We start from the raw sequence: 279,294 nt of genomic DNA, 5'->3' as shown, positions 1-279,294 counted from the left end.
CCTTGGCATCACCCACGTTTGCATAATTGAGGTCTCCCCCTTCTAGCTGCAAAGACAAATTTGTCTATGATCTCCAGCCCCTCCCAGCTCAGAGCATTCCTTGCCTCTAGAGAAACAGAGAGGTTGTCATTTACCCATCACTGAAGAGCGAACTGGTTACAGGAAGTCAACGTCCACTTTAAAGTATTTTGTAACCATAGTCCAGGAACCCTGCTGTTGACCCCTGTCTGCTAGTAACGGTATCTGCCGGAAAAGTCCTCTAATCCCCGGCCCATTGCTGCTTAAGAGCAATTTACGGCATGTCATTGCTTGGCTGCAAGATTCCGTGCTCTCCTTCCACTCCCACCCCGCCCTCAAGCACCACCTCTACCACAACGCCTCCAAGCGGACTGGAGAGAAAACATGCAGGTGGTTTTAGCTGGTGCAGGACAAATTAGAACGAGATCAACCATAGTGTCCTATTGCCACCTTCTGCCCCCTCCCATCCGCGCCCACTGTCGCTGCTTGGAGCTGTGCTGTCCAATACGGCAGCCACCAGTCAATGTGATTAAGTTAAATTAATTAAAGTGAAATAGGACTTCAAGTTCAGGTCTTTGTTAACACTAACCCCATTTCAAGCACTCGAAAGCCACATGTGGCTAGGGCCACCACATTGGACAGTGAAGATGTTAGAGGAAATTGTCATCGTGGCAGAATGCTGTATCAGATGGACTTCCCTGGAGAGGCTCCCTGCCTTCCAAGAGGATCTCCTTAGCCAGGGGAGTCCCCAGGATCTGCTCCTGCCTTTCTCCCCCCAACTCCCACTCGCTCTCCATCGTCTTGTGCTACCGGCAGGGTTTATTTTTATTTATTTATAATTTCTATTTATTTCATTTTTGGCTGCATCAGGTCTTAGTTGCAGGAAGTGGGATCTTTCATTGTGGCGCACGGGCTTCCCTCTAGTTGTGGTGGCGGGCTCAGTAGTTGCCGCGCGTGGGCTTAGTTGCCCCGCGGCATGTGGGATCTTAGTTCCCGGACCAGGAATCGAACCCGTGTCCCCTGCACTGGAAGGTGGATTCTTAACCACTGGACCACCAGGGAAGTCCCTACCAGCAGGGTTTAGGGATAGGAATTCTACCCTTTGGAATGGGAAGAGTGCCAGAGAGACCCAGGATACTCTTTGATGGACAAATACAATATTACCGTTGGCTGAATGAAAGTGATGAGGTGCCTGTAGCATCACCTTCTGATTCCAGGGCCGTGAATCAGAGGGAGAAAGGCTGGCTGAACCAAGATGGCAATGCCCTGGGAGAAAGCCCGGCCGAATTTGACCTTGGACAACAATTTGGGGAGAAAAGGGTTAATTGGGGACCACTAGATCATAACACCCAGAAAAGCCCAGCCTGCCTCTCCCATCTCGCGGTCCAGGGCCTGGCACACTGCCTGGCTGGTTGTGGGCAGTTCATGAGCTGCCTTTGTGCCTACGGGCCCTCAACAGGTACTTGGTGACTGATGGTGATTGAACTTAGCCTCTTTTGGGGCTTCCTAATCAAGACGTCTGGGAACGTTTACATAGGTTTTGCAGCTAGTCCATGAAGTATATTTAGAAGTTAGAGAATAAAAGCCGTTTTAGGGCAAGGCCCACCTAGCTGTGCAGTGGAAGTTCCCTTCTTCGCAAGACGCGATTTCCACAGCGCCTTCCTCCCCCTTTCCTCTTGAAGTCTGCGTTTGGTTTGTTTCGCTATTTCCCTGAGGGTGTGTGTCTACTTCGTCCGAACGAGAAAAGAAGTTCACTTTAATAAACCGAAGGGGAGAAAAATGATGCGGCCAGGATCCTGGTAAAGTTGGGGAAGGAGACGGAGAATACAGAGCAGAAATCGTAAAACCACAAGCCCAGTAACACTTTTAAGAGTCCCAGAGCTCTTGTATTTTGTCCCCAGGCTGGGGAGAAAGACCATCAAGGGGGGAGCGATTTCTTTCACAGATTTCTAAGAGCGGCGCTGAACCAAAATTAACTCCTTCGCGGGAGCCGGATGCCGGCGTGGCGCACGGCCCGCGGCCCCGGGAGCAGGTGGCTCCAGGTGACTGAGGCCGAGGTCCCCAGGGCTCCCTTTGTTCTCCGGACTCTGCGCTGAGGCAGGCGGCGGGCGCCAGCGCCCCCGTGTGGCCGCGCGCGTCCCGTGCGCGCAGAGGGTGGCTGGGTGGGCCGGTGGCGCCCCGGCACCGCGGGGCCGGGTGAACGAGGGGTGCAGCCCGGCCCGGGGCAGGGACGATCCCGCCTGCGCCCGGCCTCTCCCGGAAGTCGTTCGGGCAGGTGATGAGCGATTAACGTCCAGGCGTGTCTGCAGCAGGAATCCTGCTGGGACGGATGGATGTCTTGCCCCGAAGTCTGGGGTTCGGGATGCGGCAAGGGGAGCGGGCGGCCCGGCCTCAACCGGGCCTGGCCTGGCCTGGCCTGGCGTGTTCTTACCTCCGGCTTCCTCTGTCCACAGCGTGGCCTCTCCCCCACACTTCCAGTTTGTGGCCACATCTCTCCACGTGGATCAAGCCTGAGAACCAGGTCTGCACGCTCATCCTTACACCAGCTCCGACCTCCCGCCCGCTGTTTGGGCTTCCGGCCCCAGGGCCCACCCGGACTGCCACCTTCCAGGGTGCGGATTTCCAGCTCCCCTCCCACCAAAGCCCGTCCGTGCCCAGATCTGGGCTGTCTTCTGAAAACCATGGACAGCCCGACCCCCTTTCGGGTTTGTTTTTTCCTAGCATCACTGCAGCTGCCCTGGATCCCCAGTCCCTTAGGATTCTGGGCCAGCGTCTCCCTCTAGCCTCTGCTCTCCGCCACCCACTCTACCCGGAGGTGGCGACCACCGCCCTGCTCTTTCATCACTCACAGCCCTGGCGGCTCATGCATTTGCTAGAACCATGACCCTGCTCTGTCATCACAGAGCGGGTGCTTGGTGGCTGACATTTAATAAGCACTTGCTCTGGTCCAAGCAAATGTGATCATGGCCTTATGGGTTACCCCCTATTGATTACAAGGATCCTGTGAGGTAGGTACCACTCTGACCCCCGTTTTACAAACCAAGCAGTGGAAACATGGAGAGTTCGCCGAAGTCACACAGTCATGAGGTGGGGAGCCAGGATTCCCTGAGCAGGCCGGTGGGGGCCGCATCGGGTCCGGGGTGCGGCAGCAGCCTCAGCTGGTGGATGGAAATGGAGGCCAATGGGGCCGATTCTTCTGATCCTTCCAGAGAGCTTGGCCATCCCATTCAGATTATGACAGTTGTGTCAATTTTTGGACTGACCCCTCTTTCAGTTGGCCTGTGGGCCTGCAGGTTGCACCCACCCTCTGCTGTCCTGGAGTGGCTGGGATCGTGGGCCCTGCAGTCTAGCTCTGCCTGCCGTGGGCCTCACATCTGCACCTTCTTTCCACATCCTCCTCTGTAAAATGAAGTAACACTAATACCATGATCAATACATGTTAGCTGGTGTTATTATTTCCAGTCTGAATGAAGAGGCATTCAGACCTCCTTCTCTGTAGCTCTGTCCTAACCCTGGCTTTGTTTCTTGCTACTTCTCTTTGCTGTGTTACCATGGGCAAGTTACTTGGGCTTTCTGAGCCTCCTGTGTCCTTATTTATAGGTGGTGAGCATTGGATGTCACCATGTTCAAGTTTCACCCCGAATAGCCTTGATTCCAGAAGCAGCTCAAGCTGTCTAGGGCAAATTATTGCTCACTTTCTTGTAAGGGGCTTCTCAGTATCACATAGAAATTCATGCCAGTGTTGGCTCATCATGACCAACAGCCGATTCTTGGTTTTATCCAACTGAGGCATCATTTAGTCCCAGCCTCTGGGAACAAGGAAAGAACCCATTCACTTCTTTGTAAAAATCCTCTGTGTGCTTCAAAACAGGAATCAAGACATTTGTTAGCCTCCTCCAAATAAGACAAGACACCACTTCAGAACACCACTGGGTTAGCGGTGCCAAATTTAGCTATTTAATAAAAATACAGGACACTCAGTTAAACTGGGATTTCAGATAAACAGCAAATACTTTTTTTGTATAAGTATGCCCTAATATTGCATGAACAAATATTGCATGGAACATACTTCTATTAAAAAAGTATTCGTTGTTTATCTGAAATTCCGATTGTGGTGAATGTTCTATATATTATGTGGCAAACCTACACTGGGTAGAAGGCACTCCCACAGTTGACTGACTGGGGCAAGTCCAAGAGAGTTGGGCATTCTTTCCAGAGGTCATTGGGAACTGCCTCCCCCTCCCATCCTGGACCTGATTAATTTATGCATTGAGAGTGCTATTTGGAGATAAAGATAATAATCTATTATAAAACCATGCTTCCTCTTGAATGAAGTAGTAACTACGGTATTGACTGCACTATTGGAGAAGACATGATGCTTTGCCATCAAGTGTGTGTGACGGTCCCCGGGCACTGCAGCTTGCCACAGGTCACAAAGCCTGTGATGACGGGCCTCTCAGCTACCGTGCTTCCTCACCTGATCTCTGCCATCCTACGGGGAGTTAGTTGATGGGCAAAACACAACTTTGGTCCAAGATGGCAGCAGACAGGCCCTCTGCTACAAATATGTCCCCACCCACCTGGGCCATTTTTCTGGCTGCTGTCCAGTGCCAGCCCTTGCTACTCTACCTGACTCCATTTCTCAGAGCCAATTTTTCTGCTCAAGCCTGCTGAATTCCCAGTACTTTCTCATGACCCCACCAGTGTCAGCCGTCTGCTGTGGGTATCACCCCAACACCAGCCCCAGAGATCATGGATTCCACTGGCCATCCCTCCCATCCCCTCTGCCAGCCCCTGTCATGTCACGTCATGCATCAGGGCTCACTTTACCCGTCATCTGCCTCTGTCACCAATGCCTTCAGCTTCCGACAGGTAAGCCATGGATGTTGGTTTCAGGCAGACCTGGGTTCCCAGGCCAGCTCCTCCACTGAACCACTCTCTGAACGTGGACAAGTTCTCTGTGTGTCCGTTGCTACATCTGTTTTCTAGATGGCGTATTGGTTTCCTACTGCTGCCGTAACAAATTACCACAAACGTAGTGGCTTGAAACGACACAAATTTAGCTAAGCCACAGATCTGTGGTTCAGAAGTCTGGGTGGGCTCAGTTGAACTCAAGGTGTTGGCAGAGCTGTGTGTCTTTCTGGAGACTCGGAGGGAAGAACCTGCTTCCAGGTTCATCCGGGTTATTGGCAGAATTCAGCTCCTGATGGCTGCAGGTCCTGTTTCCTGGCTGCCAGGAGCCCCTCTCCACTCCCCTCTTCCATCGGTAAAGTCAGCAACAACACACCAAGTCCCTCCCACACTGGGAATCCCTCTGATTTCTTCCCCTCTGGCATCCCTTCTGCTCAAGCCAGAGAAAGTTCTCTGTTTTTAAGGGTTTACGTGATTAGATTGGGTTCCCCCAGTTAATCTCCTTATTTTAATGTCCATAACTTTAATTCCATCTGAAAAGTCCTTTTACCATATTCTGGGGATTAGACGATGGATGTCTTTGGGGCAGGGGAGGGGGGAGGCATTATTCTGCCTACCGCAGATGGGGCAGTGATGTTGTAGGGTAAAACAAGGTGCATTCGTTTCCTAGGGCTGCTGTGACAACGTGCCACAAACTAGATGGCTTAAAACAACAGGAATTTATTGTCTCACAGTTCTGGTGTCTAGAAGTCCCAAATCAAGGTGTCAGCGAGCCATGCTCCCTCTGAAACCACAGAGGAGAATCCCTTCTCTTTTGTCCTAGCTTCTAGTGGTGGCTGGCAATCCTTGGCGTTCCTTGCGTTGCAGCTCGTCGCTCCAATCTCGTCACGTGGCCTTCTCCCTGTGTGTCTGTGTCCAAATTTCACTCTTCTTAAAAAGACACTAGTCATCCTGAATGAGGGTCTACCCTAACGACCTCGTCTTAACCTGATTCCATCTGCTAAGATCTTATTTTGAAATTAGGTCCCATTCACAGATACCGGTGCTAGGACTTCAACAACTATTTGGGGGGGACGCAATTCAACCCCAACACGAAGTAATGCCAGAAAGGCACCAGGCATGGGGCCTGACCACTGGCCGGTGCTTAATCAATAGTAGCGGTTGGCATGCACAAGTGAAGTCTCAGACACACTGGGTGACCATGGCCATGGGCGGGGCCGGCTGGTGCCTAGAGATCACACTTCCTTCTGTCCTGCGTCCTGACCATTCCTTTCCAATCTTGTGTTCAGCTTCACCCCCTCCCCGCAGCCCTTTACTCAGGCTGCCCCCTTGCCGGTGATGCCCCCACCCTTCTCCCAGGCTGTCCAAATCCACATCTTGGCCACTCTTCAAGCCCCACCTGTTCTGGAAGGCCACCCCCCAGGTGGCTGTACCCATTGGCAGGTTGGGCCAATTAAAGATGGAGCCTGGAAAGGCTATTCCACCCCGAAAATCCTGCTGCTCAGCTGGCTGGAAACAGAGCCTCCCTATCAGGCAATGCAGGTCAAAAACTCAAGGGAGAAACAAAGATAAAGCAAGATGCTGACTCAGTGGCAGAAAGGTTCAGAAGAAGAGTAATTTTCAGGCAAGAAATTGCACCCTCTGCCTATCCTGGGCTGATAATAATCCATCTTGTAAGCGCGAACTGCTCTTCCTAGAAAGAAGAGCAATTAACATCCAAACACCCTGGCCAAGTTAGTGTTCCAGGGCCATAATTCTTTGGGGGTCTGCACTACATACAAGACACTGGGTACTGGCTGATTACCACCCTTGCACATTTGTTAATATTACGTTGGCCTGACTTAAAATGCAAAGGAGGAAAGGTTTGATAGATTCCATCAGCAGTGCAGGAATCTCACTCCATTTTTTCTGTACCTCCATGTTTAATCAATTAGAACATGTGCAAACGCAAAGCAGTCCCCGGCCACGGCAGAGTCTGTGGAGAGTGCAGGCCTCGGCGCTCACTCTCTAGAACGACTTCCAAACACTTGAGCGTCCTGACCTCGCCTCGTTTCCGGAAACATCCTTAAGCTCACTTCCCCCAGCACAGATGGGAACAGAGCTGGGCGGACGAGGGACAGCTGTCGCTGCCGGAGGAACAGAAGAGACAGGCAGTGTTGTTTGGGGCTGAAAGACGCTCCAGAGGGAAGTGACCATCCCCCTCAAGACACAGCCCCTCAAGGCTCTCACCTGCGGGGTGAGGGGCTCCCAAGGGCCAGGCGGATCACCTCTGCATCGCGAGGATCTAGCACGGGGCCTGAGCAAGATCACTGTGGGTTGGCTGAAGAAACAAATAAACTGAAGACCTGGGATTCGAGGCAGCCAGAGAAGATTCTGGAATCTGCCCCTGCTTGCAGTCGAGAATGGGTCTCAGCCCCACCTGAGTCCCAGGATGCAGGCCTCCACCTCCCATGGGCATCACCTGGCCTGGCCCAGAGCACAGCAGGCAAGAAATGCAGCCACCTTTCAGCTGTAGACCTGCAGGTCAGAGCCGACTGCCACAGCCCCGTGGGGCAGCTGGCGGGGGGTGGGGGGTGGGGTACCGTTTGCAGCTGTTTATATGATGTGTATCTGGTAGATAAATAAACTTCATTTTCCAGGGCTGCCAATCTCTAAACATGCAGAAATATACATTCGCTCAGAAACTTAAAAAAAAATAAACAGACGTGGTGATGTTTGAATCTTCCTAGCATCAGGGCCCTGGGTCCCAAGCTACTCGCCTTTCAGCTGGTGAATAAACCTAGTTCATGGATCCCTCCTATGGGCCTGTGTGTAAAAGTTCTGCTCGGAGGAAATGCTCCCTGTTAGGACGTGGGGGAGGGACGGCGTGAGCAGCAGGTCCACCTAGTACATCTCCAGGCAGGCCCACGGCACAAGCCAGGCGACCCTTCGCATAGCCCAGAAGGCGGCCCCCAGCATCTGCTGCCAGCCTCAGCTCAGCCTAACACAGGGGGTCAGGGAAGCCAGGTGAGAAGCCACCCAAGTCTTTTAAGCTGGGAACCCCCCCCCCCCGTTTTATTGTGACTCCAAGGCACCTTAGACAGGCGCCTGCCTGCCTCCATCCCTTCATGGGACATGCAGACAGGAGAAGGAGGGAGAAGATTCGGTTCTGGGCTTCACTCCTTCTCCATCTCAGGCTAGAAGGTACCTGGAGATGTCCTCGCCACCTCCCTTGCTCTGAGCCGTCACAAAGACAGCATGTTTATTCTTATGGGGCCGGTCCACAAAGCCTGTTCGCACAGCAGCCCCTGGGAGGCCCACAGGGTGGCCGTTCTTTCATTCATTCATTCGCTCACTGGTACATCAGGTGACTGACAACCCGCTCAGGACTGGTCCTGGTCCCGGCGCCCATCACGCAATGCTGAGCAAGACAGCAGCCTTCAAGGGGCGCATACAGCCCAGAGGAGCCAGAGGCCAGGTTTCAGGAACTGGAAACCCAGAGGTGTCAGGGAATTGGGCCAAGGTCTCACCTAGTAGGTGACAGAAAGGGACCCAGAGTCTGGCCCGATTCCCCGATGGAGGGTCTTCCTACCACTCAGTGAAGTTGCATCCTACCCACAGGGTTTTGTGTTAGGAAAGGGGAGTCGGTCGAGAGGGGGAACAGGGTCAGAAAAGAGAGAGAAAAAGAGAGAAGAGGGGGAAGAGAGGAGGGGAAGACAGTTTAAACGGCTCAGGCCACACGCCCCACCATTTGAGGCCTGAGGTGACAGACGGGTAACACTGTTCCTTCCGTCATGATCCTGGGCACCTGTCACAGTGCCAGCGCCTCTCACTCCTGAGGTGAACCCCCTTTCTTCTCCTTCTCGACAACATGGCTCCAAAAAGAAAACCCACCACTCTCTCTGGTGCCCAAGGCAGTAGAGCCAGCTCCAGCCCTGGGGACAGACTGGTGCTGGAGGACTGACAGAAACGGCGCAGTCTCCAACCCTTCTCCAGGGACCTCCGAGGGTCCTTTCATCTGCATTGTCACCTTCACCACTAACTTTGCACCCTAACGCCTCCCGACCCACACGCCCAGGCAGAGGCCGCCAGGCTCCGGTTCCTGGAAGGACGCCTGGGCCTGCTGCCTCTCCTGTCATTCCCCGTGGCTCCCGTCACACAGCCAGGAGCACCTCGAGGAAACACACGGCTGCAGTGGGCCCGGGGGAGCACCCATGCCCCCTCGGGACCGTGGGCCTCACTGCCTCGGCCGCTGTGAGCGTCGGCAGTCATGGCTCTCAGCCGGGGCCCCGTGGGGAGCTGGCCTCCACCGCACACGCCCTCCCCTTCCCAAGGTCATGTCACCTCCAGAGGCAGCCCACGTCCAGTGACTGGGCGTTAGAAGGGTGGCCCAGGGCTTCCCTGGTGGCGCAGTGGTTGAGAGTCCGCCTGCCGATGCAGGGGACACGGGTTCGTGCGCCGGTCCGGGAAGATCCCACATGCCGCGGGGCGGCTAGGCCCGTGAGCCATGGCCGCTGAGCCTGCGCGTCCGGAGCCTGTGCTCTGCAACGGGCGAGGCCACAGCAGTGAGAGGCCCGCGTACCGCAAAAAAAAAAAAAAAAAAAAACAAACAAGAAGGGTGGCCCATTAATTTTGGGGCTGAAAGGCCACGTGCCAGGAGCCCCTCAGTCCCGCGAGAGTTGGTCACCATAGTTGTCGCACGGGGTGGGCACCAAAGGCCTGGCCCCTCAACCAGCAAGAGACGGCTCTGAAGGGCCACTCTGGCCCCAGAGGCTCCTGAAGGGCTGGCTGAGGCCTTTGCCGTGGCTGCGTCAGAGCTCACTTTGGCCCCGTCCTACCTCTGTCGCTCCCCCACGGATGCAGGTGCCAAGGACACGTCCAGTAAGCTTCCTCAGAGTCTGTCTCATGGGGATCCGACCTGAGATAATAGCGAAAGTTGAATTTTGGCTTGGCAGTGCCAGCTGAAAATTGTCACTCGCCGTCTGCCTCTACAAGGTCACTAGCCACCGCAGTCGCTGACCTCCAACACTCCCTGAGAGGAGTTCAGGGCGGAGATCAGGAATGAGGTCCTCTGTGCTCTGGGAAAACTGGCAGAACAGGGCTTCAGAGAGAGATTTTCAGGAGGAGGTTTTATGAGCCCATGTCTTGCACCTCCTCAGATCTAGAAAAGCACTAAGATCGTGAACGGAGACATCTGCTCCTCGTGACCAGCAGCGGCCTTCTGCTGAGACGTGCGCTTGACTGCATGCACCCCCTTCACCAAAATCATATGTAACACTGACCTTCCCCCCACCCCTTCGGAGCAGTTCCCCAGAGCTCTCTGGGAGGCTGTCTCCCGGGCTGTAGTCCTCATTTTGCCCCAGATAAAACTTCACCCACAACTCTCACGTTGTGCGTTTTTTTTTTTTTTTAGTTGACAGCAGTCACAGATGTCACAGCCAGGCTCTCCCAGGGACAAGAAGGAAGGCGAGGTTCCTAGCCTACTGTTCCCCTTCGAGAGGCTTCTATTCTTCCCTCTGTGCCTCCTTTCCTGCCCCAATAATGCAGGCTTACTTGACATAAAAGCAGATAATCTCTTACTCCATTTAGCTATGAGCTGGCATCCCTAGGATTGGCAAAGACATCTGGAGAGTTGCTAAAATGGGCCTGCAGACATGAGACAGTGGGGAACAGCATGGAGGTTCTGGGTATCCCAACCCCGCCTGATCTTCCCTCACGCCAAACACAAATAAAGAACACCTTTGGCACTTTGTGGCCACAGGTACCAAGTTTTGACTTAAAGAAGCATCTGGCTGGTTGGAGGTCGAGGCGGGGAAGGTATGTAAATACCAGGTAATCCATATTACAAATATAGCTTGAGAAATTGGCCGAGGGAAAGAAAGGCCTCTGGATGCCAAAGTGAGGACAGGGATTGCCAGGTGACACTGGACCAGGTGCATCACTGCCTGTGTAGTAAAAGGTGGATGACAGGGTCTACATTGTTCTCCTGGTCTCTGACACTGAAGAATTCGCCAACCAGAGGAGTTTTCATTAGAAATTCACATCTTGGCTAAACACTGCACTTTATAAGAAATGGGGAAAACACATTCCCAGCCTTCAGAAGTCTAGTCAGCAAGCCCATCTTCGGGTCGCTCAGTTATCCACTGTCACATAACAGCCCATCCCAAAATGTACTGGCCATTGTGTGGGCCGGCTGGGCTCAGCTGGGGGGTTCGTCTGCTCTGCGCTGGTGTCACCAGGGGCTGCACTCAATCTGGAAGCTTAACTGGGATGGAATGACCACTCTGTCATTCACTCGTGTGGCCGGCCATCTGTACTGGCCATTGACTGGGTACTCAGGTGAGCTGTCCACAGAAGCACCTGGGCTCCCCGCCCCCCCACCCCCAATGCATGTGGCTGCTCCACAGGCCTCGAGCATCTCACAGCACAGCACGCTGCTCCAAGCAGGAGCTCCGTAAGTGAAAGCAGAAGCTGCAAATCTGTGAAGACCCAGCCTGGAGGTTCCATAGCATCGCTTCCATCACATCCTATCAGTCAAAGCAAGTCAGACCAGTCCAGATTCAAGGGGAGAGTAGAGTGTCTTCACCTCTTGATGGGAGGAGTGGCAAAGAATTCTCAGCCCATCTTTAATCCATGGGGATGGAGAACGACACTCCACTTTGGCCCTGTCGTTATGGTGCAAAAGACACCAGTGTGTGGGCTTTGGACTCACAACAGCCTGGGAAGAAGGATCAGTTACGTGCCTGTCCTGGATTGACATGGAACTGGCAGGGAGACCAAAGGCTGGAGGCACAAAGTCATGTAAATGGCAGAACATCTCCATCTTTCCCTCAATGGGTGAGAAATGGCAGGGGGAGCGTGGCTTGGCTTTGAAACCCATTGGCCTGGCCATCTTTTTCTTTTCTCCTTTTGAGTCTGAACGTTCCTGATTCAAACAGGAAGCCCTCATTGAACACGGATGCCTACTTTAGGTCTACTGGTGAGATGAGACTAGGAAATACCCTTCCTCTCTGCACTTTTCAATTCCAAGCTCCAAACACATTTCCAACACCTGTTTTCTCTGTGACAGCACTGGATCTAAAGAAAGTGGAGCTTAAGCCTAGGGTTTAATTCACCTGCAGTAAACTTAAATCAACGGAGATAGAGAACACCGCAGGAAAGAGAGAGCTACACACTTGCTTTTGTTTTTTAATTCATTTTGCCCATTTCCGCCTGATTTCACATGCACAGACTACAGGTAAGGCACCGTCAGCCCAGCAGGGATCTCTGAGCTGAGCCCCTATGGAGACCCCTGCATACCCAGAAGGCCAGTCCAATCAACTCCTTAGAAAAGCACAGGGGATGGGGATGGGTCAGAAATAGCTTGAAACGCTCCCCAAACTAGTAGTGTGAAAACCACACCAGATTTCCAGAAAGGGCGTTCTCATCCCCAAGGCAATTCCAGAGCATGTGACGGCAGAGCTGTAGACTACGGCCCAGAGGGGCTGGACAGCCACCCTGCTCTACGTCTCCACCCTCCACAGTGCCAAGTGGTAAGCCAATCCGCTGTTTCAACGTATTCTTCTGCTTCCTTTCACAAGGTTATCCCAAAGCAAATTTCAAATCAAACCAAATGAAACAAACAAGGTGGTCAGTCTCCACAACAAGGTATATCTGATGGGAGATAATTGGAGCATTTGATAAAAAGGCATCATGGGGACCAGCATGCAGTAAACGACCAAGGAACTGCAGACAAGTTCCACTGACTTGTAGCTGTGTGTATTCAGTCATTCAATCAACGTTTATCCAGCACCTGGGATGCCAGAGCTAGGGACAGCGGTAAACACGAGCAGGACATCCCTGTCATCTCAGAGCTTGTGGTCAGGTGGGAATGCAGGTGATCACTAAGTCATTACGAGTGGGAAGAGGGCCACAGAAAAGAAAGGCCCAGGGCCACGTGAGAACAGCTCCTTGCTGCAAAATTGAATCGTTATCCATCCTGTGTATCACTGAAAATCATAGCAACTTTGATTCTGCAGCTATAAACCAAAGTCCTATCTGAACAAGTAATACATTATGAACAAATAATTCCAGAACTGATGCTGTCTGCTGCTGCGTTTTGATTGACACACTTCCACACGTGATGAAATGACCCCCAGCTACCAAATATCATACAAAGATTTGGAATTTCATACCAGTAAGTGGACACTTGACCACAGAGAAAAACAAGCCACCTCTCCATGACCCACCCCTAGAGCCCATCATTCCAATGACCCCATCTTAGTCCACTCAGGCTGCTGTAACAAAAATACCACCAACTGGGTGACTTAAACAACACTTATTTCTGGAGGCTGGAAGTTCAAGATCAAGTCACCAGCAGATTCGGTGTCTGGTGAGGACTCTCTTCCTGTTTCATAGACAGCTGTCTTCCCTCTGTGTCCTCACACGGGGAAAGAAGAGAGGGAGCTCCCTGGGTTCTCTTTTATAAGGGCACTAATCTCATTCACCAGGGCTCCACCCCATGACCTAATCCCCTCCCAAAGGCTCCACCTCCTAATATCACTTAGGGATTAAGTTTCAACATATGAATTTGGGGTGGGGGGACACAAACCTTCAGTCTATAGCTCTCACCAATGCTTCGCATTTTTCTTTGGCTAACAGACAGGGCCAGCCTGGGGAGGTAGAGGCAGGGCTGTCCCAGCTCAGCCACTGGGGGCCAAAGGCAGGTCACTGCCCTTCTCTGGCTGCAGTTTTCTTATCTGCAAATTGGGTGGGGGAAGGACTGGCGGACCACGTTCTCTCACTGAACAGTTCTTCAAAGCAACAAGGAGGCAGCTGCAGGCAGGGGAGGTTTCCCCTGGGGAGCAGGTCCTGATCCCCCAGCCACACTGTTGTCCCGGGGACCATTCTGCTGTTGTTACCTGTTTAGTAGGACAAAGAGCTCACCCTGTGTGGCTGGGGCAGGTTGCTCTGCCTGCATCCCTCTGCGTCCTGACCATGGAGCCCCACCCTGGAAGGCGAGGAGAGGGAGAGCCTTGGGCTGCGCTCCAAAGAAGGCGAGGGTCAGAACGAGAAGGCTCGAGGTGAGCGTGTACCCAGGCCAGCCCCCAGCAGAGGCTGAAGAGGAGCACCCTGCCCCCATGCAGGACACCTGGTGGGGGGCCCTGGACTGGGTGCGCCAGCGTCCCCTGATCTGGAACCCCAGGGCAATGAACACCGGATTACGTGTGTCATCTAGGTTGGGTTTCCACGTCAGACTTCATTTACAAAGAGTTTCCCTGCTAAAACAAATGTGACCAGCGTGGCGCTGGGCGACTGAAGGACCCTTCTGATGGGTCTACACCCCTTACAGCTAACCTGTGAATGCCACACATTTCTACCAATGGACCTTTGTGACAAATAGTGACAAACAGTTTACAGGTGAGAGCGGCTGACAAGACCTGCTTTAGGAAACGTCAGCCAACCCCCTCCTCTTTCCTTCTTTAGTGCCCTCTCTCCATATTCATTCATTCATTCACTCATCCAACCAACTAGCCAACCCACTAATAATTTTTGCGCACCTGCCTTGTGCGGGGCTCTGCCCAAGGGCACGAAGGATCCAGTATCGAATAAGACAGTATCTTTGCTGCCCCCTAAAATTTACGTTCTGGAGGAGACAAAGCAATAAGTAAGTAAATAAATAAACAGCAATTACAGATTGGAACAAGGTGGGGAAATAAAACAAAGTGATGAAAGTCACTTTGTCGGCCTTGTCGGTCTCCAAGCGTCAGCCTTCTGGGCGGGCAGTCAGCGCTGGAGTGGGTCTGCACTCGCCCAGCAGAGCCTCTGAAACTTCGGTGTGCACGTGGAGGCTGCTTGTAAAAATGCGGAATCCGATTCGGTTGTTCTGGGCTGGGGCCTGAGATGCTGCATGTCTGCCTGGCTTCCAGGGACCACAGAACACTGAGTACTCCCTGCAACCCTGACCAAGCGGCTTGTCCTTAGCAGCCCCCCATCACACAGGGGCTGTGGGAGAGCTCAGAGGGGTCTCCACCAGGTGCCAGGACCATCAGTAAACTTAATTAAATTTACCTTTGCCTGAAATAATATTCTGTTCCAGCTGGGTGTGTGGCGTGGATGGACAGCTGAACCGTGGAAGGTGGATTTGTGATGGACTGCCTTGTGTGGACTGAAGCCATGAGACACATCTCTGCCTCGGCCATTTTACTCTCCTTCGATCTGCCTCTTTTCATTCCTGAGACTTGGAGAGCTGTACTCAGTTCCCGGGTCCCCCAGGGTGCTGTGCAAAGAGCACTAGTTTGGACTCGATGGCACTCAAGCCTCGGCTACATCACCGACAAGCATCCGACCTCCTGGCCCCGGTGGCCCATCTGTACAGGGGCCAGCATCACCTGCCCTGCTTTCCCATCAGAGGAAACAGACATCGTTAACATAAGGAGCAGTCAGGTCTAGAAGCCTGGAAGGGTTTACCCAGACTTGAAATAGACCAGAATCCTTAGTTGGGGATTTGAATGAAGGTGGTTGAGAGTCGGCCTGTGGCTTGTTGTTCTAGGGGACTTGGTGCAGCGTGAACAAATCTGCAGCAGTTGGAAAGACAGCGATCGGGAGTCATAGAGAAGCTTTGTATAAACATCACGCAGAATCGGCGTCTAGAACAGTGCCTGACACACACACAGGGGGCTCTACTTCAATGACCGTGTATGAGCATAGAACCAACATCTCCCCACCTCTCACCTTCATCCTCCTACGGACCCCTTACTTTCTTCCTTTGTCTCAAAGTCCCCACGTTCCCGGTTGAGCCATCCAGTTGTATCTGAAAAGCTGTGCTGTCTCTTTAAGCCCCTGGTAGGTCTCCCTGATTTTCTTTGGCATCAGGCTTGGGCATCTCTGGGAATCTGACCCACATCTGGGTGTGATAAAGAACAATTATCAACCTGGAACATGCCCTGCACCAAACACACCTACTTAACTGGTGCTTTACTTAAGCTAACATTTCACATTATTTTGGCCTCCCCAAAGCATCAAGTAGAAAAGGCAAAGCTCGCTTACTGCAAGATTCCTTGAGGCATGGATGGGCCTTGTATGCACCACACATGCACAAAAGCCTCCAGCGTGTGCCACAGGCACGGCCTAATTAATGATGCTTTTACTTATTAGCAATAACCAACTTCACATGCAGGGCTTTCTGAACTGGTTTCTGGAACTGTCTTCGGAACCACAGGACTAGAATAGAATGACAGGCACTCTAAAGATTCGTTGAGTGACTGACAACGTGGAGGCCGTCAAGCATGGTGGCTAAGAGGGACTGAGACTCTGCCTTCAGACAGACCTAGGATCTGGGTCTGGGTCTCAGTTCTGTTTGTCGTTCATTACTGGTGTGACCTTAAGTTCTCTACACCTGTGTCTTCATAAACTTAGGTGATTTGATGAAAGTACAATATTAAATGAAGCCACATTTATAAAGCACATTATCTGGCAAATAGTAAGTCCTTGAAAAATGTTAGCTTTTAAAGGGGACCGAATACGCTATTGCCCAAACAGGGACACTTTTAGCAGCGAACAGGAAGCTATCATAACTACACCAGAACAGCAGGCATCAACCAGGACTGTCCAGGCAAGTGAGGGCATCTGGTCACCCTGGCTGTTCCTGTCTGATACAGGAGATCCTTAGAGATCATCAAATCCAACCTACTTCTTTGACACGTGAAGCTAGTGAGCTGGTGAGCCCTGGGGAGGTTAAGAGTGACCTGAAGTGACACTGCCTCCTAGCAAACCCCAGGTTCAGGGTCACACTGCAGATGCTAAGCTCCTTGCCCTCAAGAACATGAGCAGTGCTGAGAGACGCTGTAAGGCGCCGGTCTCTAACTGTCACTGCATTTTTGCGAGACCCCATCTTGCAGAGGACGACGGTGAACCTCCGAGAAGTTAAGAAACTTGCCCAAGGCTACACAGAAGTATGTGCAGGGGCTGGGGCTGCAGACACCTCCCAGACTCTCGTCCACTGAAGTGTAACCCATCGCTGCATGGTCTGTACCAGCGCGAGCGGTGGCTAGCACGCTGATGTCGGCTGTGATACCAGTGACATACTTTGAGTTCACCCATCTTCTTTCGGTGTGTTTCAGAGCTCACCAGTTCATCCTGATTATTGGTGCGTGACACAGACATCCCAGTCACAATTCACTGCTCCTTCACCTCGCTCCCACACACGTCTCTATCATCGTACCCGTTCCCCGTGTCTGTTTCTAAAGACTGCACTCTACAGAGAGGGATGCTGCCCACAGTGGTATTCGGCTACCTCTCACACAGAAGTGTGCTGAATGCCATTGTTCTCAGCATCCGTCACATTGCTGACAATCCAACAGGAACTACCAGTGATCCAACTTTCCCAATTTTCAAGACATGAAAATTCTCAGAAAGGGCCCCAGGCATCCCCGCTGCGAGGACCTACCTCCAGTGCAAAGTGACGGTGAGAGTTCCTCCTGAATAACTGAGCCTAGTTTACACCTAATTGGTTTCCTCATCCAGGTCTTTTTTCCTTGTGGGCATTTGCATTTCTCTTTTAAATCTGGGAGAATCACCATTTATCTCATACATGTGAGGGGGCCGGCTCGGCCTGGCTCACGGGAACCAACTTAGTGCTACTGTTGCCAAGGCCGTGTACAGGGAGTTCACGTGGATGGCTTGAACTTGGCCATGGTGGGAGTATTTGCACCACAGAAATCAGCAGATGCTATAAATCAGGGCTGCTTCTTCTTTTTTCTTTTTCTTTTCTCGGAGAACCAGTGGTTTAACGTTTACAGCTCACCACTGCGTATGTGGCACCAAACCCTGCCTGATTGCTCACGTCACATGCTTTTTATCAACTCAGTCCTCCCAAATTTCTACCAGCTCTCTCAGTTCCTCTGCCCTTCCCTGGTAACTATGGGCAGTCAACACACCACGGTTACAGAAGACACAAGTATCATCTAGAACAGAATCAGATGAGTCCGTTTAGCACGCTGCTTGTAAAACTGTGTTTATAGAATCTCTTTCAGATCCAGGCCCAACACAGGCCTTTACTTGCTAAAAAAATTATCCAGTTCCCCTCCACTCCCCGCTCCCACGTCCCACACCAAATGTGATCATCACATTTTGTACTCTCCAGCGCGCCCTGGGTCTTGTCAGGGGTCCACATATGGAGTGAGTTTCTTTTAAACAGGCTAAAGTTTCCCAGCTCTCAATTCCGTCTTTAAGCATCTGATGAGGGTGAGAGGCACACACCACTTCCAAGCGAGGCTGCCGAGAAAAGGACGGGCAGAGCCCCGCAGCTGAAAACCTCTCCTTCTGCGGAACGCTGATTTACAGAATTAAGTTACGACCTGACTGTTTCAACGCATGGTCACAGACTGTGGCAAACCTCTGAGGCTGAAATTTGAGCTGCCGGTCTGCAGCGCGCGTCATGACTTCTAGCAAGCCTGCTGCAATCGCCCAGCCCGCATCTCAGCACGACCTTGCATTTCGGTCAGTTTCCAAGCACCAGGGCTCTCCGCGTAACGAAACATCAAGGGCTGGGCTTCAACTGCCTTTCTCCACAAACATTTCTTTATGGTGGTTTTAAAAACCAGAGATAAAGTTGACCTTGAAGAGAAGTCTTTATGTAACTCCACCGTCCTCCCTGCTGTTCTGACTCTGTTAGAAATGCCGGTTTGGGGCCCTGCCTGTTTCCATAAGACGATGCAAAAGCCTCTTCAAGCAATGAACCAATCACGCCTTATTAACTTCTCTGCAACTCAATTATTTTGGAAACAAAATGAAGAGACTGGAAAAGCTTACTAAAAATAGTAAGTCCCTGCGTTTCAAGAGCTGGTTTTAAGACAATTAATTACACAGCAGCAGGAATGTTCTTAACCATCTCTAAAGGAAACTATTTGCTCACAGAACTGGAAGAAACCAAGCAAGCACTTCGCCTTAGCTCCGCAGTCTAAGCTCGTTATGCAGGGTCATTTCGGCCCGGCTGTTTTCTGAGTCTTACTGAGGATGCGCTGAGTGGGGCTATGGGAGGTGGAAGCCGTATTTGGGCCACCTGGGTGTCATACGATAGAAAGAATTCAAGCACATGCCTTCGATGGTTGGCTTCCTTCAGCGGGGAGGAAAGCCCCGACACCTACCCGATTTCCCCTGCTGTCTGTGAGGATTCACGGGCAGAGAGATTCTGCTTCCAGGGATTCATCGTGTGTGATAAATTTGGGACCCAAAGTGAACACGCTCATTCATATCACAAGTGTTACCGTAATTTTTCGCCATCATCCTGTTTCAACACTTGCTACATAGACGGCTTGCATTTATTGAGTGCTTGCTGCATACCAGGTACAGGTCTAAGCGCCGTAGGCACGTCCGCTGTTTTTTTAATTGTAAAATGGACACGACGTGAAATTCATCATATTAGACCTTTTGAAGCGGACAGCTCATTGGTGTTGTTTATTCACAACGGTGACAAGCATCACCTAACTTCAGAACTCATTCATTACCCCTAACAACACGCAACTGCTCTTTAGATCCTTACCCCCAATTACAGATGGGGAAACTGTGGCAGAGACTGGTGCAGTAACTAGTCCAACGTCCCACGGCTCCTAAGTGGCTCTGACTAGGGACAAACACAGGGCCACACACACCCTCACAACTCTAAGTAGACTGTGGCCCTGAGAAGGAAAGGACTTGTCCAAAGTCACTCAGACCATCTGTGGCGGAGCTAGACCCCCACTGTCACCATCTCTTTCTGTCTCAGCATTCTGCTCCAAAAACGACACTTTGAATTCGGAGATGCCTGAATATGGGGGGATACAGGCTGTGAATTAATGTTCTGATATAGAGTTGTGCTCCCCTCGAAAAAAGCAGCAGGTTTTATGTCTCTAAACCAGGGCTCAGCAAACGTTTTCTGCAAAAGACCAGATAGAAATACTTTAGGCTTCGTGGGCCATATGATCTCTGCTGCCACTTTTCAACCCTGCAGTTGTCGCAAAAGGAGCCATAAATGATCCTGAAGTGAATGGGCGCGGCTGTGTTCCGATAAAACTTGGATTTCTGGACACTGAAATTTGAATTTCACATAACTTTGATTGTGGTAGAATAGACATGACATAAATTGACCATTTTCTCCATTTTTAAGTGCACAGTTCAGGGGCATTAAGTACATTCCCATTGTGTACAACCATCACCACCATCCAGCTCCAGAACTTGTTCATCGTCCCAAACTGAGACACCATGAAAACTAAACAATAACTTGCCCCTCCCCCTCCCCCAGCCCCTGACAACGACGCTGCCACTGTCTGTGCCCATGAGTTTGACTACTCCAGGTACCCACGTAAGTGGAATCATACAACACGTATCCCTTTGCGTCTGGCTTATTTCACTGAGCGTAATGTGAATTTCATACAACTTTCGCATGTCACATAATATTCTTCTTTGGACTTTTTCAATGATTGAAAAATGTAAACCCTTTCCTACCTCACCAGCTATACAAAAGCTAGATGTGACCCATGGGCCATAGTCTGCCAACCCCTGATCTAAAGAAGGTTTTCACAAATACAAGTCTGACCGTCTGCTCTTTACCAATCCCTAAACTAAGGCACAGAGAGTCCGAGCGACCTGCCTGTGGTCACACAGCTACAAAGTGACCAGATTCAAATCGGAAGCTGGGAACCCACACCCCCAGTTTGGTAACTGGAACAAAGAAGTAAAGTTCGGATCCCTGAGTTTTTTCCCCCAAAGTGGTTCCATGCTGAGTGATTCAGTAGCAGTTACATCGTTGCTGGGGAACACACAGAGGAGGTCTCTCCCAGCCGCCCATCCTGGAGGCGGATTGGCAACGCATTAGACACTCTGTTTGAGAAGAAATGTCAAGTACGCACTCATCCTTCTGACTGTCATTCAAGTCAAACACACTGGGCCAGACAGTGAATAGTCAGCTTTATTCACTCAAACCCTCCTTTCACTGGAACATGCATTACTTTTATATACGGTGACTTGCCACATGCTTAAGAGACACATTTTAGAGAAGAACAAACGTTCCTCTGTTCCTTTCTAGTGGCCCAGGAGATCTGGCGTTTACAACACCAGGTTCTCAGCAAAGCCAGCCTTCTCCTGGCTGTCTTCCCCCCAGTCAGCCAGAACTCGCACACGTGGGCTTTCCTTCAGGCAGCCCGTTGGCGGGACCCTGTTGGAGGGTGGAGGTCGGCCTCGCCCACGCCTGCGCAGTGACCAGAGCACGCTGTTTGCTTGAGTTGGGCTGCGAATGTAGTCGACGGCCTGTACTTCTAGGTCAGTGCCAGCGAGAAGGGCAGGCAGAGCTTACGTGCAGGAAAATAAGTAGTTCAGGGTTATTTTCAACAGCTGCCTTTCGAAAGCTGGAAACAGAGACCCCAGGGCAGGGGCAGAAGCGTGACCGTCTTTTGCTGTGTCTTCCAAGTGGTCTCACTCATTCCTTTTCACAACTGCCCGCCCCAGGTGTCGAGACAGCAAATCTCTAACGGGAGGGTGCTTGTCCCCGGGGTCTTGGCTTGGCCTCCGTGGGTTCGGAGTAGCCTTCCCTCTGTGACATCATAAAGTGGATCCCTGGAGCAAAGTGTCCCCCAGGCCTCCGCTCAAGCAGAACACGAGCTTTCCATTTTCATTTAACTATTGCATCACTTTTGATCGATGGCCCGGCTGGTTCTATGGAAACTGATAAGGAAGTACTATTGTAAGCTCCTGCCTGGAGCTTGAGCCTCGGGAAAGCCTACAGATAAATATAATCTTGGATCAGTTTTTTGTAATTTGTAACCAACCAAGAATCCTTATTTACAACAAACTTCATCTTTGGGACAAAAATGACTGGCTGGGAAAACTATTTCTTCAGTAATTCTTGTTCATTGCAACTCCCAAACTGGGTGAACTACATGATCAATGAAGCCGTCGTTACCATAATGAAGAGAAGAAGCAGCAGCAGTGGCTGCTAATTTGGTAGCTATAAAATGAACGTCGTCGCACAATCCTGGAAGGCATTCACTCTGCAGGAACGCTTATGCAATCCAACCAATGCGATGGCCCCTCAATGGGATCCAAAGATGAGATTACCCTGCAGAGGGGCTGCAATCCACAAGGGGAGATAATGCCTGCACATCGATAACCCTAACACAATGCCAAGTGTACTGGAGAGCGGCAGGTCAAGTGCTTCGGGGGCTCAGAGAAGGCGACATGGCCTCAAGCCCGAGGAGGAGGAAGTCAAGACAGTTTGAAGCCTGCAGCTGTCTTCAGAGCCCTTTTCTGGCGGTCACTGTACTCTGACCACCCCTGGCTTCTGGACCGAGGATGTCGCTTTGTTCCTCATGACCAGGCTTCTTCACACCTTGCTGTCCGCGCAGGGCCCCAGCTCATTCTCTTGGCCCAGGGCTCTCAGCTGATCCCCCAAGTTCTCTGAGTGTCACCTTGCCCGCCCGTCGGGTGTCCCAGGGATGGAGTCCAGATCCAGAACCACAACCCCCAGGGACCCAGGCCTACACCTCCCATGTGCGGGGATGTCAACAGGCGCCCCATATGAAACGGCTGCCTCTGCAGGACTCGTGTTGGCGCTGCTGGAAGCTCCACCAGCCTGGCGTACAGCCCTGGTACCCAAAGCACAGGCCTCATCTCTGATCTCTCCATCCACAGGGCCTGGTGAGCCGCAGGTGCCCCAGAAAAGAGAAATGGATCATAGCAGGTCATCAACAACCTGGCACTGGGAGAGATGAAAGCAAACTGCAGTGGAACCAGAAGATCTGAAACCTCAGCAGAAGGAGCAGGGCTGGAGGGTCAAATCTGCAAGGTCAAGTGCTTGAGCTTCTCCATTTCCATTGTGATTAAACAGAAACGTTTGTATATTATACTGTATACTTCCCCGATGTTTTTTTGTTTTGCGGTACGCGGGCCTCTCACTGTTGTGGCCTCTCCCGTTGCGGAGCACAGGCTCCAGACGCGCAGGCTCAGCGGCCATGGCTCACGGGCCCAGCCACTCCGCGGAATGTGGGATCTTCCCAGACCAGGGCACGAATCCGTGTCCCCTGCATCGGCAGGCGGACTCTCAACCGCTGCGCCACCAGGGAAGCCCTCCCTGATGTTTTTAAGGAGAATTTTGACAAATTTGGTGGCAGAAAAAAATAAAACTTCTGTATAGAGATCATAATCAGAATTAAATGTCAAATCAGGAAATCGTTTTATAAAATATATAATAGAGGGTACAATCTTTAAGACACAAGAAGAAACAGATGCCCAATTTTTTTTAATGGCAAAAAACATGAAGGTGAAATTCTTATAGAAGAAATAGAAATGACTCATACATCGTTTTAAAAAAAAAAAGAAAAGAAAATCAACTTCCCTAGTAATCAAAGAATGTGAAAATATTAAAGCAACTTTCAGACACAATTTTTCACCTATCAGAAGGTTTAAGGAAACAATGGGATGCCTTTTTAGCAAGTTGTAGGGAAAAAAGCAGCCATATACTTCTGGTGGGACTGAAATTTGGTCAAGCGTCCTAGATGGCAGCCTCTGATGTATGTCAAACATCTTTTAAAAATATCTTTTGCTTTTGTCCCAGCAACTTTACATGGAAAGACGTTTGGGTGTGCACAAAAAGTTATTTATAAAGCACATGCACTGCATCATGGCTTATAATAGTGAAAGACAGGAAACCATCTAAAGGGCCAAGAGTGAATTAACTAAAAATAAAGAGCCAAACCATACAATAGCACATAATCATTAAACTAGGAAAACATTTAGTGACATGAAAAAACGTTCACAGTAAATCCAGTAAAGAAAAGTAGATTGCAAAACAGTGTGGTTTTGTGACATTTGTGTAGAAAAAAAAAATCCCAACTTGTATCTATATAGAAAATCATCTGGAAAAGTGCACTCCAAGGTGTTAATGGAGGTTGTTTTTGAATAGGTGGAATTGTCTGATTTTTTTCTTTTTCTCCGTTTATATTATCTGACTTTTCTGCAATAATCATGTATTTTTATAAAGAAAAGAGATTATTTTGATGATAAAGACATATACACACATATAAAAACATATGCACACATATAAAAACATATACACACATATAAAAACATATACACACATACAAAGACATATATAAACAAGACTGGGAAAAAAATATTTGCAGCAAAGACTCCAGTGCCTGGCTGCTGCTCTTTGGCTTGTGTTGGTTTAATATTTTTGGATTTTGCTTTCTTTCCTTCAGAACACGCTAGACATTGCTCCGTTGTCTTCTCTTTTTTTTTTTTCAGTACGCGGGCCTCTCACTGTTGTGGCCTCTCCCGTTGCGGAGCACAGGCTCCGGACGCGCAGGCTCAGCGGCCATGGCTCATGGGCCCAGCCGCTCTGCAGCACGTGGGATCTTCCCGGACCGGTGCACGAACCCGCGTCCCCTGAATCGGCAGGCGGACTCCCAACCACTGCGCCACCAGGGAAGCCCCACTGTCTTCTCTTAATGAGTCTGGGACACCTGACTTTTTTCCCCTTGTAGGCTTCTTCTGCCTGAATGTCTGAGAAGTCTTTGTTTATCCTCCAAGTTCAATATATTAACCAGGATACAGCCTAATGTCAGTACTTAACATATTTTTCTTCTGTGCCCTTTTGATCTACAGGTTTGTATTTTATTTCTGATGATTTCTCTCTCTGAGTGGTGTGTTCCCTATTTCATCTGTTGAGTCTCTAATTCAGAGACATCAATTATTTTATTGGATCATCTTTGTCCTTTATTGCTATATCTCCTCTAACCTATTTTACTCTTTGCCTTTTTCCTGTTTATTTATCATGAATAATTTCAGTAATTCTTCCTTGTCAGTTATTTGATTTTTCAGTGGTGACTTTATTATTCCTTACTTCTAATGTATTAAGTTATCAAAATTGTTTTTTAAACGTAGTGTGTTTCCTTTGCTCTGAAATCTTTTAAAACCTCATTCTTTCACATCATCGCACTTTTGAGGTTTTGTCTTACTGAATTAATAGTCTTATTAAGTTCTATTATCCAAAATGTTCATAGGTAGTTCCTGGAATATGTTTTCATCCAGGACAGGCCCTTCATCTATTTCTTTTTTCCTGCTATGTTCCCTTTCTTTCATTTGTTGTTGTTGTTTGCTATCATGAGTTTGCATGATGGTTGCACCATTCAACTTTAATGAGTGCGGCTCTGTGTGAATCTGTTTACTCTGAATACCAGGGGAATTTTCCTTTACACCCTTTTCACATTACCTGGGTCTCACTGTCCTGTAGGCTACAGTGTAGTGACAGATTTTACTAAACTCTCCACTCTCCTATAGTCTGGGGATACAGAGATGGAGAAGGGGCCAGTCATGGGTAGGGAGCATGGCCAGTAGCTTTCTCTTGGAAGTCAGGGCTCTGCTCCCTCTTCTGGGATGCCACTACACATCATAAATCAAGGTCCACTCCATCCAGCCAAGGCTGTATGACACTTCTGTGGTTCTTGGCTTCCTGCACAGTTGCAATCCTCGGCAACTCCTAATCTCCCCCAAGGTTTGAAGGTGACATTTAGGGCCTTCCAAACTCAAGGGATCCTTTCACAGCATTACCTACTCTTGTCTTCTCTGCTAGAGATGCTGTTTCTCTCTAAATCGAAGAGTATTAGTAAAAATGCTGAATTTTATCCAACCTCTTTCTTTTCTTGGAGAGAGAGTTTGGGACTCAGGAGCTGCACTACATTAGAATGTTCCAGTTCTTTACACAGTCATGACTTTTCTAGACACAAAGGTAATTCCTTGTTTGCTTACTACTTATCTTTATTTGCTGTTATTTCGCTTTTTAAATTTTTCTGTGTTTACTAATTTATTTCATTAGGAATTAGGAAAGATGTATATCCTTCTACCTTCTTCAGCTAGAAGTCCCTCCCTGCCTTCCTAAGCAAAATATTGTATATTGAACACAACCTTTTCGATGATTAGGGACGTCACTGAGATCAAAATCTGGGGAATGTTCCTTAGATGTATCTGCAACTCCAGGGGTTAATGGGAGGGTGGTAGAGGAGTGAGGATCCTATGACAGGACCCAATCCTTGATACTGGTAGTTTCTCGTTCCTTTTCCTCTGTCTCAGAAAGGTGAGATTAGCCTATAAAGCCAATGCCCCTCTGACCAGTGGGAAAAAGTGTACTTCCCGTAAAACCAAATTCATTGAAAGAGGAAGAAACCTCATTCCAAGGGGTTTTCCCATCATCTTCACTCTTGCTTTCAGGTCCTTTGATGAGTCACTGCTATTGAGGAACGATCAGTGCTCTGATCTTACTAAGACAAATGACCAAAGCACCACCCAGTCAGCTTTCCCGCCGAAGCACAAGCGGGTAAGTGTCAGCGTTCTGAGATTCTAGGACGGAGGCTCTACCAGTTCAGGTTTCTTGGTTGTGAGCAACAGAGAACCACTCTGGTAACTTAAGCAGAAAAAGAATTCACAGAGAATTATGGGGTAGCCCACACATTCAAAGAAAGACTGAGTACCCAGACCCAGAAAAGAGGACCAAGGCAGCTCCAGGCACCTGAGAGGGAGGACACAGAAGATGGGCCCTTCTCGGCGTTGCTGTTCAAATAAATCAGCACTAGCCAGTCCCAGTGTCACTCTACTCGAGACTTAAGGTCACGGAGAGACAGTCTGCTTGGTCCACCACTTGACTAAGCAAGGGAAGACTACCTGGGAAGATAGTTCTCCAAAGCAACACCAGGTTTCTGCTCACAAAAGAAGGGCACCTTGGGCTCCCCTGGTGGCGCAGTGGTTGAGAGTCCGCCTGCCGATGCAGGGGACACGGGTTCGTGCCCCAGTCCGGGAAGATCCCACATGCCGCGGAGCGGCTGGGCCCGTGAGCCATGGCCGCTGAGCCTGCACGGCCGGAGCCTGTGCTCCGCAACGGGAGAGGCCACGACAGTGAGAGGCCCGCGTACCACAAAAAAAAAAAAAAAAGAAGGGCACCTGGATGGCAGGGCAGGCAGAATCCTCGGCTGTTTATAAACTTAGTATCAGAAAATGATGATTCTCCTGGTGCAACACCACCAGGCCATTTTCCCTTAAAACACAGGTGACTTTTAATGAAATCACACACACACACACACACACACACACGTACACACACGCACACCAATAAAACTGCACTCTTAGTATATTATGTGATGGGTCAACTTTTCTCAGAAAATTCTAAGCTTTAATAAAATTTGATCATCTGAATAACACCCTCCGCAGCTTAGGTTAAAGCAGGAAGCGACTCTGAAGGGGGAGAGAAGTTTACAACCCACTCACCTTGCCTTTATAAGGGAAGACGCAAAACCACCCTTTAGCATCGGAGTAGCTTGCCCATGTGAAGATAAGCCAATAATTCTGTAGAGGAAAGAACCAGTCAGAGGCAAAACGGGTGATCCATCAGCCTTGCTACTCAAAGTGTGGTCTGCAGACCCAGGAGCATCTGTATCACCTGGGAGCTTATTACAAATGCAGAATCCCAGGCCCCACCCCAGACCTACTGAGTCAGAATCTGCATGTTAACAAGACCCTCAGGCGACCTGTGCAAACATGGAAGTTTGAGAAGCACAGACGGAGTACAAACTCTTAAGTCAAACTGCCTGGGTTAGCGGGTAGTTCACGCGGGAAAACTCTTCAGAGAAGCAGCTCAGCTAAGGAATACAGATCAGAAAGACAGGACTAGAAGTCAATGTGTTGCTATCCCCTATGATACAACAGACCTTAACGGCATTCGCCGAAGGCCGCTAAGACAGATGAAAGAGGGACCTTAACGGCATTCGCCGAAGGCCGCTAAGACAGATGAAAGAGGGACGGGAGCTGTGTCATGAAGTGACCAGGCTGACACCACCTGAACCCACAGAACAATCTCCACATCATTAAAAACTGAATCACCAGACAGCCCGTGTAACAGAGAGGAGGAGTGGTACCCATGAAGGATTCTTTCCAGAAAATTAAACCTGAATGGAATCCCACTTCTCACTCCCAGTTTAAAGGAAATATAAGGGACAGAGGAACATGTTAAATGATACCACCAAGATATAAACAGCAAAATCCAGAATATTTTACCAGTAAATGACATGGGGGGAAAAGTGGGCCACAGTTATAGGTTACAAGACAAAAAACATCAACCAGATGCAATGTTTGGTGGTCGCACCCTGATTCAAACATACTAACTGCCAAAGGGCATTCTGGAGGCAATCAGGGAAAACTGAACTTGGATCAAGTATTGGATGATATAAAGGAATATTTTGGGGGGGGTTATAGTACTACAGTCATATAAAAAGGAAAAGAAGTCCTTATCAATTACATAAAGTCACTAAAGTATTTACAAGTGGAATGGTATAATACCCAGGAATGAAATATTCCAGAAAACAACAACAAATGTGGGGAAGAAAGATAAAACCAGGTGGCAGAATGTTGACCACTGTTGAAGTGGATGAGGAACACAGAGATATTCGTTGTGTAATCCTCTCTACTTTTGTATGTGTTTGAAATTTTCTGAAATAAAAACTTTAAAAAAACAAATAAACAAACGTACCTGTCTGGGCTCATATCTTGGCTCCAACACTCCCTGGCTGTGTGAGCAAGGGAAAGTTACTGAACCTCTCTGGGCCTCAATGTCCCCATTTATAAAATAACAATAATGACAGCGCCTGCCTCACAGGCTTGCTGTGAGGATTCAGGAGGCAATACACGTAAAGTACATTCAAAAATATCTGGCACATAGTCAGCACTCAATAAACATCCACCATTGATTCAATATTTATGTATTAGCTCAGGTCCTGCACAGCAACAGACTAAGATAAGGCAATAAAATAAAAGCCCTGAGTCAATAAAATCTTTTAAAGACAAAGGTCTTTATGGGAACATTAGCAAATACACAGCAACTATCAGCTTGTCCTGATTCTGCTTGAAAGCAGAGGGACTTTAACTCACCATCCACTGTCCACAAGAAGATAATAAGCACCGTCTCCACATGCCAATTCCAAGTAATTGTAAAACTCTTCTGGTCCTTACTCCACGCTCAGAAATTAGGTGACTGCAGAATCCACAGAATGCTTCTAGAAGGTCATCTCATGCTATTTTTCTCTATTGAGCTTTCATAGCTGCGACGTCTCAGTTTTTAAAGTCAAAATGGTCCTTTCTAGAGAACGGTCACCGCCACACAACCCCTGACACGTGGCTCTAACTAAACGTGCCCCAGAGTCAGCTGGAGGCCTTGGTACACCGCAGACTGCTTACAGACACAGTCTTGAGGCTCTGTCTTCCGGTGGCTACACCGAGGCTTTAAATGGCTGCATCCGTTAAAGGAGCCTCCATTTTTGCAACTGTCAAACGGGCATAAAAACATCTACCTGACGAGATCCTCTGAGGATTAAGTGAGTCGACATGCCTATAAAGCACTCACTCCCGGGAAGATTCTTGGTGACAGCTAGTTCCTTCTCAGGGGTGATTTCTCCCGATCCTCAGCCTTTCCCAACCTTCCTCTCTTGCTCTGAGAAGAAACCCCTCATTTCGCCCCCCATCGGCCTTCACTCTGGTGCCTCCTTTTCTATTTCCCACCGACCAAGGAGGCACCTTCAGGGTCAGCATCTCCCCGCAGCGCCTCTGCTCGGCCATCTCCCTGCATCCAAACACACTCCCGACTGCCCGGCAGCCCCTGGCCCTGGCGCGTCTGTCCTGAGTCTGAAGAATAGGACCTTTGAAAGATGCTTCCAAGCGGTTCTTTTCACCACAGACCACTCGCCCCCGACTCACACTTTAAAATTTCCAGTGCAGCCCAGTCACACCTCGCCCTACGAGATGTGTCTGAAATTTATGAAACCCAAATGGGGACACACGTTTGACTCCTTTGCCAAGAACATTCTTACTCCCTTTGAAAGAAAGGGAAAGAACAAAATATATGATTTCTGGTTCTCCAGCCCATATCCTAGAGGAAACTGTTGTCCCAGAAATTACGAGTAGACACTGAGGTCAAAGGCCTGGTGGCTGCCAATGGTACCAAGGGTGGGGTGACAGGGAACGGGTGCCAGCACTGCTGGGCCAGGGGATGTGCGGCGCTCTTGTCTCACCTTCTCTCAGGATTGGGGTGCGTATTCTCTTCTGTTTTTAGAATATTCCAGATGCCTCAGTGCACCCATAGTCTCTGCAACGTGTCCACCCTCCAGTAGACACTAGAGCGCCAGCTGGGGGACCAGGTGGCGTGGGCTCTGGTCTGGGTGGCCCGAGGAGGGGAGCTGGACCCTGTGCCTGCCCCCTGCAGCACGGTGCAGCCCATGTGGCAGTAATACGACACCCAAAGTCACACAAACAGTTGCCATATGAGTGAGAGCAGAGACCAAGGCGGGTAAGAGAGGCCCAGACTCCCACGGTCCCAGTACATCCCCTGGAGCTCAGCGCTTGACCCCTCACCGATGGGCTGAGTGCCCCCAGCAGCCTGGCTGTGCCCATGGGCAAGAGAGTTGGCCTCAGGCTCAGAGCAGCAGATTGAACAGACCACAAGGGCACCTTCTGCGCCGGGTCACCGGCCATTAGCACAGCAAGGCCGCAGCCCCTTCTCTTGTCAGCCAGGCTGGTCTCTACTGCCAGGACTCCCTCTCCAAATGTCATCAAGGAATGAGGCTTTCGTACCAAAAGAACGGTGGAGAAACCCTGTTAGGAATTTTCTAGAAGCTCCCATGAAGGCCTAGCCAGCACACACACAGACTAAGCAAGGGATTAAACATGTAGGGCCTTGCACCCCAGGAGTGGTCAGAGGACCAGCAGCCCCCCTTTACCTGGGAGCTTGCTAGAAATGCAGGGTCCCAGGCTCCACCCCAGATTTGCCGAATCGACCTCTACATCTTGACAAGGTTGGTTTGTAAATGCCTTAAAGTTCAAAATAACACCAGGTTACGGTGCTTGTTGGGTTTCAGCTGAACCATCCAAGATTGCAATCAGCTCCTGGTATGCTATCGTGTGAGCAGTTGGCGTCATCCTCAAAGCCACTTGGGAGTAGGATGTGGGGTGGGTACTCTGCAGAGGAAGCTGTCTCTGGTTTGAATCTTGTTAACTATGGACCCCAAACTGGCACGCAGAGCCAGCTCCTCTTCGTTTCCGGGGCCGACCAGGAGGTTACGAACGCCGTGGTTCACGTCCGAGCAGCCACAGGTGGTGATGCTTAACTCCGTACGAGACAGGGGCTCGGTTCCCATTTCAAACCAATGCAGGGAAACTGGGAAATTTACCCAGCAGACGAGACAAGCCGGTCACATTTTTGTACTGCCTTTTCCAATGCACTAAATTATAATATTAATAATTATCGCTATTATTATTACAGTATTCACAGCTACAGTCAGTGAACACTTACCATGAGCCAGAAACTTCATGCAATGAACTCGTGGAATTGCCCCAGGAACTCTTGTTCATGAACCCATGACCCCAAGGTGGTCCAGTGAATAGAACCTGAGGAAGGTTCTAGTGAACATTGAAGAGTTCCACATGGCAGGAGGAGGGAAAAACAACCCGGGCCCAAAGCTGGACACTAACCGTGGAACAGGGGAACGAACAGATTAGAACCTCAAACCTGAAAGGTAGGAGGGGCTCGGGGCCCAGGCCTCTCTTCCTCTGCACAGGGAGGGGAGCAAAGCCCAGAGAGGAAAGGTCTCCCCCAAGTTGCCGGTGAAATGTGTAGCCGGGCTGGGAGGAGAGCTGCCTCCTGGCTCCATCGCTGGTGTCGTCCCCACGAGGGCCTCTCAGGTCCAGTTTCCTTTGGGTTCACTGGGTGGCACGTGGTAAAGTGGGATCTCCCCCCACTCCTGACCCTCACTTTGCCTCCTCGGGGACTTCTCAGTGTCCCTGAGGGAAGCGACCATTCGGCGGGCTCCTTCAGACGGAAGTGAGCTTTAACCAGGCCAAGGCGAAGAGCCATCTCTCAGGGCACCTGGTCCGAAGGCATCTGCATGGAATGTGAGGTCCCAGGAAAGTGAAACTTCTTCACGCAACCTCTTTAAAATGCCGCTAGATAGGATAATCAGAATGTGGTGACCCCTACAAAGGAACGTTATTCAGTCATAGAAAGGAATGAAGTACTGACACCTGCTACACCAGTGAGCCTTGGAAACGTTATACGAAGTGAAAGAAGCCAGACGGCAAAGACCACAAATTAAATGACCCTATTAATACAACACACCCAGAACAGGTAAATCCACAGAGGTGGAAAGCAGATTACCAGTCGTCTGGGGCCAAGGGAGGGGGAGTAGCGACAGGCTGCTCATGGGCGTGGAGTCTTCTTTTGGGATGACAAAAATATTTTGGAACTTATATAGCACGACATTGCGAACGTATTGAATGCCATTGAAAAGTACATTCGTTCAGAAAGCATCTGGGGTGCCAGTTCCGGGCCACGCACTCTTGTAGGTGCTGCAGAAACAGAACAAGATGGACAGAAAGATCTTCCCCCGTGGAACATACCTTCTGATCCCAGGGCTGAGCAGTTGATAGGTATGAACACGTGGCTTCATCCCTCTGCACTCTCCCACCCACACCTTCACTGGCAAACACGCAGGAGGAACCACTCCATGCTAATTAAAGAAGGCAGGGCTCTGCTGGGAGGAGCACGGGGTGTTTATGTGGAGTCACCCAATCCACCTGCCCACCTCGCTGAAATGCCACTCTTTTGAGACCAGCAGTGTCCCTCAGGTTATATCACTTAAAATGCAGAGGCTCATGAAACTAGGAGCCGTGGCCTTGGTGTGAACTAGTTTATCAGACTATTGATTAACCCAGGAAAGCAGAAAGGTGCTGGTAGGTAAGAAGCAGGCACGTACGAAGTACGCAGAAGAGCAGCAGCCCAGGACGTGGGGTCTGGGCCAGAGTATAATGTCCATCCCTGTCCTGGGCTCAAAGAGGCAGAACACCTGCTGGGTCCCTAGGAAAGCCAGGCCGCTCAGCCAGGAGAGAAGTGGGGCACACAAAGCCACGGGGCATCTTCCTGCAGCTGCAGGATCATGGCAAGGAAGAGCCTTGACGATGCCAACGTGACATGAGAGGGAGAAGACATTAAGTCACTGTCCCCAGTGGCCGCATCAGCCCACGTGAGCTCAGATCAACCAGATAACTGGTTCGGTAAACAAGTCCTTGGGCCAAGCACCAAGCCATCCATCCACTCAGCAGCGTTCTGAGGGCCTTGGGACACAGGACAGGTACATTTTGATGAGGGGAGAGAGGAAAAGAAGACAAGATGGGGACTAATCTGAAGACAAGGGGTGCAGGGTGCTAGGCTGGGGGCACCAGCCAGAGAGGAGCTAGTGTGAGGGCTCGGGGCTCTTGGGGGTAAGGCCTGGGGGAGGGGAGCAGTAGACACCTCTGCACAGGCTGGAAGGGTGCAAGTAACAGGAGTGGAAGGGAAGTGGGAGAAGACGGCAGGAGAGGAGGAGAGAGGGAGGAGGGAGGGAGGGAGAAAGGACTGAAGGACGATGGGACAGAAGCACAGAGAAGCAGATATGCTGCCCACAGACCCAGGAGCAGCCTGTGCCAGCCCAGTGCTGTCCGGCTCTGTCCTCGGCCTCCCCCCGCCCGCCCCACAGCCCATCAATGCCTCGTCTGTGATTCAGGTACAAGCCCCTCCTCTGCTACCACTGGGGAGCTCAGAGACCTCGCATCATCTGGTACCCTAGGCAGCAGGACGCAGGGAGAAGAGGGAGCCTCTCCCACTGGCACCAGAAACGGCAAACAACTGACTTATCACTGCCCCTTTGTGTGGGAACAATAGAGTCCCCAAGAGCCCCGGAGACCAGAGAGGAAGTCTCCGGACAATGACCTCCCTTCCCCCATTTCCTAGTCTGCGTGGAAATGTGGAGGTGGAAGTGATCTAGCGCTGTGAGGTCTCAGTGGCTCAGTGACCCAGGGGGGCCAGGTTCTTACTGCACACACATGCTCACCTCCTCTGAAACCTTGCTGCCCTCCCAACTCCTTCCCCTGCATCTGCCCCATTTCCCAGCCCCGCCAACGGACTTCCTCCACAGTCCCCTCATCTCCACGTCCCCATCTGCGGTCCTGGCTGAACCTGCTTCTTCCCCCGTCTGGACTCTTCCTTGACTCCCCAACTGTGCATTGTGGTCCCTCTAGCTCCTTCATCTTCCTCTACCTGCGGCCAACGGGGAAGGAGGTGGGCGGGGGGGTGTCTTTCTAACAATGCACGTGAGCACCAGTCAGGCGGGGCTGCCCGGACAAGCCCCACAGACCTGGGCTTAAACGACAGACGTGAATTCACTCACTGTCTGGAGGCTGAAGTCCAAGGTCACGGCATCGGCAGGTTTGGTCTCTCCTGCGCTGCAGACGGCACCTTCTCTCGGTGTCCTCTGAGCTTATCCTTGGTGTCCCTTCCTCTTCTTTTTTTTTTATTTTTATTTTTTTGCGGTACGCGGGCCTCTCACTGTTGTGGCCTCTCCCATTGCGGAGCACAGGCTCCGGACGCGCAGGCTCAGCGGCCATGGCTCACGGGCCCAGCCGCGGGCATGTGGGATCTTCCCGGACCGGGGCACAAACCCATGTCACCTGCCTCGGCAGGCGGACTCTCAACCACTGGGCCACCAGGGAAGCCCCCCTTCCTCTTCTTATGGGGACACCAGTCCTGTTGGACTAGGGTCCCACCCTTATGGCCTCATTTAATCGTAATTACCTTTCTAAAGGGCCCATCTTTAAATACAGTCAACTGAAGGTAAGGGCTTCAACACAGGGATTTGGGGGAGACAGTTCAGTCATAACAACATCTCTCTGCATCACCACTGTCCCCCATCACCTCCCAAGGTTTCTGAGCGTGGCCTACAGAGTTTTCCCCACACCACAGCGCTTATGGGTACCTCAGCTTTACCTCCTGTTGTTTTTCTCAGAACTTATCACTGTTGGACACTACAGTATATACTTGTTTGTTTTCTGACTCTACTGAGATGCAACCTCATTGGAAATGGAGAATTTATCTCCTTCAGCACAGAATTCCCAGTCCCTGGAACAGGGCCTGGCACTTACCAGGTGCTCAGTAAATATTTGTGGAAGGAAGGAAGGAACCTTCCCCTTGCATTTTGCTCTCCTCACCCCCTTAAAACTCTGAGCTCCACCCATGCTGTTCCCTGGGTCTACAACACACTTCCAACCCCTCCTTTGTCTGGACAAGTGTAATTTATTCTCCAGCATTCAGCTCCATGGATTGCTGTCTCTGCAGTCCCTGTGTGGACTCAGTACCTTGGTACAGGACATAGGATGTGCCATGCTGTACTGAAATTCTCTGCTTGTGTACAATTGTTCTGTCCAACTGGACTGGAAACTCGTCATGGGCTGTGTCTTTTCCATCTCATTATACCCAGTACCTAGCACAGAGTCTGGCTCTCCAAAGCAATATAAATCTTTTCTGATGTGTATTACATGTAGACATCATGCCTCATCTGCTCCAAAACCTTTATCCTCTCATCTATTTGTTTCCCAACAAATTATTATTTAGCACCTACTACAGAGTGTCTACTCCTGGGGTCCCTGAATTCAGGGAGTCTGAACGGAGACTAGAAAAAAACTGAAATCTTTAATTTTACTAACCTATGGGTAATATTCAGTATTTTCATCAATGATGAATGGTAAAACACAGTAGTATTAGACATTTGTCACCAATAGAAAGCTCAGATCGTTTCATGTCAGATTATAATTGCTGCAGACGTTGTAAAGTAGCAGTTACCTTCATCATCACCTTGAAATGCAGTTATTTACAGTAGCTATTACACCCATACAGAATTTCACTATTTAGTATATTAATAAAGAAGCATATATGTTATTATACTATACATTTTTAATATTGTAATAACTATTTCAATTATATTTTAATATTCTTATTCTTGGTTGTTTGGCCACGCAGCTTGCGGGATCTTAGTTCCCCGACCAGGGATTGAACCAGGGCCACCGCAGTGAAAGTGGGAGTCCTAACCACTGAACCGCCAGGGAACTTCCAATATTCTTTGCAATCTTACGTGTTTTATTTATTTTGTTTTTAAAGATTTAATTTTATTTACTTTTGGCTGTGTTGGGTCTTCGTTGCTGCACACGGGCTTTCTCTAGTTGCGGCGAGCGGGGGCTACTCTTCCTTGCGATGCGTGGGTTTCTCATTGCAGTGGCTTCTCTTGTTGCGGAGCCCGGGCTCTAGGCACTCGGGCTTCGGTAGTTGGGGCTCGTGGGCTCTAGAGCACGGGCTCAGTAGTTGTGGCCCACGGGCCTAGTTCCTCCGCAGCATGTGGGATCTTCCCGGACCAGGGATTGAACCCGTGTCCCCTGCATTGGCAGGCGGATTCTTATCCACTGCACCACCAGGGAAGTCTCTTACATGCTTTATTTTATGCTTTTAAAAACATTGTTCTGAGAAGTTCACCAGATGGCCCGAGGAGCCCTGAACTGCCTGGGGTTCGGCCCACCTCTAGGATGTGGGTCTCTGACAATGAACAAGAGCAAATGAACCCCCCACAGAACTACACTCCAGGGAGCGAGACAGAATGATCACAAATGAATAAATAATATAATTTCACCTCGTGACAACTACTGTGAAGAAAATAACTTCTTGGTGGAGGAGGGACTCTCGGTGGTGCAATCAGGAAGGGCTCTTGCGGGTCAGGATATTTGAACAGAGACCTGACTGAAAATGTGAACAGTACAAAGAGCTGGGGGAAGAATGATCCAGGCACAGAGGTAAGAGCAAATGCAAAGGCCCTGAGGTAGGCTTGAGAGGGGCATGTTGCTGTCCGGCTGGAGGAGGCCGGGGGTGGGGGGATAGACGTGGAGAAAGGGGGTTCGCTGGGCCAGTCCCACAGGACTCTGCAAGCTGGGTAAGGAGCTGGAGAGATGGAAGTCAGGGCCAGCGAAGGAGCCACTGTATTTATGCAGCCAAGAAACAATGAAGCCTTGGACCAGCATGAGAGCCAGAGAGGGGATGAAAAGTGGTTGGATTTGGAATATCTTTTGAAAACAGAGATGACAGGACTTTTGATGGACGGTAGGAGGGTGAGCAGGGTGGGGAGGGCTGAAAGAGAGGAATTTAGGCTACTTCCAGGTTTGGGGCCTCAGCAACTGGGTGGATGACAGTACCAAGACGGAGAAGCCGGGGTGAGGAGCAAGTGGGGGCAGGGTGGGCGCCTGGAGCCGTGCTCCTGAGTGCACCCGGAATAAAAATCCAAACCCTGTCACTTCGCTTTAAATTCCCCACAACCTGAGCCCAACCCACCCGCCCATCCTCATCCTGATCTGCTCTTAAGGCAAATATTCTGCCACAGCCGAATCTGTCTGCTTGCTGTACCCCTCGCAAGCGCTCCCTGTGTCCCCCTCCACTCTCGTCCTGACTCCCCCGTCCTCCAGCTCCCACGTGAAGACCCAGATCCCAGCAATCCCTCACTCCTCTGAAACCCTGCACTCTAGGTCCCCTTGTTTGACCCTGGGCGGGTCCTGCCTGCTTCGCTGGTCGTGTTTCTTCCATCCTCTCTTCAAGTGGTGTCAGTCCTTGGGTGGGGGGCAGGGGGGCAGACTCTCCCTGTCCTGGTTCCCCCACGAGGCACTGTCAGAAAGCATTCCAGGGCTAGTCTCGACGTGTCCACATTTAATCTCCGAGTGTCCTTGGGTCTGCCAACAGCTGGAGCCATTGGTTTTGAAATCTTTGCTTGAGATTTAATAACTTGAAGAGTTAGTTTAAAACGACTAATTGAATTATTACGAAATGTGACATTTTAAAGTATCTGTGAATTTCTGGAATTCTTTTAAGGATGTTCCAGAGCCATTTTCATCAGAAAACTTACCACTGAGGTCCCCTTGTAGCACAGATGGATGCGAAACCAACATAAAGTTGGTTGGAATTCCTTAACTTGTTTTCAGGCCACACTGGCGAGACAGAATAGGGGAGTTTCCTTCTAAAGCCGCGCTTGCACATCTACGGCTCCCTCGAGGTAAGGAGCGGGAGGGATGGGTCTCCGCGTCTCTAGAGCTGTTGGTTTCATTTCTTCTCCTCAACCACAGCATACTAGCCAGCAGTTAGGTCCGTGTAGCAGTGTGTAGTCACAAGTGTGTCTCAGGTTCCCATAAGCAATGCAACATGCTTTGCATTCTCTGCATGGGTAGTTCCAATCGCCAGGCGGACTAGAAATGTGCAGCTTGTCCTCAACAACCCACTACTATTTTCAGGGTAACACACAAGCTTAAGAATTAGAATACCTTCAAGGGAACCTGTAAGTTCACAAATACATTCCGTCTATATAATAAAAACTCTCTTCCATCCCAAGTGTCCACCAAGCTTGGAGTTTGCACACACAAATTCAGCATGGAAATCAAGGATGAAGGATGGGATAATGTCACAGCAGCTCCGAAATCGTGGTAAGCTGAGGGATGCTCCCACCTGGTGATTTGAATTTGTCTTTGACAGAGGGGGAGGGCTATTCTAATGAGAAATGATCCCAGGAACACGACAGAGGCCAAGTTTCTGACTTAACACGGCAGTTCTGATTGGCTTTCAAACTCTCTGCTTCTGTAAAGTGAAATCAGCACAGGCTTCCAGGGAAGATGGAATCCAATTCGAATCCCAGCTAAGGCAGGAAGCCACTTTTTGACTTGGGAACGTTCATTACCTCCCTGACCCTCCATTTCCTCATTTGTGAAGAGATAATACTTTGAGGGCCGGTATGAGGAAAAGGGAGAGAAAGAAACGATTCTGGCATTCCGAGAACCATGAAGTTGCTCAGTAAATGGTAGCTATTAATAATATGAAGCAAGACCCAGACAGTCATTGGTAGACGTTCAACACTCCAGGGCCCCATCCGAAGAGGGGAAGGCAGGGTCTCCATCAGGGCAGCCAAGGAAATAAGCATACCTGGAGCTACTCCCAACGAGAGGCACCGGGTCAATCTTTTTTGCCACTCGCTTCTGGAATCATTTCGCAGGTCCCCATGTTCGCAGCTGTGAAGTGACCTGCCAGACCCCGCCCCCCCGGGCCTGTCCTGCCCGCCGAGCAGCGCTGGGGGCTGGGGTGAAGCGGAGGGAGGTGCGCATGCGGAGAGAGAGAGAGGCATTGATGAATGTGAAGGCGACCAAGGAAGAGTTTGCAGGCCGGATAGATTTTTGCAGACTATTGATTTTGGAAGCCCATTTGCAGAATTCATTTGACGGCTGGTCCAGGAGCACGGCGCCTGGAAGAATGAAGCAGAATGCTTGCTAATGTCTTCTGTGGCTCTGGGGCCATCGGGCCGTGCCAGCCCCTGCTCCATCCACCACGGGGCTGGCTCGGTCCACACCTCCGCTCCTCCAGGCCTCCGGGGGACCTAACCGGGGCAGCGGATTCCCTGCCAGTGTTACGGAAAGAGGAGTGTGTGATCAGACCAGGGAGGCGGCTGAGGCCAATTACACATATTATAAGCTAGTCTTAATTCTATTCTTTTTACCTGCACTTTTTTCTCGGCAGAAAAATGCATTTCTTAATATCAAGAGGTAGAGAGCACAGTGAGTCTGATAAATCTTAGGAACATTTTCGCGCTCCAAAACAGGTGTCAGTCATGGTACCCACACCAGCAGCTTTCAGTTAGAAAAATGACTCACCTGGCCATTCATGCTATGGTGACCCAAAATCTAGACCCAAATTCCTATAATCTGCTGTATGGGTGAGGCAGATTCGAACGAAAGGCAGCTAGAGTCACTAGATCCATTCCAGATTTTACCTGTAGACATCGTGTCAGTGATAACATCTGACTTGCCATCCTTAAAGAGGCATCTTTTTTTTTTTTCTTTTCTTTTCTTTTTTTTTTGTTAACCAGACCGAGGGTTGAACCTCAACTCAGCCACTTACCCTCTGCTTGATCTTGAGCAATGAAACCTCTCTATGGCTTGTTGTCACCATCCGAGAATGTCACCTACTTCATAGGATTGCTGTAAAGTTTATATCGTTGATTCTAAGGTACATCATTACTGAACCATCAGTGAGCTAAGGAAGAACACTGTCATTTGGACCAGGACACAACGCTTTCCCATCACTTAGGACAGGGGCTGGCAACCTCTCAACCTGCCATCTATGTTTGTATGGCCCATGAGCTAAGAATGGCTTTTATATTTGTAAATGGTTCTAAAAAAACACAACAGGGGCTTCCCTGGTGGCGCAGTGGTTGAGAGTCCGCCTGACGATGCAGGGGACACGGGTTCGTGCCCCGGTCCGGGAGGATCCCACATGCCGCGGAGCGGCTGGGTCCGTGAGCCATGGCCGCTGGGCCTGCGCGTCCGGAGCCTGTGCTCCGCAACGGGAGGGGCCGCAGCAGTGAGAGGCCCGCGTACCGAAAAAAAAAAAAAAAAAAAAAAAAAAAAAAAAAAAAAAAAAAAAAAAAAACACAACAGTTCTTTGAAATTCAGATTTCAGTATCCATAAATAAATATTACAGGATATTGCTACCTATGTAGGGACATAGTTTGCGCATTCGTTTACATGTCTGTGGCAGCTTTTGCGTTACAACGGCAGAATAGTTGTGACAGAGACTGTCTGGCCACAAAGCCTAAAATATTTACTGTCTGGCCCTTTCCTGAAAAATGTTGCCCATCCCTGGTTTAGAATATTTATTTTATACTTATTAAGAGAACTCTCTTGGACTTATATGGACAGAGAATTTTTTAAATCGCGTACCACTCTACTGCGTTCTTGATGAAATGAGAAATTTAAGAGAGTTGAATTGGCCAAAAAAGCCCTGACCCTCCTCATTCAGAGTCCTATGCTTCTCAATGATCTTTTAAATCAAGAGTTGTCCATCCATGTTTCTGCACACAGCATTACCATCTGTGCCTGCTGGGGACACAGCATCTCTTAGAGTCCTCATTCCGGTAGAAGGCAGCTTTTCCTGAAAGACTGCTCGTCGTTATCTCTGGGATTTCTGTCTAAGCTGCTGACCCTGCAAGGAGTGATATTCACGCACCTCCAGCTGGCTCTGTGACTGACAGCTGGGATCGAATCATGCCGATTATTTTCATGTTAAAATGTGCATGTGTTGGGGGAATGTGCACATTCAAATCCATGGAATACAAGGCTTCGCCACATTTCCTGGCCTGGAGGAATATTCAATACACAAGAGGCTCCCCTGTCCCTGTGTCATCCCACCCTCACCACCTTTGTGTCCCTGTCCACAAAGAAAAGTTGATAAAATTCCTCGGTTGCAAGCAACAGAAACCAGCTCCAGTTGATTTACGGGATTATCTGGAAGGATGGAGTTGCTAACAGAACTGAAGGAAAGACTGAAGATTCATATCTTGGAAAAGACCAGAACCAGGTCAGCTTTGGGGATTTAAGTTCGGAGAACGAGTGGATCTTGACTTCATGACGTCACTTGAGCCCATCTGTTCAGGCCTGATTCAGGTCAGAGAGAAGCAAAGCAGCCTTGAGGAGAGACCTAGACTCAGAGCTGCGATTGGGAAGGAGAGAAGGATGACACATGTGGATGAATGGTCTTCTTGACGTTCCTTGACTTCTCCCTGAGGGTGCTGGTGAGGAAGCCCACGGAGGCTTGCAAAGCCATTCCTGATTCCCTTTGCACAGTGAGGAGAAGCCTCACTAAGTAGATTCAAATGATGACCACAGGCAGGCTGGCTGCCTTCCATGTCTGTCTAGAGCAGAGTAGGAAATAACATGGGCTAAATAACTTGGCTAGAGAAGTGATCAACTGTCAATAAATATGACCATGGGCATTATGGGGCTCCATGCAGGGCCCTCAGGGGAGCAAAGAAACTCTCTTCCTGGAAGCAGCTCGTACCTAGGCAAGATGGCAAGGTGTCCTTCTGGACTTGGCTTGGGGTCCCTCCTCTGTGAAGCTGTCCCTGACCCCCAGCTTGGTTAGAGGGTCCTCTGCTCTGAAGGCACTTTGTACTTCCCCTACTTTTCACATTGTAGCACTTCTGTTGGTTGACCTGGCTCCCTCACCATATTGGGGTTCTCCAGAGAAACAATAAGATGTGTGTGTCTGTGTGTGTGTGTGTGTGTGTGTGTGTGTGTGTGTGTGTGTGTGTGTAGAGAGAGAGAGAGAGAGAGAGTTTTATTTTAAGGAATTGGTTCACACAGCTATAGAAACTGGCAAGTCTAAAATCTGCACAGTGGGCCCTCAGCCTGGAGACCCGGGATGAGCCAACATTGCAATTCAAATCTGAAGGCCGTCTGCTGGCAGAATCCCTCTTGCACTGGGGAGCTCAATCATTGCTCTATTCAGGCCTTCAACTGATTGGATGAGACCAACTTATGTTGTGGAGGGCAATCCGCTTTACACAAAGTCCATCAATCTAAATGTGAATCTCATTTAAAAAAAAATCACTCTCATAGAAACATCTAGAATAATGTTTGACCACATACCTGGACGCTGTGGCCCAACCGAACTAACACATTACATTAAGCATCACTCTAACCACGTTGTGGGGACTCTTCTCTGAGAGCGGGAACCAGGAAAACTTGCACTTTGTTGCTCTGGTAATTACGAGCCAACCACACGTTTGCTGAAAATAATGAACGAGGAAAAGTATGTGCTGCAGACCAGGGGTTCAGACATCTGCTTCTAGGTGTCAAAACAGGGAGCAGTTCCTGGGGGAAGAACTTCAAGAAATTTTCACAGGGGAGGAGGGCCGGACCTGGACTTTGAAGGAGCCTTGGGGTTTGGAGGAGTAGAAAGCATCCATCCCAGCTGGAGGGGAGGCATGTTCTCAACAGCTGTTTGTGGGGTGCCTACTGCGTGTGGGTGTTGTGCATGCAGAGGGGAGGCTCTTGGGCAGAGTGGTGAGAGATACGGGCACTGTGGAGGTCAGTGTCCAGAAGGTCTTGGTGGAGGCTGGAAAAAGTCCCCCGTCTTTATAAACAGAATCCTGTCCAAGGCTCTAAAAGGTCTGTTTGGTTATCCTGGCCCTGGCTTTTCACAAGCTGAGGGTGGCCAGGTGGGTCTCCAGGAGCTGGTCACATCGACTCTCTGCATGGTTCCTGCCCTTAGACTCGACTTACAGGCCTGGAGGAGGAGAGGTCAGACGCCCACTGGCACCGCAGCCTCGGAGAAAGCAAAGGTGAAGGATCAGTTCCCAAAATGGGGGGCGCCCTGGGCAAGGAGGTGCTGCGGGGAGACCCGGCAGGCAGCCAGCCCGCTTGGTGGTACGAAGCAGCCGGCATTTTCCGTGGGGAGAGCCAAGTGTGGAAGCAGCCCTCCAAGTGTCTCCTCCAACTGTTTGGGTAGCCAGGGATCGTGGTGCCAGGGGCAACACGGACAGCGTGACCCAGAGGAATATGGAATCAACACTGGGCCGGGGGGGCCTGGCCTCAGGTCAGCAACAACACTGGTGGAAGTGATAGCAGGAAGAGAGCCCTGGGTTCCAGGGGGGAGAGGGAAAACCCACATCCGCTGGGCCCACGCGCTGTGCGGCTTGTGCGGGCGGAGACGGGGGGGCTCCAGCTCCCCTTCCTGAGAACGGCACCATCTCTGTAGCCCTTCCAGGCCTGCTGTGCATCAGGGAGCACAGGTACGAATCACTAGCTCTCCAGGGGAAAACTTACTTTCAAGGGAAAAGTGGTTTTATCGTACAAAATGCTACACATGCTGGTCCAATTCAAATGAGAAGTGACTTTTTTCAGTAACAGGTAACATTAAAACTCTCCTCCTCCTCTGAAGGCCGTGCTAGTTGAGGTCTTTCTGTGTAAGGCAGAGGCAATCCAAACTCATGGGACACACGGCCACCCACGTGTGCAGCGTCTTGGTTCTGGGAAGCCCCACAGAGACAAGCTCAGCAGGGGAATGGGGGAGGGGCTTTATAATCCACACCCTCTAGAAAGTCACAGAACTCTTCTCTTTGGCCTCAAAATGTCACTCCAGCCAACACTTACTAAATCCCTACTCTGCCCAAGCCATTGTGCCGTTTTGTTTTTAAACTTTTAATTTTGAAATGATTTCAAGCTTACAATTGATAGAAAGTTCCAAGAATGCAGAGAGCCTCCATATACCCTTTCCCCACCTTCATAGGTTTTTAACATTCTGTTCGCATTTTGTTATCAGTGTCTTTTTGTTTCCTCTGAACAACTTGAGCAAGGTCGCAGGCATCAGTCCCTCTACCCCTCGTACTGCCACTTGTACTTTCTAAGAACAAGGATATTCTCTTAGGCGACCACAGCACTGTTCTCAAATTCAGGAATGTAGCATTGATAGCATATTTTAATCTACAGTCCATGGTCCAATTATGTCTCTTACAGCACTTTTTCCTCTAGCTCAGAATCAAGTCCAGAATCATGCACTACATTTTGTCATGTGTGCTCAGGAACTTTCAATGCAGCCACAGACAGGGCGTGGGGTCCTATCCCTAACATTTACAGGACCTGGGCAAGACACTGAAGGAGACCCACATCGCATAGGTCTAAATATTTAAAGGTTATTCTTTTTTTTCTTTTTCTTTTTGGCCGCGCTGGCTCGGCATGTGGGGATCTTAGTTCCCTGACCGGGGATCTTAGTTCCCTGACCAGGGATCAAAACCACGCCCCCTGCAGTGGAAGCACTGAGTCTTAACCACTGGACCTCCAGGGAAGTCCCTAAATGTCATTCTTGTAAAAATCGGTAATTAAAATATGTCTCTCTTCCTTCCTTGACAAATAGAATTTCAGAGCAACTGGGAGGTCTGTGTTCCCGTGTAGAATTCTCGGACACCTTGGGGCTCTGTGCTGGAATTGATGACTTGGGAAGAGAAGACTCCTGGTCTGTAGCCTGTGCCATCCTGACTCTATCCCACACTGTTAAGAGCCTTGCGGGCACACGGGAGGTCAACCCAGCCTGCACGTCCAAGTTCTATTCAGATCCCACAAATGCTGCCATTGGACCACGGGCTCAGGGATGCACACATCAGTGACACGATCCCCTCTCGGGAGGGTCCACACAGGGAAGAGGCCTCCTCGTGTCCGTTTGGGACTGGCTACCTGTGGCATGACCGAAAAGAGGGGGAGGAGGCACGGGCTCCAGGTGGGCTTGTCCCCCTGGTCCCAGAGACTCCTCCCCCCTGTGGAGGGGGGTATGGTTGAAGGAGGGAGGGTCAGAGCAGGGCCCTGAAACGGGGGCACTGGAACAGGGATCCCTCTTGCCTGGGTTTAAGGGCGGTACTGAAAATATGGTCCCTGTTCAAGAGCTTTGAGTCTAACGGAGAAGATGCACGGATCATCTTGATCCCGTAAGGTCAGTGCTCAGGTGGAGGTGAGTCCCACACTGTTAGCACTTGCTCAGGGCTCTCTTTTCCCTCTAACCTGGCAGCCTTTACTTACTGCTGTCTTATGGCAGCAACTTTGTCATTTGAGTATAAATACTTGTGTATGTATCATTGCCAACCTGGACTTGTCCGGATGGCAAGAACCATGCTTTTTTTCCTCTGCATTTCTCAGCACTTAGTATGTGACGGTCACAGAGTAGGTCCTTAGAAAACGAGGACTGGATGTATGAACAAGTGCACAGCTGCTTTGCTGGAGGGATGGATAAATGGATGGGTGGATGGGTAAGGGGTGGATGGATGGGTAGATGGATGGATCGGTTGGTTTACAGATAAGTGGATGACTTCACAGGTGGATGGGTGGGTAGATAGGTAGGTGGATGGATAGGTGTCTGAATGAATGGCTGTACGTTTTTATGGATAGACGGATGTGTAGATGGATGGATGAATGGATGCGTGGATGGATGGATGTGTGGATGGATGGATGACGGACAAACGGTCAACCTCTGATCTTTCTTGAACAGCACATCAAGGTGACAAGTACTGTTGGTCCTAGGAGGAGTCCTGAGGTGGTTATGGGACCGGCCAGAGTCATCGGAGGATGTCAGCAGCAGAGCTGGAGAGAGAACCTAATGGTCTTGACTCCTAGAATCACCACCTTTGCCATGAGGTGGAGAAAGCCTGCCGCTCCCCTCTGGACTTGTACAGAGCCTCTTGCCAGAGTTACTGGATGTCCCCCCTGGCTGCCGTACTATGACAAGCCTATCCCTTTTGTTCAGCCGAAGCACCCACTTCCTCTGGGATCATTTCTGATCACCCCACCCCTTCCTGGACACCCACAGCAGCATTTAGGTGTGTCACATTGCCTTTCTGAACTTCCACTTAACAGACACGACCTTGTCACCTTTATTCCCTCTACCTACCTGCACCCTATGTCTTATATCCTAGATTAAACAGGGAGGACCTGTGTTGTCGGTCCCTGTAGCACCTCCCAGGAACCAACCTCGTGCCCTGGGCAGAGCTGCCCCTCAGTAAATCTTTGGTGATTGAGCTGCAGAACCAGTCATGTTGAAGCACTTTATAATGCCATGAAATTGGGTCATCTACAGTCAGTCTCTCCAAGTTTTCATGTGAGACCGCTTGCTACATGCCTAAGAATTACAGCACTTTAAAAAAAAATGTATTCCTCATTACACATCCGCGCCATCTCAGCTTTCAGCAGAAACTTAGAGCATAAAAGCCAATGCACTACATGCTCCCAAACAATTCACAGATTCGAGAGAGCAACAAAGGCTGGGAACTGGCCACACGCAAGGGAAAAAAAAAAAAAAGATGGCAAAGAAGATTAATTGCCTTTGGAAATAAAAGATAATCACTGAGAGCACAATGATAGTACGTGCCAGTGGGAAAGCATTTGCAGAAATACTATACTAGTCGTCGCAGAGAGCTGGGCTGAAGCCCCCAGTGTGACATCAAAGGGCCAAGTCATGTGGCTGGTGACTGGGATGCTGGGGGAAGGCCTCATAATAGTCTTGTTCTTGCCAGCTCTGCACATTTTAACATCAAAATGTGCCCACCACGGTTGCCCCTGGGGAGGTTGGCAAATAGCCAAGCGACTCTCACCTGGAGAGCCGCTCAGTTCAGAGTTTCTTAAGGGTTGGGGAGGGCCGTAGGGCCTGGGCGGGGAGGGGTGGCCAGTGGCTTAGCATTTGACCTGCAGAGAGAACAAGAGAAAGCAAAGGAGAGTGAGGGAGAAAGTGAACGCACTCCACACTCTCCCGGACCTCTCCCCGACCTCTGAGCCAGGTGCACTCCCACACTTCCCCTCCCGCAGGGACAGGCAGCCAGCTCTCCAAAGAGCAACCAGGACAGGAAACACAGCAGGTCCACAGCTGGGTGTTGGAAAGCTGGCCCACAGGAGGCTGAGGGCGGGAGGAAATTTGTTTTGGATATGGGACCCAGATGGGGCGGGGTGGTGGGAGGAGCAGGGAGTGAGGCAAGATAAGAAGGTGCTGTGATGTAACTGGAAAGGGAGGGAGCGGGTGTTTGGGGCTAAGAGTGTTAGATCTCTCCCCTCCAGCTACAGAAGCCACCTCTCCTTCTTCCAGGACGGCGGTGTGCATGTGCTCTCCAGGCCAGCTCCGCACAGGGACATCGTGAGTCTATTGGTCTCTGGCCTATAACTGCCCCGTCCAATACAGCAGCCGCTAGCTGCACGTGGCTATTGAGCCCCTGAAATGTGGCTCATCCAAACGGAGATGAACCGTAAGTGTGAAATACACACCAGATTCTGAAGAGCTAATATAAAAAAAGTACAATACCTCATTAATAATTTTGTATTGATTATATATTAAAATGATACAATTTGTTGAGGCTTCCCTGGTGGCGCAGTGGTTGAGAGTCCGCCTGCCGATGCAGGGGACACGGGTTCGTGCCCCGGTCCGGGAAGATCCCACATGCCGCGGAGCGGCTGGGCCCGTGAGCCGTGGCCGCTGAGCCTGCGCGTCCGGAGCCTGTGCTCCGCAACGGGAGAGGCCACAGCAGTGAGAGGCCCGCGTACCACCCCACCCCCCAAAAATGATACAATTTACATGCATGCATTAAATAAAAGATATAAACATTAATTTCACTGTTTCTTTTTACTTTCTTATACATGGTTACTAAAAATTGGAAATTACATATGTGGCTCCTATAGTTCCACTGGCCTGTACTGGTCTATAGCCTGTTCACCACCTCTATCCCCAAGTTTCAATGATTCTGTTCAACTCAACGAATACCTGAGGTGCAGGATACCACTGAGAATAAAAAGATGCTCTCAGAACGTGCCTGCATTTAGAATCACCTGCCAAGCTCTTAAAAACCCCCCTCTTGGCCTCATGCTGAGTGAAGTTATTCAGACAGAGAAAGACAAACCCTGGAGGATATCATTGTATGCGGAATCTAAATATACAACCAATGAGTGAATAAAACAAAAAAGCAGCAGACTCACAGATACAGGGAACAAACTAGTGGTTACCGGTGGGGAGAGGGAAGCGGGGGAGGGGCAGCACAAGGGTCGGGGAGTGAAAGGTACAGACTACTACGTATAAAATAAATAAGCTACAAGGATATGTTGTCCAACACGGGGAATACAGCCAGTATTTTATAATAACTATAAATGGAGTACAACCTTTAAAAATTTTGAATCACTATGTTGTACACCTGTAACTTATATAATATTGTACCTCAGCTGTACTTCAATTTAAAAAAATGAAGTTTAAAACAACTGCCCCCCCCTTGGCTGCAGGGAAACCAATTATGTCAGAATCTCTGGGCATGGGACCCCAGGCATCAGTGTTCTTTTAAAGCGCCCTGGGGGTTCCAATGTGCAGGCAGATTGAGAACAGGGGCTTATTTTATATGGCCACTGCCCTTTGGGGGTCAATATTAAGTGGGACAGAGGGATCTGAAGCGCTAGTGTGGAAAGCTGCCTGGGATAATTAGTCAGTGCAGGACTCGCCAGGGCCGTGGAGGAGAGGGGAGGGGTGGAGAGCACAGCTGCAGAGGTCGGGGCAGAGTGGGACATGGAGAGATGACCTTGACTTGGGGGCTCGGAGGTTGAGGTGGACCGAGGGCGTGGGCGGGTTTTCAGGCAGAGAAGATGCCGCGGCCAAATGCCAGGGCGGTCGAGGACCCAAGGACGGGAGAAGCGCGGGAAGGGCGGAGAATTGCCGGGCCGTCAGGAGCTCTGGGAGGAGGTGAGGATGAAAGTTGGAGAGGCCCAGGATTCAGGAGCGGGGAGCCCAGGAGAGGCTCCAGGCGAGGCGCAGGCTTGAACCGTGATTTAAGTGACAGGTTTGGCGGGAGGAGGAGAGGATGGAAGGGCCACAAGCGGCCTCTGCTCCCCCGCTGCACCTGCCGAGGCTCGGCCGGCCCGGCTCTCCGACTAGATGGCCACCCCTTGTGGGCGGCCCTGCCCGGGGCCCAGGTCTAAACAGGTCCACAGCAAGCGTTTGCTCAGAGTTTCCGAGCCTGCTAATAGTCTGCCCCAACCTGGCCGCCAGGAGGAGTGAGGAAGGTAAGGTTTGCCCTTCAGTGTGTCCCAGTTCTCCACCTTCTCCCTCCAGGAAGCAGCCCTTGAAGACACTGGGGCTTCCACGCAGTGATCTGCAGGGGTCAGTGAAGGGTCCAGGTGGGTCTGCAGAGCAGGCCTTACAATGGCCCCCTTGTCCTCCACACGGTGGTCCCCACTTGCTGCATTCAGCCGGGCTGGAGCACCTAAATTACCACTTTCCAAGGATTCCCTGCTGGTCCCCACAGGCGGCAGGCCTGGGCCCCGTCACCCCACCCTCTCCTCTAACTCTCTCTCCCAACTTTGTGAGTCCTTGCTTACTGACATGTAACAGTAGCTCATCCCGCCACAAAAGTAGCGCATTAGAGTCTTTCGTGCATGACATTTTGGTAGTCGAGGCATGAAGCAGCTGGAGGCACCTCTCTGCTTCAAGTTGCGGAAATATTTAGAATTGCAGCTAATGGGTCTCTAAGCGCTGCTGTCTCTGCACCCTGGGGAGAGGACCATTACAGATACAGAGTGGGCTGCTTGGGCTGCCTCAGTGTCCAGCAGCCTGGTGGCTCTGGGCTGGCCCGAGTAAGCAAATGCCAAATGTTAGGGTCAACATGATCTTTAATGAAAGCTTGTTGCTGTAACTTAAGGGCTGGGTTCAAAGAAATATCTATTAATTGTGAATTTTTTGCTCAAGCAACCACTCCCCTTTGCAACAGGCTTTATGCCAAGGAGGCATTTATCATTTCTTGAATGGCAGAATTCCTCTGAGAACACTTGGTTTTCTTTCAGAAGAAGGCTGAGCCTTTCCCTCCTGCGCTGGTCCCTCTGCAAAGCTGTCGTCTGCATCCCTGGGTCTCCAGGACCTGAGCAGAGACCAGCTCAGGACTCAAGTCCTGGGGGACGTTAATGAGACACGCCCTAAAGAGTGGATTCCTTGCTGAGGGTGCCAAGACTGCCTGCCTCTCCTGGTCTCTGCCAGCCAGGCCTCTGGCTTTTCTTTCTCCTTCTCTATCCTTTTAACGCACTGGCTGCTGTAGCCAACGTATCAGGGCTGCAGGGGAGAAGTTGAACTTTAACCCACTAAGTTGTGGGAAAGAGTAAAGGCATCAGTGGGGAAGGTTGGGATGCCCAGTTACAACAAGGGCAGGTGTGACCTGAGATTCCACATGTCCACATTCTACCAGCGCCAGAAACCTAGAGGTAGAAGGAGCCAGCCAGGCTGTCCCAGGGCCCGAGATACAACAAGATAAATGACCAACCAAGTGCCAGGTTCCTGTCCCACTTGCCCCAGGGAAGGAACTTAAATGCTGATAGAATATAGTTAATTTAGTGGATTTTCCTTGAAGAGATCTGCATCCATAGCTGGTTCCTGTTCTCACTTTATAAATGGGGAACTAGCTTGGAGAGTTTTAAGTGGTTAACTGAATTCCCGCAATACAAACAGACCCCTGGCCACCCAAATCCACACATATTTGCAAGGTGCCATGATGCAAAATTGTTCATTTAGTTTCAATTCCCTCACATGTCTTTTTTCCTGCTCCATCAATTCAGTCAGTGTCTGAGAGCATCAGTTATGCTCACCGCTACAGGATGCGGTGTCTGGCAGACAGTAGTTGCTCAATTAACATTTTTGAATGAATGCGAGAGAAGAGACGTTATTCTGCAGGGATCCACAGACCAGTGAGGAGGGGCGTATAAACAAACCATAGTAACGCAGCATGGAAAGTGCCAGAGCGGGTGATGTGATAGCGGCAGCCTCCAGGGGAAGACGGGTAGCTGTCCAGAGGAGGTGATGAGAGCTGGGTGGTGAGGGTGCTGTAGGAGTTTGCCCTCAGGGCAAGGGGGAAAGGGCATTCAGCAATAGGAAAGCAAGAGAAAGTCCACTGGGTTCATTCAAGGAAAGGCAGCTGATTCCAGCTCGTGATTATTCACTGGCGTCACCTTCCAAGGTGCTCAGCTTGTGGATGGCACTGTCACCAAGCTCAGGACCAGACCTGTTGAAGGGCAGTGCTACACTGGAGCGGATGCAGTACACACCTGATAACTCAGACTCCAGAGAGAAAGCAGTGAGCATTGCCTTTCTAAGAGCAGCTCTGATGGCAGCAGGCCTCGGTCTGCAGACTTCACTACGACCTGCTGCCCTGTAAATCTCCCCACGTGCTCCGTGAGACCCTACTAACCCCGTGCAGACTACCCTTTTGCCTTCTCCTCCGGTCTCCTGCCTAGTGCCCGCGACCCGGTCTTGCACTTTAACTCCATCACACTTGGGCTGGTTACCCCGCCTGAACACCTTCCCTGCTTCTTTGTCCACTGGACTCCTATTCATTCGTCAAGGCCCATTTGAACTTAACCTACCCTCTGAATCTTTCTTAAATCCTCTAAGTCGCAAATTAGATCACCTCAGGGGCTTTTAAAACATTCTCAGATCTGAGCTCCCCCAGGACCGCTCAGTCAGACTCTGGGTGGGACCTGGGTCTCAGGCCTGTATTAGTCTGTCAGGGCTGTGGTAACACAACGCCACAAACTGGGTGGCTTAAACAACAGAAATTTATCTTCTCACAATTCTGGAGACTGGAAGTCCAAGATCAAGGTGCTGGCAGGGCTGGTTTTCCCTGAAGCCTCTACAGTTGACCACCTTCTCTCTGTGGCTCTTCACATTATCCTCCCTCTATGCCAGTCTCTCTGTCCACATTTCCCCCTTTTATAAGGACACCGGTTATACTGAGTTTGGACAGCCTCAGGACCTCACTTTAGACTGATTACCTTTCTAAAGACTTTGACTCCAAACAGGTCATATTCCGAGGTACTGGGGTTAGAACTTCAATACGTGAATTGTAGCGGGGGGACACGATTCAACCCACAACAGGGCTGTAAATGCTTCTCAGGTACTGGTCACCTACAGCAGGTTTAGGACTTGGATCTAAGCTGACAGGACAGTGGGCACTTGGTGGACACTCCTGACAAGGCAGTGGGGCGTTGGCTCGGAATCACGTTTGGCTCTGAATAACAGGACTCTGGGCACTGGGCTTAACATGGGCTTTTCCATGTTAGAGAAGTGCAGAAACGGGAATCCTGCAGAGGAACAGTTAAACCTCCAGACCTCTCCCAAGTTCCAGCCACTTTATTTTGTATTCTTTTTCTCAGAGAAGGTCTCCTACACTGCAAAACCCTCAGGCCTCATAAAATGTGGATCTGCCCCACAAAACGAGTCCAGGATGGGCAGGGCTGCTTCCCAGAGCCCTCAGGGGCCCAGGCTCCGTCCAGCCCTTCCCCACATCCATCCCTAGTATATGACTATGATCATTAGGGTTGCACACTGTGATTCTGTTCCCATTTAAACAGTCTCCCCCAAAGCCCCACCCAAGCTTTTGTCTCCATCTTACTGGTGAGAAGTGGGACACGCGGCTTCCCCAGCTGCAGGGGAGCCTGGGACTGTAGTTTTTTTCTGCTGGGCTCATTACTTCCTTAGACAAAACAATAGACAGTTAGTTGTCCGTGTGCACCACGGCTCTCCAGGTCTGTGGTGTCTGATTGGTCCCCTGTCCGTTTCCCATTTAGATCTGCTCATTCCCTGAGCAATGTGGGAGCCTGCCTGGAGGAGGAGGTGGCCTGTGGCTGGGACCTGAGGCACGGATAAGGAGGAAACATCGGAGAGGAAGGACATCTGAGGGAGGGGACAGCATGAGCAAAGGCACGGCGGTGGGAAGGAAAGGGTCAGGGAGCGGACCTGGTGGAGGCTTCGATATGGTTCCAGCACAGGGCAGTGAGATAGAGGGTCAGGACAAACCAGGAAGGCCCTGGCCCTTCTGTAGCCTAACTCACCAGTAGAGAGATGCCCACCTGGGCATTTCCAGGGCCAGCACGACCTGAATTCTGATTCCACTGTTCGCCAAAGACCTACCCTCTGCCACAGGACTGAGCCTGACAACTTGTTCAGTCTCTTAGCTCTTCCCTGTGCATCCTGGGTGGGGGACAATCTGGTCTTGTTCTCTGTAAAAGTCCTGAAGGTGCACATTTGGGAGAAAGAGAGGGGATATTCCATGGGAATGGTCTCTACTGAGTTTATTACACTCCACCCTTCCCCCGTCTCTCTCCACACACACACACACACACACACACACACACACACACACACACATGCACTTTTGATGACTTTGAGCGCAGAAGATGACTTTACTGGCCTCCGTGCAGACCGACGGCCCACTCCTGCCAGCTTACTTGGAGCTGAGCCCTCAGCAGTAATTTCTGGCAGGAATTACTGGAAGTTAAGATAGACATATAACACAGCGGCGGGGGAGGGCAGGGATGGGGCACTGCCTGCATCAGTGGGGGAAAGACTCCTGACGCCGTTTCCCCATCCCAGCTCAGGGGTGGGCCAGAGCCAGGTGGGTGCATCAGGAGGGAGCGAGAGAAAGCTCCTGGCAATCTCCCTGAGGCGGACCCCAGCCTGAGGTGAGCTGGTGAGGTAGGACACACATTGGAAAAGGAGAGGATTGATGCCGGAAACATACAGATTTGAGCTAGAGGCACACACTTGAGGCCACCTGTCCTCAGGCTCCTAGGCTGTCCCATGGTGCCGGGAGCCCACAGCGGAAACAGCCCCCGGTCCGTGCCCCTAACTGGGCTGAGTGTAGCCTTGAGTCATCGAGCAACTTGGGTGGGGCCGGAAATCTTCCCAGGATGCGGCCAAAGGCAGAGGCAGGTGCAGAGGGCTCCCTCCTCCCCCCATCCGCACCCCCACCCCCCAGCTGCTGTGAATCAGGCTCCTCCAGGGAGGGGCCGGGGAGCTTCCCTTCCCAAGTTGGCTGTTTCAAGCAACTAGGAACTCAGGCGCCGCTTTGGAAGGACACCAGGGCGCCGGAGGGGCAGAAGGGGAAAACAACCCTCCCTTTATGGGTATTGCTTTGACTTTAATAGAACAGTCTGCTGCTGCAAAAACAGGTCTAAGCGAGTGGAGGCAGATCTGAGCCCCTAGCAAAGGGGCTTCTCACCATCATTCATGTGATAGGCTTTGCAGTCACTGAGCAGGATGAAACTGTCCCTTGAAGAACATCACTGGCGAGGATGACCTTAACCATGGAGAAGTCAGGATGTTCTTGCCGGCTGGGCTCTTCAATTGACCATATTCCAGCATCAAGGCTACTCACATGCTCACCAGCCTGAGATGCATGTGCCTACCCATGTGGGAGGCTGTTCAGCATGAAAGTTACAGCCTGGGTAAATGCTGACAGTTGCTGTGTGACCCCAGACTACTTACTTCACCTCTCTGTGCCTTGATTTCCTTACGTGTAAAACAGGAGCAGTAGTTCTGGCCTGGTAGTACATCAAGTGGGTCAAAGGAAAGAAGGCACTTAACAGGTCTAGCATTCTGCCTGGCACGTGATAGATCCTCAGAAAAAGGCAAGGCCTCGGGAGCACCCAGGACAAGCTCCAGACCAGGGTCGTGCTGCTCCCTGATGAAGCGCTGGGGTCACCTCCCTCCGTCAAGACCCAGAGAGGGTGTGTCTTAGCTCCTATCGGGAGGTTCTGCCCTCCCTGTGCTCAGGGAGCTTAGGGTCTAAGACAGGAGCCTCTCAGGGGGAAAATTACAGCACCCATCTTAGTCCCTAAAGCAGCCACACTACGTGAGAACAAAGCTCAGACTGGAGGCCAAAATTCAGAACCACAGCCTGTGAAAGCTGCCTGGCCATCTGTGGGGAAGGAATCACACAGACTACAGGCTGGGCTGGAGGGAGGATCCTCGTTATCAGCTGATCAAAGGACAGAGAGAAGACAAAGACAGGGAAACAGGCTCCAGGGGAGAAGGTGGGGCTGCTGGGAGGGACCCCAATGTTCCTTTGGGGAGAAAGTCATCCTGGCCCCTCAGGACAACAGGGGACGAAGCCTCGGGAATTTGGCGTGTCAGGTTTTCTGAAGCAATAGCAGACTCTGAAGTGCGAGGGAGAGAAGGGACACCGGAAGGTGACACAGCGCCTCCCGAACCCTGCCCGCCCAACCCCCCACACCCCCCAACACCCACAGTCCCGCTTCGGAATTCCTAGGCTCATCTTCTCGACCCCTGGGGGCCTAATCCAGAAAGGCCTGTGACAAATCACCTCTAATTCAAAGGCGTTCTAGCCAGATCTAATCCACGTGGAATCTCTGTGCTGCAGGTTTAGGGATTTCATTATTGGTATCATAATGTGCCCTTGTGTTTTGCTGCCCCTGAAGAGGTCCACCTCCAAATGCCAGGCTTTGGGGAGAGAAATAAATTAGGATCCAGAGTCTTGGGTAGTTAAGTCTGTAAGGCGAGGTCTGTAAGTACACCTCCTGCAGCCTGGCCCCAGAGCTAGGAATATTTCACAGGATTCGCAGAACCCACAGAAGATGACAGCCCCTTGTGCTTGAAGCACGGAGAAGGACGGCAGGCGGTTTTACTGCTGCCTGAGAATTTTGTTTCCATATTTACCATGAGGCTCTCGACTCCGGCCCCAGAACACTTACTGTAACACCACCCTGTGCATTATGGTCCGACTGCAGTGGCCCCGGGAAGAGAATGTTCTGGGCTGGTCTGTAGAAGATCTATTTCACACCAGTCCCCATGGTCCCACCTCCTGGGACTCCCACAGACACCCACACTTCACAAACTCCTTCCTTGGGGTTGAGAGAAATGAATGAAACAGCATATGTCAGGTGCCCCACAGGGGACTGTAGGGCAGATTCTCAAGAACCTGGGGGTGGGAGGGGCAGCAGGCTCTGCGTGGGGCAGGGGAGGGGAGTCTCAGGGCTGAACGTCCCTGAGATCTAGGCGAAGGTGCTGCAGCCTCCTGGCCGCGCCCGAGGAAGCCGTTTTACAACGTCCCGGCTCCAGTGCAGAGAGGAGAACCCCCCGTCTAGGGAAAAGGGGGACTGATGCCAGCCTCTGAAAGAGGTCAGCTCTGCCCTGAGACTGACAACAAGTCCATCATAGAGGTCTGCTGGTTATGAGCTCATAGCACAGAGAAACACACAGCGCGGCTGGAGAAGTAGCTACAGTTCCCTGGCTTCTTAAACAATGGCATTTAAAAAACCTTTGTATTTTGGAATAATTATAGACACACAGGAAGTTGCAAAAACAGCGCAGAGAGGGCCCAACTATCCTTCACCTCACTTCCCCCACGATAACATCTTGCATCACTAAAGTACAACATCCAAACCAGGAAGCCAGCACGGGGACAATCCACAGCCCCGATTCAAATCTAAAACAATGGCACTGTAGTCACCTCTTGAAGTGGCTCTCAAATACTGTATTACCCGGAATTTCAGGGCTGCTCTGAGAAATGATTGGACACTCAAGTTGACGGTACCAGCGCCATGGTTGTTCCGAAAACTCTCATCGGCCCTCTGCCATCTTTTCCCGACAAAAGCCTCCTAGGGTAGGTGGAGACACTGGTCCCTCTCTCTCTCCCTCAATATCCCTAGAAGCCAGGGAGATGAGGGGAAATCAAAGACAGAGCCAGGCAGCGGGCCTGTTCCTGCCCCGTCCTTCAGTGGACTGCCCTGGACCTTATATGAACATAACCAATGGGGAGGAAATGGGGTGCTGAACCTCACAAAAAACGGGGTGCTGAACCTCACAAAAAGCAGGTTGGTTGGTGTCTTACCTGCCCTCTTAGGAAATGTCCTTGCAGTCTGTGCCATCACCGTTAGAGTGGCCTGGGCCTCAGTTTTCTCATCTGTACAATGGGAGAAATGACAGAACCTTCTTCATAGTATTGTTAAGCGGAATCAGTGAAGTGATACTAGTACAAATTTTGGAACATTCCTGGCATGTAATAAACCTACATATGTCCTTGATAAATTAGTAATAAAAATTAAAATGAAATATCTGTAAATAACTTTACAGGAAACCTAAGCTAGAGCTAAGTTTTTTCCCAAGAGCCTGGAGTGAGTGCCTGAGGCTTTTGGGAAGCATGGAGGTCTCTGACAGAGCATTTAATTTATGTGCGGGATGCTTTTTGCATGTAAAATCGATTTGACGTGCAAATAAACTGGAGTTGATTGAAGATTATTAAGCACATGCTCTGAATAGTGGTCGTATTTGAGAACAGCCATTAACCCTACCACCAGCCTTGTTGCTCAGGAATGATTTTCTCCCAGTCCTGGTCCCTGCCTTCCCGGCTTGTGGGATTAGTAAGACCTAACCACGCCAGGTCTGCAGAGTCACCATAGGTGTATCCCCAAGGCTGGGGTGAACCTGAATATTTCTTCAATACTTCCTCATATCGTCGTTAGAAATTCCACAGGGCCTGAAAAGGACACGGCCTGAATGTTACTGGGGGAATTTCTAACGATGAAATGACACTCTCTTTTGGTGGCCATCACAGGACAATTAGTCAGAACCCTGATCCCAGGACGGAGGTGCCCTGGGGCACATCTGCAGACTGAGACTCACTGGGGAAGGTCTGCTGGGGCAGGGGCTACCCTCTAGGCTGGGCTACGTGCTCCCTGGGGCCGTTCAGAGAAAGCCAGAAATCTTTTCTTCCCCAGACCACAGCAGCTGGGGCAGGGAAATAGGAGGTTAAACAGATTATGTTTTCAACAGCAGGGAGCTCTAATGGACCCTATTCAAAGGGTACCTAAGACCCAACGATCCCATAATAGAATCTGGCAAATCCACGGTTCTTTATTTTATTATAGTGGCTGGAAAGGAAAGCTGAGATTTTTTTTTTTTTGGTAAAATATAAGTAACATAAAGTTTACCATTTTAATCATTTGTAAATGTGCAATCCAGTGTCATTAATTACATTCACGCTGTCGTGCAAATATCACCATTTCCAACATTTTTTCATCGCCTCAAACAGAAACTCTGTAGCCGTTAAGCAATAACCCTGCGTTCCTCCCTCCCACCAGGCCCTGGTAAAAATTTTATCTACTTTCTTGCTATGAATTTGCCCAACTCTAGATTTTTCATACAAGTGAAATCATACAATATTTGTCCTTTCGTGTCTGGCTTATTTCACATAGCATAATGTTTTCAAGATTCACCCATGTTGTAGCAGTTGTCGATATCTCCTTTTAAGGCTGAATAATATTCCATTCTATGGATAGCTTTTGTTTACCCATTCATCCTTCGATGGACACGTGGGTGTCTCCACCTTTTGACTATTGTCAACGCAGCTGCTGCTATGAACACAGATATACAAGTATCTGTTTGTGTCCCTGTTTCCAATTCTTTGGGGGACATACCTGGGAGTGGAATTGCTGGCTCATGTGGTTAAGAAAAGCGGCAATGTTTCTGTTCTTTTCCTTTTTTTTTTTAAGTTTTTGGCCGTACCGCACAGCATGCGGGATCTCAGTTCCCCAACCAGAGACTGAACCCGCTCCCCCTGCAGTAGAAGCGAGGAGTCTTAACCACTGGATCACTAGGGAAGTCCCTGCAATTTTTCTTCAAAGCTTTACTTTCTTGGTACAGATTAAGACCCGTCCCAGTCCACTGGGCAGGAGCCACATGAGCCACGTGTCACGTGGGCTATGCTGCTGGCGCTCAGTCACGTGAATTAACTTGTGCTTTTATCACGGTGAATGGCACATACCTCGTGCTTTGAGTGCAGGATGACTGAGGAAAGTGAATAAGGTGAGGCAGGAGGGAAGATGTACATCTTCCATGCAGGAAACCTCAGACACAGAGGAACTCACCCAGGCTTGGGGGAAGCACACGGTGGGGGACAGAGGGGGTTCTCTGCCAGGGATGAAAAGCGTGGACACAGCTATTCCGTGGATGTTACTAATACTTGTTTTAAAATGGTTATAATCCTACCAGCACCACCTGACAGTTTTTCACTCCCAGTGAGTTTGAAAGCCTTCTCCACCAACTTTACTCACTGGTGTGCCACTCCATGATTTAGACTGAGGGGTCCATCTCTGTCTGCCGCCGAGCAGAAACACTCTGGCATTTCCTGGAAACGGTAGCTCTTCCAGGTGTTTGGGGATAATGACACTGCCTTTGCTTGTACCTTGTGAAGATAAAATTAGTTGATTGATTAGAAGCACCTAGGACAGTACCTGCATGTAAGGACTCAATAAATGTTCTTATTCTGGGATTGAAGATTATTCAAGGGATACAAAGAGAAGCTTGGACTCTGCTTTCAGGGAGTTCACAGTCTAGGAGAAATGGTTTCAGGCCAAGAGTTGAGGAAGCTTTCCTGAATCACAGGAGATGTGGCATTTGAGCTGGGTTTCCATGGTGTAGATGGAGATGAAGCCCAGACACAGCAGTTGACTCAGGAGTCCTGGGCTGGGGTTTGAGGGGAGTTGGCCAGCCCTGTGTCACAGCCCTGGTGCCCACGTGTGTACATCAGAGTGACCAGGGAGCTTGCTAGAAATGCAGGTTCCCTAGGGACTTCCCTCGTGGTCCAGTGGTTAAGACTCCGCGCTCCCAAGCAGGGGGCCGGGTTCGATCCCTGGTCAGGGAACTAGATCCTGCGTGCCCCACCTAAAAGAGCCCACGTGCCACAACAAAGACCCGGCACAGCCAAATAAATAAATAAATAAAAGAAATGCAGGTTCCCTGGCTCCACGCCCAGAGAGTGTGCTTAGTAGGTGTGGAGTGGGGCTGGAAGCTGCGATTTTGACCCGCCCTTCAGGGGGCCCTGGTGCAGGTTGTTGTCGGGTATGGTTGGGGGTTACCAGCCAGTCTGGAGGGAAGTGAGTTGGGAGGAATCAAGTTCAGATATGTCATGACTTCAGAAGTTCTAGAGACAGAGTGAAGGTGGGAGTGGGAATGGAAGTTCAAGGGAGAGAAAATAACTTCAACCCCCAAACTTAGGATAAATATTCAGCCACAGAAGGGAATGAGATTCTCACACATGCCACAACGTGGATAAAGCTTGAGAGATTATTATGCTCAGTGAAAGAAGCCACACACAGACGGTCACATATTGTCTGATCCTATTTATATGAAGTATCCAGAAGAGGGGAACCCATAGAGACAGAAGGCTGACTGGTGGCTGCCAGGGAGTGGGGCGGGGAGGTGGTGGTGGTGACTGCTTAATGGGCACCAGCCTTCCCTTAGGGGTGAAAATGTCTGGAAATAGATAGTGATGACGGTGGCGCTAAATACTGCTGAATTGTTCAGTCTAAAATGGTTAAGATGGTAAATCTTAGAGTATATGTATTTTACCACAATAAAGTAAAAAGGTAGCCGAGCGTATATTCACATCGATCCATTTTCTAATGCGTAAAAGGTGACTTTTTCCCGTTCCAGCATGGAACTTGCAGTCAGTGGTCCCAGCCCCACAGTGATGCCGTGTATTTGTAATATATTATTCTGAAGGTAGCTGCTCAGGACCTCCGCAGGGGACTTGTGCAAAAAATTCTAGAGAACTAAGGCCTAAGGAGTAAAAGATATGGTGAAATGCATACGCACAACCTCCCTCTCTCCCGGCACACGCTTGCCTTGAGGGAGGTCCAGCACCAAAGTCCTTTCACTCCCTTATTTTTACTGGCAGCAGAGAGCAGGAGGTGGAAAGGAATAACAGCGGACTTCGGGGCCTCCTGAGCAGAGCCAGCACTCTGCTTCTGGTTTGCACCAAAGAGAACAGAACCCCAGGCGACAGAGGCCAGCCCCCAAACCTCCGGACGTGGCTTGCAGAACTCAGGCTCGCCACTACCTGTGAGTCTCAGGGGTATGTCCCTCTTCGATGGGAGCAGGGCAGCAGAACCCATCCCAAACCAAGATGGAAGGCCAAAGAAACCAAACTAAAATCCTGGCCAGCTCTCGTGGCAGATGCCAGCTGCCTCAGGAACCGGCCAAGACAAACACTCAGGGCTTTCCAAGCAGCTCTAAAAGCCACGTGCACCCAGCACCCGGTTCCCGTGCCCACCTGAAGGTGTGTAGACTCGACCCACCACCTGCACAGATGATGCTTTCCCGACTCCCCTCCCCTGTTCCCAGAGGTGGGCTTCTTCAGGAAGGAACACTGTCAGAAATATTAGTTTAGCTGCAGGCCCTAAGGGGCAAGAATGCTAGAAAGTTCTGGTGGGTAGAACGGACTCATGTTTTCTTTTTCTTTCCCCACGGTAAGCTGCAAACTCTTACGAAAGGGTGGATTTGATCCTACTCTCTCTCCCTGCTGTCTCCAGGAAAGGAAAAGTCAAGGAGAGCCAGCGACGCCGGAACCTGCCATGAATGGTGCAGAGTCAGGGGGATGCGGAAAGAAATTGTTGCTCGGGACTTAGCCCTTCCAGAGGGTTACATTTTAACAACCACCACGCCTGAGCGTTCTGCTTTGGCTTCAGAAACCAGGAGAAACTCTGGCTGTGTATTCTTTTCAGAGGTTCTCAAGCACTCCTGAAATGGCTTGGTTTAACCCCAATTCATTTATTCATTCATTCATTGTTCGCTGAGTATGTTCTCTGCGTGTAGAAGTGGTCCAGGTGTAGTGGGAGTCCAAACCCAACGTCAGGCTCAGTGCCCCATCAATAGAAGACACCCAATAAATGTCTGCTGAGCAAATGAATGAATGAAAGAATGAATGAACCTTTGTCTTCAAGAAATTCAGAATCCAGTTTGGATGGCAAAACATACACATGAAAGGTTAATGGTGTGAAATAAGTAAAATTGCAAAAGGGAGTTTAGGATTAAAAGGTGTGTTGATAATACAAGCTTATAGACAGGAGTGAGGTGGTTGGTTGATGGAAGAAAATCTTAACGGAAGAGTTTGACTTTAAAGAGAGTTGCAGGATCAGATGTGGGGAAGGGATGAGAGAAGGCAAGTGAGGAGGCACACACGTGTGCACGTTGGGGAAATAAGGAGTAGAACAGCCCAGAGGAAAAGGTGCGGAGAACAGTGGGAGGTGGGATCAGGAGGGCAGCCAGGGCAACAGTGTACGTCACCCTACAGGTGAGGGGAGCCTTGGAAGCTTTGGATTGTGGTACAGACGTGAAAAACAGGTTTTAGATATTGCGCTCATGTAATATACAGGATGGATGGGAAAGAGAACGAAATTGGAGGTAGGAAACCCGTTAGTGATGGCAATGAAGTTTCGGCAGGACTCAGACCCCTCTGAGAATCCATGGAGACCTATAAGCCCACCCCCTCACCTCAAAAGAATCTCTGCACATACGAAACTGTGCATATAATCTCATGGGGTGATTTGCAACTCTAAACCCCATTCATGGACTTTCTAGGGTCCAGGGACTCCAGGTTAAGTATCCTTCTGTTAGGGGAACTAGCCTTTCCTGAATGCCTGTGTGAGCCAAGCTGGATTCTTCTTAGGGGGTTTTGAGAATGATTTGACGTGAGGGTTAAGAGAGGAGGAGCAAAGCTTGAGCTCTGAGGATTAAGCAAGGGCAGCTCAGAGAACAGCCCACAGCCGCAGCGGCCCTGGCCCGAACCATCAGTACCCGCTAGCCAGGGTGTGGCACAAACTGAAACATCATGGCTTGCAACTAACCACACTGAGGGACCGGCTGTGCGTGTCACCTGCAGCATGGAACTGCGTGGGCACTTTCTGGGGGGCGCTAAGAGCATGTCCTTTTAGTAAACAGGAAGACATGATGAGAGTTTTGCAATTCAAAAGGTAAAACTATTGAACTCATTTTCTTTATGTCATTAAATCAATACCACTCTAGGTAAATGCTTTCTCTCAAATGTGATCCATACATTTGGGACGGGGGGGGGGGGGGGGCGTGATTTGTTTTTCTGAAGAGCCAAAAAACCTATATGGACCTTTGGTCATTGTTTAATGTGTCCCCATGTTATTGATGGCACTGGGGGACATGTGTGGTATGTGTTATGCCCAGACATTAATTAGTGAATAAGAATTCATTCTAAAAAGAAGAGGGAAAGAATTTAAAGTTACATGGTTTATATGTAAGCCCACAAAAATGTGATAGAAGAAGACCAATAAACCAGAATTACACACACACACACACACACACACACATACACACACACACACACACACACACACACACACACCCCAAGATCAAATGGATTGGGCACTGACTTTTTTCTTTTTACGATTTTTTTGATGTGGACCATTTTAAAAGTCTTTATTGAATTTGTTACAACATTACTTCTGTTTTATGCTTTAGTTTTTCGGCCGCGAGGCATGTGAGATCTTCGCTCCCTGACCAGGGATCGAACCCGCAACCCCTGCACTGGAAGGCAAAGTCTTAACCACTGGATCGCCAGGGAAGTCCCTGGGCACTGACTTTTTAATTTCATTTTCCCTTTTTCTTCTGTTTCAGAGGCTTGGGGCACATCATCTCATAAAGAAAGAAAAACTCCTACAGAGTTTCAGTCCATCAGCAAGAATCTAGTTCAGTTTCAACTACCATGAAGACCTGCGGGCTCTCACCCCACCTGAACGGTTAAGGAAGAAACAAGTTGTTACGAACACACCTGGGAGTCATAGAAAAGGAGTAACAAGAGAAGCTCAGGGCCTCCAAACCTTGACGAGAGGAGGCCATCACCACCTTTGCATCACATCACAGGGGACCTGCACAACACTTCAAGGAGACTTAAAGACAACTTTTAAGAGAAAGTCCCCTTGATAGAGCAGAGTACGCGCAAAATGCGACCTAACAGCTGGTTCCACAGAAGACTCAGCTGTTTTCTTTACAAATTATTCAGCCAGGAAAGCATTGTATAGGAGAAAGCATAGGAGGCCTTTGAAGTTCGTTGTGTTTCTTTGGACGGCTTAGACTTTTCTGGGTGACCGATTTTTGCATATCCATCTTCTGGTTCTAACTCGGCCTCCATCAAGCCAGCGACTCAGGATCTACCTTGCTGCTCATTAACTAGGAGGAATGCATACAGGGCTTTGAGGTGCTTTCAAGAACTTTGCCATTGTAACAGAGCTGATTTATGGTCCTGCTTTTACAGCTCCAACTTGGTTCAATTTGCCCAAAGAAGCAGAGGTCGCTCCCTGTACAATGCACCAATTACTCATGGATCCCAAGTGAGGCACAAAGGATGGGAAAACGCGGCCACCGCAAAGGCTGCTTCCTTCCCTCCCACCTCGAGAGTCCCGGATAAAACATGGACAGCAAGCTGGGGTTCTGTAGAGCCTGTCACCCCAGGAGAGTCTTTTCTCTTCGTGCATATCTTTACCTGGGCTGTGGACAGTCTATGCAAACACAGTGCCTCCACGTGGGTGCATTGCTAAAGGAGTTTATGGAGACGCCATGGGTGATAATGTAGAAATCCACACTCTACGGCAATTGAGTGATACAATCAACAGGTAGAGAGGAGTTTAGTTATTACTAATTCTTCAAGAAAATAATGAAATAATCTTCTCACCAATAGGAGAAAGTCACTTTACACTTATTAATATTTTCTTCTCATACTGCCTCATACCCAATCCCTCATCTGTTAAATTTCCTAACTAATATTTTCAAAGGGAGAAGTAAACATGACTTGCTTCTGAGAAGGGGGAGAAGCAAGCCTTCTCATTATCTGTATAGGTTTCCTCTGGGTAAAATGAAGAGCTCAAGCATAGAAATCAAGTGAGAAGGACTTCCCTGGTGGCGCAGTGGTTGAGCATCTGCCTGCCAATACAGGGGACACGGGTTCGTAGGCCTGGTCTGGGAAGATCCCACATGCCGCGGAGCAGCTGGGTCCGTGAGCCACAATTACTGAGCCTGCGCGTCTGGAGCCTGTACTCCGCAGAGAACAAGAGAGGCAGCGATAGTGAGAGGCCCGCGCACCACGGTGAAGAGTGGCCCCCGCTTGCCACAACTAGAGAAAGCCCTCGCACAGAAACGAAGACCCAACACAGCCATAAATAAATAAATAAATTTAAAAATAACTTTTAGAAAAAAGAAATCAAGTGAGAAGCAAGTCTGAAAGACCTCCTGTAACTATGTGGCAGAGGGAGGGGTTGCCTGGGGTTGCAGGGGCAGCGTCTATGCTAGACCCACCTTGCTTCCCACCACAGCTCGTGCTACTTATTCCATAACTGAAATGGCTTTGGGATCCTTCAGAGGCATTTTAAGGAGGCTCGCTTACTCCAACCAAGGGCACTGGGGAGACAAATGCCCGGTGCTGCTGCTGCTACTTCTTCTTAAAATCTAGATTTAAAAAATTTTCGTATGTGCCACTTCCTAGCTTTATTTATTGACATTATTATAAATGGCCTCCTCGGGGACTTCCCTCGTGGCACAGTGGTTAAGAATCCGCCTGCCAATGCAGGGGACACAGGTTCGAGCCCTGGTCGAGGAAGATCCCACATGCAACCGAGCATCTAAGCCCGTGAGCCACAACTACTGAGCCCACATGCCACAACTACTGAAGCCCACGCGACTAGAGCCTGTGCTCTGCAACAAGAGAAGCCACCGCACTGAGAAGCCCATGCACCGCAATGAAGAGTGGCCCCCGCTCTCCGCAACTAGAGAAAGTCTGCACGCGGCAATGAAGACCCAACACAGCCAAAAAACAAACAAACAAATAAATAAGTGGCCTCCTCCTCCTTTTTTGCTTTTTTATATTTACTTTTAATTTTTAAAATTTGGTGAGTTAAAACAATTTTAAAAGCACAGCATCCATCTCAACCTTGGACCCTGAAGGAGAAGTGATTCCACATGCAGGACCGATTCTGCCATAACCTCCCCTTCCCCCTCCCTTCCATCCTATGGTGGCAAATCAGGGCCAGCACTGTTTATTACAGCCATTACCTCCAGGTATGAAAATCTTGAACAACTGCTTTTGTAGGCAATTCTGAGAACTGCCTGAGCTTGCCATGTGTTGAAGGGGAAGCCAAGGGGCTGCCAGCGCCCTCCTGGAGGGCATTAAAGCGCAGAGGTCAGCACAGAGAAAGCTTTCCTTGGAGCGCAGACCCCAGTTCGCTTACGTTACAGCATATGCTGCAGACCCCTTACTATTTTAGACTTTTAAAATAAATAGCCCTGAGGGGAAAGCTGGCTTTACATCAACACACAAAAATTTAAACTCCCATGAATGCAGCTATTAACAAGCAGTCCCTTTAGGGTAGGAAGGGCTCCTACCAGCAGAGACCTTGGCTATGACTTGAGCTCATATGCTACCAGAACCGTCCGCTGTGTGGGTCTGAGAGTGTATGTTTTTAAAGACAAAAATAGTACCTCACAACACAGTATTTTTCACTTCTCTCTCTCATTCAAAAAAACAATTCTTTCCAGAGGCTATCATCTTAAATAAGGGAGCTATGGAGGGAAAGTTCCAAATGGAAAAGCATATGGCCACCCACTTTGGGTGGGTGGGTGGGGGCAATCCCAGACCATTGCATTGAACGCAGGGTTTGACTAAGGAGCCGCGGGCTCTAAAAGCGGATTGCAAAAAGCCAGTTAGGGAAGCAGCTCTACACATGGAACCCACTGCGGAGCGTAGCTGCGGTGCTCATCAAACGAAACAATCACTCGGAGAGGAGTTCAGGTGGACAAGCAGTTAATCAGGCTGAGAGGGGCGGGGTTAGCAACATCAATAGTTTGCATGTCAGAAAGGGCACAGGACATCAGGCTCCGGACGCGCAGGCTCAGTGGCCATGGCTCACGGGCCCAGCCGCTCCGCGGCATGTGGGATCCTCCCGGACCGGGGCACGAACCCGTGTCCCCTGCATCGGCAGGCGGACTCTCAACCACTGCGCCACCAGGGAAGCCCCACAGGACATTTTTAAAGAAGTCTGGGGGCTTCCCTGGTGGCTCAGTGGTTAACAATCCGCCTGCCAATGCAGGGGACACGGGTTCGAGCCCTGGTCGGGGAAGATCCCACGTGTCGCGGAGCAACTAAGCCCGCGTGCGCCACGACTACTGAAACCTGCGCGCCTAGAGCCCGTGCTCTGCAACAAGAGAAGCCACCGCAGTAAGAAGCACGTGCACCGCAATGAAGAGCAGCCCCCCCTCGCTGCAGCTAGAGAAAGCCCACGCGCAAAAATGAAGACCCAACGCAGCCAAAAATAAATTTAATTAATTAATTAAAAAAAAAAGAAGTCTGCACGGTGGAGAGACATTCTTCCTCAGCGACATTATCCTACAACACTCCCCCACTTTCAACTTTTTAAAAAAAATTTCCTGAGCAGCAAAAAGGAAATTTCTCTGTAATATCTTTGATTCATTTGCCTTTTGTGGAAAATACTGTTTTTCTACAAGAGACTGAGCTCTTGTACCATGTCACTCATATTGCTATCTCCTCCCACCCCACCCCCCAGCTTTTAAGAAATCAGTAAGACACATTTGGCTGGGGAAGCCACACCTACTCTACTATCAAAAGTCCTAGGTCTAGACCAACCTATGAAGTAACAGGCCCTGAAATGGGTGTGAAACATGGCTCAGCCACCAAAACATTCAGTACAGAACCTGGATGTGATAAACACATTGCCAACAGGAAGAAGAGGCCCCCCCGGTTCATGCAATCCCCACCCACCCCCTTTTTCTTCTCTAACACCCACCAGGACAGGCAGAAAAACCCAGCCGGTTAAGCTGAGACTAGGAATAGCATATCTGTCATCCTAATTTATGGTTTTTCTTTATGAGCTTGGACAAGTTAATTGACATCTTTGGGTCCTGACTTAACTTCTCTGCAAAACGGAAGCTTTAGAGGTTTCAATCACAGGCTGAAATCATTATAATGCAAATACAACACTTCCTTGTACAACAAGGTCAAACTTAGAAACATGTGAGAATTATTTCCTTGTTCCCCAAACTGCCCAGCTCCTACCTGCCTTCCCTGCCCTGCGTCTTAGCAGAAAGTCCCAATCCTGCCTCTGAGGCTCAGAATGGACTTCCTCTTTCCTTCTTTCCCTCTGTACCCATCCTTTGAAGCTGGGGACATTTCTAAATGTTTTCACTAACTCCTGTACTGGTCTCACTTACGACCACACCAACCCTACCCCTGGCATGGCCATGGCACGACTGTAAGAAACGGCTATCTCTAAGCTAGACTCCTTATCACAAAGGTCCCCTGCCTCAGTTTTCCTCTGTTAAGGATGTGTCCAATAACCCCGTTTGTGCATACGTGTGTGTGTGTGTGTGTGTGTGTGTGCATGTGGATTCCTTCAGCCATTTCTACATTGGTTCTGAATTCCATGGAGGATTCTAGGCTCTGACTTATTCTTTAATTTTGTATTACATGTGTCATTTCAGAAGAGGAGGAGTAGTAATGAGAACAACAAAAGTTGGGGATGAGATTGTAATGAAAATGATACCAATTACGGCATATCCAGATCATAGCTCTGAAAAAGTAGCCCAGGACGGGAATTAAGTTGATGAAGCTTTTTTAAGTCTCTTGAGTACAACTCTTTGAAACCCACTATCTTTCAAAAACATAATGATCTTGCCATCATGACTTCAAACAGTCTTAACGAAACCCAGAGAAAGGCATGCACAGCTTCTCAGGGGTGAAGGGAAGAGATTCCTTTAGAAAATTAACAGAAAAGAAGGCAAGTCCTTACTCGTAGCCATCCTGTTGCTACAATAAATTATTGCATTGTTGAAGGCTTTTATAAAATTAGATACCTCGGTAGCAAGAAAAAAATGAAACCCTGTCTCACTTATCGGAAGGATCAGTGGCAAATGAAATTACTCTATCCTGGAAGAGGATTAAATTTGAATCTTTCCCAAAAAAATGTCATTGAAATGAAAAGCCCATCTACCATGGTGCTTCGTGCTGGAGCCCAAGCCTGCCTTGGAGATGTGCGTTGCTGATAGGCTCCCTGCTTGCCTGTTCCTGCAAGTCCTAACGAGATGATGTCTCCCTTATCCACCTGCTTGTCTCACATCCAGGCTGGATGACAGCTAATAGCCAGCAGCTCAGAGCAGGGAGCAGCCTAGCTGGTTTGAACTGGTTTAAAATGACACATGTAGCTCCCTTATCGCACATTTTGATAGGTTCACGTCTCCACTTACAGAGACCTGGGGGAAAATATCTTTGGTATAATTTTAAATGCTCAGCTCCCACCTTAAGGAGCATATCAACCATGTCGATCTAATTAAGTTCCAAAGAAAATTTCTATTCCGATCCCCTCCCCCACCCCCCAGACCAATGAGCGTCAGGTAACACTAGCTCTCTGGAATTTGGTTTATTTGCTGGTCTTGTCTGGACTCGAGGAGCTGTGCCTTCTGAAATTCTTTGATGGCTGACAGTCCTTCTTGCTCAAAAGAGCCTTTGCTTAAGCATCTACCTTTCACATCCATTGCATGAAGCATGTGTTTGACGATGCGGCTCACAAAACAGCCTGAAGAATGGACCAAGGACTCCTCCTTTAATACGTTTGTGTCTTGTCTCATAAAGCATCCAGGAAGGCTTCTTCTGCTTCTCATTGCTCTACAGGTGAGACAGTGCAGCAGAAAAGACCCAAATCCAGAAACTGTAGCCACCAAAGTACTGGTTCTCTACTGGGAAAATTAGCTGGAAGAGACCTTAGAGGCAATTCAGGCAGGTCTCTCATTTTGGGAATGAAAAAACAGAGGGGCAGAGAGGTTTTACAACCGCTCAGTCAGGTTGCATCCCTCCCCTGCCTAGACCCTCTGGTGGTTTCCCATCCCTCTCACCACTCATCTTAGCTCACTCCCTCGCCGACCTCAGTCACTTCTCTGGGAGAAGGCCAACCAAACCCCGTGGAGAGCCCACACGGAGGAAAACTAAGCCCCTGGCCAACAGCCCCAGCTGAACTGCAAGCCAACAGCTAGCAACAGCTGGCCCGCCAAGGGACAGAGCCAGCCGATGCCACGCGGAGCAGAGAGGAGCTGTCCCCACCAGCCCCTGCCCAAGTGGCAGAATCCTGAACAGATGATGGTTTTTAAGACATTTTCCTTTAGGTCATTTGCTACGCAGCAATGAATAACCAACCACTATCTGAAATGAGCTTGTTCAGGTGTTTGTTTTCTTCCCATGACCTGCCTCCCCTCCTCCTGCAATCTTCCCTTAGGACATGAGCTCCATGAACACATCTGGGTTCGTCACGGGATCCCCAGGACTCTGCACAGTGCCCGGCCCCCCAATATGCACTCAATAGATGTTTGTTGTATGAATGAATAAGTGAATGAATGAATGAATGAATGGAGAATCATACAAGTTTTGCCTGGTTAGTCCCGCTCCTAATCTTCATCCTGCTCTGTTAGCCCCAGGCACCACCACTGTGCTATACTTTCTCTTTCATGTATCATTCCCTTTGGTGCTTAGTAGGGACTGAAGTCCTAGATTCTGCCAGATTGGCTCAAGCATATGTCCTTAATTCCTAAGAAAACATGGTCAAGGCTAAACATATCTCTAGCTAATCAATCAGACCTCGATGTCCTATGGATTCTCAGAGAAATCATAACGGATAGTCATCGAGCCAAGCACTGCACTCAGCCCTTTATATGCATCGACTCGTTTAATCCTCTGGGCCAGGGGTCCCCGACTCACAGTCCGTGGCCTGTTAGGAACCGGGCGGCACAGCAGGAGGTGAGCAGCAGGCGAGCAAGCGGAGCTCCATCTGTATTTACAGCCGCTCCCCATGGCTCACAGTACCGCCTGAGCTCCGCCTCCTGTCAGATCAGCGGCGGCGTTCGATTCTCATAGGAGCGCGAACCCTGCTGTGAAGTGCGCATGCGAGGGATCTAGGTTGCGCGCTCCTTGTGAGAATCTAACGCCTGATGATCTGAGGCGGAGCTGAGGCGGTGACGCTAGCGCTGGGGAGCGGCTGCAAATACAGATCATCATTAGCCGAGAGGTCTGACCGCACAGAGACCGTAATAAATCAACTGCTTGCAGACTCATACAAAACCCTTTCAGGGAGTGGCAAGTAAAAACAAGCTCAGGGCTCCCACTGGTTCTGCATTATGGTGAGTTGCATAATTATTTCATTATATATTACAAGGTAATAATAATAGAAATAAAGTACACAATAAATGTAATGCGCTTGAATCATCCCGAGACCATCCCCCAGCCCTGGTCTGTGGAAGAATTGTCTCCCATGGTCCCTGGTGCAAAAATATTGGGGACCTCTGCTCTGGGCGACCTATTAGATGGGTTCTGTTGATTTTACAGACCAAGACTAAGTAGAGGAGAGAGTCACTAACTTGTCCCAGGTCACTCGGCTAGGGACTGGCAAAGCTGGGCATTGGGGTGGGGCAGTGTGCCCTGCAGGGAGCAGGAAATGGTCCTTCATCCAGCCTCAGAGACTGAGCGAGCCCTCTGCTGGTTTTACCATCACTGAGCATGGTCACCCGTCTCTCCTGAGTCTTGCTTATTAAGGACTTGAGCCCGGGCTGGAGATGATGCTATCATGGGACTCCTAGAATAGGGACAGTCCTCTCATTAAAAGCTGGGAAGGTAATGGAGCAAATAGTTCGTCTTCTTCTGAAGCCAAAAGTTTGCAGCAGACATCCAGCCCAACTGTTAAGACATGGTTGCCTTTTGGCAGAAGCTGGTGTCTAGGTGGAGGGGGTGATGTCTAGAACCCCATACAGAGACACGCACGAAATTTGAGACAGAGGTTCCGCCCGGATGAAAGCTGCCCAGTTCTCCTCTGCGGGGCATGGCCTGCTAGAGACCATTACACCCTCAGTTCAGCGCCGCCAGGCATCCCGCAGGATCTGGGCGCTGTGCTGGCTGAGAACTTTTCCCCAATCGTCAGAAACGCAGGATCTAAGAATAGGAGGTAGCTAGAAGGAAGGGGTACTGAGGTGTCCTTGGGGCCTGGATGACTTTATTTCCAAAGCGTTATCTGAGAAAGCTGTGGGTCCCATACCCAGGAAGCAAAGACAAATCCTTTTCTTTGTCTTATTTTCCTGTATTCAGGCAGAAAACTCAGCTAAAGGGCACCAGCTAAGAGGCCGGCCCTTCCTGGAGCCCCATGGCCTTTGGGGCTTAGCATCTTGGAACAGACGCGAAAGAAACAACCATCTGGCCTGGAACAAGCAAGCAGTTTCTGCTTCATAGACTCATTCATGCCAACTTGGGTGCCTTTTATCTTTCCCCTGGGCCATTGCCTCGGGGCCCACGTTCTCCATCTGCAGCCAGCTTTCTGAGATCGGTCTGAATGATGTGCCTGGACGGAGAATGGGTGTAGGGAGAAATGTCTCCCTCTGATTTCCCTCTGGGGCTTCGGGTCGTAGCAAGATACCAGTGATCAAAGCGAAGGCAGATGCCTTGATATGTCTGAGTCGATGGAATAGCACGTGCAAGAATGAGCGCCTGCTGCAGAGGGCAGAGTGCGGGAGAGCAGGCTCTGCAGGCCAGGCAGCTCGCACAAGCCCTGGGACAATGGCCCGTTCACGTGGATTCCTGAGGGGCATGAGAAAAACCTGCATTCTCTGACTGATGTCTGTAAACCACCAGTGGAGTTGGAAAAAAACTGCACCAGACCCAGGTTCTCTGTAAAACGGCTCCGTATCCTTAATTAGTAGTTTAAAGCACAAACAAAAGGAAGCGGTAATTATCCTCATCTACTCCCCGGTGTCAAATTTATAAACACACCCTCCCGACCCATTAACAGGTACTGCCCCGTGCTCTGGAGGAACGTCGAAAATTGTGAATGTTTTGAAATTTTTTAGAGGCTTGAAAAGCCAGAGGAGACTTTTAACCCGAGTTTGTTATTTTTAGCACAGCCGAAAACGTCAGCTCCTGGGCTGCAGAAATCACCGGAGCTGGGCTGAGGTCCTGGCTGCCCCTGCCCAGCTGGGGGGGCACCAGCATCTTCCTTCACCACTCTAGCCTGCAGGCTCCCTTTCTATCAAACGCGGACCATCAGGTGCATTACGTGCAGGGCTTTGCCACAGGGCCTGTGGAGGGATTCAAGTGTTTGCTATTATTGTCGGCCCTGCGTGCATTAGGTTGAGGGTGACGTGAGGGCTCAGGGCAGAGAACAGCCACATCCACCACCATGGTCCCTCGGGTGTGCTTGAAAGTTCACCTTTGAGGTTGGCATTACTGTGAACTTTCTAGTCAGGAGGAAACCGAGGTTCAGACAGCGAGGAGGGTTGGCCCAAGGCCACAGTGCCAGCCAGGGGCTGAGGGGAGCTGTGAAGAATAGATGGCTTTTGGTTTCTAGTCCCCAGGACAGCGTCCCTGTTGGGGCGGATCAGCCGAGGGGGAGTGGAAGGGGAGCCCAGAGGTCAGCCATTTGAAGGACATGTTTCCAGTCCTTAAAGCCATCCCCTCTGAGTAAGTCAAAATGGGTAAATTACTAATATTGTTATTAACGTCCAATTTTAATTGAATGTACTCTAGTATGGTTATAATCTACAGATAGGGCTTCCCTGGTGGCGCAGTGGTTGAGCGTCCACCTGCCGATGCAGGGGACACGGGTTCGTGCCTCGGTCTGGGAAGATCCCACATGCTGTGGAGCGGCTAGGCCCGTGAGCCATGGCCGCTGAGCCTGCCCGTCCGCAACGGGAGAGGCCGCAACAGTGAGAGGCCCGCGTACCGCAAAAAAAAAAAAAAAAAAAAAAATTTACAGATAAATTTCAGGAAAGTATTTCCCTTTCCTATGAATGGGTGTCCAGACTACCTTTTGGCCCTTTTTAAAAAAATAGAACTGATTTTTAGGTAGGCACATGGCTACTCAGAATAGAAACTATATCTCCCTAATTCCCTTGCAACCAGGTAAACGAACTTCTGGCAAGTAGGATGCAAGAGGAAATAGTGTGTTGCTTTCCCCTTCTTCCTGCTTCCTGCTGGTTAGTAGGTGAATGTAACGGCTGGAGCTTGAGCAGCTATTTTAGACCATGAGGTGCAAGCTAAGGTTGGCAGAGAGGTATAACAGAAGGAGCCAAGACAATCTTGGAGCCACCATCTCGGCCTAGACTGCCTGTCCTTGGACCCTAATAGGAAAAGGAAATAAACTCCTTTCTCATATAAGTCTACCTTACTTTGGAATGACATTACTGTGACTCATAGCCAAATCTAATCCTGCCCCATTTTTCTATTTTTCCTGATAGAACCATCTCCAACCACCATGACCCATTTTCCCCTATGTGACTGGTGATCTCTCTTTCTGACATTTTTTTTTTCCTCTCTCTCACATGCCTTTATTTCAAGATGTCAAACTCTGTAAACAGGATGTAAATGGTAAACCCACTTGGCAGTACTATAATCCTTTACACTGAGTGCAGCCATCACGATTCTCCTTCAGAAATGTTTGTGGTCTTAAAAAGTAGCATTGGAGGACTTCCCTGGTGGGGCAGTGGTTGAGATGTCCGCCTGCCGATGCAGGGGACACGGGTTCATGCCCCGGTCCGGGAGGATCCCACATGCTGCGGAGCGGCTGGGCCTGTGAGCCATGGCCACTGAGCCTGCGCGTCCGGAGCCTGTGCTCCGCAACGGGAGAGGCCACAACAGTGAGAGGCCTGCATACCGCAAAAAAAAAAAAAAAAAGTAGCATTGGAAATACTTAAAAATGAACAGGAAAAAGAGTCCATTTACTTTGACTCTTGGGTACAAGAGCTTAAGCCCTCTTAGCTCAAAGGTTTCCACGGTCCCTCCAGAGGAAGGGAATAGAGCAGAGCCTATTAAGAATAATCACTATGTCCCCAGCCAGAAGCAAATCATCTTTGCCAAGAAGTTTAGACACTTTTAATAGATTTAGTGTTTGTTCTTTAAAGACCTCTGATGAGATGAATGAGAAATCTTGAGGTTCATCAGATTTCTTAGAAAAATGTTAAACTTTCATCTAGTTTTTATAAACCCTGTGGAAAATGTTCACTCATTGCTTGTGCTACCACCTGAGAATGAAAGAAGATTGGTGTGTCAGGTCATTTTATAGGTGGGACCAAAACCCTTAGCTTTCTCCCAGTCTCACCCTTCTCTCACCAAAGAACCACATATCCGGATGTACCTGCAAAAGGAATAAAACTATTGGTATTTCCCCTTTGTTTCTGGATTACTGAAAGAATTTCTGTACTTCTGAAACTTCATACAAACCTCAAGGGCATTTTATTTTAGTGAACAATTTTACCCCTCCGTCTCCCCTCGGCGGGGGAAAAAGAAAACCATACTGACCTCACTGTCTCATTTATAGGGACAGAATACTTGGCCCTCACCCTGAGGTATGCCTAGAATTTTCCTCTAAAGTATTGTCAAGAAGATGTTTGCAATTTTCCAAAATGCAACCCTGACAGGAGTTACCAAAAGACAGTCACCAAAGTAAAGTAAATAAAAAATAAAATTCAGGAGCTTAAAACATTTCAAGTGCCCTGACCATTTACCATGAGCTGACTGTCCCTGGAAGAAACAAGCACATAAATACATAAATAGCTCCCTGTGCATCACAGTCTCTTCACCACCCTTGAATGTGTGTGTGTGTGTGTGTGTGTGTGTGTGTGTGTGTGTGTGTGTGTGTGATTTTGTTTTTGTTTTGCTGTTATCAATTTGGATGAGTACTTTAAAAGAAAAAAACTTTCCTGGGAGCTATTACAAGTTCTACCTTGGACTCAGAATTATTTTAGAGTTCAGTCCTTAAGCTGACACTTACTCATCTGGTGACTATGTTTATGTCCCAGAGAGCAGGGTCCTTGGAGCATCTTGGAGAAAATGACAAGGCTGATAAAAGGGTAAGAAAACAAGACATAGGAAGAAAGGCTTAAGGTCTGCTGGGTTGATTTAGACCAAAGACAGAGTGAAGGAAACCTTAATTGCAACCTGCAGGCTTCTGAAGGCTCCTGAGAAGACAGAGGTCTCGTCCATTCTCCACCTTGGGAGAAGACCTTCACAATAAAGGATTTGGAGTAAGAATGAAAAATTAAGGGAACAACGAAGGCATAATGTCCTAACGCGTGGAATCATTAGTCGAGGGGCAGAGGCCACCAGAAAGGCAGCCCTTGCTCATTCCCTGCCCATCTTTTAAAGAACGTAGGCCACTCCCCCGGGCACAGAGCTGAGGGTCTTGTAAGATCCAAGCTGAGGGTCTTGAAGGGTCTTGTGACATCGGAAAACCAGTTCACCTCCCAGCTCAAGATTTCATGTCTGGCATCTCCTCGGTGGCTTCTTCTTGAGGTGACATTACAAAGTGTTTGAAAGCGTGGAGGACAGGGGTTGAATGGGCACCCAGCATTACTATGGCCTGTGACGTCCCAATTTTACCCAAGCCCAGAGCTTCCTACTGCAACCTATGTCATGTGGCTCGGTCTACAGCCACTGCCATGGTGATGCAGCCCTTGCCTGAAAGCATTTATTTTAATGGAAAAGAAATACTGTTTGGTAAACGCAAGCAAAATGCTCTGTTAAGAGGAAAATATTCCATTTACTCCAATATCTTTCTGGAAAATGGTCACTTGGAAAACTTGCCTAAAGACCTGTAAACCGCAGAGATCAGGGCAGTTTCGGGACCTTGTGAATAACAGCTTCTTTCCCCTTTATTCCAGGTATAAATACAGTTTAGGCTTGAAGGGCAAACCGGGCCGCTAATGCACGGTAACGGTTGATACTATTACGAATACATAAAAGTGAGGAAATTCAAAGTTATGATTCCCATCGCCACAGTAACTCAACCACATCATGTGATCTGTTTGTAACGTGTACTACTGAACGTTGTGTTAACTTTTATGGCCTCTATTACATATGTGTGATGTGAAAAGGTTATAGCGGGAGAGGGAGTCATAATTCTGAATTTTCTGATAGTTATGGCTTTAAAGTGAGCTTACAATGGCTACCCTTTCTCATTCGGTTTTCTAGTTCTGGTTGTGTCTGTTTTTCATTGTATCTTGGATTCTCAGAACTCTTCTGGCAGATTCTTCATTTCAATACAGTTTTTGATTATTTACTTCTGTTCAAAAAATATTCATTAAGTGGCTATTATGGGAAGAGGGGCTGCAGGGGATGCAGAGGTGACTACCCTTCCTGTTCTCGATTCCTCCATCCGGTTGAGGAGTTACTAAACGTACAAAATCATCACAGCAAGTGGTAGGGCCACGATAGACGCACAAAGGTAAGCCAGTATTTCCCGAGAGGGCTTTAGAATTCATGAAGGGTGAGAAAGGGAAGGGAATGAAAATGTATTAACCCCTAGTACACAGCAACGCACTAAGCAGTTTATGGCCAGGATATTTTATTCCCCACATTTTATGAAAAACACATTATCCCATTTTACAGATACATATACTGAAGCCCGCACAGCTAATACTAGCTACTAGGTAGTGGAAGCAAGGTCCGAACTTAAGCTTGAATGACTAAAAATGCATGCTCTTTTCTACCATCTCAAGAAGAATTTTCTACCATCCCAAGGTAGGTCTTAAAGAATATGATGTAGGTTTTATTTTTGAAATACTTTTTTTTCATTTATTAAAGCACGATGTATTTGATATTAAAATTTTGGGAAACACAAAAAGTAGAAAGCAGAAAAAAAAATGTGTGCACGACCCCACTACCCAGAAACTGCCACTTTGAATATTTTAGTGTCTTTTCCTCCAAAATTACTTTCTGAACAAGAGCTTTGTTGGTTTGTTTATTGTTTATCACACAAGAATTGTTCTTTTCTATGAATGTGTTCATGACTTTCTTTTTCATTTATCATAAACTGTCCCAGGTGGGAAGAGCACAGCAGGTGAGTGGGACGTGAGAGGAGAGGTGTGGGGGGCAGGTAGAGCGAAGGTGGCGCACTGGATGCCAGCAAGCTCCAGAGCTGGACCGAAGCCTCTGAGGGACAGGCAGATCCTGGCCGGGGAGCTCTCTGAATGCCTGGTTTCGAGGTCGGGACTTTGTTCCATAAGCCACACACGTGCACACTCTCTAGCTAGCATATGGATGGCAGCTAGGAAACATTAAACACACCTGAATGAAAAGATGCTGAGGCTTTGATCAGAGAAGTGACAAGATTGCAATTGTGCAGGGTAGGGTGACCAAAGGCACGTAGGGTTCCTACAGCCTCCACGGGGGAAGGTAAGGGAAATCTGAAGGAAGGTGGTCAGAGGTTAGGTAAAAGGAAGAACGTGGGTGAGTGAAACAGGGACATTCCCCAGGGAGCTGTAAAACATTGTGATCCCAAACTTCAACAGCAGGAGGCCGGCAAAAGCTTTGGGTTGTAAGGGCTGAAAAAAAAAAAAAAAATTGAACTATCTCCTGTTTGGTTTTTAGATTCTCTTTTGAGACCAATTTCAGATAACAAAAACCTACATTACCATCCTAAGACAAACTTGCAATATAGTTCATTAATTTTGCATGTTTTTATCACCTCTAATGGACTGGGTAAGTATATACATCACCATATCTTAGCACAGAATTCTCCTTTCTCTCTCCCTAAAGCCAGGGGCAGAAGTGGCAGGTCACCCTGACACACTGAGGCTGGACTTCACAAACAGTGGGTGTGAGAGTACAACAAACTGGATATGACCCTGGGAATATGTGGCTGACAAACACCCCCATGGGGCTGCATGAACTTCTGCCATGTTCAGATCGCCTGGCTTATAATTACTTATTTCCATTTCTCACTTCTCTAGTAGACTGTGAACCCTTGAGAGCAGAGCCTTTGTATTCTAAGCACCTCGCATGACAGCAGAGTTGGCACTCAGTAAGTAATTCTTGAATGAAGGCATCAACTGCAAGGAATTGTGTGTGTGTGTGTGTGTGTGTATAATCATATATATGTATTATGTATACGTATGTGTGTATATATATATTATCTACAGATGAATGTGTAGATGTGTATGTATGTTCCTGTGTGTATATATTCATCTCTTATGTTGTACTTGCCTTCCAGTCTGCCTGTAGTACCCCCATTCCTGACCCAAAGCAGCTTAAGAAAGCAATCTTGGTTACTTATCAGTGACTTATGCTACTAAACAAGTGTTCTGAAAGAAATTCCCTACATATCAGATTTTTCTACATTGAATCCAATTCTAAACGCCAAAAAAGAGTCTGTTCTTTAATGTATCCTTCACACACATACTTTTGCAACGTGTACTTTGTAGCAATGTAAATCATCATCCTTAAATTTGTCTGTTTTCAAGTCCAAGTTTGATACATCAGGTCTGCTTACAATTGGGGCATGCCTACCCCCTTCCACTTCAAACTTCACACATCCTCCAGGGCGGATGGAGCTGGGTTTCCCTTGCTCACTTGTGCAAGTGGGAGTGGCTGGGTGGAAGGTAGCAAAGGATCCATGTGGGGATGTTCCTGAGCCCTCAGCCACTGGGGTTCCCAGGATGCATCGTAAAAATGAGTGTATCAATGGAATGCTACTCAGTCATGAAAAAGAACGAAATAATGCCATTTGCAGCAACATGGATGGACCTAGAGATTATCATACTAAGTGAAGTTAAGTCAGACAAAGACAAATACCATATGATATCACTTATGTGTGGAATCTAAAATATGACCCAAATGAAATTATCTACGAAAGAGAAACAGATTCACAGACATAGAGAACAGACTTGTGGTTGCCAAGGGCAGGGCGGGGGATGGATTGGGAGTTTGGGATTAGGAGATGCAAACCATTATATACAGAATGGATAAACAAGGTCCTACTGTATAGCACAGGGAACTATATTCAATATCCTGTAACAAACCATAATGGAAAAGAATATGAAAAAGAATATATATACATATAACTGACTCACTTTGCTGTATACCAGAAACTAACACTACGTTGTAAATCAACTATCCTTCAATAAAATAAATTTTAAAAAGAAAAGAATGAGTGTATCATTTTGACCATATTTAGCACAGAAGTTTTACAACATAATGTAAATAATTCAATATCTGCTCCGTTAAACTTGCCAACAACACATAACATTGAAGAGGGATATTGCTGCAGGGGAAAACGGTGGGCCACTTGCAAGGGAGCTGACGGAGGCACATGCTAAATTTGCTTTAATAGCAGGGTCTTTGCTTAATGATCATGACATTGTTTTATTCTATCCAGAGAGAGAAAGGGACAGAGAGATTTGGACCTGTGGCCTAGGTTGTCTTTGCTGGGTCATCATACCTACTTCTTCTAACATGTGGCTGTCAACATCTCTAGTAGAATTGGAAAATCGTTTGGGGGGGATGTATAGTTTGCTAGGGCTGTTATAAATGAACGCCACAGATTGGGTGGCTTTAATGACAGAAATTTATTTTCCCATGGTTCTGGAGGCTGGAAGTCCAAGACCAAAGTGCTTGCAGGTTCTGTTTCCTTGAGGCCCCTCTCCTTGGCTTGCAGATGGCTGTCTTCACGTGGTCTTCCATTTTCAGCAGGTGCACAGCTTGTGTCTCGTTGTGTGTCCAAATTTCCTCTTCTTATAAGGACACCAGTCAGATTGAACTAGGGCCCTCCCTAATGACCTCATTTTAACTTAATCACCTCTTTAAAGACCCTATTTCCAAATGCAGTCATGTGCTGAGGTGCCAGGGGTTAGGGCTTCAGCATATGGATTTGGGGGGTGGTGGTACACGTTTCAGCCCATAACAAGGGAATACTGTCCACAGTCCTGAACACAGCATCCTATCCAATTTACGTAGAGTTTGAGGACCAGGAGACAGAAACACTTGCCTCCCAGTTCTTTCTTCCCCCCATAATAAACAACTGGCCAGAAAAAAAGGCTTGCTCCTTGCATCGTCCTTACCCCAGGAGCAGGGCTGTGAGCCTGAAGCCTGTCTCCAAGATACAGTGTCCACCCAGGGAGAAAAGCGTCTCCCCTCACCCCATGTAATTAATTCTCCACGCTGAAGCTACTCCCGGGTGTAGATTCCCACTGTCTTCTCCCCGCACCCATCTCTGGCCCTGGGCAGACACAGTCAAAAGCGGGTTGATGCTGACGGGCGATTATGCAGACCCGTGAATTCATAATTCAAAATAAACCCATCAAAACATTTGCTCTTACTTTTAACCCCCTGGTACCCCGAGTGGAAATGTTAAGACACAACAGCAGAAGAGGTAAATATGGCAGACAAAAGTTTTCCCACAGCCTTTAGCCCCTTAAACATTCTAATCCCATTGAGGATATTTATGCCTGGCCAAACAGGGCCACTGGGGGCTGGGCTCCTGCAGTCGCCCCCTCGCAGCGCCCGCCAGGCTTTGTAGAGACCAGCTGCCTGTTGCTATGGCGATTTGGTTGCGGAAGGGCAACACAGGGCACCCAACCCAAGTGCTTTTATAACCAAACCACATGCTTATTAAAAGAAAGGAGAAAGTTTCCATTAAAATATCTGGGCTGATTACATTTGGAAACTTAATAACATGTGTTGACTCAAATAACTCCCATTGAACTGAACCCCAGCAGGACTTAAGAGTTCACCAGGGGAGCAAATATCGCTGATGAAACTTGGCATCTTAACCCTGTTTAACATTTTAATTAAGAAGGGAAAATTCGGTGTCATTTGCTTTTCTGTGGTCTCCAGGAGCGGCAGGGGACACGCTTGAGAATTCCTCCAAGAGTATGTGGAAAGAAATACATTAGCTAATTAGGGATGATGCAAAACATCTATATACAAGATATATATGGCTCTTCTTTGTTTCGCTGGCCAACTTTTCGACTGCCCTTCTTTCTCCAGATGGATTTCCTAGTGTACCTTCTTTTTTTTTAATACCGTTAATTAAGAGTTAAACGGTTGCTTGAGTCTTTTACTTTACACAGCTAGAGAAAAGCAAGGACAGGGGCATGAAGCTACAGCCCTTCTCTTGGGAAATGCCCAGAATTTAGTAACTTTAGAAAACTCTTCCCCAAGCGCTCATTTCATAGCCATCAAAACCCATCATTTTTATTAGCATTTCCTTTTTCTAGCCAGGCAGGCACCCTGGGGAAACTTCCTTATGATGGCCCAGTTAAGTAGAAAATATTATCTTCCCTGTTTGCAAATAAGCTTGTGAAAGAGAGTTTAAAACAGCGGCCAGGTGGAGGGTCGGACTCAGGGGCAGCGGTCACACACCCAGCCCCGCTACTGATTTGTCCCAGTACTGGGGGAAAACCTAACTGAAAAAAGAAAGAGTAGAAAAATCAGTTTCACCAGAGGATGTGTGGAGATCTTCAGTATACTTCCAAACTCAACAAGTAGCCAGCAGAGACTTTGTTTATTTTGTTTTGTTTTACTTTGCTCTGAAGCACTGGGTCAATCCCCATCCTGAGTTTTTTGTTAATTTTAAGCCAGACCTTCCTTTTGACGTCCCTTAATCTACAGTCCAGTCTGGCGCAGCCCAGGATTTACTTCCTGGGAACTCTCCCTGCCCTGCTTGGCCTGTGGTTTCCTGCGGGCCCCCAGGGAAAGCAATACCCCAGGACCCCCTCCATTCCGGGGCCCACAAGGGATGGAGAACAACTGAACTATGTGTTAATTGCGTTAAGGCGCTTTCTCTAATGAAATAGTGGCTTTCTCCATAGCAACGGTGATTAAAAGATGCAGAACGGCGGGTCCTCCAGGGCCTGTCTGTCTGGGAAGTGATTGCCACTTCACAGAAGAATTCAGTCCAGATAGAAGTTTATTGTGTACATTTCACCGAAGCTCATCACTCAGGTCACTCCCCAAAGCCGCTTTCTCTCCCCCTGAGCACTGATTTGGGGGAGGGAGCCTCGGGATATCTGCCCCCTGGTTAGGGGGTGGTAGATGGGAGCTGTTTGGAGCTGGGGTGGGGGGAGAGAGAGATGAGATGGGGGAGGAAAGAAAACCAAAGCTTGCAGCTTGAACGTAAGTCTGCTCTAAAGAGGCCCCATGCTTCATTAAGCATCTTTAAAAATGCTCACTGAGGATGCCCAGAGGAGGTAAGGTAAATTCCCTTTCCATTTTTGTGTATCTTTCTAAAGCACACAGCATCCCTATTTTATACACTGTAGGACAAGCGATTTTCAAAGTTGAAGGGAGGAGAGGGAAATAACGTTATCTGAACTGAAACATGCAGAACAGGATGAGATAACAGTCCAGATAGACTGCAGGACCTCGGATGGATGGGTGGGGGGCATCTGTTAGTCTGTGCTTCTCTACCTTCCTTCTTTCATGCCCATGTTCCTGGTCTCCTCTCCTCCTGTTAGGCGAACCAAAAATACAGACTGAGGCTTAGATCTCCCACAAACACGGTGCTGACACACAAACCTTATACACAGCCCCGCGCCTCTGATGCACATATAAGGAAAGATGATAAAGACCGTGAACTAAAAGGTGCCACGAGCGGGCTTCCCTGGTGGCGCAGTGGTTGAGAGTCCGCCTGCCGATGCAGGGGACACGGGTTCGTGCCCCGGTCCGGGAGGATCCCACATGCTGCGGAGAGGCTGGGCCCGTGAGCTATGGCCGCTGAGCCTGCGCGTCCGGAGCCTGTGCTCCGCAACGGGAGAGGCCACAGCAGTGAGAGGCCCGCGTACCGCAAAAAGCAAACAAACAAAAAAAAAGGTGCCACGAGCCACTTCTGGTAGGTAAAGGTACACTTTGGAATATGAAAAGAAACGAAATACAACTGTGATTGAAAAATCCAGACTCAAGCCTGAAAGCATCCCGAAATATGTTCTCACCTTATAATGGAATCAGATTTAAGTGTGTCCACATTAAGAGCATAGGCTTTGGAGACCCACAACCTGGGTGAGGGTCCTGGCTCTGGCCAGTCGGCTGAGTGACCTCAGCCCAATTACTGAATCCTCAGTTTCTCCATTTGTGAAATGAGATGATAATTAAAGGAGAGCATTATGTACGGCATTTACTTCCTGGCATGCGGTAAATGCTCAGAAATTATAATAATATATCACCATCACACAGAGTAGTGCTCCATTGCGTTTGTATAACGCTCTGTGATTCACAAAATGCTTCCACTTACCTTCGCTCTTGTAATCCTCCTAACGACCCCGGGTTATTCTGATAAGCCCTGGTTGTGCCTCGCTGGAGGGAGATCAAAGCTCCTACGCCAGGCACTGCCAGGTCAAGCAGGAAAGGCCAGTTGCTGGGGACAAAACAAACGGAGAGATCCGAACTTCAAACTCTAGCCCCGGGGACCGGGAATGTTCTAGGCTAAGGGACGCAGAGGTGAACGAGAGTGAGGCGGTCCTGCCATCCTGGGGCTGACAGTTCAGGGCCACACTGGGGAGGTGGAGGGTGCAGGGGACAGCAGGGCAGAGGGGACTCACTCAGCCCCAGCGAGGCAAGGGACGCTTCCAGGGATGTTCCTTCTATTTTTATTAACGAAATGTAAAAGATAACATACTTAAAGGGCCTTGAAGTGCTTAGATTCCTCTAGGGAATAAAAATGCTATTTATGCTGGCATGAAGTATAATTATTTACACTTTCAAAAGGGTTTGAAGAAAACTGGATGAAGGCCACAAATCTAAATATTTATAATGCCAAGAAATCTGTGTGCTACTGTGATTTGTTTTCTACTTAGAAAATAACTCATTTTAAAAATTCTTATGCTAGTAATACTATTACTCAAACTTGCTAATCCTAAGGGAAAACTCCAAATTCTAAACAAAAGCTGTGTTACAAATTACTTTGGGCAAAGAACTTCTAATTACACTTTTTACACTGGCCCATTATCTGGGTATTTAATACAAATACTCAACATCTTCCAAAAGTATTTACCCAAGTAGCTACAGGACGAGCAGTGACAGATTAATGAAGACCACAGTGGCCTGCAAGATGGAGCCACCCTGAGAGCAGACAGTCCCCCCGGTGCAGTCATGGGCACCCTTTAAGTGTGGTACTTAAATGTGGTCCACGAACCAGTGGCATAGCTCCACCTGGGAGCTTGCTGGAAATGCAAAATTCCAACGTCCCCACCCACTAACCCATGCCTACTGAACCAGAATCTTCATTTTCACAGGATCCCCAGGTGATTCCTATGCACATTTAACTCGGAGAGGTGATGGTCTACACAGAGTTTGCACGTAGCAGAGTGAGCAGACACATGGTCACCCAGTTAAAGACTACATTCCCCAGCCTCTCTTGCAGCTGGGTGCGGCCGTGTGACTAAGTTCCGGCCATTGGTAGAATGGAAGTGATATACACAACTTTCAGGCGCTGACCTTAAAAGGCAGGAGCCTGCTTTCCCCTTCCCTCTCCGCTTTTCTTGGTGGCTGGATGTGAGCATTGTGGCAGGAGATGGAGGAGCCATCTTAGATCACATGCTGAGGACGGCAGAGCAAAGAAGAGGCCTGGCTACCTGACAATTATGCAACATATCATACCAGCTTTACCTCCAAATCTCTACAACACATCCTTCTTTCTACATCTTTTATGATACAACCTTCTAGTTGCAATCTGTCTATGTTATTTCTCGTGGTAGACTGCAAGCTTTAGTGGACAGGGACCAAATCTTATTTAGTCTTATACTGTTTACATTGTCTAGTTCTATGTCTTGCCTGTAATAGGTACACAAAACTCTCAGTTAAATGAATGAGCAAATGAGCTAACGAATGAAAGAATGATCTATTACCAAGAAGAACTTGCTAACCTCCCACTGGCCAACGATGGTACTCCTGGAGCTTCAATGAGGTTAGTAATTGCAAAGCATTAAAACTCATCGGATATGTTCAAATATGTTAAATATGTTTAAATCCATGAGTTCATAATCTATATACAGATGTGTGTGTGTGTGTGTATTCTCAGTCACCTTCAGAGAATAAGGAGCAAGTTTATTATCATGAAAACTAGTAAATAAAAGGAAAGATCAGACATTCGTCCTTAATTTCCTGTATGACAGGTACCACAAGGGTAACCCAATAGTAGATGAAGAGAATTTCCTTATAATGTAATTATAGCTAATAAATGATAGACTGTCACCATTTTGCAACCCTCCCCCCAATGAATTAATGGGCCCAGACACAGAGCATTAAAAGTTACTAACATCACGTAAGCAGACACAAGACGTTATAAGAACCCGAGTCTGATGAAGCCTTTGGATCTAGCTGCCAGGCTGCAGGAAATAAGGGCACAGAGAGACAGGTTGGTTTGCATCGTGTGTGTGCGACTGCAAACAAGTCATGTTCTTCAACAGATAAACTGTAAGAAAAAGAAACGTGGGAGGGAAATCTATAGACTAAAAGAAGTAATGGGAGGGAATTCTAAACTATAGTATAGGAAGGCAAGGAAGTGATCCCTATAAAAGTCAGAATCGTACTTGCTTTTGAGGGAGGAAGGCATTTGTGAACAGGACAGAGTACACGAAGGGCTTCTAGGGAAACTGGTAGAAGTCTATTTCTTGACCTGTCTGGGATTTACAGGGGTGTCTGCCTTATTATAGTTCATTAAATGATTTTTTATATGCATCTGTAAGTGACTGCCCATACATGGGGATCGTGCTGCGGTACCATAATTGTCACTCCACGGTGGCACTGCCATTGAAAGGACACCAAATTGGCCATGTCCCCTTGACCGGTTTCAACCCAGAATCAAGAGGAAAGCTTAGGGTCTGGTCAGATCTAGTCTAGTCCCATCATTTTACAGACGGGAACACTCAAATTCCGAAAGATGAGCTCAGAACTCTTTCTACTAAATGACACATCAACAACATCCTGATGAGGAGTAACCTTGCACATTCGGTAAAAACATGTCGGGCTTCCCTGGTGGTACAGGGGCTGAGAATCTGCCTGCTAATGCAGGGGACACGGGTTCGGGCCCCGGTCTGGGAAGATCCCACATGCCGCGGAGCAACCGGGCCCGTGAGCCATGACTGCTGAGCCTGCGCGTCTGGAGCCTGTGCTCTGCAACAAGAGATGCCGCGATGGTGAGAGGCCCGCGCACCGCGACGAAGAGTGGCCCCGCTTGCCACAACTAGAGAAAGCCCTCGCACAGAAACGAAGACCCAACACAGCCAAAAATAAATAAACAAACGTGGGGTTTAAAAAAAACAAAAAACAAAAAAAACATATCATAAGCATTCCACCCAGCTCTGAGATCCAGTTTCCCTCTCTGTAATATAAGAGGGTTGAACTAGATGTTCCCTGAATCTGCAGTTCTTTTTAGATCCACCATCCTATGAAGCTGTGCCTGCAAACCAGGAGCCCAAACAGAATTAGGTTTAGGCCTAAAAGGAAGACAGACTATGCAGAAGGCGATTAATGTTTAACATGAAAACCTGACAACAGGTGACCAAAGACTCTAGTCATGGCAATGGGCCATTTAAGAAGGATACTTGTAGACCGACTTCATCTAGACTTGACAGTTTCCAAAACCTGCTTTGCAGCCATGGATGAGGCCACTCAGACTTCACAGAGTCATAGTTTTGTTTGCTGAATCCTAAGGGAGAGTCTAATTCTCTGTGTACATGCAAAGTCCCAAATAGAAACTGAGTGTCTAAGTCACTCAGGCAAATCCCCACAAAGTGTGCTCTTAATTGAAGAACCATTTCAGTAAATATAATGTTGGTGATAGTGTTCGTAGTAGTATTCTGAACTACTGTGTGTGCATTGCAGGATAAATTCCATGAGTAATTATGTTGGTGTCATTGGGAACTGGGATTTTGCAACAGGGAGAAAAGAGAAGTAGGTACATATTAGATTGATGTGCTTAAGTCCCTAGAGTCCTACATTTGAACTGGAAGTATCATTATGAAGTCATGATATAGTTTATTTTTTAAAAAGTGTTTTCTAGGCTTGTCCCTTGAAAAGGCCTAAAGTTATCCCCAGCCCAGGAGCAATGAATGTTCTTAGTATCCAGTTTGTGTCTAAATACCATTTCCCTCTAAAAAGCTCTAAGACTCCTTAGAGAAGTGGCTGGTTCCAGGAATGGGCAGAAATTTGCAAGATGAGCTTGGAGCAACTTGTCATACCAAAAATCAAAGAAGCTATCAATGACTCCTGGGGTCCTGTCAAAAGACCACGGCAACAAACTTGAAAAGGCTCCCATTTCCCAAAGATAGGACAATTGAGTAATCATTTAAGAATAATAACTACAATGGATTAAACCCACCAACTCTGTTTAAATCCATGAGTTCATACGATATTTTAAAAGAAACTCAATGGTTATCTTTGGAATACGCTAAGAAACCAACTCCTTATTTTGAAAGTTGCTAAATAAAGAGCAAAAACGAAGCACTTTGCCTAGCTTTTCTATATGAACTGTATTTTGGGGCCCAGTAGTTGATGAGGGTAAGCTATCTCTATAGATAAAAAGTGAAGATGGAATGATAAAATTAGAATATCACCATTTTCAACCCCTACTTAGATAATGGATCTAGGCAATGATAACCAATGGCTGCTAAAAAAAAAAAAAAAAAAAAAAAGAGACACAACAAGTCATTTTTTGACTCTTATTGGGAGAACACACCATCACCTATGAAGGAGTGTTATTTAAAAGAAAAAGAAAAAAAACACTTGGATTTAATTAAGGCTTGAGATAGAACCAGCAATTTACTGGAAGTACAGGGGAAAGAGGAACGTGTTAAATGACGCTATGGGGATGTAGTCAACAAAACCTGGACTTTGGGAGACTCTGCAGGACAAATGACCAGGTTTCTTCAACAAATAACTTCCAAGGGAAGAATATATGCAGAAGGCACTTACAGATTAAACTAAACTTGAGAGACATATCAATTGATTGCAATGTATGGACCTAATTCGGATCCTAATTTGAACAAACAATTTGTAAAACAATTTATAAGATAACTGAGGAAATGCGAACACTGAAGATATAGTCAGTGATGTTAAAGGATTATAGATGATTGCAAAAATGGATGATGTGATGCTAGTGGTTTTGTGGTTATTTTAAAAGCTTATATCTTTTAAATGTACATACTGCAATATTTATTGATGAAACGATATGATATCAGAGTTTTATTCAGAATAATTCAGGAGAGGGGAGGGGATTCGGCATAAAGGGCAGTAGATGAAACATCATGAGATTACTGGTGTTGAGTCTGTGTGACAGGTATATGGGGTTCATTATATTATTCTCTCTAATTTGTATGTTTGAAATTTTCCATAATAAAATGTTGTTTTCTTTTTTTAATGGAATAACCCATACTTTCCAAAGGTTCTAGTCTCTCCTTTCCAATCTGATACCAAGCACCCTTAATGACCCACTGACACCTTTCAATAACCTTGATAAATTAATAACATCTGAAACTATTAATCACAATTCTCATAAGTTCGGCATTCCTGCTATGTGACACACTATTGCCGTTCCCTCTTACATGAAAGCCTCTTTGGCCTAAAGAAGTATATCCTGACCAAAGATACCCTGAGAAGGACCTCCCTACACACACGCCCACATCGCCCCCCCAACACACACACTAGCCTCTGGGACGGGGAGCAGGGAAGAAGAAGGGCATTATAACGACAATTATTGTAACTCCCTCCTTCCAACCATCAGATTCTGAAAACTCAACATTTCCTCCTTTGAGAGGCTTCATTCCTAGAGAAATGAGTGTATGTTTCACAGAGTAACAGCACAGGCAATATTTTCCAAGAGGTTTAATCCAGACTGAACGTGGATGTGTAGACAAGGGACGGTGGCCCTCACAGGATCATCAGAGGCCCTCCTCCCACCCCCAGTCTATGAACTTTTCTTCTGACCATTTTCTCTATTCTTTCTTTTTACTGTTCAATTTCTTGTGAGTTGTTTGGTTAACGCAGTGATGCAGCAGTAATTTTAGCCTACAGACAAGACTATGCCTATCACTAAAGCGTCTGCATCATAACTCCCGCAGGGGGACAATTTTTGGTGACTGCTACCTGTGAAACTGTACTATTTAAGGAGTTTTCAACGTAGAATCAAATGAACATTCTCATTTATCTTAGGCTATTTTCAATTATATTATAGAGTAATACATATTGATAATATAAAGTCATATTATAAATTCATCTTATTTTAAAGAGTAAACTATAATTGACTCCTATAGCCTGGAAACACTAAGTTAATCGTGTTCTACTCCAATTCTTTGTAATCGCTGACTTCTTTTTCTCCTCGAGAGTGGGAAAGACGGGGAAGGGCTGCCTTGCTTAACTGGTGGTCAAAAATGAGTGCGTCTTTACTGCCTAAATGTACTCAATGAGCAGTCTTAGACTGGAAAGAAAAATCTATTATAGAAGACATTATTGGGAAGATCGGTGAGATTAGACATGCCGTAGAAGATACTGTTGTGCCCATGGTTAATTTCCTCATTCTGATCGTGGCCCTCTGATCATATGAGACACACAGAGAGGGAAAGGCAAAGTGTCAGCCACTGAAGAACCGGGGTGAAAGGTTTGCAGGGCTTCTTTGTTCTATTCTTGCAAATTTTCCACAAGCTTGAAATTACTTAAAAATACAAAATCTTGAGAACTGATGAAGAATCTGAGCCCCAGGCTGGCTGGTACTAGAACCCAGTACTTCAACGTGAAAGCCTAGCGCTGTCCTGCTCCCCCTGAGTGATGCCAAGTGTGTCATTCCAGGAAAGGAGAGTATTATTCGGCCAAGGAAGAAATGATTCCTTTTCAAGGGCAGGAGAGGAGGGTATCAAAGCTGGAGCCGTCAGCACACTCTCAGGCCAGATGCCAGGGGACTTCTATTACCCAAACAAAATAACAGCAATCAGAACAAAACAAATATTCTGTACGGTTTAATCTTTATTTTTACAGGATTTGGCAGGAGACGTAAGGTCTGGAATGGTGGGCCTTTTGGGGAACTTTGTATTTATTAAAATGGTCTGGACACCGGTTCTTATTATTCTTTCTCTCCCTTTGAAATGGGGATGGAAAATCTCCCAATAAATGGTCAGAGGCATGGTCCAGGTTTGTGTAACTACTCTCACATCCTTTTGTGCTTCAACATCAGAATGAACTCCCACAATTTGCCCTCTTGAGATTCGGGATTCTCAGCTACCTACACTTGCTGAAAATGCTGGGCTAAGTAGAAACATTGGCCTTTGGTCATGTCAACAGCAGGACAAAGTTTCAATTGGAAAGCTTTGTCTAAAAGAATCTTATAAATATTATACATTTACTGCATGAATCTAATTCATCCTTCTTAGAAGAGAGGACTTTTTGCCCTTAAAATTTACATTTTGTTACTCTACAAATCCCATGTAGTTTTCAGAGTTAACCTCTCCCAAATACTGAAATCCATCTTCGTGAAACAGCACAAAAGACAACCAGGCTGCTATGTCATAATGTAAAAACTTTTTTTAATTTTAAAAAATTTTAATTGTGGTAAAATACACGTAATATGAAATTTAGCATCTTAACCAGTTTTAAGTATACAGTTCTGTAGTATTAGGTATAATCACATTGTTGTACAACCAATATCGAGAACTTTTTCATCTTTCGAAACTGACACTCTGTACCCACAAAGCCACTACTCCCCATTTCCCCCTCCCTCCAGCTCCTGGCAACTAACATTCTACTCTCTGACTTCCAGAATTTGACTTCCAGACACACACATAGAATCAAACAGTATTTGTCCTTTTGTGACAGGCCTGCTTCACTCAACATAATATCCTTAAGTTTCATTCGTGTCGCAGCATGGGTCAGAATTTCCTTCCTTCCTTTTTAAGGTTGAATAATATTCCACTGTATGTATTCATATTTTTTTCACTCGTTCATCTGGGCTGCCCTCACCCTCTGGCTATTGTGAATAATGCCATAAACTTGGGTGTACACCTATCTCTTTGAGATCCTGCTTTCAATTCTTTTGGATATATAGCCAGGAGTGGAATTGCTGGACTATATGGTAATTCTATTTTAAACTTTTTGAAGAACCACCATACTGTTCTCCATAACTGCACCACTCCCACCGACAGTGCACAAGGGCTCCCATTTCTCCACATCCTTGCCAGCACTTGTTGTTTTCTGGTTTTTTGATAGCAGCCATCCTAACAGGTGTGAGGTTAAAAATTTAAGGTTAGCATTTAATTGTACAATAAGAGGTCAACTCAAAGAAATATCAGGAATCAATGAAAAGGCATGGAAGGCATTATCTTATTTTAGGAAGAAATGTCCTTTGCTTGTTATTTAGCAAGACATCAGGAGGATTGGGGAGACTGAAGCTAGCCAGCCCAGTAAGGAGCCTACTGCACTAGATGAGCTGAGAGCAAACTTAACCAGTGTCAAGGGAACGGAAGGATAAAGACGCTAGAACTACACTGGAGTTGGAACTGACAGTGTTTTTCAAGTGGTTCCATGTTGGACACAAAAGAGAGGAGTCAATGACAGGTCACTGAGGCTGCAAGGTGGACGACGGGGGAACTGATGCCATTCGTGGGCCCAGAGGGAAGAAGCAGGAGCTGGTGGTGGAGAACCAAGTGACACTGGAGGAGCTCAAGTATGGCGGCGTTAGCAAGTGGAGCTGGGGGCACAGGAGAGGATGACGGGTGACCCCACGAGCATGGATGGCACCGCTGGAAGAGACAGAAACCGGGGGCTGTTGCCGGAATAAAGGAATACTTATTAAGCTGTCCCACATGGTGTGTACCAACAACTCCTTCACCCTAAACGGGGCCAAAAACCTTCTCCAACTTTGGCCAAAACGTTCCAGTGAAGGCATGTATACCGAGAGGCTGGGGTCCTGGGTGGGTCCATAAGCAGGTGTCACCCTCCCCCAACCCCTGCCTCCCAGTCACAGGGGGTGCGGCGACTCTCAGCCCTTCATGGCGCAAGATGAAATCTGCTTGTTACAGGGGCGCTGCAGACCAGAGCACTTCTCAGAAGTGGGAATCCCCTGCCTCTGCTAGAGGGTTAGTCACAGCTCCTGACCGCGGGGCACACGCAAAGCCCTGCACCTTCTCTGACAGCGGAACAACGATGACAGGTCCTGTGCGTGAGGTGTAAGAAAATATGAAGAATATTTGCAGAATTGGAAATACAAGCTACCTTCGATGCAGACAACATTTTGTCAACTGCATACGGAAGCAGCCATTCTCCCACAGAATACACTTTGGTGACAAAGTCAGTGTTTTTCAGCCACAGCAGGGAGGAAAGAACGTGGTGGAGAGAATGATTCAAGCCCTGAGCATTCTGCCCTCTATAGACCTGTCAACAGTTGACATTTCAGCTGCAGTAACTGTCCTCGACCTGCACACATAATATTTGCAAGGTGTGTGTGTGTGTGAATATATCCATGTGAGCTTGCATGCAATGGGGACACACTTGGTTTTCATTGTCCCTGATTGGCTCTAGGAGCAGTAAAAGATCCCCTTCCCCCAGAGTCGGGATGCAGGGCAGCCCAGACATTTTCCAAGCATGGCATGTGGTTTCAGTCGCTTGTCTCTTATTAAAGTCCGTGGGAGCTGTGTGAGGGTCTGGAACGTGTGGTCCCACATCCCCCTGAGGAAATGGGGCGCTAGTACCAGATTTCGTAGCCAGGACAACATCCAACAAGGTGTCTTATTCCAGACCGGGCCCCTGGAGTCTTGATATTGGTGACTTCCTAGATTACCCATCCCCCCGAGACGTTGCATTAGATCCATTCGATTATGTATCTAACGGGAGCACATAAAAGAGGTGAGTGGGGTGTGGGCAGAGCATCTGTCTGGTGTCTTAGAGCTGCTGGGCCCTTCTGGGTGGGGAGACAGAGGCTTCAACCAAACAGATGCAGGGACAGTTAAGGCCCAGGCAGGAGACAAAAGTCACCTTACACATAAGAAAGGTGTAGGTGGGGACTTTCCAGTTTTGCTCTTACAAAGGGGAGGAAAAAAACCCAAAGCCACAATTTAAATAAAATGATTATTTGCTTTCTCTTTATCATTTAAGACAGGAACCAGTCACCTTGATTATCACGTTTCCATACTTCTAGAAGAAGAAAACATGATCTAAAATGGACATCCGTATATCTTCTCCAAGAAAATGACTCTGAAGTGACCTTAGCTGAGAATGTCTACATTCTTAACAGCAGGTATATGTGTAATTTCAGATTTCCTCTAGTCCTTCCTCATGTTTGTCTTTTTTCCTCTGGCAAATCCTATTTGTTGGTCATGCCATCACCCAGTTTCATCCTCCGGGGCTTGTTCTTGTTGGAGTCTCTGCCTTTCTTCCCGGCCGCCCCTCACACTGGGTGCTCCCTATAGGAGAGGCTCGGGATTCTCGAATATCAAACTAGGCCTCCTGGTAAAAACAACAAGCCAATTTAGCTGACGGTAAGAGAGAATCTGGGCTTGCGGGTTTTGCGCGGGTGGGCTCCATTTCTATCCTGGGAGACGAGGCCGTGGCTTCCTCTCCTCTCTGCCAGGGAGACTCCTCACGGGCCATCCATCCGTCCAGCCATGGCCACTCTCACCTCAGTGAAAGTGACCCCTGGGGCTTGCCAACAATGGCACGTCCGAGTCCACCCATCGTGATGTGTCCCCTCGGCCTGTCCAGCTGTAGCGCCATGACTTTCTTTCAAGTTCTCTGTATTTCAGCAGAAACTGCATGCTGCTCCCACACATGCCCTGTATTTCTGCCTCCGCACGGGATCTTAAACCATTCCTTCTGCTGGGACCACCTTGATCTTCCTTTCCTAAAATCGACAGCAGGGCAGAGATCAACTCTCTCAGGAAACCACTCTGATTGCCTTCGATCTTCTTCCTAAGGACATCCACTGGATTTCACCTGTGCTCTTAGTCGGGCTCACTCTCCATTTCCTGGTTTTGAGGCTAACCCTCCGAGAAGCAACTGTCCCACCTCTGAATCTCTATGAACTCCAGGTGTGCATGTGGTCACAGTTTCAGACACTCAACACACGGTCAACTGAAAAAAACACAATGCACAATTGTGAGAGTTGTGGGTGAAGTTTTATCTGGGGCAAAATGAGGAAGGACTACAGCCCGGGAGACAGCCTCCCAGAGAGCTCTGGGGAACTGCTCCGAAGGGGTGGGGGGAAGGTCAGTGTTACATATGATTTTGGTGAAGGGGGTGCATGCAGTCAAGTGCACGTCTCAGCAGAAGGCCGCTGCTGGTCACGAGGAGCAGATGTCTCCGTTCACGATCTTAGTGCTTTTCTAGATCTGAGGAGGTGCAAGACATGGGCTCATAAAACCTCCTCCTGAAAATCTCTCTCTGAAGCCCTGTTCTGCCAGTTTTCCCAGAGCACAGAGGACCTCATTCCTGATCTCCGCCCTGAACTCCTCTCAGGGAGTGTTGGAGGTCAGCGACTGCGGTGGCTAGTGACCTTGTAGAGGCGGACGGCAAGTGACAATTTTTTTTTTTTAACATCTTTATTGGGGTATAATTGCTTTACAATGGTGTGTTCGTTTCTGCTTTATAACAAAGTGAATCAGTTATACATATACATATGTTCCCATACCTCTTCCCTCTTGCATCTTCCTCCCTCCCACCCTCCCTATCCCACCCCTCCAGGCGGTCACAAAGCACCGAGCTGATATCCCTGTGCTATGCGGCTGCTTTCCACTAGCTATCTACCTTACGTTTGTTAGTGTATATATGTCCATGCCTCTCTCTCCCTTGAGTGACAATTTTTTGTCCACACACATTTATTGTCACTGCTTCAAAAAGGCCTGCCCTAACTACCCCATTTAAAGTGGCCTTTTGTACAACTGGGCCCAATACAGCAATCTTGTCTACTTGTTTACCTGTAAATTATCTGTCTCTCTCCCTAGACTGTAATTCCAGGAAGATGGGAACTCCCTCTGTCTTGTTCACTCAGTGGCAAGCACAACACCTGGCAGAGAACAGGTGCTCAGACAGTTGTTGGATGGATATATCCGTCAAGAAGTGAACGAATGAAGTATAGGTATGTGATGTGGGTTTTGCACTGGGCTTTCCAAGAGCAAGTAGGTTGGGAGCCCCGGGCCTCCAGGAGAGATGCTGCTTTGCAGGTCCAGGACGCGCTGGGCCGCTTGCCCTGGAAGCGCTTCTCCTGGCCAGCCAGGCGTAACGCACATGTTCTGCTAGTGGGAGGCGTGGTGATTCTCTACAAATGGCACTGTGCGTGAGTCTCTCGAGCAGCTCATGGTCCAAATGCCTTGAGCAACATGCCTCACATGGTTGGGCCTGTCCTTGAAGGCCTCATGAGCTTCAAGAAAAAGCAGCACCTCATAAAATTGGGAAGAGTTTGTGAATTTAAGACCAAGTAAAGTAAATAGCAATGAAATCTTCACAAGTTATGTTTAGCTGTGCTTCAGCACCCCTACCCGAATGCAATGGAGGAATCCATGGACGAGTGAGACCCTGAAGAGGAGACGTATTACAAGTGCCACCTGGATGGCGGTGAGAACTCTTTTCTGTACTTGGCAGAACTTTGTTTGCAAGGTTTTTCCCCTTTCAGCATCTCAATCAGGTGCAAGGACTTCTCCCAGGGTGAAGAGTGTTCAGCATGTGTAAAAATGCCTTTGTGTCCATTGCAAGAATGTCTTCCCATATGTGAAGTGAACTTAAGAGGAAAAGACCAAATTAAACAGGGATTGCACTGATCTCCTTTAAGAATTTTCAACTCGTGTCGTGCACTCTGTATTTTTTTTTGGTGTGCAAGCTCTAAACCAAAACAGGCCTGCCCCCAAGGACTGGGATCCACATGCCCATTAGGCCAGGAATTCATTACACAAAGCAACCATTCTACCAACAGCCAAATGTGCCCTCATGTGCCCTTCCCTGCTGAGGCATGTCAACCCCTAGTTGTTCACGGGGTCCTCTGTGCATTCCTTTCTCTCACTGTTCATATGTGTTAAGAGTCTGCAAAGTTTCATATGGTCCACCTTGGACTTGCTTCTTGGAAGGGCTTCCTACCCATTTCCACCCTGTGCTGGGAAACTAACTCTGAGGGGCAGACCCCGCCTGACGTCCTGGAGGCTGGGTCTCAGCAGCCCCATGACACCAGCACACGTTCTCCGGGGAGGTTTCCCCAACGAGGCCAGTCTTTTGCTGCCTCTACCGAGAGCCACGTGCATCATTCCTAGGGCCCCAGTGGTGTTGGCTTTCTCGAGCCTTAAGAAATAATTGCTAAATGAAGATGGAATTCAGACATTGTAGACAAGGCGCTCGTGAGGAGGTAGCACCTGATCTGACCTTGAAGATCTGAATGTATGTCGCTGGAAGGGGTTGGCCATGACTGGTGAGGGAGCAGACCCAGCGATCAAGGCACCGGAAGAAAAGCATTGGGACTGGAGCTGATGGAAGGGGGATGCAGGAGGAAAGGTTGAGAAGTCGGGGCACACAGGTGGGGCAGCTTAGGCTTCAGCTGGCAGGGAATGAGGCGCTGTCTGACGTGGGACCAGGAGGGCCGGATCAGATGGGCGCTGCGTGGGGCAGTTAAACTGACTGGAGGAAGCCAGGAGGAGACTGGCTGAAAGGCTTTTGCAGTAATGCAGATAAGAGGTACTGAGGGCCTGCACTAGCCCCATGAGGCTGGAAACACGGAGGATAACAAAGGAGAGATCAGGATACTGCCTCAGGCCTGGGGGTCGCGTAACTACATCATTAACCAATATCAAATGCTGTGTATATGCAGTTTCCCCCCTCACGATCCTCACGATCGCCTTAGTTGCAGAAGGAATAATCCAAACACATCCCAAATCTGAAAAAAAAAAATCACAGACATGGGAAGCATAATTTGTATCAAAAACACTGGCCCTCGTGGACCAGAAAAAAAAAGTTCACCTTTCCATGTATAATCAGAAGGAAAAAAAAAAAGGAAAAGGCAAGGAAGTTTCTTTCTGCCCCCTGGTGGCTTTTGGAAAACTTAACAGAAAGGGCAGAAAGGAAAGGGGACCAATTTCTCCACTTGGCGCTCAGTGTCAACTGTGCAAACAGCACTCTAAATAAGAACAGACGTTTCAGACCTTTAGACACTTCAGACCTTCCCTGACACAGCTCACTTCCTGCCTGAGGTTGGCGAGTTGGGGTGGGACCACCGCCAGCATCCTCTGATAAGTGCGAGCAGGTGCTCTGCCCACCTCCTGGTTGGATGGGAGATTCGGCCACTGAGATGCTGAGATGCTGACCCTGCTTCCACTGGGGCTCTCGGAGCAGTTGCTAGAACGTGACCTGCGAGCAGAGTGTTTCTGACAAAGCCCGGGAAACAGCTCGGCTGGCCTCCATGTCAAACCGCGCTGGCCCAGGGGCTGGGCACCCGCCTCCGCATACAGCAGAATCCGCTCTTAGTTAGGCTGGAGAAAATTACCGTTAATATAGAAATACTTTTTCGGGGGTAAAAGCTAACAAATCAATTTCTGAGTCTCATCTCGCTACTCCCCCCTCAGGCAGCATTCCCCGGTCCTACACAATGTCACCACTTTTCCATCCTAAAAACTGTGTTTTTGATTTCCCGACCTATCTGATACTGCTCTTCAGCTAACCTGCGGCTCTGTGCAAAGCTAATTTTAAGGTGTAATGCCTCCTCCCAAATTTGCCTTCATGCATAGAATCATGCAGGAGAAGGAGGAAGAAAAGCAGGAGCGGTTGGGGGCGAGGTGAAAACAGCCCGGTCATTATCAGTTAGACCGTAACTGGATAAGGCAGCCCGCTGTGTGCAGCGATCAGTGGAGCCCACGAAATGCTGCTGGCTTTCCAGATATCCTGTTGTTCAGTTTTGTCTCTAACAAAACAAACAAAAATGCGCATAATTGTACCAGGCCTCAAAAACCATTTTATTCTCCCATTATACCAAGGAAATCTTGAATAGTGGCGCCACTGGAGCGAGGCTCTCTCCGTGGGTTCCTAGGAATAATTGTTGATCCACATTCTATTAGAGAAAGGCAGCCATTAGAAAGTTTTCACTCCCTAACAGCAGAGTTATCCCTTGAACAGGCTAATTGTAAATGGATTCTAAGTCCACGGTCTTGAAGACCTGTTCCAATATCGTGAATCTGGCAGATAACTGTAATTTACCCGGGAATAGAATCTCTTTTATTGCTTTAAGACAATTTTGAAGAGCAATATTTTAAATGGATTCTACATTTTCCTATATTAGAGTATAATGAATGTCTTTTGACCAATTCCTTGACAAATTCAGCACCGCCATTACCAATGTCAACTACAGCCGGCCTGAAGCTCTGTGCGCCCAGGGTCTGGTGAGATGTTTAGGGTCTCCTGCCTTGGATCAGTAGGGTTTACTCTTTTTTTTTAAGATTTTGTTAAAACTTTATTTCTATTACCTTTCTTTTTGGTGACATCTGCTTTGGGCAAGGTGTGATGGGCTGAAGAACAGTGGGGCAGAGAGGCAGTGTGCTTAGGCTTCTACACAGGCCCCAATTCACGCTCCTGATGGGGCTGAGCTCTGCTGACCTCAGGGCTTTGCCCAAGGTCACACAATTAGTACGTGATCCTGGGACTTGAGCCGGCTTGCCTGTAGAGTCCAGGTTCCCTGCACTATTTTTTTTAGGCTTATAAAAGGATCCAGTCGCTAGTGGACTGTGGTCGGAAGGTTGCTCTAGGTCTGGTATCAGCACCTCCCCACCCCGGGTCCACCTTCCTTCCTCACGCCCAGTCTCCCTTGTCCGTGGGGGCTGTGCTGAATGTTGGCCGCACATACAGCAAGATGATGTGGCTCCTTCCATTCACATGTCATTTCCAGATTGCTTTATCCTTTTACTTTAGCACCAAAATTTTCTTCTCCTTATACCACACGGCCCAAGTGGCTTTCCTAGGAGTAAGGCATGAACTTTAGCACCTGGATTCAAGCCCATTTTAGCTGCTAAGAGGCAAGTTTTCTTTCCTTTTTTTGTTTTTAACCCTTACATTTTGATTCTCCATGTATGTTCCAGATGGGGAAGTGGCTAGATAAGCAACCTGCAGATAAGCAAGGCCCACGACTCATCATCACTCACCGATAATGCTGACACGTAACAGTTTCCATAGCTTAACGGAGGCAGTAAAGGCTAACAGAAATGAATAAAGCACTCGTTATAATACGCTCAAACTGTTCTCGGGATTTTTTTTCTCTAGACTTGGTTCCTTTATTTCCAAACTTTCCCAACAGAATCTTTGGTGACATTATCAGATGTTAATGACCTCAAGCACGAACCACCAGCTGTCGTAGGTGCAGCTTGGCCATGCACAGATGTTCTTCTGGCCTTCTTAATAAATCAGCGTATGGAATAGTATTAGGTAAACCACGGTGGCTCTCAAGAATAGGCAGAAAACCAGCGAGACTAGAGACAGTAATTCTTCATTTCTGTAGACATCATCCCTCACACTGTGTGGAGCTCCCAGTGGCCAGTGACCGACCTCGGAGGCTCCTTTGATCTCCCACCACCGGCAGCTCTGCTCACGGGGGTCTGCAAGCGGTTTTGGTGAAGTGCCTCCAAACTAACTTCTCCGTATCTAAGTAACATGCGTCTACTGAAACTCCTGAAGAGCTTCATGTTGAGAACATTGACAACACAGTTTTGGCTAGAAGTAGGCTAGCCAAATTACCCTTAAATATATAATAATAAAGGAATAAAAAAATCTTTAAAAAGCAGAGCTGTAAACCAATCTAATCTGTCTTCTGAGTCCACTTATGCACGTGAGGTAACCACCAGCTGTAGATTAAACGGTATAAGAGAGATGATATGATGAGCATTTATTTTTCCCACTTTCCTTTTGCAAAGTTAGTCACTGCATAATTTTTTGGTGGACTGCTTTTGGGGGATGCATTTAGATCCTTTTATCGCTATAGATTCAGACTTTGACAAATTTATAGATTTTTTTCTATTTGATCAAAATTAACATGTAACTAGAACAATGAGAAAGATGCAATATAAAAATGGAAATAATAAAATAGCAGGAATCCTGTACATTTCTAAATTAATCTTCCATTCAAATTGTTCTTGAAGAAACACTATCTCTGTACATAGTTTAAATCATGACATGGCAGGTAACTTAGGAAACTGACACAGCCCCAGGGTGATGAGATACCACAAATTCATACATATGCATAGATAGATGCATGTAAATCAAAGATGGAATAGATGGCACAATGGAAATTAAGAGAAACCAGAAAGTGTCCAAATAAGTTGCCCCAAACGTTTTGCTGTAGTAGTTCCATGGTGTTTTGCCATATAGAAACCTTAAAAAATTATCAAATCATGACATAGTTTTAAACATCGCCTTACTGCAGCACTGTCCAACATGGCAGCTCCTCTGGGTTGAATTGTGTCCTCCCACCCAAAAGCTATGTTGAAGTCCTAACCCCAGTGCCTGTGCATGTGACCTCATTTGGAGTCAGGGTCTTTGCAGATGTATTAAGATGGGGTCATACTGGGTTAGGGTGGGCCCTAAATCCAATATGACTGAGTCCTAAAAGATGAGAAGACACCGAGAAACAAACACAGAGGGAAGATGACCACGTGAACACGAAAGCAGAACCACCAGAAACTGGGACGCAGCTGCCAGCCAAAAACACCCAGGATTGCTGGAAGGGGCAAGGAAAGATTCTCCCTGGATCCATCAGAGGGAGCATGGTCCTGCCAAACCTTGATTTGGGACTTTAGCTTACAAAACTGCGTGCAAATAAATTCTTGTTGTTTCAAGACATCCAGGTTGTGGTAACCTGTTACAGAAGCCCCAGGAAACTAATACGACACGGCATTTGGGGCCACATGTGGCTGTTGGGCATTTGAAATGTGGCTAGTGAGGCTGAGGGACTAAATTTTAATTTTAATTAATTAAATAGACACATGTGGCTACAGGCTGTTATTGGACAGAACAGCTTTATCAGTTTGTATGACTTCTACAACAGTCTATTTTTTTTTAAAGATTTTTTTGATGTGGACCATTTTTTAAGTCTTTATTGAATCTGTTACAATACTGCTTCTGTTTTATGTTTTGTTTTTTTGGCCCTGAGGCATGTGGGATCTTAGCTCCCCGACCAGGGATCGAACCCGTACCCCATGCATTGGAAGGCGAAGTCTTAACCACCGGACCACCAGGGGAGTCCCTACAACAGTCTTACATATCCAAACCCTTTATCAAATTGACCCTTTGAATGAAAACTGAGAATAAATCATACTATCACCAGCATGCTTTAATTAAGTACACTCTCTCTCACTGTGTGTTATTACGGAAAAACCCGAACTTTTTGGCCGACCCAATATATATACATAAATATACACACACACGCGCGCGCGCACACACACACAATCTTTGCTTTAATGGTCAATAAAATAACATCAGTAACGGTTAGCTTCCAACTTACAATCTGGCCATCTCTCAATATTTTAAACTGAGCTGGAAAAATGCATACAACTGTCCACATACAACTGAGCCAAGAGCCTTAAGCACTGAATCCACAAGCCTAAAATGCTGTTTTTCTTGTTTCATGATCAAAAAGCTCCATTAGTTGAGAGATGCTATTCAGACTCATTGAATACCGAATTAACAGAGTGATGAATTGGACTTCATGAAGTATTCATGAGTTCTCATTTAATGCTAATTAAAAAAAAAAAAAAAGGCCTATGTTAAATGATTTTAAGACCCTGGCAGAGACTGACAAAAGCATGAAGAATTAAGGTTCAGGGGGAAGTGTGATCCAAAATCACAGAGCTGAATCATGCAAGTTGGGAACACAACATTTATACCGTTCTGGTATAAATCGCTCTAGCTGGCAACGTATAAATGATAAATAAACGTTTTAAAACCACTTTCTGCATACTGACTTCGATAAAATTGTAACGATGAAAGAAACAAAGATATTTGTGGTCGTTGCTAACAGTCTGCTTTATACCTGCCAGGCAAGTGAGGGATATCTTTCTCTTCCTCCAAGGTGGCTGAAACATTTACTTTTGAGTGTCATATTAACAGGTAATTAACTATTAAAAATCACAAGTGCCACATAACATTAAGATGTGCTATGCTAGGGTTTTTTTGTTTTGTTTTGTTTTAAAAAAAAAAAACAGCACTTCTATTTGGAATTGCTTCTTCATATTGCAGGTGAAGAGATGTGACGAGGAAACCAGGCTATACAAATCTGCAAGCTACTCTGGAGTCTAAAAGAATAAAAGTTTGGCATGCAAAACATATTCAGCAACTTTAATTTTTGGTCTAACTGCAACAGTTAATTGGAAAATATTTTCTGGATAGGACTGGATTGAAGACACCAACTTGACACTAACTGGATATGAAAAATGCAGTTATACTTAGAATTAAATCTTCAACAGCCAACATGCTTTTAAACGTAAAAAACTGAGCTAAATTAAAAACAGTGGTATGGTTATCCACCCTTTCCAGGTACGCATTTTAAAGACCTCTGTTCTACAAAGAATCAAGGAATCAGAACCTTAACTGGTTTTAAATAACTTTAAGCTTTTAACTAAGACATTTTCTAACTGGAAATTTTAGAGGTGTGCAAACTAAAAACAATAGCGTAGGTCTCCCAGAAAATATTTACTTGAGGGACAATGAGAGGAGGGGTACTAAGTTTTAAAAGCCACACATTTTCTGAAACTTCAAGTAAGGAGAAAATTCCTATTGTCCAGTGAAAGGCAAAGGGAATCAGGCAATGAGGAATAAGAACAGTGTTGCCAAGTGTTACAAAGAACGGAGAAAAACAATTAATGCCGATCAATTACAACTCCTGTCATCCATAAGATGGGACTAAAGTCTTAAACCTCCTGTCTCAAAAGAGTATAGACACAGTGGAATATTATACAGCCACTTAAATGATTATTCTTCCAATCTATTTTCATTTTCACAGTAAATTAAGATGTTCAAAAGAATAGACGAAAAAATTATGAAACAATATACATGGCGTGATTTCACATTTATTTCAAAATAAAACATATACATAAATGTAAGTAGAAAAAAGTCTGAAAGGACACACACCAAAATGTGAATGACAGTAGTAATAGTGACAGGATTGTAAGTGACTTTTATTTTCTCTGGTATACTTTTCTATACTGTCTAAATGTCTTCTGGCGAACACTATCTATTTCAAATAAGAAAAATAATAAAGCTATTTCCATTCTGGAAAAAATATCAGTGGGATTTATAAGTAATATTCAGATCACTTGGGAAACAGGATTCATTTTATCATAAACCCACCAGGGTCCCCTGAACTGTAAAAAGACAAAACACTTTAAAATGTATTCTAGAAATATGCTGTGGGCTCTTGCGAAGGATGAAAGCACGCTTTGCTTTGTGAGGTATTTATGAAAATTTCTCTGAAAACTAAACTTTTTAAGAGAAATTCATACTTGAGTTTGCTACTTAAATATTATTTCGAGTCCCTCTGGGTAAAAGAATGTCTATTCCCTGATTTATCTTGTGAAAAATTAGGGAATAGACATTCTTTTACCCAAAGGTAATACTTTACTTTTATTTATTCCTGAGAAAGAAATCCATCATGCTTTGATTTAGGTAACTAAGTGATCTGGGATTCCAATTACTGCAAATTAAACACTGTCATTCACGTAGCCAGTGGCGACCTCGGCTTCCTGCATACTCACTGCAGGTGAAATGTGCCAAGAATTCGAAAGATGGACACGTCGGCCTTTAAGTAATGACCACCAACAGCCGCTGCAGACAGGGAGTTTTATTTTTTCCATTCAAGCTTTATCAAATGGACTGTTCAAAAAGCACATACAAGAGCAAAAACTATCACATGCAAAAACCAAACGTGTTTTGTCTTACAGTCACTGGTTTTCTTCTGGAAAATAATCCACATTTGAGTAACCAGAGCCTAATTCAAACACTTCCCAATTGTTCCCACTTCACTTCCTTCTCTAAAGTGAGCAACAGTAGATACGTTTTAAGTAGCTGATCATCATCTTTCTCATCTTTATTCTACTGAAATAATATAAAGCTTTACCAAGTGAAACCATATACTGTCCGGAAATCTGAAAAGATTCATTTACATAATAAATTCCAAAACATAAGAAATCATATACAACTGATATTTTGAAAAATGGATAAAAATTAGAATAAGCTAATATCTGAAAGCAAACGTAAACAGTAATAACTTCTTATCTAAATAATTTTAATCAAATGAATAATATATTCATCTGGTAATAGCCTCTATCTTTCAGAATATAAAGAAAGTGCTCAGATTACATTTAAAAAAAAATAAGATAACAAAAATCTCACAGAACTGAAATAATTTAAATAAAGATGACAGCATGGGGAATCTTTATTACATTTTTGCTCCCAAGACAGGGAGGCAGGTATAAATTTACCTTAATTAATCAGAAAGGGACTGCAGCACTAAGATTGTAAATGCAAAGCTTCCAGCCTTGAAAAGATATAAACTATCTTTGAAAGGTTCTCATGCATCCTTCTTTAGATGAAAGCCGTTAATGTAAAATCAGATTTCTCAGCTAGACTGCTTGTCACCTGACCGAGCCAAGTCACTTTCCTTGACTGTCCTTTTCTAGCCCACTATCAACATTCACTCAGCAGGGCTCAAAAGAACAAATAACCGTCTTTTGAAGACACCTTGTTCATGAGGATCAACACACTGTCTACTCTCAGAAAAACAACACACGAAAATAGCAACTGAGTAGAAGAATCTCCGTCCCCACCTCTCTCTGGAGCTTCAACGGAGCCAACCTAGAAAGCCACGCACAGGGAGAGCACCACAGCTCCAAATAGGGGGCTTAATCCTTTTCCTCTGAAGGAATCCTAAACTGAACTCTGCAGGAAAACACCAGAGTTGTGGTAAGAAGTAAGAGCCAAGCTTTCTCTTCATCTGATACTTGAGTTGTGATCTTAATGAATTCCACTCTACACACTAAGATGAAAGTTGGTGTAACGCACCTGATGACATCAACCTGGACATTCCAATGCCAAGGGTACCAGGTATGGACCCACCCTACTTATTTTAATAATACTGAGATTACTCACAACGCTTCTGAAGTCCTGTTTTGAAATTTCTTTCAACTCAATAGGACTTCAGGTCATTCTTACTTTCTTATTTATGCTTTGCTTAATGTTTAGCTGCTTAAAGTATCATTTTCGTAAATCATTAAAAAATTAAGCTATCTTCACTTTAGAGGGAAATATTTTCTTATATGTTCTACAGATTCTGAAGGCAGTTCTAAATAAGAGTCTATCAAATGCTCTTGGGAGACTATTTTGAAGGACAAAATTCCAGAGAATGCAAAATCCATGCCATCACTACTCTATCCCCAGCTAGCTAAGTACCTGCTCATGGTAGGTGCTACACACATACACACACTCTCTCTCTCTGAATGAATAAATACAATTTATTTGGATGTTGAACTTCTAGACATCTGATTTTCAAAACCATTGTTTTAAGATCCTTCCTTTTATTCCAGCTAGCTGAAATTATTTTCTAATGTTTTATACCTAAACTCAGTGAATTTAAAAGTTTAAAAATCGGTAGTGGGATTCAAGCCACTAAGTTTTATAACACGGTTTTTTAAAAGATAAATCGACAGAAAATGAAAATATGGGCAAAATGAGAATTGAAAAGGACTCAGCGGCCAAGCAGGTGGCAACAGGTGGTGGTCAGCTGAGAAAGAGCACAGGAGAGTAAGCCTCCTCTGTCCCCCCCCCCCCCACCTCCGGCACAGCGCGACTCGCCTGCCCCCCTCCCACCTCCTGGCACAGTGCCTGCCACCTTGAAAGTGGGGGACAAGGGACATCTGCTGAATGAGTGAAGGACCAACTAAGAGAAGGGAGAGGGAAAGAAGGACCCGCTTCTGCTGCAGACTAGGAAGTGTAGTGTCTCCTCTCTGGCCCCCAAATCAAAGGACAAGAACCGGGTGCTTTCGCCTCCTGCCCCAGAACAGAGGTCAAGATGATTCCTACTTCACTTACATGCAACGCGTGGCACAGCTATAAAAGTAGTCAGATAGAAACTAATTTTTAATCAATAACCAAAAACAAGTGTCCTGAGTTCTAAGGAAATAAAAATTAGTCTATATTTACCTTTGATGGGGCTGAGGTCAAGGCAGGAGCCAACAACTTTCTAAAAAAAACGGCACTTCTTAGATCTGAGAAATAACGCAAAGTATCCCAGTTTCGACAGTATAATATATAGCTACGGTAATCACATATTTTATTGTCCAAACTGGGATCTTTTGGAGAGTAAAAGGGAGCACGAGTAAGAATTATTCTAGGAAAAATAACTGTGCCAAGACAGCAGACACGAATAGGACTGTCCTGGGTAAAGAGACATCCGATGTTAACACAACAAACATCCTTTTTCGGAAGTTTGTACTATTTCCTTTTTTTCAAGTTTTCTATTAAACTACATAATATAACACTCGGCAGTCATGTAACACTGAACACTGAGTAACAGCTCAGCTTTGTTGCCTTGAGAAGACATTTTCTAAGCGATGACACAGAATTCCCACTTCTTCCCCACACCTAAGGTCTCTCAGCATAAACTAACGTTTTAAATGGCTCTGAGGAAACAGTTTGTTTTAATATTAACAAGAGAAGTTTACCGTCTCTTGTTCATAAAACAGACTTCCGAAATGATGAACCCCAATTATGAGTCTCGGTCATAACACATTTAAAAAATCTTTATATTAACCATGAGATTCTCACAAATACACTGCCACAAAATATTTTAGAAAAGCTATATAGCCATCAAAATTAAAAAGTCTAATCTGCGGACGGTTACAGAGCTCCCCCCGGGTGAGGAACTTGCACCGCGGCACACGTCAGCAGCACAACGCTGGCAGGAGTGCCCGGGCAGAGAGGTGACTGAGCTGACTCAGTTTCTGAAGAGCAGCATCCGCTCGGAGCACGTCTGCCCCACCAGCCTCGCGTACTGCAGCACGGCGGCCTCCTCGCTCGGGTCTCTCTGCTGCTTCTTATACACACCGTAAGGCATTATGGTCTTCTTGTAAAACACCTGCAGGCGGTCAGGTTCCTTACTGCGATCTTCATCCACTGCATTAACAATAAAATATGGATTAAAAACAGCACCTATCAAACCACTTTTCATTTCCTAATTTAAGAATGCTTAACTGAAGTATAAAAATTATGTACTATGTATTAAGATGCCTTCTCTGAGCAGTATGTTCAAATGAGGCTGTGCAGTATTAAGACTAACTTGAGTATGTTAATAAATAACAAATGCCTTGCTGAAAGACAGTAAATTCCCTCCACAAAGAGAGCTGAAACATCAGTGAGAGAGACAAGGAATTGCATGCAATTTTTCAAATGGCCTTCAACGTCCTTATTATTTTCTCTTACACGACGAAGTTTACAGCTCTCCAGCATCTTTCCTGAGTCTGATTTAAATTTATTTTGCCTCTCCCAGAGCCAACATTCACTGTGTGAAGTTTCCGTCCCTGCAGTGAGGCTTTCTGTTGACTCAGCAGTCTGGGCTGACTTGAACTGGCCAGGTTGGGGCGATGGGCACTCGTGCTACACAGGCAGGAGGGCAGATGCTTGCAGCTTTCTTGGAGACGGCCACTATCGGCTCTCCTTTCTTCCACATACAAGAACTCCTGGTTTTTAGCAGGGCATACTGTTTCCCAGCCTGCCTTGCAGCCGGGTGTGGTCCTGTGACCAAGTTCTGGCCAACAGGGTACAAGTAAAGGGTTTTGTAGGACAGCTGGCCCAGGGTCTTTGCCTCCTTCCTTTTTCAGCCCTTCCTTCATTCTGCCGCTTAGAGCATAAATATCACAGTAGGAGCTCTAACCTCTGTCTTGCAGCTTTCTCTCGGTTCAGCAAAAACAAAAGCTAGAAGGAACCTGGGTACCTGAGAACTTCGTGGAACAAAACGGCCATTCCAGCCCTGGACTGCCTCTGTCTAGAATTCTACATAAAACAGAAAAAAACTACCTCAAGACAAATTATTTTAGGTTTCTATTGTTGGCAGTTGCTCTAATCCTAACTAACACAGAAAACAATGTTAACAGATCTACTAAAATGTTTTTTTTTTTAAATCATTGACTCAGCAAGACCAGTTCTCAGAATCAGCGCACAGCTGACTAAATATGAGAATCATCCGAAGAGTTTTTTTAAAAATACCAAGGCCTGGATCCTATTCCCAGAGATCCTGATTTAAAACTTGTCTCAGTGGAACCTGAGCATCAGTATTTTCTTAAGCCTAAGAGGTGGATTGAGAACCACTGTCCTAGAAAAACAAACACACCAGTGTTTATATATGTGTGTAAGGATATTTACAGCAATACTCTCTGTAATACTAAAAAAACTGGAAGCAACATAAATGTCCATGAATGGAGAACTGGTTAATAAACATGTTAAGGTATATCCATACAGTAAAATGTTATACAGCTATTAAAAAGACAAAGGAAAATAGATTGTTAAGTGAAAAAAAAAATAGGTTCAGTGTTAAAAGCCTAGTATATGCATAGAAAAGGATCTGGACAAACGTACATTAACCTGTTAACAGTACTTATCTCTAACTGTTCCCTTTGCCTAGAACTAGCCAGCTTCTATTGGTTGCCCTCCCTGGACCCTGAGCCCCTTTTCTCTTCAGCCCAGGGGTGGCAGTGCTTTCCTGCTGTTGCTACTCTCTGGGTCACATCTCTGTGCTCCTGGCTCTCAGCAATACCACTGCCTGTTATCACCAATTCCGTGAATTAAATGTTCTCTGTTGTAAATATTTCAAGTGGCTTTGGTGTACCTGGTTGGACTTCAAAATATGTGTTGTTTCTTACAAATTACTTTATCCAACTGAAGCAGAAAATGCACATACTTTAAAACAACTAAATATTTGACATTTACTAGGTTACCACATCCCTTACCAGGGTAAATGACAAGCAAAGGAAAAGGCAGGGACCTGGTTCCTGCTGTCGGTTTCAGACAGTTTAAAGCACATGGATTGCAACACAGAAATCTCCATCACCTGCTTATAAATGCTACTAGGAGGAAAAGGTTAGATTCAATTATGCTTAGAAACTCATACAAATAGAAAACTAGTAAAGATCAGTAAGAAGAACAAAGGAGAGAAGCAAGGACAGTGGCAAAATTGCACAAAACCGGCTAAATCTAAAACCCTGACTTTTTAAAATGGCATTTTAAAGCATGTCTATATTTAACTACACAGAATGTTGTTTCACAGTTTAAACCTTTATCCTAAAATAGTTTAGGACAGACATCCTTTTAAATTCAAATGAATGGAACACTCTAACAAATAAAAACTTAAGATTTGATATGCCATTATCTTATTTTATCTAGAATGAAATGCCACCCTCTAATTTTTATTCTTTTCTAGTATGACATATAAAAATAAAAACAGAAGATTAGGAAAAACCCACCATTATGTATAATTTACCTCAACTATTTTAGAGTGCACTCCTCTTAGAGAGTAGGAAATTTTGTATTGTTTCATTTGTCAAAAAATATACTTCATTTCTATTTATTAAGATTACAGGAAAAGCTTTAAGATTCAACCACTGAAACACACACTGGCTTGTGACGCTGCTGAGTCTACTGTTTAACTTATGTATCTAATTTTCATAAAACTTCTAAATTAATTTATAGCATTTTTAGAGAACCTTATAGCAAAGAAAGCAATCAAGTTCAATAGTTCTTTTTACTCCAAATACTTTTGAGGCCTTTGTTCTGGATTGAAGTAGTCAAATGCTTAATATACTCAAAAAGTAGGTATCAACCAGCTGTTGATTTTTTAACATCACATGTAATTACCACAAAAAGTGGTAATAATGAATTGTAAAATCCTCTCCTCATTCCCTTCAATGTTAATACATCCAAGTCATGGGAGACGCAAATATATTTGGTCTCAGTGCTCAAATACTTCGGAAGTTCATGGCACTGTAGTTACTGTTACTGCTGTTGTTTGTTTAAGATTCCAAATGCTGTGTTCCTGACATTCTATCACCATTTCACCAAAATACTGAGACTTAATTAAAACTTTTAATAAATTTATTAAAATACAAATTAGTTTTCTTAATTGCCCCCATTTCTTAAATTTTACCATTATCACACTTTGACTGTAAAAAAAAAAAGGCACTGAAACATCACAGAGATAAAAAGTAGCAATCAAGCATATCTTTCCCTACCTAAAAACACTGAAATTGCAGCTCAAATTTGGAATGTAAACTTAGAATTCTGCCTACCCAAAGGTGCCAAAGTATCAATCTAAAACCACCAGTACTTTTGAAAAAGGAAACAGATCAACAAGACAGAGTGTAAGAGAAACAAAGAAAAGATACACTGTAAAATGTTTAAAACTTGATATTTCAATAACTTGAACTAACCTTAACATTTTCTAGGAAATAGTCATCAATGAAATTACTGAATACTCAATAAAATGCACATTCATTTCTTATTTTATATCTTTTTAAACCATAAAAGTAATGCTTTTTTAAGAACTCAAATAATACAGAAATAGTGATGTCGGCCCGCACACACAATCCTCTCTCCGACCCCTCTCCCCCTTGCCTCCCCAAATGTCCATCCACGTTCTCAGAGTTTAACAATTCCATAAGATGCATCTAAAGATTTAAATATAGCGTCTTTTGGATTACATTCTAGCCACATCTTACATTCCGGCCAGAAAATCAAGTCAATTACCCTTTCGATGGGTATTGCGTCAACTTCAGAAACCACTGACTATCGTTATACAGACTACAACTGTGTTTTCTGGGGTTAGCGGTCTGCAGTTCTATAACCATCAATTTCATCTGCAATGAAGGCAGATTCTAATTCTTAGTAGAATCTATATAATTAGTATTAAAATTTAAATTTAAAACCTAAACAAGAAAAGTTCTACCAGACACTTAAAACACTGAAAATTAGTTGATTTATTTACTAAAGTTTAAAAAAAAAGCAAATATCCTCACAAAACCCTCCTGTAATCATGTGTGTTGCTTGCCTGATACATGTTATCAGCATTTGTAGACAAAAAGCTACACAGCTAAACCCATACAGCACAACAGGCCTCTTCTTGAGGGGATCTTGAAGATACTAGAAAAATAAAGCCATTTTGAGATTAAAGGCCATTTGTCATCTCATCTGAGGGAAAATGCCAGCTCATTTTGAGATGTCTTAAAAATGTCTGCCAACAAGAACTTCTTCCATCTTTCCTTTCTCTAACATATCACAATTTAATTTCATAAAATAAAAACCAAAGGCAATCCTGCAAACCCTTTTCTGAGGTGAGCATTTGATCTCTAGTGATACAAATATGCTGTCAACTCTGTGATGTTTTAATCTTCAAGGAAAACTCTGGTGGGCAGCAACTGCTTGATTTCCCCCAGCTCTTTATTCACAGGAGGTGAACTGTACATCACGGGTGCTTTCAAAGGAAAAAACCTAGGGATCAAAGCTTTACCTCTCCTTCTTACGGGGATTTAACTCATTCGTTATTCTTAAAGAGACTCTGTAACTTCTAGGCTTTCCAGAAACTGATGAAACAGTCTGTTTTCTTAACTTCATTATTTATTGTTACAGCATTGCAAGAACATGAAAACATAAACATAAAAACAAGTTACATACTTGTTACACATACAGTTTCTCATAAAGGTAGCTGTATAAATGGTAGACTCGGTAACATTAACGAAGCTAAGTATCATTGGGCAAAATGGGGATATAATGGAATTTGAAAATTTGAACAAATAAATACATGATGGAACCCAACTATGAAACCGAACTCAACTCTGGCAAGTTCAAAGCCAAACATGATTTAGAACACTGTAAAGTGACAAGAGGTATTAACAAATGTTTTAATTGCCATGGGGGAGTGTATGGGGAAGGTGGAGAGAATTTGAGAGGAAGCTTTTTAGTATGGGAAAGCAAAGGGCAAGGCAAGGGAATACACAGCAGTTATGACAGAAATTAACTGAGCTCAATCAGTGAGGTCTTCAAGCCCATTTGGTGGGAGACTCAAAAATCGATTTGGAAATCCCTCAGGGAGAATTACACATTTTCATATTCTGTAAGGAATACTGTTGGCTAGTCATTTCACTCAGAATATGTTTTTAGTAAAAATGAAAACTAAGAAAACAAATCTAAACTTAGCTTATTTCTGAAAGAATATGCAACAACAGCTTTACAGCAACAATTCTCACACCATACAATTCACCCGTTTAGAGTGTACGAACCTATGGTTTTCAGTGTAGTCACAGAGGTGTGTGACCATCACAACAATCCATTTTAGAGCATTTTCAGCAACCCAGAAGGAAACCCCATACCTATCAGCGGTCACGCCCCACTGCTCCGAACTTCCTTAGCCCTAAGCAATACCAACCTCTCTACAGAACCAGACAATATGTGATCTTTTGTGACTGATTTATTTAGCACAGTGTTTTCGAGGCTCATCCACACTATAGCAGGCGTCAGCACTTCAGCCCTTTTTACTGCCAAATCATATACTGTTGTAGGGATACACAGCAGTTCCCCCCGTCTTATCCGCAGTTTTGCTTTCCTCGCTTTCAATTACCTGTGGTCAACCACAGTCCGAAAATATTAAATGGAAAATTCCAGAAATAATTCATCAGTTTTAAAGGGTGCACTCCTTTGAGTAGTGTGATGAAATCTCGCACCACCCCATCCCATCCCTCGGATCATCCCCTTTGTCCAGTGCATCCCACCTGTTAGCCATTTGGTAGCCATCTTGGTTATCAAGTCAACTGTCATAGTATCACAGTGCTTGTGTTCAAGCAACCCTTACTTTACTCAATAATGGCTCCAAGTGCAAGGGTAGTAATGTTGGCAATTCGGATATTCTCTTACTGTGCCTAATTCGTAAATTAAACTTTATCATAGGTATGTATATAGGAAAAAACATAGTATATAGGGTTCAGTATATCCATGGTTTCGGGCATCCACTGGAAGTCTTAGAACATATCCCCTGAGGCTTAAGGGGGAACTAGTGTATCAATTTTTATTTATCCATTCAGCAGCTGATGGACATATGGGTTATTTACTTTTAAACTACTATAAATAATGCTGTTACAGACATTTGTGTACAAGTTTCTGTGTGTTTTCATTTCTCTTGGATATATACCTAGAAGTGAAATTGCTGGGTCCTATGATAACTCTGTGTTGAACCTACTAAGAACTGCCAGACGTTTTCCAAAGTGGCTGAACCATTTTACATTCCTACCAGCAGTGTATGAAAGTTCCAATTTCTTCACATCCTCATCAACACCTGTTTTTATCTGCTTTTCCTATTGCAGCCATCCTAGTGGGTATGACGTGGCATCTTACTGTGATTTTGATTTGCGCTGGGTCAAAGCTAATGATGGTAAGTTTCTTTTCATGTTCTTATTGGTCATTCATATATCCTCTTTCTATTCAAATCATTTGTCCATTTTTAAACTGAGCTTTTTATTGAGCTATAAGAGTTGTTTATATATTCTGGGCATTAGATCCTTATCAGATATATGATTTGCAAATACACCCTCCCATTCTATGACCTGCCTTTTTACTTTGTTGATGATGTCTTTGGAAGTATACAAGTTTTTAACTTTGATGAAATCGAATTTATTATTTGTTTCTTTTGTTGCTTGTGCTTTTGGTGTCATATTTAAGAACCATCACCAAGTCCACGGTCATGAAGATTTACTCCTATTTTTGTTCCCTAAGGGTTTTATGGTTTTAGCACTTACATTTGGATCCAATCCATTTTGAGTTAATTTTTGTATATCATGTGAAATACGGAATCAATTTCATTCTTTTGCACGTGGATATCCAGCTGACCAAGGACCATTTGTTGAAAAGATTATTCTTTCGTCCACTCAACTGTCTTCGGTATCATTTTTGAAAATCAATTGACCATAATATGAGTTTCTTACTGGACTCCCAATTCTAGTCCACTAATACATATGTCTAACTATATGCCAGAATCACATAGTCTTTAACTCTATTCTTCTTTTTAAGGATTGTTTTGGCTATTCTGAGTTCCTTTAATTTTTTTTTTTTTTTTTGCGGTACACGGGCCTCTCACTGTTGTGGCCTCTCCTGTTGCGGAGCACAGACCCCGGACGCGCAGGCTCAGCGGCCATGGCTCACGGGCCCAGCCGCTCCGCGGCATGTGGGATCTTCCCGGACCGGGGCACGAACCCGTGTCCCCTGCATCGGCAAGCGGACTCTCAACCACTGCGCCACCAGGGAAGCCCTGGGTTCCTTTAATTTTCATGTGACTTTTAGGATCAACAATCAATTTCTACAAAGAAGCCAGCTGCTATTTTAATAGGGATTGCATTTAATCTGTAGGTCAGTTTGAAGACTTAATATTAAGTCTTCTGATCCATGAACATGGAATTTTCCCCATTTATTTAGGTCTTCTGTAATTTCTTTCAACAATGTTTTGTATTTTACAGAATATAAAATTTTCACTGCTCTGCTAAATTTGTTCCTAACAATTCTATTCTTTTTTTTTTTTTTTTTTTTTTTGCGGTGCACGGGCCTCTCACTGTTGTGGCCTCTCCCGTGGCGAAGCACAGGCTCCGGACACGTAGGCTCAGAGGCCATGGCTCACGGGCCCAGCCGCTCCGCCGCATGTGGGATCTTCCCGGACCGGGGCACGAACCCGTGTCCCCTGCATCGGCAGGCAGACTCTCAACCACTGTGCCACCAAGGAAGCCCACAATTCTATTCTTTTTGATGTTATTATAAATAAAATTGTTTACTTAATTTCATTTTTAGATGGCTTATTGCAAGTATACAGAAATAAAACAGTCTTGTGTGTTGATCTTTTATCCAGTAACCTTGCTGAATTCACTTATTAGTTCTGATAGTTTTTAGTACAGTCTTTAGGATTCTCTATATACAAGATCATGTCATCTGCAAATAAAGATGGTTTTATGTCTTCCTTTCCAATCTGGATGCCTTTTATTTCATTTTCTTGCCTTACTGTCCTGGTGGAAATATCTTTTTAAAGGGAAAAAACTACATAATGTTGTCAAACTCGTGATATGATGGTAATTAAAAAAACCTCTTGACTCCCAGAAATCATAATATAAAACTAATCCATCAAGATGATTCTTACCAGAAAGAACTCCAGATTAGTTCTGACGTTATGGCATCAAAGCCCTGTAAAAAGGTCACCAGAGGATAACAGGATAATGCCAGACTCACAGTCTACAGCGTACAAAAACCACACCAACTCTACCTCCTGCCTCAGCTCACCTCTGTGAGGACTCTACTTAGATGCTGGTTACTGGTTACCTAAGTAAAATGCTAATAGCAAACCCCTCCTGATGATGAATAAGGGTTGTATTCTTTCAAATTTCTACTCTATGTGTTTTGATCCTTAAATACACTCTTAAATACTTCCTTTTTCACCACCAATGTTTACCCTAATAAAGGCTACACTTAAAAACTTGTAACAATATAATAAATGTAAATTGAAACACGTAAAACTTACCATTACAGAGTTTCTCAAAGACAAAGGAAGCTGGTTCGTGCAGCTGCTGGTGTGCAGGGGCTGGGGCCAAAGAGGCAGTCTTCGAGTCCAGAGCCGCCTAAGCCCTTCCTGGCTTGTGTGGTCAAGAGATTATTTACATACAAAGGAACTGATCGTATAAATAAATATACTGAGAAAAATGGGAGCTGGATTTCTCAGAGAAGGGCTAGAAAGGGAGAAGACTAGACTAAGTTCTGCTGTGTTGGATCAGAATTGGAGGTACAGGTGAAAACTCATGGTGTTTATACACTGTATCGACATACAAATACACAAGTAGATATAAGTGCGTGAGTGTATTTCCTAGATCTGTCTGTTGAGAGGGCTTGGAAGCAATGAAACCCCAGTAGCAATGAGCATACTTATTACCCAGATCTTGTTTGCTAAATATTACTCTCCACAAAAAGGAACTAGAGCTCCTCGGAGAAGTGCCTGAATGCAGAGCTGGGTCAGGGCAAGTAAGTACAAGATGAGCCTGGAATACTTTGTGCCAGGGAGTAAATGCGCAAAAAATGTTGGAGATGCATCAAAAGAATACAGGAGTCACCTTGAAAAGGACCCTGCTGGCCAAGTCTGAGACAATTTGAGCATTCAAAACAAATAATGAGAGTAATCGATTATATAATACATTGACCAAAATGTTAGGATTTCATGAGTCCACACTGACATAAACAAGCAAACGGAGAAGGGATGGCTCTTTCTTGTAGTAGAATACCAACTAAGAAAAGTAGAAGGAATGATTGAATGAGAAAAATCATTTGCCAGCTATCTCAGTAATAAATGATCCAAATAAGAATCATCAATGAAAGTAAAAATTAATTGATAAAGGTGTTTACATTGTCCCAAAGTATCTCCCTACAAAATATTTACTTACTAACATATACAAAATACTTATTAACTTTACAGCAGTGACACCTGCATATCTCACTTTACGAAGTGAGTCCCCAGCAGTCAGATGAATCGACAGCGTGTGCCCCTCCTCAGATGTCGCAGTAAGAACTCAGCATCACTTCCAGGGTATTCTTGCCAAAACTACATAACCTGAATCTAGTTATGAAGCAACGTTTGATGAACACAAATTAAGGGATTTTCAACAAAGTAACTCGACTGTATTCTTCAAAAATGTCAAGGTAATGAAAAACCTGGAGTGCACTAAGGAACTGTTCCAGGGAAAAGGGGGCTAAAGAGACATGACAATAAATGCAACACATGATCCCAACCTGAACTCTGGATCAGAAAGAAAAGAAGGTAAAAGGAAAGTAGGTTTGTAAGTATGTGTGTGTGGTTTTGTGTCATAAAGGACATCACTGGAAAAATCTGTGGCATCTGAATAGGGTCTGTGGATTAGATGGTAGTAATATATCAATGCTACCTTCCTGGCTTTGATGGCTGTACTCTGATTACGTACAAAAGTGTTCCAGTTTTCAGGCAATACACACTGAAATATTTAAGGATAATAGCTCAATATATCTACAACTTACCTTCAAATGGTTGAGAAAAAAATACAGAACAAAAGGGATGAAATGATAAGGCAAATGTGGAAATACATTAGCAACTGGGGAGTCTGGCTGAAGAATATGAACAAGTTCTTTGTATTAGTATTACAATTTTTCTGTAAATTTGAAATTATTTCAAATAAAAAAATGAACAAATGCTAAGCTACGTTCTTCAGCGCCCCATCTTCCCTCCTATTTGTGTGTGTGTGTTTGGAACCCAAGCATTACATTTGTACTTTTTTCAACTGTTAAATTTTGTTCTGACATATTCTCATCACCCCAGCCTACTGAGGTATTTTCATATTGTTTCTTTTCTTCTGGCAAGTTAGAGATCCTTACCAGCTTCAGAGTATCTGTAAATTTAGCTATCAAGATAAGAATAAAAATCTTTAAGTAGAGTTCTGAAAAGAGGGAAAAGCAAAAGGTAATACTGTAAGTCAGTACAGGAATAGCTAATAATTTTTTTTTAGTTATCAAATACATTGAATCAGTTCATTTTAGGATCAATGATGTTCACTTGGTTTGACAAATTAGCTTTATCTAAATCAATACCTTTAAATTCCACCATATTTGATAGCTCATGAAAGGTATTACCAAAATGGTAATGATGTTGCTGGTCACAAAGTCGAATTCCCAAATACAACAAAAGTTAGCTATAATACTAATTTCCAAAGAGTGAATCTGGCATTGGGTTGATTTTGATTCCTTCCAAGGGAATTAAGCTAGAGACTTCTAAAAGTACCTTCAAGCAGCAAAGACTTTTGAAAATTTCCTGGGGAAATTTTCAAATCCTCGTAAAATAAAAGTTGAAATTACAGTAGTTACCATAGGGGCAAACACAAATTCACTTTTCTTGGCCAAAGGTCTCAATCCAGAAACCTGTCCTCTTCCTCATTCTTGGTCTCAGCTCCATCTGCATACTGAGTCATCCCTCAGTATCCATGGGGGATTGGTTGCAGGACCCCCAGCAGGTACCAAAATCCGAGGATGCTCAGATTCCTTGTATAAAATGTTGTAGTATTTGTACACAACCTATGCAATCCTCCGGTATACTTCGAATCGCCTCTAGATCATTTATAATATATATCTAATTATACCTAATTATATCTAATTATAAATTAGATATTTTATAATACCTAATACAGTGTAAATGCTACAAAAATAGCTGCCAGCAAGTGGCGAATTCAAGTTTTGCTTTTTGCAACTTTCTGGAATCTTTCTCTCTACTAGTTCCTTTCCACTCACTTTCACAAAAGCTGAAGACTCTGCTATCTGGCACAAATAAAACTCTCTGTGACCCCTACCTTTTCTTCCAGTTACCTTACTCTTTCTCTCCTTTAAAGAGCATTTACATTAACGGCCATTTCCTCACCTCCCCACTCACTCCACAGGCTATTTCAATGTGTATCTTGGTCCAATCACCTTCATTCTATTCACTAAGGTCAAAGGGTCTCCCTGACATTGAACACGAAAAAAACACTGCAGTCTTTACCACCCTCAGCGAAGTATAAACTCAGAGGACCACTTCCTCCTCTTTGAAATCCACTCTGCCTTCCACTTTCCTGACACCATTTATCCTGGTTATTCTCTTACCTCCAGGGCAATTCTTTACTTGACTGTTAAATGTTGGGAGTTAGTGTTCTGTTCTAGGTTGTTCTTTCTTCTTGCTCTACATTTTCTCCCTCAGAAATTTCATCCATGTCCGTGGATTCAATTACCATTTTTAAGTCTGACCTCCAAACCCTCAGGTCCAGCCAAAATTTTTCCTCAGGAGACTTGATAATACTACGTGTGGCTAAGGGCAAATGCACATTATCTTGATCAGAGCAATCCTACTTCTAGGAGTCCATTCTACATAAATATCAGTATGTGTGCAAAAAGATGTATAAACTCTGTTGTAGCATTATTTGTAATTTAAATTAAAAAATTTAAAACTTAAATGTCCATCAATGGAGGGGAGGTATTATAAATGATACATATCATAGCATGCAACCATTAAAAAGGAATGGGTAAACATACTTATACCATATAACCCAGCAATTGTGCTTCCTGGTATTTGACCAAAGGAGCTGAAAACTTATGTCTACACAAAAACCTGCAAATAAATGTTCATAGCAGCTTTACTCATTAATTGCAAAATGTGGAAGCAAATGTGTGCCAAGATTTCCTTCAGTAGGTGAATGGATAAACAAATTGTGGTACGTCCATACAATGGACTATCATTCAGTGATGAAAGGAATGAATTATCAAGAAAAGAAAAGACACGGAGGAAACTTAAATGCATATTACTAAGTGAAAGAAGGCAATCTGAAAAGGCTACAGACTGTATATGACTCCACTACTATATGACAACCTGGAAAAGGCAAAACCATGGAGACAGTAAAGAGATCAGTGGTTGCCAAGGGATTGGGAGGGGAGGGATAGATGAATGAGGGAGCACAGGGGATTTTTAGGGCAATGAAACAATTCTGTAAAATAACGTAATGGTAGACACATGTTGTTATACATTCGTCAAAATCCATAAAATGTACACCACAAAGACTGAACCCTAACGTAAACTATGCACTTTTGTTAATAATAATGGATCAACGTTGGCTTATCATTTATAACAATGTATCATACTAATGCAAGATGTTGATAATAGGGGAAACTGGGAGTGGGGGATTGGAGAGCATATAGGAACTCTGGACTTTAGACTCAACTTTTCTATAGACCTAAAACTGCTTTTAAAAAAAAGTCTATTAATAAAAAAAGTAAGAAAAATTTAAGATATTAACAATAGGGGAAACTGCAGACTCTCAAAGAAAACACATTAAATACAGTAAGCTCAATTCGAGTGCAGTGGTTCTCAACCTTGGATGCACGTTAGAATCACTTGGGAAGCTTTAAGAAATTCTGATAGGATACACTGGGGGATCATCAGTATCTGGAAGTGGGGCCTACAGATAATGATGAAGAATTCCCTCATCATACAATCAGACACAGATGACACCTTAAAAAAATCAGTGTATGAATATAAGGGTGCATTAACAATTTCTTGCCACTTGGCTTCAAAAATAGTGCTCAGGACAGAGGATTACTTTAAAAAACAAACAAAACACCCACAAGGATGTAGCAGTAAAAATCCTATACAGCCACATTCATATGGCCACTTTTCATTTCTGCTCCCATTAAAAGCTTCAGAATGGAGACAGTGACACTCAGGTGTGCCTTAATAATAGTGCAAACAAGCACAGAGAAAACGAACCTCAGTTGTCATCTTACATCTTAGTACAATAATGTTGTGATTCACTATTTTTGTATTAGAAGATAGCAGATTTCTATTTAATTTTATTTGTTATATGATAAAGTGAATCTGTGGAGACTAAAAAGCTAATATATTAACAAGAGATGAGAAAAAGAGAGAGAAATTGATGGTCCCTTAAAAGTACATTTAAGAACATCGAAACCTCAGGAGTAACGGACTGTCACAGTGGTATTAAAATGGAGCAGGACCCTATGGTCCTTGCCTCCCCATGTCCTCGGCCTGACTTTTGTCTGTGGAAAAATTTTAGCCAAAGAATAAGTTTTATCAGACAAGTGAGATATTGCAGAAACAAAGGAAAACAGTCAAAGGAGACCAAATAATAATAGCTTAGTCATTAAGCATAGTCAAGGACCTTTCGTTCCTCCTCAAGGGCTACAGATAACATTCTGAGCCACATCCTGCGAGCTGTCTTACAGGTACTGAAACCCCCGCCAGGTGGAAGAAGTGAACTGCATGGTGACCAGACTGTAGCCATGACATAAGCTGCCACAATTCCGAGAACTGGCCTCAAAGAAATGGAAACAAACCGACCCTGGAACTGAAGATTAACTGTACCTAAAACAATCGAGATGACGCTGGTCAGACCACCGACGACCGATTTCAAGATGACTGTCAGAGCTGGCTGTGCTGCTTCTGCACGCAGCCCCCTCCCTCTGTCTATAGAAGCTCTTGCCCCCTGATTGTCGGGGGAGGGGGAGTCGGCCTTTGGACAGGCGTCCGCCCTCGCCCTTGCCCTCCCCCACACCCTGTTGACAGCATCCAAAGTAAAGCAAACTTTCCTTTCCACAAACCTGGCCTCTTTATTGGCTTTTGAGCGGTGAGCAGCTGGATCCCACTTTCGGTTAAAGTTTCATCTATCAGAACTGTGCTTAGTGTCACAGATCTACTCTTTTAAAACTTGATTTTCTTTTCTGAATTTTTAAACCTAAAACTGGTTGCTATAACCACTCTGAAAGTTAATATAGGAAGTAATAGTAGAGTGATAAAAAAAAAAAGCCCTTTATAAAACTTGGATCAGATTTTATCAGGTTCAATTTTTACCAGGCAATAAAGTTACAGATTTTTCTCAATCATCCATTTACCACACATTAACTACCTGTAACATGTTTAATATTTTTCAAGACACAGTCAGAAACGCACAACTAAAACAAACGTGATAGTTTAAACAATTCCTAACTAGTAAAAAATTGTTCTTTGGACTTTTTAAAAATTAAATAAAAGACAAGAGGGCTTCCACCTGCAGGAAGATGAAACAGACCTACTTTTCCCTATTGTCCCACTAAGTACAACTGAAAACCCTTGGCATCATATATAAAACGTAAGAAGACACTGAAAGGTGAGAGAAGGCGAGAGCCCAGTAGGGTCTCTGAGACCCGAGGAAGGACACGGTGGTGAGCTCCCTGTGTTTTCTTATTGCCCTTTTATTCCAGATGGCATACTGGAAAAGCTGGAAACTTAAAACACCAACATACAGACCAAAAACATAAAAGTACCATGAAAAGCCTTCTCAATCTAACCAAAGGACCAGGAAAGAGACAGCCTAGCAAGAAAGGAAACTTTTAGGTAACAACCTCAAAATACACAAAACTGCCACAACTTACCCAACACAGAATAGATAATGTAAATAACCCTATGATTAGTGAAGAAATTGAATTTGCAATTAATCACTGAAGAAGAAACATCCAGACCCAGATGGTTTCACTGGAGAACTTTATCAAACAATTAAAGAAGAATTAACACCAACTTTATCAATCTCTTTCAGAAAGTAAAAAAGGAGTGAACCCAAACAGATAAAGGCAATACAAAAAAGAAAACTACAAACTAGTATCCCTTATGAATATGCATGCAAAAATCCTTTCCAAAATGTTGGCAAACAGAATTTAGCAGTTGGGTTTATCCCAGGGATGCCAGGCTGATTCAGTATTTGAAAACCGTCAATATAATCTACTACAGAGAAGAAAAATTACATGATGACATCAACTGATACATAAAACACACTTGACAAATTCAACAGCCATGCATGATAAAAACTCTCAGGACACTAGGAATATAGGGGATCTTCCTCAACTTGATTAAGAGTGAATACTTTCCCCCCTAATATTAGGCAGGGATGTCTGCTCTCACAATTTTTATTCAGAATAGCTCTGGACATTCCAGCCAATGCAATAAGGCAAGAAAAGGAACTAAAAGGCATACAGATTGGAAAAGAAGAAATTAAACTATTTTTACTTGCATATGATGTAATAGTCTATGCAGAAAATCTCAAGGACTCTATGAAACAAGAGCTGTAAGTAAGTTCAGCAAAGACACAGGATACAAGATCAACATGCAAAAATATACTATAATGCAAATCAGATATCTGATAAGGGACTAATATCCAGAATATATAGAGAAGTCTTAAAAGTCAACAACAAAAAACCCAGTTTACGATTTAAAAACAGGCCAAGGACTTGACAGACATTTCTCCAAAGAAGAGAAATAGATACATACACAAAAGGATTGAAATCAGGGACTTAAACAGATACTTGTATACCCATGTTCATAGCAGCATTATTCACAGCTGCCAGAAGGTGGAAGCAACCCAAATATCTATTGACAGATGAAAGGATAAACAAAATATGGTATATACACATGGAAGAATATTATTCAATCTTAAAAAGGAATGAAATTCGGACACATGCTACAATGGGGAATAACCTTTGAAGGCATTATGCTAAGTGAAATAAGCCAGTCACAGAAAGGACAAATACTGTTTGAGAGCCCTCATATGAGGTACTTAAGGGCAGTCAAATTCATAGAGACCAAAATTAGAATCATGGTTGCCAGGAGCTGGGGGAGGGAAGAATGGGGAGTTATTGTTTAAGGGGTACAGTTTCAGTATAGGATAATGAAAAAGTTCTGGAGACGAAAGGGGTGATGGTTGTGCAACAATGTGAATGTATTAAGTACCATTAAACTGTATACTTAAAAATGGCTAAAATGGTAAATGTTATCCTATGTATATTTTACAATTGAAATAAATAAATAATTTTAAAAGATCAACTGTATTTCAATATACTAACAATAAACACATGGAAACTAAAATAAAAACCACCACACCACTTAAAACTGCTTTTAAAAAAATACTTAGGTGTAAGTCTAATTCTTTAATAGGTATGTACAGGACTTGCATGCTGAAAACTATAAAATGCTCATGAAAGAAATCAGAGATGATCTAAATAAGTGGATAGATAAACCATTTTCATGGATTATAAGACTTACAGTGAAGATATCAATTCTTCTCAAACTGATATATAGATTTAACAAAATTCCTATCAAAATCCCTAAAAGTATTTTTATAGATATAGACAAGATTATTCTAAAATTTATATGGAAAGGCAAAGGAACTAGAAGAGCTAAAACCATTCTGAAAAAGAATAAAGTTGCAGAAGAATCACTCTATCCAATCTCTAAGACCTGTTATATAGCTACAGCAATCAAGACTGTAGAGTGCTGGCAAAGGGTAGACATATGGATGTGTAGAACAGAATAGAGAATCCAGAAATAGCCCCACACAAGTATGGCCAACCAATTCTTGACTAAAAAAAAATCAATTAAACGGAGGAAGAACCTTTTCAATAGTGGTGGAATACTTGCATATCCACAGGCAAGAAATTAAATCTTGACCTATACTTCACATCTTATACAAAAATTAACTCAAAATGGATCACAGATTTAAATGTTACATGTAAAAATATAAAACTTTTAGAAGATATTTGAGACCTAGGGCTTAGTGAAGAGTTCTTAGACATAACACCAAAAGCATGACACATAAAAAAGTGATAAACTGGACCGCATTAAAATTAAAACTTTTGCTCTGTGAAAGACCCTATTAAAGGGATGAAAAGACAAGTTGGTAAGGACTTGTATCTAGAATATATAAAGAACTCTTGTAACTCAACAACATAAAAGCAAACAATCCATTCAGAAAACGCACAAAAGACAGGAGGATACACTTCACCAAAGGAAATGTTTGGATGGTAAATAAGCACATGAAAAGGTGTTCGACATCATTAGCCATAAAGGAAACACAAAATAAGACCACAGTGAGATACCGTTACCCATCTATTAGAACAGCTAAATTTAAAAATAGTAACAAAACCAGATGCTGGCAAGAATGTGAAGAAACTGCGTCTTTTAGACTTTGTTAGTGGTAATATAAAATGGTGCAGCCACTTTGGAAATGCCTGGCATTTAGTTTGGTAGCAACTAAATGGAAAACAGTTTGGCAGCTTCTTAAAAACATACAACTTACCATACAACTCAGCAATTATACTCCTAGGCATTTATCCCAGAGAAACAAAAACTGAAGTCTAGACAAAAACCTGTGTAACAAATGTTCAGAGTAGTTTTTTTTGGTAACAGTCCTAAATTGGAGACAACCCTGATGTCCTTCAACAGGCAAATGGTTAAACAAACCGTGGCATACATCTATTATCCACACCATGGAACACTACGCCGCAGTGAGAAGGAATGGACTGTTTGATACATTAAGAAAGAAACACCACCACCACCACCCCGCCCCCAGAGAGAGGGGGAGAGCGCGCACTCACAAAGGCAACAGAGTAAAATACCCAGGATGTTCTCACTGTGCCAAGTCTTCATGGTGTAGTTATTTTAGCAGAAAAGTCCCTAACAACCTCTGAGATTAGTGGTCAAAGGTAGTATTTCAAGATTTTACTGATTTTCGTAAGCCAAAGCAAAACTGTAGCACCTTATGTACAAATTTAAAATATTCCATGTTTCATTATGTATCATGTTGTTTATGACTGTCTGCTTTTGAACCTAAAGACCAATTACTTCTTTGTGGTTTAAAATTCAAACAATGCTATAAAATAAATACTCTGATCAATAAAGCCAAATTTTAATAATAAGTCTGATCTGACTTAATAACAAGAACTCACTGTGCTTGATTTTTTAATAATTTATTATTCAAGATGAGTGGGGGATTTATAAGATACTTCCTTAACTGAAAAAAAAAAAAAATCTTATCAGGACCTTTCATTTATCCACTGCAATTAAGAGCAATCTCAAAATGAGACTCTACACATTCATTTCAGAGTATCTTTTCAATGAATGAACAAATGAATAAATGTTTAAATTTTCTGACACATAAAAACACCCAAACCTTTAAGGCAAACGTAGATATCTCAAGAACAGCACTTACCTAGGTTAGGCTTACCAAAAAAATTTTAATAAAAGGAATATTTAACATGAGCAAAATGATACCAAGGCTGTCAGAAAAAAAAGCCAACAGATAAAACAAAACATCAAATTAGATCCCTCAAAAACCTTCACAAAAGGTTAAGTAAAGCCAAGTTACACACAGCCATCTCTTCTCCCCACTGTAAATAGTGATTCTCTGAACGCCAAAATAATGATGACCTGCTGGGTTAAGTTATGAACCATGTTTAATACAAACACAGGTATGCTTACCTAGGAAGCAAGGTTACAGGGAGCTCCTCTTCCAGCCCCAGATTCACCAGCCATAATCCAGCTTATCTAGGATTCTAAAGCTTTTCTCATTCAAGACGTAACATGTTTCAGGGTTTTATTTTAATGCCAAACAACAGTAGGAGTACAAAGGCCAATGAACAGAGTTAATGGCGACAGTACAAGTTTCCAAAATCTTTTATGCAAACAAATTAGAGAAAACATAACCCATATGTCCTTTGTAAAAAATGCGAAGACTTTACAGTTTCATTCATTTCTAACTGTTCTCACAATTTAGAGACCGAAATGCAACGAGCAATAAGCTCCACATGTGAAAACAATCAGCAGGAGGAAAGCACATTTTATTCTTTTATTCTTCTGTCAACTTCGCTTGGGAAAACGCAGTTACAAATGCCAGCAATTTGTTCCTGTAAGCCATCATAAGGTCACCTTAGCTGCTTCTCCTTAATTATGGCCACTTAAAAATGGTGCTTCTCCCCCCAGCTTCATTAAGGTATATTTGACAAATAAAAACTAAAATTGCATATACAGTTGCCCTTGAACAAAGTGGGGGTTAGGGGTACTGACCCTCTACATAAAAGTCCAAGTGTAATTTATAGCCATCCCCCCCCCCCCCCCCCCGCCCATATACGTGGTTCCTCTGTATCCGCGTTTCTGTATCCTCGGATTCAACTAACCCTGGAGAGTGCAGTACTGAAGTATTTACTACTGAAAAAAAATCCGTGTGTAAGTAGACACGCCCAGTTCAAACCCACGTTGTTCAAGGGTCAACTGTACTTAAGGTGTACAACGTGAGGTTTCGACATATGTGTACATCGTGTAAGGAACACCACAAACAAGCCACTTAACACATCCATCAAAAATGGTGCTTTTTAATGCAGAAAAAAACCACCTTTTATTTATAGGAACAATATTCTATCTAGTTCCTCGTTATCAGTTTATATGTGGACAGCCTTCCCAATCTGACAGTAAACTCCTCAAGGGTGGGAACTGAATCAGCACCCAGACACCACATGCCCTGAACTATGGCGATACACAGACGTATGAGGCGCAGTGCCGGGTAGACTACAAGTAAGCATCTGTGGTTCCTGGTGCTGATCCTAATCTCACACCCTTCAGAGACGAGCACCAGGGACCTATCTTCAGAGCAGCTCCCCAACTTTTATCAATTCTCATGTTAATTAGTACCATATGTTTATTACTCAATGTCTGAGTTCTCAAATTAAATCATTCTTGGATTATTCTCCATTTTTGAATGTGTAATAAATGTGAAAATTAATCAGGCCACAATAGCTTTAAATTATGCTGTGCTGATCCATTTTTAGAACAAGAATGGTACCTGAAATCCTCATAAAACTCCTGTTAATTAACCACAATAAAACATAAGGAAATGATGCTAATGCAAACAACCTGTCAAAAATGCCCCTGGCTTATTTGGAATGAAAGGCTCTGTCTCATGCCTCACGCCTCACATCCTGGACTAGTCTATGTCGCTTCTCCAGAGAGGCTGAGAATTCCAGAAACAAAGACACTGTGTAGAGGACACCCATGCTCCAGATCTTTCAGTAACTGACAAAGCTTAACCGATGATTTGTATGAAGAGAGGAGTTTGGGCCCAAACCCAAGAGTGAATCACAGCCAAAGTCAACCGCTTGACCAGAATTTACAGATACTTTTCAGACCGCCACGAGCTACAAAACTGCTTTGCCGCTGCTCAAAAGCCCCGTTGGTTACTGGTCCCCAGTTCAATGCCCATAATCACCTGAGTGGTTTTTGGGGTTTTTTTTGTTTTTTTGTTGCGGTACGCGGGCCTTTCACTGTTGTGGCCTCTCCCGTTGCGGAGCACAGGCTCCGGACGCGCAGGCCCAGCAGCCATGGCTCACGGGCCCAGCTGCTCCGCGGCATGTGGGATCTTCCCGGACCAGGGCATGAACCCATGTCCTCTGCATCGGCAGGTGGACTCTCAACCACTGTGCCACCAGGGAAGCCCCACCTGAGTGTTTTAATTCTATTATCTCTGGATACTAGATGGGAACATGCAACGTACTTCCACAAAGCAAACTCCCCCTCTCCAAGGTGATAAACAAAAAGTACGACACTGAATAAGCTTTGCCACGTGTCTTCTGGTATATTATCGTCTTGCTCAGAGGAAAAATGTTTTCTTTTAAAAACCTCCTCTAGCTACCCAGGTTTTGGTGTTTTTGCTTTTAACCTTTATTAGACCCTCCCAACCGTTTCTGGGGCTACCAGTCCAGTTCCATGCACCTCCAGAGTTTCTGCTGTGCTTTCACTAGTTCCCATCTGCTTAGGATGGAATCCATTTGTTGTTACCTGCTGACTCAAATCTCCCCAAATGACTTAACGCTCTAGGTTTTCGTTTTCATTTCATTACATTGCACTGAAAATGCCTACTTTGAAGCAAAATGTTTTAACAATGAAAAGGTGGAGGGGTACTATAATAAGAACATTAAAACTCCTTTCTTGTCATTAAATAAGCTAACCAGCAGCCAAAGTCAGTTACGGCAAAATTTTACCATCAATATAGACAACCTCTGGACACCAGGAGCATGAGAAGAAACTCCGTTTTGTTTCAGGCCACTCCTGGGTCCCTTTCCTGTGTCCCCCTCAGCTCTGACAGATTCTGACACAGACACAGATTCTGACAAGACATGAAGTCTTGTCTTCACGTTGCTCAGCTACACAGTCACAGGTCCCTAAAAGTTGAGACTTTCTAAAGTAAATTCTAGTTTCTTAAAGTTTAAAATAAATCTTTACGAAGTCTTCCTATAATCCAAGTACTTCTTCGTAAGTCTTAAATCAGTTTCAGATTTAAACAGTTATAAAAGAAACGGCTGCAGTTTGTAGTTTAAAGACAGGACTATCTCTCAAAACAAACTCTAGCACCAGTGGCAAATTCAAAAAGTACAAATAAACTAAATGGTCCCTTCTGCTATTATTCGCCTTCTTGAATGCAGTTTAAGTGCTTTAAGGAAACATTTTCAAAACTCCTAATTTTTAAAATGACAATATAACATGGTGACTAACTGCACTGCAAAGAGCCTTTGTATTATCAAAGGATTCACAAAATGGATATAACAATAGGGTGTTTTTTTAAAGAGATGTTAAAAATATAATTCAATTTATAATCACTAGACTTTTTCTGAAAACATTATTCATTATTTTAAAGGACAGGGATATTGCAAATTTAGTAAACTAGCTCAAACATAACTTATTTACATTTAGTCAGTATATCACAGTATCTAATCCTTTCTTTGCCTCCCCATACCCTCTAACTTATTAACCTGGAAAATTTTTTCTTTGGTTTTATTCAGAGCGTGGAGGAATTACCTGGCATTACTTTAAAATGAAGATCAAAGCTCCCATAAGAGCAATAATTTGCTTTGGATTGATAAGGCTGGTACAGATGGCAGGTGAGAAAAATGCTGATGAGAATGTTTAAATAGCCCAAGTGTTATTTCACAGCTCTTTGAAGCACTTTATTACATTCTCTCATAAGCATTGTCACACTTCACAACCTACTCTTCGGAAGAGAGAGATTTTCTTCTTTAAGAAGGGAACTTAACTTAGATCTAATTGTGAAATTAGAACTCAGAGTTCTGGACATTAAGGCTCAGAATACCGCATTAAATGACCCTGCTGTGGTCTGCGGAGACATTAACTATGCAACTTGACACAGTGAGCTAAAAAGGAATTGAGAGAAGAAAACACAAACTGTCTTTATTTAAATTTTCCCTAGCATATTCAAATGTTCATTTAGAGTAAAATATTTTTTAAAAAGCATCTCTGACTGTGTAATAAAATCATCATGCATGGTATTTCAGTCCAGAGTCTGTCCAAGGAGTCAAGCCTATAAGGTCACATCTTTCTCAAAAGGCAGACGCGTCTGGAGAATCCAGACATTTGGTAAACAAAGATTGTTACATTACAAATAAAAGTGAAGAGTTATTTTAAAAATAAGGCATATGGCTATGTAGCTTGCTAAAACATATGTGATAAACAATGATATTATCGTGGGATACCACAGAATAGATTTTTGTTTAGTTCTGCACAGTTTTCAGTTAATAATCTTTGGAATACTTGATCAATAAAATTACAAAATTAGGCCCCAGTAAAATATAAAAATATTAAAATCTTGACCAAGATTAATAGGAGACTCCTTTATAAGAATGTAAGAGTCTGTGCTACAGTCCTAAGTCTAAATCTACTGTAACAGAGGAGAGGAGGGAAAAAAAACAACCTATCACCCATCAATAAACAAGTGACATTTCTTACCCAAAGCTCATGTATGTGTATATACCTAAGAATAAAACACAAAATGAAAACCATGAGAAAAATTGATATCTTAGTTATTGATATCACTAGAATTAAGAAACAGAGAAGACGCCTGTTAGCAACAGACAAGGAAAGCCCAGAGAGGTACAGCTACAATTAAATAAAAATGGCTTTAAACTTGTACTATTTTCTTTTTCCCTTGCCTAGGGCCAAAACTTTCCTCAATCTTTTAATGAGTGAGCCCATTATTTCTAACACTTGAATTTCACCATACGGACTCCAAATATCTGATCTGGAAGCCCTCCACTGAAGCTGTGCAGGGTTGTAACTGGGCACTCAAATACGGCCTATCAGGACAGTAACTCGCTTGTGTTGGCACATTCCCTGGTCCAACCTCGGCTTTTAGGGCAATGGGCTGGATGTACCCGATATGTACAGACAATATCCACCACTAAGCAGAGGCCTCCCGTTAACTACAACTGTGAGATGTCTAGTTAGTCATTTATACAGGTCTTTCCAGTGACAGGAACATTCTAATATGTGCTCCCCATCCTGACCCCTTTCTAACTCTAACCAGCTGTTTGCCTCATGAATACTGATTTAGGGGAAAGAGCAAGAGAGGCATTGTGAGGATGAAGGAAGATGATACATGATAAGCATTTAGCACAGTGCTTGGACCAGGAAATATTAACCATACCAGTCATTGCTTACCACTACTACCTCTACCAAAAATAGAAGAAGTAGAAAAGCTGGAGTGACAATCCAGGCCCCCTCATCTCTTAGTTCTCCCAGACTAGTGTTTTTCAGATTGTGGGTGGTATTTATGGTTAGGAAATCAACGTAATCGACTGTGAACAGCATTTCTTTTTTTTTTTTTTTTTTCCGGTACGCGGGCTTCTCACTGTGGTGGCCTCTCCCGTTGCGGAGCACAGGCTCCGGACGCGCAGGCTCAGCGGCCATGGCTCACGGGCCCAGCCGCTCCGCGGCACGTGGGATCTTCCCGGACCGGGGCACGAACCCGTGTCCCCTGCACCGGCAGGCGGACTTTCAACCACTGCGCCAGCAGGGAAGCCCTGAACAGCATTTCTTTAAAAAAAAAAAAAAAAAAAAAACTACAACAAATTCAAAGTGCATTTGAGTAACGGTGAGCATTGTTCAGCATCTTTTTGTTTCAGCTGTGTGTGTGTGTGTGTGAGCACGTGCGTGTACACAGGTATTCCAGGAAATGTGTATTATGTCACAACGTAAAGTGCATTTCTAGCAGTGGCCTAGAGTGGAGAGTTCACTATCTGAAACTACTTGGCTTCACCTAAAACTAAAACTGAAATTTTAATCTTCTGGGGACTTCCATGGTGGTGCAGTGGTTAAGAATCCACTTGCCAATGCAGGGGACACGGGTCCCTGGTCCGGGAAGATCCCACATGCTGCGGAGCAAATTAGCCCATGCGCCACAACTACTGAGCCTGCGCTCTAGAGCCCATGAGCCGCAACTACTGATCCCGCGCACCACAACTACTGGAGCCCGCGCGCCTGGAGCCTGTGCTCCGCAACAAGAGAAGCCACCGCAATGAGAAGCCCGCGCACTGCAACCAGAGAAAGCCCACGCCCAGCAACGAAGACCCAATGCTGCCAAAAATAAATAAATTTTAAAAATAATAAATTTATTTAAAAAAATTTTTAATCTTCTGATAGCAACAGTGAGGAAGAGGGACAGTGGCGCCTCCCAACACCTCTACTGGATGTCTTCTAATACCTTTAAGTCAACAGGTCCAAAGCAGAACTTACTATTCTTTTCCTTCTCCAAAAGATCTGCTCCTCTTCCACGTTCCTCATTTCAGAAATGAAGTCAGCATTAACTCAGTTCCTGTCAGAACCCATAAAACTCTCTTGACAACTCTCTCTCCCCCATCGCCATACACAATTAACCAGCCAGTCCTGTGGACCCCACCTCCGGAATAGCTTTACTATCCTTTCACTCCCTCTCTGTTCCCAATTGTTCCCAACCTAGTCCAGGCCACCATCATCTTCTGCTTAAGAGAACTGTACGCAAAACCCTCCTAATTGGTCTTCCTACCTCCAGTCTTAACTAAGTCCCATTCGTTCTCCACATGTGGAGTAGAAATGACAATCTGCTGACGTTACTCAGCGCTTAAAACCCTTTCATGGCCTTCCAGCGCTTTCAGAAGAAAAAGCTGAACTCCGCACAATGATTTACAAAGTCCTGCACTGGCCAGCTACATCTCCCCACTCCGAGCCCAGGCCCACTCTAAACTCTAGCAGTGCTCTCTGCTCCCCAGACCTTCTGAATAAGTCTTCTCTGCCTAGAGCTCTTGAATTCTGTCCCTTTAAATTCTAATTTAGATCACTTCATCCAACAAGTGTTCCCTGCCCTCCCATGCCCTGTCCAAATCTGGGTTGAGGACCCTCCTATGTGAATTAATTGCATCTTCTATTACCCCCAATATGCTACTTATCACATTTTACTGAAATTGTCAGAGTGTCCTTTGCTAAATTCCCTGAGGGCCAGGATGAGTAATTTACATCCCATCATAAAGCACAATGCCTGGCTTAATACTTGTTGAATGAATGAATTTATGACTTCAAATTTAGGTTTCTAATTCTTGCGTTGGCTCCTCTATTTAAAGTTAAGCTAGCTTTTTTCTTTTTTAAAAGAGTCCACTACTTTCTCACGTTTGCCGTCCTTACTCTATCTGCCCTAATGCAACTGACATGGTCAACTGACGTGGTCAACTGACATCAGGGACATGCCACCTCATTCTATACCTTTCCTATATTAGAAACCTCTTGGGATTGCCTCTTATATCCCCTTGGCCTCACTTCCAACTCATGCTACAACTATGAAGTACAGTTCTATCAGGGCAGATTGGCAAGGTCTGTCTCTCTTGCTTCCTGCCTTTCAGAGGCAACAGCCTGCGGTGCCCATAGGAGTCTGCTCTGCAAATGTACAGATACAAATTGAAAGTGCAGCGGCGTTAACACCCAATGAGACAACCACTGGCCAGTGGAGAGGAAGCCAGTGGACAAGTACTTCTTCCTTTGGTCCCTTGGGTGGCCAACTCTGAGACACACACCAGGAGGTCTCTCAAAAGGACTGAAATCCAGTCCTTAAAGTGGTAGCTCACACAATAACACATCCTTCTATTCTTTTCCCCCTCCCCTAGTTCACTCTCCCCAGTCCCCGACTCCTGCCCCCCAAGACAATTTCTCAAACAAATCATCTGAATGCAACCCCACGTTTCAGGATCTGCTTCCAGAAAGAAACCAGGCTAAGACAGTGTCTTTAGCATTAGAAGTGCTGAGATTTTCATTCTTGCTTTCTTATTTTGCTAGGGGTTAGTAAAGCAGGTAACTTAATTCTTTCCCTACTGTCAACGTTGTCCTTCCTATTTACAGACAAATTTCATTTTATTATTAGTGAACACTCCACAGAAGCATGAACAAGTCAAGTCTCCCCTATGATGTCTATTTCAAATGAATGGCAGCTAGGAAAATACATTTCTTACAAGGACAGGAATTCTACCCAAGTTCCCATGTTTATATTAAAAACATTTTGCCAACATCACATAAAAGACCACTCATAAAATAAACAGACTTTTTCATACCTTCATGTTACAGCTTGCTTATTTTTCTGCAGAGAGAATGAATATTAACATCCACAAAACAGAATCTAAACAGTTTAAAAATACCTTGCAAGCAGATGCAGAGGCTCCATTCTTACACTGAAGTTGGGTGGGGATGATTTCGGAAACCTTCAGGTCGTTACATTTGTCTTTGGGTCAGTTTCTCCAACAGGCAATAGGCACTGTATTGACTATCAAGTGATGCAGACTCCAAAACACACAATATTTACTGATAACTCACAAGGTAGGAAAATGTTCAGTCAACTGCAAATTATTTTAGGGCTGATGACAAGCTTGATGACATCCTGGGATATCATCTTTTGCCCCTTCTTTACTTATTTAATCTTTAAGCATTCCACCAATTGTCAGAGATCGCTAAATTTACTGGCTAAGCAGTTTTTAAAATTCTCTACTTTTACTGCTGCCTTCCAACACCAGACAAGTTTAAAAACATTTTTTTTAATTTGTTTTAATCCAGAATGTATGGAGATGGACAATGCTTATAGAATCTTGATGATTTGGGGTAGTAAAAAGGTTTCACTTTTATTACAGTAAAATATCCTTGTAAAGTACTTACATGTCTTCACCAAATTTTCTAAACTACCTAGATCAGAGTATTAAAAGAACTCTATTACTATCATCAATGATAGTAATCTTATTTGCATATAAAAGCATTTGAAATCAATGTCTTCCAACTCTGATACGTTAAGTGCACACTCCACCTATAACATATTTAAGGCCTAGAATTAAGATGCCACAAAGCTCTCTAACACAAGTCTCCTCAACACTGCACAGCTTTGCCAGCTACTACAGTGCAGACTGAACCCCGCTTCCTCTATGTTAAGAGTCACGTTTTTACGTGGTTGACGTTTCTAAAACCCAAATGTATCTTACAACTTATGCAGTCATAGTCTACTTGGCAACATTTTTTCTTAGTGGTACCTAAAATAAAGGACTTAAAATTGATGATGTCTCATATTCAACAGAATATCATAGTTCATCCAGCACTTAAACAGCAGGTGTGGGCTTTACTTTTATTCTTTAACTGATATTTTGGACAACCCCTTCGTGACATCAGAAATGTCAGTTTTCACTGAAACAAAGAAAGTAGCACAGCAAGATGCCACACATTAGAACCAGGCAGAACTAGCATTTACAGACATGTTTTGAAGCATCACGATAATTTTGAGCCTGCTATCATGATGCTGGAATCACTTTTATTATTTATTATAGGATTAATTACATTGAAAACTGGGTGAATGACTGTAAAAGGAATTACTTAAAAAACTTTCTATTTCATAAGCAAAAAGAAAGAGATCAGAGAAATATTTCTTGAATAGCTAAATGGAAATCTTCAGTCTGCTTTTCAAAACTTTTCAGTGGTATTTCAGTCTGCCTCTGGCTTACTGCTCACACATACATGCCTTATTGTGCAAAGACTGGCTGGTAAAGATCTGTAAAACAATATTTTAAAAATTTCTCTGTAAGACTGGCTTTTTTAAAACACCCTTTAAAAATGACAACAGTCATTTACAACTGTTGAAGTTTACCTTGATGAGTCTTGGCTTCACATTTCTTAATAGAAAACGCAAATATTAAAACATTACACTGCTTCACTCTTACGCATAAACACTGGAGGAAGGACTTCTTGTTTTGCTCCGTAGTGTCCTCATTACAAGACCATGCAAACTAGGGAAATCTAGCTTCTGATTTTTAAACCAGGAGTCATATTAGCACTACACTATAACATCTGGATTAAAAAAGTATATCTCTGAAAAGTAGGTGAGTGGGAAAATATAGTAATAATATAATAAAGCGGTATTTTTAAGCGGATAGGGAGTAAATTGAAAAAATTAGGAGACTGTAACTTTCTACATTTTCCATATCAAAACACATTCATCAGGGCTTCCCTGGTGGCGCAGTGGTTAAGAATCCGCCTGCCAGTGCAGGGGACACAGGTTCAAGCCCTGGTCCGGGAAGATCTCACATGCTGCAGAGCAACTAAGCCCGTGCGCCACAACTACTGACCCCTGTGCTCTAGAGACTGCGAGCCACAACTACTGAGCCCACAGGCCTAGAGCCTGTGCTCTGCACAACACAAGAAAAGCCACCGCAACGAGAAGCCCATGCACCGCAACAAAGACCCAACGCAGCAATAAATAAATAAATAAATAAATAAATTTTTTTAAAATCTTAAAAAAAAAAAAACCCACATTCTTCCGATTCACCAAATATAAGAGCCAAGTTTCCAAAGATATTTTCTTGGTTTGATGCCTGGTTTCTTTATGACACGCAGTAGGCTACATGTTAATTCTATCTCCAGCTGGCTATATCCAATAGCACCATCTTTACTGGCAACAAAGAATTAACGTTTATTAAGTATCCAACAATCAACATTATTCATTTCGCAACTTCAAATGGGTAGGTCAACCTCAAATCTAGACTTGAAAAAATTTTTACCCCGAGAAGAATTAAAAGAACAACAACTTAATTCTACATCTAAAATAATTCAGAAGGCCACTGTCCACTTAACTGTAAGTTATCACTGCAGCACATTTTTAGGGGCCTTAGGGAGTTTCAGTAAATTTGCTTTCTCATCAGGCACTGTTTCCCCGTGATTAAGATGATATTATAGCTGACGTACATCCTTTCTTGAGGGACGTGCTACCAGGCTTGGAGAAACCAAGCAAGCCAATATAGGCCAGAGCTCTTTCTGAACCTGGTTATTTCACACACAAAGGCACAGTCAGAGTGGGACTCGGTTTTTCTGTGGGCATGTATGACAGAAACTGCAGAAATATAGAAAAAATGCCAGGGAACCATGCCAGCAAAAAAGAAGGACGGAATAAAGAGAGAAGAAAAGAGACAAATGAAACAACATAAAATAACACAGTTCGGAGGCTCAGAGTTTTGGGGGATGGGGACCAAATTAGGAAAAACCATCTTATACTAGTTTAGATTTTCGGCAGCTGCTGGCAAGATTTTAGGTGTCCTAGAAATTCTCTAACCTGGGTTAAGTACATAAAGCACTAAACCAAAATTAGGTGCTGCTTTTTTAATAGTAAATTAAAATTCAATACCCTAAGAATTTATGACTTAGTTATATTATAGACAAATTAGGAAATTACCTGCAAATATTTCAAAGTATGTACAGAAAAGAGAGAGTGAAATCTAGACTAATCTGTGGTAAAATGTATACTTCTGTAAGTAGAAATAGAAATAAAGCTTATTCTAATTACCTCCTCTGAAATACTAAAAGTATACATAAAAATATTATAGAGCAGTATTTAAATTAAAATTAGTTTACATTTCTGATTAAAAACCATTATTAGCTATTATTTTTGCAATAAATAATATCTGAGGGGTCAATGATGAAGCATTCAATTATGTTCTGAGGATAAACTGAGGTAACATAGGGGAAAACATAGAACGATGCTTGGGAAATACCATATGCTTAACAAAGTTTTAATATTTTGTAAAACTGGAACCAAAAGGATTTTACTACCAACAAAAATAGTACTGTCGACTGAAAAAAAACGCACAACGTGAGAGTTGTGAGTGAAGTTTTATCTGGGGCAAAATGAGGACTACAGCCCGGGAGACAGCCTCCCAGAGAGCTCTGGGGAACTGCTCCGAAGGGGTGGGGGGAAGGTCAGTGTTACATATGATTTTGGTGAAGGGGGTGCATGCAGTCAAGTGCACGTCTCAGCAGAAGGCCGCTGCTGGTCACGAGGAGCAGATGTCTCCGTTCACGATCTTAGTGCTTATTTCTAGATCTGAGGAGGTGCAAGACATGGGCTCATAAAACCTCCTCCTGAAAATCTCTCTCTGAAGCCCTGTTCTGCCAGTTTTCCCAGAGCACAGAGGACCTCATTCCTGATCTCCGCCCTGAACTCCTTTCAGGATGTGTGGAAGGTCAGCAGCTACAGACGTTTGCGACTTAATCCTCATAGAGGCAGACGGCAAATGCCAAGTTTTAGTTGGCAGTACAATATTGTGCAACATTAAGGGTCAGATCAAATCACAGTTTATCATGGCTGTAAAACCAACTCCAAAACATTCGGTTTACCCTTGTAAAACCCTTGTAAATCTTATGCTTGTAAAATATCTGTATTAGATACTATCACATAAGTAGTGGCATTTGTTTGCTGAATGACTGACCATATTAGTGGTCAAGTCGTTTTTACTTTACTGAAACTAAGAAGCCACACAAAGTATTAAGAACGATAACAAAAGTGTGAAGCATGATTTCTTGTTTTGGTCTTTAAAAATTCACAGCTATATGCACAGGAAAAAAAGATCAGGAGAGCATAAAAAAATTAACAATGATTTTACCGCTGTACCACGAGAATGTGAATCACTTTCATTTCCTTCTTAGTAGCGGTTTTATGCATTTGAACAAATTTTCTACTAGTGTTTCCAGTAAATATTTTTAAAACTAATTTAATCCAAAAAAGTACAATGTAGCTGTGATGCAGAATTTTTGAAATCTATACATATCCATCCATCAATTTAAAAAGCAACCTAGCACACGTTTACTTAAAAATCATTTGAGGAACTTTTGAAATCCTTTATTTAGAGTAGGCAGAGGTCCTGAATTGAAAAACAAAAGACCTATTTATGAACAGAAGAATCTCTTTAAAATTTTCCGAATTACTTTAGTTTGCCAGCCCCTCCCCCCCGGTACTGTACAGCAGTAAAAACAATAGGTTTTTATTGTGAGGCAGACTTTTTAGCTGAGCAAATAACCATAGAACCCGAATCCCCCAAATATGCCGGGTTGAGGGCAGGGAAGAATAGGATTTCCAGACGTTCTCAGCAATTCAGGACAGGGGGAAAATGTAATTTTTCCTGCAAGGGCCACTGATGCACCTTGTAACCAAAGTCTGTTTTACCGACACCCATGGTGACCAGCTGTGCCTTTTGCAGAGAAATTTAACTACTGAACAGCTGAAAGGAGAAACAAGATTTAGTGAAAAGAGCACCATGCCGACTAACAATATTGCCCATATTAAGCTCTGTATTTTCTAAGTCAGAGTTTGGGTCATGTAAAAGTAAAACTGGCCCCAGAGAAGAGAGCAGTTTCTCACAGATTGCCATTTGAATCTCAAACGACCATGTTTCACAGCATGCTCAATGCATTCCAGCATGTAACTGCATTTTAATTTCCTAAAACCACAGGATGTAAGTGTGATTTCAAATAGTTTCTGGACTGTGATATTCAATACTGATAAAACTGTATGGTGTCCTCCTCGAAGTTCCAACGATTCAGCATATGGAAAAGGACCTTCATTTTCTTGGAAGCACTATTATCAAAGAAATTAACTCCTCTGGCTTTTGTAAATGAATCCTAAACAATGAATATTAAGAGCTAAAGCTACTGTCATAAGAAATGGAACTTAGATTACAGGAAATGAACAGGCTGTATATTCCTCACTCACCAGGGTGTTGTACATCCTGGACAAAACCTGCAGGTATGAGACTAAATTTTCTTTGCCATGAAATGCTCATTAGTGCTTACTTTGGAAAATGAATTCAAAATATATTAACATGAATGAATCTTTACTTGAATGTCCATTTAGTACATGGAAATCATGCAGTCACCTTTTCAACTTTATAAAACAGGGAGAGCCTGTGACTTTATTTTTTTTCCTGTGACTGTTTTAATCTCCAAGTATACACAAGAAGAGAAGCAGATCTATTTTAAAGAAAATAGATCAAGAGGGAAAAAGGGAAGGTGAAACTGTGTCATAAGTTTGGGAGTCGGAACCAATTTGAGATCATATTATTATTCAGTTGGAAGGAACTTATAAAGACAAATTTTTACATATGAACATCAAACAGTGTACTAAGATGTTCAACAATTTTCACCACAGGGACTGGCTCTGACCTGACCTTGAGAAAAGATAAAGGGAAAAATTCTTTTGAGAGGATAGAGTGGTTAAGTACAGCTGACCTTGAACAACACGGGTGAACTGCATTAAGTCCACTTATACTCGGATTTTTTCAATAGGAAATACTACAGCACTACACGATCCAGGGTTGGTTGAATCTGAGGCTGCAGGTACAAAGGGCCAACTCTAAGTCGACTATACATGGATTTTCAACTGGGTGGAGGGTTGGCGCCTAACCCCCAAGTTGTTCAAGGGTCAACCGTATATGCTTTCCTCTAAAATACTACTGCCTTTTGAGCCTGACTCCAAAACGAACAGACAAATTCAATATGTTTGTTTTTAAGCAACAAATCTATTTAATTAATGAGGTAGAACTTAGAATGAAACTCTGATCGGTAATTTAAGGTACAGGAATGCAAAGCTTTGGCTGCTCTACGAAACCCAAATACCTAGAAAACCTGGAGCTAACCTCGAGGTGCCTGGCATATGGGCCCCTACGGCCACTCTTCATCAGATTCTAAGGTATCATCATGTGTAGGAAGTGCCCACTCTTGATTTCATAACAGCCTTTCCAGGAGATAACAAAATACAAAGGTACATGAACCAATTTTTTAATGAAAGAAAACCTGATTTGTGAAAAAAAAAAAAATGCACATCTTAGAACAGAAGAAATGACTGCATTTCTTTCCCCGTCCTCTTTGTCTTCCTATTTGATTTGTCCATTTACTTTCTTCCTTTCCCCTGCCTGACCTTTCCATTCCTCTTTCCTTCTTTTTCCTAAAGTTAGCCTAAACCACAGGTGGCTAGTAGGAAAATGTTTGTGTTCTTAAGAATTTATGCGTTGGGCATCTCCTTTGGTGGGCTGTGAAGATAGAAAGGTCAAAAAGCATCATTGCAGCTCTATTTACAATAGCCCGGAGATGGAAAGAACCTGGGCGCCCATCATCGGACGAATGGATAAAGAAGATGTGGCACATATACACAATGGAATATTAATCAGCCTTAAAAAGAAATGAAATTGAGTTATTTGTAATGAGATGGATAGACCTAGAGTCTGTCATACAGAGTGAAGTAAGTCAGAAAGAAAAAGACAAATACCGTATGCTAACACATATATATGGAATTTAAGGAAAAAAAATGTCATGAAGAACCTAGGGATAAGACAGGAATAGAGGCGCAGACCTACTGGAGAATGGACTTGAGGATATGGGGAGGGGGAAGGGTGAGTTTTGACAGGGCGAGAGAGAGTCAGGGACATATACACACTAACAAACGTAGTAAGGTAGATAGCTAGGGGGAAGCAGCCGCAAGGCACAGGGATATTAGCTCGGGGCTTTGGGACAGCCTGGAGGGGTGGGATGGGGAGGGTGGGAGGGAGGGAGACGCAAGAGGGAAGACACATGGGAGCATATGTATATGTATAGCTGATTCACTTTGTTATAAAGCAGAAACTAACACACCATTGTAAAGCAATTATACCCCAATAAAGATGTTAAAAAAAAAATTAAAAAAAAGCATCCACGGAAACACCCAGGAACTTCAGCCTGGGGGAAGACATGCAGTACAACTTAATGCAACTCATCACGGGGCAGGAGAGCATCACGACTTGCGCCTGACGAGCAAGGCCACAGCGAACACGGTGAGGGTGGGGAGGGCCGTGCAGAGGAGAACTGCTATAAATTGTGAGTGGTACTCAGATGACAGGGAGGGCAACAGATCTGCATGCTTCCTAGGAGAGAGGGATCAGGGCACATAAAGGCAAATGCAGAAGAAACCTGTGGCATACATGGGATGCCGCACCCTAACCTGCCAAACAATCACCAACACCACAGTAAGAGGGGGCTATTCTCAATGTGCTTGTTTTATTTTAATCCTCACTGTAGCTCAGTATGAAAGGTCTTACTATTATCTCTATTTTGAAGGCCAGGAACCTGAGGCCAGAGAGATTATTAAACTGCCGAAGGGGACCCAGTTTACCAGCTGATGATGGAGTCAGGGTCTGAATGCAGGAAGTCTGGCTCCAGGGCTATACTTTTAGTGTCTGTACCTGCTACCAGTGCACAGTATCCAAAGGAGAATAATAAGAGATAAAATATGGCTGGGGCTATTCTGGGCAGGAGATAGAAGAAAGGACAGAAAAGAAGAAGCACCAGGGATGCAAGAAGTCAAGGAAGTATCATCACAAAACCCATCACAGCCGGCTGGCCCTCGCGAAACCGTTCCACAACTTTATCTGGTCCAATTGGTCGATACGTCTATCTTCTTTACGTTGGCTAAATAATCCAGTGAACAATTTTTATGCACTGTGATGGTTGTAAAAGTAATGGAGAACAGTGTGAGCCCTCAAAGCACGCGAAAACTAACCAAATGGAAGAAGCTGTGTCAGTACGTAGCACAAGCACATGAGGCTTCAGCATTTATTTGCAAAACCATGACTGTGAGTGTCGTGTGCGTGAGTGTTGCGTGTGTATGCACACGCAGCGTCTCCTTCTATCCGACAAACACACGCATGTCCGTGCGCAGGTACTCACGCACACTCCACAATGTATAAAAAGCTACCAGACCCTGTCAAGGGTCACAACCACGCAAGCGGATTCTGAAACAAAGCCAATGATTTCCGGCCAAGCTCTGCTCCAAACATACCTGCTTCTGGGTCCTGGTTGAAACGGCAGTACTTGGAGTTCTCAAGTGAAGGCAGGCACTGCTCAATGGGTACCCAAACGTACGTCTCAGGACACAGCAAATCAGACGGTCTATACTGACCCTAAAGAGAAGTGAAGAAAAAAGGCACAGGCATTACTAACACAGTAACTTCCTAGTTACTAGACTCCAGAATTCCAGGAAAAGTTTTAATCACAAAGTTAAATGAAGTCAACCAGAAACAGCTTTACTGTAAATACTAAACAACCCTATTAGTAACTGCTTTCCCAGCTCAAGAATGAGCATTTGATCAAAAGGCTCTCAAACAAATGTATCACCATTTGGGATGCCTGTGCTCATTCAGAAGATCTGAGTTTCTACTTTCTTTTGGAAGAAATATTCAGCATATGATTCTTGCTGAGCTGACTGCTAAGAATACCCAGTTTCAAGTTCAAGTTGTCTCTTAAGTGCCAGTTAATAACACAGTGAAGTTTCACATTTGACAGCATTATAATTTACATATGAAATAAACACTTTCCAAAATGGAATTTCACTATCCTTAGTCAGAATTTTTTGAAGTTGTAAGCTCAGCTGATAATATTCCTTCCATTCTAATGTACTAAAAAGTACTGTCTGGTCAACATGCTTCCATGAGCAACCTAGACTGATAAATGTAAAGAAAGAAAAAAAATTTTTAATTACCAAAAATTTCAGGGAAATATCTGTGATAATAATCCTCTAAAGTTTCTTCAAACACTCTATTTTAGAAAAAATGATTTATGTATTTATAACCCCATCATGTACCCCAAATATAAAACAAAGACTATACAACAGATACTGAAGAAAAAAATCATTCACCTAAGGGTAATCTGGTAGCCAATTAACAGAGGATAGTGCAAATTATGTGAAATCACTTAGTGAAAATTTTTAGACATATCAGTTAATTAAAATTCCACATTTCTCTAAATTTTAAAATTCAAAATTCATCATAGAGGTTAAATCTAAACATTAGTTTTCAATTTTTTTAACCTACAACCCATAGTAAGAAATACATTTTGCATTACAACCTAGTAAACCTATATGCAAATATAAAACCAGAAACAAATCTTTTACTATAGAATGCTTACCCATGTTATGTAATCCTTTCTTTTCTACTCTACTTCATTTTTTTTAAATGATGCTCTTGGACTATTTAACACCAAAATTGCTTTCATAAATAGCAAATGGGTCACAAGCTCAGAGATTGAAAAACACTATCTAGTGCAAACCCCATGACAACGAATACTGCTGCTTAAGGGCTTAGCACTGTTACACGGCTTTATATCAGAAAGGTGCTCTATAACCAGCCTACCATGTGTGAGCAACTGGTAAAGCATCACTTAGGTTTAAAATGAACACCACACCCTCCCAGCATTCAAAACGTTCAGAAATCTGTAAGCTAATGGAGAGACTGTACATAAAACACATGAAAACAAATCAATTCCTTTCAAGAGGTTGGGAGAAGAGTTCAAGGAGGATATGGAGTTTTAACGGGAACAGATTCACTGGCTAAGTCTGGGGCAGGCTGAAAAGGAATGAGAACAATCTAGACGAAGACTACAGCATAAACAAAGATGCAGAGTTGGGCCTAGTACAAGATAACTCTGGGGAACGTGAAATAACACAGCAATGCAGAAATGAAAAGGTAGGTTGGGGATCAGCTTCAGATACCATGTTTTGGACTTTATTCTAGATGAAACGCGAATGCTTGCTGCCTGAGACAGAAGGCATGAAAGTATGAAGACCAGAACTCAGGTCTCTGACTCTGATCTTCCTGCAGTGTTCACGGCATTGCTGATGCCTTACTGTCCTAGAGCAATAAAGGTCACCTAGAAGAGGGGCAGGTCTAGGTGGGCCACACACTCATCTAATATTAAAGTTCGAAGCACGGGGTTATTTAGAAATGAATTAATAATTTACTTAGGAGGTGTAATAAAGCCAGTTATTCCACTGATATCTACCTTCTCAAAAGCAATGTCATTCTCTCCATTAATTCAGAAAGTATTTTATTGGGAAAAGAGACAGTATGACGCAGTGCTGTCTACATTAACAAATCTGAACACTAGATAGCAGTCTAAAGCAGTGGTTCTAAATCTTTTTTTTTTTTTTTTCCTTTTTGGTTATGGACTATTTTGAGAATCTAATGGGGGTGGGGGAAGCTAAATATACAAGCTAAAGAAATAAAACTTCTAGGGGAAAAAAAAGGAGTAAATTTTCTTGACATTGGAGTATACAAAGATTTCTTAGAACACAAAAAGCATTAACCATAAAAGAAAAAATTGATGAATTGGACTTCATCAAAATTACACTGTCTTCAAAAACTTACTAAGAAAATAAATAGGCAAGCCAAAGACTGGGGAAAATATTAAGAAAACCTGTTGTATTAGACAACATATTTGTATCCAAAACATATGAAGAGTTTAACAACTCAATAATAAGAACAATCCAAATTTTTTAAAAGGCAAAAGACTTAAAAATTTTGCCAAAGATATACGAATACCTAAGAAACCCAACATCAGTTACCAGAAATGCAACTTACAACTATAACAGGATACCACTGAATACCCACTAGAATGGCTAAAATTTAGAAGACGAATAAACATGTTCTGGCAAGGATTTGGACCATCTAGAACTTGTGTTGGTTTAAAATGGCATAACCATTTGTGATAAATATTCTTGTATACACATCATTTGTGCATATGTCTAGGGTAAACTCCTTGGATTGGAATTGCTGGGTATAAGGGTTTTAAGTTTCATAGCACAAAACTGTTTTCCACTGAAGTTGGGCCGTTTTATATTTCCATCGGCAATGTTATGTATGCAAGTGCTACTTTCCCCACATTCTTATCGACAGTGTACTATCAAAACTTTCCATATCTGCCAATCTGAGAAATGGCATTTCATTGTGGTTTTAATTTGCACTATGTATCTTTCCACATGTTTAAAGAAATTTGTATTTTTTTTTCTATAAAGTTGGCCCATTCTGTTGTTAGATTTACGGTCCTGGTAATTGAAAAATGCTTTATATATTAAGGAAATTAACCCTTAGTTTGTAAAGTATGTTGTACTTTCCTAGTTTGTCTGTCTTTCGACTGTGTGTGCCATGCTCTTTTACCATGTAGAAATCTGGTAAATGGTCAAATTTATCATTTTTTAAAATGGCATCTGGGCTTTATAATATAACTAGAAAGGTCACTTTCACTCCAAGATTATAAAAACATTTTCATGGTTTTTTTCTAGTACTTTTATGGTTTCACAATTTTGCATTTACATTTATGCTCCATCTGGAATTTATTCTGGTGTAAGGTAGAAGAAAAGGATCCAACCTAATTTCTTTCAGATGTTTACCAAGTGGCCTCAACATCATTTTTTAAACAATTATCATTTCCCCCACTGATTTAAAATTTAAAATGTCTTTTTGATAACTTACTAAATTTCCAAATATATTTAGATCTCTTTCTGGACTTTCTATTTATTCTGTTATACTTCTGTCTGTGTAATCATGTACCAGTGCCATATAGGTTTAAATATTAAAGCTTTATATTATATTTTAATATACTATCTGGTAGAGCTAAACCCCCCTTATTGCTCTTCATCTGTAGAATTTTCTGGTTCTTCTTGCTTAATTATTCTATGATTCTGCATTTAGTATAAAAAGATTACCAATATGAATAAGGAAACAGTAATAAAAATGGATGGTGTATCTTGTCTATTGTGATGGCAGCATATAAAAGAAGAGAATCCCAAGAATGTCTAGTGAAAGGGAAACATATCATCTTAAGTTAAAAAAAAAAAAAACAAGAAAAAACAAAATAAAACCCAAAACGCACAAACGACACCATTTTCTAATTTAAGATAGAACTAAATGCTGACTGGCTAAGATGCACAGACCAAATTTTGGGGAGGAGGGGGGAAATCAGCCATCAACTATGAGTCTCTTAAGATAAAAACAGATACATTCCATGCAGACATGCTGATTCATTAGCAGCCACCTGAATCCAGGGCCTGGATTTAACAATGATGCTGACAATAAAAAATACTCAGTCAATGAACATTAAATGACTCCTCACTATGCGACAGGCACTAGGTGCTGGGAAAAAAAGATGAACAAATGCACGTCTCTAGATAATTCACAGTCTACTGGGAGTGACTGACCTGGAGAAAGATAAAGCACACATAAGAATATATTAAGTGTGATCATGGACAACTGTCCAAAGTTCCTAAATTTTCACAATGTGCTTTTAAGGCAGTACTTAATATTTTATTGTTAACTCTTTAAATACTCAGGTTATCTCAGTGAAAAACCATACATGTACACATTTTAACTTCTGATCATCCAAAATCAAATTTTAGATTAGGTTAAACCATTATTTTTCTCCTCAGCACAGGCTTATTTCAGTGCTTTAAATATTGTCTCAAGCCATCAAAGAATGCAAAGAGTTTTATGAAATAAACCACTTTGAAATGTTACGCTTTCTAAGCTTAGCTGGTAGAGAGTTAAGTGACCGAACTACTTGCAGTTCAGTTTGAAGTTGCCATCACACAAATGAAAAATGCAGAGGCTTGAACGCTGCCCTGCCTTTCCAGCTCAGAAAATGAGAAAGGTCTGTATTAAGAATGTAATTACTTAAGGATTTGGACATACTTTCCCATGGTCAGAAGGAAAAATATTTAATCAACCTCTAAGTACATTCATTCATGTTGGAACAATGAGGTAAAAGCAGATTAATTCTCTCCTAGGGTGCTGACTTTTTGTAAATAAGAAGAAATCTGAGTTACCACAGATTTCTAAAGTATTCAAAATTTTGAAAACGTGATTGGTCTGACAGGGCTTATATTACAATTGTTCAGAACTTTCTTTCAATTCGATCTACATGTTAGAAGATGAACTCTAGATTCCCCCCACGCTGTCCCCAAGAAGCCCACTCAACAAGGACGGCACCAGAGGGAAATTTTACCAAGCAAGGACACCTATTTCAAGAGGGGAGGCCACAGGAGAGGATAATGTAGTTCAAGACAAGATGCCTGGAAAAGGTACAAGCTGTCTTCTAAAAAGCCTAAATGTAGAGGAGGAAATGCATGTGTTTCATCATTAATTAAACACTTCTGGTGAGGTGTAACTACCCAAGTCAAAGTCCTCAAAGAGAAGTAAGTTCAGCAAACTCTGTGATCTATAACTTCACCACCTGTTGTAACTTCTGGAGCTGTTTACAAACTGGCACTGTTTTAGAAGTGGAAAACAAAGTGCCTCTATATTTTGAGCTGCCATACAAGAGTGAATATTCTACTCAGAGTACAACTGTAGTATTCAATGATTTTATTTTCTTTAAAGAAGACTACTTAGACTACTTGTAAAACACAAATTATACTACACCTCCCCCACGGGGAAAAGAAGGAAAAATTAAAATATAGTCATAATATTTCAATCAACTTTACTAGGCTGTCACAGATTAAAATTTGAGGAAATGCAGAAGTTAAATCTAAAACACTAGGGGGAAAAAAACCTAGCTAAATACATGTCCTGATCCATTTCTATTAAAAATAACCGCTTCTTCTGGAAGAGGAGAGCATACAATTTTGGTTTTTGGTCAATGAAATGAATTGGCATTCTTTTCACTTCCATGCTCTAGACCATAATTTGAAGAACATCTTATCATGCTGATCTAGTTTTCTACACTACTAAAGCATCACAAAATAAATTATATGTAGAATAGCTTAGTTTAGCAAAATATAAGAATTCTGGCCTAAAAATTACATTCATTTGATAGCCAGAGGTTAAAAACACCTCACTGTCATATCTTACTGAATAACAGTGAACACAGGTAGCCAAAGAGCATATAAAAGGGTATCTAGAAAAATTTGATTTCACAGTCATTAACAATTTCAGCAGAGATATTTTAAAACAGATTAACACCCTTTACTTCTAATGAAAACACAGCCAACAACACGAGGAGACTTTCCCTCAGTTAAGGTATAACTAGTTAGAAATCTAAATTTTCCAAGGCAAAGGCGGTATTAACTAGTTGAAAGAGGAGCAAAAAAATGGTTCCAGTGGGCTTCCCTGGTGGCGCAGTGGTTGAGAGTCCGCCTGCCGATGCAGGGGACACGGGTTCGTGCCCGGGTCCGGTAAGATCCCACATGCCGCGGAGCGGCTGGGCCCGTGAGCCATGGCCGCTGAGCCTGCGCGTCCAGAGCCTGTGCTCCGCAACGGGAGAGGCCGCAACAGTGAGAGGCCCGCGTACCGCAAAAAAAGAAAAACAAAAACGAGAAGGTTCTATCAAGCCCTGACAGTCAATTTTTTTGCAACACTTTTATTGATACGTAATTCACAGACCATAAAATCTACCCTTTCAAAGCGTAGTTTTTAGGGTATTTGTAAGGCTGTGTGATCACGACCACTATCTAATTCCATAACATGTTCATCAGCCCAAAACGAAAGCCTGTGCCCACGGGCAGCGGCGGCGGCGGCGGCTCGCCACTCCCTCTTCCTGAAAGCCCAGCAACCACTAAATCTACTGACAATCCATTTTAAAACGGAGTATTCGTCCGCATTCCCATCCTCCCTGTTTGAGGCAGAGTACAGGCCAAACCCAAGTCACAGCCTAGGGAGCCCTAAGTGACGTGGCGCTCGTTACCTTTCCGGCCTGTCTTCTACCATCTTCCTCCTCTACCATTCCGCCTTGGCCACACAGGCTCCACACGGGTTCCTGCTGGTCCTGGAACACTTCAGGCCTGCTCCCACCTCACGGCTTCTCACTGACTGTTCTCTCTTCTGGTCTTACGGATATTCCCGTGGCTAATTCTGTCATCTGCTTTAAGGTTTTGCTCAGCTGTCACCTGCTCAATGAAACCCACCTATCTCCTCTACTGTCTTTCTTCCAGAGGACTTCTAACATCCTTGTTAACCTTCTTTACTGTATCTATAGAAAACTCCTAGCTAAAATGACGCGTCAGGGATTTCAGTCTGATTTGTTCCCTGATGCATATCCCCAAACCTGCTCCAAGCGACAGCTGGATGAACAAGGAATCCAGTACACGCCGCCCATCCCTTTCCTCCTCCTTTCTCTAAACACAGTGGATGTTACTTTAACACACTCTTGTTTTGCACATTAATGCGGTACACACGAACCAATCAACACTTGCCGAATTTGTATCTATGATGCACCTCCACCATATTTTCACTAAGACTAGTTCTCAACCTTTGGGAAAGGATTAAAAGTATAAGAACATTATCATCACAGAATCTATACGAGTTACTGAAATTAAAAAGGAGTTCTCATACTCAAGAAGGTTGGAAACTACTAGTTCAAGTCAATTTGGCTTTTTCCCCCCCCAAAGCTGAAAATATTTCTTCCCTTCTTTCACCGGTATACACTTTCCTTTAAAGAAAAGTATAGCTTTTCACATTAAGCTTCATTTCAAGAAAAGGAAGAGAAAATGTGACTTGGGAAAAGGCCTCTTTGTTCAAGAGTTCAGCCATATCACTTGGTTGGTAATGACAAAAACAATGAGTTCTTCCTGTGTTTGTTAAGAACACAGCCCTCATAATGATTTTGCATATCATCCAAGTTAAATCTTATTGACGTAAAAAAGTAATGAAGATAGACATTATTTCTATTGCACAGATAAAACATAAGATCATTAAGTGGTAGCGGTGAACTCAGAGCTAGGTTCCTGATTTCCATTCTCTTTCTATATCTAGATTAAAAAATATGCACAATTCTTTAAAGTATTTTCAAAATAACTTCAAAAAATCTTAACAATCACAACAGTTCAATATGCGCAGGGACTCCGCTCAGCATGGAGGATGATGAGATGAAACGAGCCCAGGGAGGCACTCACCGTCGGCTAGGGCAAGGGAGGCAGCTGTGCTCCAGTGACTTTCGCAGCCAGTGGTAAATGCAGGCTGGTGGGTACAAGATGCTAAGGAAGCACAAGACGCTGCAACAGGAGCTCGGCATGGGCCACAATTCTGAAAAGGGCACCAAGGACTACAAGCAAGGTGTTGGCAGAACACAAAGGTAAAACAACTAGCTTTCTCTGGAGATTCCTCAGAAGTCCTCTGCAGTGCGTCTAAAATTCTGAGTAGCACCATGTTTGGAAAGAAAAATCAGGCACTTACCAACAGCAAATGTAGGCGGACCCAAGACCTGCAGAGACCATGTCTCCCCACTGAGTTCCCAAATACATGTCTGTCAGAACTTCACCAAACGGGAAATGAAATGGGAAACAACTGTTTCAGCTCTACAGACAGTATGTGGTCCTTGTCTATGGTTTGGGAAGCTTCAAAAATAAATGTATTTTTTGCTTTACATTCAAAATGTTAACATTAGTTTAGTCATAAAGAGTAACTCCATCTTCTCTCTGAACAAATGCCAATTTCCATAAATTCAAATTTACTACCAGTAGGTATCTTTCTTTTTACTACAGAATGATATGTTCAAAGTAACTTTCAAGTCCATGAATGGTTCCTACTGTAACCTGGCATTATCTGGAGAAATATCATGAAACACATGGTTTTAAAATTATATTCTGGTTTCTTTTATCTCATCCTATCTAGATTCTTATAGAAGTACTTCTTACAATGGAATGCACAATTGATCAAAAATAAAAGAAAAACTTATTATTTACATTATAATGAAAAATGCCCTGTAACAATCCCGAAGAAAGCAATGAAATTACTAAACACCCCTTTTAAAACAAATTCCCCATGTTAACAGGTCCACTTTTTGATTATAGTAAATCCAGAAATACATGACTTTAGTTTCTAAAGGGCTTTATTATCTTTCAAAAAGCTTTTTTTTTAAGGGGAACCTTGAAAAGACATACGTGAACCCCAATGCATTCAGGACTACATATGACACAGAAAAATCTCTTTGAATATTACATTTGTCTTTGTATGAGTTTAAAAAACATGCAAATGAGAAGTTATTTCTTTCATTAATGTTAAAGGATTTGAGACTGTTATTTTTCTTAGAAAAAAATCAGAATAGTAAAGAAATGCTTTCATATGACATTCACCCAAGTTAGCATTCTCGGCTTTTAATTGCAAACATCTGGGGATGGGCTTGGCAGATTGCAATAAAATTGAAGTTACCAATTCTCACCCTGCCATTTTGAGGGTATTCTGTTTTTACAGTTTTCAAATTAAAACCAAACGGACTTTCCTTTGAACTCTGGTCCTGAAGCAAAGATCTTTATGAGATTTCACTCTCAAGAATACTTATAAATATTTTGAAAAATAGGAAGGATTTCATGAGTACTTGAGGATAAACCAGCAGAGTTTGTTTTAAAAGTTCAAGTTAAATTAAAATGTAAGAACACTGGAAAGACAATATTATTTAAATACACAGACACACACACACACACACACAGAGTGAACACCAACAGCACTGAACAAAAAAAGAAAGATTAACTAGACATTTAAGTCTTTTATCAGGTAAAGTTGTAATCACTATCCCATTTTTCCACAATAAACCTACTGATTTTACTAAAACCAATAGCTTAAAGAGAGGTTCAAGCACTACATAAACAAAAATAGTTCAAAATAATCCATTAGAGTGGGCTGTACCTGCAAAGAAAGCGAGTAAGAATAGAGCTTATTAAATCCAGTCTTTTCCCTGAAAGACAACACCAATGGAATCCCATCCACAAAGTACTGCAGCAGACCCCGTGCTCCCTGATTTCGTTATATAAACAGAGATTGACTTTATCAGTCCCCAGGAGAGTGCTTGAGAAGGAACTCGAGCTGCTCTGTTTTCAGAAACTGTTTGGATTGTGCCATGCTCAGTTGGTGAGGTGAGCTGAGACCAGTGAAGACAAAGGGCCTAAACATCTGAGTCCATTTGTGTTCCCCAAATTCTGAAAGCCCACAGATGTACTCCATGTGCTGCCAGGCCAAGCTTGGAAAATTTTAAAATACATATTTTTTCCACTGACAAACAGAAAGTGATGGTATTCTGTGTTTCTTTAATTAAAATCCAGGAGTTCACAAAGGCTCCAGGACTTATTTTAAATCTTCCTTAAGACTGGGCTATTTATTTTACTATTAGCAAATAATAGAGAATAAAGATCCTAATTCAGTTTTAATCACAAGCTTTGCTTTTATTTTGGAAACCCTGGGTTAATCTTTTTTTCTTCTAGAAAATACAAAGAAAGCTTGTGAAGAAAAGATTCAGGGAGTCAACTTACAGCACAAATTTAATTTCAAACCGAAGGGTCACAAGTTGAAAAGGATAAAGGGAAAAAAAAAAAAAAGAGAGAGAACGCAAGATGAAGACAATAACGTAAGGGAAAAATAAAAAAGTAAAACACAAACAAAGCTTCTTTAATATCTGTTAAAGATTAAATATTCACATGAATATTCATGTAGACGTATATGTATGTCATATTAAATTTGGCCTTCACCGTATTGGTAAGAAGAATCAACTTAGGTGTTTGCTTTTTTAGGCTATTGCTTGGAAAACAGCACTTAGAATCACTGGTTCTGCCACTATCGAAGGTGAAATCATCCTTACCTGGACAACAGTGAGAAGGGCTGATTTCAAGTTCTCCCTCTTGAAGCTACCCTCCTACTGACACCAGGGAGAAATGACTGTAAATTCTGTTTTCAAAATGCTTTACTGGCTCGCCAAATCTACAGTAAAGTAGATGACCCCTTTTAAAGCAAAAAAAATTTCACAGACCTTTATAAGATAATGTAATATTAGTTTCACTTGGTGAGAAATTACACAAGATAAAAACCCACTACAAATTCATTAATGCTTTTAAATGAGTTTGGATGTTACTAATCACAACAGAACCTGTATGTCTGTAGCATGATGGCAGCATACTCACATGTTTATTAGTCTGTATCCACATTGTGCACATGGATTCACAGACTTCTTGTGAAAGCTCCCTGGTTTAGAGACATCAAGTATCTCGAGCATTAAGGCACAAGGCCCGCTGTCAGTCTACTCTCTTACCCCTGCATCCTCACCCTGGGCACTCACATTGAGGCACAGGCCGTCCTACCTGGGGTGACTTCCAATTTGGTCTAAATGACTACTGCATATTTGAAACCGAAACTAAATGCTGCCTACTCTTTCCTTAGCAAGCTTTCCTTGGACTCTGCTTGACCTCACCACCAACTGAGCTCTCATTCCTGCACTTAGCAGGTAATTATGAAATGCCAACCATGCCAGGCTGCATGCTAAGGTCCAGGGCATGCCACGGTGAACAGTAACATGGCCATTTTCAGTTCTCAGGGACCTTTTAGTCTAGAAGGGGAGATGAATTTAAGGAAATAATCATACGGAAACATAATTACAAAGTATGGCAAATACTATGAAAAAAAGCACATCAGATAGTATAACAGGGAAATCTAATCTAGATTGGGAGGGCCAGGGTTGGTGTCTTTTGGGTTTCTAGAGAAATCTATCGTAGAACTTAATAGAATCTATTGGAGTTGTCTGTTCACAGGCTGTGCTTCTCATACCCCTCCCTCCTACATAATCCCAACTTGGAGTTTCCCAAGAGCTGGGAATACATCATTTCTTTGCATTTCTTGTGACTTGGTGGAATTCTTTCAATGGACTGAGTTCTCAAAAAATACTTACTGAAATAAACAAAATTGTGTCAACTTATATTCCTTAAAAATAGAGAATCAGATCATTTTAAAACTAGAAGGGCCTCAGACCTCCCTAGTCAGTATCCAGTTTCATTTTCATATTTAAAAGATGGGGCGGCGATGGGGGCTAGTTTTAGCAACTTAAGGCCAAGTATTAGTAAAGCCAAGATTAGAAGCTCAAACTCTTTATTCTTTTTCTGTTAAAATTCCCAAGCTAAAACCAAACATAAGTATGAACACCTCAAGTGTGTCGGCAATATCCTACGTACCCCTTTATGAAAATTTGCCTAATTAGAATTATTTAGGATTTGGACCTTTTAGAAACATATTACTGGCTTTTTCTTCAACATTCTTTTTTCAGTTGATATGCCCTGAGTCAAACAAATGCTAAAAAACAGTTCACAACAAATCCACAGCTTTAATAAAGTCAGTAAGCTGTCTCTGATTGATCATGTCTCTAACTGGAGCTATTATTTTTTGCCAGTAAACATTTTTCAATGCCTAAAACCCTTAATCGTAAAAGTCTGTTTAATTACACCCCTGAGGGAAATAAGAAGTTAGCTATAACCTCATATTTATCCCAGGGGTGTGATCTTTGGTAATCATTCCTTTTCTTCTGCCTGATGGAAAATTCATCACAAATGACTTAAATGCTTCAAGTTAAGGATAACCTTTTCCCCCTCAACTGTGTCGCAGTAGGAGTCCTGGTAGAATTTACATCCTATCCCCTTGAATGTCATCAGTATTCCGTGTGTCCCTGCGAGAAAGGGCTTGGTAGAAGGTTAATGTAACAGCTTTGTGCAGTACCTTCACTTCAGAAAGCCAAAAAGATACCTAATACATTATTTCCTTCCTTTCTAAATGATCAGTTATGTAATTATGAAGGACACAATCACTTTAAACTTAAACATAGCTATTCAAAGGGTGAGCAACTCAAGTCCACTCACAGAATTTTAGATAAATTATTAAGATGAAGTTACTATGTTACAAACACAAAATAATCTTGGATGACAACTTGAAAAACCTTACTTCTTCATTCCTTTTAAGACATCCATCCTAAAATCTCATACTGGTCCAAACTCAATGTTGTTAGAATAGAATTTATAGTTACAAAGATACTTAGGATCACAGTAACATGAATGTCTCTGTAAACGTTGTACTTTTATCCATTTTTTAGCCCATTACAAAACCACATATCCACCAAACACAAAAAAATCTTTTTAGTGTAAGGATTTTTAATATTTTTATGCATGGTTTTAAAGTGTTATTTAGGACTTAGTTTTTAAACATATGTACTTTAAAAATTTAAATACATGAAAGGAAGTTTTCAATGGCTACACCATTAAAATAAAGTTCTTCAATAATGATATCATCTTTGACTTACACAAAAAAGACATCATCTCAAAATTTTAAGGAGCCAATCATTGGGAACTCCCTGGCGGTCCAATGGTTGGGACCCTGCACTTCCAATGCAGGGGGTACGGGTTCAATCCCTGGTCAGGGAACTAGGATCCCACATGCCGCACGACACGGCCAAGAAAATATTAAAAAAAAAAAAGGAGCCAATCATCACCCTTCCACCCAATAACAGTTTGGAGACATCAAAGTATCATAATTATCTTGTCAGTTTACCACATCAGAACTCTCCGGAAATAGTATAAATAAAATTGAAGCTGAAATCTACAACCTCCAGATGTGGGAAAGTATATTTTTTGAGAAGTTACTATTATGCAGAGCCTGAAACTATGCTATCTCTATGGTTTTCAGCCTAAAAGTGTGGAGCACTGAGTATATTTGGAAGCTTCTGATCTGCACGCCATCTGTAGGCTTCTGGTGATGTAGCATCTGAGTGATACAATGTGGTACGTACGTAGCACAAACTCTAGCAATGACTCTTCAGTATCATCATGAGCTCATAGGTCTAAAGATATTTAATGTGCTTCAATCCACCGCAGTTATCCTTTTTGATGCTCAAATTGTTCATATTTTGGCCAGTGGGAGTCAATTTAAGTTGGCTCCAGAGAGCTTCCGACATAACCCTAGTAGTTTATGACAGCTTCCATGCTTGCAGACTTCATTTTATCTTCACGTAGACTGATTAATAAAGGAATTTTAACTATCCTCAATCTTCACTGCTTGTTTCTGAGCAGTGAATTTGAAAATCTATCACTAAATAAATCAACCCTTCATCCAGGTACCTAACTTTTAGTCTTGGGGAACAGTATAATCTATGAGAATCTGAGTCTCCTTCCTGTACCAGCAGGAAGCACTTACCAGATGACTGCGAAGAATCACACAAGACAAAATTAAACGTAAGCTTTCCAAAGCACTTTTAGCAAATACCTAGCTTTAAATGAAGGGCATATAAAAAATATCTAAAAACTAGAATAAATCGAACGTACTGGGCGCAAAAAATGGAAATTTATTATATTTTCAGATCAAATTTGAATAAAGAACTAAATAAACAAATGTCTAATTTTTTTTCCTTTCTATAAGTTGAAGTCACCCATTTTTAGTAAAGATTACGTCTATATATAATTAAAGAAATAATTTTAGTATTATAAGGAGTGATGATTATCCCCATCTTACAGATAAAGACATTGAGGCTTAGAAAGTCTGTACATATAATAAATCATGAAACCAAGCTTTGAACTCAGCTTTTTCATCTTTGGAAGCCTGATCTTAACTGTGCTTTCTCCTGATGAAATGGTAATTAATGTTTAAATTCTACAAGGAAATATATTTATAGGCCAACTTTCAGCAGCATTTCACTAAAGGAATGCATAAATATTTAAATTTTAAATGTCTGCAACCAACTGGAATTATGAAATATGTTTTTAAGGTCCTAATGTTCAGAAGAAATTGTGAAAAAGATTCTACTACTGGGAAAAAGGGGGAACAACTATTCACAGTCTCACAGGAGGACCCCACAGATGACTTACTAATTGCAAAGGGAATAAAAACAGCTCTACAGTGGAGAAGTCTGGTAGAGTCCACCTGAACCACACCTAAAATGGGACAAACTGACTTCAAGGGACTCCAGATGTGATGTCCTGAGATTGCACAGCATCCCTTGGGTAGTATTCTGACCAAAAATGTCCTACCTGGATAAAATCATGAAGAAATCACCAGACAAATTCAAATCATGAGACCTTAGACTCTTCAAAAATGTCGATGCTATGAGAGCAAAAACAGCCAAGTTATAGTTCTAGATTAAATGATACTTTAAAAACCCATAAAACTAAATGGAATATATAATCATTGATAAGATCTCAGTCTGAGGGAAAAAAATAAAAGACATTACTGAGACAACTGGAAAATTTGCATATTGACTATATATTGGGCTGTATTATTGCAGGAATATTAGATTTCTTGTGTGTGATAACGGTATCATAGTTAAGTATGAGAATATCCTTGTTCTTAGGAGATCCGTGCAGACGTACGACACTTAGGGTGAAATGTCATAATCTCTGAAACTTATGTTCAAATGGTTTAGCAGAAAAAAACACATGCATACATACAATTATATATGCATACATACAAAGAGTTAAAACAAATATGGCAAGATGTAGATAGCTGGTGACTCGAGGTGAAGGTATATGTGTGTTCACTGTACTATCCTTTTTCACTATATACAACTTTTCTGTAGGTTTGAAATTTTCAAAATTTGGGGAAAAAAATCAGATTTAATAAAACACATACTTCTCTGTACCATTCATCTGTGCTCCTATAGTATTCTGTTCCTTTTTTCTAGAAGTTACCATATTCGATCTTGCAGGATACTTTTGTAAATGTTTATCCTGTCCAAGTGCTCCTCGCAGACAGGGTCTATATCTCATTCATCAGCACCAGCAGAGTAACTTACTACAGGTTCTCAAAGTGCCTCATTTACTAGCAGGTCTAGTGAATGCTGGCTGAATTAAATATTTGCTTTTTCCAAGATACCACCATAGTGGTGACAATAAATGGTTTTTAACAATACTGTAAGGCACTCACAACAGAGTTATTTCATGACTGATAAACTATACTATATAATCATTTAAACTTGGAACAATGTTTAAACTGTTAAGTATCTGGAAAGTTAAATAAAAAAGAAAGGAAAAGTAAACGAAGTAATCAATCACCATTATGTTTAGTCTGTAAACCACTATGGAATAACTAATGGTTTATTACCTCATATAGTATAAGTTTAAATTTATGTAGGTAAAAATCCATTTTAAAATTTGTATCCCAAGTTAGTAATGTGTATTCTAGAGACATGAGGGCAACTTAATCGCTGAACTTCACACAGCAAATTGCTCTGATAGTTGGGTTTCCTGATTGTAGAAGAATGGCTATAATGTGCTGGATGATGAAGATGATACTAACGCTAATTCAGACTGTAGAGGCTGGGCCAGCAGGGAGTAGGTGGAAGGTCAGTGGCACCCCAGAGAGCAGGAGTCAGCAAACCACGGCAACGGGCCCAATTTGGGCTGCTGCTTGTTCACATATGGCCCACAACCTAAGAATGGTTTTTACTTTCTTTAATGGTTGAAAATAAATCAAAAGAAGAGTAATAGCTCATGACATGTGAAAATTATATGACATTCAAATTTCAATGTCCATAAATAAAGTTTTCCTGGCGCCCAGCCACGCCCATTTGTCTACAAAACTTCTGCGGCTGCGATCACTACAATGGCAGACCGCATGGCCTGAAACTGTGAAGATTTACAATTTGGTCCTTTACAGTATGACTGCCAGGGAGAGAAATTTCAATTTCCAGGAGACAGTGAGGACCCATGGGTGTGTTTATCTTGTGATTTTCATGGGGGCTCTACACTTTTGTGAATTTTTCTATATGTGTAGTATGACTCAATAAAAAGGTTTCTTTAAAAAAAAAAAACCTATTATTGTGAATTTCAGGGTGTAAGAAAGATATAACTTCCTCAATGTTTCCAAAATTAAACATGTAAAACATTGATTTTTTTAAAGCCATTGTCAGAACCAGGGTTTGATTTGTGACAAAGAGTCCAGACTGTGGCTGGCCAGAGATGGAAACTACAAAGATCGACCTGAGCAAGTCATTTAGAGAAGGTTCCAGAAAACTAAAAACAGCCCAAGCAAGTAGACAGTAACAGTAGGCCCCGACTTCAGTAACAGACACACAAACATAGATTAGGGTTTAAGAGCAAGATTCCAGGATCTAGGAGGACTGGAAGAGTGAGGCAAATTAATATGGCTTTGAGTTAACACCTAAGTGGCAACTACGGAAGTGTACGAGCACAAAACCACATTCGGTGACTCTCAAATCCTACTAATATGCCAGGATTGAAGGCTTGTATGTAACTATATGGCAATATTTACTCATTAGACCTGTTTAATCACAATTTGAGTATCTTCAAGCAAAGATATATTTACATAGATAAAGCAAATTTATAGAATCATTTATAGCAAAAGGCATCTTACCCAAAGTGAACAGGACTAGTAGTGGTGGGTTCACTGAAAACGTCCATTACAGTGTGTGGGGGGCGGGGGGGATTCATACAAACATATATCCCTTTAACACTTTAAGGTAAAATATATAACTGCACATTCATTGGCCATTCTTAGATTTAGCACCAAGCCTTTTCTTTGAGGATGCATCACTGTGACTTCAGGTTACTGGTTCTTTAAAGTGCAGGGAGAACATATTCTTAGGAAACTGTAGGATCTTTCCAGATTTTTATGGACTTTTTTTTAACCTTAAACGCTTTTATTTATCTCATCCACAACTAATTCAGCAGCAATTTTTTTATGACTCAAATTAAGTTTAATGCAAGTAACTAAAGCATCTTTTAGCAGTTTACTTAATATTTAAATAAACTGTCTCATTACCATAACTAGTAAAATTCGCATAGAAAACTGATGGAAACAGACATGCATGTATACTAAATTATAGTCTACCAGCCATAATCATTCAGAATGCCAGGGCACTGGGTGAGTTTTATGGAACGAATGGAAGAGCATCACCAGATAAACTGAACACAGAAGGAACAGATTCAAGGCACTGGGCAAGGAGGAGCCAGAGCCTCAGCTATTAAACCTGGACACAATGCTGATCCACCACAGCAAAGTTAGAGACTTCTTTTGTTCTGGGGGTTGAGGGTGAAAGTTGAAAAGGTGCAGCTGCAGGAAGATTAGGTGACCCTACGTAGGTGCTGAAAGGAAGAAGTGGAATAAAGTCAGGACAGAGCCACTGTTGCACTGTAGATGGCCTAAGAAAATAAAGCTGAAGAAGGAAAAAAAAAAAAAATGGCAAAAGACAATTATCTACTTTCATATGCTTTGAGGTATCCCTCTTTTTTTCTGCTAAAATGTAGAGAAATAAATTTATAAAGAGAATTTTTATTTCCCTTATTACAAAGGGGCCAGACATCACTGAGTTTACTCAATTTTTCTTATAATCCTTTTGAGAACTTGCAAACTAAGGTTGGGAAGTACTGAAAGGACAAAAGCAACCTTTTAGTACTTCAACTTGAAATGAAAATAGCCACAAGAGACCAGCACTACTGACTCCTAAAAGGTAGGATAAAATGTATCAGCACCTAAATAAATCCAAAAACCTGTAGGAACAGAGAAATAAACTTACATTTCATCAGTTTATAAGAACTAAAGGCAGTCAAGTGAAAAATTAAAATTAGTGTAAAATTAATGTAAAATTAATTTAGTGTAAAATTTTAAGAAAAACAGAAAAATTAAAACAAAATCAATTGGTTTATTTTTCCTAAAACAGGAAGTACCCTGTTATACTCCTGTGTATGTTTACACGTCTAATTTTAAGTAGCTTCTAGTATATGATGTTCCTCTGCTCTCCTTGGAAGAAAATGTCTCAAATGGGCGGATTTCTTACATTCAGCATGAATGTGCAGAAGAACGAATCCTGTGACAATGTCTCAAAAAGAAATATACAAAAAGATGTTTGCCGTGAGTTACTTGTAACAAAAAGAGGTGGAAAGAACTTAAACGTATAGTAATAGCCAGATAAATTGTGGCACATTATTAGAACATTTACAGCCACTTAAAATCTGAGGGATATGAAAGATTCAAGGAAATTAGGAAAATACTCATGAAACAAGTGGGAAAAGGTAGAAAAGAACACTGCATACATCATCTAACAACTGTGAGGGAAAAAGAAATGCATGTATCTTTGCAAAAGCCCAAGGAAATACAGCACAATGTCAACAGTGATTAGCCCTGGGTGAGAGAACTGTAGGCAATTTTTATTTTGAACATTCCCCTTATTTATTCCCTCTTCCACAGGAGGAATTACTTTTAAAATTAAAAAGAAAACAACAGAGTACGGGAAGCGCAAACAGAAGAAGGTAACAATCATCTCAAGTAAGGTACTTCTGCCACTGCACAAATCACTCCACCCAATCAACTAATAATTCTCACACCCCCAGAAGTGACACCCATTCAAACAGTTAAGGAGATTTTTGATGCTTTTCAGAAATATTTATATATTTTACTCATGAAAATTAAGCATGTCTGATCTTCAAGCAAGGCCACAATATTAAATAAAATGCAACAGCTCCTCCACCCCTTGGAGCTGGTAACCTAGAATATCATTTTCCCTCTCAAGTGGGAAACAGAAAACACATATACATCAACACACACAGTGGCTACCTGTGACTGGGTGTCAAGAAGTGCACCACCAAAATTAACCACCAAGTCTGGACACACGTTTATAATGTCAACTACATCACCATACATTGTAAGATACACATGAAGGTTTTTTAATGTGAAAAAGAGAAAACAAAATGCATGTTTTAGAATAGATGAACTCTGGACTTATACAGCCTGTGAAAGCTCAAGAGTGCTTTTAAAACTTACATGAAAGTCTTCACACTGGAACTGTCCTGCAAGGGTAGCAATACAGCACAGCTTTAGCCTCAGTCTACCTGAAGGCAAATCCTCCAACATTAACTAGTTGTATGTTAGTTACAGACTTCTCATTCATAAAATGGTGGGAAAAATAACACCTCTGTCTAGGACTGTTGCACCTGAGCTAATAATTACAAAACACTTATTTATAAAATGTACCTGGCATACAGTAAGCGAAGTATTTTGGAGTGAAGAATCACATAGTATAACCAACTTACTTTCAAACAGTTTAAAAAAATGTGTGTGTAAATGTATAAACACACACATTCACATACCCATGTATATACAGGGGTTAGGGGGAGACAAGGAGGTGAATCTGAGTGAGGGTACGTATGTTTCCTTTCTATCATTCTTATTCTTGTGACTTTTCTGAAAGCTTGAAAATACTTCCAAATAAACAGTTAAATAAATAAAAAGAAAGTCTACCATTGGACTATTAATTATAATACAATAATAGAACTGAGCCCTCTGGTTTTACTATCTCACTTAGAATACTAACTGAGGGCCTCAGGCCATGTCTGGAAATGGCAAGGTTTCCAAAGCAGAGCGGGATTAACAAAACTATCGCTCCCCATGCTCAGAAAACAAGTAAAACTGCTTGCCAGACTCTCATCTAAGACGCACTCGACGATCCTACGAAGCTGGCTCCAACAGAGAATTCATTTAGCAAAGCCTCTGGGAATGAGTTTATTAGAATTAATCTGAATTAAAGCAATAAAAATACTTAGCATCTCTCTAGATCCTTCTTTCTAAGATTCTGTAACCAAAAATATGAAAGTATTTTTACCACTCTCGTGATGTTTTCCTCGTGAGCCAGGAGCACTGTAACAACATGGTGCTGTACTGGAATATATGAGACCTTGAATACAGAGAGGACAGAAACTTCCCCTCTACAAGCTTTACTCCAAATTCTTAACTGAGATACGTAGCTACAGTCTATGCGACTCCATAAGACAAGCACTCCCAGGGCACTCTGTAATTGTTCCTCAGTTCGTCTAAAACTGATGGGAAGAGAATTAATTATTTCACATTAAAATAAATAAATAAATGATAACAAAGAGGGGAGAAAGGGATCTCTTAAAAAAAAAAAAAAAAAGAATCCTTATTTTCCTAAGACTCCCTCTAAGTCTTTATGACTCCTGGCCCATCAAGGTGGCTGTGCAGCACTTAAAATTTTTTTCCACCTTGAAATGCAAAGAAATGCAGCTACTTAGTTTAAATGAGTTATACATGTCTGACTATCACTGTTTCAACTTATTATTTTGCCCCTTAATAAAATTATTAATGGAAAGAATTAAAAACTTTATTGGGGAATTACAGAAGAAAGAAAATACACATTTTCTGTTTAATTTTCTATGACAATGCCCCTTCCTTCTCTTTAATTCTTTATCATAATTTGGTTTGAAAAACAAGTTCAAGACTGCGTAGCCAAACATGCAATACGAAGCAGCAAAACTCTGGAAAACTTAAATATAAGTCAAGCTTGGGTAGTTCCAAGTTACAAAAGCAACTACTATATTTCCTAGGAAAATCTATAAACTCATTATCACCGCCACCTTGTTCTCAGTTTCCACAGATGTAGGCCAAAAGAGCTGAGACGGCCCTCTCTCTGTCTCCAAGGTATGAAAGTCATGTGTCTCTTTCATGGCAACAAAGATGTCTGTCATCATTCTGTTTCTCAAAATTCTCAACCTCAGTAATCTGTTTCAGTATGTTAAAACTTCAGATAATATAATATTCTCTTCCATCTACTCACATTAATTTTTAAGTCCATGTTTTTTGTGTAGCATTTATCTCACTAAATACTACAACAAGCCCAGACACAAACATGGCTAATCAACCACTCTTGTGAACCCTCTATGATAATCCTAAGGACAACATCTTGGAAATAGAAGATGAAATGTCCCACTGATTGGAAAGAGTAAAAACTACTTATGATATAGAATTTTATCAAGTCCAGCTTATACAGAATACTCTACCACCTCTTTCTCTCCTTATTCTTCATCTCAGCCTTGGATGGGCAAGTGGTTCATTCACGTGGACACACCTATGTAGGTACTTCCCGTAACACTGAGCACCCAGGGAACTGGCACAGCTGCTGCCTCCTCTAACGCATCCACGCTGCTCATAGGCACGCTTACTACTTTGGCTCTTTAAGTTAAAGAACCAAAATAAATTCACTCAGGTCCACTAAGTGGCTAGTACTAATGGCAGAGGGGAAAAGAATATTTTAGAGAGGAACATAAGAAAATGAGGGCACAGGCAAAATTGGTTCAAGATAGCAGGGTAGAAGGACGTGTGTCCACTCCCTCTTGCGAGAGCACCGGAATCACAACTAACTGCTGAACAATCATCGACAGGAAGACGCTGGAACCACCAAAAAAGATGCCCCACATCCAAAGACAAAGGAGAAGCCACAGTGAGATGGTAGGAGGGGCGCAATCACAGTAACACCAAGTCCCATAACTGCTGGGTGGGTGACTCACAGACTGGAGAACACTTATACCACAGAAGTCCACCCACTGGACTGAAGGTTCTGAGCCACACATCAGGCTTCCCAACCTGGGGGTCCGACAGTAGGAGGAGGAATTCCCAGAGAATCAGACTTTGAAGGCTAGAGGGTTTGACTGCAGGACTTCGACAGGACTGGGGGAAACAGAGACTCCACTCTTGGAGGGACACACAAAGTAGTGTGCACATCGGGACCCAAAGGAAGGAGCAGTGACCCCATAGGAGACTGAACCACACCTACCTGCTAGTGTTGGAGGGCCTCCTGCAGAGGCGGGGGGTGGCTGTGGCTCACCCTGAGGACAAGGACACTGGCAGCTGAAGTTCTGGGAAGTACTCCTTGGCGTGAGCCCTCCCAGAGTCCTCCATTAGCCCCACCAAAGACCAGGTAGGCTCCAGTGCTGGGTTGCCTTAGGCCAAACAACCAACAGGGAGGGAACCCAGCCCCACCAGCCAGCAGACAAGTGGATTAAAGTTTTACTGAGCTCTGCCCACCAGAGCAACAGCCAGCTCTACCCAACACCAGTCCCTCCCCATCAGGAAACCTGCACAAGCCTCTCAGACAGCCTCATCCACCAGAGGGCAGACAGCAAAAGCAAGAAGAACTACAACCCTGCAGCCTGTGGAACAAAAACCACATTCACAGAAAGACAGACAAGATGAAAAGGCAGAGGGCTACGTACCAGATGAAGGAACAAGATAAAACCCCAGAAAAATAACTAAATGAAGTAGAGATAGGCAATCTTCCAGAAAAAGAATTCAGAATAATGATAGTTTAGATGATCCAGGACCTTGGAAAAAGAATGGAGGCAAAGATCGAGAAGATGCAAGAAATGTTTAACAAATACCTAGAAGAATTAAAGAATAAACAAACAGAGGTGAACAATACAGTAACTGAAATGAAAAGTACACTAGAAGGAATCAATAGCAGAATAACTGAGGCAGAAGAACGGATAAGTGAGCTGGAAGACAGAATGGTGGAATTCACTGCTGCGGAACAGAAGAAAGAAAAAAGAATGAAAAGAAATGAAGACAGCCTAAGAGACCTCTGGGTCAACATTAAAGTCAACAACATTCGCATTATAGGGGTCCCAGAAGGAGAAGAGAGAGAGAAAGGACCCAAGAAAATATCAGAAGAGATTATAGTCGAAAACTTCCCTAACATGTGAAAGGAATTAGCGACCCAAGTCCAGGAAGTTCAGAGAGTCCCAGGCAGGATAAACCCAAGAAGAAACATGCAAAGACACATAGTAATCAAACTGACAAAAATTAAAGACAAAGAAAAATTCTTAAAAGCTACAGGGGAGGGCTTCCCTGGTGGCGCAGTGGTTTAGAGTCCGCCTGCCGATGGAGGGGACACGGGTTCGTGCCCCGGTCCGGGACGATCCCACATGCCGCAGAGCGGCTGGGCCCGTGAGCCGTGGCCCCTGAGCCTGCGTGACCGGAGCCTGTGCTCTGCAACGGGAGAGGCCACAACAGTGAGAAGCCCACGTACCGCAAAAAAAAAAAAAAAAAAAAAAAAAAGAAAAGAAAAAAAGCAACAGGGGAAAAATGACAACATACAAGGGAACTACCATAAGGTTAACAGCTGATTTCTCAGCAGAAACACTACAAGCCAGAAGGGAGTGGCACAATATATTTAAAGTGATGAAAGGGAAGAACCTACAACCAAGATTACTCTACCCAGCAAGTATCTCATTCAGATTTGATGGAGAAATCAAAAGCTTTACAGACAAGCAAAAGCTAAGAGAATCCAGCACCACCAAACCAGCTTTACAACAAATACTAAAGGAACTTCTCTAAGTGGGAAACACTAAAGAAAAGGACCTACAAAAACTAACCAAGACAATTAAGAAAATGGTAATAGGAACATACATATCGATAATTACCTTACATGTGAATGGATTAAAGGCTCCAACCAAAAGACACAGGCTCACTGAATGGATACAAAAACAAGACCCACCTATATGCTGTCTACAAGAGACCCACTTCAGACCTAGGGATACACACAGAATTAAAGTGAGGGGATGGAAGAAGATATTCCACGCAAATGGAAATCAAAAGAAAGCTAGAGTAGCAATACTCATAACAGATAAAATAGACTTTAAAATAAAGACTATTACAAGAGACAAGGAAGGACACTACATAATGATCAAGGGATCAATCCAAGAAGAAGATATAACAATTATAAATATATATGCACCCAACATAGGAGCACCTCAATACATAAGGCAAATGGTAACAGCTATAAAAGAGGAAACTGACAGTAACACAATAACCGTGGCGGACTTTAACACCTCACTTATGCAACGGACAGATAATCCACACAGAAAATAATAAGGAAACACAAGCTTTAAATGACACAACAGACCATGTAGATTTAACTGATATTTATAGGACATTCCATCTGAAAATAGCAGATTACACTTTCTTCTCAAGTGCACATGAAACATTCTCCAGGATAGGTCACACCTTGGGTCACAAATCAAGGCTCAGTAAATTTAAGAAAACTGAAATCATATCAAGCACCTTTTCTGACCACAGTGCAATGAGATTAGAAGTAAATTACAGGGAAAAAAACATAAAAAGCACAATCACATGGAGGCTAAACAATACGTTACTAAATAACCAAGAGATCACTGAAGATATCAAAGAGGAAATCAAAAAATACCTAGAGACAAATGACAATGAAAACACGATGATCCAAAACCTATGAGATGCAGCAAAAGCAGTTCTAAGAGGGAAGTTTATAACAATACAATCCTACCTCAAAAAGCAAGGAAAACCTCAAATAAACAATCTAACTTTACACCTAAAGCAGCTAGAGAAAGAAGAACAAACAAAACCCAGAGTTGGTACAAGGAAAGAAATCATAAAGATCAGAGGAGAAACAAATGAAATAGAAACAAAGGAAACAATAGCAAAGATCAATAAAACTAAAATCTGGTTCTTTGAGAAGATAAACAAAATTGATAAACCTTTTTAGGCAGATTCATCAAGAAAAAGAGGGAGAGGACTCAAATCAATAAAATTAGAAACAAAAAAGGAGAAGTTTCAATGGACACCACAGAAATACAAAGCATCCTAAGAGACTACTACAAGCAACTCTACGCCAATAAAATGGACAACCTGGAAAAAAAGGAAACATTCTTAGAAAGGTATAATCTCCCAAGACTGAACCAGGAAGAAACAGAAAATATGAACAGACCAATCACAAGTAATAAAATTGAACCTGTGATTAAAAATCTTCCAACAAACAAAAGTCCAGGACCAGATGGCTTCACAGGTGAATTCTTTCAAACATTTAGAGAAGAGCTAACACCTATCCTTCTCAAACTTTTCCAAAAAACTGCAGAGGAAGGAACACTCCCAAACTCATTCTATGAGGCCACCATCACCCTGATACCAAAACCAGACAAAGATACTACAAAAAAAAGAAAATTACAGACTGATATCACTGATGAATATGGATGCAAAAATCCTCAACAAAATACTAGCAAACAGAATCCAACAGCACATTAAAAGGATCATACACCATGATCAAGTGGGATTTATCCCAGGGAGGCAAGGATTCTTCAGTATACACAAATCAATCAATGTGATATACTATATTAACAAATTAAAGAATAAAAACCGTACAATCATCTCAATAGATGAAGAAAAAGCTTTTGACCAAACTCAACACCCACTTAAGATAAAAACTCTCCAAAAAGTGGGCAAAGAGGGAACCTACCTCAACATAATAAAGAACACATATGACAAACCCATAGCAAACATCACTCTCAATGGTGAAAAACTGAAAGCATTTCCTCTAAGATCAGGAACAAGACAAGGATGTCCACTCTTGCCACTATTATTCAACATAGTTCTGGAAGTCCTAACCATGGCAATCAGAGAAGAAAAAGAAATAAAAGGAATACAAATTGGAAAAAAAGAAGTAAAACTGTCACTGTTTGCAGATGACATGATACTATACACAGATAATCCTAAAGATGCCACCAGAAAACTACTAGAGGGACTTCCCCGGTGGTCCATTGGTTAAGAATCTGCCTGCCAATGCAGGGGACACAGATTTGAGTCCTGGTCCAGGAAGATCCCACATTCCACGGAGCAACTAAGCCCGTGCACCACAACTACTGACCCTGCACTCTACAGCCGGCAAGCCACAACTACTGAGCCCACGCGCCTAGGGCCTGTGCTCTGCAACAAGAGAAGCCACTGCAACGAGAAGCCTGTGCACCGCATCGCAGAGTAGTCCCCACTCGCCGCAACTAGAGAAAGCCAGCGCACAGCAACGAAGACCCAATGCAGCCAAAAGTAAGTAAATAAATAAAATTGAAAAAAAAAAACTTCTAGAACTAATCAATGAATTTGGTAAAGTTGCAGGATACAAAATTAATGCACAGAAATCTCTTGCATTCCTGTACACTAACAATGAAAGATCAGACAGAGAAATTAAGGAAACAATCCCATTCACCACTGCAATGAAAAGAATAAAATATCTAGCAATAAACCTACCTAAGGAGGTAAAAGACCTGTACTCAGAAAACTATAAGACGCTGATGAAGGAAATCAATGATGACACAAACAGATGGAGAGATATACCATGTTCTTGGATTGGACAAATCAATACTGTGAAAATGACTATATTACCCAAAGCAATCTACACATTCAATGCAATCCCTATAAAATTACCAATGGCATTTTTTACAGAACTGGAACAAAAAATCTTAATATGTATATGGAGACACAAAAGACCCCAAATACCCAAAGCAATCTTGAGGGGAAAAAAATGGAGCTGGAGGAATCAGACTCCCTGACTTCAGACTATACTACAAAGCTACAGTAATCAAGACAATATGGTACTGGCACAAAAACAGAAATATAGATCAATGGAACAGGATAGAAAGCCCAGAGATAAACCTACGCACCTATGGTCAACTAATCTATGACAAAGGAGGCAAGGATATACAGTGGAGAAAAGACAGTCTCTTCAGTAAGTGGTGCTGGGAAAACCGGACAGCTACGTGTAAAGGAATGAAATTAGAACACTCCCTAACACCATACACAAAAATAAACTCAAAATGGATTAGAGACCTAAATGTAAGACCGGACACTATAAAACTCTTAGAGGAAAACACAGGAAGAACCCTCTAACATAAATCACAGCAAGGTCTTTTTTTTTTTTGACCCACCTCCTAGAATAACGGAAATAAAAACAAAAATAAATAAATGGGACCTAATGAAACTTAAAAGCTTTTGCACAGCAAAGGAAACTATAAACAAGACGAAAAGACAACCCTCAGAATGGGAGAAAATATTTGCAAACGAATCAACGGGCAAAGGATTAATTTCCAAAATATATAAACAGTTCATGCAGCTCAATATTTAAAAAAAAACAAAAACAAAAAAACCCAATCAAAAAATGTGCAGAAGACCTAAACAGACATTTCTCCAAAGAAGACATACAGATGGCCAAGAAGCACATGAGAAGCTGCTCAGCATTGCTAATCATTAGAGAAATGCAAATCAAAACTACAGTGAGGTATCACCTCCCAGCGGTCAGAATGGGCATCATCAGAAAATCTACAAACAACAAATGCTGGAGAGGGTGTGGAGAAAAGGGAACTCCTCTTGCACTGTTGGTGGGAATGTAGATTGACACAGCCACTAGGGAGGTTCCTTAAAAAAACTAAAAATAGAATTACCATATGACCCAGCAATCCCACTACTGGGCATATACCTAGAGAAAACCGTAATTCAAAAAGACACATGCACCCCAGTGTTCACTGCAGCACTATTTACAATAGCCAGGTCATGGAAGCAACCTAAATGCCCATCGACAGATGAATGGCTAAAGAAGATGTGGTACATATATACAATGGAATATTACTCAGCCATAAAAAGGAACGAAATTGGGTCATCTGTAGAGACACGGATGGATCCAGGGGCTGTCATACGGAGTGAAGTAAGTCAGAAAGAGAAAAACAAATATCGTATATTAACGTATATATGTGAAACCTAGAAAAATGGTACAGATGAACTGGTTTGCAGGGCAGAAATGAGACACAGATGTAGAGAATAAACGTATGGACACCAAGGGGGGAAAGCGGGGGTGGGGGGTGGGGCACATGAATTGGGAGATTGGGGTTGACATGTATACACTGATGTGTATAAAATGGATGACTAGTAAGAACCTGCTGTATAAAAAAAATCATAGAAGAAAATTAAGGGACTTCCATGTGGCACAGGAGCTACGAATCCGCCTGCCAATGCAGGGGACATGGGTTCAAGCCCTGGTCTGGGAAGATCCCACATGCCGCGGAGCAACTAAGCCCGTGCACCACAACTACTGAGCCTGCACTCTACAGTCCACAAGCCACAACTACTGAGGCCCACAGGCCTAGAGCCCATGCTCCACAACAAGAGAAGCCACCGCAGTGAGAAGCCCACAGACCGCAACGAAGAGTAGCCCCCGCTCGCCGCAACTAGAGAAAAGCCCACGTGCAACAACGAAGACCCAACGCAGCCAAAAATAAATTAATTAATTAAAAAGAAAGAAAGAAAATGAGGGCAGAAATATTACCCACATAGGGTCAGGCTCCAGAGAATTCCAGGCTATCCAAGGAAAGGAGGAAAGCCAGGCTAGAGGAAGGCCTCGTGGATAACAGATTATAACTTAAGAGCTGGCAAGTAGGTCTGACAAGAGGTTATCTCTGCGCCCTCAGCAGCAGGAGACCCCAATCTGTATTTTCATCTGCTATTCGCCGTCTCCGCTTCTGCTCCCCCTCCCATCTCACCGCTCTCTCACCTTGCTATCTTTTGATTCTCAGACCCCTTTGAAAACCAGATGAAAGAAATCCATGAACTCTACTCTCAAGATAAATGTCCCTGTGTGCAGAAGTTTGCCTACAATTCAAACTTCATGGGCCTGTGTTTATGAAGCCCTAAGCCAACTCTGAGCTGGTGTTACTGTCGTCCGGTGGTTCTGTATGACTGCTCCCACTAACTGCTGATCCTCCCTGTGGTTAGCCCAAACTTCCTTAAAAGACAGGATCTGAATGGTCTGGTCATCCACCATTCAGTGGGCAAAGCTTTTATGTCAAGCCTTAATACTAATCTACCCTAGATTGAGCACCTGGGTCAGGCACCCATGCCTAGTTCAATTCACGGCAATTAAGGTGGGGGGGGGGGGTCACATGGAACTGAGCATGGTGACCTAAACTCGAAGGCTGCATTTCCTTTAGCAGAGACTATAGGAAAGTATGGGCATGGCAGACATCTGATTGCAATGAACTTCTCTGTATAGGACAAACGTAACAGAAAAAATGGGCGGCAAAGGTATGTCTAAAGGCAGACTGTGAGGAATCAGGAAGGAAAGGGGACCCCTGAAGACCAAGCAAAGAAATGTGGATCTAAGAGAACCATGTGAGAAGCTAGAGATTTCCTAGCAAAACAATTCTCACACAATGCAAATCATCGTTGAACAATTCCATTGGCTGAGGCTGAACACAGGATGGAAGAGAGTGAGGTGATGACGGGGAAGGTCCTCTAGCAGTGGACACTGGGCTCCCTCTGCTTCTCAGTGTTGTCACTGTCACCTTTCTGCTGTATACCCAAGATAACCATGCTCCTCAAGGCTGCTTTCCTTTAGCTAACGCCACAGACTGAGACAATAAGGCTTCTGGAAGAAAGTGTCCAACATAAAAATCTTACAGTTGCCTGTTTTTACAGAATGAAGATATAAGAACCAAGAGAACATGTATAAATTTAAGAAGGAAAGAAGACCTGAGCTGTGATGGGGAGTCCTAGCGTGGGAGAAGGGTGAGAACTGGTTTCATTCTCGTAACAACATCAAGGCAGAATACTCGGCAAGAAAAACAATAAACACGGGTGCCTGCGCTTCTCTACAACAGCTTAGTTCCAACCATGCTCAGCTGCAGCACGTGGGCAAGGGATGTGCCGAACATCCCTGTGCCAGCAAAGCCGAAAGGACTATATGACTGCCCATCCTAAAATGAACGCGCCAACACTGTGCTCTTTGTACTAAAAAAGATGAACCCAATTTAGCTGCTAAGGAAAGAGTAATTCAATTCACTTGGCTATTATAAGCTGCCAAGTTTCTATTTCTACAAAGCAAGGAAAACAGAACCCTTTATAATACTAAAGACAGACCCTATCATGCACATCAGAACTAAAAAAACAAAGCATCACAGTTTGGAAATTTTAACCTTATTTGTTGTTTCTGCTGCTCCTTCTAAGAGACCTCAAATTCGCTGGATATATCTCACTGTACAAAAACATTAAATTACCTTTAGGCTGACATGAAGGCCACACATAAGCCCCCAAAGAAAATTTAAGACAGTCCTGGGGTCATCGATAAGTTTACGGCTGCACAGGGTCATGAATTAGACATGAGAAACTTCTCTCTGGTGTGTCATACAGGATAGTTTATTTCAAAATTGTTATGGTGAGCCCCAAATTAATCTTTCATGGCAGTTCCTTTCTGACAACAGTCGTCAAATTACCTGCGGTAACTCAGCAACTGTAAAGCCCTACAGATGTCAATGGCAAGTAGGTAACCCTTTCAAACAAGGTTTCTCAAGCATTAGCACTACTGACATTTTGAGCCAGAAAACGCTTTGCTGCTGGGGACTCGATGCCAGTAACATACAAACCCCTCCCCCACTGCCCCAGTTGTGATGATCAAAAGGGACTCCAGAAATGGGATGGGGTGGTGATAGGGGCAAAATTATCCCTGATAGAGAACCACTATTTTAGGATAAGCGGGAACAGGAACTCAGCGTGAGAAGCCCCTTCACTGCCCCACCACAGGCAATGTTAGGTCATGAAACAAATTAATGTTAATTAAAATAGTATTCAGGTTATACATTTACATTATGCAATTATCAAAATTTATAATTATACTCCCTAGAAAAATATTATTTATACTGTATTCTGCTATTTCAAGGATTTTACAGATAATTAACTTTATTCAACTAGATACATTTCTAAATCAACCTATTTAAAAATAAACCTTTAATTCAAATATAAACCACATATTATATAGCACTATCATTTCAGAATTACAAATGTTCTAAATTATCTGCAATGCTTTTTCAATTTGAAGAAAAAAGTAAATGCAAGAGTATCTTCACTGTTCATCTGACAATTCAAATATAACAACTTTCTCATTACTCTAAAAGTAAACACTTTAATAACTTATATTTGATTAATATTGCCAAAAATATAAAAAGATCTATCCTGTAGAAATGTCAAATGATGCCACTTTATTTGGCATGGATATGCACTTTCCCTCTAACCAATAATCAAATTATTCATTATTCTTATATCTCCATCCAGCCATTCAAAGATTTATTGAACATTTACTATAAATCAGGGATTGCTGCTACAAGAAGAAATAAATGAGCTCAAACTCCATCTTTCAAGAAGCTTAGATTCTAAAGAGATAGACAGGAAAACAGAGTGCAGAAGTGTCAGATATCAACGTGTAAGCTGCAATGGAAACATATACGTAGGAGAGTCAGGGAGGATTTCAGAGTGGAAGCAAACCTGAGATGATGAAAAGGAATAAAGGGAAGATACAATTTTTAGAGCATGATACAGAAGCCAGGAGCCAGAGCGGAAAAGGATTAATAATTTGGGCTACGTAAAAATTAAAACCTCTGTATGATTACATAAATACGACAAAATGGGATGTGATCAGCAAATGCTAAATGTTTGATATTACAACTGTTAATAAAGAGCTCTTCATTATGTTTTAATCATTCTCTTAACTGAATTTCCAGAAAACATATCATCCTGTTTAAATTAAAGAGGTTCTCCACAGCTTTTATTTTTTGAAGTTATTTGGAAGAAACGTACAAGAGCAAGTGATTTATCTGCACATCATTCAGTACTTAGATCAAGCGTTCCCAGTAGAACAGACTGACCAATGTAATTCTCAAGTTAAGTGAGGAATTTGTTCATTTAATGGGATCAATGCTAAGTCTGAAAAAGGGGAAGCTGGGACATTTTGCCATAACACAAATATAATGACACAGAAATACTTTAATTGACATATTTATTAAACTAGTATATGCAGGGAAGTACCCTTAAGAAACTGAAAGTAATTATACAGCTGGGAAAAAAAAATTCAGTCTTAACCTCTAGCTCAACCATACCCGAAAATCAATTTCAGATAGATTACTTAATTGTGAAAGATAAAATTCTCAGAAGAAAATATAAGAAAACATTTCCATGGCCATAGGGTAGGCAGATTTTCCTTGAACAAGACACAAAAGCAATAAAGATAAACTGGACTTCATGAAAATTAGAAACTTCTGCTCATCAAAGGATACTGTTAAGAGAAAGAAAAGGTAAGCAGTGAGTGGACGAAGATATTTATAAAATATTTATGCAACACAGCATTTTAGCCAGAATATATAAAGAACTTCTACAAATAACAGACACAGACAGCCCAGGAGATAAACGGGCAAAAGACCGGAACAGACACTTTACACTTGGCCAGCAGACAAATGACAAGGTTGCTCAACGTCATCAGTCAACAGCAAAATGCAAATTAAACCCACAACGCACCATCCTTGCTAGACACCTATCAGGAGGTCTGCTGCTAGTGGCAGTGTAAATTAGTATAATCACTTAAAAAAATGTTGGGCAGTATGAAGTAAACCTGAATATTCCCACAACATATCATCTGGTAATTCCACACCTAGGTCTATATGACTCAGAAATGCACACATATGTTCACCAAAATACATGCACGAAATGCTCACACTTGTACTTATACTAGCCAAAACCTAGAAACAGTCCATCCACAGTAGAATGGGCAGACAGGCAATGAGAATGAACCATCCATGTACACAGAAGCATGTGGGTAAATCTTATAAAGGTACTGCTGAGTGAAACAAGTCAGTCACAAGAGAAAATACACTAAGTGATTCCATTTTATGAAGGGTTAAAACAGGCATGATTAGTCTTTCATGGATATCTGTGGGCGGCACGAAAGAGGGCTGTGAGGGCTGCAGTGTTCTGCGTCTTGATCTTGGTGCTGGCTGCACAGGTGTAGTCACCTTGTGACCACCTGTCAAGCTTTACGCTTACGAACGGTACATTTTTCTGTATATACATCACACGTTGATAAGAAGTTTACTTAAAAAAAGAAACAACTACAGAGAGGAAATTCACGGAAAATATAAAGTGTACTACTGAAATGGGACTCTTAACTTTTCCCTAAGCCCAGTGTCTCAATGAGAGCGGCCTGCACAGAAGGCCAGCTCCCTGCACCGTTTTCACTTACTTTCCTCCACTTCCCGGCTTTAACCACGAAGATGGATGCCTGCCTTCCACATGTCATGCGCATCAATAAACTCACTGAGCACCTTCTATTTGCCAATGAATCTGCCGGGCCCTGGGGACAGTGACAGGTAAGAGCCGGTTGCTCAAGGAACTGACAAGCAGGGACCACGTGTGATCATCTTCCTCCTGCCCCGGCACCTAGCGTGATGTTTGGTACAGAGTGGGCCTTCCATCAGCGCGGACTGACCAGCACAGCTACAACAGCAGAGAGCAAGGGGAGCTACAGATGAAGCACTTAGAAAGGACCAGCGTTCCCAGAACTGGAGAGGCCAGCTCCAGCTTCCGTACAGGGGGAGTGCAATGGGCGAGGTCCGAAGTGGGAGACACCGAGAACGGTGCACTGAAGAGCGGTGCACACGCTGGGTCTGGACATGTACACGCAGGGATGAGCGAGATCCCTTTCAGCTGGGAGGGACTCAGGCTCAGGCGGGGAGGAAGGGCAGTTCAAAGGTACATAAAACAATGTCTGGCAGTCAGCGAACGGGGCTGTGTAAAGGAGGACAGCAAACTTTCATCTTCAGTAGGTCAGGGCAGAGCTTGGATCTGAGTATTTTTCAAAAGCTCCAAAGATGATTGAGGTTTTTCAAAGGTTAGGAATCACGTTCTATACCAAGCCTTCCATTTCACTGTGGAAACATACATGAGGAGAAGGATGGGAAAAATAAGGGACTGATTAAATATGCTCTGATACCCCAGTAAACACTTACTTTTACTTAATGTGCAAGTATTTTAGGTTTCTCCAAAATAAAAAGTTATATATACCTCATCATAAATCTGATAAACAATGCCATTTATATGAATTTCAATCTTTCAGACTCTCCTTCATGTTGCTTAAATTAAAATGTGAGTTAATGCAAACTCTGGGCAAGAACCTATTGAGCTTTAATTTTCTCATCTGTAATGAGAAGCTTAGAACACATGACCCACTTTTGACTCTGATGTGGCAAAATTCCACATGTGACAATTTTAAGAACAAGAATATGTGATGAGCATGTTATTCCTTTACCTCCCACTGCCTGTAGGAGGCATCAAAAATCCCTTACTACAATTATTCTGTGGTAATTTTTTCTACTGACCATGTCTAATTCACTGGTCACTTATTTTAACCTCAAGAAAAATAGATGCTGAATTAAAAACTCGAGTGTTTTGTTCTGTACTGTGGGTAACTGATGAGATTATCTGTATCTCTTTCAAACCAGCAGTAGCAAAGTCACTACCATACGTACCCAAAAGCATCACCCTGGGTTGCAAGACTGTAGTAAAATAACATTGGCTAATTTGTCTAGTCAGGAAACTTTGAAAAGCTTGGGAGCCCGGGGATTTCAGTAGCACAGGATTTTGCAGATGCAGCTCTGTAAACCCCAATTTTTTTTTGGGGGGGGTGCTTTTGTAACAGTAATGCCAACTACCTTCTTTTAGGGAAACTCCTGCAGAATTCCAGAGGGGCGGTTTGACCACAATCAAGCTGAGGCATTGAGTTTAAGAATGATTAATCACAGATGAATTAGCCTTTTGTTCGTTTTCTGACATTTCTAAACCCTTTCTGATGTTTCAGCTATCTGATGTCTGGCCATGTCATGATACCAAAGCAGACTGCCTGGATCACTGTTTACTTTGGCCTGCATACAAGTCTGGATAAAGAGCTCAGTCAAAACACCTCCTTCAGATCACAGAATGGCCTTACAGCAGCAGTCTGAGAGACAACACGAAGAAGAAATTTTTAAAATTATTCCTAACCCCATTTCTATACACTCCAATTTTCACTTTGAAAGGAAACTGAACAGTTTTGAAATGTATGAGAAGGTGTCAAAATACAGATATAAACTAAGCTTTACATGCGAATATTAAACATTTTGAAAGCACAGGAAAATTCATTTTTAAAAAAGCTTTAGAAAACTAAATATACTTAAAGCCATAGCTGAATTTTTTATGTATATATAATAGTGATACATATATATACAAACTATTGATACATAGCATGTATATAAACTATATATAAAATAAATAAATATAAACCAACAGCTCGGTTTTTAAAAATACTGGGTTTTAAGCAGAATTTTAAAAAACAGACCTGTCCAGGTGTTCGCCCTCTGCAGTGGCATGTGCTCCACAAGTGCCTCCACCCCATCCCCAATCACAGCTGCCCTAGCTCCATTCCCCTTGCCAGCCACTGACTCAGGCACGGAAAAGAGGCACAACTCTGACAATGAAATGAGTGAAGTAGGCTAGGAGGCTTCCTGGTAAGGTTTTTCTTGATCTCAAAAAAAAGACAGCAATCACCTCACACACATTAGGATAGCTACTGTCAAAACAAATGAACAAAAAAACAGAAAATAACAAGATTTGGCAAATGTAATGGTACAGCTGTTATGAAAAACAGTATGGTGGTTCCTCAAAAAATTACACAAATATTACCGTATGATCCAGCAATTCTACTTCTGGGTATATACACAAAAGGACTGAAAGCAGAGCCTTGAGCAGATATTTGTACAGCCATATTCACAGAAGCATTAGTCACAATAGCCAAAAGATGGAAGCAACTCAAGTGTCCATCAATGGATGAATGCATAAACAAAACGTGGCATATACACACAACCAAGTATTATTCAGCCTTAAAAAGGAATGAAATTCTGACACCTGCTACTACACTGATGAACCGTGAGGACGTTCTGCTAAGTGAAATAAGTCAGTCACAAAAAGAAAGACACTGTACCATTCCACTTATATGAGGTCCCTGGAGCAGTCAAATTCAGAGAGACAGAAAGTACAATGGTGGTTGCCAGGGGCTGGGGGCAGAGGGGAATGGGGAACTATTGCTTAATGGGATCAGAGCTTCAGTTTTGCAAGATGAAAGGAGTTCTGGAGATGGACGGTGGTGATGGTTGCACAGCAACGTGAACGTACTTAATTAACACTTCTGAACTGTGCACTTAAAAATGGTTAAGATAAAGTTTGTCATGTACATTTTATCACAATTAAAAGTAATATTTTTTAAAACAAGAGACACAGGAGACAATATTATACTTTTCTGATTCTAGCTACTGCTGATGGCTTGTGACGCCTGAAGGCCAGCAACCACCTCGGAACTGTGAGAGGAGCAGACCAAGAGGACAAGCATCCACTGAGGACGTCAGCCAGAAAGCCACACTATCTGCTCCTGCTTCGGCAGGAGAGCTTCTCCAAAGAGAAACTCTCCCAGGCTGAAAATATAATTTCCATTCATTTCAGCCAGTTCCTGAGTCCACAAATCAGTACTGATTTAGGCCAAACGGTACCAAGTCCCATAAAAATGGTCACAATTATGGTTAACAGTTAAAGTGAGCAACGGCGACACAACAAATCAAGGTGACTTCTTTTCATAATGACTGTTTTCTAGCTCTCATTAAATTCCTCTGTGACTACCCTTTGCTTTAATCTAAGACTATGGCCACAGAGAAAACCTAGCTGACTGTACTGTTTATACAGATCAACCTTTATTTAAAACACACACACAAAGAACAGTAAAACCAAAATGATTCGGTAAAAATGAATCTTAGGGAATATTATGCACAAGAATGTAACTGCTATCACCTAGCAAACCGCTAGGAGGCTCTACCGCAACACATGTGATCAAAGAAACTACGAAAATGACCACATGGCGATTTTCATTTTGCAGTGCTCAACATTAGCAAGACAAGCAAAATCAAAATGTGTCATTATGTTAACAAATGCCTCGTAGGCCCAAGTCTGGGTATTAAATAAAATGCTGTATAAAGATGAATTCTCGTAAGCCAAGTGGGCACATTTTTAGGTATGACCACACAGGCAAATTAAGTAACTTTGCCGAAACTCTCTCACACTGAGCTGTCAACAACTTCACAGATCAGTTCAGCTCAATTCAGGAAATGAGTCTGCACAGCTCAACACAGAATGATTTCCATCTACGTGGAAATCTACAACTGTATCTAGTGATTTCCATCCTACAGCATGTGTTTCAGTCATCTGTTGCTGAGTTAACAAACCACCCGAAAACTTAGAGGCTTAAAAAAACAACAATTAATTATTCCTCATGATTCTGTGGGTTGGCTACAGCTCAACTAGGTGGTTCTTCTGCCCATCTCTCTTAGGCTCAATCATACAGCTGCATTCAGCTTGCTGCTTGGCTGGGGCTGAAACATCCAAGATGGTCTGAGGCCTCCCAAGTGACCTCTCATGCCAGCAGGGTAGTCAACCTTTTACATGATGAGTGGCTTCAGAGACAAAGGAAGCAAAAGCTGTCTGCCCTCTTAAGGCTTGGGCCTGTCTGAAGTCTCAGACATACTTTTACAGTATCCTATTAGTCAGCACAAGTCACAAGGCCAGTCCAATCTGTGTTGAGGGAAACAGAATGTACCTCTGATGGACAGAGCAGCGCACACAAACAGGGTACAGGGTAAGAGGAATTGATGATGGAAAGCTCTGGGAATCATCTATCAAATGATGGTCCTTCCTACACATAAAGATAGACTCTTCATTTCAACATGCCTTCATGACAGTTCACTACTCAATAGAAGAGTTTGTATATTTCAAACCTGTTAATTACTTTAATTTGCTCTACATTATAAATGTATTATATGGTGTTTATGATTTCTTCTGCTAACTTTGGGGTTTATTGGTTCTTCTTTCTCTAATTGCTTTAGGTGTAAGGTTAGGTTGTTTATTTGAGATATTTCTTGTTTCTTGAGGTAGGATTGTATTGCTATAAACTTCCCTCTCAGAACTGCTTTTGCTGCATCCCATAGGTTTTGGGTCATCATGTTTTCATTGTTATTTGTTTCTAGGTATTTTTTGATTTCCTCTTTGATTTCTTCAGTGATCTCTTGGTTATTTAGTAGTGTATTGTTTGTATTTTTTACAGTTTTTTTCCTGTAATTGATATCTAGTCTCATAGCGTTATGGTTGGAAAAGATACTTGATACGATTTCAATTTTCTTAAATTTACCAAGGCTTGATTTGTGACCCAGGATATGATCTATCCTGGAGAATGTTCCTTGAGCACTTGAGAAGAAAGTGTGTTCTGTTGTTTTTGGATGGAATGTCCTATAAACATCAATTAAGTCCATCTTGTTTAATGTATCATTTGAAGCTGTGTTTCCTTATTTATTTTCATTTTGGATGATCTGTCCATGGGTGAAAGTGGGGTGTTAAAGTCCCCTACTATGATTGTGTTACTGTCGATTTCCCCTTTTACGGCTGTTAAAATTTGCCTTATGTATTGAGGTGCTCCTATGTTGGGTGTATAAATATTCACAATTGCTATCTTCTTCTTGGATTGATCCTTTGATCATTATGAAGAGTCACATACCACAATGTTCACTGCAGCTCTATTTACAAGAGCCAGGACATGGAAGCAAACTAAATGTCCATGGACAGATGAATGGGAAGAAGATGTGGCACATATATACAATGGAATATTACTCAGTCATAAAAAGAAATGAAATTGAGTTATTTGTAGTGAGGTGGATGGACCTAGAGTCTGTCATACAGAGTGAAGTAAGTCAGAAAGACAAAAACAAATACCATATGCTAACACATATATATGGAATCTAAAAAAAAAAAAAAAGGTCATGAAGAAGCTACGGCAAAGATGGGAATAAAGACACAGACCTACTAGAGAATGGACTTGAGGACACGGGGAGGGGGAAGGGTAATCTGGGACAAGTGAGAGAGAGGCATGGACATATATACACTACCAAACGTAAACTAGATAGCTAGTGGGAAGCAGCCGCATAGCACAGGGAGATCAGCTCGGTGCTTTGTGACCACCTAGAGGGGTGGGATAGGGAGGGTGGGAGAGAGACGCAAGACGGAGGAGATATGGGGATATATGTATATGTATAGCTGATTCACTCTGTTATACAGCAGAAACTAACACATCATTATAAACCAATTATACTCCAATAAAGATGTTAAAAAAGCTTTACAATATGGTGAAGACTGTAACTTAATATGTGTAAATCTACACCAGAAAATCCAAATGAAACATTGTCATAGCTACAGGTACAGTCACTTGGTGCCACTTTATGCACTGGATTACAATTATGTACCCCCTCAGATGTAACCTCCATTAGGGCAGAGCCCATATCTATACTGCTTACAACTGTATTCCCAGTGTCTAGTGCATACCAGGTACCCAAGAGACTGTTCTTTCTTAGTTATAAAAAATATTCCTATTTTAAAATATATTCCTTCTTTAGTATCAGATAAAAATATACTTTGTAGATTTTTCCATTGTATATTTTACAATATGGCAAAAATATATCATTACTAACGCTTGAAGCAGTTATGCACTAAGAAAGAAGATATAATTTTAGCTATTATTGTACTTATATGCTAAATTTACCCATTCAATCTTGAAAATGAGAAAAATTTTAATAGTGTACAATTCACTTTCTGTGAGCTATCTTTTATTGGTCTCTAGCTCTAGCCCTTCAACTTGAAATGAGAAACATTCACACTTGGACCAATATCCATCTTATAATTTCAAACGGCACATTTTCCAGTTGAAAATTCCCATGTTTAAAAGCAGTTGTTTTATTCCCCCAAAACTGAGCGTTCTCATTTGCTCACAATAAAATATCCTTAATTGAAATGAGAATATCTTTACTCTTCAGTGACCTAAAATGACATATCTTCAATCATGATGCAATGAAAACAATTTTCTTAAACTAACAATACAAAAATTAAGAACAACATGTTCTTGAAGTTCCAAAAGTATTCAAACCACCATGCCAGGAAAATGCTGGCTTTACAAAATTAACTTAATATTCAAGTATTTTATCATTCTTATCTCACGAATATTTACAAAGTCACGAAATATAGTACAGATTTTCAGAATTGTCTTTCCCAAGAAGATATAATGTGAATATGATATAATATATTGGGAAATTTTTAAAGTTTTGTTTAAATGGTTAGTGAGTATTCCCCTCCACCTACCTTTTCCACTCTGGGCTGCAACCTAGTTTTACAGGTTTTAATAGTGTTTCCAAATTCCCAACAGATATTAAATTTTGGGGATTTGGAAATGAGAACGTGGGATTCCTGAAAACATAAGTTATTCCTAAAATACTTCCAAAATTCTTCAGATTCTTTACTCATTAGTATGAGTAATTAAAAATTGTTTAATAAGAAATATCATTTTCAGTAGTACAGGCATACCCCGTTTTATTGTACTTTGCTTTACTGCTTTTTGCAGATATCGCATTTTTTATAATCAAATGTTTGTGGCAACCCTGAGTCAAAAGCAAGTCCATCAGCACTGTTTTTCCAACAGCATTTGCTCACTTTGTGTCTCCGTGCCACATTTTGCTATTTCCACCAGTGAAAAGATTACAACTTGATGAAGGCTCAGATGATGGTCAGAATTTTTTAGCAATAAAGTATTTTTTAATGAAGGTATGTACACTGTATTTTTAGACGTAATGCCATTGCATGCTTAACAGACTACAGTACAGTGTAAATATAACTTTTATGTGTACTGGGAAACCAAAAAATTCATGTGACTTGCTTTATTGCAATATTCGCTTTATTGTGGTGGTCTGTAACTAAACCCGCAATATCTCTGAGGTGTGCCTGTATTTACAAAGAACTTTAGCCTACAAAGAACTGGGAACTGCCAGCAAACATTACTAGGTACTATTTCTAATAACCTAACATTCGGGTCTCTCACCATGCTAACAGCACTACAAAGAACCACAAATTAAGATTACCAGTTTATGATCTTATTTTGCTTCTAAGTTACCCCTTGAAACACCATTAATATACTTTATATATAAAGTGAATAATATTTATTATATTTACATTGTTATGTACCTTGTAAACAGCAGATAGGGCCACAAAACACATAACACGGCTACAGCTACAAAGAAGACCGACTAACTGAAGGGTGACTGCCCTCCTCCTCCTTTTTTATGTGAATATGCATGGCACTGTCACCTATTCATTCTTATTTAAATGCTCCTTCTCCATGAAATGTGCTTCCCTGTCATACCTACTCTTTTTTGAGGACTCTCTTCCCTTTTTTTTTTTTTTTTTTTTTTTTGTGGTAAGCAGGCCTCTCACTGTTGCGGCCTCTCCCGTTGCGGAGCACAGGCTCCGGACGCGCAGGCCCAGCGGCCATGGCTCACCGGCCCAGCCGCTCCGCGGCATGTGGGATCCTCCCGGACCGGGGCACGAACCCGCGTCCCCTGCATCGGCAGGCGGACTCTCAACCACTGCGCCACCAGGGAAGCCCTCTCTTCCCTTTTAATTAAACCCTTGCCTCTTCCATACCCTATGCAGCAACCCCACTGCCTCCTAGGCCACTTACCAGACCACTGTATTAACCTGATTTTACGTAAAACACCCCCAATCTTCACCTATGTTACAAGTTTTAAGAAGAAGGTTCATGTTTAAATCTTTTCACATCTTCAGAGCTTAAAGCAGTGCTCTGAGTAGATCAGAGGTATTTGGTTACTGTTATTATGGTAGGCAGGATGTATGTAGTCTGTTCCTTTATACTGCTCTATACTTTCCAGAGCTTTTACAGTGGGCTACTAATACTTGGAAAACATCAAAGAGTTTCATTAAAGAGAGTCATAAAATTTAACATCAAAAAAACACAAACAACCCAATTAAAAAATGGGCAGAGGACCTGAACAGACATTTTTCCAAAGAAGACATACAGATGGTTAACAGGCATATGAAAAGATGCTCAACATCACTAATCATTGGGGAAATGTAAATCAAAATTACAAGGAGATATCACCTCACACCTGTCAGAATGGCTATTATCAAAAAGACAACAAATAACAAGTGCTGACGAGGATGCAGAGAAAAGGGAACCCTCATGCACTACTGGTGGAAATGTAAATTGGTACAACCACTATGGAAAACACTATGGAGGTTCCTCAAAAAACTGAAAATAGAACCACCATACAATCTAGCAATTCCATTTCTAAGTATTTTTCCAAAGAAAAACATCAATTCAAAAAGAGACACGCACCCGCTGTGTTCACTGCAGCATTATGTACAACAGCCAAGATATGAAAGCAACCTAAGTGCCCATCAATAGATGAATGGATAAAGAAGACAGGTGTGTATGTATGTGTGTGTATACACACACACACACACACACACACACACACACACACACACACACACACACACACACACACACTGGAATATTACTCAGCCATAAAAAAGAATTAGGGCTTCCCTGGTGGCGCAGTGGTTGAGAGTCCACCTGCCGATGCAGGGGACACGGGTTCGTGCCCCGGTCCGGGAAGATCCCACATGCCGCGGAGCGGCTGGGCCCGTGAGCCATGGCTGCTGAGCCTGTGCGTCCGGAGCCTGTGCTCCGCAACGCGAGAGGCCACAGCAGTGAGAGGCCCGCGTAGCACAAAAGAAAAAAAAAATTAAAAAATAAATAATAAATAAATTAAAATAATTTTTAAAAATATAATAAAGTTAGGCCTGGAAATTAAAATAATAATAATATTGTGATAGCTTTATATGGTGACACATAATTACTAGACTTCTTGCTGTGATCATTTTGTAATGTACAGAAATGTTGAATCACCATGTCGTACACCCAAAACCAACACAGGGTTGCAGGTCAATTATGCTTCAATAATAAAAAATACAATAAAATAAAAATAAAGAGAGTCCTAAATGGTAAGACCTTTTGTTAAAAGGGAAATTCTGAAATATACTTAAACCTGAAAATAATACAATGAATTACAAAGTAAGAACAGTGGAGACTGTAGTTCTCATCACAGAAAGCTTCATTTCTGCGGCAGCAAACAGATTTCCTTCATTAACCCATTCAAACCCTTTCAAAATTCCAAATTCTGTGCTCTGAGACAAAAATCATATTAAAGATTCATTTTCCCATAATGAAAACCGTACAAACATTTGCAAATATCGTGCTATGGAAAATATCTTACTACTTACACCGAGCTCCAGTTTTTCTGGAGTGTGACTGTGTCCAAAGGAAACAAAGCTACAACTGAATGGAGGGAGAAGGAATGGAGCGGGGAGAGGGTGACGATGCACCTCAAGAAGGCAGATTTCTTAATGGGTACTACTGTACTACCCCAAGTACACAGGGCCCTACTGAAGTTCTAGAATAGGTGGGATATATTCAGTGAATTCCTACAGATTAACCTATATTAAACAAATATTAAGTGCCTATTTTGTCAGGCACTGTTTTAGGCAATGAAGAAGCTAGATTCTATGAAAAGTTTAAGACACATTTAAAAATAATTCATGATTTACATAAAAATGTACAAGCATGTTAAACTAATGTGATTAGAAACTACAAAAGCACTAATTTTCATAATTTGACTCTATAGCAAACGTGTGTGAAAATCAACTTTACCTTGTATTTCATCTTGGGACATGAATGGATGTAGAAACCCATATAGTAATAGCTGAGTTGAGGGGTTTTCTCATGAAGCTGCCTAGTGAAAGCAATTTCTCTGCCAAAAGAAGAAGAAAGATCAAGGTACAGTTAAATTTAGCTCCAAAATTCAAAGTACTGTACAATTTGGTAACACATATTTGATAAAATCTGACATTAAGCTATCAAAATAAAAATCCAAGTGTTGAAAGAAAAACAATTTTAAAAACACTTTCAGATGACTTTTACTATACAGACACCAAAGAAAAGTATATTATTTTAGCAAATGCACCGAAGTTCTGGTTTTACTCTTTACTGGGCATAGCAGTGTATCTCAAATTCAAAGAGCACAGAAGTACAAAGATCTATTTAATACAATGCCTTATTATTCATTATCACCTGGAGTTCTCAAAGACTGGATTTATCAGGTTAAAAACAGGACAACAAATTTTAGAAAGCTCAAAAACCAACAAATTTCAGGAAGAATACTACTATGACCATTTACATGCAAACACTTTCAACTATATATGACAAATTACTCTCTATGTCCAAATGCTACTTTAATATTCATTTTCTCTAAAAGTAAAGAGGGGGGAAAAAACCATGCTATCTCACCACCTTTTCTCTATTTGTTGGCACAGGCAAGGATTAACTGAAAAAAGAAGCTGTCAGCAATGCCTATGCTCGACATGGTTTTAATTTGTATCCGGATAAATCTGGGCACAGAATTTCATCCTACTTGTCCAACTGAATGACCGCTTGTGTTCGAGAGCTTTAAGCAAAGCTTCGGTACATTTCTAAAGTATGAGAAAAATTGTTTTGTTTTTATGTTTGTTTCTTGAAGGTTTTAATTTCCTTTTCTTTTTCTTTGTTTTTAGTAGCAATGGATGCTTGAAATCCAAGGAGAGGTTTATTTTTTAAGGGAACAGTCTGTGCATTTTGCAAGCTCAAATTTAAAGCACTGAAGGGTCGTTGCCCTAAAAATTCATCTTTACAACAAAAGTATTTCTAAATCCAAACAGACTGAACATTATTAGGCTAAAACAGAATAGATCCAATTATTCTCAGAACTAACCCACTCTTAAGGTTCAAACTGAGGAAGAACACAACGATACAGCAAGCAATGCAGGACCACCCAGCTCTGATGAGGACGGCAATACCCACCGGCCCTCCTACTCGGCCCTGCTCATCTCAGCTAACTGCAGCACCACTCCACCACCAGCACCACTCCAAGCCCCAAGCCTAGGATCCATACTTAATTGTTCTCTCCCTCTCACCCCTGTGTCCAACCCGTCAACAAGTCCAGTTGGCTCTATCTCCAAAATATACCGTGAATCTGACCGTTTCTCACCACCTCCACCTCAGGTATTTTGGTCCAAGCCACCATTAGGCCTCCCTTAGACGACTCTAACAGCCTCCCAAATAGATTTCCAGTTTCCCCTCTGGCCCCTCCATAACCTCACAGAGCAGTCTAAGTAGTCTTTTATGATATTAATCAGGTGAGGTAACCTCTCCAAACCCTTCACCCTCACACTGGGTTGGTATCACACTTAGATAAAATCCAATCTCCTTACCATTACCTATAAGCCCTTCTCCATCTGTCCCCTCATCAACACCACCTGCCTTGCTGCCATCCTTGCACAGCACTGCCTAGGTCCTACCCCATTTCCTAGCCCATAAGGCCTTCCTTCTCTTCATTCCAACGACCTCAGGGCACTTGGACTTGCTACCTTTGACCTGGATATCTATCCTCAGATTCTTACATAGCTGGCTCCTATTCCTCTTTCTTGGCTTTTCAGAGAGGTCTTTCCTAACCACCCTATAGAAAAAGGGCCTCATTGCCTACTACCATAATTTCATTTTTGTCACAGCACAACAGAGTCTCTAAAATTGTGTTGTCAGTTTTCTAATTTACTGTCTGCTTTGACAAAGCTGGAAACCCTGTCTTATGCACATCTACAAATACTTCCAGGACACACAGACTGTGCTCAAATAAACATCTGTTAAGCAAATTAATTACATTTCTAAAATTCATCTTTTGCTAAAAAAACAAAAAAAAAGAAAGGAAATAAATTCCATGCTCATGCTCCCCAATTCAAACGTTTTTAAAGTCTGTAGCCTAGATGACATAAAAATCTAGTAATCTGTAATCTTGATTACAGATTAAAATATAAAAACTCTATTGATTGTACGATTGCTTAAGAAACTGAAGAAATGGAGGAAAAATTTAACAGGCTTCACTGAAATACATTAAAATCAGGAATGGAACTGGCAACTTGTAACCTACTCTCCCCAATTTTGCTTCATAATGTCAGTCTCCTGGCTGCCTTTCCTCTTCTATAAACTCAGCAATTCAGATTCTCAAGAGCACGGAAACAGATGCAGTGGCAACCTCCTCACTCTCCACTGACCCCAACTTCTGTGCCCTCAGGCTCCTCTACTACCTCCTCAAAGCCCTCCAGCTCCAGAACTTTCAAGAGATATACCAAGCAACAAACAGATTGCTGGGAACAAATTTTGTTGGGAATTATTTGCTATCTCAAATGCAGTGGGATTTCTATATCTCTTTGTTTATTGAGAAATGAAATATTTCATACAGAGGCTGGGATTTATTATCTAAGAATAAATATCATTCTTAACATTTATCTGAGGAATCTAGACAAATCCATGCCTACACACTGTAAAGTGAGAGATACATAAATAAAAGAAGAAAATGGTAATAATTTCAAAGTACTGACTGATTCTGATACAAAGAAAAAGTATCTTTTCTGAAATACACGCTTCTGAAGTTACAAAATGTGAATGCTTTAAATTATCAGTTCTAATTTCACAAAGAGTTAAAAGATACTACAAAGAATCATGGATGTTTTTTAATTAGTTTATACAAAATGTAATTAAATACATAAGAAAAACAAAAGATCATTATAAGGATCAGTCGTAAACATTGTATATTTTTTAATTTGCTATGTAACTTGGCATTAAGATAGGTCATGTTGAAAATATCAATATTGTGTGCCACTGAAAAACACAAAAATATCAATTATGGACCGTATTTTTTTTTTAATCAACTAGTGATTTAAAAAAAAAATCAACTCTCCTACTTTTATAATTCAGAGAAAAGCACACACAGTAAATAAAATAATCTCAAAGTATATTTTATCAAGATGTGAAAAACGTGACCATCAGAGACAAAGAATGGGAAAAGCAAAGAGAAAAAAGTGATAAAGAGGGAGAAAAAAGAGACTCAAGCTCCCAAACAACATAAAAATAATTCTCAACGCTCCTTCCTCCTCTACCACATGTATATGCAGACAAGCAGCCATAAAAATAAACACAAATATTTTCATGAAACAAGACCCCACTATTTTCATTATTAGGATAATGCACCTAAAAATATCTGTGCTGTGTTGCATATATTTGCAGCCATGGACATAAAAAGGAAATCATCTTTCAATGAGGTCACAGAGTCAAGTGGACAGTCAGGGACTCTCTGGTCCTGTTCTATATACTTTATATAACTGTATATTTCTTCCAACAGACTGCCATTGCTTTAATTCGTTTACACCAGATTCACGTAACCTTTAATTAATTATAAAATATATATATACAATAGTAATGACAAGAGAAAATATCTAAATAATGTAACATTTTAAAAAAACATTATGTGGCTCTGACAGGGGAGCTTAAATAAATGCATAAACTAAACAACAAAAGTATCACAGTGACTTCTCATACATTAGACCAGATGGATACCTTAAAAAGCTAGGGAATTACCATCAGACTCGGTGGCCTCAGTTCTAAAAGTGGTATTTCTAAATATCAATAGATAAGAGACTACTAGAGCAACAAATTATTATGTACTATCCAATGGGATTTCTACTGTTTATAATAAAATATAATCAAATGAAGAATTATTTGAAGTTGTATATGACCATTACAATTGTCAAAAGCAATCTTACCGGAGTGCAGAGTAGACACCCAAAGACAGAAACGAATAATCAGGATCATAGTACAAATATACAGACGAGACACAGTATGGAAGGACGTCAATCACCCCCACGGCAATGATCTTTCCATCAAGCCAATACTGCTGGTGAAAGGAACCATAACCACAATCTGGTCCATAGGGGGGATTCTCTGCCTGAGAAAAGGTAGACACACAAACATGAACAGTTTGTCATTTTTCTCTTTATATTAAAAATCTTAATAATTAACCTCTTTTACTTGTATTTTACTCAGGTTAGTAAGTCCTAAAGTTTCCTCTTTGTTGCCATCATCTTCCGGCTCTCAGAAGAGTCATACCCTGCAAAACTTTTTAGGTGTAGAAACGCTGAAGCAACAAAAGAATAGAGAAAAACCAACTTAAGATTTTTTTCAACTTGTTTTAAAATTTGCCGTAGGAAATATAAAATGTACAGGATAAGTGAGCACTGTTAAACTCTATTCTTCTGTTCCACACCAAAGTTGGGAAAGAAATGGTAAATGATAGAAAGATGGGGAACATAAAGGCAAGGGTTGAGTGCGAACAGGAGAACTATCCCTACGCTGCCAGCCAGGCCTGATCTGTGGCCACCCCTGCACTCATAAGGCATATGAGCTCCTAATTTTTTCTAGGTAAGAGTTCCTGTGTAAGTAAGTGCTATGACATTTCTCTCTATTAACCAAAGGAAAGTAAAAGTTATTTCCTTATCATTATTTTAATATACCTATAATCCCACAGAAGAAAATCCCACAAATTTTTGCTACAGGTATCTAGAGATTTCAGAGTGTAATCATTCTCTGTAAATAGTTAGTTGAATGGTATTTCTCATTTTAAAGTTCAACATGAATTTAAATGAAACTGTTATTAAAAGAAAACCTTATAATGAAAATTATGAAGCACCATAAAAAATGCTTTGCTAGAGACTGAATGAATGTTGGAGATGAACAATTTAAGTGAACAAATACAACAAAACTTGTGTATCATGTTCACACACTTAAAGTCCCAGAGAGTGTGTATGGGAAAAAAAGCTAGAAGGAAATAAAGGAAAATGAAAAAGCAGGTCTGCTAATACTAAAACCAGAAAAAGACATTAGAAGACAGGAAATCTACAGAACAATCTCTCATGAACATAGATGCAAAAATCCTCACCAAGATACTATGAAATCAAATCCAACAATGTATGAAAAGAATTATACACCAGGACAAAGCAGGATTAACTCCAGGTATGCAAGGCTAGTTCAACATTAGAGAAGTGATTAAAAAAAGAAAAGCAATTAATGTAATCTAACCATGAAAAGAGGCTAAAAGAAAAATCGTATGATCATATCAATTGATAGAGAAAACACATCTGACAAAATCCAACACCCATTCATGACTAAAAGCTCTCAGCAAACTAGGAATAGAGGGAAACTTCATCAACTTCATAAAGAACATATACAAAAAAATCTACAACTGACATCAGACTCAATGGTAAGAAACTGGATAATCGCCCCCTAAAATTGGGAACAAGGCAATGATATCCTCTCATCACTCCTATTCAATATCACACTGGAAATCCTAGTTACTGAAAAGGAAGTAATACATACAGATTGGGAAGGAAAAAAATAAAATTGTCTTTGTTCACAAATGACATGACATGCTATGCAGAGAATTCCAAAGAATCAACAACAAAAATTGAAACTAATAAGCAATTACAAGAAGGTTATAGGGTACAAGGTTGATACACAAGTCAATTGCTTCCCTATATACTAACAATGACTGGAATTTGAAATTAAAAACACAATACTATTTACAAAACCACCAAAAAAATTATACACCTAAGTATAAATCTAAGAAAATATGAATACATACAGAATCCATACGCCAAAAAAACCTACAAAACTATGACAAATGGAATCAAAATGTAAACAAATGGAAAATATTATATGTTCATTTCGATTGAGATGTCCACTCTTCCCAAGTAGGTCTCCAGATTTAATTCAATCTCAATCAAAATCCCAGCCACTTATTTTGTGAATATTGACAAATTAATTCTAATGTTTACATGGAAAGGAAAAAGAGCCAGAATACCAACACAATACTGAAGAACAAAGTTGAAGGACTGACACCACTTGATATCCAGACTTACTATAAAGCTACAATAATCGAGATAGTGTGATACTGGTGAACGAACAAACGAAACAGCAGAACAGAAAACAGAACCCAGAAATAAACCCACATAAATACAGTCAACTGGCCTTTGACAAAGAAGCAAAGATAATCCAAGAGAGAAAGGACAGTCTATACAACAAATGGTGCTGTAACAACTGGACATCCAAATACAAAAACAGCAATATCGAGTCACAGACCTTACGTCTTTCAAAAAAATTAACTAAAAATGGATCACAGACTATGTAAAATGCAAAACTATAAAACTTCTAGGTGATAAACAGGCAGAGATCTATGTGACCTGGGGTTTGGCAATGAATTTAAGATACAACACCAAAAAGGACAATCCATGAAAGAAACAACTGACAAGCTGGACATCATTAAAATTAAGAATCTCGATTCTGTGAAATGCACTGTTATGAGAATAAAAAGTCAAGCCACTGACTGGAGAAAATCTTGCAAAACATATCTCATAAGGAACTGGTATTCAAAAATATACACTCTTAAATTTCAACAATGAGAAGACAAACAACTCAATTAAAAACCAAAATATCTAAGGAGATGCTTTACCAAAGAAGATGTGCAGATGGCAAATAAGCATATAAGATGCTCAAAAAAATAAATAAATAAAGATGCCCAACATCATTTGTTGTTAGGAAACTGAAATTTAAAAAACAATGAGAGGGCTTCCCTGGTGGCACAGTGGTTAAGAATCCACCTGCCAATGAAGGGGACACAGGTTCGAGCCCTGGGCCGGGAAGATTCCCACATGCCGTGGAGCAACTAAGCCCGTGCGCCACAACTACTGAGCCCGTGTGCCACAACTACTGAAGCCCGCACGTCTAGAGCCTGTGCTCCGCAACGAGAGAAGCCACCGCAATGAGAAGCCCACGCACCACAACAAAGAGTAGCCCCCGCTAGCCACAACTAGAGGGAGCCCGCGTGCGGCAACGAAGACCCAACACAGCCAAAAATAAATACATAAATAAATAAATTTATAAAAAAAATAAAACCCAATGAGAGTGTACTATACAACTATTAGAATGGCTGAAATCCAATAACCTGTATATCAAATGTCGATGAGGATGCAGAACAACAGGAATTCTCATTCACTGATGATGGAAATGTAAAACGGTACAGACACTTTGGTAGAGGCATAAGCTGCCAAGCCAAACTCACACACAAAATGGAGAAACCTTAAATACATATTGCTAAGTGAATGAAATCAGCGTGAAAGTGCTACAGAGACTGTATGACTCCAGTTACATTCTATAAAAGGCAAAGCTACTGAGACAGTAAAAAGATCAGTGGTTGCCAAGAATTTGGGGGTTCGGGGGGAGGATGAATAGATGAAGCACAAGGGACTTATAGGATGAAACTGTTCTGTATAATACTGTAGTAGTGCATACACGACATTATGCACTTGTCAAAACTCATAGAATTTTACAACACAAAGAGTGAGCTTTAATATATGCAAAGTGAAAGAAAATTAGGAGGGTAAGTTCCCAAGAAGGAATGCAGATGGTGACAAGAGAATCTACCTGTATACACATGAAAACATCTTACTGAAAGAGGCTGGGGAGGGGAAATGTGCTGACCTAAGAAACTTTGGGGGTCTATAAGAATGAAGGCAAAAGGAAATCTGCACATAAGCATTGCATTCTACCTGATAAAATTGTTTACCACGAGAACTACAGGTTAACAATTCTGATACTGATATACATGTATACTGGAACTGAACAACTAAGTAAATGGACAGCGGATGGTAGGAACCAAGAGACTCACTACTGGAATGGAAATTTACAGATAAGCAAGGGCAAGAGGCTAGAATGATCCATGCGGCAATGGATTAGAGCTGGAGACATGAGTACGAACTCATGTTTAGCTTAATATAGACACAGATGGTTACATAAAGAAATATTTATAGGTATGCATATACCATAGATATATTCATACAAGGGTTAGTATATGCACATTTATTTCTTTGCTTTGCCAGATGAGAAGACCTAAAAAAACAACAACCCAGTAGCAACAAACATACCTAACACACAAATCTTGGTTTCTAATATCATTCTGCAATAAAAAGAACCAGGGCTGCTTGGAGAAAGGGCTGATTCCAGGGCTGGGGCAGGAAATATACAAGATAAGCCTAGAGCACCTCATAGTGCCAGAAAATAAGGAAGTGCACAAAAAACCAAAAACAGAAAGCAAACCCACACTGCTGGAGGTATATCAAAGGGGCACAGGAGTCAACCAAAAGAGCTCCCAATGGCAAAAGCTGGAACAATTGGAGCAACAAAATAAAGTACTATTGGATTATAACCCAAAATACAAAATAAACGTCCATGAGTCCATACTGATATACATAATTGGATAAACTAATAAATGAGGCAGAAGAGACAAATCTCCCATGCAGAACTCCAAACAGTTTATGCAGATACTCTGCCTACAGGCAGGGGAGCACAATTCCCCACTACTTAAGGGTGAGATGCACAGTGACTTCTTTCCCAAAAATACGGTGTGGGAAAGCGGGGGGAAAAGTACGTGCGTGGGTGATCCAGGTAAACGACAACAAACAAGAGAAAATTTACGAAGGCGCTAGCAGCATCAGTGATTCCTAAAACTTCCACTGCTGTAGTTAAAATGGTGCTTGGGTAGTAAATACATCTTTAACCTTTTAAGAGCTTCCACTAACTACTGATATAATAATAAACTATGTCAAACCCTGGGTTTAGCATTCACTGTCACATATAGCACTGCTCTGAAAAAAATCATTACTGTTTCTCTAGAAACACATACAGTTTGAAGAGCAGAACAGATAACCAAACAGAAGCATTACCCAAAAGGAAAACAGAAAGGATATTAACCTGTTGAATCTACAACACCTGAATTAATCTAAATTCTTCCATGATTTCAGTTTAGTGTGTCATTCTAGGACTCATTAAATCAAATGAGTGTATTCGTTCATTCATTTAAAATGTATTTATTAAGGCCATAGTAAGTATGGACTCAATAAGCATACTCTCAATAAATAACCAATATATTGCTAACCCTAAATATAAATCAGTCCTACGTGTTGTACCAGCTTGAAATGTTTTTTTTCAAACCGCAATAATCTTCTCAGTTGCCAATTTTCATCACTTCTCTCATTCCCTGGACCTCCCATTTAATAACCTGCTTCCATTTACTTCACTGGTTCGTTCTCCTATGAGTCCAGTCATGACCAACTTGTCCTACCACAGGCATTATTCCCATCTCTCCAATTCATGTGAAGGTTGGGGGTCTTCCCCATCTGCAAAGCACTTCATATAGATATGCGCTGTTTTATAATCACTTAGGAGAGAATAAGCCATATAAGCATCTACTCTGACCCCCATCCCATCACCTGAGGAAACCAGAAATCCAGGAGTCAATTAAGCAATAAAATGATCATAAAACCATGGAGTTATTAAATGACACACAAACTGGCCTCCTAGCCCCTAAGTCAATGCTAAATAAGCAAATCAGCTACTTTTAAACACTTCTAAATAAACTCACTTTTCAAATATCCCTCATCTATCCAAGTCAGTAAATAAAGCAGCATGAAAAACAAAATGTTTCAATGCATGGCTAAAAAATCTTTCTTAAAACCTGCTTTGCTGTACTCCTTTTCTTTCCATCATGTTTTCTGACAATTAAAATATGAATGATTTCCTCTTCTCCCTTGTGGGGTCCTCACTGACCTAATTTTTAAAAACAGAAACAGATTTCAAAAATGGAAGATGCTCCAAGTAAAGGGAGATAAGAAGCTATTTTCCTAAAACTATATCTGAAACATCAGCACTACTGGTTAACAATGATCTGCTAGTCTCAATTCGTAAGTTAATCAATACTTTCAAGCTTTTCAACAAGTACTCGGCAGCTGTGGAAAATGGACTGGAAGTGAACCTGAAATACTGATTCCCTCAGCCCTCTTTGCAGCTGGAATAGCCAGCGCCCCCAGATCACTCACTTCTAGCTGGGAAAGTCTGAAAAAAAATTAGTGTCTAACACCATACACTATGCTGATCTAACTAACATGCTTGATGTCTGTCTATGCACACATATATTTGCTGAATCAGTTCTATCCTTCCATCTGGCATAAAACTGCCATAATACAATTTCTTTCCCTCAAACATAATCCCTTAATTCAAATTATGTAATACTTTAAAACAAGGATAAAACACAAGAGTTTGAGGGACAGAGTAAAGGAGATAAAAACAGAAAGAACAACAGTTAGATCTGTGAAATCAGAAATCAGCAGAACGCTTGGACTGGACCTCCAGTCATCCAACAACATCCTTAAAACCCAGACTCACTGAACTTCACCATGCCATGTGCTTCAACATGCTATTATTTGGATACCTGCTGATTACAAATGTGCTCATGAGTAGCAACTAGAAATTGTCTTTATTGTAAATTTAAACCATCAACAAACATAGATTTGTCGCCTTCACCTCCACTAGGTTCGAAAGAGCCATATCAGTCTGTCCCTTCAATCAACTCACCAAGGGGCTCAGTCCCCCAGTATTAGAGAGGCCTCCTAAGTCACTGACTAGTCTCTATCGATTGTTTTGAGAATCCTACTTCAACTCCTGGGATTGCTACATTTCTTTAACCCCTTACTTAGTTAAGGACTTTTAATGGTTAATACTCTTCAAATGTCGTTTATAAACACAAAAGGTGAGATAATCACAGATCATGCAGGAAAATACACACACTACTTGGGAAAGGGAAAGTAACAGCGGTGCTGCCTCAATGATACAGGCATCACGAAAAGCAGTGACTCTCGTACTTCTTGGTCTCAAAATCCCTTTACACTTACCAAACTCACTGAGGACTCCAAAGAACTTTTACTTATTGAGCTGTATCTGTAGGTATTTACTGTATTAAATATTAAAACTGAGCCTTTCAAAAATATGTACTTGTTAATGCACTTAAAAATAACAATAAACCCAATACACGTAAAATTAACATATTTTGTTTAAAAATTACTGTTATTTTCCAAAACCAAAAAAAAAAAAAAATCTAGTTAAAAGAATGGCACTGTTTACGTTTCTGCAAATCTCTTTAATGTGTGGCTTACAGAGGACAGCTGTATTCTCATACATGCTTCTGCATTTAATTTGTAGCCTTTGGAAAAAATCCCCAAACACTCATAATAGAACGAGAGAGGAAAAGGCTAATTATAAAATAATTTAGACCTTGAGAAATCCCTGAAAAGGCATCAGGGACCACCAGAGACTGCAGGACCACACTTCTGAGAACCATTCACATAAATGTATTTTTTAAAGGTAGGTAGAGGAGTCTATAAACTGTAAACTGCAAACAGAAAGGGAGCAGGTTATAGTGACTTGAGGCCAGGATTCGGAACCCAGATATCTGGATTTGAGCCCTAACTCCACTCACTGTACATTTTCTGGCTATTTTATCTTAGCAAGACGATAACTTGACTTTTAAAAGTATCAATTTCTGAATTTTTAAAACAGGAATAATGCTACTAAGCACCCTCACAGGTAGCTGTGAGAAACAAGACAACGTACGAACGCTTTGTAGCGTATGAGCACATTTGAGTCCGTTTTTGTTTTAAGGGGTCTGAATGACACATCCTAAAAGACTGTGTCTATGAAATTATATCAGTAGCTCATTTAATAGCAAAGTTATATAAACTAACAGAAGCTATCAATTTCCTCACAAGTCAGTAATGTGATTAGCAACATTTAATAGTTTATCTTTCTCATGCCCACAGTTTGTCACAGTTTTAGATAACTGAAAGAATAAGCGAAGTTATTTTTCGGCAGTTCCTCTATTTCAAGAATTTAGCTGACAACAGGAAAAATATAACAATAAAGCTCACCGCTAGCTATACAAAAGAAAACACATCTTAAATGTTGGGGAAGGATGGCATGGCTTCTGTGATTAATGAGCTGTGCAGTACAATACCAAAGGTACTCTGTAGAAATGACATCGATATTAATGGACCAATTCAGACTTCCAGCTAAATGGTTCCCAAAATGGGTGTATATTTACTCTGATAAGGTACACCTGTCTCCTGACCCACCTGCCTCCATGTGCTTCAGTTATGTTTAAAACAGACAACTGTTAAGACTCAAAGGAACAGGCAAAGGAGGAGTCATACTCCAGGCACCAGGGACAGCATTGGAGGAACTTACTCATGGGTTCAAAGTCTCGAAGAGTAAAGTCTTCAGGGGCTGTAAGAGAGCAGGACCTGTATTCTCCTCCCTGCTAAAGCATCCAAAAGTAACTCTCCAAAATCACACACCTGTTCACATAAAAATCCACGATTTGCCAACTGATGTCCTGAATTTTTTTTAAACAAGAGTTTATGGAGAATCCCAAAGGTAATCATTTTAAGCACCTGATTAAAAGTGCATTGCTTGAAAATAACTTATTCCTGCAACTATTTTGCCTTTTGTTAAGTTTCATGAAACACTACAAATAAACTTCAGATTCATTTTAAGAACAGAAACTCACGAAGACATTCAGATGGCCAAAAGCACATGAAAAGATGTTCAACGTCGCTAATTATTACAGAAATGTAAATCAAAACTACAATGAGGTATCACCTCACACCAGTCAGAATGGCCATCATCAAAAAATCTATAAACAATAAATGCTGGAGAGGGTGTGGAGAAAAGGGAACCCTCCTACACTGTTGGTGGGAATGTAAATTGGTACAGCCACTATGGAGAACAGTATGGAGGTTCCTTAAAAACCAAAAACAGAATTAACCATAAGACCCAGCAATCCCACTCCTGGGCATATACCCAAAGAAAACCATAATTTGAAAAGATACAAGCAACCCAATGTTCACTGCAGCACTATTTACAATAGCCAGGACGTGGAAGCAACCTAAATGTCCATCGACAGAGAAATGGATAAAAAGGATGTGGTACATATATATACAATGGAATATTACTCAGCCATAAAAAAAGAATGAAATAATTTCATTTTCAGCAACATGGATGGACGAGAAATTGTCATACTGAGTGAATAAGTCAGACAGAGAAAAACAAATACCATATGATAGCGCTTATATGTGGAATCTAAAAAAATGGTACAAATGAACTTACTTACAAAATAAAGTCACGGACGTAGAAAAACTTATAGTTACTGGGGGAAGGGGGGGATAAACTGGGAGACTGGGATTGACATATACACCATACTGTTGATATATATCAAATAGATAACTAGTAAGGACCTACTGTATAGCACAGGGAACTCTACTCAATACTCTGTAATGACCTATATGGGTAAAGAATCTAAAAAAGAGTGGGGACTTCTCTGGTGGTGCAGTGGCTAAGAATCTGCCTGCCAATGCAGGGGACACAGGTTCGAGCCCTGGGCCGGGAAGATCCCACATGCCACGGAGCAACAAAGCCCGTGCGCCACAACTACCGAGCTCGTGTGCCACAACTACTGAAGCCCGTGCACCTAGAGCCCGTGCTCTACATCAAGAGAAGCCACAGCAATAAGAAGCATGCGCACCGCAACGAAGAGTAGCCCCCGCTCACCACAACTAGAGAAAGCTCGCGTGCAGCAACGAAGACCCAACACAGCCATAAATAAATAATAAACTAATTAATTAAAAAAATAAAAATCAAATAAGAGAGTGGATATATGTACATGTATAACTGATTCGCTTCTCTGCACAGAAATTAACACATTTTAAATCAACTATACTCCAATAAAAATTTAAAAAAAAAAAGAAACTCAAAGGTGTGCTAAACCAGTATGGCATCAAAATTTACATGATTTCTTTAAAAAACAAAAGACCCAAAAACTAAATTTAAAAATGTGAACTATAGTCTATAAGAAATTAAAAATAATAATAAATTTAATTTGGAAAATGCAAATAGCAATACTCATGGTTAATATATCACATAGCTTTGCACAAGTGATTTAAAAACTGAATGCAACCAATTCCTAATTTTCTGGCAGACAATCAGTACACTAAAGATGGCTACCAAAACTAACACAATTCCGGGTTCACAGCTATATTGTATAGTAGATATAATAACAGCCTACCTGGAAAAAGACTCCAACCTTGTTTCCAGTTAATACCCAAAGTATGTGAAATTAAGGGCCAATTCTGAGAAAATATATGGTGGTTGGACATGTAGTTCCCACTTAGGAACATTCCATTAGAACAAAAGATCTGCTATTAAATGAGTCTTGTTCCCCTGGCAAAATCCCACCTCCTGAAAAAGACAACTATAGCCTTGAACTAGTTAGGAACGTTACCTAACGTTTAGCTGCCAATATTCATTGTAATCTCCATCGGCAAGGAATATTTTGCATTTTGAGGTTATTTTTTTCTTCACTGATTCTGACAGTTAACACAAACTGCAAGTACTCTGATTTGATATTACACTAGATATCAATGTTTTACAGCCCATTTTATATTATAGGAGCCAAATTTACTGATCATAACCTTCAAAACACACAATTACCTTAGTTACATATATTTATAAATTAGATAATGCTAACTCTGTAATAAGACTGCACCAAAACTTTTAGCCTATACAGGCTTATTCTAATGTCATTATTTCCTATCATCACCTATATTTCAATCCAAAGGCAATTAAGTTTAAATGATCCTTAAAAAAGAAAAAAAAAAAGTACATGTAAAAGTAACAATATTTTGTTATTCTACTTTAAGCAACATTTTCTCTGCTCACAAAGGAAATATATAAAAGTTAATTTTACTAAGTAATATAAATGACATAACATTTACAGCCTGCAGATTAGGAAGAATTCATTCACTCTTCCTATTCACACAATTCTCTCAGGTTGCAGTACAGTACTTTACACTAGTTAAACATCTAAAGGCCTCAATTTCATCAGAATCCCTGAGTTGGTGAAGATTATCCAGTCATTAGAGAGGAGCCACTTTGAGAAGGTGTAAAAGGGATCTGTAAGAAAGTTGTGATGTTTGTATTTACGCACTTTCTCAGTCTGCTATAATGCTTATCTATAACAGGTACTTCTCAATTTCCTACCTCAAGTTTTCTCTACGAAACAAGTTATCACTTTATTAAAAATATAATTAACATGTACGAGTGAGACCATATTAAGGACAAAAATAAGAGAAATAATATTTGGGTATGCAAGTTAACAGGATAAGACTTGTTTTTATAGAAAGAAGTGAGTAAAACCATTCTAAGTAAAATGTCAACTTGCTTCAGAACTACAGCAAGCTGTAGGTTGGGGGAAGCTTATTTTATTTGCCTGGTTTAAAACACCCGAGTCAGAAAAGAAGCTATAAAACATGTTAGAATGTTGGCTAAGTTCACTCAGTTTTAAGGGACGTCTTCATCTGAGACACTCTTACTCACTTTACAAGTGAAAAAGTGAGGGTCAAGGTGATTAAGGGACTTGCCCAAGGTCACACAGCCAGTTTAGGAGAATGCTAAGAAGGATGTGGAATTCTCAACTTTCAGTTCAGTGTTTTTCTCAGTGGACATTGCGTCTGTGGCACACCATGCTAAAACACAACCAAAATATATTAACATGCCCTGTTCAACCTAATGAATGGAGATACTTCAGCAATTTACTAAACCAAAGTACGAAGCAAGAAATGTACGTCTCAATGACAGAATTCTTAGGAACTAAAATGCTTCAAAGAAAGCAAAAAAGTTTACCCTAACATTTACAACTTAAAACTAAGAACACTGTAATGACAAAAATTTGAACTTTAAGCATAGGTAGCTGAGAAAAGATTTACAGTAAATGTTTTTAATAAATGTGACAGAAATAAAAAAGGAATTTATTTCTGCATTTTTACTACAGAATAGATAAAAATTAAGATGTTCATCCGTTGTTTACTTTGACATTTCCTTATATTTTATTTATATTTTCCTTTATATTTTCAATCCTAATCATCCAACAAAAAGACTTCTATGAGGCGCTATCTAAACGCTCAAAAGGAAAAGCAGTAGAATCCCAAACTTCTCAATTCTACCTATCAGCCAATATTTATTGGGCACTACAACAAACACCTTAGAAACAAGAGTGACTAACCTAATGTGAGCCCTTACTTACTGTCGGTTCAATTTGAGCAGCCTGCTTTTCCAATCTTTCTGATAGAAGAGAAAAACATCCCACGGTGACAACCCAAACCGATATTTTTATTTAGAACTCAATGACTACCAACATCAAACAAGACTGACATCCCCATGGAAACTAATCCATGCCAGGATTTACCATTCAAACATTTTCCGAAGCATTCATGCACATCTAGTGGGTAATGAAAATCGTCAAGGCAGATGACCTTAACTGTGAACACAGCTGAAAGATCCTCAGACTAAGGATGAATACCACTACTCGCTAAAGGAAGGCTGACCTGGCAAAAAGGTATCTTGAATGGACTTAAATGCCTAAACTAATCCAAGTCCCATGCAGAAAAATCTTCAACATGGAAATTTATGGCATTTTTCTATTTAACGTTTGGTTTTCTATTCTAGTGTGCTTTCTTTTATTCTCTGAATTTTGAGTTTTTACCACGTGAGATCAGTTTCCAGGAGAAGACTTCCAGCTGATGTAATTTCACTACAAAATATAAGGTTTCAGCTTACACTGGCTCAACTATCATGTGATATCCAGAAACTAATTGAGAATAAGTTCATTTATGAACTCAACCAGCGTTTGCTGAATGCCACCGTAAGTCCAGGGAATACTATTCTGACGATCACGTGAAAGCTGTCCAAGCATTACTGAAATGAACTGAGGGAAGGAATAATGTCTTCAGTTCAACCGGTTCTTTGTCAGCAGGCTCACCCCAGCCAGAACTGCCCAAGAGGCCTCAGACTCAGCTGAAAGGGAAAGCAATCAAATGACAGTCCCAGTGACTTGGGGGATTTGGCTCCGGAATTCTAACTGGTGCCTCAGCCAACACTACCTTGCCTATTCAACTTCTGATTCTACAGCACAGGGCTCAGCCTGAAAACTGCATGACTGTTTCTCAACCCACTAACTAGAAAAGCAGTGATCTTCACTCATGTTCCTACTTTTGCCCAGTGGATCAAGCCTCTGCCCAGTTTCCCATTTCTGGTTAGTCAGTAACAAACAGCAGACTGACAACCACGCTCTGAGAAGATCCGGCCCCTCTTGAGTTACCTCTGTCTGCCCTGGCCCCAGCTCTTTCAGCGCTGCGGGTCCTCACAAGCGTTATACCAGACAGCAGGTAAAAAAGCTTCCCACAACTCACCAGCTCAGCCCTCTTCCTAGCCTTATCTCCACAGCTCTCCAATTCAGGCCAGCTCAGTGTGCTCTTTATTTGGTAAAACTGTTTGAACTCCCTTCTCAAGGTTAGCAACTCAACGTTCCACCTACCTCACCCCTCCCACTGCTACCTCTGCAAGCTCCCTTCATTTCTACAGGACCCAGTTGAGGTAAGAGCCATGCCCTCTTCCAAATTCTGGTTACTGGAGATATCTTGATATCTGCCAGAGCCATTCCAAACAACGATATTTTTCATATGCTGACAGACTGAAGAGATGTTAGGTTCTCACAGTCCTTTATTTTCCTTGACAGCAAAATGAATGAATGTTACCACTGGCTATAAAGCCAGATCCCCACCTGTGCTACCTGCAGTTTGCAATCAGTGCACAAACATACACATACACACAACCAAATATACACATATGATCCCAGTCTACCACAGAGTTCCAAGTAAGGGCAAAGTAGTTCCCGACTCCCCCCCCCAAAAAAAACTTGGGAAGTTGGTTTTGCAAGCTACTGATAAATATTAATGGCTAACTTTATTTAATATTGGGTATTAACTAGTTAATATTTAAATTAAAACATCTATTTCAACACACAACACTATCTTGGCAAATGCTAAAACTGTGTAAACACCTAGACCACAACTAGGGAAGATGCCAAGCTGAGTCAGAGTTTTTCCACAACATTTTGAGAAATTAAAGGATGAAGAAATGATAAAAGCTTTTTTTTTAAACAGTTTTATTGAGGTGTACTTAACATATGATAAAATTCACCCATTTTAAGCACAGCATTCTGTGATTTTTAGCGAATTCACGGAATTGTGGAACCACATAACCCAATTTGAGAACATTTCTACCACCACCGCCCCCCAAATTCTCAACAGTCCACTTGCAGTCGGTCCTCCGCTCGTACCTCTTATCCCAGGCAAGCACTGCTCTGCTTTCTGACTCTATTATAAAGTCCCCTTTTTGGGATAATTCATACAGCTGGAGAGACACAACATGCAGTCTGTTGTGCCTGGCTTCTTTCACCTCCAATAATGTTTTTAAGGTTCATCCACGTGTTGCACGTATTGTAGTTCATTCCTTCTTATTGCTGAATGGTATTACATTGTATGAAAATACCACACTTTGCTAATCCATTTACCAGCTGACAGACACCTGAATTGTTTCCAGCTTTTGGCCATTAGGAATAATGCTGCCATGAGCATTCACATACAAGCCTTTGTCTGAACATCTTCATTTCACTTAGGTGTATACTCCTAAGGGTGAAATTGCTGGGTCATACAGTAACCCTAAGTTTGTTTGAGAAACTGCTAAACTGGGGGTATACCATTTTACTTCCCATCAGCAGTGTAGGAGGGTTCCATTTCTCCACATCTCGCCAACACTCGGTATTATCTTTTGATTATAGCCATTCTAGTGAGTTTCTGTTGGTATCTCATTGTGGTATTAATGTGCATTTCCCTAATGGATGGTGAGTATCTTTTCATGTGCTTATTAGCCATTTGTATGTCTTCACGGTGAAATATATAATCAGGTCTTTTATCTATTTTTAAATTAGGTTGTTTGTCCTATTATTGCTAAACTATAACAGTTTTTTGTTACTGATTCTAATTTAATTCCACTTTGATCAGAGATTATTTCAATCCTTTTAAATTTATTAAGATTTGTATAATGGTACAGCATATGATCTGTCTTGGAGAATATTCCCTATGGACTTGAAAAAATACGTATTTTGTCGTTGGGTACAGCATTCAATAGATGTCAACTAAGTGGAACTGTGTGATAGTTTTGTCCAAATCTTCTAAATTGCTTGTAGTTTTCTGCCTAGTTGTTCTATCGATTACTGAGAAAGCTGCTCTAAAGTCTCCAACTATAGCTGTGGATCTGTTTCTCTTTTCAGTTCCATTAGTTTTTGCTTCATGTATCTTGAGGTTCTGTTATTAAGTGCACCACATTTGGGATTACTGTCCTCACTTGATGAACTGACTATTTTATCATTATGAAATGTCCATCTTTCCTTCTCGTGAGAGCTTTTGCCCTGAAGTCTATTTTGTTAGGTATGAATACGGCCACTCCATTTTTATTATGATTAGTATTTCCATGGTATAGTTTACTCTGGTCTTTTACTTTTAACCTACTCATGCTTTCATATTTGAGATGGATTTTGCTTTTTTTCTTTTACCTAGTCTGACAATTCCTGACTTTCAATTGGAGTGTTTAGACCTGTACTGTCCAATAGGATAGCCACTGGCCACATGTGGCTACGTAAGTTAACTAAAATTTTAAAAATTTTAAATTCAGGTCCTAAAGAGCTCAGTGACTATGTATGACCATTGACTACATACATGTTTTCCACTGCACAGATATAAAACATTTCCATAGAGATTTCTGGTTTAGATCATTAATATTTAATGTAATAATTAATATGGCTGTGTTTAAGTGGACCATTTTGCTATTTGTTTTCTATTTGTCTCCCTTGTCCTTTGTTCACCTGTCCTCTTCCCCACCTTTTGTGAGACTCAAAACATGTTATCATTGCTACTATCATCGCTCTTGGATTATTAACTCTCTTTGTTCTTTTTTTGTTAAGGCTGCTCTAGCGCAGTAGTTTTTAATACGGAGCCATTTTACCCCCTAGGGATATGTGGCAAGTCTGGAGACATTTTGTTTCAACTCAGGGGGAAGGGTGCTACTGGCGTCTCTTGGGTAGAGGCCAGAGATGTTGCTAAGCATCACACAATGCACAAGACGGTGCCACGAAAAAGATGTGTATCCAACCCAAAATGTCAACAGTGCCAAGGTTGACACATCTCAAATTTATCACTGTCTTCCTTCAAATAATATCATCATCACTTCATGTAATATGAGACATTTTAAGCACGCTGTTGCCATTCACTAGTAGCTGTGATACTGAACTCAACTAAACTACCTCTCTAGGTTCAATTTTCTTCATAAGGAAATTGGAAATAACTACCGCATAGACATTCTACAAAAATTAAAATAATGTAAGCAAAGCGTTTAGGATAATGCCCAATATACTACAGCTGCTAACTTCTCGAAAAATTATTATGCTAACTGCTAACAAAGAAGATTTTAATTGATCTGAAATGAAGGAATAGGACATCCTTAAAGAGAACCCTAAGTGACCCACATTCCCACATGGTTTAACTTTTCTCACAAATGCCTCTTCTGTAGTTCTCTACCTCCAAATGATGCTGAGACTGCATGCTACTGGATTGGCTGGCAAAGTATGGCTTAGAAGAGAATGTGAAGAATCTTTTAGCCTCTGATACATAATCCCTTTTATTTACCTACATTTAATTGAAGACATCTGTAGGTGGTGCCACACGAAATGTAGTTCAGGCTTAGAAATGTCAATAAAAACGTCTGTGAGGGAGAGATCCCATGTAAACCTAGCAGGGGAATGCACATCAGCAGCTACAGAGCCACGCGAAATCAGGAATAGAATGGAAATGTGTTGCCGGACTTGACGAGGTGACAAAAGCTCTTTTCCCATAAAGCTTAATGAGCTCTGTTAGTCTTCAGCTTACAGAAATGTAAAAGGGTCAGCCCCACAGAGGGAAGGAACTGACTCTCCACACATGGCTCCATTCAAATGACAGCAGATCAAATTACTGATGTAATTACTATAACCTGACAATTCTGTTAGATTCACGTGGCAGTTAACTGTTTAGGACTTATAACAAAAGGACATGGTTCATTCATAGTAGTTTAGTTTTTGTAGGCAGAATGAAATTTAAAGTCTCCTTCATTTTCAGCTGCAAACCTCATGTATTTTACTGTCTCCACCTGAACTATTTTTCTTTTATTCAAAATTAGGTAAGCTATCAATATTTGGGTATTACCCATATTTGCAATTTTCCTTCTCCAGCTGAAGCGTAAGCTTAATGGCAAAATTAAACATTTAGAGAGTCTCAGCATTCTCCCGCTCTGGCTCTGTTTGGCTCTCAAGTTCTGCAAGGCAGCACAGCAACAGAACCCTGAGCTCAGTGCTGCTGGAAATTCAGGGGCAGGAGCCACTAACTATGCCATCAGGTGGCCCCTGTGAAATTCCAAGCTAGAAAAATATCAACAGAATGCCCTCAAAGTATTTCCCAAACACTTCAAGAAAAGAAAAGCACGTTGGTCATCTTTAATTTTGATTCTTTTGCCTCCTCCATGTCCATAAGCCCAGTAAGAAAAAAGATCAGTTTAGCCAAGGTAAAAACATAACTCCAGATCATTAAATGGAAAAAGCAGATTAGACAGAAAATAACAGAAACTATCACTAAACTTTGATGATGATACTTTCCCTTCTACTTTTCGCCAAAGATTTAAGCTTCTACACAACGATTCCCAATATTTAACATGAATAATAAGATGTAACTTTAAAAGTATTTGTTTGGTACAACTCTAGGTATATGGTTGGTACCATTCCAAGCCCTATTTATACCTGAGAGGATCCAAAAATGAAAAAGACAAAGATCCTGATTTTAAGTAGCTACAATCTAGCTGGGAAGAGAGACTTGACCATATTGAGACATAAATATTAGACCCTGTGTGCTCTTAGCTAGTCCCGCCAGATTATGGGGAAAAGCTTGCTACTCTCAGCCTTAGCTGTGCCTAGTTTACTTATTTATTCATTCAACAAATATTTATTCAGTGCCTCCTATATAGTACTTAACAATACATGGAAACACAAGGAAACAAGAAAAACACGGTCCTTTCTCATTGAGCTTACATTTGAGAAAAGTCTGTTAGTGAGGGCTATTTAAAAGCATCCTTGCCATTGTTGAGTAACATCTTCAAACTGCTACTTTGCCCCAGTGAAGTAGATGTCGAGCTCCAGCTTCCTTATTTACTCCCTGTGCAGGTAAACTAATCCAGCCTTACTGCCTTCTGCTCAAAACCCCTATTCCTCGTTATTCCTCTGAGCTCTTGCTTAAATGCGAGTCCAGCCTTAATTAAGCATTATCAACGTTATCTCTTCATCTAAGCTCCTGCCAGTCCCTTTTTTTCCCCCAAGACTAGACCCTGTTTCCACATCAATTAGAGAGTTCCCTGATGTACATCTCAGTCAAACACTGACTATAAGAGCCATCATCAAAAACCTACCAAAGTACCTCATTCTCCCCATGTGACTCCTTCGTGGAAGAACAAGAGGTAAAATAATTTAGCATTTTGTAGTTAACGCTAACATTTGGTGTATCTCCTTCCTAACTAATTTCTGTATACTTAAATTGCTGTTGGTTTTTTTTTACTTAAATTGTTTTTAAACTGAGATCTGCATGTATAATTCTGCATCCTGCTTCTGTCTCTTAGTACAAGCAGAAGTATTTTATACTGCTATTTTTCATCAATATATACGCATGAACATACATGCATGATCACTATTTTAATGGCTACTGGGTGTTCTATCACATGGCCGGCTGCACCATGATTTATATGACCTTTTCCTACGGTTGAACATTTAAATTATTTATAACTTTTTGCCATTATAAACAATGCTGTAACAAACATATTTAAGCAAGGTTTGTCCCAATCTTTATTTCTCTGGCAGTGATTCCCAGATAAGAATTACTCAACCACAAGGTATGCATTTCTATAAGACCTTTAATGTATATGACCAAACTGATTTCTATAAAGGATGAAGGTTAAAAACATCCCATCTCATCCCATCTTCCCAAGCATTCACTTAAAAATAAAAAAGATATCTTGATAGTTAAAAAATTGTATATAACTGCTATTTTAAATTGCATTCCTTTGATTGCTTATAAGATTAAACTTTAAAAAACATATTACCATTTGTATGTCAGCTGATCAACTATCTGATAAAATCCAACCAAATATTATGCAAAAGAAAACACTACATTTAAAAACGGTTTCTAAGAGATTATATTAAGTATAATAATCTTTTTATTACACTTTCCCAAATTGCCTCTTAACTCCGTATGTCTTCATGAACCGAATCATGGATTTTTTTACAAAATCAGATCTAATTTTCCCATCCTTTCCTTTGTGATACTTCCCATTCTATACTTAGAAAGTGCTTTATCGATTAAAGAGTAGACTATATAGTTTACACTGTCTTCAAGTTTCTTACAGTACAGTTTTAATTTTTATTGTTTTTACACCAAACTATTTAAAATTCTGTGTGACAGGCATTGTACTCAGTGTTTACCACACATTATCTCATTTCGTTTTAATAACCCTGTAAGTTAAGTATTATTATTACCTCCACTTTTTAGATTAACTGAAAGATGAAAGTACTTACTCATGGGTCACCCAAGGATCTCTCATTTCAAAACCCAGGATCTTTCCAGGCTTTGTTTCCCCTTTGGTCCTGGACATTTAGAAAATGTAACCAAGCCTGGATGGTACTACCCGCTCTGGTCTGCTCAGTTTCCCCTGGAAATCATTCAAACTGGCCACCACGAGGTCTCAAGGAGGCCACCAGGAGGCTGGGCCATACCACATAACAATAGTAGCTTCAATCAGCACAGAATGCAATATTATGGAAGCAGAAAAGGGAACAACTGCCTCCATGTGGAGCGGTCAGGGAGGGCATCACAGAGGACACAGCATCTAGGCTCACCCTGAAGCGGGATATGATTTTAAGAGGTTGGGAGTGGGGAAGAGAACAGAGAGTGAAGTAAACAAATAGAGGCCAAGGAAGGACAAATGAAAGGCAGGGACAGAGTCTTACCATCGCCTGAGAGAAGAATACAAAATATTAGTAACATGTGAAGAGCGCTTTATAAACCGCTCCCCTGCCCACTGCTTCATTCGAGAGGTAGAAATTATTTGCATTTTACTTATGAGAAAGCTGAGGCTCAGGGAAGCTGCGACTGCCCAGTGTCACATGGCTAGTAAGCGAGGACCTGACCTTAAGCCCAGGTTTGGTACCAAGTCCAATGTCCCTCCACACACCCGGCTGCTTCCCCTTTCCGACTCCTTTCCCAAAGCCTCGTCCATCTTCTCCAAGTGACCAACTCCTTATCAACCACAGCTCACACTGATAACTGGTTCTCTGATTATCTAAGAGTTTTCTTTATCTCACAATTTATCGCTGGATTTTCAGTTCTAAATTGCAGAACCATTATGAGAATCAGATGAGAAAGCGAATCTGGCACCTGAAACCCTGCCTGTGTTATGATGAGGCTCAGTACAAGGGAAGGCCTCTGCTCTTCCCTAATCAATTCATGGATTTTAGAAAGTTCTCTCAAACTAACTGAAACCTGCTTGATGACAGCCTCTGCCCAGACTTCTCCAGCTCTCCTTTAACACCAGGGCAGTTTACAGAGGACAAGGCCAATGTGAGAGCGGCGTGGGAGTGAGGAGATACAACTAAGTCTCTTTAAAATGGACTGGCTTCATTCTACCTATTAAAATGGCGGCAACGACCTGCTGTGAAGGTCACTGCCCGCACAGAGCTCTGTAACTTACCGGGATAGCTCTGTAACTTATAGGAATTCTTATAAAGGAAAGTCTGCATTCATCTCATTGCTGGCATCGAAGAATACATCATGACGAAACGATCAGTCTTAAATCGTCAAATGCCTCACAAAAGATACCAATAGCAATTCTCACTTCAAGGTCATTGAGCAATCTTACCTCCAAAGGTGAGCTGCAAAGGAATCTTGTGAACTGCAGAGTCCCATTTGAATAAAATCAGTTTCATCCAATAAATGAGCAGCAAAAGAGAACACACAAAAAAAGGAAAAATTATTACAAAATTTTTCAAAAAGAGCACATAAAGCGAACCTAAATGTCTATATATAGTTAACGTTTCATACGTTGTATCATTCATTCACAGACTACAGAAAAGTTCAATCTAGGCCATAGCAGGTACCCAACTATGTGAACGAGTTTCAATAAACATTTTTCAAAATCTGTATAAAAACAAAGCACAGGGCTTCCCTGGTGGCGCAGTGGTTGCGAGTCCGCCTGCCGATGCAGGGGACGCGGGTTCGTGCCCTGGTCGGGGAGGATCCCACGTGCCGCGGAGCGGCTGGGCCCGTGAGCCATGGCCGCTGAGCCTGCGCATCCGGAGCCTGTGCTCCGCAACGGGAGAGGCCACAACAGTGAGAGGCCCGCGTACAGCATAAAAAAAAAAAAAAAAAAAAAACAAAGCACAACAAATTCGTCCTGAAATATTTTGCTTTGTAAAGTTTTATCTCACAACCCCTATATAATAAAACATTCTCCAAGGGAGGAATCAGCAATCTTCCTAATCTCAAATGCCACAGGCAAAGTTAGGTAAATGCCAAGAGAAGAAAAAGATATAAATCAAAGGGGACACCAAGAAAAGAGAGAAATTAAAAAGTCAAGACCAAGAGAGGAGGTTGGGTGGGTAAGAGGGAAGGAAAGGGGAAGCTACTTCTCTGGTACCCAGCCTGTGATGTTTACACTGTTCTGCCCCTTCCTCTTTTTTTCAGCCCCATATGCGTATTTTTTCTCTCTGCTCTCTCTTTCTCTGACACAAATAGAGCCTTATAAATTTCATCTGAAAATAAGTGTTACATGCTGACTGTTTCTCAGCATTTAAATAAAGAAACTAATTTTGGAGCTGGGGAGGAGCCATGAAAAATGACAAAGCAATCGCAGATTAGCTCTGAAATGAGGACTGTCACATTGCTTCATACATATTCATGATGGTAATTCATAATGTTTTCTTAGATGTTATTTACAAAATCAACACTTCAAATCCTTTGGGATGTATTGTAATAATAAAAAAAAAGCCAAGTAATGTAAACTCTGGATCTTACTGAATACAAATTAACTACAATAAAATGCAAAGGCAGGTCTGTTTCCAAGCACTCTGGAACTTCCTCTCCACACAAAGCTCGCTAGTACTCACTGGGAATACAAATAATTTGATTCGCTTTTAGAGGTACACATTGAAATATTTCTCAATGAAATTACATGATGTCTGGGATTTCCTTCAAAACCACTGGGGGGTTGGGAGGAAAGTAATGGTGGGGAATGCACAGATAAAACAAGAAGAGTCATTATATTAAACTAGTGAGGACAGGAGATGAATATATGAGGACTCATTATACAATTCTCTCTGCTTTGTGAATGTTTAAAGTTTTCATAATAAAGTTTAAAAAATATATCAGACACTTCCTCCCCCCAAAACTAAAGCAAATATTTTCCTAAAAGACTACTAGTGCATACCGAAGCCACATAATTAATTAACTAGTAAGTATCATCTAGGCCTTAGATGACAGGGTATACTAAAATAAAGGCACTGTAAGTTTTTCTTAATTTAAATGATATTAATATGCAATTCAATTATATTAACTGTTAGAGGAGAAACTTCTGAAAGTGCAAGATACACCAAATTTTAAAATTTCATAATGCTGATATGAAGCACATAATTCTATTGAAATTTAAAGTGCAACCTTTGTGGTCTTGGATTCTTTTTACATTAGCCTAACATAAACAATCTCTGCCCTTCCTCCCAAGAATAAAAAGTAACACTTGAAAGACTACCCAGCTTTACTAGAGGAGAGAAATGAGGCATGGTGCACGTTTAATTTGAAATGAGAAGCGCGCTCCTGTAGGGCCTCCGTGCTTTTCTCCAGCATGTGCCTGCTCACTATATTACACCTGCTGCATTAGAATTTCAAAGCACTCCTGGTCCCGCCGTACTTAATGCATCAATTATGATGGAAGTGTGAAATAAAATTCATGTTTTATGGCAAGACAAGAAAATTTTAAACATAAAAAACTTTTCTCTGTCCTTTGGCCTCCTCTCTCCCCTTAATGTACACTGTGTATCTGCGTTATGCATCCACCGAACCTCCTCAACAATAAAGCGCAACGTTCTCCCAGCACCAATAAGACAACTCCTTAAAAGAGAACATTCCATCTTGATCTTGTAAGGGGTCACACAACCCAGCTCTTTGTACTTGCAGATCTGGATTGTGTAAGTCAATAATACATCATTTAATGTACAGGCTCCTGTGTCAAAAAACTTCTGTAATTGTGCTTTGACTTCTAACGGGCAGAACAGTTCTTGGAGCTTTCTGAGAGGCTCTTCCCAGGTTATAATCCTCAGTTTAGCTTGAATAAAATTTTCCATTTCTTTCTTAGTTTGACTGGACTGATTAATTTTTCATCTGACAGAAGTCACTTCAAATAATGATAGAGTAGCATATACTCTCCAAGAAAACTATTGTCTCTCCTTGAAGCTCCAATAATTTACATACATCTTTGTCATGTACATATGTAACATTCCTGTCACAGTTTTTTTCAAAACAGACCTAAAAATTCTCTTCCTGTTTGAAGCTGCCAAAACATGAAACACATAAATACAGTTCTCAGTCAGCAAAGCAGTAAAACAGAACAAATCACAAGGCCCACACTCACTATCCTACTCACAGGACACGAAAAAGGCTGAGAAAGGCTTTGTCTACTTCAGTGGACCAGAAAAACCCACTGCTACTTTCCCTTCAGTTAATTACTGAGTAAATTTTTTCATAATGAAATGATGCATATTATATTCAGTCACAAAGAAGGTAATACTTTGAAAAACAATAATCATAAAACAGCAAATATAATTGCAAAATACAATTTGTATATACACTGAAATTGATAACAGAAATAGACACCTTTTAACAAATACCACAGTGATGTTAGATCAGTACCAAAAATGGCTCAATTCTGCTGTGAATCTAAAACTTCTCTAAAAAAAAGTAAAGCCTGCTATAATGTAGGGGAGCAGAATTTGCCACCCCAAAATGTGTCTCTTTGGAATATTATCTTAAACTGGTTATTTTCTAAGAAACAGCAGAATTCGGGAAAACTCTGAAAACCAAGTAGGAGTTGCCCCTTTGCAAGAAAACATTTACATTAGTAATGGAAATATTTTGTAAGGGTGTCTCCCTTGCTGTATCTGGAGGAGGAGGAAAATGTAACCAACCTGCCAAATACATAAAAATAAAAACAGCAAATCAGGTGACAGAGGAATATGTTTCAAACAAAGGAACAAGATAAAACCCCAGAAGAAGAAGTAAGTGAAGTAGAGATAAGCAATCTATCTGATAAGGAGTTCAAGGTGATGATCATAAAGATGCTCAAAGAACTCGGGAGAAGAATGGATGAACAGAGTGAGGAGTCAGATGTTTTTAACAAAGAGAAAATATAAAAAAGAACCAAACAGAGGTGAAGTGTACAATAACTGAAATAAATAATACACTATGGGACTTCCCCGGTGGTCCAGTGGGTAAGACTCCAGGCTGCCAATGCAAGGGGCCCGGGGGTCAATCCCTGGTCAGGGAACTAGATCCCGTGTGCCCCAACTAAGAGTCCACATGCCACAACTAAAAGAGCTCACTTGCCACAACTAAACATGCTGCAAGGAAGATCCCACGTGTCGCAACTAAGACCCGGCGCAGCCAAATAAATAAATATTTTAAAAAATAATAACGGTAATACACTATAAGGAATCAACAGTAGATCAGATGATACAGAGGAAGAGATGGGCAAGTTGGACGATAAACAGTGGAAATCACCAAAGCTAAACAGGAAAAAGAAGAAAAAAAAAGAAATGAGGACAGTTTAAGAGACCTCTGTAACAGCATCACATGCCCTAACATTCTCATTTGTAGGGGTCCCAGAAGGAGAAGAGAGAGAGAGAGAGAGAGAGACAGAGAGAGACAGAGAGAGACAGAGAGAGGCGCAGAGGACATATGTCAGTACATAATAGCTGAAAACTTCCCTAACCTGGAAAAGGAATCAGATATCCAAGTCCAGGAAGCACAGACAGCCCAAACAGGATCAACCCAAAGAAGACCATACAAAGACACACCATACTTAAAATGGCAAAAATTAAAGATAAAGCTACAACAAAGGAGGCAAGAAGGCAAGAATATACAATGGGGAAAAGACAGTCTCCTCAATGAACTGTGTTGGGAAAACTGGACAGCTGCATGTAAAAAAATCCAACTGGACTACTCTCTCACATCATGCACAAAAATAAATTTTAAATGGATTAAAGACTTAAATTTATTTTTTAAAATATTTTATGAAGTATAGTTGATTTACAATGTTGTGTTAATTTCTGCTGTATAGCAGTGATTCAGTTATACATATTATATATATTCTTTTCATATTCTTTTCCATTATGGTTTATCATAGGATACTGAATACAGTTCCCTGTGCCATACAGTAGGACCCTGCTGTTTATCCATCCTCTATATACTAGTTTGCAACTGCTAATCCCACACTGCCAGTCCTTCCCCCTCCCACCGCGCCCCCTGCCCTGGCAACCACAAGTCTCTTCTCTATGTAAAGACTTAAATTTAAATGTAAGATCTGAAACCACAAAACTTCTAGAAGAAAACACAAGCAGTACATTCTTTGACATCAGTCTTAGTAATATATTTTTGGTATGTCTCCTCAGGCAAGGGAAATAAAAGCAAAAATAAACAAATAGGACTACATCAAACTAAAAAGCTTTTTGCACAGAGAAGGAAACTATCAACAAAGCGAAAAGGCCACCTACTGAATGGGAGAAGATATTTGCAAACAATATATCTGATACAGGGTTGCCACCCAAAATATACAATTCAACATCAAAAAAAGAAATACCCTGATTAAGAAATGGGCAAAGGACCTGAAATGACATTTTTCCAAAGAAGACATATAGATGGACAACAGGCACATGAAAAGATGCTCAACATCACTAATCATCAGGGAAATGCAAATCAAAACCACCATGAGATCTCACCTCACACCTGAAATGGCTATTATAAAAAATACAACAAACAACAAGTGCTGGCAAGGATGTGGCAAAACGGGAACCCACGTGCACTGTTGGTGGGAATGTAAACTGGTGCAGTGACAATGGAAAATAGTATGGAGATTCCTCAAACAATTAAAAATAGAAGTACCATCCAATCTAGCAATTCCACTCCTGGGTGTTTATCATAAGAAAACACTAATTCAAAAAGATATATGCACCCATATGTTCACTGTAGCGTTATTTACAATAGCCAAGATATGGAAGCAACCTAAGTGCCCATTAACAGATGAACAGATAGGGCAATGTGGTACACACACACACACACACACAATGGATTTTTTTTTTTTTTTTTTCTTGGCCACACCGTGCAGCATGTGGAATCTTAGCTCCCTGACCAAGGATTGAACCTGCGCCCCCTACGGTAGAAACACGAAATCTTAACCACTGTACTGCCAGGGAAGTCCCCACACAATGGAATATTACTTAGCCATAAAAAATGAAATATTTCAATCCCTTTCCATCTTTCAAACTAAGATCCCACAAGCTGTGCAGCCTTAATTAAAATAAAATGAAATCTTGCCATTTGCAACAAATGGATGGACTTAGAGGGTATTATGATAAGTGAGAGAAGTCAGAGAAAGACAAATACAGTATGATTTCACTTATATGTGGAACCTAAAACAAATGAACAAACATAAACAGAAAAAGTTATAGATACAGAGAACAAACAGTTGGTTGCCAGAGGGGAGGAACATGGAGGGAGGAGAGGTGAGGGAGGTACAAACTTGCGGTTGCAAAATAAATGAGTCACAGGCATGAAATGTACAGTGTGTGGAATACAGTCAGTAACAGTGTGACACCTTTGTACAAGTGACAGACCATAACTAGAATTATCATGGTGGTCATTTGGAAATGCATAAAAATATCAAATCACATGTTGTGCTAACAGGAACTAACACAGTATTGTAGGTCAATTATACTTCAAAAACTAACAAACAAACAGAAAAAGAGATCAGATTTGTGGTTACCAGAGGCAGAGGTGGGGGGAAGGGAAACTGGATGAAGGCAGTTAAAAAGTACAAACTTCTGGGCTCCCCTGGTGGCGCAGTGGTTGAGAGTCCGCCTGCCGATGCAGGGGACGCGGGTTCGTGCCCCAGTCCGGGAGGATCCCACATGCTGTGGAGCGGCTGGCCCCGTGAGCCATGGCCACTGAGCCTGCACGTCCGGAGCCTGTGCTCCGCAACGGGAGAGGCCACAACAGTGAGAGGCCCGCCTACAGCAAAAAAAAAAAACAAGAAACGTACAAACTTCCAGTTATAAGATAAGTAAGGACTAGAGTTGTAACGCACAACATGATAAACATAATTAACACTGCTATATGCTATATATGAAAGTTTTCAATAGAGTAAATCCTAAGAGTTCTCACTGCAAGGAAAAAATTTTTTTCTATTTGTTTAATTTTGTATCTTTATGAGATGATGGATGGTCATTAAGCTTATTAAGATCATCATTTCATGATGTTGTCAGTCAAATCATTATGCTGTACACCTTAAACTTATACAGTGCTGTATGTCAATTATTTTTCAATAAAACTGGAAGAAAATAAAAAGAGGGGCTTCCCTGGTGGTGCAGTGGTTAAGAATCCACCTGCCAATGCAGGGGACACAGGTTCGAGCCCTGGGCCGGGAAGATCCCACGTGCCGCGAAGCAACTAAGTTGTGTGCCACAACTACTGAGCCTGCGTTCTAGAGCCTGCGAGCCAAAACTACTGAAGCCCGTGTACCTAGCACCCGTGCTCCGCAACAAGAGAAGCCACCGCAACGAGAAGCCCGCATGCAGCACAACAAAGAGTAGCCTCCGCTCGCCGCAACTAGAGAAAGCCCGCGTGCAGCAGCGAAGACCCAGCGCAGCCATAAATAAATTTATTAATTTTAAAAAATTAATAAAAAATAAAAAGAGAAAAGGGATACACACAGATCAATGCTATTGCTATATAGTCACTTACTGACCTTGCTTCTCTTGCAGCATTCTTACTCACCCCTCCTAGTACCATTATTCTATTCATCATCAGTAGCCTGTCTCATAATACCTTCTCATTCCTTTCAGAGAAGTACCTAATGCTTACCAAAATTTTCTAAAGTTTTCCAAGAACACAAAATTGTAGTTAAACCTCCTGTCAGTTATAATCGCTAAATTCTTTTTCCAAGACTTGTTATTAACCATGCCAGTTGCTGGGGGCAGGGTGGGGTGGGGGAATAAACAGTAGAGAAGAATACACGCTACCAATCTTGTCAAAATATCCCAGTAAAACTATTATCAACCCCTTATCTTTGTAATGTAAAATATTCAACACATAAGTAATTTAAGCTAATATATTCCTGAAATGCCTTTTCTATTTAATAAGGAGCCATGTTAAATTCCTATATAAAGCAGAAGGAACACCCAACAGCATTTTTTCAAGATAAGCCACAATTTTTTCCCCTAAACCAAAGAACATCAGTGAGGTATACCTATTTGTCAGAGTGGAATTCTAAGCCTTATAACGGCTCATATGGATTACCCAGAATCTCCCTGCACTAACAAATGCTTCTGCTGGTCCTGTTCCCCTAGCCTTTCACCCTGGTACATGTACTTTCTTACAAACTGTTAGACGACAAGTCTGACTGCATTAGTCTATAATCTAATAATTAATCTAATAATTAACTAATCTAACATTAGTCTATAATCTAAATTTATTTAAAATTTTATAATAATCAACCTAAATCATACCTCAATGTAAAATATTAAGGAGTATAGTCGCTTTACAATATTGTGTTAGTTTACAGCAAAGTGAATGTATACATATATCCACTCTTTTATGGATTTCCTTCTCATTTAGGTCAGCACAGAGCACTGACTATAGAGTTCCCTGTGCTATACAGTAGGTTCTCACTAGTTATCTACTTTATACATAGTATCAGTAGTATATATATGTCAATCCCAATCTCCCAATTTTCTATCTAGATTTTGGAAGCTTTAATTATGAGTCTAAATTACATTAAGTTAAACTCTCTCCCCACCCCATTTAAAAAGTCATCAACAGAATGAAAATTAAATCTGTACTTAATAGCAAGTCAAAACTAAGGTTTGAGAACTAAGACCCTGTTTATCCTAATTTTAGTAAAAAGAGCTGATTCAGGTAATTCTGTAAATTCATTTTTACATCTATTCCCTATTCCGTTTGTTAGCAATGCAGCTGAAAGAAATGACCGCTTGTACTACCTTTTTTGGTTAGACCCAGAACCTTGGACAGGACATTAAGCTTCAATAAATCTTAAAAGATGACAATGAAAACCTAATTTACACTCTAACATATTTAAACCTATGTCTTCTGAGCCATTAAATCTCCTTTTTTGCTGATAGAAAGAACAGTGATCTAAGAATTAGTCTGGAACCTCACCAGCTCTAGCTACTTGAGTACTTACATTATTTAGGTCTTAGTTTTCTATCTACAAAATGATTTCAGCCTAATCACTTTCACCGGTGGTATCCTGGGGCATGTCAAGTTCCCAAAACACTCTCTAAAAAATGATTCCATGGCCCAATAAGTTTGGGAAATGCTGCATACTATTGCTGTCTCACTTCCCCTTCATCTTAGAGAAGTACAAGGTATACTGACAAATTACAGGCCCTGAGAATTCCCACAGTCAAACAAAAAACCCTAGAAGATGAATAAGTTCTGGGGATCTAAAGCACAGCACTGTGATTACAGAGAACAATACTGTACTATATACTTGAAAGTTGTTAAGAGAGTAAGTCTTGAATGTTCTCACCACAAAAGAGAAATGCTAATTATGTGACATGATCGAAGTGTTGGCTAACTCTATGGTGGTAACAATATTGCAACGTACCTATATCAAATGAATATGTTGTACACCTTCAAGGTACACAACATTACATAACTATATCCCAATATAGTTAGAAAAACAAAAAAAAACCCTTCAATTTCATTTAATCTAGTGCTTTCCAAAGTTTCATAACCAAAGAGATCTGTTTGTTGGTTGGTTGGGTTTTAATTTCATGTAACATTTATTAACATTCCACAGAACCAATATTCCACAAAACTCATTCTAAGAAACACTGGCCCCTGCCAACTCTGAATCATTTTCCCCAATCTATACTTAATAGAAATGCTCACTGAAAATACTCAGTATGGCTGTTTACAGTGTCAGAAAAATCTAATATAAACTATCAATGAATCAATGGCTCTTCTTCCCCCCTTTAAAAGTCATGGTCCCTACCCAATAATATCCCTCAAGGGGATCCTTGCAATATTTAGCACTTTGGATTGGTGAAGGGACTAATGCTCAAGCCCACACCATGGAAGGAACTGTAACAAATGCCTCTTTAAAGATTAACATCGGCCCAGAATCACAAAAGTCCGTAACGCTAACCACAGAGCGAGCTATAATGTTTTGCTCATAGTGTTGAGTCCAGTTTGCTGATGCACATCCTAATTAGTGAGCTACTTCAGTGCGTATTCTTTTACTCCTTGCAATGCTCTCCCCAATTTCTAACAGCAATAGGGATCTGGGCTATAATGAAGTCACTCACTAACACCTACCTCATGTGTTCACTATAATAACTGTGTATTTTATAAACAGTGGCTCTGTATCTATGAACACAAATAGTATACATTTGAACTTATTATTTACTACCTCCAACTTTGGTGTTCCTGTTTCTAAAATTAAAAGGTTAAGTTTGAAACATGAATCTATAAATCTAGAAAACAATGCCCTAATTCTATAGCTTGAAGAGCTATACTCAAAGATAACAGAATCTAAAAGAATTTTGTTGCTTTTCAACATTACCAGCAGTGAACAAAATCACCATGAACAGAGTTCACATCGAAATGCAAAGAAAAGGAGTTCTTGGCAAAGTCACCAAAAGGAATACCCACTAAGGAAAGACTCAAGTGCTGGTGACATCATGTGCTGAGAACTGACCTGTTTGCTTCTCTAATGGGAGAATCATTCTGTCACGGGACCCTATGACCTAAAGACCTGCCTGTTTACAACATCAAATAAGTTAAGGACCAGCCCAAAATATTAAAATATCTCATAAGAAGTGTGGAAATTATTTCAGAAGTGTGTTTAAAAGAAAAAGTACCTTAGGATTTCTTTAAAGTCAACATTGGGACCAAACTTTTATGTAATAAGAGAAATCCTTAAATCTGTTGCTTTCTTAATCTATAAACTGTGTTCAAAAATGCAACAAAATGGAAGGACTTGCCTGGTGGCGCAGTGGATAAGAATCTGCCTGCCAATGCAGGGGACACAGTTCAATCCCTGGTACGAAAAGATCCCACATGCCACGGAGCAACTAAGCCCGTGTGCCACAACTACTGAGCCTGTGCTCTGGAGTCCGCAATCCACAACTACTGAAGCCCACGCGCCTAGAGCCGGTGCTCCGCAACAAGAAAAGCCACCGCAAGGAGAAGCCCACGCACTGCAGTGAAGAGTAGCCCCTGCTCACCACGACTAGAGAAAGCCCACACGCAGCCACGAAAATCCAACGCAGCCAAAAACAAATAAACTTAAAAAAAGAATGCAACAAAATGGAAACACTTTAAAATTGCATTTTTCTAAAAATAATATTTTCTTAGGTATTGAGTATAGGTATTTCCAGATTGGGAAAGGTATTTGGAATATACTTATACAGGCAGCCCTCCAAGTTCCGTATCCATAGATTCAACCAACCGTGGATGGAAAATATATATTTTTTAATTCCAGAAAGTTCCCAAAAGAGTACATACATATGTGAAAATTCAATAAGCTGTACATCCAAGATTTGCACACCTTAATTTTAAAAAAGGAAATAAAAAGAAAAAAAACTATTGTATTTCTCCTGGGGATTTTTCCTAAAAATCACTGAAACAAGAGAATTTTACAGTTAAGAGGAATCCTGGCAGTTATCTAGTCCAACAGCTTTAGTTTACATCTAGATAAACTGAGGTCCAGAAATGTTACATTAGTTTACAGTCAGTTAGCAACAAAACTAGGATTAGAACCTAGAAGCTTTTTCCAATCCATGTTTCCCTTCACTATATCATTGACTAAACACAACCATTAATCAGAATTCACCAAGGAGGCAATAAAGCCCAAAGATACCAAGTCTCAGTGTTATAAAACAACACTAAAATGTGGTGATATGTAGGTGTTCGGGTAACAAGTAAACAAAGTAACAAGTCTACAACAAAACATAAATTTTTATGATAATGAAAATCAGCCAATGAATGGCAAAAAGAAAGAGATTAAAAAAACAAAACACTCATAAGCGACACAGATAAGAAAGGAGATGTGCCACGCCTTGTTTTCCAGCCTCACCAATGTTCCTGCTGTTCTGTGAACATGTCATGCCTGAAATGTACCTCCCAAAGAAACGCACAGATGCATGCTCTCCATCCAGGTGTCTGCCAAGCAGCCCCTCTCCTCAGAGCCTCTCCTGACGTCTTCATATAATTATCGCCACCACCTCTGTCCCTCACCACTTCTTCACTCTTCCTGTTAGCATGTACTATACTGACACTATACTGCATACTTACTTGTTTATTCATCCTCCTCACTAGCATATAATCTCCCTGAGGTTGAGAACGTTTCTCTCTTGTTCACTACCCAGAGTCTAAAATGATGCCTGGCACATAGTAGGGACTCAACGAATATTTGCTGCTTAAATGCCTAGATGCATTCATTCATTTGTGAATTGGATTAATCAATTCATAAACGAATAAGTGAATATCCATATTTTGCTCTTTTCCCCTATGTGTCTTCATGGCCCCTGGCTACTTTGCAAAATTGTGTCATTTGGTCGAGGTGAGATGCCACAAACAGAGAGAAGCAGTCACCAGTAACCAAGAGCTGGTATCTGTGAAGAAACAGCCTGTGCCCTTCTCATCAGCTCTCCTCAGGACCACCTATGTCCTCAATACACTCCTTTAATTTCCTGCAGGGAAACTTCCAGTATTATTTTTGAGGAGCAACTACTCAAAAGATTACTGAGGACAAAACTAGGTATCACTTAAATGGCACTAAGTTGGTAAAAGAATCCAAATTGACCTTGAAAAACTGGGTGTCTTCCAAAAATCTGAATGACATGAATTAGGGATAAGCAGAAAATACCACAAAACTTAGAAATAAAGTCTCTTAGCAGGAGAGCACAGTCAAAACAAAATTTATTTTAAAAGCACTCTAGTCGGGCTTCCCTGGTGGCGCAGTGGTTGAGAGTCCGCCTGCCGATGCAGGGGACACGGGTTCGTGCCCCGGTCCGGGAAGATCCCACATGCCGCGGAGCGGCTGGGCCCGTGAGCCATGGCCGCTGAGCCTGCGCGTCCAGAGCCTGTGCTCCGCAACGGGAGAAAACACAACAGTGAGAGGCCCGCGTACAGCAAAAAAAAAAAAAAAAAAAAAAAAAAAAAAAAGCTCTCTAGTCAAAGTACTAAGAAATTGAATATATTATCAGCAATTTAATTATTATTGAAAATACTCGATTATATTAACACATGAATAATGGTTATAGGTACTGCTTGCATACTTATCAGACCAAGTGATCCCAGGCAAGATCAAATATCTCTACATCATGCCAGGTAACATATATTTCCATTACTCTTTAATATTATTGGGATTTTAACATTTTAAACATTAATGCAAACTTATGAAAAGAAGTTTTTCATTTTTTAAAATGTGCAGAGGACCGTGTCTTATTCATCTATGCAACCCCATGACCTACCACAGTGACTGGAACACGCAAGGAATTAAATATTTATATGATTGGTTGAATAGAAGAATCACATTCCTCCACAGCCCAGGAGAAAGAAACATGGGAGCCGTTCCACGTGTAAAACTTTGAGCTATTTCTAGAATGACTGTCGCAGAAAAGCCAACATGTATGTTATTTTACAGACAATATTTACAGACCTACACAAATATATCCCCTACTTTTTTACACATTTACATATTCTGGATTTTAAAAATCACATATATAATGTATATATTTACTTTTATAATTAACTACTGACTAGAAGCAAATCAACTGCTTTTTAATCATGCAAGCAGTTAGCTAAACTTATTTGGCATATCATGTGAATTTCCACGGCAAAAACACAAACTTTCCTTGTTTAGGCCAGTCCTCAATAGGTGGCACTGTTCACTTGTCAAGTCATTACCAGGAGGTCATTTTAAAACTTGAAGCTCCTCAGGCTTAATGGAAAAAGCAGACCTAAAATACAAAAACTAAAGACAAACGGCAATGGTGCCCACAACAAGATGATCCCTAGCACACTAGCTTTGCACTCACTAAAATGTGCTTAACTCATAGGGGTCAATTTCTCAACACTCTCTCAGCTTTTACTTCTTATAGAAGGACTACTGTCAAGAGCTTTGACATCACATGAATTTTCCTTTGGCTTCACGTCACAAGTTTCAAGAATGCTATTTTCTTTCTTGCAGTTTTCCATTTGGCAAATGGAAAATACATTTTTTTAAAATGTATTTATTTTTATTTATTTTTGGCTGCGTTGGGTCTTTGTTGCTGCGTGTGGGCTTTCTCTAGTTTCAGCGAGCGGGGGCTACTCTTTGTTGCAGTGCGTGGGCTTCTCTTGTTGCGGAGCAGGGGCTCTAGGTGCGCGGGCTTCAGTAGTTGCGGCGCGTGGGCTCAGCAGTTGTGGCTCGTGGGTTCTAGAGTGCAGGCTCAGTAGTTGTGGCACACGGGCTTAGCTGCTCCATGGCATGTGGGATCTTTCTAAACCAGGGCTCGAACCTGTGTCCCCTGCGTTGGCAGGTGGATTCTTAATCACTGCACCACCAAGGAAGCCCTCCAGCTGTTTCTTTTGTTTGTCTGTTTGTTTGTTTATACTGCAGGGTCTTATTAGTCATCCATTTTATACACATCAGTGTATACATGTCAATCCCAATCGCCCAATTCAGCACACCACCATCCCCATCCCACCGGGGTTTTCCCCCCTTGGTGTCCATCCATACGTTTGTTCTCTACATCTGTGTCTCAACTTCTGCCCTGCAAACCAGTTCATCTGTACCATTTTTCTAGGTTCCACATACATGCGTTAATATACGATATTTGTTTTCCTCTTTGTGACTTAGTTCACTCTGTATGACAGTCTCTAGATCCATCCACGTCGCAACAAATGACTCAATTTTGTTCCTTTTTATGGCTGAGTAATATTCATATTACTTATGAATTACTTATGAACTTATGAATTACATATTACTTATGAATATTATATTCATAAAAATATAATATTGTATATATGTACCACATCTTCTTTATCCATTCGTCTGTCGATAGGCATTTAGGTTGCTTCCATCCAGCTGTTTCTTAAAAATAGTCAACTCAGTTGCCCATTCATTCAATGAATGTTCACTAGGCATCTACTCCATTCCTGGCACTCGGAAGTGTATATTCCTTCTGACTCTGACAGAGTATTTTATAAGTTGGTTTACGAGCACAAAGTATACCACAGATTATGGTAGTTTAATACAATATAGCTAATTTTTCAAAAGGAGAGATCTAGTCACAGAATAAGCAAGAAGCTCCATCACCAGAGTTAAGGCACAGGAACATCCACAGTTCCTTTGTTTCCAGTTCTAAGCAAAGCGATTGAGAAATATACATATATAGCTTCACCAAATGACACGTTTTATAGATTTTATGTGGTATAATAGTATTTTAAAGACTAAAATCACATGTTGATGAACCAAACTGAATGGTTTTGAGTATTATTACGTTTTTCCTTTGAAAGAACTGATTCTAATTTAATATTAAAATTTAAAACATGTAAGATCTTTTAAGTCAAACAGATATAAGAATTAAATGGAAAAACAAACAACAAAGAAAAATATAATTTAATTTGCAAATGTTGGCTGGATGGACCAGAAGTATCACTTGTTTGCCCCTGACCTTGGTGTCTCTGATGCTTCCTAATGGTTTATCATCATCCCCATCCTACCATCTCAAGTTTAGTCAAAGATTATTTAGCCAAGCACCTTTACCTTGACTTATCCTCACAACAAACCCCATGTGATGTTCCCCCCAAGTTTACAAATGAGGAACCTGAAGAGCGGAAAGCAGAGGGAGCAGGAACCTGCTCAAAGCCACACAGGTAATAAGTGGAAAAGATGAGAGTTAAGGCAAGAGTGCCTGGTCAGAGTCCACACGTCACACGTGATGCTACTCAGCCTTCCTGTCATTGGTATTCTTACCCAAAATGTCTAGAATTATAAACACACAAGCGCTGTCTACTAGTACTGGTGTCATCTTCGCACTGTTCAAACCAGATCGTTTATCACAGGGCTCATCTCTCCTTCTGCAGCTGGTTAATCAAGTATCAACGTCCACTTCATGCCACACGTTCCATCTGACACCAAACATCCTGCTTGACTGTCTCATTCCTCAGCTTCCAGAAGACAATATAAATATGTACATATTAACTATAATGGTTACTGTTATATTGTTATACCTTAGCGAGAGGTCAATTATCAAACTACTCTAGAATTTCAGACATTCAAATCCCAGAAGAAAGCAATAAAGGTTAAAATGAGGACTCAAGAAGGCATGTCCTAATGCTTATGTTCCCAACTCGCAAAAGAATCCCTCCAACTCCCTTTGCCATTTTCCCCTTGACTATTACTTTACAAACAATAAACTTGGTGATCTAGTTTCCAAGCCAGTAACTAATACAGCCACTCCTCCCTTTACATCTGCTCTTCTCTTCCTTAACATTTAACACTACTGGGTAATTTGCTCATTCAGTGTGCTTACTCTTGGTTTTTTTGCGGTACGCGGGCCTCTCACTGCCCTGGCCTCTCCCGTTGCGGAGCACAGGCTCCGGACGCGCAGGCTCAGCGGCCATGGCTCACGGGCCCAGCTGCTCCATGGCATGTGGGATCCCCCCAGACTGGGGCACGAACCCATGCCCCCCACATCGGCAGGCGGACTCCCAACCACTGCGCCACCAGGGAAGCCCCCAGGGTGCTCACTCTTTAATGACTATCTCTGGCCACTCCTTCCCACCCGAGAATGTGAGCTCCACAAGAGCACGGGATCTTCATCTGATTTATCCACTCATTTGCTAACTGTAGCAAATGCCACTCGGACACTACCCAGCACACAGTATATGCTCAATAAATATTTTAACAAACACATTAAGAAACCACAAATTAGAAAAGGCAAGAATGCCAAAACCAGACAAACTAACACAGTAAAAACTGACAGCAAAAAGAAGAGCAAAGGGCTTCCCTGGTGGCGCAGTAGTTGAGAGTCCGCCTGCCGATGCGGGGGACGTGGGTTTGTGCCCCGGTCCGGGAAGATCCTACATGCCGCGGGGCGGCTGGGCCTGTGAGCCATGGCCGCTGAGCCTGCGCTCCGCAACGGGAGAGGCCACAACAGTGAGAGGCCCGCGTACCACAAAAAAAAAAAAAAGATGAAAAGAGTAACTTTACAGAAAAAAGCAGTAGTCTGAGGGCATGTGGTACACAGAAGTACTGTAAGAGCAGAACACTCCTGAGGGAATATGCAAGTCATTATCAAGACAAGTCCTGCTCAGTATTCTGTGTGAGAAGGCAGGGAAGAACACAATACATTTGGACATAAAATTTTAACAATAAAAATGCTTCAGTTATTTGGAAAATTTGCTTATGTTGAACATTTCATTCACTGATGTCAGTTATTCTATGTTAACTATTTAGGCCCACTTTTACGTCTTCAAATGACACCACCACGGTCTAGTGTAAAGCACGTAAATTTGGAATCATTGCTCTGCCACTAACCACCCATATTATCTTAGACAAATTAATTCTCTAAGTAAGAGAAGTGAATCTATACCATCTACACAATCACAAAGGTCCTTCCGTCTCTAACGTTGTATGACACTACGATTTTATGATCTGAGACAAGTTGTGGAAATTATTAACCAAAAGAAACTTTAAGAAAAAATGTCCCCAGCATTAGTTTAACTCTACCCCTTTGCATCTCCCTCAGAATTAACATTATCATGAGGATAAAACTGTGGCCTCTCCTCTAAATTTATTTAAGTAAATGATTTTTAAATCTTGGTAATTTAACTACTATTAGTAACAAATGTCATGCAACATACCTTAAGACAGACTACAATACAAAAGTGCCCTTACTTAGGAGCTGCTCATAAAAAGTGTTTTTTTTTTTTTTTTATTGAACTGTACAAATATTGCCTAGGCCCTCTACTTTACTCAAGAAAATAGGCTTAAAAAGTATCTTAAAAATTTCAAAATGCTCACACCTAGCCATCATTCAAATTCTGTTAATTATGACAGATATTTATAAAATAGTATATGCCTATCCTATACATGGTTGTCTGGTTTCTTTACATAATTGAAGGAAGAGGTCAGCATGATACAGTGAATAATTTTCTAAATATAAGTTGTTATTCAATATTTTCATATACATAGAGTAAGGCTATTAAGAAGGAAAAATGAATCTGAAAGCTTCTCTAGGTTAAGTTCCAGAAAATACTTAAATCTTTAACAAGCAAAGAATCACTTGTAATTATCATATTCAATGCCTCAATGCAAACTAATTCTTATAAATGGCAGAAGAAAAGCATTATCCATACTTCATAGGCTGTAAACACACATCCCACACTGGGATAGGACTGAGCCTGGATGAAGGAACAAACCTGTTCCAGATCTACAGCACCACCTGGTGGCTGGAGTGAGACAACAGTCCGGTATTCTACCACCTCCTTTCATTGCTCCATGGGGTCAGAAGGGACACATGGCAAACTTTTCTTTACCACACTTACTGTCTAATCATTTATGCCTGAATATAAGATAACTTTCCCCAAAATAAATATCCCTCAGAAGCAGAGGTCTCCTGATATGTGAGTCTCTCACAGTAAATTCTCTGAACCAGTTTAGAAAACAGTGCTTTCTGGGAAAGCACAGTAGCCTGAAATACCTCAATCACTGTAATTTTTAAATTTATACAAGATCACCTGATGGAATAAGCAAAGAGAAATTAAAGTATGTATAGGTAAAAGAGCATAATTTCAGGGACAACAAACAAAAAGTGGCAAGGGGAAATAAGGTTAAGTGCTGACAGTGCCGAAGCTGACCGATGGGCATACGGGGGTTCACTAAACTATTATCTCTACCCTGTGAACGCTTGAAACTTTCAATTTAAAAGTTTTTTTTAGAAAATTAAAGTAAAAATATAAAATTCAGATTTATTAATCCTAGTGATATGTCTTTCAAATAACATGTGAACTTCTTTCCAAAAAAGCCTTTTAACCTAAAACTACTCTAAAAAACAAAGTTTGTTCATCTTTTTCTTTTAAAGAAGCCTTTTAAAGATTTCTTTAAAAAACAGTAAATGGTAAGTAACATTGTCAATGTTATGACTATCTACAAACAAATAGAGAATAACTGTCTGGCGTTATTCAATTGAGTACTTGTCGCCTAGGATAACACTTCCACTATCTTCATCCATGGATTCAAAGACTGCCGTGTTTTAAACAATCTGAACGGAAACTGAGTTGATGGGCTCTGTAATCTACGCCAGAAAAGTGGCTCCAGTGTTGACAAAGACATCTAGCAGGTGATAAACTATTTTCATCTTCCATGATTATGTTTTCTTGTCACTAACTTGTGAATGTGTGACATAGTAGAAGGGAAAATGAAAACACGGAACGCGGGTGACCATGAAGCCTGAGAACCTCGGCTGTTTAATTAGATAGAGAACGGCATGCTCACAAAAGGAAATCCTTTGTAGTACAGACCTATAATAGGGACTTACTAAAAGTAGGCAGGTGTCCACTGCAGATAACAAAGCCACAGAACAAACAGTTCAAGAAGGGTTCTTGTCAACACAATGGAAGAAGAATAAAGTCAGAGGAGTCACAGCCCATGGGAGCTGCTGCCCAGGCCCTCACCCTAGCCACAGGGGTGGTCAGCAATGAAGAGAGGGTACGTAACAATGATGCCACCAGAGGGCCCTCCCTGCATGACACTAGACACGTCCAATACACTGCCACACAGTGACTTATGAGCACATCACTCAAGCCAGGTTTACTTTCTATACCCCCTAACTATGTTTCAGGTAAAAGACTCGACCTCACATAAAAAGGAGAGATAGGAATATATATTTCTCTAAAATTTAAATCAAATTTCCTTTAATTCTAAAACAATGCAACTATGATATGATACGCACACATATAAACACAAAATCACATAACATGTTTATCCTGCAATGAGGAGGAAAAGGGGCATGTAAGCCTGCCTCTTTAGTGCAAGCAGACTTCTTATAGACCAGACAGGGTCTAATTTCTCACTGCTTAAATATTTTATTAAGGCAATAACCTGGATTCAGTCACTAAATTTAACAAGGAAGATTCATATTCTCATTGAGAAAAGTGTTATGAGTCATTAAGCATACTCTTAGAAAGATCATTTTTAAGCCTCATAATTTACGTTGTTAATAATATTCCTGGTTATTAGGGATAATAACAGTACGTCATCTTCATCACTCCTTAGAACCTTTTTGCTTACTCCCTTCCACTTCTGTGTTACCACCAGCATCAGTCTCTCACCTGTTTCATTAAACTATATAAAGTAAACTACAAAACAAAATTCTTTATACACATTTCAGCCTATGATCACAGAAGTTATCCAAAATAAGACACTCTTCCTAACATCTTTTCAATACTTTAAAAATTAATCAAGGATACAAAAACAAAAAAAACACAAAAGTTTGATACCACGCTCTTTTGGGGGTGCTGTGGAGAAAGGCACTCTCATACTCTGGAGCACAGAGGAGTACAACTGTGGAGGAAGTGCGGCAATATCCAGCAAAATTCTATGAGCTTTTGTCTTTTGATGCACTATGTCAGATCAAGCAAAAAAGTACACCTTCACACAAATGCAAAATGACAAAATTATACTACCTATAACAGCAAAAGATTAGAAACAAGCCAATCTTAATAGGAGATTGCTTGAATAAACTATCGTATGTCCACTTAAGAAAAAATATGTGGTGGAAAAAACAAAGAATGAGGGCGATCTCTATGATATCATAGGAGAGGAATCCCTAGGATATGTTTTTAGAGAAGAAAGGTGCCAAAGAGTGTACGCAGAATGTTCTTCTTGGTGAAAGAAAGGAGGAAAAATAAGCTTATTCATATGTATTTGTTTACTTTTGGAAAAACAAACAAAACTCTAGAAGGATAAACCAGACACTAGGGGCTTCCCTGGTGGCGCAGTGGTTAGGAATCCGCCTGCTAGTGCAGGGGGAACGGGTACAAGCCCTGGTCCGAGAAGATCCCACATGCCGTGGAGCATCTAAGCCTGTGCGCCACAACTACTGAGCCTGTGCTCTAGAGCCCGTGAGCCACAATTACTGAGGCCGTGTGCCTAGAACCCGTGCTCTGCAACAACAGAAACCACCGAGATGAGAAGCCCGCGCACCGCAACAAAGAGTAGCCCCTGCTCGCCGCAACTAGAGAAAGCCCTTGTGCATCACCGAAGACCCAACGCAGCCAAAAATAAATTTATTTATTAAAAAAAAAAAAAAAAAAAACACCAGACACTAATTAAAATGGTTATTACCAGAGGGCAGGGGACAGGGTAGAGGGGATATACAAAGGGGACTTCTCTAAGTGAATCTCTCTTTCTGTAGTTTTGTCTTTGGAACTATGTAAATGTATCACCTATTAAAAACTAAAATTAAATTAAGAAGCCAACTCCAGGGCTTCCCTGGTGGCGCAGTGGTTGGGAGTCCGCCTGCCGATGCAGGGGACGAGGGTTCGTACCCTGGTCCCGGAAGATCCCACGTGCCACGGAGCGGCTGGGCCCGTGAGCCATGGCCGCTGAGCCTGCACGTCCGGAGCCTGTGCTCCGCAACGGGAGAGGCCACAACAGTGAGAGGCCCGCCAACCGCAAAAACAAACAAACAAAGATCATCAGTGGATACTAAAACCACGAGATGAAAGGCTGTTGACGAAGGGGACATTCATCTGTGCAGAAGTAACTCTCCTACAGATAACTTGCTAAACACAGGGAAAATCTTATCCTTACAATGAAGACATCTAGACATTACCTCCTTAACCTAGTGTTTGAAATTAGCATCAATACTGGGACAACCCATTATTATATAACTTCTGACATGATACGATATACACAAAATCACCTATGAAGCATATTTGTCAAAATTGTTTAACCTGAATCAAGGTTTAGACTTAATTTTCAGTCTACAGGAAATCTGGGCAACAAAGAAGCTAAATTAGACCAGGAGGACAGATTCGGACAAATACAGAATGTGGGACATTCTTTAAGATAGATAACTGGCCTGGACTTTCAGAAGCCACTGTCATGTACCTAAAGAGCATAACTAGCATCCTGATTTAGGCACAAAAATACCATTCTCCACTAAAAGGAGCTAGGACTCACTGGAGAAAGGCTGATTCCAAACCCGGAAGAAGAAAAACACATTACTCTGGAACACCTTATTGAACCAGATAAAAAGGGAATAAATACTTAGACTCCCTTGAGGGGAATCCTACTGGCCAAATTTGGTACAATTTAAGCATTAAAAAAAAAAAGATAGCAATGGATTATAATCGAAAAATTTTTAAATCCATGAGCCCACAGTGATACCAGAAGGAAAAATGATGGGGGGCGGGGGAAGGGGAGGTAAATGAAGATAAAGCTCTTCTTTACGGAAGATACGTAATTTCAGATAATAAATGTAGAAGAAAATAAAACAATTAGATAATTCACCATTGTGCAGCCCCTCCCACCTTCCCATAACTGATTCAGGCAAGAAACACCAAAAGATGATAAAATGACTGGACAATAGGTGACTGGGACAGAGATTTTTCAAAATCTCTCCAAAATACCAATACCATCCCACAGCTCACTTTTTAAATAGTGAGTAATGTGCCTTTACAATGGAAAGATCTCATTACAAAGGTGAAAATGGCACTTAACAATAAAAAGATCTGATGGCTGCCATCCATCTAAGTGAGCAGACCTAGCAGCACAAATACAGGGCAGCCTGACGTTATGTGCTGCCTGATACGATACAGCAGGACAAAAAGAACTGGCCTAACCCCTAGAAAAAACTGGCAATATCTAAAAGTTGAACATCTGCATACCTAATGACAGCAATTCTATCCTAGGTGTATACCCAACAGAAACGTGCCCATATATTTACCAACAGACATGTAAAAGGATGTACACATGCAGCACTATTCACAGTAGCCCCAAACCAGGAGTTGCTCACATTCCCATTAACAGTAGAAATGGATAAATTATGGTATATTCATAACTAGAACAGTATACAGCTATGAGACTGAGCAACCTACAACACGCAAAATTACAGATGAATTGCACTCAATATAATGCTGAGCGAAAGAAACCACGAGCAAAAGAGTACGTGATCCAACTCGCGGTACAAAACAGGCAAGACTGATCTGCAGTCTTACAAGTCACAAAAGTACTGGCAGTGACGGGAAAAGGACGAGAGGGGGCTCCGAGGGGCTGGCAGTAGTCAATTTCGTGATCTGAGCGCCTCTGAACAAGGGTGAGTCCAATTTAGGAAAATTCATCTATCTGAACACCTATGTGCATTTTCCTGTATGAAACTACACTTCAATAAAAGGGTTTTTTTAGAAAGTACATATCACCTACACCTAAAAACATGTAGGCTGAATCTGAACACTAGGAACAAATACGGAATAAAGGACATTCTAAAAACAAGTGGCCTACACTCTTGTAAAATATGCCATGAGGAAGAAAAACATTTAAAAAGACCTAGGAAACATAACAGCCATATTATAAACACACCATAAATATAATACTTCATTCAAGGCAGGAACCTTGCTGGATCTAGTATTTTTCTAAAAAAAGCTTTCTAGGTATTTTGGGTATAATTGGGAACATCTGAATATGGATTATGATGTTATAAAATTTCTGTTAACTTTTTAGGAATGATAAACATTGTGGTTACATGAGAATATACTTATTTTAGGAGATGCATGCTTAGTACTTACAGGTGAAGTGTTATAATACCCACAACTTACTTTCAAATGGTTCCAGTAAAGAAAAGATGACAAAGCAAATTTCACAAAAGTTATTAACAACCAGTGAACCTTTGTGAACAGTATGTGGGTGTTCACTGTATCCTTTCAGCTTTTCTGTTCATAAATTTCAGAAGTTTCACAGTAAAAAGTTGAAAAAACAAGTCAATATCACAAAAAATAGTTGCAAGATAGAAGCTGTTATACAATTTGAAAAATATAAACTAATATACAGCTAAATGTAATCTACGAACCTAGATTGGATACTGATTTTTTTTAAATGAGACAGATACTAGATGATATTTACAAATCACCAGTTTTCTTACATGTGATAATGACATTGCATTTTGAAGAAGCACACCTTATTTTTTCAGAGACGTACGCTAAAGACTTTAGGAGTAAAATGTCATGATGCATAATCTAAGTTAAAATGATTCAACACACAAAACACGATAAAGCAAACACAGAAAACTAACCACTGTTGAATCCAGGTGATGGGTACCAGGTGGTCAGTATACTACTCTCTCAATTTTCCTTTATGTTTGACAGCCCTTAATAAAATTTGTTAAACAATTTAGTCAATGCCTCAGAATTGTGATGAGACTACTGGAGCTATGGTTACAGCCTGTTCTTCAAATAGTTTAGAAGAGCTCAGATCAACTGGCACTTAATAAACATTATTAGATAACACTGTTTTCTAAAATATAACAATAAAATTTCAGCTAAAAATCCCATGTTTATATCATATGGAATTACTGATATTTTGAAAAACAAAGATTATTAAATGCTGGCTTTATATTGTATTATACAAAAGATAGGTGACAAATTACTCCTGTTTTATTTTATCTAGATAGTACTATTTTCTGAAAATCTGGTATCTACCTGAATGATTGAAAACAGTAATAGAAAGAAACATATAGAATAATTTACTAAATCCTATGCCATCTCACCATCTGCAATTATGTGCTGTTTTTCTAAAGATGTTACTAAAAAGAACTGACTTGCTATTCTGCATATCAAAGCAATCTATATTTATTTATATTCTCATCAAATCTCTCAAAGAATAACCTACTTTTTGGGGTGTTTAAACGATTTTATTTTACGGTCACCAACAGAGTAAAAATGGATGTTATGCATTGATATGGTTACAAGTTAGTATGTTGACTGTTTTTTACTTCAAATGGTTTGCAACAACAAAAGCAAAAATGGATTTTCTTGAACGTAATTAAATTAGTTTGGCCCATTATATTGACAAAACCACAACACAGTGAGCTGCTGCATGGAGCCCATAAAGCAGGTCGGGACATCATTTGAACTTTTCAAAGGAGGACTTTTTTGGCTTCTCTCTGCCTCCGAGCACAGGAACACTGGCTGGTTCCTCAGGTAGAAACCGTAGCCAGGTACAAGGGAAAACTACTATTTGTACTCCATGACAAGAATTAGGTCCCTTCAGTATAAAACGCCTCACTTCGAGCCTGAGAAGCAAAGCAGCATGTCCAAGTCAGATCGTCTAGGCAGCCAGCCCCACAGACAGAGCACTTACTCTCTACCTGCGATCAAGAGTCTGCCAAGTGAAGAAAGAATTTCTAGGATGAAAACATGGCAGGTGAAGGACTCATCTACAGCAGTGACCGTCTCCCTACACAGAACTATCACTAGGGCAGCTCACAGGTCTTAAAATTCCCTGTTAATGAGTCCAAAACTTAATCATCCACCCAGAGAAGACCAGAAGCAGGACCTAGCTCCTGACCAGCGCGCTGCTCATGAAGGAGAGGTGTCACTCCAAGGGAAATGAGCCACCGTCCCTGCCCGCAGCTCCAGAGCAGCGGCACAAAGGGGCTCAAGAGGGCAGGCCACAGAACAGAGAGCTCCTCAGCAATCAGGACTACATCTGGGACAGAGGGAAGTTCAAGCCCAGGGGAAGTCTTGAAAACAATGGAGATTTTGGTGGAAGCATCTAAGAGGAGGCTAGCAGTTCCATGAGGGCAACAAGCTAAACCGTAGGCCAGCTGGTTTACCAGAGAGAAACAGGAAAAGAGACAGTGAAGAGCCCTCCTGGGGTCAGAACAAACCTCAAAGATGCGCCTCAAAAACTGCTGCTGCAAAGGGGACTAAATTCAATAAATCAAACTGTGGAGCAATTTACGCCCTGGGGCACTGCCGAAAACAAATGTACGCCCCGGGGCACGGCCGAAAACAAATGTACGCCCCGGGGCACTGCCGAAAACAAATGTACGCCCCGGGGCACTGCCGAAAACAAATGTACGCCCCGGGGCACTGCCGAAAACAAATGTATGCCCTGGGGCACTGCCGAAAACACTGCGGCGAACAGTCAGCAGTTAGTGGAGCCTGAGAGCTGGATGTGAAACCAACAGAGCTAAAACACCTCAACAGCATCAGGGAAGGCGACAAAGAGAACACTAGTAAGACCACCGTCATCCCAGGGGGACTGTGCAACGTCCACGGCCGAGGCCCCAGGGCGTGACATCAGAGGCTTCTCAAATACATGTGTGTATTCTTTCTTCTCTTAACTGATTTTAAAAGCAATTGTACAAAATAATATGTGTATAATTGTACTGTTGGCACTATAACATACAGGAAAGTAAGATGTTTGACAATAGCATCATAAGGAAGGTGGACGGGAACAAAGCTGAACTACAGTAAGAAAATTACATTAGATAGTAACTCAGATCCACAGGAACAAATGAACAGAACCAGAAATGGAAAGTCAGGTTAATTTTAACAAATTATAAACAAACACTTGTTCCTATTCCTCTTCTCAGCTTTATAAAAGACATAAAATCATATAAGGTAATAATTATAACATATATTGAGTTTATAACATATATGTTATAAATAGCACAAAAAGGGGGAGGAGGGACTAGAGCTCAGGAGTAACATTTTTATACCTCACTGGAATCAAGTTAGTATAAATCTGTAGTCACTCCTGTGAGTCAAGATGTATATGGTAAGCCCTAGAGCAGCTACTACACCTCAAAAATATAGTGAAAAAATCATTAAAGGAATTGAAATGTTACCCTAGAAAATACTCATTTAATGCAAAAGGAAGTAGTAAAGAAATAAAAGAACAAAGATATGAAACATAGAAAAAAAAGTGAAATGAAGACATAAATCCAACTCTATCAATAACAACATTAAATATGGACGGATTAAACACTTCAACTAAGTGGGAGAGACTGTTCTCCCTCCAAATTAAAAAAAAAAAAAAGATCCAAATATATGGTGTCTAAAAAAGACACACGTGAAACTCAAAGACACAAAGAGATTGAAGATAAAAAGGATGGTATAGAAGTATCATGCAAACAGGAACCAGAAGAAGACGGAATGGCTATACCAATATCAGACAAAACAGATTGTAAAATAAAAAATCCTACTGGAGATATAATCTACAGAATGAAAAAAATATTTCTAATCACATATGTGATAAGGGACTTGTTATCTAGTCCCTTAAAAATGGGCAAAAAATTATAAATGGGCAAAAAATGTGAATAGCCATTTCTTCAAAGAAAATATACAAATTGCCAAAAAACACATGAAAAGATGCTCAACATCATTAGCCATCAGGGAACTGCAAATCAAAACCTCAATGAGGGAACTCCCTGGTGGTCCAGGGGTTAGGCGCTTTCACTGCTGTGGCCCAGGTTCAATCCCTGGTCGGGGAACTAAAATCCCACAAGCCTCGCAGAGCAGACCAAAAAAAACCTCAATGAGATAACCACTTCACACCAACTAGGATGGCTAAAATTAAAAAAATAAATAAATAAAGGAATAAACGAGTGTGGCTGAGCATGTGGAGAAAGTGGAACCCTTGCATACTTCTGATGGGAATTCAAAAAGGTGTCGCACTTTGAAAAACAGGCTGGCACTTCCTCAAAAGGTAAACATAGAGTTACCCTATGACCTAGCAATTCCACTCCTAGGTATATACCCCAGAGAAATGAAAACATATGTCCACATAAATACTTGTCCACAAATGTCCATAGCAAAACTTTCTATAAAAGCCCCAAAATGAAAACAACCCAAAAGTCCATCAATGGATGAAAAGAGAAACAAAATTTGGTATAGCCATACAATGAAATATTAATTGAGCCATAAAATGGAATGAAGTACTGACACATGCTGCAACATGGATGAACCTTGAAAACATTATGCTAAGAGAAAGAAGCCAGTCAACAAGAGACCAGCATTGTACAATTTCATTTATATGAACTGTATGAACTGTACAATACTGATTGTAGACTAAGGAAATCCAGAGACAGAAAGTGGAATATGGCTGCCTGGAGCTGGGGTGTCTGGGGAATAAACAAGGAGTGACCACTGTGGGAATGGGGCTTCTTCTGGGGATGATGAAAATACTCTGGCGCTAGTGAGGATGGTTGCACAACTCTGTGAATATACTAAAAACCCCTGAATCATATACTTTAAATGGGTGACTTATAATGGTATGTGAATTACACCTCAATAAGGCTAATATAAAGAAAAAAGCACAGTACAGAGTCTTGACTTACAAAATGTTATTTCATGTTATTTCTTAGAAACTACATTCAGCGAGATAACAAATTCGCCCATGTGAAAAACATCATTTCAAATGTCTCTGAAAACTCCATATGAATTCAGTTAGATGTCAGGTAAATAAAATGCTATGAATAAAGTAAAAGAATTTATCAAAGCCAAATAGACTCACTTGTATGAAATCAAAGTACTAAACACAGCAAATTCATACTGCTGGGAAAGTTTATGATAGTTTATACAAACTTTCCCACCTGTATGAATTTGCTATAAGCATGTGATACTATAAAATGAATCATTAAAGCACAACTATTTGGCTACAATAAAGAAATCCATTATGTATTTCTATTTAAACACAAGGTCAAATCATGTACCCAGAGTTCAGTACTACCGATGATAGTGAATGTAAATTTAAGCCTTTTTTAAAAAGCCTCAATCATACCTTATGCCTAAATACAGAACACTGCCCTAGAGCCTGTCCAGATGTTAAGTGGCACTCATCTTTTCAGACTTGGCTCCGATGTCACTTCCTTCAGAAAAACCTCCCTAACCTCCAGTCCCACTAAGGTGGCTTTCCTTACTAATCCAACAGCACTGGAACTGCTTACCCATCTGTCTCCCCAGTTACGACTATGAACTTTCGCATTGAACTAGGTCTGCAAGAATGGTCTCCACCAGAGGCCTGAAGCCCAAAAGGGGGTGAGGGGGTTCACGGGAACACATCAAACATGTCAGGGTGTTTTGGCCCAACTATCTATACCTGGTAAGCAGGCAGGCACAAAGCCAGAATCTCAAGGGTAGTAGGAAAGAATAACGCTCAGAAAGGAATTAAGACCTCCTGGGAATATCAAAGGGAACTTCTTGCACCTTTCAGAATCCTTATCTGTAAATGCTACCACCCACAGCTATAGGTCTCAACGGGGAACTTATGGAAGCACTTCTCCAATCGGAATGTGCACACGTATCACCTGGAGACCTAGTTCAAAACGCAGACTGTGATTCAGTAGGTCTGAGGGGAGACATGAGAGTCTGCATTCCTGGTGACGCTGCGCTGATGCTGTGGGTCTGCAGACCACACTTCACCAAGAAAGGCTCTGCGAGACCCAGAAGTCAGCATTCTCCCAGGGAACATGCAGCATTAACTCCTGCCTTATTAATCATCTCTTTTAAGCTAACACATCCTATGTCATTAAAAAAAAAAAAACAAAAAATCAAAACTTCAATCCTTCTGCATCTGTTGTCATCTTTCTTCCAAAACATCACTGTCCGACTGTGGAAAGTATGCAATCTCTTATTCATCTAAATATCTCCAGCTGGAAAATACAGGCCCTCGATAAATGCATGTTAAATGATGCTCTATGTAACCTCAACACATTCAGCTTTTCCCCACATGCTTCTTCTTAAGATATATTTGTTTATTGGTCCGTCTTTCCCGTTTGATCATCAATTCCTTGAAGACAGAGACTCCTCCCTGTGTGCTGTGGCACAGTCTGGCACAAAGAGCACTCAGTGACGTCTGCTGTCTTAGCCCAATGACTGATGTGTAAACACAATACACTCAGGTTCCTGGAGAGAACACTGAGTTAAAACATATCCTTTTTTCTAAGGGATTTAAAATGATCATATGTATAACTTGTTTTCACAAAAGTTCAGTAGTACACAATGTAAGGATCATCAACTCTACTTAACAGATAAGAAAATGGAATAAGAAGGTTATATATTGATATTATGCTTCTTCATAGACAACCTCATCAACATAGGAAAAAAACATTTAGCAAAAGGTACCTCGGTCTTCCCACATTCATCAGGCGGGTCCTGGTGTATGGCCATTTGATACTTGACATATAAAGAAAATGACTGGCTGAAGGACGACTTGAACTCGGGGTCCTCAAAGGAGACAGGTACTAGCCTCACCTTCAGAGCAAGGAAGATACAAGCAAACGCTACTGAAACACCTCTGCCTGATGATATGCTTCTGAAGGTGAGGCTAGAGTAAGATCTCCGCAAATCCACTTCCAAAGCTCAGCGCTGGAATTTCTATAAAACGAATAAACCTAGGGACAGGTTGACTAGCACGGAGCGTGAAGCACGAACTGTGCACCAATATTCATGAAAAATTTAAACTCACAAGGGCCGGGACAATTTCTTTTTGTTTTTTTTTTTCTCTATCTACCTGTTGTGGTTCTCTGCATACAGCAGAGTCACTATTGCTCCTCATGTTAATTGCCACTACCTGTGTCACCTCTACTTATATTAAGGGCTTTAAACTTTTTCCCCTTCCAGATTTTTCTCGGGTAATTTGATTTGTAAAATTATAAGTATATGAGGACTTCAATTAAAACATTCTACTATCTTACTTTTCTAGTCCCACTCAGTTGTGTACGGGTAGTACATGAACGAAGAGTAATTTATTTGTTATGATCTTTTTCTACACATGACTTTTAAATGGAGATAAAGCATATTAACTGCGTTGTACAAAGTATGCCTACCATAGCTGGTGTTTTTTTGACTTTTTTCTCATAAATATTTTAACTTAGAGATCGCCTTTTCACTAACTCTTAAATAAATGCATCTAAACACAGTGACTTTAAATAGAGATACTTCATTTTACTTTCCATTCTGAAATTATACATGGAAGGCTCTTAACATGGCATCAGGTAAAATCTGCACTTTCAGAATGTCCAGTATTCCATGGTCCTATCTCTTTGCAGATACACTGCAAATTGAATATAAATTAAATGTACCACAAATAAACCAAGAATTCACACAGTGATATCAAATAGAGGGGAAAGTTGCGTTTGCACAGAAAAATTACACTTGGCCTGCTGACCTGGCTCACAGTTGGTTTATCAGGTGGGTCCTTGTGAACAACCATCTGGTAGCGTTTATAGACCTGGTAAGACTCCTGAAATGTGGCTTTGAACTGAGAACTTGGTGGAGATGATCTCACCACCCTCACCTTCAGAAGGAGTTAAAAAACAATGTTCATTAATTCATTTATTTATTCCATGGACTATGCATTAAGTTATTCCCACCCAAAAAAGCCCCGAAGTTCCAATATAAATATTAAAGCATGAACATATAACGGTAATATTTTAACATTAAAAATCAACCAGTTAGTGAATAAAGAAAAAAGTTATTTCTCCAAATTATAGACTCACTAAGAAGGCAGAGGATCCTGTCCAAATTCTAAGACTAAGCTCTCAGACTGACTGAATTATGTAAGACTGCCTCTACTGTAAAACAGTAGAATACTTCTGGCACTCAAGACACAGACACAAATAAATACTCTTTAATATTAGCTGTACACAACTCACCTTCAGTAAAACAATCCAAAAGATTGAAAATGTGAATATATTTTTTGGACACTCTTTCATGCATCATTAACTCTAAACTTACAACTGTCTTCTGTAAGTGTAAAAGACAACCCTCAAAACGTGTTCCTATTTCATGGCATAGTTTAAAATGAAGACTCTAAGGTCAGATTCCCTTTACTCAAATCTTAAAGTCACCATTTTAGTCACGTAAATAAATTAACTTCTCTGCACCTTAGTTTCCTCATATCTAAAATGAGGATGCATTAAAAGCAGTAACTGTACATAGTAATGGCTAACATTTATTTGAACGTTATTTACTAACCAGTTAAAATATGTTAGCAAAATAGAAGAGTAAAACACGAAATCAAATGTAATACAATAGAAAGGCGTAATTGGAAACTTCTTGTTTCCAACTGGAAACTTCTTGTGCCACGAGAAGTAGTTGCTCTCATGAAAGAGTGACACCCAGGGGATAACAAAAATCTATCCATCCTGGATATCATTACATTAAAAAAGTAAAAGGTGCCTACTGAAGAACTGTTATATTAGGTGTGCCTGGTGCCCTGAATACATTATTATTTGATCAAAAGATAAAAACCTCTTGATAAACTATTTTAAGTATTCAGTAGTGTGTTCCATTCTCCTTACAATTTGGGTAGGAGAAAGTCAATACCAAAACAGAGTAGCCAAGGAATTATAATAGTCAAAGTTGTTAACATTTATATCTGATAATATATATTGCCCTAAGATTTAAACTGCATCAAAGTAAATGTTTAATATCAGGTTTTTCAGTGATAAGTGATGCTCTTAGATTATATTAAGCTGTAAATTCAAAGGCTGACCAGTTATTAATCAGGTAGGAGAATATAATAAAATCATTATGGCTAATGTTTTAGAAAAAAATTTTATAAATATACCAAACTAATACTGAAAAATCTAGACTTCACCTGGAATATAAATCTATTTGGGAAAAATAAGAGGAACACTCTTAAGACTAGGCATACTCACACTATGTCTAAATTGGTTTGGGGGGAATTAATGAGATGATTATAGTAGTACATTTAGGACTGTTTAGTTAATTCCTAACTGCTGGCTTGCATATGTAATACCATTTGCTGCCTTGATCAAGATCAGAAAATGAGAATGGATGAAACAGTGATTTGCCTACTGTGATCTATTCTCTTTCACTACCTAAACCAAAGCTGCCAAAAATGAAATTTTAAAACAGTTTCTTTTATTTTTCACTCTACTAAATTTCAATCAAGATATACAAAAAGCCAGAGTACCTCAAATAACAGCACACTAAAACTAGAATTTTCACTACTTTAGTAGCCAATTCCCTACTTTTTAAATCCTAAAGAAAAACAAAAAGGTTTTTCTAAAGTACCAATTAACTTAGTAAATATAAATGCCACTCCATCCCAATTCACTTTAATTTCCCATTATATAAACAGCAAAACATCAACTGTATGATCTCAAGTGAAAAAAAACAAAGTAGCTAACAAACAAACAAAAAACACCTTCCAAAGTACCTCAAACTTGTGTGACGCACTCTCTGGTAAAGATTCAAAAATTAAATCTTCAAGTGACTTGGGCTGGTTGGATTTAGCCTTTGGTGGGAACAAAGACGGTGGCTGACACCGAACCTGGAAACCCTCCAGTTCTCCACCTGGGTTCTGCTGCGTGAGTTTTAACCTTTTCCTCTCTTTCCGGATTTCCTTTGCTTTTCGACATGGAGGCTTACTCAAATCTGCCCCTTTGCCTAAAAAAGAATTTCAAAATATTAGACCAATCACTTTTGGCTCTAGAAATATTTTTTAAAGGTCTCAAAGGTTCCACAAAATCAGTACAAAGAGTTCCAACTGTTAGGTGAGCTTCGGGTAGACGTTTCAGAGGCTCATGGTGTAGACCCCTAAGTTGATCTTTAAATTCTACCTTCGAAGAAGAACTGCCAGAGAAAGTAAATAGTAACAGAAACTTTTCAGGCAGCTCTTATTGTTGAAACATTTTCTTTTACATATTCATCCACTTCTCTGCCTTTGTAAAAGGAACATAATCAAATCCCTTCTGCTTCACGACACTGCTGTCTCCAGCCCATTTCTGAGGGACATTTCTCTGAAACCTAAGCATTTATCACTGGTGACAGAGATAAATGCTTAGGAACCAGGTGTAAATGAGGACTGATCCCAGAACATACTCCGGCAGGTTTTTTTTAATGAAAAAATATCCTTGCTTAGTTCAAGATATTTGTGTCCTTCTCTATCTAACTGAGGAGGGGGGTCTCATTAGTTTTGCTCCAATTTGAGTTTTGTTTTAATTAAAAGAGCAAATATCAAACTGATAATCCTTTAAAATATAACAATTTTTACTATTATAAACCACAAATTTTAGTGAGTACCCTTTAATCTAGGAAGTTGTTTTCAAGGAATCTATCCCAAGAAAATCATAAGAGATAGAGGCAAATAATGAACACAAATGAAAACCTCAAAGTAATCTAAATGCTCAATTATAGAATTACACAATTTTAAAAATAAGCAACAGAATATCAAACAGCCATTTTAAATGCTGTAGAAATTTTAGGGGATTTGTCATTATTCAATGTTAAAACATGGGCTTCCCTGGTGGCACAGTGGTTAAGAATCCACCTGCCAATGCAAGGGACACGGGTTCCAGCTCTGGCCTGGGAAGGTCCCACATGCCGCGGAGCAACTAAGTCCGTGCGCCACAACTACTGAGCCTGTGCTCTAGAGCCCACAAGCCACAACTACTGAAGCCCACGTGCCTAGAGCCCGTGCCCTGCAACAAGAGAAGCCACCACAATGAGAAGCCCGCGCACCGCAACGAAGAGTAGCCCCCACTCACCGCAACTAGAGAAAGCCACGCACAGCAAGAGAGAACCAAAGCAGCCAAAAGTAAATAAATAAAATAAATTTATTAAAAAAAAATTATGTATAAATATATATAATTAAAATATTTAGGAAGAAACCTGGAAAGAAATATATCACCATGTTAACAGTCATCTTACTTGGGTTTAGAAATTTAAAAAAAGGACTTTCCTCCTCCTTTTTTTTTTTTGTAGTGTTCTCTTTTCTCCAATTTTTCTAACACTAAACATAACTTTGTAATTTTTTTAAAAGCCACTAATTAAACAAAGAAAAACGCTTTTTTAAAAATTCAGGATCCTGAAACAGTATTCACAAATCATATAAAAGTCAATTTTACAGAGAAGAAAATTAAGACGTAGAGTGTTAAGGGACTTGTCAGAGACCAAGACCTGGTCAAAAGCAACTAATTTGATGAGAAAACAGTGATAGTGAGACCATATTATAATACAACTTCACTACATGTTTTCCAAGTAAAAACAAAATTTACCTATTAAAAAAAAAACTCTGAATGAGTCTAATAAACCAGTAACAAAAAACTAATTCCATAATTAGCCATCACTCTGTTGTTGCCTTAGAGAATTAATTTTCTTTGGCCAGGGAACGCGTCTTTTCTCAAATTTGTCCTGAGAGGCACAACAGCCTGTTGGTCAAGAGCACACACGCTGACACGGGCTACCTGAGGTGAGCTCTGTCACACCTGGCTAGATGACCTTGGGCAAGTTTCTTCGCCTGTACAAGAAAGATAATAACCAGTCCTAACGGTGGAGTTCCTAAGGATTAAATGTGTTAATGCATGGGCAGCTCATAAAACTAGCCACTGTTCAATTAAGGGTCATCTAGTCTTTGGTACAGATGAACCTATTTGCAGGGCAGGAATAGAGACACAGACGTAGAGAACAGACATGTGGACACGGCGGGGGGAAGGGGAGGGTGGGACGAATTGGGAGATTAGGATTGACATATATACACTACCATGCGTAAAATAGCTAGCGGGAACATGCTATAAAGCACAGGAAGCTCAGCTCGGTGCTCTGTGACAACCTAGATGGGTGGAATGGGGGGTGGAGGGGGAGGGATGTCCAAGAGGGAAGGCGCTGTAGGTATACATATAGCTGATTCACTTCATCGCACAGCAAAAACACAACATTGTAAAGCAATTACACTCCAATTAAAAAAAAGGGTCATCTATTTTTATTAGCTATTATATGTATCAGCAATACCTAAAACAATGTTTTATTTCACCTATCAACATCCCGTAAATAGTAATAAGGAAAAATACCTGCATTTCCTAACAGTTACTCAAAATTACATTCCTACCAAAGTTTTAAAATTATGAACAAATTATAAAACTATCTAGAGTGAACTGAGAAACAACTTTTCAGTATTTTAATGAAAGACCACCTATGTCATCTTTACAGTAATGAATTCACTGGACTAAGCAATCCTTACCGTGATTGTTTCACACTGTATTTATGTACTGTCACACTGCAATGGGCAGCAAATTAGGATTTCAGTTTATTTACGGGATACAGATTTCCCCAAATCAATAAATTGCTTCAGCAGAATGAAAACAGATCATCCGTATAAAATCAGTACACCTGGGACTTCCCTGGTGGCGCAATGGTTAAGAATCCGCCTGCCAATGCAGGGGACACGGGTTCGATCCCTGGTCCGGGAAGATCCCACATGCCGCAGAGCAACTAAGCCCATGTGCCACAACTACTGAGCCTGTGCTCTAGAGCCCGCGAGCCACAACTACTGAAGCCTGTGCGCCTAGAGCCCGTGCTCCGCAACAAGAGAAACCACAGCGATGAGATGCCCACGCACCGCAACAAAGAGTAGCCCCCGCTCTCCACAACTAGAGAAAGCCCACACAGCAACAAAGACCCAACGCAGCCAAAAATAAATAAATAAAATAAAAGTTAAAAAAAAGAAAGACTGAAAAAAAACTTAGAAATTTAAATAATGGATATTCAGCAACATTAAGGAATTTTACTTAGGTGCAATAACGGTATTGTGAATGTTTTTTAAAGTACTTAGTTTTTAGAGATGCATTCTGAAATACCGCGTGATATAATGTCTGGAATTTGCTTCAATACAATACTGGAAGAGTAAGAATGGCCAATCATTTCAAAAACAAACAAACAAACAAACAAACAAGCTCATAGAAAAAGAGATCAGATTTGTGGTCAAGGGGGAGACTGGATGAAGGCAAGTCAACAAGAATAAATTTCCAGCTGTAAGATAAATATCACTACTTGAGATGTAATGTACAACACGATAAATATAATGAACACGGCCGTATGTTACAGATGAAAGCTGTTCAGAGAGTAAATCCTGAGTTCTCTTCGCAAGAAAAAAATTTTTTTCTATTTCTTTAATTTTGTACCCATCTGAGATGATGGATATTCACTAAACTTATTGTGAGAATCACTTCACGATGTAAGTCAGATCATTATGCCGTACACCTTAAACTTATACAGTGCCGTATGTCAATTATAACTCAATAAAACTAGAAGAAAAAAAAAGAGTGGACATCATGAGTCAGTAATTGTTTCAAATGAGGGAAGGGTACCTGGAAATTCATTACAATATTCAGGCTACATTTGTCTCTGAAATTCTCCAAAATGAAGGTTTTTCAAATTTTATAAACTATAAGTAATTTTTATAATAAAAAATAAAAATGGTAAACAAACTGACCGACCCTAATGCCCAAGAGAGTAAGAGTTGAAAGAAACGATCTAAACCATTCAAAATATTTTACTGGACTATTCTTATCAATTAGGATGAAATCTCGGACAAACAATTTAAATGCCATGAGAATTTTAGATTAAAAAAAAAAGGGCAGGCTTCCCTGGTGGCGCAGTGGTTGAGAGTCCGCCTGCCGATGCAGGGGACACGGGTTCGTGCCCCGGTCCGGGAAGATCCCACATGCCGCGGAGCGGCTGGGCCCGTGAGCCATGGCCGCTGAGCCTGCACGTCCGGAGCCTGTGCTCCGCAACGGGAGAGGCCACAACAGTGAGAGGCCCGCATACCACCAAAAAAAAAAACTATTCAGTAAAAACACAAAGTTTTCTGTGCTTTAACACATGTAACTTATAATTTAAACAAAAAACTAAAATAATATTAAAAAATCTCTCCCTTGGATTATTTTGTATAAATAAATATAAGAACAAACTCAAGAATTGAAGAGTAACTATGCAAATTTACATTTAATGAAATAATTTTGAGTCATACATACGTGCACACATATATAATAAATCCATTTAATGCTGGATAAATTTTCTAAGCCAGTTCTTTTATAAGTGATAATACAGAAAGAAGTCTCACCTTACTAAAGGTGAGATTAAATATCAACATGTGGAAATTTTTTTTTTTTTTTTTTTGGCTGAGCAGCTTGCAGAATCTCAGTTCCCCAACCAGGGACTGAACCTGGGTCACGGCAATGAAAGCGTGGAATCCTAACCACTAGGCCCACCAAGGAACTCCCTGGAAATTTTTCTTTTTAATCTGAAAGTTTTCAAACTAAAATTAATTTTGATTGCATAAAGAAATCTAATGATAAAGTGAAGAATTTCACAATGTCTGTATTTCGAACATAATATCTAAAACTTACTTTGTCTCATTTAACACTAAAAATAAAAATGTTTAGCACCATACCCTCTCACGGACAAAAATTTTATTCTCAAACTGCTAATGCCTTAAGGTAGTAAAAAGAAATGGAACTCTTTTAAAATGTCTGTGTTAGGGGATAATAAGGCTATTATTTCAGGTTTTTTAAACAATTTGTTCACCTAAATCCAGGTAATAATAAGGTATATAAAACAGGGATCTATTTCACAGATTTCATGAGTAATTCACTTTTTTAGCTCATGAGAGCACCCAGGGATTACAATGTCTCAAGCACAAAGAAAATTATTTAATACGACTTTAATATGTCCTGATAACACACTTTCAATACCTGGCTGAGGAGCTGTATGCACTTTTACTGACTGTGACGGTTCACCAGAGTCCAATTTCTCTTCCATATCTTGTGACTGGATTAATTCATTAGATTCTTCCCTCTCTGAGCTCTTTCCTTTCTTCTTCTCTTCACTCTTTAAGCTCTCTTTGAGGTCATCACTGAGCGTTTTAAGGTCACACTGTATATCCAATTTATTTATTAATGCAAAGTCACTGGCAACGGCATCCTCCATGGTGGGCTCCATGGGCTCATCTATAAATCAAAACAGGTCAAAGTCCATCAGCCAGGCCATTTGACACAATTAAAATACACACAGGGAAAAAAAGCCCCCTTTTATCCAATGTGGCAGAGACGACTGCGTGTCCACCAGATCCATTCTCCCATCTTCCAGGGTCAGGGCTGCGGTTAAGACTGTGGCACCCCGGCAAGGGAGCGTGCCAGTCCCTTCACAAGGTGTAATCAAGCTCTCGCCAATGGAACAGAACCAAACTGACATGTTCAATTTTGCCTCACTTGTTTTAAAGGAAATTTGTAACCCTGAACTTCCACCCTTTCCCCTCCCCACTGGCTCGATTAGTAAAAACCAGAGCAACCTTGAAAATCACATGTTGAAGAGAATCCCAGAATGGCGGGGGTGGGGGGTGGGGAGGGGGGAGCAGGGCTGCAGGCCGACCTGGAACACCCACACTGGACTGTTATGTGAGGAAAGAAACAGACTTCTATCATTTTTTAGTCACTGCATTTTGGTGTCTCTTTGTTACAGCTGTTTAGTCTCTTACCCTAATGAGTACATCACTCCTATGAACTGAGTGCAGACATAAATAATTCAGAAGCCTACAACATGTCAAATAAAAAACCAAATGTAAAAGCTACATAAAAAAACAGGCAATCCTCAATTTACTAATGGACAGCATCCTCAAAACTTATCTAAGTATTAATTTTTGAAACTGAGAACATGATTCCTGGCTGCTGAAAAAAACTGCATAATGACTAACCACGAAAATCTGTTTAACCTTTAAGGTTATATTACTGACAACACTAAACAGAGTTACACCAGAATTCTGATGTTTCCAGTATGACCCAGAGCCTTCTGGCCTCTTTGCTGCCAAGTCTGCTCCAAGTTGTCCTGAATTCTGCTCTGTTAAGCACAGTGCACGAGGGCAAAGAACAAACCTGTTTTGCTGGCCACTGTATCTCCAGTGCTTAAAAGAGGGACTAGAACATCGCAGGCATTCAAAACATACCTGGGGAATGAATTAACAAGCTAAGACAGGGCTGGGAGGCTCCCAGAGTTAGGCATTTCCTATGGCAGAAGTGAGAAAGAGCTCTAAGAATGGGTGGCATTCCCAATTCTTATGGTCATGTATTAGGTAGTGCCTATAGGAAAACATTAAAAAAAAACAAGGCAGCAAAAACACTGAAAAAGCGAAGTATCTGTAACCCAAGTTAATTAAATGTTACTAATGATCTTTTAGGAAATCCACTCACAATTCAGAATTCATCTGAAAATAAGAGACAACTTCAGGCAATATAATTTACTAAAAACCTTACTCAGGGCTTCCCTGGTGGCGCTGTGGTTGAGAGTCCGCCTGCCGATGCAGGGGACGCGGGTTCGTGCCCCGGTCCGGGAAGATCCCATGTGCCGCGGAGCGGGTGGGCCCGTGAGCCATGGCCGCTGGGCCTGTGCTTCCGGAGCCTGTGCTCCGCGGCGGGAGAGGTCACAGCAGTGAGAGGCCCACGTACCGCAAAAAAAAAAAAAAACCTTACTCAAACATGGAAACTCTGAGCTTCACTCAGCATTGCGATTACGCAATCTTGTGTGAGTTGCAGATAAGCATCTATTCTCCAGAGACAGTATCACTTTCTACTTCTTTATAAGGATATTATTAGGATCAAATAAAATTAAGAGTTCTCGAAGAATTGTGAAAACTAAAATTTCAATAAACTCCAGGAAATCACATCCTTAAAATGGTCCTTTCTTCTTCCTGAGCCAGACCTTCCCTGGCATATATTCCCCATATACTTGATTTGGGGGCCAGCGGTAACAGTAACAGCAGTGCTAAGAGAAGTCATCATCACATCAGAGTAACAGTAGTACCTGATTGTATTGGACCTCCTTCCCCTATCTAAGAAATGACTGAAAGTGAGAACCTTGGAAAGAAACATCTATTTGAGGTAAACAGTTTTTAGACCCCCATCTCATCTTACCCTCACAATTTCCTTTTGAAATTTCCCCTTTAGCCAGAAATTTCAACATTTTTTTCAAAACCTTCTTGTGAGATTTTGATGGCTGAAACTGTAAAGGTCGGCACCTAGGAAAGCAAAATAAATATTTAAAAAGTGAACTCAAACTGTGAAGAAATAAAATCAGTTCTGAATAATAGGACAGGGTTTAATGTAGCCTCTAATCCCACCCCAAATCTCACAAAAATACAGTTAAAGGACTATAAAAAAAAAAAAAAAGACATAAACCACTAGGAAAAAAAATAATGGGAGAAATGCTGGAAGCTAGAAAGCAGATGTACAAGTGATAACTGACTTAGCAGACCAAAGAAAAGTTGAATCCTAAGCCAAAAGTGGGAAAAGCCAAAAAAATATCCAATTTTCTCTAATTACCCCTAAAAGTCTCAGGGATTGGCCATACCTGATACCCTGGGAGATGAGAGTGAAAATAGGAAGATCCCTTGAAAGTCTGTTTTGGAAGCGATTTATATATCTGATACTCTCCCCGACTCTGCACATATGACTCTCTACACAACCCAGCAGAAAACTGAAAACTTTTCAGAAAAGGGAAAAATAAGGCCTCTTACTTGAGGGATACAGGCACAGCTGATAGGAATGGAAGTGTACTGCAAACAGTAAGCGTAAACGGAAGTATACATGCTGAATGCTGAGACCTCCAAGACCCACTTCTCCAACCCAGCCCCAGAACATCAGTAGATAATACTTTCTTTCCAGAATGTGATCAGAACTAAAAATACTGACCTCAGAGATTCTCCCAAAGAACAGGCTAGCCAGATCACCCTACTTAAAGCCCACAGTAGACGAGACCCACCAGGGTACATAAAATTTCCAATGGGACACTGGAAGGTTGGAATCACCAGACACTTGAGGAGGGCCTCTAAAACAAAGATAGGTGCCAAAAACCTGGAGAAAGTAACTTGGAGGATAGAGACATACAGTATACAGGAAGAAGGGAATCTCAAAAAATTTCAGAGTCCAAGAACAAAAATCCCTCTTAGGAGTAAAAATATAATAATAAGATATAATAAGAAGAAATTAAAAGTTAAATAGAAGACAGAAGACTTGGAAAATAAAGGTGAGGAAATCTCCCAAAAGACATGGAAAACTGAAGAGAAAAAAAAAAATTAGAGTACCACTCTAAAAGTTCCAGACACCCATCTTTTCTCCTTATTGTACCAGTCCTTTGACCAATTATGTAAGAGAAAGGATTCTTAACCGGGAAGCAGTGAATTATTCAAAGTCAGTGATCACCCTAAAACTAATATGTTAGATGTTACATTATTTTTGTCTATACAGCTCCCTGTCTTGTTTTGTTTTGCTGCAGAGAGGATCTGCAACCGTCAAATTCTCAAAACAGTCTACAACCCCAAAACAAGTTAAGAGTAATTAAGGAAAAAAAAAAAAGAGTAATTAAGGGAGACAGCTGTGGGGACATGCCAAGCATGATGGACACAACTGTGTTTGTGTTTTTATCTAGAGTATACATACACATTGAAACTGCAGACATATGCCTCACAATGTTAACGTACCTTCCCTATTTTCTACCAGAAGAAGGGGAAGAGGGAGGGGAAGAGGAGGACCTGCATAATCAGAGAAGGGAAAAATCCTCCCATGTTAGGGCAGAGTAAGGGGGGCACAGGGGAAACACAAAATATTAAGAAAAATCAAGCAAACACTCTGTAGGAAAACAGACTTTTAGTTCGAGTTTTCCAGTGAAGAAAACCAGACTCTGAACAGACGCAGATTAAGTGTCAGCCCTCCTCGCCCTTATATAGGATCCTGTGGCATTGCCTGAATGAAACAACTGTTGTCAAGTAACACACCAGAGAACTGCAAAGCCATAAGCTAAACTGATAAAAATTTGATATCTAAAACTAATTTAAGTATTTGCCAATATTCTCCCAATATTTCACGTATTATTGACTAGATTACTAAATAGTGTATTTTTCATACCATATTTATATCGAAACCAAGCAGTATTATTAACAGCTATTGATCGGCACATGAATATAGTATGAGTACGTAGAAAAAAACTTGTTTGCTTTTCTTTATGAAGAATGTCTACCTAGACAGAAATAGACACTTCAAAAAGCAAGAGTCTACTAAAAAATTATACACAATCTTCATATTAATAGAATATATTATATTAATCAAAATTCTTACCTTATTGTGTACTGAGGACAACATGTTTGATTCATGACAGGTTTGTACACATATTTCCCACTTCTAAAATTATAAAATAGTTTTGTTAAGTTTGTACACATTTCTCATATGTAGCAAAGTCGATTAGTACAGGAGTACAAAATTAATTAGGGTAAAAATCTAATCAACAGTGTAAAAACATTTAGGTTTAGTTACTTTTCATAAGCTAAATGATCTTGCAACGTGGGTATACCAAGGACCAGAGTCCAGGTTTTTCTCTTCTGAACGTTTACATATGTACTCCATGGTTAATCACCTCAATTACCCTCTCACCGGCACCTGCAGCCCCTTCCATGCCTCGATCCACCACCCACCCTCAACAGCAAAAGGGCAGTCAGAGAAAACTGCCCAGGATGCTGTGGGACTGATGTGTGCCATTGCCTATGACATCCACACTTGGGGGTTCCATGGGCACCAGCACGATGAACCCCCAAACCAATCTCATCCTTTCCATGCCTTCTGGATCTCAGTTAAAGCAGAGTCATACATTTACGAGCTGAATTCTGTCCAGATTTAAATGTGCCCTAATCCAATCTGACTGGTATCCTTATCAGAAAAGGAAATTGTACACAAAAAGGAACAATAAACAAAACACTAGGGCTGCACACACAAAGAGAAAGGACCATGTGAGGACACAAGAAGGCAGCCAGGTGCAAACCAAGGAGAGAGGCCTCAGGAAAAACCAAAGCGGTAGAGACCTGGATTTCGGACTTCTGGCCTCCAGAACTGTGAGGAAATAAACTTCTCTTGCTCAAGCCGCCCAATCTGTGGTATGTTGTCACGGCAGCCCTAGCAAACACACATGAGTTCAGTTCCCGAGCCGAAAACCTGGGAGTCCTCCTAGACTCTTCCCTCTAATGCACCTCCATATCCTGCCAGTAAGCAATCTACTTCCAAAATGCCTCAAAAATGTGTCTTATGATCCATCCAATCCACCTCCTGATACACAGTCACTGCTACTGAACGTGACAGCGGTCCTCACCACCTCACATATGGACACCGCAATAATCTCTGGAACTAATGGTCCTGCCTTCAGAATCACCCGCTCAGACACCTCTCTGCTATCTGAATGATCATGTCCAAATCACAAATTCCATCCCTTTTCTCTCTGACATAAAAGCCTTCAATAGCTCCCCCGTACCGTTAAAAAACCCCACAAAATCTCCTTATCATGGCACACGAAGTCTTTCAACATCTGGCCTATATCTATCTTCATTTTGGGCCCCATTATTACGTTTAAGGAAAGCTGTGAAGTTTCATTTACTGTGCTCAATCCCATGACTTCTGGGGAGTACTGGCACAGGGCACTTCATACTGCTCATACTTACGTAAGGAACCTTACCTAATAGTTATTCTCAAATCATCTACATAAAAATAGCTGCCAAAAAACCTCAGCTATCAAAGGCAATGTGTGGACCTTAAGGGAATCCTGATTCAAATAAACCAACTATAAAAAAGAATTTTTTGAGACGAGCAGAAAATCTAATCAAAACTAGGTAACTGGTGACATCAAATAATTATTATTAAATTTGGAAAGTATGGTAATGATATTGTGGAGATGTTAAGAAAGAAAATCCTTCTTAGAAACACATACTTAATACAGGTATAATGACATGATATCTTCAATTTGGTTTAAATAATCTTGTGGGAGGAGGGGAAGGGGGGAGTATCTTACTCTGCTGGAGCTGCTATAACAAAATGCCATAGAGGGGACTTCCCTGGTGGTCCAGTGGTTAAGACTTCGCTTTCCAATGCAGGGGGTGTGGGTTCGATCCCTGGTCAGGGAGCTAAGATCCCACATGCCTTAGGGCCAAAACAACAAAACACTAAACAAGAGCAATATTGTAACAAATTCAATAAAGACTTAAAAAAAAATGCCATAGACTGAGTGACTTATAAACAACAGAAATTTATTCCTCATAGTTTTGGAGGGTGGGAAGTCCAAGATCAAGGCGCCAGCAGATTTAATGTAGGATGAAGACAAGCTTCCTGGTTCATCTTTTCTGTGTCCTCACATAGCATAAGGGGCAAGGGAGCTCTCTGTGGTCTCTTTTATAGGGGCACTAGAATCCCATTCATAATCCCATCCATCGTCATGACCTAATCACCTCCCAAAGGCCCTACCTCAAAATACCATAAACTGGGAGTTAGGATTTAACATATGAACTTTGGGGACGGGACACAACATTCAGTCCATCGAAAGGAGCAAGGAAAATTGATGAAACAAGATTGGCAAAATGTTAACAACTGTTGAAGCTTGGTGATAGGTATGTGAGGTTCATTATAACATTCTCTCTACATTTGTGAAATGTTCCTAATAAACACCCTTAAAAGGAGAAAAATATCTCTACACACAAAATATAATAAAAATTTTCTTAAACCTCTTTCCAACAACAAGAAAACATTTTTTTTTTTTTAAGAAAACATTTTAAAGGCAAATAATATTTTTCAATTATAAGAAGAACCTGAGTAATTTCAGAAGTATCTTTGGGACTTCCCTGGTGGCACAGTGGTTAAGAATCCACCTGCCAAGGAAGGGGACACGGGTTCGAGCCCCGGTCTGGGAATATCCCACATGCCGCGGAGCAATTAAGCCCGTGCGCCACAACTACTGAAGGCCGCGCACCTAGAGCCCGTGCTCTGCGACAAGAGAAGCCACGGCAAGGAGAAGCCCGCGCACTGCAACGAAGACTAGACCCCGCTCACCGCAACTAGAGAAAGCCTACGTGCGGCAATGAAGACCCAGCACAGCCATGAATGAATGAATGAATGAATGAATAAATAAATAAATAAAAATTTTTTTTTTTTTTAAAGAAGTATCTTTGTATTAAGGACCTTTACCTTCGCCATCCTCGGTCTATGAGATCCTGATAATCCTGTACAGTCATGGAATGTGCCCACATGCCTGAAAAATAAGTGCCATGTTAATTACAGCAGGTGGAACTTTTTACTTTTTTAAATCCAAAGCATTATCTTTAAAATATGAAAACTGAAGCAAAAAAAAAAAAATCCAGCTCATATTGGAGAAATGAAAGTCTGCACATACTTCATACTTGTTAGTTTGACACAATACATAACACAAATGAAATACATGATGTATTTACCTAAAGTTTAAAAATCAAGCACACAAAGTGTTCACATGCAACTCAGGATTAGTCAACAGTCTCTATGACATCATAAATTTAGGTCCTCACTGCAATCAAATTACATCACACCTTTAAGTCATAATAATATCCCCAATAATTTAATAACCTGGTCTCTTTAGAAGAATTAGAAAGCAAATGTTTTCTTGTGCATATAAATTCTGATTTTTATTTGTTTACACCATAGTCTTACACACTGAACAGAAGTATACATACAGCAATATTCCTTTTAAGTATAAAAACTGAAAGTAATCCAAATGCCTAGGAACAGAAAATTGATTACAGGGACTATGATGTTATCAATATGATGAAATAATTATGCAACCATGAAAACAATGAAGACTATGAGAAAACACTGAACTAATGGTAAAGAAAAGTGAATTTTATTCTTGTGAACAGTAAACTGCATCAGCAGTATCTAAAGATAAAGATAGGCTTGATAGAGCAGGGCATAATGAGAAAAGCACAGGCATGTGTACAACAGAAATGTCCAGAAGCCTGGTGGACACCCATTAACACCCAGTTACTCCATGAGGTTCAATTTCCTCATCTGTAAAATAGAAATAGTAAAACCTACCTACCCAACAGGTGGGGTGCCCTATAGTAAAGATTATTATTAAAATCGATATGACAGAAATTTACAGTTATCTAAGTGAAAAGGGTGGAAAGTAGGTTTTTTCCACAGAACTTAGAGAACATCTATATTAATCGATTTTCTCTTACTAAAATTACTAGAAAAATAATTAAGGACCTAATATTAATTTTAGACATGTTTAATATAAAGTATTTGTTACATACATATTATAATCACAATATTAAGATTCTGAAAGAGAGAAGGGAAAAATCTCTAATACCCTAAGGCAACCACTGTCACCATTTGGGTTTTTCTCCTCCCAGAGCTGTAACCGTGTCACGTATGTTATTTGCATCCTGCTTATGTTCTCCGTTTAACCCAAGACTCTGTTTTTTCACGTTAACTCATCTTCATCCCCGTCACTAATGACTGCGTTATACTACACTCTACCCCTGCTCACCCACAAGATGCACCTAATAAACACTTTTAATTAACGAGTAAACGGTCACACCATAATCGCCCAAACAATTCCCCTACGGTAGGACATACATTTTTTTTAATACGGAAACCACCCCGATTTACATCTTCATAGACATCCCATTTTCCACAATGCTAGATTATTCTTTAAAATAAGTTTCTACTTTTGCCAAAACAAGACACGGCAGGAAATAAACATGATGTTCTGTTTACAAACAAGAAATCTTCCGAAAGAAAACTGAATCATGGGGGGGAAGGGTATTGTAGGCTGGCTTTGTCGTCGTCATCGAGGTGGGTGGAGAAATGACACGGCACCCAAACACCTGGTAAAATTTTCAAGCACCTCGGTACCAACAGGGCCCCTCGCCAGCAGCGACTACGGTTACTAATTTCTTCTATATTCTTCCAGAGACATTTAATCCACGGATGTCCGCGCACGTGTGTTTTCCACACACACCGTTTTCTACACCAATAGCACCACCCGACACTCACTGTCCTGCACCCCGCGTTTTGCCCTGACCCTCGGAGACACCCTCACAGCAGCATCAGAACTTACAGGTCAGCCCCCGTAACCGACCGCAGGCGTGCCACCAGGTACTTAACCGTCTCCTAGTGATGATGGACACCTATTTCCACACTTGGCTACTGCGAGACAATAATTATTTCGCACGTCCGAGCACCTGTGCGAAGAATGAGCATCTAGAAGCTTCCCTACTCAATCAAAGGTGAGGTCCGTTTTTAATTCCTAAAGCCACTGCACTCAGGGGGAGCCGCGTTCCGCACTCGCTCCACGAGACAGCAGCCGGGCAGGGGCTGGGCGCGTCCCTCCAGCCAGTCGGCCCGGGGCGCCGCGACCCCCGAGGACACCGGCCCACCGCCGAGCCCCGAGGCCGCGGCGCCCTTCCCCGCCCGCCAGCCCGGCCCGCTTACCATTGGAGCGACTGCCCGACTCGTTCTTGCAATAGCCGCAGCGGTAGAAATCCTCGCCCTCGAAATATTCCACGATGCTGGGCGAAAGCGCGGCCCAGGAAGCCATGGCCCCGACCCTCCAAACGCTACGCGGCCCAGCCCAAAGCCCCCGCCACCCCACAATGCACCGCGCCGCCCGGGCGCCCACAGCCCGGCCCTCGCCCGAGCCCCTCGGCGCTGACGCCGCCCGCGCCATCTTAACCTAGGGCAGCAGCCTTCCGCTATTTCCGCTCCTTCTCCGAGAAGGACCGCCATCTTCGGTGAGGATGAGGCCAAGAGACAAAACGTGAAAGACAACGGTCTGGGAAGAAACGAGTGGGAAAGGAAAGCGGGAGTTGGGGAACAGGGCCTGGGTGTTCCCTTGCGAGGGCCCGGACGCGGCGGGCGGTGCGGGGATTTGGACGTAAGGCGTCCGCACCAGCTCCATCGACCGGACCACTCACCGCAGGACGCCTTGCCCTCCTCGGAGGCGCAGTAGCCGCAGTAGTAGCCGACCTTGAGTCCCTTGTACTCCACCACCGAGGCCATGGCTGCCGCCAGGTCCACGCAGGCCGACCACGCCTCTCGGCGCCCCGGGGCCGACCTCTGCGGAGCGCTGAGGTCCGCGGCGGGGAGGAGTGGAGAGCGAGGCCCGGCGCGGTGCGTCGCAGCGCCGGGGGGCCCGGTCGGTATTGGGTCCGGGGGCCTCCCAGGATTAGTGGATCGTAGTCGTGCGGTCTGGCGCCGAGTTCGAGCCAACCCGTTTCGTTATTCCATCGCCAGTCCTTCCCACAACTGCGCGTTGATAGCCCTAATTTACAGATAAGGAGACTGAGGCACAGAGCTTGTGATCACCCTCTTTTTAGATCCTGCAGGTCTCAGTTCAAAAGTTACCATTTCAGGCCGTTCTAGCCAATTCTAGCTTCTTCCAAACCAGCAAGCACTCACTTAAATGTCCCGTAGGTTCGAGTACACATGCATTCTGTGGATGGCAGGGTAAGTGAATTGAACACTTCACTCTTTTAAAGGAAACAAGTGTCAGAGCCAGTTGCTGCCTTGTGCCTAGTGCCATCATATCTTACGACTGTTTTTTTTGAAATTTATTTTTTTATACAGCAGGTTCTTATTAGTTATCCGTTTTATACATATTTGTGTATACATGTCCATCCCAATCTCCCAATTCATCCCACCGTCACCCCACCCCCCGCGACTTTCCTAACTTTTAAAAAGCTAGAAATCAGATTTTTTTTAGTACAGTTTTGAAATGTTACTTTAAGAGAATTTTTTTATTGTACAGGCCAAACAACATTTATATAGGCTGAAGTCAGCACATAAGCCTCCAATTTGCAACCACTATTTTAAAGGGGATTTCTTAAAGACTAACAGTTCTGGAGCAAAGTATAAAAATCAGTGAGTACCTCCAACAAGGGAATATTCCTTATTCTTTAATTCTGTATGCACAGATAATTTAAGCCTGTCTGTCCTTATATTTTTTTCCCGTCAACAATAAAGTTGATTATCTTTTTATGTTAGTGAAATCATGTAACTTGGAGAAGCGTGCAAACTTTTGAAGTCAGTTTCAACATTCTTGACCCCAAGGTCCACTATGCTGGATATGTGCCTATTTAAGAGGCTTCTTGGTGGCAGAGTGACCTGTTATATCGCTAAGCATCAGCTGTGCCTCACACAATGGGAAAGAACCTAAGGATAGCTATGTAGCATGCCGGAGGACCTTAGATTTATCCAGTTCCTCCAATCCTTAGATTTAAAGGCCCCTTACTAGATCTCAGTACCCATGTTCTTAAGACAGACCTCATCCGTTTTGTTCATTATAACAGATTTGACTGTTTCTGGTGCTTTCCTGGACAACATAGGAAACAAAGGCCAGAGAAGCCAAATAATTTGCCTAAGATCACACAACTAGTAAGAGACAAATAGGCGGGGGAAAAGGTGATAAAAATAAAATTAATTGAAGAAGAAGAAAAGAGATCAACAAATACTAGGTTTGGACATGGGTAGGGCAGTAGTTCATAATGTGTTTCTTTTGCTGAAGGTTAGGCACAAAGTTTTCATCTTCCAGGCCCAAATGAGAAAAGTAGTGCAAAGTTTCATTTAGTTTCCATCTTTGGGGGCCGGGGGGAGCTGGAAGAGGGCACTATTAGAACATCCTTTTATTTATGAAATTGCCAGTAATAGATAGTTGTCTTTGTTTTTAATTTTCATTCTTGACAAAATGCTGGCAACACTAGCATGTTTGGTTCCATTAACATAGTTTATATAACTGAATGTGAAGTTGAGTTTGCAAAGCTTAAGAGTGAGGTTCAGTCCTAGGCACTGATGATGTGAAGGACTCTACATGGTGATAGGCCCGTGATTCTTGAATTAAAGTGAAATGTGTTTCTCTTTCCTTCTGAAGAAAGTGTTGTGAGTAGATAGTAAGCTGGGGGGTGGTGGGGAGGGTACTTAAATACAGAGAAGAGGGACACACTAGGAAAGAGCTGTGTTATAAGCAGAGGCAGGGAGGTAGATAGGAGCACCAGGGGTCTCAGGGACTGGTGGTGGTGGTAGAGTCCTAGGAGATGCTTTCCTCTGTGGGGCACTCACTGCCAAGAGACCTCAGATTAGACCCTTTCCCTCCACTGTCTAGACCTTTGCTCTCCAGTTTGGTAGCCACTAGCCACATGTGCCTACTGAGCACGTAAAATGTGAATAGTATGACAGGGAAACAACTTTTATTTAAATTTACTTGAATTCTTAAATTGAGGCAGTATAGACAGCAAGCAGGATAAATGTCAAAAAATCTGCATGTAGGCACATCATATTCAAACTGCAGAAAATCGAAGACAAACGAAAATCTTGGAAAAAAAGCCAGAGGGGGGAAAACTCTTAGCTATAGAGGAGCAAGGATCAGAGTTACGTCAGTCTTCTGGTTAGAAACCGTACAAGAAGAAAGGAAAGTGAAATATTTCAAGTATTGAAAGAAAAAACAGACCAGCCTAGAATTCTGTATCCAGCAAAATTATCCTTCAAAAGTGAAAGAGAAGGCTTTCTCAGACAAAACAAAAATGGAGGGAATTTGTCCTCACTAGACCTGATTTGCAAGAAATGTTAAGAAATTCTCCAGAAAGATAAAGTAATATACGTCAGAAATTCAGACCTACTTTATAAAAAGAGCATTAGAGAAGGAATAAATGGAGGTAAAATCAAATTTTTCAAAATCTTAATTGACAGATAACAGATGGTTTAATAACAGCAACTTGTACAGGGTGCAAGTTTATAGATAAGTGAAATGAGTGAAGCAACGTTATAAGGGGTGGGAGGTAGGAAACTGGGAATGCTCTTATAAAGTACCCACACTGCCTGTAAAGTATTTATTTGAAAAAGAATTTGGATTAGTTGTAAATGTATACTGCAAACTCAAGGGCAACCATTTAAAGAAGCAAAAAAAGTATAATTGCTATGCTAACAGAGGAGAAAAAAAATAGAATCATAAAATGCTTAATTAAAACCACAGAAGGCAGAATAAGAGTGGAAGACAAAAAAACAGAGCAAGAGCAACAAATTGAAGACAGTAACAAATATGGTAGATATTAATCCAATTATATCAGGGATCACTTTAAACATCAATGGTCTAAATATACCAATTAAAAGACAGAGACTGGGCTTCCCTGATGGCTCAGTGGTTAAGAATCCGCCTGCCAATGCAGGGGACATGGGTTTGAGCCCTGCTCCGGGAAGATCCCACATGCCGCGGAGCAACTAAGCCCGTGCGCCACAACTACTGAGCCTGCGCTCTAGAGCCCACGAGCCACAACTACTGAGGCCTGTGCGCCTAGAGCCCATGCTCTGCAACAAGAGAAGCCACCACAGTGGGGGAAGCCCGTGCACCGCAATGAAAGAGTAGCCCCCGCTCACCGCAACTAGAGAAAGCCCGCGCGCAGCAACGAAGATCCAACACAGCCAAAAATTAATTTTTTAAAAAGACTATCAGACTGGATTAAAAAATGAGACCCAACTGTATGTTATCTACAGAAAAACCCACTTTAAATATAAAAACACAGATTAAAGGGAGGGAGAAAGATATATTGTGCTAACACTAATCCAAAGAAAGCGCGAGTAAGTACTTTAATTTCAGATAAAGTAAACTTTAGAGCAAGGAAAATTAGGGATGTAGAGGGAGCATTACATAATAATAAAGGGGTCAAGTACCCAAAAAGACATAACAGTCCTTAATGTGTATGCACCTAACACTGTTGCAAAATGTGTGAGGCAAAAACTGATAGAACTGCGGGAGAAATAGAAGAATCCACTATTATAGAGACTTGAGCACCCCTCTATCAGTAATTGACAGGTCCAACAGGCAGGATCATAATTGAACTGAAGACCGTCAGTCAACTGGATATAACTGACATCTATAGAATACTTCATTCATCTGCAGCAGAATACCTGTTCTTCTCAAGCTTACGTGGAACATTCACCAAAATAGACCACATTCTGGACCATTAAAAAAGAAAGAAAGAAAGAAAAGAAAAGCCTTAACAAATTTAAAAGAATAGAAAGCATACAAACTATGCTGTCTGACCACAAAGGAATTAAACTAGAAATCAATAACAGAATGGTAGCTGGAGAAGTCCAAAATACCAGAGATTAAACAACACCCTTCTAGATAACACTTGGGTCAAGGAAGTTGCAAGAGAAATTTAGAAATATTTTGAACTAAATGAAAATGAAAATACAACTTAACAAAATTTGTGGGATGTAGCATGAGCCGTGCTTAGAGAGAAACTTACAGCATTGAATGCATATATTAGAATAATGACCTCAAATCAGTAATCTAAGCTTCTACCTCAGGAAATGAGAAAAAGAAGAGCAAATTAAACCCAAAATAAGCAGAAAAAAATTACAAAAATTAAAGCAAAAAAAAAATTACAAAAATTAAAGCAAAAATAAATGAAATTGAATACAGGAAATCAATCTAGAAAATCAATAAAACCAAAAGCTGGTTCTTTGAAAAGATAAAAAACAGTGATGAACCTCTAGTGAAGCTAATTAAGAAAAAAAGGATACAAATTACCAGTATCAGAAATGAGAAAAGGACACCACTACTGCTCCCATGTACATTAAAAGAATAATAAAGGAATATTCTGAACAATTCTATGCTCATACCTATGATAATCTAGAGGAAATGGATCAATTCTTTGAAAGACAATCAACCAAAACACACAAGAAGAAATAGATAATCTCAATAGGCCTGTATCTAAAGAAATAGAATCAATAGTTAATGACCTTTGAAAACAGAAAGCATCAGGCCCAGATGTGTTCACTGGTGAATTCTACCAAGCATTTAAGGAAGAAATTACACCAACTCTACAGTTTCTCCCAGAAAATAGAATCAAAGGGATTTTTCTAAATCATTTTATGAGGCCAGCATTACCTTGATACCAAAACCAAACAAAGACATTACAAGAAAGGAAAACTATAGATCAATATCTCTAATGAACATAAATGTGAAAATCCTCAACAAAATACTAGTAAATGGAGTCCAACAATGTAAAAAGAATTATACACCACCACTAAGTAGGACTTATTCCAGGTATGCAAGGCTGGTTCAACATGACAAAAGCAGTTAATGTAATCCATCACATTACTAGGCTAAAAAAAGAAAAATCATATGATAATATCAATAGATACAGAAAAAATCTTTGACAAAATCCAATACCCATTTATGACAATTAAAAAAAATTCAGCAAACTAGGAATATAGGGGAACTTCCTCAACTTGGTAAAGAACATTTACAAACATCATTCTTAATGGTGAAAAATTATATGATTTCTCAATAAGATCAGGAACAAAGCAAGGATGCCACCTCTCACCACTCCTATTAAACATCATACCAGATGTCCTAGCTAATGCAATAAACAAGGAATAAAAGGCACACCTATTGGGAAGGAAGAAATAAAGCTTTCTTCACAAATGACATGATTAGCCAAATGGAAAATCCCAGAGAATCAACAACAACAACAAAAATCTGGAACTAAGAACCAATAATAGCAAGGTTGCAGGATACAAGGTTAATATATAAGAGTAAATTGCTTTCCTATATACAAGAAATTAATGAGTGGAATTTGAGAGTAAAAACAATACCATTTACATTAGCACCAGAAAAAAAAAAACAAGAAATACTTGTGTATGAATCTAACAAAATATGTACAAGGAAAACTATAAACCTGAGATGAAAGAAATCAAAGATCTAAATAAGTGGAAGGAAGAAATCAAAGATCTAAATAACTGGTAGGAAGATGAATACTGTTAAGATGTCATTTCTTCCCAACTCGATCTTTAGATTCATTCTAATCCCAGTCAAAATCCTAGCAAGTTATTTTGTGAATATTGAAAAACTGATTCCAAAATTTATATGGAGAGGCAAAAGACTCAATAACCAAAACAGTGTTAAAGGAGAACAAAGTTGGAGGACTGACACTACCAGCCTTTAAGAATTACTACAAAGCTACAGTAATCAAGACAGTGTGGTATTGGTGAAAGAATGGACAAATAGATCATTGGAACAGAGTAGAAAGCCCAGAAGTAGACACAGTTATATATAGTCAACTGATCTTTGACAAGGAAGCAAAGGGAATTCAATGTAAGGATAGTCTTAACAAATGGTGCTGGAACAACTGGGCACCCACCTGCAGTAAATAATTCAAAATGGAGCATAAGCCTAAATGTAAAACACAAAACTAAAAACTCCTGGAAGATAACTTAGAAAATCTAAGTGACCTTGGGTTTAGCAATGACTTTTTAGATGGAGCACTAAAAGCATGATCCATGAAAGAGGAAATGAAGTCATGCTTCATTAAAATTAAAAATGTTTGCTCTGCAAAGGACACTGTTAAAAGAATGAAAAGATGAGCCACAGACTGGTAGAAAATCTTAGCAAAACATCTGATAAAGGAATGGTATCTAAAACATACAGAGAACTCTTAAAATTCTCAGCAATAAGAAAACAAGCAACCCAATTAAAAATGGGCAGAAGATCTGGACAGATACCTCCCAAAGAAGATAAACAAATGGCAAATAAGTATATGAAAATATGCTGAGCATCATGTCACATTAGCAAATTGCAAATTAAAACAATAATAAAATAGCATTATGCACCTATTAGAATGGCTAAAATTCAGAACGCTGACAACACCAAATAGGAGTGAGGATGTGGAGCTACAGGAACTCTCATTCACTGCTGGTGGGGATGCAAAATGTACAGCCACTTTGGAAGACAGTTTGACAGTTTCTTACCAAACTAAACATACTCTTTACCATATGATCCAGTAATCATGCTCCTTGGTATATACCCAAAGGAGCTGAAAACTTATGTCCACACAAAACCCTACACACGAATGTTTATAGTAGCTTTATTCATATTTGGCAAAACTTGGAAGAAACCAAGATGTCCTTCAGTATGTGAATGGATAAACTAATGGCTGTGCACCCATACAATAGAATATTATTCAACAGTAAGAAGAAATGAGCTATTAAGCCATGAAAAGGCATAGAGGGACATTAAAGGCATACTGCTAAGTGAAATAAATCAATCTGAAAAAGCCTTTACAGTATTAAAAAAAGCCCTATTGTATGATTCCAACTATATGACATTCTGGAAATGGCAAAACTATGGAGACAGTAAAAAGATCAGTGGTTGCCAGGGCTTTAGGGCAGTGATACAATTCTGTATGATGTACTAATTATGGACACTTGTCATTACACATTTGTCAAAATCTATGGAATGTACAACACAAAATGTGAACCTTAATGTAAACTATGGACTTTGGTTAATGATAGTGTATCAGTATTGATTCATATATATACCACACTAATACAAGATATAAATAACAGGGGGAACTTGGAGGAAAAGAGTACTCTTTGATCAATATTTCTGTAAAGCTACAGCTGCTCTAAAAAAAACCTGTTACTTTAAAAAACAGCAGTGTAAAGCTTTTAAAATTGATCAAGTGTAGAAATGTAATATTTTGTTCATATATCCTGGATATATTTTATCCTGACATCCTGATAAATACATATCACAAAAATTAACCTCATCTGTTTTACTCTTTAAAATGTGGCTCCTAGATGGCTTTAAATTACATCTCTGACATTCTATTTTTGTTGAACACTGCTTCCTCACTGGACCAACTCAATTCTCTACTTTTCTCTGCGTCTAGTCCCTACAGTTTCAGGATCTTTTCTCTAGTGCCACTTCTTCTTAAGCACTTTCCTGTTAACAAAATTTCATAGTTCTCTATTTGTTTTAAGAAATCATCAAAATTCCTCCACGTCATATTTTGGCTACTGCGTTCCTCACCACAGACTGTGCTCTATATTCTGGCCCGCAGCATCCACCTTGTACTCTGCCTGTGCAACCTCCTCTAGTTAACCACTCTGATTGACTCACCCCTTGCTTGGCTGGTCTCAGGAGTGTCTTCCATTTTTGCCACTGCTCAAAATGTGCTCCCCAAGAAGCCCTCCTTGCTGCACCCCATCTCATGCTAATGACTCCTGCCCTTTGTTTTCCCTCCACACTTAAGCATCCCATTTATACCACTACATCATGCGTGTGCTCTTGCATACATTTCTTGCCTCCCTAATTGGACTGTAAAGTCTACAAAGGTAAGGACTGTGTTTCTACTTCTCCGATATTCCAAGGTTAGGTGGTATGGCAGGTGCTTAGGACTACAGACTTTGAGTTTAGACATCTACTTTCAAGTTTCAGTCTCCCACTTGGCTGCTGTGTGGCCTTGAACACATTTCTTACCTCTCTTAGCCACCATTTCCTCTCCTGGAAAATGGGGAGAATAATAACATTACCTCAAGGGTGTGGTTGGAATGTCCATATTTTATGTTCGGATACTGTCAGAGGCACTTTTATTTAGTTTGTTTTCAAACTCCTGCAAAATGGAGACAGCAGACAAGGTGCTGCTTCCAGTGCCAGCAGTTAATCTGTGATTATACTGTGAAGATTATTTCAAGCTCAGTGACGTGAGAAGTGGTTTCACAATCATTTCGGTTCAGAAAGCATCATCATCTCCTCCTCCAGCTAGGACTTCTCATAACTATTTAAACATATTTCGTGGTTTTTGACAAAGGGTTAAAATTTAGGTATATAAGAAGATACTTGTTAGCAAAGTGTCCTTTTTATATTTGTCGTGGAAAAACACAACTCAAGCCATCTTTGCTTATGTCTGGGCTAAGTGTAGTCTTGCTCAGCGTTTGTTTCAACCTAATTGGCTATCAGAGGTTTTTGTTTACCTCCCTGGCTTATATTCTTTATCCCCCCAGTTTCTCTTATCAGGAAAGAGAAACTTTACAGCACAGTACTCAAAAGTACTTTCAGGTCCACGTGATTGTCTTTGTGTGTTTTAATTAAGCTGATTCCTTACTTAAAGAGAGGCTCACATTAAGAATTGCATAGTTTTCTTTATCAAAAAAAAAAAAAAGAGGCTTTCTATTCTGTTTTCATGGGATGATAAATAAGACATTGACTTTTAGTCCTTCACACAGTGCCTGGTTCACAGTCAGTGACTATTAGGAATGTGTGGTAGTGTGGTGCTGTCAGGTCCCAGGTGTTATAAACATTTTGGCGGAATTAATATCACGTAAGTTTCACGTCTGAGCAGCATGACTTTTGATCAGTTTTAAAATGGTATCTTGTTTGGTTTGGGAAGCACCTGATATTAAAATGTAGACTGAAGGGGTGGGATGGGGAGGGTGAGAGGGGGGCTCAAGAGGGAGGGGATATAGGGATATATGTGTGCATATGGCTGATTCACATAGTTGTACAACAGAAACTAGCACAGCACTGTGAAGCAATTATACTCCAATAAAGATGTATTTAAAAAAAGAAAATTCAGTGCTTTGGTATGAAAATAGAAACCACTGTCATGACTTGATATTTGAAATTCTTTGATTTTTTTTAAGCATAAAATACCCACATTTACTTCTATAACTCATTTATTTCTGAATTTGAGTTTGGGGCTACGGTTTCAAGCTCGTCTCCACAAGCAGCACATTTTGGAGGGGGTAGATTTTATTCCTACTAAATAAGCCAGGTTGTAATTAATCACTGTATTTTCTCCTTTTCACATTTTTTTAAAGAACTAGAAACATCATAGTGGGCTATGTGAGGACTTTGTTCGAATGGATGCTGCTCACATGTGTGGTGAACAGGGTTTCCTGATGTGAATACGCAGTCAGTCTTTTTCATTAATGTGATTTCAACATTGGTGTATTTTTTGCTTAATGACCAGTTATGAACATAATTATATAGTATAGGACTAGAAGTATACTAAACAGTATCAAAGCTCACAACTTCATAGCAGGAGCAGTATTTAGGTGAGTGACACGCCAGCTAAGTAGTGATGAGACCCCACGACTGGGCCACCTGCACACTTGTCCGACCTCCTGCCACTACCGTGTGTGTGTGTGCAGGACCCGCTCCAGGGTTCTCCACCGATTCCAGGGTTCCATTTCCATGGAAGATACACAATATATATCCCAAAAAGAAAAAAAAGGATGCTCCCGCTGCCTTGGAAGATGCTCTCTCTAACTGCACTTTAGCCGGGACACCTGTGCGTGTGCCGCACAGGCCCTTCTGCTTCTCTGTCTGCAGCCGTTTAGCCCAGCTCACGCTGAAGCTCATTCCCTGCCAGCCAGAAGATGTCTTCACCTACGACCTTCCAGTAGTCTCAATCTAGGATAGTGATGACACATACAGAAAAGCTTGTGACTACTTCTGGTTGCCCTAGAAATCAAACCAAGGCATCCTGAAGGATCAACAGTAGGTAGCTGAAAGACTGAAAGAGGGCCATAAACTTTAATGGCTGGAAAACAGGACTTGGCAGAATAGAGAATGAGAGATGAGAGTTGGGAGAGCAGCTTAGGAGAGCACGTGCTGAGAGGAAGAGAGTGAAGGGCAGAGATGTGCTTTGTGAAACTGGCCATTGATAGGGCGATGGCTGAAACAGAAGACACCAGAGATAAACAGCATGGGGCCCTAAGAGCCGCGGAAGTGGCCAAAGGTGCTCCGAGGAGAAGGGGCAGTGGGGGGCTGCGGAAGGATCAACCGGCCGTGCAGATCCCACCCACACACCCGCCTTTGGTGACAGACTCGGAACGGCTGGATCTGAGTGCAGAAGAGCAGTAGGTATTACTGTCCTTACATTTTGAGTAAAGGCAGGAGAAGATTCACCTATCTGGGAATGGGTGTAGCACAGGAAAGAAAATTATGTACTCTGGAGTCACACAGGCACACATCCTGCCTCTGAAACCAACCCATGGGACTTTTAGCAAGTCACTGATCCTCTCCTGACCTCAGTCCACTTTGCTATGAAATGGGGGATAACAAGTACTTACCTCATACGGCTGTTTGGAAGATTAAGTAAAAGAATCCATTTGAGTTCTTAGTGCAATGCCTAGAGTATGGTAAACTCTATAAATGTTGCTGTGGAAATAATATAAGAATTGCTTAGGAAAGAAAAATATGAAAGCAGAAATATGAGTCTTTGAGAAATTAACTTTACCTAAACAGCAAATATAGTTTTGTTTTTTTCTAGTTCCATGTTATAAAATCCCTCCCTTTTGCTGCTAAGTCAGAGCAACAATATTTATGACCCAGACGGCTAAACAGAGAACCTATCTGCTAACTGAGCAGGTTAAGAGATGAGGTCTGAGGATGCCTACATGTGATTGTGCTCCGTCTTAAGTGATAAATGTCTCTGCTTTATTCTTCTGCATTAAATTAAGAAAAAAAACCCACAACTCTTTCTTGCTGTCAAATTGTTTTATTATCTATCTAAAATGTAAACCTTTCACAAGAATCATGAAACATGTTATAGTTAGATAGCTATTATTGGAAATTAATGATAGCTTATCAATTACATTTATCGTCAATCACCTTATGCATAACTGAACTTAAAATGGACTTACCAACTCTGGAATCTCAAATTTCTCATCAAAGGTAAGTTCTTTTTTCTACCGTGGTGTGTGGAATTTGAAATAGCAACTCAGCCTCCCCTCTCCAGTGTTAAAATGAATGTACTAAGGACAGCCTCAACCTCAAACACAATTTGGCTCTCTGTTTATGCTTTTATCAGAGCACTCCTTCCTTGGTTCAAGGAAAGACAGAAGTTAAACATATTGTGGAGGCCTGCCTACACACAGAAATGCCTTTTGCTACATAATGAAAAGTGAGTCTCAAATCAACTCCCATTACCATTCATACCAGAGCATGTTTCCCAAAACCTTTCTCCAAATCTTTGTATAATTTCTCTTTTTGCTCTTCTAGATTGGCCTGGGCCAAAAATACTCAAGACCCTCGGTTTGCAGTAGGTTCCCAGTCCCCATGAGAAAAGAAGATTAAGGTGAGGAAATACATTTACCATGAACTCTGGAGCCAGTAATAGAATCATAAAAATTTATCACCAAGTTGAAAAGGGCCCAGGTATTTCAAGGGAGCATGCTTTGCTTGTACTGTTTGGTTCATTGAGCAACAGTGGTGCTGACTGGACAGCACTGAACAAAATAAACACCCACAACCTCCTAGGGCTTAGTCTAGTGAGGGATGTGGACATTAAATAGTTACCACAGATTGTGAGAAGTGTCATGAAAAGATGGGATTTTATTTGAATGAGTACGTAGAAGGTCTGAAGAAGTGACACAGGCTAAAACCTAAAAACCATAGTCAGGGGCTTCCCTGGTGGCGCAGTGGTTGAGAGTCCGCCTGCCGATGCAGGGGACACGGGTTCGTGCCCCGGTCCGGGAGGATCCCACATGCCGCGGAGCGGCTGGGCCCGTGAGCCATGGCCACTGAGCCTGCGCGTCCGGATCCTGTGCTCCGCAACGGAAGAGGCCACAACAGTGAGAGGCCCGCGTACCGCAAAAGAAAAGAGAAAAAAAGAAAAAAAAAACCCTAGTCAGAGCTGCTATATTATGTGTTTGGGAGTATATAAAGGAAGAACATGTGAAAATACTCAGACAGGAAAAGTCAGCGTGGCTGCAGCAGAAGGAGCAGTCGGCTTGAGAAGTTTGTTTGGAGATGCAGTCAGGAACCAGCTTATGGTTGCCATACTGGAACTGGGGATTTTCTCCCGAAAGCAATAAGACGCTATCCCAGGTTTCTGTGCAGGAAAGCGATGTGCTCAGATTTATGGAATACAGAGATCACTCTGGCTGCTGTATGTGTGATCGGTCTGATGGGGCTGGGGACAGGGGGAGAAAAGTGTGGATTCAGGGAAGCGAGTTACAGGCTGCTACCATGGGGCGGGGGGGTGCGTTTTGAACGGAGAAGTGACAGGACTGAGAAGGGGGAACGGAAGGAAGCGCTCTGGAGGACGAGTCGAGCAGGGATGCCAAGCAGGCAGGCGAAGCTGAGGCGAGCACAGGGCAGCCTGTGTGCCCGGCTGGCTCGCTCATCCCTGACTCCCACTCCAAACCGGTGCCTGACACACAGCACTTCACTTCCTGAATGATCAGGACTGTCCTCGTCCAAGAAAGCCTGAGTGTGACTGTGCTCTATCTTAAGTGACGGTTTCTCTGCTGCATCTTCCTACATTACATTTAAAAGGCAACCAGCAAAGCCGGTGGAGGGGGTGGCCATGAGGCAGGAAGAGAATGAGGGGCTATTCAGTTACTCGCGGACATTCAGCTAATGGCTGGAAGAGTGTAGGGGGTCCAAGATAGCCTCAGTCACATGCCCTTGGCTATAGCCTGAAAGCCAGAAGAAAGAAAGGTATTTCAAGGAGGAGGGAGTGGTCACCACTGTAGAATGCTGCTGGGAAGTCAAGTATGACAGGGACAGAAACGAGATGACTCGTGACCTAGATGAGAGCAGTCTCAGACAAGTGATGGGGGTGAAAGCCGAACTGAAGAGGATTGAGGGAAAACGTGAGGCGAGAAAGTGGAGAGGCAACTGCTTCAAGTTACGCCGTGAAGGGGAGTAAAAAAGGGCATGTACAGTAAAGGAAGAGTTTCCCTTTTCTGTTTGAAGATGACATGTACTGAAGTGTATTTTTATGCTGATGGAGCGATCCAGCAGGCGGGAAATTTTGAAGCAGGAAAGGGAATCTGATCATGGTAAATTGAAGTTCTTGAAGTTCCACGAGCACAGGTGGAAGAACTGGCTTTTGATGGACCAAGGGGCATTGTTTCCACCGTAAAGTCAGGAGGGCAGAGTCCAGGATAGATGCACGGGGTTGTTCCTGCAGTGGGAAGAGGACGGTGTTCCTGAGGGGCTGCTTCTGTTTTTACAAGGATGTGTAAGGCACAGTCTTCAACTAGGAGGGAATGCAGGGGGAGGAGAGGGGAAGAGGCTTGAAGAGGAAGACATGAAACAATTACGAGACCCTAGCTGGGACGTGGTATAAGAGTGCCCTGCAGGGCTAACAGCCACTTGAGATCTGTGCCATGGACTATATATATAATAAAGGACAACCAGATACGGAAACATGTATACCGAGCCGAACAAGCTAGAGGCCTCAGAGACCACAAGTGTTGACTACACCCCCAAGGAATCTCAAATGAAATCCCTTCCCCCAAAGTATTAACACTGGAGAAGAATGAAAACACCGAAAATATCCAGAAAACACACAAAACTAAGACCAAAAAGCACAGGGTGGCCTGGGCAAAGAAACAAAGGGACATCGAGATCGAATGACTTGAGGGAGAGAACTCACAGAGCAAAGCAATGGTCGACGAGGTGCTCAGAAACTCTCTACGCAAGCTCCCACTTTCCTGAAATCTCAAGTGGAGAAAGAGGAAGTAAAAGAATTTGAATGGGTCACAGCCTATCCAACTGTCCAGCCTTACCAGGAAGCACTTATGGAAGTGACTATTCTGATGGAAAAGTCAAAAAAAGAAGATAAAATTGCAAAACCACTCCGAAGAGAGCTCTTGAGTATACCATTTTTGAGAAGTCAACTAGAAAACCAGAAAGTTTACGTTATTTTCTAGATTGCATTTCTTTTTTAGGCTAGCATACCTTCATAGATGTTGGTGCAGTAAAACCCTATGTCCCCTAACGTTGTTTCTAAGTGCTTCACACTGAAAAAAAAAGTTAAACCACAAGCACAGCATTGCCAAGTGTTTCAGCTAGCTCTATAACTAACTTAAAACCTTGTGAATTAAAACCACCACCATTTCATTTTACCTTACAATTCCGTAGGGATTCAGGCAGAGCTCAGCTGAACAATTTTTCTGCCCCATGCAGCACCACTGGAAATGCTTGGGAACGTTCAGGTGATGGCTTGGCAGGGATGGCTAGGAGGCTTGAGCCTAGCTGGTCCTTCGCCTTGTCTCCCCTCTCTAGGTAGTTTCAGGGCCACGTGGTAGTTGGACTTATTACATGGCGACTCAGGGATCTGGGAGGCCTATCAGATGCTCACTTCTGCTGTATTCCACTGATCAAACAAGCCACCCAAGATCAGCCCACATTCAAGGGGAGAGAAACAGACTCTTTCTCTCAAAAAAAACTTGGGGCTGGGCTTCCCTGGTGGTGCCGTGGTTGAGAATCCGCCTTCCAATGCAGGGGACACGGCTTCGATCTCCGGTCTGGGAAGATCCTACATGCCGCGGAGCAACTAAGCCCATGCGCCACAACTACTGAGCCCATGTGCCATGACTACTGAAGCCCGTGCGCCTAGAGCCCATGCTCCGCAACAAGAGAAGCCACAATGAGAAGCCCATGCACCGCAATAAAGAGTAGCCCCCGCTCCCTGCAACTAGAGAAAGCCCGCGTGCAGCAACGAAGACCCAGCACAGCCAAAAATAAATAAATAAAAATTTTTTTTAAAAAACCAAAAAACTTGGGGCTGTGTTTTTTTTTTTTTTTTTTAAATTAATTAATTTAATTTATTTATTTTTGGCTGCATTGGATCTTTGTTGCTGCACGCGGGCTTTCTCTAGTTGTGGCGAGAGGGTTTACTCTTTGTTGTGGTGCGCAGGCTTCTCGTTGCGGTGGCTTCTCTTTTTGCGGAGCATGGGCTCTAGGCGCGCGGGCTTCAGTAGTCGTGGCACACTGGCTCTAGAGCGCAGGCTCAGTAGTTGTGGTGCACGGACTTAGTTGCCCCATGGCATGTGGGATCTTCCTGGACCAGGGCTCAAACCCGTGTCCCTTGAACTGGCAGGCGGATTCTTAACCACTGCGCCACCAGGGAAGCCCGGGGCTGTTTTAATCTACCACTCCAAGCCTCTGAAAACTCTTTATCACACACCTTTATCCTTCCTTATGCTTTTCATTGTTCTTTTATGTGAACACTTCTCATAAGAACAAATATTGTTATACAAAGAAACCTGCAGTTCCACAGCTTGTGAGTTATCTTGACTAAAGAGCCCTGGCTCCCTCCCTATAAATATAGACAGACGGTGTAAAAGCCTGTTACAGTTATTATGCAGACAACACATTGTCTTGTATTCTCCAATGTACCTAAAAGTTAATGGGATATCATGTACCTAGGCCTAAGCCCTAGCCCTGCCAGAGATCCAAGACTCTAGGACGTAGCCCCTTAGAGGGCTTACAATCTACTGGGGGAAGAGAACAATAGAAGAGGTAAAACAAAGCTATGTCCAATTCCGTAGTATGAAAAGCTATACTGAGAACACGGCCTAGAGAGTAGAGTACCAGCAATTTATGGGGGACGTGGGGGCCTGAGAATGCATTTTGGAAAATACGTCCTCGGGCAGGCTGAGCAGTTAGGAGAAACTCAACGTCAATGCCTACCTCCTGCCGGCCACCATCGGCGCAAAAATGGGGCACAGACTTATTTCAGTTCCAGTGGGGGAACTCCACTGCAAACAGACAGTTATTCGGTGAGGAGCACCGAATAACTGAGGTCAGCACGAGGTGCTGTTAGAACACAACGCTCTGCAGGAAGAGGCTTTGGGGATGTGACATGCGTTTGGTCTTTAAGAGAGAACATACCAGTTTTTTTTTTTTCCTTTCTATTCAGACATTTAAAGAAGTAAAAGTGGCCCATAATCTCCCTGTCCAAATAACTTCTGTTGATAATTTTTTAAATAATGAAAAAGTACATGGTTAGAAAACTCAACTACAGAAAGGTACAAAATGCAAAGGAACAGCTTTGCCTCCTTGGTTTGCAGAAGGTAACCACTTTTAAGTTTCTTAATGACGAGAGTTTGAAACAAGTAGAAAGCAGATGAATGAAAAATCAGCTCTAAACACACATGCTCGAAAAATCCAAATGTTAAAACCACATGCTATGTGATTCCATTTATATGAAATGTCCAGAATAGGCAAATTTAAAGACAGAGACAGACACATTTATAGACGCAGTGCAGGTTAGGGGTCAGTTAGGCTGAGGGGCTGGAGGCTGGATGGAGAGGGGCGAGTGACTGCTACTGGTCCAAGGCTGGGGGGACAAAGATGTTCTAAAACCAGATTGTGGTGATGGCTGCACAAGCCCGTGAACAGACTAAAAAACAATGAATTAATTATACACTTTAAATGGGTGAATAGCATAGTATGTAAAGTATATCTCAGTAGAGCTGTTTAACCAAAATGAAAGCAAGGGCTAGAGTTCAGAGGGAAGGAAGTGAGCCTGGAAATGTAGGCAAAAGGCCTGATCCTGCGAAGCTTTGAACATCACTGAAGAGCTCAGGGTTTCAAATCTTGAAGGCAGTGGGGAGATGGCTGAGAAACTGACAAGTGGTTCTGAAGATATGGAAGCGATCTGAAGGACAGACCGGAAGTGGGGGACACAGAGGCTAGTCTGTGGCAGCAAGGGACCAGACGGGCATTAGTGACCGCCTAAGGTAGAGACTGTGGCAGTAAAAGAGAAAAGAAATCCTAGGTTTCTCTCTGAGAAAATAAGGTAGTAAAAGTACCCATACGGCAATTACAGGGAAAACAAATTTGGGGGCTGTTTTATACGTATGTCTAAAACAGCCCCCACACATGCTGTCCAATAAGCCATTGCTTACATTCATCTGTAGCTTTGCAGAGAAGTTTAGTCAGATAAATTTTAGGGAATGTCCAGGATACAGATATAAATCATGAGAGTAAGGTGGTGGAAGGGGAACCAGGGAAAGCATCAGACATAAGGATGTACAGTTTTCAAAAAGTAAATTTTCAAGTGTTAAATGCACAGCATTTATCCATTGGATTTAACAATTTGTTAAGGAAATCACCAATAAAGAGCCTTGGTAGGATGGTGGGAAAGGAGGTGCTCCACAGCATGGTGTGAGGACTGACAGGAGGAGGCAGCAAGTGATTGTTAATTTAAAAGGAGACAGGACAGTAACTTGAGAAGGGTCACAGTAATTTTTTTAAGATGAGAGGTGAGCGCGGTTGAAGGGAAAGTGCTAGATACAGCGAAGGGATGACTGACAGCAGAGATCCCAGGATGCAGAGATCCAGAGCCTCCACAGAAGAGACACCTCTACCTCTGACACCAGAGGAAAACAGTGAGAAAGGATCGATATAGAAGTGTGGGAATGGGAAAAGGAAGCAACTAGGACTCAGAGAACATCAAGGACAGACTTGAAGGCCCTGCACCCACGGGAGCAGCATCTCTCCACCCTGTCGTACGGGTTTTCTCTGTGGCAGTCAGCAGCCCTCAAGTACAAAGGGAGGACTGCTGGTAAGATGGATCCAAAGCGGTCTGGCGTGGCTTGAAAGAGGACTGAGTCGTTTCTTGTGTGTAAATCACAGGCTGAATCCTATAAAATTGCTGATATTTGACTGTATTTTACTTCAAAACACCCAACAATTTCATATGGTGCCACGTAGTATTTGTTGACTTGACTAGACTTGACTTGACTTCCCAAGAACAGAAAATAAAGAATAACTACAATTATTTGTGAATCTGGCAGTGAACCTCCTTTAATCAAAGACAACCCATTAACTATCAAAAGTTATACTTTACTAAAAACAATCTGTCTTTAAAAATGTTTAATCATACAGTATGTACAATACAATATGCTGCTTTCCTTTTTGGACTTCGCTATCCACTTGAGTCCTAAAAAAAGGGGGAAAATAGCTGGTTAACAGTTTATAAATGACAAAAGTTCATTCAAGATGCATACATGAAATCTAACAGCCAGCCCCTCCTCAGTGAGGAGGGCCCAAGTAAACACACATTATATATCTTACGTGAATTCTCCTCTTTCCTTCAATTATCTTGGAATAAAAGAAGCTCAATTAATTGAAGCACATGCTAAGAGTTTACATTAATTGTTGCAAGATGTTTGGACCCAGGTAACGCTTACAGTATAAATTCTTGGCTACTCTTTATGCTGTGATTTTACTCTGTCCATCATGGACAGTATCAGGAAACACTGGTCACCATCATTTTACTTGGATTGTAGCAGAGAATTTAATGTATTGATGGATGCAATGAAAAGATAAATATTTTGTTGAATTTTTAAATGCTCAAATAATCCCCAATATATTGTGGGGATGAGTATCTTAGGGTAGGTAAACAGTTACTGAACTTTTTTCCTCAAAGTCAGTAGCTTTCTTCAATATCTACTAATAAATGTTATTGTCTTTGAAATTGAATTCCAAAATCTCATTGGAATATAATAAAGAGCATACATAATCAAGCTCAAGGCTTAAGCGAAAGATGCTGTTTCGTGTATAGTTTCAGTAGACATTTGATTTCTTTTAAAAATAAAGCTATTTTTCCTTAAAAAAAATTTACATTAAGTACTAAAAAGCTAATTTTAATTCTCCAAATCATAGAAAATTTGAGCTAGAAAAAAAGTCTTAGCAATTATCTAATTCAGAACCCCCCCATTTCATAGATAGATTTATAGAGAAGGAAAACAAAGCTGGGTGAGATTGACCTGCCCAACATTTTAAAGGGGCAGAGCCAAGGGAATCCAGTCTTCTGATTCCCGTCCACAGCTGTGTGCAGTACAGATCATTACTAAGACTTCCTCCCAGCAATGTTCTCCATAAAGACGAAGAATTACTTCAAAAGCATAACTCAAATTTCAGAAATGCCCATTACCAACATCATTCCAAGGTAAT

At 42.3% G+C, this 279,294-nt stretch overlaps 2 protein-coding genes across 4 annotated transcripts in view; both read right to left on the bottom strand.

Moving 5' to 3' along the window:
- Nucleotides 1-107,485: 107,485 nt before the first annotated feature.
- Nucleotides 107,486-259,805, bottom strand: ATE1 (arginyltransferase 1). 3 transcript variants are annotated; one of them, XM_065894303.1, is made up of 12 exons: nucleotides 259,721-259,805; nucleotides 256,956-257,019; nucleotides 254,076-254,138; nucleotides 251,877-251,980; nucleotides 249,666-249,920; nucleotides 244,352-244,581; nucleotides 241,288-241,416; nucleotides 211,733-211,765; nucleotides 190,678-190,859; nucleotides 186,698-186,797; nucleotides 142,887-143,007; nucleotides 107,486-107,664 (listed from the first exon to the last, which is right to left on the bottom strand). In XM_065894303.1, the coding sequence occupies exons 1-12, from the start codon at nucleotides 259,803-259,805 to the stop codon at nucleotides 107,486-107,488; spliced, it is 1,545 nt and encodes a 514-aa protein (XP_065750375.1). The 3 variants fall into 3 exon arrangements, with proteins under 3 accessions (XP_065750375.1, XP_065750373.1, XP_065750374.1); XM_065894301.1 differs by lacking the exons at nucleotides 241,288-241,416; nucleotides 259,721-259,805 and adding exons at nucleotides 242,333-242,461; nucleotides 259,239-259,344; XM_065894302.1 differs by lacking the exon at nucleotides 259,721-259,805 and adding an exon at nucleotides 259,239-259,344.
- An 18,311-nt stretch (nucleotides 259,806-278,116) lies between these two features.
- The window catches only part of NSMCE4A (NSE4 homolog A, SMC5-SMC6 complex component), a 14,277-nt gene continuing 13,099 nt past the window's right edge, over nucleotides 278,117-279,294 (bottom strand). Inside the window, exon 11 of the mRNA XM_065894470.1 lies at nucleotides 278,117-278,278. The gene's annotated coding sequence lies outside the window, so the exon portion shown is untranslated. The remainder of the gene's footprint in view (nucleotides 278,279-279,294) is intronic.

The sequence above is a fragment of the Phocoena phocoena genome, chromosome 16 (genome assembly GCF_963924675.1).
Source record: "Phocoena phocoena chromosome 16, mPhoPho1.1, whole genome shotgun sequence".
Taxonomy (NCBI): Eukaryota; Metazoa; Chordata; class Mammalia; order Artiodactyla; family Phocoenidae; genus Phocoena; species Phocoena phocoena.
This window is presented reverse-complemented; position numbering and strand designations above follow the sequence as displayed.

What these genes read in the sequence shown, in the direction of transcription:
- ATE1 (XM_065894301.1), bottom strand. Translation starts at nt 259,344, where the DNA reads ATGGCTTCCTGGGCCGCGCTTTCGCCCAGCATCGTGGAATATTTCGAG. An exon ending in GTGCGTCACACAAGTTTGAG is followed by an intron (nt 242,462 to 244,351) that starts GTACTTTGGAAG and finishes CTCCTTCTGAAG; the next exon opens with GTGAGGGTGGTGAGATCATC. An exon ending in CAACCAGGACCCAGAAGCAG is followed by an intron (nt 107,665 to 142,886) that starts GTATGTTTGGAG and finishes TTGTTAATGCAG; the next exon opens with TGGATGAAGATCGCAGTAAG.